The sequence below is a fragment of the Equus caballus genome, chromosome 3 (genome assembly GCF_041296265.1).
Source record: "Equus caballus isolate H_3958 breed thoroughbred chromosome 3, TB-T2T, whole genome shotgun sequence".
NCBI classification, from domain to species: domain Eukaryota; kingdom Metazoa; phylum Chordata; class Mammalia; order Perissodactyla; family Equidae; genus Equus; species Equus caballus.
This window is the reverse complement of record NC_091686.1, coordinates 105,730,335-106,013,453: the sequence shown is the minus strand read 5'-3', so window position 1 is coordinate 106,013,453 and position 283,119 is coordinate 105,730,335. Positions and strand designations below refer to the sequence as shown.

At 44.8% G+C, this 283,119-nt stretch overlaps 3 protein-coding genes and 3 long non-coding RNA genes across 13 annotated transcripts; 3 read left to right on the top strand and 3 right to left on the bottom strand.

The window, feature by feature from the left end:
* Positions 1-61,203: 61,203 nt before the first annotated feature.
* Positions 61,204-64,117, bottom strand: LOC138923500 (uncharacterized). Its single transcript, XR_011437169.1, has 3 exons — positions 64,010-64,117; positions 63,423-63,447; positions 61,204-62,871 (listed from the first exon to the last, which is right to left on the bottom strand). It is a non-coding gene; the product is annotated as an uncharacterized lncRNA (long non-coding RNA).
* SOD3 (superoxide dismutase 3) lies at positions 62,452-67,947 on the top strand. The gene is made up of 2 exons (XM_005615084.4): positions 62,452-62,762; positions 66,369-67,947. Exons 1-2 carry the CDS (start codon positions 62,608-62,610, stop codon positions 67,102-67,104), a joined length of 891 nt encoding a protein of 296 aa, XP_005615141.3. The 5' UTR covers positions 62,452-62,607; the 3' UTR covers positions 67,105-67,947.
* A 2,944-nt stretch (positions 67,948-70,891) lies between these two features.
* CCDC149 (coiled-coil domain containing 149) lies at positions 70,892-171,229 on the bottom strand. Of its 6 annotated transcripts, none has more exons than XM_023638282.2 (13): positions 170,839-171,224; positions 137,580-137,741; positions 135,978-136,016; positions 121,243-121,350; positions 105,341-105,457; positions 104,370-104,542; positions 103,577-103,649; positions 102,091-102,175; positions 99,953-100,097; positions 92,490-92,566; positions 90,372-90,404; positions 85,413-85,529; positions 70,892-75,870 (listed from the first exon to the last, which is right to left on the bottom strand). In XM_023638282.2, exons 1-13 carry the CDS (start codon positions 170,884-170,886, stop codon positions 75,440-75,442), a joined length of 1,608 nt encoding a protein of 535 aa, XP_023494050.1. In that variant the 5' UTR covers positions 170,887-171,224; the 3' UTR covers positions 70,892-75,439. The 6 variants fall into 6 exon arrangements, with proteins under 6 accessions (XP_023494050.1, XP_070118636.1, XP_023494054.1 ...); XM_070262535.1 differs by lacking the exon at positions 170,839-171,224 and adding an exon at positions 154,851-154,907; XM_023638286.2 differs by lacking the exon at positions 170,839-171,224 and adding an exon at positions 153,936-153,959.
* On the top strand, positions 170,588-195,559 carry LOC111772942 (uncharacterized). Its single transcript, XR_011437168.1, has 5 exons — positions 170,588-170,710; positions 185,784-185,884; positions 186,036-186,174; positions 187,971-188,107; positions 193,157-195,559. It is a non-coding gene; the product is annotated as an uncharacterized lncRNA (long non-coding RNA).
* A 32,239-nt stretch (positions 195,560-227,798) lies between these two features.
* On the bottom strand, positions 227,799-259,117 carry LGI2 (leucine rich repeat LGI family member 2). 3 transcript variants are annotated; one of them, XR_002807112.2, is made up of 9 exons: positions 258,692-259,026; positions 256,690-256,761; positions 255,068-255,139; positions 253,013-253,084; positions 247,924-247,995; positions 247,076-247,245; positions 240,583-240,747; positions 232,090-233,181; positions 227,799-231,342 (listed from the first exon to the last, which is right to left on the bottom strand). XR_002807112.2 is itself a non-coding variant. In XM_023638281.2 (8 exons), the coding sequence occupies exons 1-8, from the start codon at positions 258,892-258,894 to the stop codon at positions 232,364-232,366; spliced, it is 1,644 nt and encodes a 547-aa protein (XP_023494049.1). In that variant the 5' UTR covers positions 258,895-259,117; the 3' UTR covers positions 227,799-232,363. The 3 variants fall into 3 exon arrangements, 2 of the variants coding, with proteins under 2 accessions (XP_023494049.1, XP_070118633.1); XM_023638281.2 differs by having other exon boundaries at positions 227,799-233,181; positions 258,692-259,117; XM_070262532.1 differs by lacking the exon at positions 258,692-259,026 and adding an exon at positions 256,845-257,122 and having other exon boundaries at positions 227,799-233,181.
* On the top strand, positions 253,306-256,279 carry LOC138923499 (uncharacterized). Its single transcript, XR_011437167.1, has 3 exons — positions 253,306-253,682; positions 254,880-255,309; positions 256,056-256,279. It is a non-coding gene; the product is annotated as an uncharacterized lncRNA (long non-coding RNA).
* Positions 259,118-283,119: the final 24,002 nt, after the last annotated feature.

Below are 283,119 nucleotides of genomic sequence, written 5' to 3'. Positions count from 1 at the left end.
TGGTATCAGTTAAGGATGGATGGCCCCAGCTTCTCTCTTGGTTACCCTGGTAAATAGACTTCTCTGCTCATGCTATCGATATTATAATGAGCAAAACCACATGCAAATAAAGTAGATGGAAAGGGTGGGAGAAGACAAGAGGGTGAATGACTTGCCCAAGACATAGAGTAGTAAGCTTGGAGTTCATATAACTATTGCTTCTTCCTCTGGCCTGATCAAAACCAAGGTAAAGAAACCAAGCGTTGGTGTCTCCCACATTGCCTGCCCCTCTTCTTTGTTACCACAGCTAGGTTGACGTGTCTATAGACCAAAGGGTGGCAGAACATCTTCTCCTGGTGGGTTTGAGGGGTAGGTGGGAATGCCTGCAAATGTGAGCCTTGATTGCCTTCCCTCACCCTGGACAAGACTACCCAGGATGGCAAAGTGGACCCAACTTACAACTCATATGGATTTCTGTGGATAGGAAAAAAATACTGTGAACAAGCATAGAGGATAGAATTTTACAACTGGCAGTCATTCTCCCAGCTTCCCATTGACTATGCTCCCTGGGGAAGGGGAGAATCCTTCCTCTGCCTGCGTGTGCAAACTCAGGTTGGTCCTATTAGCTCGCTAGTCACTCACAGATAATAAAACATTCTTTGGTCAATTTTAGTCATAAACACGGCATCAATTTTAGTAATTTAAAAATGTTCAGTCTCACTGAGGGGAATGATTACTCTCATTTTTTTCAGGTAAGAAAATTAAAGTTTAGAGAGAATAATTGATTTAATAAAGTTCCCAGAGGTAGAAAGTGGGGAAGCCAGGATTCAAGCCCACGGCCCACGTCAGTGTCGCTCTGCAGCTCACACTTTCTCCTCTCCTTCCAATCTGTTTATCTACCCTTGAGTGACTGATGAGTGAAGGACTGAAAATGGTTGCATCCCAGTTTCTTAGCAGGTCCTACGTAGGTGATGTTCTTAGAGGCAGAACTCTGAGATCACATGAAAAGTACCACTTACCATTCTGTCCCTCTAGGAAGAGAGGGGAATTATTTACAGCAGGGTTTCTTAACCTGCAGTCCATGAATGATCTGGTGGAAAGATAAATATTTTTCTTTAGATCATTTTTTGTGTCACTTTGTAAATTATCTTTGTGAAAATAATATGTTTTTTCTAAATGTAAAAATATTTTTGATGAGTGGTTTCACTGCAAACATGTGTAGGATGGAAAGGATGTTACTGTACATGGTGGGTAATAGACACTCTAGTGATTACTCCGACTTCCTGTTGGCAAGAGGACTGTCCCACTGAGAGAAATGGATGACAATCCCCCTACCTTTGTGAATTTGCCCTCCTGTCTTTCTTACCTCGGGCCTAGCTTAAGTGGGAAGATATCAATAAAAAGAAATGATGTCTAAATTTACACGTATCCTTTGTTTTGATTTTTATCAATGATCCTGATCAGGACCAACCCCCGTGACCCACTCCCCCACAAAAGCTGCAGTGCTTATTGTATGGCAAAATTGTGTCTGTCTATCCCGAAAATACATTAGACAAGGCAGACATTTTTCCTGAGAAGGCTTGATTTTAAAAGGCTGGAACTGTATTTAAACTTCTGTTGTCTCAGCACAAACTCCGTTTGTTGAAACATCTTACACAATTGCTTATTTACCCTTTCAGTAAAAGAAGCCCTATATAGTTGGAGATATTTGGGCAAGTCCTCGTTCCGTGGATTTGACCTGGCTTATTTGAGACTTGGAATAGATAAAGAAAATTGAAGCAATACCTCTGTTGAATGGCAACACTCCTCTGGAATTGTTGACATTTCTTTTAATACTATGTCTATGAGGATCTGTTGCAGCCATCGTGTGACCATGAAGGGGAGGCCAAGAGAATTGCAGAGAAGCTGACCCAGAATTCTGACAATGTTAAGCTGCCAGACTAACACTGGAACTCCCTATCTTGAGATTACTTGGGAAAATATACATTCTTAGGATTTAAATCACTTTAGTTAGATATTTTATTACTTGCCCTCCAAAAATAGGATTTATGATTCAAACCCTATCCTGGAGAATCGTAATGCTCCTCGGCACAAATCTTCCCTCATCTGGCAAAACCTTCAGGGCACTGATTCTTTTGTGAGTCAGCATTTAATATTTTCCAAAGGAAGTCAAACTGACCAGATATCAAAGACAACATGCACAGACCATGTCAAACTGCATATTACAATTTCAACTTCAATTTTAAGTTGGTCTTAAAAACGCCATTATGTCTTTAAGATAGAAATTTACTTTTGAGAAGATTTTAAGATTGACTTTCTTTTATTGCACTTTTTTCTTCCTGGGATTAGCCATTAATTTTTGAATAATCAAATAAAAGTGAGAGAGAAGATTTTTTTAAAAAAAACGTTGGACATAGATGAAGGAAATACATTTCTAATGTAACAAGATCATTGCTTGTAATTTTTCCCACTTACATTTTTATGAGTATTTTTTGAGGAAGAGAGTCCATACACTTGTCAGATCCTCAAAAGAGTCTGAGAGAGAAAAAAAAAGTTCTCTTGTGGAAAGTCTACTTGTTGGGTTGTTGTGGGAGAAAAAGATAGCAGCGTGCAGGCTTATTGGAAAAGAATTTGGGTTTATGGAGGCAATGTGGCACAGTGGGTGAAAGTGTGGTCTTTTAGAGTCTGACATCATCTCTCAGAACCTCTGTTTTGTAATGTAAAAAATGGGATCATAAAGACCCGCCTCATAAGTTTGACTTGGTACATACATAATCTAATAAACATAAAATGATGTTACAGCATATAATGTATGTAAAGTCATTAGCATGGTTCCTGGAATATAATATGAGCTCAATAAATATTAACTGATGACCTTATGCATTTTGAGAACCACCTGCAGGGCTGAATCGTTGAGGCCAATGGATGCCCCTAAGACCAAGAGAGGAAGAAAGCGTAGGCTGGGTCCAAGAGTTGGAAGTCAGCACAGATGAATAGAAGGTGCATGGAGATCTCTAATGCTGTCTTTGGCACTTACCCTGTGAGTTAGAACAAATTACCTCCCATTCTGAGCCTCAGTTTCCTTATCTGCAAACTGGGAATAAACCTGTCTACCTCCTGAGGATATTAGGAAGGTTAAATAGAGAAGGTGTGTCTGCAGAGCACCTGGCCCAGTTGAGATATTCAGTAAATGAAAGCTACCCCACCCTCAGCCGATCCTCCTCTATGCTAGTTCTGTCTTTGTTCCTGACTAGTGACCTAGATATCCATACACAGGTATAGGTGAACAAATGGAATGTTCCAGATCGGTGCAGATGCACAGGAAGGCTGAGGCCTTGCCAGTGTTTACAGCATAAGGTCAGGCACTGGTGGAGGCTGTTCTTGCCCTGCCTTAGTCTAATGTGTCCCCCTCTGGGTCCTCTGGAGCAGCAGGAGTCTGGAGCACTTCCCAGTGTCTGAGGTGCACACTGGGAGGAGGGGCGCTAGACCAGGGGTAGTGGTGCTGGTGGGAGAAATAACGTTAGCTCTCATGTTTGTGAAAATTGTTGTTATTGTCATTATTCTGAGGCTGTCACATTACCTTCCAGAAGGCTCTAAGGGGGTGAGGGGAGGAGATAAAATAAAATGTGTGTGTGGGGGGGAATACCATCAGCTCACTCAGTGTCCTCGAGCACACATTCTGAGTCTCTTCCTTCATTCTAGTTATCCTCTACCCCCTTACATTGCTTCCTTTTTCTTTATAGCAAGTGTCATGCCTTGAAACGACAGTATATATTTCCTACTTGTTTGTCTGCCTTCCTTCTAGAAGATAAGCTGTGTAAGGGCAGGGACCAGATCATGTTCACTGAGTCCAGAACAGTGTCTGGCACATTGAAGATGCATAACCAAATTATTGACTAAACAAAGGATTGAATGTTTAAAGGAGGTTATTGGTTAAAGAAAATGATTTGAGTGGGTGTGACAGGATGGATTATATTTGAAACCTCAACTTTTGCTAGATTTCCACCTACTTTTTTTAGACAAGGACATTGGCTTCATCCTAGTTCATGTACATTTGTCCCTTCCTACACCTCCAATCCTTGCTGTTCTGGTGGCATGATACGTCCCACCCTGGCGATCTCAGGTGTGGACACATGATTTGCTTTGGCCAGTGATGTGAGTGGAATTAATGTGCATCACATCCAGGCAGAAACTTGAAGAGTCAGCGTATGATTCATCAGGTTCCTGTTTTTTCCCTCTGTGATCTTGGAATCACGTGACAAGATGGACCTTCCATCGGTCAGGTTTCTGGAAGTGACTACAGGAGGAGAGCTCCCTTGTCAATCCATGATGGACTTGGGGTGTGACTGAGAGATGGACGTGGTTGTTTTTAGCTGCTCAGGCCTTCAGGTTGTTATTGCAGTGTCTGTGTTTCAATACTTCCTGCTTTAGTCCCCAGGGTTGTGTTATTCCCAAACTGCCCAGTGAGATGGGCAGGGACTCCCAGCTTTAGCAGAGGGTTGAGGAAACTGAGGCTCAGAGAAGGTCAAGCACCCAGGGCAGGGTCCTTCAGTTTCCACTTCAAAGCTCTCACCCTTTCCACTGCGGCAATTGTCTCTCCCTGAAACGCTGGCTAAGGTCATTCCGGAAGAGATGCTTTTAGATCTTAAAAAAAAATAATAACCTTTACTAATGACCTGGTAATTGTTTTTACGGCTTCCCAATGAAGTGTGAAGTGTTCTAAGAGACAACACAGGACAATTTCCTTTGATGGCAAAGTTTTCCAAAGAATTGCCTCGCTCTTCTGAGCTCCTGGTGCCCTGACTTTGTCATGATGCTGAACTGATGCTGAGCTTCAGGCCTGAGAACTTTGAAAAGCTGCAGAAGTGGGCAGGAATGTTTGCTCAGCCTCATCTTTATTTTAAAGTGTTAATCCCGTCTTTCTTTTTCAAAAATGGCTGCATTATAACATACAAACAAATACTAGATAGTTGACATTTATCAAGCACTTACCCTATGACACGACTGGGCTCACCATCCTCTCTGACCAGGGCCCAGGGCAGCGCCCCGCACAGGTGTGGGCTCTGGAAATATCTGTAATAAATGAATTAACCCCAACAAACATTTGTTGGACCTGCTGCTTTGAGTCCTGCTCAAATGCAATGAAAATTTATTGAGAGAGGGGGAAAAAGGTTAGTGTTCAGACAACTTGGTCATCAAATTCACATACCAAAAGCTGATAAAATTAACTTCAATTGAAACCACTCATGATTATGTCAGCTAACGTATCAGAGTCAGGTCAAACTTATGAACTAATAGAGTTGCCTTTTATTTGTTTTAGTACAAATAATTGGACTCGATCTGTCCAGAGCATTACGTTCCTTGTAGGATAATGCCTTATACTGGGACCATTAACAGTTTACTTACAAGCTCTTCCCAACCGTTGTCTCATTTTGTTCCCACGGTTCCCCTGTTTGGTAAGCAGGGCAGATGTGTTTACTATGAGACACAGCTGGGGAAGTTCAGCCACTCAGTGACCTGCCTAAAAACCACACACTCACCGGGGGGCAGAGGGGGCTAGGACCAGCCCCGCCAGCTCTGAGCTGACTGCCTTCCATCACACCAGGCACCTTCCTCCTTCAAGACTTCTCACGGGTCCTGAGGAGGGTAAGCCTGTGATAGGTTGTGGCACCTTTTGTGTTGTTGTTGTTGTTGTGTCTTTTGAAACAGTGTGTTGTTAAGGTATATTCCATGCTCACGGCTGGGTCAGATATGATTTTCCCTGACGTCAGAGATGACATACCTGTGATGGGTAATTTTACGTGTCAGCTTGGCTTGGCGATGGTGCCCAGTTGTCTGGTCAAACACCAGTCGGCACGTTGCTATGAATGCATTTTTTTGGATGTTATTAACATTTAAATCAGTAGACTTGCAGTAAAGCAGATTACCTTCCATAACAGGCATGAATCTCATCCAATCAGTTCAAAGCCTTAAGAAAAAGGGCTGAGATCCCCCAAAGATGAAGGAATTTTGCCTCCAGACTGCCTTCGGACTCAAGACTGCAACATTAGCTCCTGCTGGAATTTCCAGCCTGACAGCCAGCCCTGCAAATTTCGGACTTGCCAGCCCCCACAATTGTCTGAGCCAATTCCTTAAAATCCACTCCCCCTTGTTTCTCTCCCTATATATATGAATCTGTATATACACATATCTACATCCTACTGGTTCCGTTTCTCCGGGGAACCGTAGTTAATAAAATACCTTATGCCTTTCTGGCAGATGATGGTAATGAGGATAGCTCTGACTTTTGAGCACCTACTATGTGCCAGATGCTTTTCTTGAGCCACCTCATGTAATCTTCACAATAACTCTGTGTGGTGTGCATTACTCCCCTCTTTTACAAATGAAGAAATCAAAGTGAGTTGAAACAACACACTCAAGGTCAGAAAACTAGAAAGTGACAGAGAATGGAGCCAGGTTCCCAGTCTTAAGCGTTGAAAGGATATTTCTGGATTCATCTGGCAATCCATTTTCTCAGGCAGTCTAAGAATGCATCATGGCAAAACTTAGACAACTGGCTATATTTTTCTGATGTGCTATTTTATCTGTCGAGAAACGACAGTCCATTTGTCAAACATTATTTGGGTAGACATAGTGTAATATCTTGAACTAAAAGAAAGAGGAAGCCTTTCTGACTATTTACTGCTTTTCCAAACTCATTACAGAGAGGACTCCGAAATCTGTCACCCAGCAACTCAAAAACCAAGTTCCGTTTGTGTGACAGAAGACAAAAGCCTACCCCTTTTGGTTTGGCTCTGGGTTCGGAGCTGTTTGGGACTCAAGGTGGTGCATGAGGGACTAGTGATAAATGATCCTGAATCTCTGCTTTCTCTTTGCACGCAACACGGTCCTCAGGAACATCAGCTAATGTTCCAGAGAGAGGAAAAAGAGATAGGGTTTGAGAGCGGCTGCCACCTGTCCCCGGGTAGCATGCGCACTCTCAGTGCTATTTATTTCACCTGTCACACATACACAACTATGTAAAACCTCAGGAAAATCAGCTCTCCATCTTTCTCTGGGAAAGTCGATGTGAGCTTTGGAAGTTAAAAAAAAAAAAGGCAGGGATCCTCCTTCAGATGAGTTTATTTTTGGCTCCTCTTTCCTTTGCAGAATGGCTAACGCCAACTCAAACTATTTCTGCAAAGAGTTGCTGGGGACAGAGTGGAGCTGTGGGTAGGCCTCCTTGAGCTGGGCTCTCAGAAGCAGGTGAGATTCAAGATAAAGCAATCGCTTTGCAGCCACCTTTGACGTAAGTGCTGGAGATTTCTTCAATTAGCTTAATCCTTTCCTCCTGACACACACTTTATAGGAAAGCGAATGCCATAATTATCCTCCCCCATCCTCTCTAATCCCTGTCTGCGTGGCATGCCGACAGATGCTTCTCTGCCTGCCCGCGCCGCCTGCCTCTCCAAGCCCAGTGTCACGATGAGGCGGGCTGTGTGTGACAGATTGCTAAATCTGGCCTCCTCGAGGCAGGGGACTCAGCGTTCAAGTGGCACCGGCTGCTCGAGCCTCCCCTTGGGGCTGAAGCAGGCCCAGAAAGTTCTGGAGGTCTGCTTTGTGACTCAGGAAATCCCTTGCAGGGAAGGCCAGCCCTCCACCGCTGGCAGAGCCCACCATAGGTGGCTTGCCTTGTTGAGGATTTAAATATGGGACCCTGCCCAGGAAAAGCTTCTCTCCTCCAGGGAAGAGCAGCCAGCCTCAGATGCCACGGCAAACACAGGGTCATCATTTGATAGTCAGGGGAATGGTACCTGGTCTTGCCCTCCTGTCTAAACTCAACAGGGACCCATCTGTCGGCAGCCATTTATTCATCTATTTATCTCTTATTTACACCTCTTATACATTTATGTTTCTTTTTTTGAGACCACTGTTTGGGATCCGGAAACTGCTATTAAGTTAGAATTCAGCCCTGCCTCCGGCTACCTGGTTAAATTCAGCGCCTTGGTTTCCTCATCAGTAAATTGATAAGTAACAACTTCTTTTTTTGCAAGATCTTTGTGAGGATTGAGTAACGTAAGGAATGCAATGCACCTAGTATACAGTGGGTACTTAATAACTGTGATTTATTAATAGGACTAACTATGGCATATTAGCATTACTGTTACTACTACTAATGTACACTTCTCTGGTGCTTTAGTTCATTATAATTTTCAAGATAATTTCATCTAACACCTCTCCGTCTGCTGTAACACAGACGTTACATCCAAAACTTTTTTTTCAGATAAGGTTTGATATGTTTAAGATCACTGAGATCAGGGGGTTTGCAAACTGGCCAGGGGACCAAATCTGGCCTACTGTCTGTTTTTGTCAATAAAGTTTTATTGGAGCATAACCATGCCTATGCAGTTATGTACTGTCTGTGGCTGCTTTTGTGGCACAAAGGTAGAGGTGAGAAGTTTAGGCTTGTAAAGCCTAGAATACTTCCTACTGGTCCCTTTATAGAAAATGTTTGCTGACCTCTGTCACAGATCATAAGTGGGGGACCCAGGACTAAAGTAATGTACATGTCGACTGAAGCCTACATCCAGGGCTGTGCTGGGAACATGCCTTCTCTAAATGGAAAACAAAAATGGTGGTAGCAAATGGAAAAATAACTGAAAACGTATTTTGCACATTTTGCAGTGTCCTACACCTAGAACTTAAGGAAGTTCTGAGCTTGGGTCCCAGGGCAACCCCTTGAATTATGGTTCATCCAACAAGCTCATGGCAGAGACGGTGTGGGGCCTGGGGCTTCTGATTCTGGAGGAACTTCTAACAAGGGCTTGTTCTCACTATTATCTCCGTGTGGACATTTCTTGTTACTTATTTTATGCTCTTTACTCTACTCATTTCTATTTTCCCCATCCCCAACCCCAGCCTACACTAGCGTAGCACTTTCAGGAGCTTCTCAGAGTGTTGGAGTGTGGACTATGCTGCTCAGAGGTCCAGTAACATCGATCCCATAGGCAGAAATTCTGGCTCCCCTGGCCCCTCCCTGCTTCCCTCCCTCCCTGACATATTTCCCAAGAGCCTGCTGTGTGTCAAGCCCAGTCCTGGATGCTGGGGAGACGCCAGTGGGTGACCAGTCCTGGAGCCAGCCCTCAAGGAGCAGTGGGGAGGAAAGGGATCAGAAAGTAAAGAAACAATGATGAGGTAGGGCAAATTATCTGTGAAGGGTATGCAACTCTGGAACGAGGATTGGAGAGGGAAGCTTGGAGAAATGGTTGAAGCTGGAGATGTACAGAAAAGAGACTCTTCTGGGCCTTATATCGAATCCTAAGGAGATTCGATGCCTTCTTGAGGGCAGTAAGGAGTCCTTGAGGGTCCAAGCAGAGAGTGCCCTCAGGCCTGCCCCTCATACCCGCAGGGCCTCCAGCCTGTTGCCTGGTCCTCATCTCTTCTCACCCCAGTTTCTGCCCCACTTGGCAGACCTCTGCTTTCCCCAGTCTATGTCCAGACTCCATCCAAACCCTACTTCCAGGCAAACAGCTGCCCTTTGACCACATTTCAGGCCTGGGGTTGTGTACACTGGTCACAGCTCTGCCTTCAGGAGAATGGACTTGGGAGGGGTCTTGTGCAGGCCCAGATTGGGCTCAGGGCTGGAGTATCAGGAATACAGGGTCCTGGGTGCCGGGATCACAGTGTAAAATTGTGGCTGTTTCGGGGGGATGCGGGGGAACACAGACTTTGGTGGGAACGTCCCCTTGGCCTGTAGACTCTTAGTCCATGAGGAGGGGCATGGCTGAAAGACAGCCACAGCTGAACCCAGTAGTACAGAGCCCAGGAAAGAAGCCCAAGGGTAAGGATGGCACCTGATCAGATTGGGCAGGGGCAAGACATGAGGCAAGACCAGTTAAAAGGCTGCTATTGTAGTTCATGGGATGTTAACGTTGGTCTGGAGCAAGGTGGAGGAAACAGAGGTGAGGGGAGAAAACAGTTCAGGACGGGAAAATGACAGCTCTGACCCTCCCAGCTGTGTCTTGCCCCTGCCCAGTATGATCAGATCACACACTGTAGCTGAAGAGGCTGCTGTCTACAACCCCCAGGGCATCCTCTGAACACGGAGGATTACAGAACAGGAGACACAGGGTTCTAATTAAAGTATGTGCCTCTCTAAGGAAGTGAGATCTGAAGGGTGGCTGGGGGTTGGCCAGTTAAAGAGGGTGAGGGTGGGAGGTGAAGGAGAGAAGAGAAGGGACGGGGTACAGTGTTCCAAACAGGAGGACTGTCAGGAGGTGGAGAAATTGCGATGTCTGCCCATTTTCTCTCTGGCAGGAGTCAGAGAGGGAGGTGGCAAAAGTAGGCTGGATCCAGGTTCTCAGTGGCATTAGTACACAACTGTTTTCGTGCACATATATGTGTGAGTGTGTATGTGTACATGCGTGTACGTGCATGCCTGCATTGTGTGCACACACCCCTTAGACAGAGGGGAAGGGCACATAGCATATACCTTTCCAAGCAATGCATATAAGAAGGTCGCACATTTCCCCAGAAAGTCAAGGGAGAGTCAATCTGGGGGCTCCCCTCCTTTTTCCCTCATGGGGATGTAAAAGTACAGAAAGAATTCAGTCTCAAAGAACTGAAGAGAAAAAATAGCAACAACAAACAACAACACACGCACGCACAAAGCAAAATGAAATGAACTGCAAATACATCTTCATCCCACATAATGAAAATAACTTGATGTCTGACCCAACCAAGCATCTGAAATGCAGGCAAGAGTGACACGACTTAGATGCCAGTCGCGTTGTTTTTAACGAGTTCTTCAGACGAGTTTACGTTCAAGGCTGCAATAGCCCCAGAGGACTCCTGGGTCGCTTATCTATAGTTGAAACATTGTGTATACTCTCTTTGCACAAAAGAGGGCCCACATCCAAGGAGATATTATGTTTTCCCCATCAATAAAGCTTGATTTTTATGGGTGTTTAAAATCACACTATCAAGACCCACTGGTATTATGGGTAGGTGTTGAGCGGGCTCCAGGACGTGAGTCTGCCAATGTCCATCATCTTCATGAGTTCAAATGCCCTAAAATATTGCCCTTGACGTTCTTCCCAGAAAGACCACGCTTGCCAATGTTTCAGTACTCTTGAAATAAGAAAGAATTTTTTGAAGATGGCAAAGCATTTTGGAAAGAATTGTGCCCTTCCCTCACAGGCTGCTGGCTGACCCTCTTGAATTTTAGGCTGTCTTATTCAATGGCAACTTCTACTTCATCTCCTTGCTACGCATCCTCTGGTTTTTCTCTTTTACCATTAATACAGTTTTTAATATGGGTGTGGTGCAAAGCTTAAAATTAAGATCCAAAATCATGTGCTGCCTTGACATGTGGTGAAACTGGGAGGGCCTCAAAGGGCCTAACCCCAAGTTCTCCTTCCTGTTCTACTCCTGCAGATCAGGTCCCCTAGCCAAACAACCTCCTCATTAAACAGACCAGGTGTATTTCTTGCTTATCCCCGAGTAGTGGGTTTCAGTTCCCTGCTAGCCTACAGAATTATTCAAGGAAGACAATCATATACTCCTGCTGGAACCAGGGGGCACCTCACCCTTTTGATGCTACAAAGCCTCCCTCCCACAGACCCTGGCAGTTCACTCTATTCCTTGGTGCACCCCCTCTGCCATGGCCCTGCAGGGCACAGTGTCCTCCTCCCTTAGGGCTACGAGTATAAGTGACTAATAAACTGGTACTAGTTTCCTCTGTCCAGTGTCAGGTGTCATGTGTTTGGCATCTCCATGGCCCTGGGGAGAGAATCCTTCCTTCACTCACAGGCTGGATAGGGGGTAATTACAACAATAGCAGGCAGATGAAGTCCTCACGCTATGCTACCCCAGTTTTTAGCCGTGTTATCTGGGCATATTGTTTTAACTTCTCTGAGCCTGAGTTCCCTCAACTGCAGTGCAGGACCTGCCTTATGGGATTTTGGGGAGATTAAGTGGGATAATTTATTCAAGGAATCTTTACTGAGGACCTCCTAGGTGCCAGGAACAGGGAACATAGCAAAGAACAAGCCAAATAGGATTTCTGTCCACAGAGAACTACTATTCTAGTGGGAGACATAAACAACAAGCATTTTAAAATGAATGAGATGGTTATAGACAGTGTGAAGTGCTATAAAGAAAAAAAGTAATCATACCTCAGGAGTGAGATGGCACGTGCTGGGCCAAGGGGTTGCGGGGTGTGTTAGATGTGGATATCATGGAGGGTCCTCTGGCGTTGGAACACTGGAGCTGAGATCTGAATGATGAGGAGTCAGCCATTGGAAGGTTTGGGGGACAGCTATCACAGTCTGAGGGAACAGCAATGCACATACCCTGAGGTGGGAGAAAGCTGGGCATGTCGGAGGAGCACCAAAGAAATCAGTGTCTGGAAGTGTGAGTGGGAGCCTGGTGCTTAAGGGCCATAGGGTACCGATCTCAGGAAGCCTTCTGAAGTCCAAGCCCTCCCATTGCAACCACTGCAGTGCATTGCAGGAAAAGACAAGCTCTATCATTCTGAATTCCCAGGGTTGACAGGGGGACAGCCGGGAGGAAGGGGAGAGGCTTTCCTGCCTGCACCGTGAAAGTTCTGACAGAGCGTTTTTAAAGAAATGAAGCCTTTCCAGAGATGAGAATATAAAGAGAATGAGAGCAAGTTTCAGCAAATAGAGATCCTGTTGGGAACTGCTTCAGTGAATAATTAATAACCACTTGAAACTAATACCTCACCTGATGGAAACACCAAGCTTCCAATAGGTATTTTTAAAGTACCAGGAAACAGTTGATTTCTCCCGTGCTTGGTTACTCCTTAAATCTCCTTGGATTTGCACCCAACCTCCATTTCTTTCTAGATACACAAAGCTTGGATGAAGTACTTAAACGACAGAAGCCTCAGTTTCCTCATGTATAAAATGGGAGTAAAGATGATGATGACAATGATAATGATAGCAACACTTATCTTCAAGGGCTATTGGAAAGATTAATTGAGAAAATCCCTGGAAAACTCTTAGCACACCATATATGGCCCTGACAAGAGTCCCCAAGGTTAATAAATTCAATGTTTTCTGAAATATTTGCCTATTATTAATTGCTTGCTTTTTTCAACACAAAGGTTAAAGCTGCAACTGGCTTTGTTTTAAATTGTTATACATTCTGAATTATTGGGATCTTGCTAGAAAAGCTTTTTCCTTGTCCATCCGCTCAGTGATCCTTGACATTAAGGGAGATTATCCAGACAGTTTTGTGGATGCCATCCACTAAGATTTCTTAGAAAATGTTGAGAATAATACAACTACACTGTAGAAATTACGGAAAATACAGCCAAGTATTCAGAAGAAAATAAAAATCATCCATAATTTCATGCAATCAGAGCTGTCACTAACATCTTTCCTTGTAGGGCTTTTCTCTATGCATTTTAAAACATAGTTTATATCTTATGCGTATTATTTTTATCCTCATCTTTTGTTAGCATTATACCATAAATATTTGCATATGTTATTAAAGACTTCCATAAACATTTTCAAATGGTTACATAATATTCTATTATTTGGATTTACCATAATTTCCTGATGATTTTCTCGCTACTGGCTATATTGCGTTATCTTCTATCATATAGCGTCTGTTATATCACCTATTATAAATAATGCTGGGATAGAAAATGAACACATCTGATGCCCAGCTCCGCAGAGCAGAGTCCTTTATCAAAGATAATAATTTCTTTGATGAGTTTCACAGTAAAGACCATTGATACCTTATACAGGGAACAAAATACTACAAGTGTTATAGAATAGGGATTGGTAAACTATGGCCGGTAGGCGAAATCCAGCCAGCCTATTTTTACAAATAAAGTTTTATTGGAACACAGCCATGTTCGTTTGCTTCCATTTTGTCTCTGGCTGTTTTCATTCTATAAGGCAGAGTTGAGCAGTTTAGGCTTGCAAAACTTAAAATATTTGCTATCTGACTCTTTACAGAAAAAGTTGGCCAATTCCTGGTATTAGAATGCGAAGGAAATCAGGATTTCTCATTCAAAACCAAAGAATCCTAAACCATGCATTTTTTACTAAAATTTAAAAAATGTCTTTCTTTAACTCATTAAAAACAAACAGGGGAAATTAACATATAATAATAAAACAGCCAAAAATCAAATAAACCTCCAAATGCAGACTTCGTGGATGTACCCAAACCTACTTCCTACACCCGCCTGCTCTATATTTTAGAATTTCAGCCTGGACCCGGCAAAGATGGATAGAACAGAACAGAGATTCAGGGCCAGACTTACTTATGTATGGAAAGTTTATTATAATAAGGATGGCACCAAAAATTAGTGGGGAACAGAGGATTGCTCTGCATATGGTGTTGGCATATGGTGTGAGGTAGGAATCTGATTCAAACTATATACAAAGACGAACTTCAGATTAAGACCTCAACGTGACAGATAAAGCTCTGAATAGCGTTCTTAACATAGATCCTTTCGGTAATCTGAGGAAACCTGTGGACTCCTCCAAATAATGTTTTCAAATGCATAACATGAAATAGATAGGATTACCAAGGAAACCAATTATGTAGAAATGCAGATATTTTAAAAATTGTGAAGCAAAATATATGCCTCCTTATTAAAACATCGACTAAGATCTAGCAGTAAATCTAATATCTATAGCAATTTTGAAATAGTATGAGCATAAACAACATTTTGAGATACCTGTAATAACTGTAATGTAAGGTAAAAAAAATATGCTTTATTTATTTGGGTGACAAAATCAAAAGCCTGGTAATACTACTGTGGTTTGTTGCCCACATTCATAATCGAAAGAAATGAAAAATATCTATTAGAGGTTAGTGAAAATAAAAATGTAATTTTTTCCCCATCCAAGTTCACCGACCCCTTGAATTCTAGGTTAATGCCCTCTGGGTTAAAAAACACTTCCTATAAAGCTAATAGAAGTGGAGGAGGTTATTTTTGTGTTCTTAATGTTAAGGAAGAACTTCTAAAATAGTGGCTCCTGAATACACAAAGAATTGATGAATTTGTCTCCATTAAAATTCATTTTGTTCAACAAAGCTCATTAGACTGTAAGAAGGGTGACAGATGGAGAGAAAAGTTCTGCAACCTCCAAAACCAACAAACAATTAATGTCTAGAATATACAAAGAACTTCTGTACGTCAACAAGGAAAAGATAGACAAACCAGGAGAAGATGGAGAAAGCATCTGAACAGACAGTTCACAGAAGGGAAACTCTTGACTCTGTAATAAGTGCACAGTGAGATGCTCAACCTCACTTGTAATAATAGAAAATAAAAACATCAATGAAATACACACTGCTTTGCACCCTCCCATCCTCCATAAATAGAAAGCCTATTACTACCAAGTGTCGGCAAGGATGTGGGAAAATGGGAACCCTCATGCACTGTTGATAAAACATATATTTTTATAGCCATTCTGAGAAAATCCAGTGATATTGTAACTAACGAGCATGTATCTTATGACTCAGCTCTCCTATCCTGAGTATATGAACAGGGGCCTCTGCCATCCTGTTCCTTAACCGAGTATGCATGAGGATCTTGATCTCATCATTGTTAGTAGTGGTTGATATTGGAGGCAACTTGATGTAAACATGGAAGGTGCATACAGTTGTCCCTCGGTGTCCACAGGGTAGTGGTTCCAGGCTAAGCCCCCATACCAAAATTCGTGGATGCTCAAGTTCCTTATATAAAATGGCATAGTATTTGCATGTAACCTATGCACATACCCCCATGTACTTCAAATCATCTCTAGATTACTTATAATACCTAACACAATGTAAGTGATATGTAAATAGTTGTTATACTGTATTGTTTAGGGAATAATGACAAGAAAAAAGAGTCTGTACATGTTCAGTACAGACACACCATCATAGGCCTTTCGATCTGAGGTTGGTTGAATCCATCGATATGGAACCTGTGGATGCGGAACCCACAGGTATGGAGGACTGACTGTACTAATGAATGAACACTATGGAGCATATGCATCCGTAATGTGCAATGTACTATATATATATATTCAACAACCCAGATGCACCACTGACTCGTAGTTTTGAGTGAAAAAAAGTAAGAACACCAAGACGTTTTTACTATTATCTATTAATTTAATTTACCATTAATTTACTATTTAATACTATTTAGTAAATTTACAACACATACACACAGAAAACAATGCTATGTATTTTGTAAGGTACCTGTATCTTGAGAGAGAATATACAAATGGACGATGGCCAGACCATATATAAAAATAGAACTCTGACCCGTAACCTGCAGGACCTGCCCGGGAAACCAACTCCTTATCTACAATAACCAGCTCAGGAAGCCAGCCTGCTTTATGTAAGTCATTCTTGTAGGAAGTCGGACAGCTAAACAATTCAGGAAACTAAACAATAATTTCTTTAACCATCAGCCCAAAATGGCCAGAACTTGATTAATAACTGACAGCTTCCCTAATCTTTTGTCCCCATTCCCAACTTAAGATCAACCAGAGACAGCCCAATATGCACCCCTAACCAACAGAGAGGATGCCCAGCTTCTAGTTGGCCCTCCTCCAGCTTCCTGGGCCAACAGCCTCCCATCAGGACACATCTGAAGCCTTCCCTTTGATTCATAATAAAACTTCCCACTCCTCTGCCTGCCTTTGAGTCTCTGTCAAAACACAAGTGACAGTGGCTGACTCCCTTGCTGTAGCAAGCTTGGAATAAACAGCCTTTGCTTATTCTCATTTGGTTGGTCTTCGTTTATTTCCATGATCTCCAAAGATCTGCTGGGCACATTGGAGTAATGACCCTTTGTGGGGTGAGGATGAATTGGAATGGAGCTGAGGGCCTTGCATGGATCCGCATAGACTATGTGCCGAGAACTGAGGAAGTGATCAACTGAATTCTTGGATCCTCATGAAAAGTAAACAAAAGCATTTTTTAAATTAATTCGTTTTCATTTCTTTCTGCATTGTGCCTTTCTCTTCTAAAATCTCTTCTCCTGCCCTTTTCAAGGCTTTCCTCTGCTTGGGCTTGAGGCTAAGTATCCAGATCTTTCTTCAGTCGTATGGAGGCACTCAAGTTGTGGAAGGAAGCTGCACTCTCTACCTGGCTTCTCTGGACCAGTAGGTAGTGGAGGTGAGATGACCTGTCATGGTCCCTGACAAACCTGAGCTTCTCTAAGAAACTGCAATGGCAAAGGCAGAAGGACTCTTGAATCTAGACGTTCCGCCTACAGCCTGGGTTTCTCTCTGTTAGGGCAAGTTTAAAGCTGGTGTCCTCCTCCTCACTACTCGATGCTGAGGATTAAAGGAAAAACTAACCCCAATGATTTTATCTTACTGTTTTTTGGCGAAAATTGCTTTTCAGAACTATTAAATCTTCCGTGAAGGTTATAACAGAGGACTTAGGTTCAGTTTAGCCCATTTATTAAGATATAGGCTCCCAAGCCCCAATAGAGAAAATAAACAAACAACTAGCAGTTTACTTGGATTTATGCACAGTTTGTCTAATCAATCAATCCGTAAACATTATGCAAATGTGTGTAAACCCAAACCTAGCCCAGACTTTACGTATGCATTGTTATGTAAACAATCAATCTTGTTAATGCAAATATTAATATAAACCTGACATTAAACACAAGTTTACAGAGCCTTGCGGGTTGAAGCCGGCTTGATTTACATTGAAATGTAAATAGCAGTAGTAGGCTTTTTGGGGCCTTGGAAAACAGACTGACTAGAGCTCACTGGTGGTCGTCACCACCAGATTCCCTAGACCCACTCCCAACACCTTCATTCAATGCATCTCATGAGGAATTCCCAGAGAATTTGGACAGCATTTCATGGGTGCCTGCTGGTGTCCTTGTTTTTGATATCTCAGCTCCTCAGGACTTCCTCTAGGGTCAACTTTAGGACCAGAGGGCCCCAGTCTCTAAACCAATGATGCAGGGAGAGTCATTCACCGGCTTCCACTCCCACATTGGTTGAGAGCTCGCAGTGAGTTGTTGTGCCAACAAGTCTTGCTATTAGGTGGCCTGCTGGGCAGCTCTGTGAGGGGCAGGTCTCCCTCCTTCTCTTGGCTGGCTGCTTATCCTTCATGTCTGTTTTAAATGTCACCTCTTTGGACAGGCCTTCCTTGACCGGCTAGTCTCAATAGTGTCCCTCCTTGACTGTTCTCTAGCATAGCACTCTGTACGTCACATCCATAAGGCTTGTCTCAATTTTCGATGACACATTTATTTACTTCTGTGTTTACTGTGTCCTTCCTCCCCACCTATGAGCTTCAAGAGATCAGAGCTACGTCTGTTTTGTTCACCAGTTTATACTCAGTGCCAGGCGCGTGAGATGTGCTCAGACATATTTTGTTGGATGGATGGGTAGATGGATGGACACACACACTCTGGAACCTTATTGCTTAGCACAAAGTTCTGCCTTTGCATAGGCAGCTTCAGGAAATTCCCCTGTTCTGTCTTTTCTTTAGGACTCGGATCCTGTCCTGAATATACTGATAATCTGCCTGGCTTCCCCCAGTGCCTTCTGCCAGAGCTGGAGCCTGTTCTCTGAGTCCCTACCATGGTGTGATAACAGCCATAATAGAAGGAGAAGTAGCTGTTATATATTCAACACTTAGTGGGTTCCAGGTGTTGTACTAGGTGCCTTATAACCATCATCTCCTCTGAACTTGAATCTGCAAAGCATATTTTCAAAAGATCAGACCTTAACAAAGAGTCCAAAGTAAAAGGGCTCAGTGGGGACAGCACAGTGCACAGTTCAGAGTCCAGCTTTGAAGTCAGCTACATGCGAGTTCAAATCCTGACTTTACTAGCCACGGATCTTGCAAAAGATATTTACTCTGAGCCTCCATTTCCCAAGCTGCAGAACAGAAAAGTGAACCTTTCTTTCCCAGGATTATTGTGATGATTAAATGAGATTGAGAGGATAGCACAAGAACTTAGTAAATATTAGTGATTATTTACAGCTCTTACACCAAAGTCCAGACATCTGGAGACCAAGGACTGGGTTTATTCTCTTCAATCTCTTTGTCTTCTTTGTCCTCTTCAAACCCTTGGCTGTTTTTAGCTCTCTCATGTCGCCCAGTGTTCCTCCTAGCAGAGAATTTATATGGGATGTACCCTTTGGTGCATCCACTGAGATTAATCACCCCAAGCTGAGATTGAGGAGGTAATGACCCAGGGCCCTGCAGGTGGAAGAAAGAGGTGCTAAAAGTGACCTGGAACTCTTATACACACAAATCAGTCCGAATCCCAAAGGCCCTGAAACAAAGGGAGTGGAACTGGAGTCCACAAGTCACAGCTAGCTGGTCACAGCTTCCAACCAGAGCCCATCTATTACTGGCCGTATCTGTTTATGTCTGACTCCCCTCGAGACCAGGGCCTGTGTCTCACTCGTCTTTGTAACTCAGCAGCCAACACAGGGCCGGCCCTTGGTGGCGCACGATCAGATTGCTCAGTGAATAGTCCCTTTCCAACTCCTCCACCCAGACTCATTGGACTACTACTCATGTTTTTAAGGTTGCCTTTGATCTTTGTTTGGGTGGGAATTGGGAGTGCATCGGGCGGAAGACCACGCCAACGTAATTTCTCCTAGGCTCTCTATATCTCTTGGGGTTGGCTGCCTGAAAATTGCCTGTTTATGTGGAGGCTCCATCCTTGACCAGATGGAGCTCAACTCCAGTGAGTCAACCGCAATCATTAATAGCAGCTGCAGGCCCCAAGAGCTCCCTGCAAGGGCAGAAATATCAGCAGAAGGAGAAACTTTCCATTGCGAAAGCAGCAAAAACAAAAATGATGTGAGAAGGTGGGGCTGAACGATTGCCCTTCCATATTATTAATAATAACACCGTTTATCTGATCAGGGCTTTGGAATTGATAAGCGGCTCTTTTCTGTCTGATTCATTTCTCACCACCCCCTTTGCGGTATTATTATAACCAATTTGCAGGAGAAGAAACTGCTCGGAGACAGGCCACAACGGCAGCTGGAACCTCCTGCGATCAGCTGCCAGCGTCCTTTGATGAGAACTCCTGTATTCCTTGATGTCTCTCTGGGAATGTCTCAAGGTAAGTCAGGGCCTCGCGGCGGCAGTCAGCTGAATGACCGCTAGCCGAGCAACTGTAACTGTTCTGTTAGAGGCACACAAACCCTTTTTTAGGGAAAGGAGACGTTAGCCAAGATGAGATTTTCCCGAAAGAATTCTTTCGAAAGAGTGCCAGCACCTCTACCTTCCACCTTGACAGTCCCCGGAGACAAACTGAAAGGACCTCGCTTAATGTCTCATCCGAAGGGTATTTGCAGTGCTGGCTTCATCATTCAAAGCAGGAAAGGCCTTTGTCATGGTCAAATGGCTTTAATGTGTTTTGAATGCTACATAAATTCAAACTTGATGGCTCATTTATTTGTTGGATTGAAGTTTTATACAATAAACTAAGCCTTGGTATTTACTAATAACTTGTGCACTGCCCTTTGTTTGTTTAGAACAGCCAGAAGGCAAAGAAGTTGACCGAGTCCCCCATGGCCAATATGGTGCTCAGATCCTGGCATTTTCCGGGACAGTTTATGGATTGGTGGGAGGGATGATAAGAGGGTTGCTTGTGGAGGGGGCAGCGGACACAGTGGGGAAAAGAGGAGAAGGGGAAACACTGCGGGTTGGTGTTTTATTCCAGATTCATTTGACATGGCCCCATCACAGCTGCTTCAACCGCTGAATTCAGTGAGCTGGGAATTCAGAGCTTTGAGTGACAGGCCAGGCTTGGCTAGTGACTTGTGGCGTGACCTTGGAAGATTCATTGTCCCCTGCTCTGTCTCACTGTCTCACTTTGAAAAAAAAAGAAAAAAGAAAGCTTATAATAATTCTGTTCATCGTTCAAGGTGAGCTTCCTGAAACTCCTCTCCTTACAGGGGATCTTTGCTCCCCACCTCTCCCCCTCCCACAGAAATCTCTCTCTTTCTCAGACTCCAATAGGTATGATTTCTCCCCCATATTATGGGGAAGAATGCAGGCTCTGGGGTCAGAGTTGAGTGTGAGTCCCAACTCTGCTGCTCCTCTAAATTTGAATAAGTTAGGAAATGGTTTTGAGCTTCCATTTCCTCGTCTGTAAAATGGGAATAACAATATATTTCTCATTACATTATTGTGAGAAGTAAACAATAGAACACATATTAGGTCCTCAGCTCAGGGCCTGGCATTTAGGAGGTCCTCCTCATAAACAGGAGGAATATGGATTATAGTCTTAGGTTTTTTGGGTCCAGAATAGATTGTAAGCTCCATGAGGGAAGGAACCAGGTGGTTTTGGATCCTTCAGAGCATCCAGCACTTGGAGATGGACTTATTTTCTGTGATGTTCACAGCCTACCTCTCAAGGACAGACAATGGGACTGCCCCTCAGAGGACTCGCCGAGAGCCCTGGCATCTTTGAGTTCATCTGAAAGTTGGGAACAAGTTGGGGAATGGCACAATGGGCAAAGTCTAGAAATCACTATTTCCACGGCTGAGGAAATATATTCCTGTTAAGGCTGGATGACATCATCTGCCTTCAGCACCTCCCCATTTCCAGACGGCTACATTCGCCTTCCAGATCTCACTTACAGATTCCAGGGGCTCATTTGCTGGGATGGGTTCTGGCCCCAACAGAATACCCTAGGAAATGCCCTGCTGGACTCGAGCCTCGACTCAGCTTTCCTGGTGTCTCACGGACTCCTGGATGCCAGTGCCTGTCTACCTGTCTGCCTGGGTCCTGACCTGAGGCTCGCCTGCCCCTAAAATGGTCTGTGCTCCAGCTGACACTGGCACGGCTTTCCCCTTCGTCCATACTGGAGAAATCTTAATACCGTTCCAGTCTCCGCATCTTCCCCCAAGTGACGTGGATAAATTCAGATTGGCCTAAGCCAACAGTGATAGTCCCATTCCCCAAATTTGGCTGATGAGAGTAGAGCTTCTGAGTAAGGTTTCTTAACTCTAAAAAAGGGGATACAAGAGATATCAAGAAGAGCTGGTCCCCTGTATTATTAAGATTCTCCAGAGAACCAATAGGATGTATATATATATATATATAGGATATATAGACAAATATATAAGAGATATATACACACACATATATATGTAAAGAGATTTATTATAAGGAATTGGCTCACGTGATTATGGAGGCTGGCAACTTCCAAGATCTCCATGATGAGTCAGTGAGCTGGAGAGCCAGGAAAGCCCATGGTTTAGTTTCAGTCTGAGTCTGAAGTCCTGAGACCCGGGAGAGCCGACAGTGTGGTCTGAAGGCAGCAGACGGGACATCCAGGAAGAGCTATGTTTCAGTTTAAGTCTGAAGGCAGGAAAAAAGCCGATGTCCCACTTTGAAGGCAGTAGGATAGAAGAATTCTCTTAGCTGGGGGAGGGTCAGCCTTTTTGTTCTATTCAGGCCTTCAGCTGATTGGATGAGGCCCACCCACATTAGGGCGGGCAATGGGCTCTACTTAGTCTACTCATTTAAATGTAATCTCACCCAAAAACACCTTCACAGAAATACCCAGAATAATGCTTGACCAAATATCTGGAAATATCTGGGCAACCTGTGCCCAGTCAAACTGACACATAAAATCAACCCTCACATTCCCTTTCTGCCTTGATGTATGTTACAGGTTGACTATGTCCCCAAAGAGACATGTTGAGGTCCTGACCCCTGGTACTTCAGAATGTGACCTCATTTGGGAGCATGATCATTGCAGATGTCATTAGTGGAGATGAGGTCATCCTGAAGTAGTGTGGCCCTACTCCAATATGACCAGTGTCCTTACAAAAAGAGGGAAATTGGACACAGATACAGAGAGAAGGCCACGTGACAATGGAGGCCGAGACTGGAGCTAGTCGGCTGCAAGCCAAGGGACACCAGAGATGTCGCAACCTCAAAAGCTAAAAGAAACACAGGGGACAGATTCTCCATCAGAGCTCTCCGAAGGAACTAACGCTGCCGACACCTTGCTTTCAGACTTCTGGTCTCCAGAACTGTGAGACCATAAATTGCTGTTGTCTTAAACATCCAGCTGTGGCACTTTGTTACGACAGCCCTAGGAAACTAACACAGTGTGTGACGGTGTAGTGCCTGGGGCCGCTGTGCCATCTTCCACCATGAGGGGTGCTCACAGATGCACTGAGGATGACAGCGCAGAGTCGGAAAAACCTGGGTGTTTGATGAGTTTGTTGAGCTTCTGAACTAACCAGCTCAGAAACGGCCCTGTTTCGAACTTCTTGTGATATGAAATAGTATATACCCTTATTGTTTCAGCCATTTGGGACTGAGTTTTCTGATGTTCACAGACAAGTGCATCTGACTGATGGATTGATCTCATATCCTCCCTGCTCAGACAGATCCTTCCTTCTGTGTTCCTTGTCTCCGTGAATGGCATCACCATCCATCCAGACGCCCAAGGGAGAAACTTGGTTGTCATCCTTGGTGTCTTCTTTTTTCTCATCCCCCTAACTTAATCATTCATCAGGCCCTGGCGCTTACCTCCTTATTGGCTTTCATTCTGTCCAGCCATCACTAGCTTGATACTATTCTCCCTCTTATGTGTCATCACAACAGCTTAACTGGACTTGTGAGTAAATCCTGATCAACTTAAACCATTCTCCTTACCAGAGCCAGAGTGATATTCCATAATATATAATTTCCCCAGGTCACTCTCATTGCCTTTAGACAAAATTCAAGTCTGAACTCCTTAGCATGGTGTTCATTGTTATTCATGATTTGGCCTCTGGTTTCTAGTTTAGCCTCATGTCTGATCACTTGGCCTCTGGCCAGACTTGAAACTGCTGATGTTATCACTCTCTTTCTTGCCTCAGGACCTTTGCATATGCAGCTCCCTCAAGACGAAATGCTACCCACCTCTCTTGGCCTGCCTAGTGCCAACTCATTCTTCTAGCCTCAATGCAGCTACTCCCTCCTCCAGGAGGCCTTTCCTGACATCCTGCTAATCTGATATTTTCAGATTCCAAAATACCACGGGTGCTAAGGGGAACATGGCTTTGAAGACTCCGTGATGTGGTGGCAAAAACAGTGGGCAGAGAGTGGGACACCTAGATCCTGCCTTGATGTCTGACACTAAGGAATTGGTGGGACCTTGGGGAAGTCCCTTCCCCTCTTGCGAGATCAACTGCTCTGCCTATTGAATGAGCTAGGAGAGCTCTCTCAGTAGTTTTCAAATTATGTCTGTCAGAGCCCGGGGGTTCCAGAGATAAGGGGCAAAAGGAGGGCAAAGACAGCTCCTGGATCCCATCTTCTAATTCCATTCAGGTCTTACTAATATCTCCATCAGATGGTGTGCTTTCATAAGAATTTTTTTTAAAGAGGAATTAAGAGCTTAAAAATGTTAGGAAACCACTGGTCTTTCTAATTAAAGTCTTGTCCAGCTCAAAGATTCTGTTATAACAGACTCCCTGGCAAATGAAGACAGGGAGATGGCTGAGGAAACAAAAGATGGTGATGGCAAAGGGTCTATGAGAGGAAAAGAGGAGAACCTGGCAACCCAGCCGATTGCTTTGGCCCAGTCAAACCTGGTCCAGGTTGTACAGAAGCGAAAGCGGTGTGATGAGACTGGAGATTAGAGGCTTGGAGACAAGAGGCCTGGGTCTTCTGGACTCCAAACCAGTGGTTCACTCTCTGGATGCTCAGTAGAGTCACCTGGGAGCTTTTAAGAAACACCGATGTCAAGTTCCCCTCCTCAAACGACTGAACCAATCTCCAGGACTACGGTTGAGGCATCTAGGTGATTCTGAAGCATCTAAACCCTGGGAGAGATGGGACTGTGATTGTCTTGCTCACCATCATATTCCTGGTGCCCAGCATACATGATCAGCTGGCAATAGGCGACATTTGTTGAATAGGCCTATTTGTTGAATCGGAGAGTAAATGAGTTTTGTATTAGTAATTCATAGGCATATCACCTTATTTGGGTTACTGCAACTTGCTGAAGTTCAGTTTTCTCATACGTAAAGTGAGAAAAGTAATCTGTACTTGGAAGTAATGCTTTGAGAATTAGAAATATGTCAAATACTTTGCAAAGCATAAGGCACATAGTAATTGATTAATAAAATGGTACTACAATCATTAGTGGCAATTGATATTGCTCAGATTTGGACCAGAAAATACTAGGTTCCAATTTGGCTGCCTCGTATCAGTGAGGATAGGCTAAATTATGCTTTGGTAACAAACAACCCCTAAACCTCAAGGGTATCTGGCAGCAAAGGGTTATTTTTACCTATATTATTTGTCCATCATAGGTTGGCTGGGGTTGTCAGAGCTTCAGTCATGAAACATTGGCAGTCACCATGAGAGTAAAGAGGAATACTCTGGAGCTCCTTCCACAGGCAAGCACTCAGCCCAGACGTGACCCACGTCACTTCCACTCACAACTGATTGGCCAGAGCTAGTCATATGGTTCTATCAACCACAGGGTCCGGGAAAGTACAATCACATGGGCGCCCAGAAGGCAGAGAACTGAAAGTTACATTGATGAGCAATGAAAATGATTAGCACAGCTGCTCTCAATAGTCCTGCATGACTCCATATTTACTGAGCTCCCAACAATGACAGCAGGAATAAATGACAGTTGCAGGAGCAAGAAGCTCTGGGCATTTGCTGTTTCAAAACCCAACATTAATTCCTCTTTCTTTTGGAGTCAGCACCAAAATGGAATTTCTAAACAGCCTATTGAGATCTAATGTTCAGACTACACATTTCACCTGTTTTAAAGTACAACTCAATGATTTTTAGCAAATTTACCAAGTTGTGCAACCATCACCCCAAACCAGCATTTCGATCACCTTGTGCGTATGTGAAGTCAATCCCCACTCACACACCCAGCCTCAAGCAAATATCAGCGTTTTCTGCCTCTGCCTCACCTTTTCTGAACATTTCATACAAATGAAGTAATTCAGTATGTAGTCTTTTGTGTCTGGCTTCTTTTCCTTAGCACACCGTTTTTGAGGTTCATCTGTGTTGTAGCGTTGTAAGGGGTTCAAAGGATTTGGGGGCTAATAATGGAAAAAGATATGACCAGGAGAGGCAGTAATGCACCCAACAAGCTGTATGGGGTGGCGCTTAGGATTGCTTGAGAGGGTAAGTCCCTTTCAGGATGAGACTGTCCAGAGGCTTATGGCTCTGGGACCACCATCCAGAAGGGGAGGAGAGTGAGGGAACTCCTGGCAGAGAGCTGGATCCGAGAGGGGGCCTTTGTGTCTAGGTGATGTCACTCAGCAGTTCAGAGACAGTCTCTGGGTCAGAGAGAAGGGCCACAGCAGCTAGGGGTCTTCATAGCCCAGGGTGTGTCTTCTCTGTTACTAGCCAGTGTGGGGTGAGGTTTCTTGGGGAATGCAATGCAGACAGGCTAAATGGCCAAGACTCTGCTTGTTTGGACTATTTTAAAAATAATTGCATGTGTAAAGTTTGATTTTATTAGGCTAAAGGGTCTGCAGAAATAAGTAACTCAGAGGCCAATACACAGAAGCCATCTTTGGCTCATTTATATAATAAGCATGTATCAGTAATTCATTTCTTTTTGGGTTTTTTTTGGCTGAATAATATTCCATTCTTTAGATATGCCACACTTTGTTTATCCATTCATCAGTTGATGGACATCTAGATGTTTCCAACGTTCATCTGTTATAAATAATGCTCCTATGACCATTCCTGAACAAGACATGTTTTCACGTCTCTCGGGTAGATTCCTGGGAGTGACATAGCTAGGTCATATGATGAGTTTATCTTCACTTTTTTAAGAAACTAGCAAACTGTTTTCCAAAGTTGCTGTAAACATTTTACATTCCCACCAGCAATATACGAAGAGTCTGATTTCTCCAAATCCTTGCCAACCTTTATTACTGTCTTTTTGATTATAGCCATTCTAGTGGTGTCTCATTATGGCTTCAATTTGCGTTTCCCTGATGTCTAATGATGTTGAGCATTTTTTCATGTGCTTATCAGTGAATCATATATTTTCTTTGGTAATACGTCTATTCAAATCTTTTGCTCATTTTTAAATTGAATTGTCTACTTATTCTGTGATTTATTCTGGATATAACTCTTTGATCGGATATACAAATTTTTTGTATTTGCGATATTTTCTCCTGGTTTATGACTTGTTTCTTCATTTTCTTAATGGTATCTTTTGAAGCACAAAGTTGTTAATTTCAATGAAATCCAATTAATTGATTTTTTCTTGGAACATGCTTTTGGTGTTGTATCTAAGAACTCTTTGTCTAATCCAAGGTCACAGGGATCTATTCCTATTTTTTCTTTCCAGAGGTTTCTTAGTTTTAGCTCTTAAATTTATGTCTGTTATCCCTTTTGAATTAATTTTTTATGTATAGTATGAAGTAAGGGTCTAAATTAATCTTTTTACGTGTGGATGTTCAGTTTCCCAGCACCGTTTGTTGAAAAGACTATTCTTTCCCCTTTGAATTGCTTTGGCACCTTTTTAAAAAATCTATTCGCCATAAGTAAATTTTTGTTTCTAGACTCAATTCTGTTTGATTTAAATACATATATATCCTTATGCTAGTGTCACACTGTCTTGATTACTATAGCTTTCTAGTAAGTTTTGAAGTGAAAGTTCTTTCACATTTTTCTTCTTTTCCAAAATTGGTTTGGCTATTCTGGGACTTCAGCCTTTGCGTATATATTTTAGGATCAGCTTGTCAGTTTCTAGAAAAAAGTTTCTGGAGTTTTAAAGAGGTTATATTGAATCTATAGATTAATATGGGGATAATTGACTTCTTAACAATTTTGTCTTCCAATCCATGAACATGGAATGTCTCTTCATATATTCAGATGTTTTGTAATTTCTCTCAACAGTGGTTTGTAATTTTCAGTGTACAAGTCTTACACTTTATTGATGAATCTATTCCTAAATATTTTATCCTTTTTTTTCTTTTGAGGAAGATTATCTCTGAGCTAACATCTGCTACCAATCTTCCTCTGATTGCTGAGGAAGACTGGCCCTGAGCTAACATCCATGCCCATCTTCCTCTACTTTTATATGTGGGACGCCTACCACAGCATGGCTTGCCAAGCAGTGCCATGTCCCCACCAGGGATCTGAACTGGCGAACCCCCAGCTACCGAAGTAGAACGTGCAAACTTAACCACCGTGCTGCAGGGTCGGCCCCTAATTTTATGCTTTTTGATGCTATTGTGAATGAAATTGTTTTCTTAATTTTATTTTATGGATTTTCAGTTACTACTGTGTAGAAATACAATTGGTATTGAATTTATACCGTGACCTTGCTGTACTCATATATTAATTAGGGTAGTTTAAAAAGAAAATTGTATGGATTCCTTAGGATTTTCTCAATACAGGATCATGTAATCTGCAAATAAAAACCATTTTACTTCTCCTTTTTAATCTGAATGGTTTTAATGAAAAATTTTTGCCTTAATTCACTAGCTAAAACCTCTAGCACATTGTTAAATAGAAAGTGGCAAGAGAGAACGTCATTGCTTTGTTCCTGATCTTGAGGGGAGAGCATTACGTCTTTCACCATTAAGTATGATATTTAGCTGCAAGTTTTTCATAGATGCCTTTTATCAGGTTGAGGAAGTTCCCTTCTACGCCTAGTTTGTTGAAAAATTTTTACTTGAGTGGGTGTTGGATATTGTTAAATGCTTTTTCTGCATCTATTGAGATAATCATGTGGCTTTTGTGCTTTCTTTTCTTAATATGGTGTTTTACATTAATTAATGTTTATATATTAAACCAATCTTGCATTTCTCAGATAAATCCTACATGGTCATGGTGTATAATTCTTTCTATACGTTTCTAGATTCATTTTGCTAATATTTTGTTGAAGATTTTTGCATCTATATTCATGAGGTTGTTAGTCTGTAGTTGTTTTTTCTTGTGATATCTTTGCCTTTGGCATCAGGGTAATACTGGCTTCATAGAATGATTTGGGAAGTGCTTCTCCTCCCTGTATTTTCTGGAAGGGTTTCTGAAGAATTGGTATTATTTAGTATTTAAATATTCGATAGAATTCACTAACAAAGCCATCTGGGTTTGGAGGGTTTTTTTTTGTGGGAAGATTTTAAATTAGTAATTCAATTTCTGTTTTTGTCATAGGTCTATTCATATTTTTTAATTTCTTCTTAAGTCCATTTTGATAATTTGTGTCCATCTAGGAATTTGTCAATTTTATTTAAGTTGTCTAATTTCTTGCCATAACATTGTTCATACTAATCCATTATAATTTCTGTAGAGTAGGTAATGATATCCTCTCTTTCAACCCTAATGTTTATCATTTGTGTCTTCTGTCTTTTTTTTCTTGGTGAATCTAGCTAAAAATCTGTCAATTTTGTAGATCTTTTCAAAGAACCAGCTTTTGGTTTCATCAATTTTTCAGCATTATTTTTGTTTTCTATTTTGTTGATGTCCACTATAATTTTTATTATTTCCTGTCTCTACTTGCTTTGGGCTTAGTCTGCTCGTTTTTTTTTTCTAGTTTCTTAAGGGGGAAGTATAAGTTATTAATTTGAGATCTTTTTTCATTTTTACTATAGACATTTAAAGCTGTATATTTCCCTGTTAGCACTGCTTTAGCTGTATCCCATACATTTTTGATATGTTGTGTTTTCATTTTCATTCATTTAAAAATATTTTTCAACTTACCTTGTGATTTTTTTCTTTGACTCATTGGTTATTTGAAGCATAGTATTTAATTTCCAAATATTTGTGGATTTCTTGATTTTATTTCTGTTGCTGATTTCTAATTTAATTCCTTGTGATTGGACTGTGTTTTCCCCCAGCACCTTCAATATGTCCTCCCACTGCCTTCTGGCCTCCATTATTTCTAATATGGAGTCAGCTGTTAATTGTATTTATGTCTGCATGTCATTTTTCTCTTGCTGCTTTCAAGCTTGTCTTTAGCTTTCAACAGTTTGAATATGATGTATTTAGATATAGATGTATTTATATTTATACTACTTAGAGCTCATAGAACTTCTTGAATCTGTAGATTGTTTCTCATTAAATTTGGGGATTTTTGGCCATTATTTCTTCAAATATTTTTATGCTCCTTCTCTCACGTCTTTCCTTCTGAGATTCCCATTACATGTATGTTGGTATGCTTGACAGAGTCTTACAGCTCTTTGAGGCTCTGTTCAATTTTCTTCTTCTTTCTTTTCTTCTTCTTTTCTTCTTCAGATTGGATAATTTCTATTTATTTATATTCAAGGTCACTGATTCTTTATTGTGCCTCTCAAATATGATGTCGAGCCCCTCTAGTGAAAATCCTGTTTCACTTTTCAACTCTAGATTTTCCTTTTGATTCTTTTAAAAACATAATTTCTACCTGTATAAATATATAGATTCTCCTTTTGATGAGTAATTGTCATGATGCTTTCTCTTAATTTTTAAAGGGTAATTTATTTTTGTTTTTGAACATATTTTTACTATCCACTTTGAAGTTTTTTTCTGCTAAGTCCACCACCTTAGAGGACTTTTCAGAGACAGTTTCTATTGACTGTTTTTTCCCTGAGCTTTTTCCTCTTTCCTGTTTCTTTGGATAACTTGTAATCTTTTATTGGAAACTAGATATTTTAGATAATATATTGTAGCACCGTGGATTCTCACTTCCTCTCTGGGAGTTGTTGTTATTGCTGGGTTTTTGTTTGTTTATTGACTTCCCTGGACTTATTCTGTAGGGACTCTCTTTACTTCAGTGTGTGACAACTGATGTATTTACTAAGTTTTCTTTTTTGTTTTTGTTTTTATTTCTAAACGTGGCTTCCTACAATTCACCTATAGTTCAGCATAGCTTACTAATTGATCAGAGGTTATACTCAAATACCTTGAGCCGGTAAGTCTTCCACCCTTTGCTGATGGATCTCTATATGGATTGGGGAACACATTTAAATTTCAGGCAGTTTACAGATCTGTCCCTGCTATTGCTTTCTACTGAGGCTGTGTGTGTCTTCTCTGCATGTACACAAGGTCCCACGTTTGTCCAGGGATGTGGAGACAGCTAGAGTCTTCTCCAGTCCATCTTGAGCATGTGCCCAGCCTTTCAGATCTCTAGGGATGCGTCAGGGCTTTTCTAGGCTCATTCTTTCTATCTAGTTCCTTAGATGTCCCTGTCAAATTTCTGGCTATGCTTCCAATCTATTGCTTCTCCCAACCAAAATCACAGCCTCGGAATAACTGTGACATTGGCCTCCCCCATTTGTTTGCTAATGCAATCACTGCTGTTTTCCACGATTTCTGGGAAACAGAAAATAAAAGGTTGTGCTTCGTTCATTGTAGCCACACCTTGACGAGATTCTCAATTATTTCCTGCTACCTACATTTCCAGGGCTCCCCTAGTTCCCATCATGTACAAAGCCTGGTTCTCTGGCCTTTTATCAGTTCTGCAAGGACCCCCATGTTCATCCAAAAAATACTTGTCTTGCTCACATTAGCCAGAGCCTGTTTCTGTTGCGTGCAAACAAAGAACCTAACTGATACAGCTTTTCAAAGGATGTACGGTAGGGAATCTTCTAAAGACTCCAGGTAAGAGGCCAATTATTCACTTGACAGTTTTTGGGATTACTACAACACACACGTGCCTCTGGGAAGCTCCTGAGCCGGCGATATGCTGTGTGTCTGATGAGATCCCACTGGTGGGGCCAAGTCTGCACCTGTCACCAGCCACAAAAAGGATCCAATTTTTATCCATTTCATCTGCAGAACCATCTGGGCTGGGAATAGCCATAATAATAACAAATCATTGTCACCAGATTTCCTCATAGATAGCACTTCTTTTTTGTTGTTCTAGTTAAAAATCAAGTTTTCAAGTCTGCTGGTGAACAACTAGCCAGCAATAGTTATAAAGACTGTCCTGAGCTGTCATAAGACTGGATTGGGACTGGGCCTAGGAACATAGCACAGAGAAACTTGGCTGCTGGTAGTCTTTTCTGGAGGGGCAGGTGGTGGAGAGGAAAACCCCAGACGGCTATGGTAGAAAGAAGTCCTGCTAAACACCATGCAAGAGAGTGTTAGGTAGCAATGGCTTACTTATCAACAGCGCATGTGATAACTTGAGGTTTTGTTTGATGTGGGCCAGCAGTGGGGTGTAGGTGCTAAGTAAGCAATCTGTGATATTAAGCAGCATTAATAGAGTTTATTATCTTGAACAAGGGAAGGATAGTATTCTATTTCATGCTTCTCAGAGCACTCAAAGTTATGTCTTCATTTTGGCCTCATACATTTTGCAGGCTATAGACTAATAAGAACACATTCAGAGGAGAACAATCAAAATGGCAAATTGACTTAAATTACCGTGTGATGAACAATGGAAGGAACAGAGGGCATTTAGTTTATAGAGGAGAAAATAAGGGGGTGGGAATAGAGAAGGAGAGGTATGATAGCTATTTTTAAAAACCTGTAGGTCTGACAGGTGGAAGAAGAATAAAATTTGTTCTCTCTGCTTCCAGTGACGGATCTGGGATCAATGGGCAGAAGCTACAAATAGACACATTTTAATTCCATATCCCTCTATGTGAAATGCTTAAATATATTTCCCCAAAGGTCATGTGGAAATGAGTTTTCAGCTTATAATTCCAGTCAAAGGATATATCATTGTGAAGACCAAAGTTGATAATTTATAAATATGAACGCTGATAAGTGGCAGGTAGGGATGGCTATATGAACTGTGTATATATATATCTGAGGTTTTGTTTACTTATTCTTTTGAAAATTAAGCTTAGCAATTATATTACAGGTTGTAACCTTAAAGAGCAAATATGTGTCCTATTTTAAAATTAATACAGTGTACATACCCTATTTATAAAAGAACTATGTGTATTTCGAGCATTTATTTGCTCAAGGGTATTTAAGAGTTTTTAAAGAATTTGCAGAACCATGTGGAAGAAGAAGTGGTAGAAGATACACTAATAAAACTTTAAGGAAGAGCCCAAACAGCTGACAAGTCAGAAGCTAACAGCGAATCTGAAGGAAAGAGTGGGAATTAGAAGGAGAGCAAACAGCCTTACAGCTGTCAGTTAGAAGGAGCAGAGGAGATTAATCCATCAGCTGTAAGCAAGATGATGGGCACAGCATAGAAATGTTGTTAGAACTGTGTGCACTGCGTGGATCTTGGACAGTAGTAGCTTATTGTATATAAACATTTTAATGATCATCCACAATCACAGGAGTAAGACTCAGGACCATAGATAACTCATCCAACACCTTTGGGTGAATTAGAAAAACGCATCCTCCTGGGCAGATGCAGCCACTGAAACAGTCAGACTTTAGCTTTCTCACATGCCGTGTGCTGAGCATCTCCGTGAAGGGAAGAACTGTACCCACGGAATTAGATATTCTTGACCTGATGCATTCCTATGTTCTGAAACATATATTTAGAATTATGTCTGGACTCTTTAAGGATTGGGTCAGAAGAATGAGGTCATTCATTGTGTTTGGAATGAAATGGACTATGTCACACTATATACCACTGGTAAGGAAGAAGCTGGACCCTACCCGCAGAGTTTCTGCTTCAGCAGGTGTTCTAACAGGTTCCCAGGTCATGCTGATGATGCTGGTCCAGGGAGCACACTTTGAGACTGGCCTAGACAGTCATTTGCAAATTTTAATGTGGGTAGGAATCACTTGGAGGTCTTGTTAAAATGTAGATTCTGATTCAGTGGGTCTGGTGTGGGGCCTGAGATTCTGCATGTATTGAACAAGCTTCCTGGTGCTGGCCCAGGGACTGGGCTTTGAGTATCAAGGGTTGCGGACTGGTTCCATGGCAGACGCTGAGCCTGAAGTCATGTGACACATTACCTCAGCTGTAGCGTCTAGAGGACGGTTGGGCAAGGAGCCAAGTAGCTCATTCATTCATTCCACAGATATAAGTGCCTACTGAGTGCCAGGTGCTGTTAAAGGTGCTGGGGACACAGTAGTGAACAGCCACAGCCCTTGATTTCCTGAGGTTCACGTTCCAGAGAAGCAAAGTCATGTTTACATCTCACTCCCCCGACTCTCGGGAGATCCTTCTCTTGGCTTCAGTATTTCATATCACAACTTATCCTGAGGAAGGAGGAGAAATATAAAGGGCTGTGGAAAAGTAGAATAACTTAAAATACTTTTTTCCTTCCCATTTTATTTAAGAAGTATAAAATTTCTTAGACTCATGAATACATTTTTCAGAAAAGATGTTCATGTATTTATCTCGGCATACTCACTTTTACTCTCTCCAAATAGTTTCTAACAAAATGTACATCAAGATGCATCTTAATGCCATTGTCATGTGGAGATATAGACATAGTTAAAACCTGGACATTGACTTTTAAATTGGGATGGTTCAAAAATATGGATCAGGACAGCGTTTGGAGGAAGTAGATGATATTTGAAGGGAGTGAATGAGAATTTTCCACTGCTTTCTACCTTCCTCCCAGGATGTCTAAGTGGGAGGAAAACACCCAATAGACTGGCAGTCACTCAGGTGAGGCTGTGAAGTGTAATGACCAAAAGCATGAGTTTAAGTCTTGTCCCCATCAATTACAAATTACGTAATCTGGGAAAGTTACTTCATGTCTTTGATCCCTAGTCCTTATCTGAAAAGGATAAAGTCTACCTTACAAGGTGGGTGAGAGAAAGAGCAAAATAGCATACGTGTGGCTCATAGTAAACTCTCAATCGGTGGTAATAGTACCAGGCGAGAGTTAGATCAGAAAGTCAGCATAGTTCACGGCTACTTTTGAGAGACATGTAAGCAATGCAGAGGGATAGATATAGCCCAGGCTTCTAACATTCTCCTGGGCCAACTTTCCAGGAGGAGGCTGGAAACACAATAGAATTTTGCTGGGATGAAAAGAAAAACAGCAACCAGATAATAAAGGACTGAGTTAGACTGGCTGGGAAGGAGCTCTATAGCTACGACTCGTATGGATGCCTTTCTAGGATTAGGGTCACGGAATTTTACAGGAGATACACAAGAACAGCTTTTGGATTTGTGATGATTTTAAATATACCTAAAACTACAATACCCAAAGCTAGTGAAGTTGCAATAAAACTGCTATACCCGTGAGTTTTTGGTGGCAAATTGGCACTATCTTTTAGAAAAGTACTTTGGCAGTGTGAATTAGAAGTTACAAAAATATTCATACTCTTTCACTTGGTTATTTTTCTTTTGGAAATTTATCCTAAGGAAATATTCCAGGAGAAGGAAAATGAAGAAGGTGATTATTTTTGTTTCTATATTTGAGAAGGAAAAAAAGACCAGGAAGCAATTATAGTAGTTTTAATTTTTTTACTGAGATGTGATTGACACATAACATCATGTAAGTTTAAAGCGTACAACGTGTTAATGCGATACACTTACATGTTGCAATATGATCGCCACAGTTGCGTTAGCTAACACCATCATCAGGTCACATAATTAGTGTTTCTTTTCTGTGGTGAGATCATCTAAGATCTAGTCTCCTAACAACTTTCAATTATATAACACAGTATTGTTAACCGTAATGTCACTGCCATGCATTAGATCTCTAGAACTTATTCATCTTCTAACTGCAAGTTTGTACACTTTGACCAACATCTTCCCAACTTCCCCAAGCCCCACTCCACCAGACCCTGGTAATCACTATGCTATTCTCTGTTTCTGTGAGTTTGGCTTTTTTGGATTCCCCATATAAGAGAGTTCATACAGTATTTGTTTTTCTCTGTCTGACTTATCTCACTTAGTATAATGTCCTCAAGGTCCATCTATGTTGTCACAAATGACAGGATTTCCTTCTTTCTCATGGCTGAATAATATTCCACTGTATATATATACCACATTATATGTCCATTTGTCTTCCATTCATCCATTGGTGAACACTTGGGTTGTTTCCATATCTTCTTAGTTTTGGGCTCAAATCCTCCCAAAGTATGTTCATACATTCCATTATGATCAAATTCTGTTTCCCATGAAACAGTTAATAGGAGAAATAGATCAAATGATGAAACTGAAAGATGGTACAAACGTTTCCAAACACAATGTGCTTACATTCAGTCACCCAAGCAATGCAGAGTCAAAAGTCTTCCATGGGTTACACACCACACCACACCACATCTTGCCTCCACATTCTGATGTCTAGAGAGCTTTCTTGACCTGCTTTTGCTGCCACAGCAGGGCCGGGATCACAGTACAAGTGGAAGAACCATTATGGACTGAATTGTGCACTCCCCAAAATTTGTAATTTAAAGCCTTAACCCACAAACAGAGCTAGGAGCTGAGGAGAAGACAGAGATGCTTAAGACGTGGTCCCTGTCCTAAAGGAATTTACAATCTAGCGATAGATTCCTATCTACATGGGCAACCAAAGAGATTACCTAAAATATGTAAGGACATTTTTCTGGTTCTGGCAAGTTAATCGGAGGACTCATTTAGTGACCCAACTGATGGATAGATTTAGAATATAGAAGGCAGAAAGACACGGCAGCGAGGAATCTGATTTGAAAAGATCAGCAGAGAAAATACTAATGTGACAGTATTCAGATAGGGCCTACAAGAAGGTAATTAAGGTTAAGTGAGGTAATCAGGGTGGGGCCCTAATCCAACAGGACTAGTGTCCTTATAAAAGAGAAGGAGACACCAGAGAGCTCTCTCTCTCAAAGCACATATAGAGGAAATGACATGTGAGGACACAGAGAGAAGGAGGCCAGCTGCAAGCCAAGGAGAGAGGCCTCAGGAGTAACCCAACCTGCTGACATCTTGATCTAGGATTTACAGCCTCCAGAACTATGGGAAAATAAATTTCTGTTGTCTAAGCCAGCCATTCTGTGGTACTTTGTCATGACAGCCAGAGCAGACTAGTGCAAGGCCCTTCAAGCTAGTTTCAGGTGACCTTTTGACATACCTCCATCATTTGTTGAGCACTTCTTTACTTTCTAGCACAATACGATATTTTAGGTCATCTAATGCTTTCTCTGCCTGTGGAGGCAGAACAATTGTCCCCCGAAAGATATCCACATCTTAATCCTCCAGACCTGTGAGTATGTTACCTTGAAGATAATCAGCTGAGTACGTATGCCACCATATGAAATTGCCTTCTATGAGAACCAAGAAAAGAATTTTGAAAAACACGCGTTTGTGATTTTACCTAATGAGAGAAATACTGAAAATAAACTCAATTGAAATTTAAGAAAATGAGGAGCTGTTTTGAGGATGAGAATAGTTCATTTCTTACTATCTCTGGACAGCAGAGATAGGTGGAAATGGTTCAGAGCTGCCATGGGATGGACTTGAAGTGGGTGTTAAGGAGAAATGAAGGGCTTATACCATTGGAATGGGCCAGATAAAAACTAAAAACTGTCCTCTGAGGGAAGAATTATGTTGGGGCACTAGCCAGGATGCCCCTTTAAACCGTGTGTCCTTGAGGCTCCTTGTCTGGGCTATATGCCAGCATTCGTGATGTTAACAGTCCTGGGCTTGGCCAACCCAGATGCTTTCTCATGGGATAGTTAGCACAAAGACCCTCATGGTCTGAGGGAGCACGGAGGCCCTCCAGTGGGGCGGTGCTCTGGTCCTTGGAACGCAGGTCACACAGGGACGTTCCCCCTTGGCAAGCACACAGCCTTTGTTCCTCTGCCTACTTAAGCAAGCTTCTCTTAGGGGGCGGTAGCAGTGTGGAGATGTATGTCCAGCCTGCCACCGCTGGACCTTCCCAGCAAGTAACTCCCCAATAAACTCATATGTCTCATCTGCTGTCTCCAGGTCTTTTCTTTGGTCTCGGCAACCTATCCCACACTGCTCACCCAGCTGGGCATGTGGTGGAACAACTTAGAACATATAAATCATTCCCAACAATTCCAATGTGTCTACAGTAATGAACAGAGCTAGGAGCTGAGGAGAAGACAGAGATGCTTAAGACGTGGTCCCTGTCCTAAAGGAATTTACAATCTAGCGATAGATTCCTATCTACATGGGCAACCAAAGAGATTACCTAAAATATGTAAGGACATTTTTCTGGTTCTGGCAAGTTAATCGGAGGACTCATTTAGTGACCCAACTGATGGATAGATTTAGAATATAGAAGGCAGAAAGACACGGCAGCGAGGAATCTGATTTGAAAAGATCAGCAGAGAAAATCATACTTATCCCAAATAGAGCTTTATCACAACTGAAAGAAGCCTGATACAAAAGAAACTACAGAATGTGGCAGATCGAGTTTTTGTGAAAACACTGAGCTGTTTACAATCATTGCACCTGTGTTTGCTGATCTTAAATAGATGCATGCGAATAACGTTAGCAGGAACATGGCAACTGAAGAACTCAAAAAAATGTGCTGTGGCTGAAGCTGCCTCTCCGAGATTACCAATAAGATGGTGAAGAAATCAACTGGAAAATTTCAAAAGCATTCCACTGATGTGTCCTCTTCTAAGCCTCTCATTGTTGGCTTCTGTTCCGTATGAAGCCCACCAGGAGTCTTCAAGGTTAACTTCATGCTTCACTCATGAGCACCATATGCCTTTTGTACCTTTGCAACATGTTGATAATCGAACTTTTTTTAAATGATGGTAACATTGTTTCATAAAATTATATAAATTTCAGGTGTACATCATTGTATTTCAATTTCTGTGTAGAATACATCACATTCACCACCCAAAGACTAATTACCATCCATCACCATATATGTGCCCTATCACCCATTTTGCCCTTATCCCAACCCCTTCCCCTCTGGTAACCAACAATCCAATCTCTGTATCTATGTGTTTGTTTTTCATTGTTGTTGTTTTTATCTTCTACTTATGAGTGAGATTGTACTGTATTTGACTTTCTCCATCTCATTTATTCCACTTAGCATAATACCCTCAAGGTCTAGCCATGTTGTCACAAATGGAAAGATTTCATCTTTTTTGTTTTATAGCTGAGTAGTATTCCATTGTGTATATATACCACATCTTCTCGATCCATTTATCCATTGATGGGCACTTAGGTTGTTTCCAGGTCTTGGCTGTTGTGAATAATGCTGCAATGAACATAGAGGTGCATACCTCTTTCCATTTCTGGGTGTTTATCCAAAGAACACAAAAACACAAATGTGTAAAAATAATTGAACATTTTTAAGAACTCACCAGATCCGCACAAGAAAAGTGCTTTGTGTAATGGTTAAAAGCTCAAGTTTTTTGGTTTTGTTTTGTTTTGTTTTTTAATTTTAATTTTTTTCGGATGTACATCACATTTCAAATTCTGGATACATTACATCATGTTCACCACCCGAACACTAATTATAGTGCATCCCCTCACATGTGACCCTAATCAACCCTTTTGCCCTCCTCCCTCCCTCCTTCCCCAATGGTAACCACCAGTCCAATCTCCAATGCTATGTGTTTTTGTTTTTTGTCGTTTTTATCTTCTACTTATGAGTGAGATCATATGGTATTTGACTTTCTCCCTCTGACTTATTTCACTCAGCGTAATACCCTCAAGGTCCATCCATGTTGTCACAAATGGCTGGATTTCGTCATTTCTTATGGCGGGGTAGTCCATCGTGTATAAATAACACATCTTCTTTATCCATTCGTCCCTTGACGGGCACCTAGGTTGCTTCCAAGTCTTGGCTATTGTGTATAATGCCACAATGAACATAGGGGTGCAAGTATCTTTATGCCTTTGTGTTTTCAAGTTCTTTGGATAACTACCCAGCAGTGGAATAGCTGGATCATATGGTAGATCTATCCTTAATTTTCTGAGGCTACTCCATACTGCTTTCCATAGTGGCTGCACCAGTTTGCACTGCCACCAGCAGTGAACAAGGGTTCCCTTCTCTCCACACTCTCTCCAACATTTGTTGTTTCCTGTCTTGTTAATTATAGCCATTCTGACCGGAGTGAGGTGATACCTCATTGTAGTTTTGATTTGCATTTCCCTGATAGCTAATGATGTTGAGCATCTTTTCATATGCCTGTTGGCCATCTGTATATCTTCTTTGGAGAAATCTCTGTTCAGAGCTTTTGTCCATTTTCTAATTGGATTGTTGGTTTTTTTGTTGTTGAGCTGTATGAGTTCTTTGTATATTTTGGATGTTAACCCCTTATCTGATATGTGGTTTGCAAATATCTTCTCCCAATTGTTAGGTTGTCTTTTTGTTTTGTTGATGGTTTCCTTTGCTGTGCAGAAACTTTTTAGTTTGATGTAGTCCCATTTGTTCATTTTTTCTTTTGTTTCCCTTGCCCGGTCAGACATGGGACTTGAAAATATGCTGCTAAAAGCTCAAGTTTTGAAGTGATTGTCTGGGTATAAGGCTTTAGAAGCTTTACAGGCTGTGTGAGCTTAGTTGAGTTACTAAACCTCTCTGGGCCTCAGTTTCTCTTCTATAAAAAGGGAATGACAATATAACAAACACCCTCATGGTAAGTGTAGCCTGTACCTGGTTGACTCTAGGTCAGACTCCTTTGCAGGATGCTTGGACTGCCTGAGCTGGGTGCTTTTTCACCTTGACCAAGCTGTCAGTGTCTCACAGCAGGCCCTAGAGCTGGGTAAGAAAATCCTTTTGTCCTTGTTGTGGAGCTTGGCTGAGTCAGCTTGGCCTAAATTCTAAGATGCGGGGACATCTGGGACCTTTCTGATGGTGACTGAGAGAAGCTCATTGTAGCCCCAAAGCAGCCAGAAGTGTGCATGTCAGGGAAATTGACCTGCTAAGGATGCTAGGATAGGCCTGGGCCTATCAGAGCTCTGAGCTTTCATTTGTATTTTACTTCCCTGTCGTTACCCCCACACCTATGCTAGGTCTTATTAAAAGTGACATCCTGGTCTTTGATCCCCTGTGGGAACCAAGTGGAAGGGCCTGCCCACATTTGGGATTCAGTGGACACAAGGAGGGGAGCTCTCATTTCCTTGAGGTCAGACTGGCAGTAGCAGTGGAGTTACCAGCAAAGGGTCACTGGGGCAGAGGCATTGTATGGTGGCACGATGAAAAGGCTCAAGTGGTAGACCTGAAGAATCTGCCTGAGCACATGCGAGAAGGCACCCAGAGGACTGAAATAGCTGGAAAATGCCATAATGAAATGGGGGAGTATTTTCTGCTAAGTAGGCAGGGCTGTGAATATAGTCCCTCGGGTACCAGCCCAACACCTTCCTTTGATGGAACACACATACGTCCACTACCAGTGGCGATGGTCAGTCTATTTAACCACTACTGTATTGCTAAGGCCCAATTCAAAACCATGTAGCTGGCCCTGGTGCTGAACTCCACTTACTTATGGAAGAAAGTAAATCATATTGCTGGTGACTAGGAAAGGATTCAAAACCCTTTTACAAAAGAGATAATTGGGAAACCCATGATTTTCCCAATAAACTATAGATTCCTTCTTGTCCAGACTGATAGAACTCTCACCATCGAACTTTCTGAATTCTGGATTTCGATACTAGAGTTCTTTGAAGAGAACAGAAGGAATCAGATTTTTGGATGCCCGACTGTACCAGGAATTAACCTTTCACTGTTGAGCATTGGGGAAGTCTATGAGGTCCCGGAGGAGGGGCAGGGTAGCTGATAGTGGGGAGGCAAACAGAAAACTTGGGTCTGTGTCTATTTACTGAGAAGTATCAAAATACTCCAATGTTTTAACAACCGGGGCAGCTGAGTACTGACCCACACTTGTCCTGTCTACACACATCATACCTATACACAACCGAGGTGTACTCACCATTTCCTGATGGGGTTCAGATAGAAAACTGAGGCTCTGGGTCCCCCGAACTATAGCTGGGAATAGGACATGAGAGCAACACTGCCTCACTTCAGGCCACCTCCCATGCTCGGGCAGGTCTTCTCACATACCCCCTGCACAGGTGGGGATGCTATGCGGGAGAGACCCTGTGCTATTGCCCCCTCCCCCTGCGTCTCCAAAGCGAGGCAGGTCCACACGCCCCAATTCCTGTTTTGTGGCTGTGCTCTGCCTTGCCTAAAAATAAAAGGTTGACTTATTTTTAACTTGAGCTCTTCTGCTTCTGGGCCTCATGAATGCTAGTTGATTTGTAGCTAGCAAAATGAAACTATTCCCATGACCAAGAAAACCCATTCAAGGTCCCCACAAACTCAACCCACATCCTCCTACTCCAAATCAATGAGGCTGACTCAGTTTCCTGCTGACTCACAGCAGTCCTGGCTCTACCAGTCAGCTGGTTCCACAGGTTAGAAGTGGCACCGGGCAGAATCCAAGATTCCTGGGAATCAGAGCATTGCATATGGCCGCTGAGAGAAGCTCAGTGTGAGTCTTCAGCCCCCTGCCTTGTCCTCATGGCCTGGATCTTCTCACTGGGCTGAATATTTCCAGTTTGCACTCTGAAGCGGGGTCTTGAACAAGAGTGGGAGGTGAGAGGCCAGCTGGAAGCACAGGGCTGGGATAGCGGCTGAGCCGAAGGCCTCCAGCTCCTCATCTGTTCCTTAAAATCAAACACCTTGGGATGTTCAGGCAATGTGATGGTCAGCTTCTTAGAAAAACTGGATTCCAAATGAGACTCCCAATCGGTTATGGAAGAGAGTAAACCCTATTGCTGGTGGCATGGAAAGACTCTAAAGCCCTTTCATTAAGGAGAGAAGGGATAATTAGGTTGTTCATGATTTTCCCAATAAAGCACGATTCCTCCCTGCTGAGACCAATGGAACTCTCAACATTAATCTTTTTTAATTCTGAGTTTTGATACTGGAGTTCTTTCAAGGAGCAGAAGGAATCAGATTTTCTTAAAGGAATAGATTCATGGCTTAAAAGAAACCTTTTCATGCCCACTCTATTGAATCTCCCAGCACGATTAACAACACTCACCCCTGCTGACAAAAAAAGTCAATAATCTTCTAATAAAAACATCCAATTCTGAGATGATGGAACAAAAGACTTTAGCTCCTCATAATTCTTAATTTTAATAAAATCTGTGGGCTCTGGGAGTAGGGCTTACAAGTGACAAGTAAATAGTTCCTTTTGGGGGAGCAGCTGAGGAATGTCATAAAGAATCTGCTTGTGACCAAATAAAAGAAAAACAACTTCAAGTAACCACTGAATTTCTGTCTTTACTCCCTGAAAAGATCCCTGAAAAGATCTCCAAAACCTATTGTCAAGTGCATAAAGCAAGGCAGCACGATGTGCAGAGCATGCAAGCAGCAACTGTGTAAAAAGAGAGTAAATTACGTACACAAAAAAACCTCTGGGGGCCGGCCCCGAGGCACAGTGTCTAAGTTTGCATGCTCCGCTTCGGTGGCCCAGGGTTGCCAGTTCAGATCCCGGCTGCAGACCTATGCATTACTTATCAAGCCATGCTGTGGCTGTGTCTCACATAGAAGAACTAGAATGAGCTACAACTAGGATATACGACTATGTACTGGGGCTTTGGGGAGGAAAAAAAAAAAGAGGAAGATTGGCAACAGATGTTAGCTCAGGGCCAATCTTCCTCACCAAAAAGCATACCTTTGAAAAATAAAAATAGCTATAGATGAGTTTCACCTCAATTTAAAAAAACAAAAAACAAAAACCTCTGGGAGGCTATACATAGAAACTGGTAAACTAATTGTCTCTGGGCAGGAGAACTGGGTACTTGGGAGACAGAGAGTAAAGCAGACTTTTCGTTGTATGCCTTTCTGTACTTTGAAACTTTGAACCACGTGGACAGCAGGGAATATGAAGGTTTAACAGACACGTGCATCCCCTCTGCAAAGCCCAAAATGAATAGGTAAGGAGTGAGTTAGTGGCAAATCACAATTAATTTAAAATCTTCAAACTAAGGCTGTAGCTTAATTCTCCAAACAGGAGCTTCCAGAAGCTCCGTTGGTTGGGCTACATTCCCCATATCCCATCAGGCAGGAGTCTCTTTCCCAGAAGGCAATTGGGCATCTGGATTTATCCTGCCCTGCGAATGGAGGATGCAGCAGGATGCTCGGGAGATTGGTGGTAGCGTGGGTGAGGCAGATCTGGGGAATGGCCATATGGCCCTGGGTTAGGCACACGACCTCTTTGAGCCTCAGTTTCCTCCTCTGTAAAGTAGGGGTGATCAGACCTACCTCTTGGAGCTGGTAGGACAATGATAGAGAGAATGAAGATAACGTAAGGAAGTGCCCACTACTCCACGACACTTAGCAATGCTAATGTCCTTTCCCAGGAATGGGACAATGTTGCAGGTTCTGCCTGCTCAGGAGATGTTACCTGTGACAGCATAAAGATTTGCTCAGCCTTCTTTGTTCAACAAGTCCAGCTACTAGCACGACGTTTCTGCAGTATCTTTATGAGCTTGCCATTTCTTCCGTTTTTACAAATTAAGACTGTATCGTTGAAGTGGAGAGTGAATAAAAAAGTAAAAGTATTAGACACATAAGGGTCACCACAGCTGTGTGATTGAGTGCTTACCTTGGGCCTTGTAGTTTAGATGTATTATTTCTAACTCTTACAACAGCCCTAGAAGCAATATGTTTCAATCCTCATTTTACAAGGCAAGGAGAGTTTAAGTAACCCGCTCTCAGTCATATAATGCTAGTAAGAATCAGAGCAGGGATTGGAACCCAGGACTGCCTGACTTTCCACTGTACCACATTCTGTCATGGAACCCAACTTGTAAATTCCCAAAGTCAAGACAACTGCTCAGTGTGAGCTTAGAACCATCATAAAATCTAAATGAGGGGCCAGCTGGGTGGTGTACTGGTTAAGTTTACATGTTCCACTTCCGTGGCCTGGGGTTCACTGTTTCGGATCCTGGGTGTAGACCTATGCACCACTTGTAAAGCCATGCTGTGGCAGGCATCCCACATATAAAGTAGAGGAAGATGGGCACAGATGTTAGTTCAGGGCCAGTCTTCCTCAGCAAAAAGAGGAGGATTGGCGGCAGATGTTAGCTCAGGGCTAATCTTCCTCAAAAAAAAAAAAAAAAAAAAAACTAGATGAAAGTTGGAAGAGGGCCAAAAGAGTATCAAGTCTAACCCCCACCTGACAAGGAACCCTCCTTTCAACATCCCTGCTTCTTTGATGGGGAGCTCACCACCTCATGTGACAGCCCATTACATTTTTAGACAATTTTAATTACTAGGAAGATGCACAATGTGCTATTTGCCAGTCAGATTTACCTATTTTCATTACAGCTTCATCTACCCTGAGGAGGCCATCATTAAGACACCCTCAGCTGAAATCCTGAACTCCATTACCTCCTGGACTTGCATTATAAGGCCCCAACACCATTGCCAAATAAAGTTTCTCCAGAAGATCAGCAATGCAGACAGTCATGAAAGGGATGTTGATTGCTGCTTCAAATGAGTCTGGGATAGGTGATTGTCTCTTCCTGAGAAAAACTTAGTCTGGATGGAATGTATTGTCGCTCGGGGCAGAGGTATAGCATATATTGCAGAAGTTTAAAATAATCAGAGGCGTGTGTATGCAAGACAATTCCTTGGTTAATTAAAATGCTGCAAAAAGCAATGAAAGCTGATTTTTGTGCTTCCCCTTCTTCCTGGCTTTCAGCTTCTCTGGCAGTTTTCTGTTGAGTTGAAGGACAGTCAGTCCTAGATGATCAAAAATGAGCTCATGTTGTTTGCTTCCTGCACTGTGAGCTTCCTGGAAGTTCCAACAACTAATCATGGAGCTTAAAAATGGCTGAGAATTAGAAAGGGGGTCTCAGAGGTCTTCTGCATGCGTACGCCCTGCTCATCTGATTCTCCACGGGGGAAACAAAATATGTTTATGTGATTGTGCAAACTGCAGGAAAGTAGGAGAAGCCAGGGTCAGAAGAGCAACGTGGCTCCTCTGGGATTTCAGGTGGCAAATAGGCTTGAGAATCTTAACTTTAATGAAGACAACAAAAATCACATAATTAACACACACAGGTAACACCTCATTAGTCTCCCAGGGCTTAAGTTATGCTAAAAATAATCAACACATTTTGTTTAAATAAGGTGCTCTTACAGGTGGGGATGGAGGCAGCCTGGGCCATAGCAGAATGAGGCCATTTCTCTGCATCTCCTTCCATGCGCTAAAGCAGACAGGCCTACTCTTCATTCAGGGGGAAGGCTTATTAAAAACACATGTGGAACTGCAGAGAGGAAATGAGTGGATTATTGAGAGTCTCTCTGACTCTGAGCCTGACTCCAAAATCTTACACAACCCTATCTCACAACCCAGGTCTTCCAAGGCAGGATCGTCTCCTAGATAATCTGCTGGGGGGACGGGAGGCTGGCGACAAGTCAAGCTGTGAGAGAGGCCAGCTTTGGTCCATGCCTTCTCTTTTCTTCCTTGTGACAATTTAAGCTCGTATGTTTGTACATCCCCTTCCACCTAATCTGGGTTGATGACTGCTTTCACCAACGGAATTTGGAGGAAATGATTTTTTGGGCTTTCTGAGCCCAGGCATTAAGAAGCCTCATACCTTTTGCCATCCCTTGACCCACCAAGAAAGACGTCCGGGTGCCCCTGCTGTGGAGTGAGGCACATGGGGAGATCTCAGAGGATGAGCGGCCAGGTGGAGAGCAGCCACACAGAGGAGCAACTGAAGCTCCGATATTCAGCCCAGTGGTGCCCACTACTGCAACTGGAAGGAGGAACCCGAGTGAGACCAACAGAGGAACTGCCAGCCAATCTCCAGCCAACCCACTATCATATCGACCCATGAGATACAATAAATGGTTGTCATTTTCAGCCACCAAGTCTGGGGTGGATGTTGCAAGGCAGTAAATAACCAAAACACTCCCTCTCTGCCCTTCCCCTGTTACGGTGCCCTGTTCACACCCTCTTGACTACGTCTTTGTGCATTTCCAAGATCTCTCCTAACACCTTTGGGGAAATCATGTACATGTGTTCACAGAAGAAGGTCTCCCTCTCATTTCTTAGCAAAATAATCATATTCACTGGGGTTTTTGGAGACGAGACTGCAGACTTCCTTGTCTAAGTGATGAGAGAAATACTAAGTTGTCCCTTAACTTTTCTTTCTTTCTTTCTTTCTTTGGCGAGGAAGATTGTCCCTGAACTAACACCAGTTGCCAATCTTCCTCTTTTTGCTTGAGGAAGATTGTCCCTGAGGTAACACCTGTGCCAGTCTTCCTCTATTCTGACACAGACTGGCTTGATGAGTGATGTGTGGGTCTGCGCCTGGGATCCGAACTTGCAAACCCTGGACCCCTGAAGCGGAGCACAAGAACTTAACCACTATGCCACTGGCTCAGGCCCTTCCTTAACTTTTCTTGCTCTTGTGTAAAAACAGGAACTCCACCTACCCCCATGGGGTTGAACAGAAAAATCTCAGGCTTAGAGGCTGGGGGTGCTGGTTGAGGAAAGGGCTGAGGGTCATTGCTTAATTGTGCTGCACTGGACATCTCCCTAAGCAGTGGAGAGTCAGCAATAGCGCTCTAAGAGGATTTTTCTCAAGTAGTAGTCAACTTGAAAGCTTTTCTGTTTCTGTCAAAAGTCAAGGCAGCCAATAAAACTGCCTCCACTGCTACGGTGAAGATTGGAGCTGCTCAGAACAGAGAGCGTCAGAAAACTGCCAAGCAGCTCTGATGAAGAGAAAACAAACAAGGCATTTTGAGAGCGAATTGAAGGAACATTTACACAGACCTGTGCCTTAGCACTAGCAAAGTCAAAGTTTTAGAAGTATTGTTGACAAGACTCTGTGCTTTGATCAAATTTAGGAAACTTAGATTCAATGAATAAACGGATGGATGATGGATGATGGATGGATGGATGGATCACTGGACGTCTATGATGGGCAGAGTACAATTTTCCTGCCAGCTCTGCTAGAGGGAAACAACCATATATCATTGTGGGACCCAAGAAGGTCTGTGAATGGTGCAGAACCAGGATGATGAGGGATGAAGAACATCCGGGAGAATCATTTCCCTTAGCTGCCCCCGGTTAAGGTTTCCATCAGTCCCTTCAGATAAGGAATATATAAGATGTCATTGTTGTTTTCAGTTTGGAGTTTCTTTATTCCTGCTTAGGTTAACTGTATCCAGATAATTCCATAGAATAAGCTTGGTCCTTCTCATCTAATCTTTTTGCTGTCTTTATAAAATCCCAAATTAAACAATTTTCTTAGTTCCTTAAAGAACTAAAGATAAATATCTGAACTAGTGTGGCAGACATTGCTAGTTGCCAACCTGATAAACATGGGCTTTTCTTTCTTAATAAGGAAAATTCAATTTTGTTAGAGAAGCAATATGTTCAGCAAAGAACACTTGCTCTGCCAGATTCCCATGAACCGAGGAATGCCCTGTGACATATTTCTGGCCGTGAGACATAAATTGAAGTTGTCTGGGAAATAGGGTGCTGCAACTTCCCCCCTTTCTTCTTTCTGCCTGAAATGAGATACCACATCTGGAGGTGGGACAGTCAACTTGAAACCATGAGGCGATGAACGCGAGGTCAGAAGTCTGCACACTGACCATGAAGGAAAGGAAAGACGATAAAGCCCTGAGCCCTGCTGGTATAATGAGCCACGACCAGCCGTGAACTTTTTGTTCCATGTGACAAACGTCTAAGTATTTAAGCAACTTTTTTATCATATTTGCAGCCAAAAGCATTCCTGGCAGTGACTCTTGGCTTGATCCAATTGAAATTGCCATCTGGATTCTAGCGCCCAGAGTTGGTAAGGAAAAAGCATTCTTTACTGAACATTGACTGAATAAAGGCCAGCTCCTCACAGGGTACGGCATGTTGTATTCGTTTGGGCTACAAATAAAAGAAACCCCTGGCTTGCACTCATTTACATGACAAATCACAGAGCGGGAAGTCCGGAGGTAAAAACAGATGCAGATGCAGAACCATCACAGCCTCAGGGGCGCAGATTATTCCATCTCTCTGCTTGGCCATCCTTGGGGAACCAGGAGCTTTCCCTGACGTCCCCCTGAATCTTGATGGGTAGAGTTGGATACCTGAACAACTCTGTACTTATTAGAAAGAAAAGCAGGGATCGATAATCATAGAAAACCAAGTGTCCATGGCACACATGTTGTACAAGCACTTTGTAAAATGTGGAAAGCCCCAAAGTACAAAATGATGACGATCCTACCAGCCTCGTGCCAACATGGGTTTGAACACTCTCTGGCTGCCACTTGAAAAACGAAGTCTTGTTTTCTTCTCCATTCAGCTAACATTTGTGGCTTCCAGCTGAATGGTCCAATTCATTCATCCTATTTGACTAATCTCATAACAGGAAGCAATGAAAGTGTCCCAAGGGACCAAAAAGCCCACTTGAAAAAATGGAATATTTGAAAAAACAAACAATTCCTCCCAACTAAGCTACTTTCACTGTACAAAAGGGTAGTGCTGAAGTCAACCCAGACTCTGTTCAAATGGAAAGAGAGAGATTCCAAAGTCTGTTTAATAGCAAGACAAAGTCATGGGTGCTTGTTAGAAATACAGTAGTCCCCACTTATCCTTGGGGGTACATCCCGAGACGCCCAGTGGATGCCTGAAACCACGGATAGTACCAAACCCTATATAGACCATGTCTTTTCCTACACATACATATCTATGATAAAGTTTAATGTATAAATTAGGCACAGTAAGAGATTAACAACAATAATTAATAATAAAATAGAACAATTATTGCAATACACTGCAATAAAAGTAGCCATAGATCTTAGCAACCTCAGCATACAATGTTTTTTCCTTTCCTAATTAAGTCAAGAACTTTCACCTTTTCACTTAAAGGAAGCACTTTACAGCTTCTCTTTGGCAGGTCCAAACTGCCAGCATCCCTGCTCTTGTGCTTTGGGGCCATTACTGAGTAAAATAAGGGTGACTTGAACGTTAGCACTGTGATACCACGACCGTCAATCTGGTACCGAGAGGGCTTCTAAGTGACTCACGGCGGGTAGTGCACACAGCGTGGATACGCTGAACAGAGGGAAGATTCACGTCCCCAGTAGGATGGAGCCAGACAGCTCAAGATTCCGTCTCACTACTCCAAACGGCAGTACAATTTAAAACTTATGAATTGTTTATTTCTAGAATTTCCCTTTAATTTTTTCAGACCATGGTTGACCGCAGGTAACCTCTAGGGGAGGGAAACCGTGGAAGGGGGGACTACTAGAGTCTTTTTTCCAGCACGGAGCTAACGTTCTTAGAAAGCTTAAGAATAGGTGCCTCACTGGGGATAGATGTGCAAACTCAGTGACAGGAGCGTGTGATGTGTAGGCAGTTTAACAGGAGTGAATTTCTCCCCGGAACGCTAATCTGCTTGTGCAGAATCCACCATGGTATGGAGTGTGGCATACACAGGGGAGAAAAATTTGTAGTGCCAGGAACCATCACCAGACATTCAGAACTCGGACAAAACAGAGTGTCACCTGTGTTTCCCTTTGGGGAACTCTATCTTTCCTTCTCTCCCCAAGTGTTTTTTGGTGGTGCTGACCCCACTGCTGGCTATAGGGGTGGGCCGATGTCACAGTATTGTATTCCATCCTCATCAATGCAGTAGTGGGTTCAGATATGGGAACATGACCCAAATAGGTCCCTTGAGACCCAACCTGTGACTTTTCTTGGAATGATTAGGGGTTGTAGAGCTTCTGGAAATAGAAGATCCCAGATGTTTCAGTTGTATGAACTGATAAAATCTCCTTTTTGCTGAAATTGGCACGAGTTGCATTTCTGTCACTTGCAACATATGAAGATCTAGCTAACACAGAAACAAAAGGTACCAGTATCTTGCGTCTTAAAGAGGAGAAACAGTCACCCGTGACAATATAAAGAAATTCATTTTATATTCATAACAGTGTCCCCATCCCCACTCAATGTCTTTATGTGTTCCCTAGCTCAATTTCTAAAGTGAATTATCCTCAAAAACAAGCAATAAAATTACAAAATGTGGTTGTTACTGTATGCTTAGCACTTTGCTGGTTACTTTTACATGCGTATTTCATTTAATCTTTACACAATTACTCTCCCTGTTTTTACATGTGAGGACCCTGAGGCTTAGAGCGGATAAATGCCGGAGGGGAGCTCAGTTTGGTTAGCCTGCGGTCAGGAGCTGCACCCTCAGCACATTTGCGGTGTCCATCGGTCGTCACCTGTCCCACAGTGTCTGAGGAATGGTTTAGGACCTCAACAAGACAAGCAGGCAAGCAGTGAAGGAGAAAGCCTTCTCTGTTTACACTGGAATGCTTGCTCATTTGAGGTCCGATCTCAAATTCCGCAAGACTGAATTTTAAAGACCAACAACATATGATACAAAATTCCATTTAGAGGACCTTGCCTGGAAAGAATTTTAACTTGAGGTTATCCTCGCATAAATGAGGTCAGCCCAACAGCTACCAACTTTGTTATTCTGCTAATGTTTACAAATGTCTCTGCTTTTCAAACTTATCAAAGTACAATTTACAAGCAATAAAATGCAGGATCTTTGACAAATATAAACCCTCAGGTAAGCATCCATAGTCAATATATAGAACATTTTGATCACTTCAGAAAGGTTTCCCATGTCCATTTCCAGCTAATTTTAACATGCATTCACACCCAAAACCCCCTAACCCCATCCTAGGAAGCCATTGTTCCGATTTCTATGAATAGATTAGTTCACCTCTTCTAGAACTTCATGTGAATAGAATCATACAGTATGTACTATTTTGTGTCTGGCTTCTTTCACCCGGGGTTATATTGTTGAGGTCCATCCATGTTGTCATATGTACCAGTAGTTTTTTCCTTCTTATTTCTGAATGGCATTCAATTGTGGGAATATAACACAAATGATCTATTCACCTGCTGATGGACAATTGTGATGTTTCCAGTGGAACTATTATGAATAAAGCTCTTATGCATATTTTTGTATAAGTCTTTGTGTGGAGATACATTTTCATTTCTCCTGAGTAAATACCTAGGAATAAAGTTATTGGATCACTTGGTGAGTATATATTTAACCCTGCAAGAAACTTCTGAACGGTTTTCCAAAGTGGCTGTACCATTTGACACTCTCACTAGTAATGGATAACAGTTCTGGTTACTCTGCATCCTCCCCAACATCCACACTGTCAGTCATTTTATTTTTAGCCAAGCATATTGATGTAGAATGATATTCAATTATGGTTTTATTTAGCATTTTCCTGATGACCAATGAAGATGCTTATCGGTCATTTGCATATCTTCTTTTGTGAAGCATTGGTGAGATTATTTGATCTATTTTTAAAATTAGGTTATCTTTCTTCTTAATATTGCATGTAACAGTTCTTTCTATGTTCTGGATATAAATCCTCTGACAGCTATGAGGATTAGGAATATTTTCTCTCAGTTTTTGGTTTGTCTTTCCAGTTTCATGAAGGTGTCATTTGAAGAGCAGACATTTTTGCTGGTGGTGAAGTCCAGTTTGTCCATTTTTTCTTTTATGATTTATGCTTTCTGCATTCAATTGAGAAATTTTTACCTGCTTGAAGGTCAGAAAGATTTATATCCTATACTTGATTACCAAAATTTTATAATAGGTCCTGAAGTCAAGTAGTATGTCATCTAATTTTTTTTTTCAAAATTATTTTAGCAATTCTAGGCCTGGCCCGGTGGTGCAGCGGGTAAGTTCACACGTTCCGCTTCTCGGTGGCCTGGGGTTTGCTGGTTCGAATCCCAGGTGTGGACATGGCACTGCTTGGCAAGCCATGTGGTGGTAGGCATCCCACATATAAAGTAGAGGAAGATGGGCACGGATGTTAGCTCAGGGCTAATCTTCCTCAGCTATAAGAGGAGGACTGGCAGTAGTTAGCTCAGGGCTAATCTTCCTCCAAAAAAAAAAAAGAAACAAATTATTTTAGCAATTCTAGATCCTTTGCTTTTCCACGTACTTTGTAGAATCACCTCTTCAATTTCTACAAAAAGAATCTACTAGGATTATCACTAGAATTGCATTGAATTTGAGATAACTGGCATCTTAACAATACTGGATCTTACAATCAATGAATATGGAATACCTCTCCATTTGTGTAGATCTACTTTAATATCTCTCAGAAATATTTTGCATTTTTTTACATTTTGCACATTTTAAGTGTAGAGGTCTTAAAGTCTTTTCCTAAATTTATTCCTAAATATGTTATTCTCTTTGGAGCTATTATAAATGGTATTTATTTCATTTTACATTGTTGCTAGTATATAAAAATCTAGTTGATTTTTATTTACTGATTTTGTATTATGTTACTTTGCTAAATTCTCTTATTATTTATAATAGTGTTTTTTAATATCCTTAGAATTTTTTATTTAGACAATTATGATATTTGTATGATGTTACTTTCTTCCACCTCAATATCCATGATTTTTATTATTATTTTTCTTATCTTATTGCAATGGCTAGGACTATTGAATGGAGATGGGGAGAAAAGATATCCTTGGCTTGTGCCCAATCTTAACTTGAAAGCAGCCAATGTTTCTCCATTGTGTATACTATTACCTGTAGGTTTTTCATAGCTGCCTTTAATGAAATTGAGGAAGTTCTTCTCTATTCCTAGTTTGCTAAGAGTTTTTATCATGAATGGGGGTTGGAGTTTGTCAAATACTTTTTCTTCCTCTATGGAGACAATCACGTGATTTGTCTCCTTTACCTGTTAATGTGGTGAATTGCATAAATAAATTTTCAAGTGTTAAACCACCCTTGCATTTCTGAGATACACTCTACTTGGTCATGATATATTTTCCATATTATGTATTTTCTGGATTTATTTTGCTAATGTTTTGTTGAGGAATTTTTCTCTATGTCCATGAGGAACATTGGTCTGTCAAGATTTTGGTTTCAGAGTTATGTTAGCCTCATAAAATGATTGGAGAAATTTTTTCTCCTCTATTTTCTGAAAGAGTTTGTATAAATTTGGTATTATTTCTTTCTTAAATTATTGATAACTGTTTAGTAGAATTCACCTGTGAACCCATCTGGGCCTACACATTTCTTTGTGGGAAGAATTTTTCAAATTACAAAATTGATTTTTCATATATATATATATATATATGAAACTATATATGAAACTATAACTATATATGTGAAACTATATATGAAAAAATATATATGAAATATGTATTAAACTAACTATTGTTCTTGTGTCAACTTTGATAAGTTATATTTTTCAAGAATTTTTCCATTTCATCCCAGTTATTGAATTTATAAATATAAATTTGTTCAAAACATTTACTTATCCTTTTGATAGCTATAGCTTATGAAGTGATATGCCCTCTTTCATTTCTCATATTGGTTATTTGGATTTCTCTCTCTCTCTTTTTTTATTAGACTTGCTAGAGCTTTATTAATCTTTCCAAAGAATTCACTTTGGCTTTTTAAACTTTCTGTAATGTTTATCTATTCTCAATTTCATTGATTTATGTTTTTCATTATTTCTTTTCTTCTTATGTGGGGTTTAATTTGCTGTTATTTTTCTGGCTTTTAACATTTAAACCTTTATATTTTTTTAATGTAGGCATTTAAAGTTATATATTTTCCTCTAATAACTGCTTTGGCTGCATCCCATACATTTTGATATGTTGTTTTCATTATGATTCACTTAGAAATATTTTCTAATTTCCCTTATAGTTTCTTCTTTGACTCATGGATTATTTAATGTGTATTATTTAACTTCCATATATTTGGGGATTTTCTAGATATCTCATTGTTATTAATTTTTATTTTTATTTCATTGCAATCAGATAATATAGTCTGTAAGTTTTTAACATTTTAAAGTTTAATGAAACCAAGATAGACTAGGATATGGACTTTCTTGGTGAACATTTCACATAAACTTGAAAGGAACATTTATCCTGCAATTATTTGGAAAATACCTTTTCTGTCATGTTGGTTGATAGTGTTGTTCAGATAATCTATCTACTAACATTGTTTGTCCATTTCTTCTATCAATTAATGAGAGGGTATGTTAAAAATGTCCAACTATGACTATGAATTTGTTTGTTTCTCTCTTTAGTTTTATAAGCTTTTGTTTAATACATTCTAAAGCTTTATTGTTGCGTATATATACATTTAGGATTATTGTCTTCCTCATAAATGTGACTTTTATCATTGTAAAATTTCCAGTTCCTGGGACAATCTATAGCAATCATCTTTGTATTGACATCTACTTTGTCTGACATTAACATAATCATGCTCATCTTATTCTTACTATTGGTATGGTAAGTCTTTTTTCATCCTTTTACTGCCAATCTATCTTTTTTTATATTTGATACATATCTCTTATAGGCAGCAAATAATACTATTGAGCTATCATTTAAAAATGAGAGCTATCACATAGAAATCTGAATCTCTGACCTCTCTTGAGAAATAGGAGATCTGGCAAAAATAGGCTGCATTCCCATATGGCTACATATGGTTGAGCAGCTGCTGCCTCCTATAGAGTTAGAATATTCTCTCCAGTTTGCCACAGTCCTCACTATTCTCTATTGTTTCCCAGGCACTGAGGCTGAATTGCCATTTTTCAATGGGCTGTTGTTCTTCTCATAGAAGGGAAATATTTCTTCAGGTAAACATCTCCACTAAAATATTAAGACTAAAATGTAAATAAGAAGGCTGTGTGTTTAAAGACAAAAAGGAGAGGACATATACCCAGCCCACTTTTTCATTATGTGACCTGTCCGGCTTCCATAGGGATTTGAATTTTCAATTCCTGGTTGTAGTAAATATTCAGGTTCTGTTTGAAATCGTCTGACTTTGAGGGTTAGAATTCAAAAAGAGAGAGGATGGTTCTAGCCTACACATAGACATTTTCTTTTACAAATGGCTAGTCTCTCCTTGTAAATGCTTTTCAAAAACAATTTCAAGTCTATACTAGTGTTTATATAATGAATGTATGCTCACAAATGAAAAGATAACTTTTTCTATTGAGCTAACATTCGTTTATAACATTATATAAGTTTCACGTGTACAACATCATAATTCCACTTCTGCATATACTACAGCATGCTCACCACCAGAATCTAGTTTCCATCTATCACCATACAATTGACACCTTTTACTCGTTGCCCTCTCCCCAACCCCCTTTTTCTATGGTAACTACTAAACTGTTCTCTGTGTGTTTGGTTTTGTTTTGTTTTGTTTGTTTATTTTTTATTCCACACGTGAGTGATATCGTGTGGTATATGTCTTTCTCTGTTTGACTTATTTCACTTAGTATAATACCCTCAAGGTCCATCCATGCTGTTGTAAATGGCAAGATTTCATCTTTTCTTATGGCTGAGTAGTATGCCATTATATATATATAATGTATAGATGTGGTATATATACATACATACATATTATACATAATATGTAATATATAATATATAATATTATATATATGAATATTATATATAAGTATATATTATATATATATAATAATTATATATAATATGTATGCATGTATGTATGTATATATACCACATCTTCTTTATCCATTCATCTGTTGATGGGTTCTTAGGTTGTTTCCATATCTTGGCTGTTGTAAATATCGCTGCAAAGAATATAGAGGTGCATATATCTTTTTGAGTTAGTATTTTCATGTTATTCAAATAAATACCCAGAAGTAGAATAGCTGGATCATATGGTAGTTCTATTCTTCTTTTTTTTGAGGAATCTCCATGCTGTTTTCCATAGCGGCTGCACCAATTTACATTCCCACCAGCAATGTATGATGGTTCCCTTTTCTCCACACCCTCTCCAACACTTATTTCTTGTCTTTTTGACAATAGCCATTCTAACCAGCATGAGGTAATATCTCATTGTGGTTTTGATTTGCATTTCCCTAATAATTAGTGATGTTGGACATCTTTGCATGTGTCTGTTGGCCATATGTATGTCTTCTTTGGGAAAATGTCTATTTCGATCCTCTGCCCATTTTTTAATCTGGTTGTTTGTTTTTTTATTGTTGAGTTGTATGAGTTCTTTATATATTTTGGATATTAACCTCTAATATAACTTTATTCTGGTCAATAATACCCAACCAGAACAATGCTCTCATTATTAAAACATGTCTCCATAAGTAAAATAAAGTACTTGAACTGATAGTTAGATCCCTATCTCTTCTGCCTTGGCTTTTGATGGAAATAGGTCAATAAGAGATTAACTCCTGCTTCTGATGTAAGTTTTGCAGAGAAAGACCAGTGTGAAAGGTTTATTATGCTAAGATGGACAGAAGTTGGAGAAACACTCAAAAAATTCCATGCCTCAGTCCCTGGCTAGGGCTGCCTGCAGCTCCTTTTACATCCCCACCATGAGAAAGATGTCCTAAAACCCAACACTATTCCCTCTCTTCTCTCCAGGAAGAGCAAGATGGTGTCTTGCATAGCTGGGCCAGGGCCCAGAAGCACTATGAGAAGGCTGATTTATTTATCAGATCGCTCAAAATTCTGTGAAATAAAATTCAACATATACTACTAGTGTCATAACACAGAAGCTTCCAACCTTCTAGGTGCTGGTTCCCCTATGGCTTCACTCTCTAGATGGTCTTTGTGGGTGATGGTGGTTTGGAGGCTGTGGTGGGAGTTGTAACCCACTCCATTTGAGACCATCATTTAAGAAGGTCCAGAACCATACTAGATTCATTTTATGAGTAAGACACATGGCTGCTTTTCTATTGCCTTCCCTGGTCCTTGATGCTTTTTGAATCCTGGGAGCACTTAGACTAATTACTTTTCTAAAATAGAGGCTAAGTACTTCTCTTTCCTCTATAGTTCCTTCCAGCAATTTCCATAATCCTAGGAGTAGAGAATGTTCTATCATATCTGTCCTCAGATTCTATTACCTACATTTTGTGATGTTTGTGCATTTTGCACAAGGTCCCTGGGGTTTTTCTGCCTGTCTTTTCTGGTAGTTTGGTCATTCTGGGGATGTGCAGGAAAGAGACTGGGATAAGCTGGCTACCTGAGTGGGGAGAGTATTTCTTCCTCGTGGTGAGGTTGCAGGGTGTGTATGTGAGGGGGTCAGGAGGAGAAAGGTGGAGAGACAGCCAACGGAGCCCCAGAACTGGGGAAGTAGAAAGACACCAGCCTGAAGGCTTGGTGATTTGGGCTCAAGTCCTTCCTTTGCTCTTAGCAGTTGTGATGCTGGACAAGTCAATTAACCACAGTGGGGCTCAGTTTCCACACTTGTAAAGAACTGGAGTGATGTTGGGGAGGAGTCTATGGTCCCTCATATACATGTCTCCCCAAATAGACCATGAGCTGCTTGAAGTTAGGCTATGATTTCCACATCTTCATGGTCTTGTGCCCAGTGCAGCATCTGGGACATGCTTGTATCCCTTAGGCATGAATTTGGCTGCAAGTAACAGAAACCCACTAAGAGCAGAATGCATCAAGATTTATTTTCTGCTGTTACAAGAAGACTAGAGCTGTGCTGGTTTTGGTTAAGGTGCTCAATGAGGCTTCGTTTCCTTTATTTTATTTTATTTTATTTTGTTTTATTTCTTTCTTTCAGTGAGTTTTTTGAGGACCTGGGTTCTTTCCATCTTCCCTCCTTCATCCTGTGCATGTTGGCTTTTGTTCTTGTTCTTGCCAACTCATAGTCCCAAGGTAGCTGCCACATTGCTAGGCATCAAACCCACGTCCAAGGCAAAAGAAAGGAGAATGAGACAGCACTGGCCATTCTGGCCCTTTTATAAAGAAAGTAAAAGAATTCCCCAAGCCACATCAGGTTACATCTCATTGGCTATAACTATGTCACATGACCACTGCTAGCTGAAAGGGATGCTGGGAATGCAAGTGTCTGGCTTTCTAGATTCTAAAGTAGGAGACAGCAAGAAGAGGGGTAGACATGGCCATTGGGTTCAATAAACATTTTTAAATAAATACAACTAGACAGTAAGCTGAAAAATGCTTCTCGTTTCCCATTTGGTGTGTACAATGCAATTGTTTTGAGGAAATAAATACTACATTTGATATGTTTTTAAGTTATTGAAATTGCTGTCTTTTTTTTTTTAATTTTTTTTGGTGAGGAAGATTGGCCAGGAGCTAACATCTGTGCCAATCTTCCTCTACTTTGTATGTGGGATGCCACCACAGCATGGCTGATGAGGGTGTAGGTCTGCACCCAAGATCCGAATCTGCAAACCCTGAGCTACCAAAGCGGAGTGTGTGAACTTAATCACTACACCACTGGGCCAGCCCCACTGCTGTCTTGTTTTCATAAGGCAAAACAGGAATGACCTGCGTTTTCTCTCACAGGTGTGGGCAGGACGTGGAGGAGGCCCAGTCAGAGTCCATGGAGAACTGAGTGTGGAGGGAGCTTATGTTGACGTTTTCCTGAAAGGATACTTTACTTTCATGTCCTACTGCTGGTCACTCTCCTCACATGGTCAGTCAACTATAACTAGTGGAGAAGTTCCTGGTTCTGACGGGTTTGATAACCTTCTGATTCATAGGCATTATCCCGACATTTGAGCAAAAGAGTGACACATTCACACCGAAAAGAAAACTTACCAGAACGTGGCATGGACACAGAATGCAATCTCTCTTCTTCACCAATGAAAAAGTGCATATAAATCACTTAACAAGTGCTTGGCACACAAGAGGCACTTCACAAATGTTAGATGTTATTATTTTATTACTGTTAATAAGCATGATGCTTTTTTCTCCCCGCCTACCTTGTCAACAAGGGTCTCCATTACCCAGATGCATCTGGACAAAATGACGGGACCCATGATTGAACTAGGCAGTTCCCCAGTTCCACTTCCACTCCCCAGGAGGTTTCTGGAAGAACCTCAGGTGGGCAAGCCACACTTGAAGTCTTCTCGGGCATGTCTGAAGTACTCTGGTTGGGTAAACTGTCATCACACAGAAGCTGGCCTTTTAGGAAGATAATCTGAAATCCTAATTGTTGCTTTTAAAAATTTTCTCCTCATCATAACCATTTTTGTTTCCTGTTAGAATTTAATTTTATCAGTTTTCTGAACACAAATAAAAGGAAGCTATTTACAACTTGTATTCCTGCATTAAAAAAAGTACCAAGTTCTCTGGCAGAGCTCTCTTCTCCAAGAGAGGAGGGCTTTGAATGCATCTCCCACACTGCTGCCTTCTAGTGCTCACTTGCTTTTCTGTTATTAGACATTAGCAGTATAATACAGAGTCCAAGGCAGTCCCTGATGTTACAGAGACAGCTGCGAGCTGTAGATTCACCTGTCACTCGTTTATAACTTTTCTTTCATCTCACCTCTAGGCTGGGAGGCAGTAAAATGTAATGATAAGGGGCCAGGATTAGCAATCCAGAGACATGAGCTTAAATCTTGACTTCGCCATTTTCTAGCTCTGCAAATTTCGTTCCATTACTTATTCTTTCTGAATTTCATTTCCTTATCTACAAAGTGGGCAAATGAATACCCAACCCACAAAATTACTGCAAGCATTAAATAAAATACTATATGAGACAGTGTTTTATAAAGTGTTCAACTGCAAGTTCGGAAGACTCAACTCAAACAACTGAAGCAAAATGAGAATGTATTCACTCATTTTGAAATAATGAAAACAGTTAGAGCTTCAGGTTTGGCTAGATCCAGGGGCTCAAACACTGCCAACAGCTCCAGATCTCACTCTACTTTTATTCCACTTCCCTCCACATTGGCCCTATCCTCAGACAGGTTCTCCCTTAGTAGGGCAAGGCAGCTGCAATAACTCCAGTCTTTCTCCTCCAGTTTCAAGTCCAGCGGGAGAGAGGATAGCTCTCTTTCAACAGTCCAGCAAAAGGGTCATTACATGTCATTGGCTGGGAATGGATTATCCTGGAACCAATGCAACATTATGATTGGTCACACCTAAACCATGAACCCACCTTTGAAGCAAGGGGTGGAGGCAATACTACCTGCATGGACTGAAAGTACAGTGGTTTCCAAGAAAGAAATTGGGGTGCTATTGCCAAAGGATGGGGAAAATGGATGTAGCCAGAGTCAGGGTTGGGGGCAGGGAGGCAAATTTCTCCTGGAATATCATAAAAATGAAAGTGAATGTGTACTTTAACACCAATCCTAGAATACCATAATGGAGGACATCTTTCTTGGACCTTAAAAGAAGTAAAATTAGGCTAAGTGAAGAAAGTGTCACATGATACAACAGTTAATGAACTCATATAAGTTATTATTTCAAGAACTGAATGGGGGCTGGCCCCGTGGCCGAGTGGTTAAGTTCGCGCGCTCTGCTGCAGGCGGCCCAGTGTTTCATTGGTTCAAATCCTGGGCGCGGACATGGCACTGCTCATCAAACCACGCTGAGGCAGCGTCCCACTTGCCACAACTAGAAGGACCCACAACGAAGAATATACAACTACGTACTGGGGGGCTTTGGGGAGAAAATGGAAAAAAAAATCAAAAAAGAAAAAAAAGAACTGAATGAAAACATGGATTATTTTTAATTGGATGAGAGATTCACAACGAGAAACCAGAATTGCTGGATGGGGCCAGGGTGGTGAGTGGCATCTGGAACTCTGGAAAGTCATCCGTCAAGGACAACCATGCCCAACACCAGCATACAGAGTGGCCAGGATTGAGTCAATGATGCTTGAGTTCTCAGTGAGCCAGAAGGATGGATGGCTGGGCAGAGGGGCTGGAGCCTCTGAGTTCCCAGAAGTCTCCATCTTACCTTCCAGAATGGCTGCCCCTGGACAAAGATCTTTCGTTTGAGTTCTTCCCACCAAGCAGTGGTTCCCAAACCTGGCTGCCCCCTAGAATGACCAGCTTTTTATAAAGACGATTCTAGGAAGCCCTGCTGGCAATTGAGTCGCTTGGCCTGGAACGGGGCCCAGAAGTCTAGATTTTGAACAAGCTTTCTTGCCGCCAGGACAGGAAAGTGTTTGGGATCTCAAGGGACCCTGTCCATCCCTCCCCAGCTGCTCTCTCCACTCTGCACTGGGTGAATCTGTTAACACTGCTGCTCCCTCCCCAGAATGTGGTCCCCCCAAAGGGCAGGGACTCAGGCGGCTTTGGGTACCAGGGACACAGCACAGTGCCTGGCGTGGAATGAGAAGGCACTAAACATTTGTGGAAGGAAGGCTGGACAGACAGGCAGGCAAGCTGCCTTTTCCCATGTGGGCTTTTCTGGGAAAGAAAAGCTTCTATTTCTGGAAGGAGCTGCTGTGACTGAGACAAGATCATTGCAGCAAAGGAAGAAAGGCCAGTGGGGGAGGGAAAGGCTCATGATCCCCCAGACCACATTTTCTTTTAAAAGACTCCTCCATAACTTTAATAACAAAGTCACAACAACGGGACTGAAGTGTGACTATTTGCCCGGGTTAGCATCATATCCCCATTTTACAGATGATGAAAGGGAGGTCCAGGGAGCTGGTCTGCGAACACAGCATTATGAAATGACCCAGCTGAGACTCTGCAGCCAGAGTGTGTAACCGCCACCCGACCTGCCCCTCACCTCTCACAGGTGTGGCAGCCCAGTTCTGGAGAAAACATCCTGCCTATTTGAGAAGTACCCATTTCTATCTTAGAAGCATCCAGCAAAAATAAGTCAATAGCTGAGGAAATCAGGGGAGAGCAAAAGGCCCCTCAAGAAAGAGAGCATTGTACACCTCTCCAAACAGGCTATTTCCTGTCTAATTTTTATTCCCCTGCTGTGTGCTGAAGGTCACTGGTTACGTCTGCACAAACCAGCGAAGTCACGATAAAGGAACACTTGGCCAGGAAAATGGACCAGAGTGGAGAGGAGGAGGGGACAGAGGAGGAGGAGGTGAGCCAATTCAACAAGGGACGGTCCGGCCTGCTTTCCCTCCCTAAACCGGCCCAATGACCTTCCTCGCTCACAGTGACCACTCCTCTGGGCTGGCTTCCTGCAGGCCCACAAACAGCCCAGTCTCAGGAGCCAGCCTGCGTTCCTGCCTCCAGCTTGGGCGCTGCTCGCACTTCCCAGGAAGGAAAGCTCTCTTGAAAGGGCTGGAAAGGTGGGTGCCACGTTGAGGATCCTTTCATTCTTCTCAGAGTGTGCTTATTAAGAGTTTGCAGCCGGGGTGGGGCATCAGGCCTCTTTCTGAAAAAGTACTTGATCATCATCTGGAGAGAGAAACATACTTAATGACAGAGCCTGGCTGCTCCCAAGGGGATGACTGGTGCGGTGGGGAGAGGGATGAGGGAGGCGACAGGATGGGGAGAAAGTAATTATTCTCCTTCGGATCTGCAAAGGCCAGTCCAAGAGGGCTTTAGAAAAGACAATCTGGAGTGAGGCAGGCTGCCTTTCTGGATGTTGCATGGCTTGGGTGTCAGGAGTGACTAAAGAAAAGCCACCTGCTTAAGGGGGGGCCTGGTGGCTCAGGCTCACAGCCAGCACTCCTCCCACAAATTAGGACACACCAAAGGTGTCAGGAGGGCTGTGGTCTTCCCAGATCCAGACCCAGGAAGGAGGCACGGGCTCAGAGGCTTCCTCTGTCCCCTTTCTCTGCTCATCTTTTTTCCCCACACAGACAAGCACAAAGTAGGCCCTCAAAACACCACTTGGTCATTCACAGCTCAAACTGAGGGGGAGACTGCAAGAAGGATGAGTTGCACGCAGGCTGTCCTCCGCGGCCAGAAGTCAAAGGTTTAAAGAACAAGGAGTCAGGGCTTACCTGGTGTTGACAAAGAATTTTCTTTCTGTTAAGAGAAAAACATCTCCTTAAAATGTTACTTATTACCCAAGCATTCTTGAAAAAGAAAGCTTTCTCGACACGCCCCAAAAAATCTGTTTTTGCTCTGTGTTTAAGGAAAATCTTTCCCATCACGCAGAGCCCTCCTGAGGGGCAGGACTGCTTCCGAGGGGGCAGGTCCCTGGTGATGGAGAGCTTGAGACCAAGGCCTGGCAAGGATGGCCCCCGACTCCTGCACCCACTCCCTGGGGGGTTAGCATAGTTAACCCCACACCAGGCCATGTCAGAGGTGGTCTCCTTGGCATCACTTTCTGGGCTTCTCTTCCTACCTTTCTGCCACGCCTACTTGGAGGTTTTCCTGGGCACCCCCTCCTCCCACGGCTTCAACAGCATCTCTCAGCTGATGGGCCTATTTTTGCAGCTTCTCTCTCATTGCTAAGAGCTGCTGTTTACTTTCTCCATATCTGGCTCTGTGCTAAGCGCCTTGGATGAGAGCTGTTCAGTGTGGTGTCTAAACCTCGGGCTTGGAGCAGACCACACACTTTCAAATCTTTCCCTCAGCTACTCACCGAATGCATAACCTTGGACAAGATGCTTGCGTCTCTGTGCCTCAGTTTCCCACACTTCAGAATGGAGGAAACAATAACACGGACTCCACGGGGTTCTCGTGAGGCTCACACAAATTAAGACATCCCACGTGCTTTTAACAGTGCCTGGCACGTGTGTCAAGGTGTTAGCAATTCTAATTGCGTCTTTTAAGCCTCACAGCACCTCCAAGGTAAATATTATTATCCCTGTTTGCAGAGAGGAAAACTGAGGCTGAGAGAGGAGGTGGAGCCTGACGAGAGTTTGCAGTCCAGCATTTTCTCTGCTACCCTGCAATAAAGATAATAGTAACAGCTAACCGTTAGAGAGTAACTGTCAGAGTCAGGCTTCAGATCCAGGTGGCAAATTTCAGAATCCACTCTTTTAATCACCATACTAGACTGCCTTTCTGTAATGGTTATGGAAAGAATAAATATTCAACCCCAGAGTTTACTGCTAAAATGGCACCTAGGTTGGGGTTGGAGAATGTCTTTGAAAGTGCAGTTGACTCAAACCAGTTCTTTGGAGGCAGCACTGATCCCCACGGGCAGACTTAAAAATGCGCAAATAGCCTGGCACATAATACTCATTTAATCCTCACCGTGATCTCGGTGGTATTACCGGCCTTATTTTACAGGTAGCTGCGAGAGAGTCAGCAACTCCCCCATGATGTTGCAGTTAGTATATGTTGGAATTAAAATTTGAATCTGTGTCTGACTCGAAAATCCCTGGCTGGGTCCCAGAATCTTGATGGAGCTTAAAAAAAAAAACAAAGCAAAACAAAAACAATTCATGCTCACTGACTCAGAATCTCTTGGGGTGGGGCCTGGGCATCTGATTTTTAAGAACCAGAATCTGACGTGTAGCCAACCCTGAGCACCCTTCGCAGCTACAATGCCTCTTCCAAGTGCCGGGCCAGCATTTCCAGCCGCCGGCCGAACATCCCACCTGGGCGCTCAGCAGCATCTCACCCTCTCTCCCTTCTTCTCGGGGTCTGGAACCGCCATCCATCCACCCGCCTCCCCTGCTGGGAACTGGGTCATCCTCAACTGCTCCCTCTCCTTCCCCGTGGCTAGTGCTACCCAAGACATCGCCAGAGCCCATGCCCTCTTCTGTCTTTGCCGCCTCCACTTTGGTAAAATCTTCTCATTTCTGGTCTGGGTTACGGCAGCCGCCTCCTAACTCATCTCCCTGTCTCGAGTTCTCCTCCACGTCTCCATCTCTCTCCAGGTTATTCCCATTCCTTGTCCCTTGTCCTCTCCAACCCTGAAGTCCAGCCCACATCCTTTCTCATGCCAGACTTAACGAACTAAAAACTATCTCACCACCTACTTTTCTGCTTAAAAACTTCCACCAGCACGAGCCCCCCCGGGGGGGCTAATATCCACATTTCTTAGCATAGCAAACCCAGCCCCCAGTCCCTGGCTCAAAGTTCCCATGTTCCAGCCACATGGAATTTCCCCACATCCCCCAAACGAACTGTTCTTTCACAGCCTGTGAACATGTCACGTTGTGCTTCCCGACTGAAGTGGGCTTCTGACCTGGCTTGGCTGAAAAACTCCTACTTGTCCAGTGGGACCCAGCTCAAAAGTCACCTCCCCTGGGAAGCCTTCCTGGAGTCTCCCAGGGAGATGGCACTGCTTCCTCTGTCCTTCCCCAGCACAAGGCTGCATTTTCAATCACAGGGTGGCATTGGAATTTGATGACAAGCCTGTCCCTGAGTGAACTCCTCATTCAGCAATCACATATTAAATGTCTCCTCCTGCCAGGTGTGGGCCCAGGTGCTGGGGATACTGACGAATAAAACTGAGTTTCCGTCTTCAAGTCTACTGAGCGTGGCAGAGAAGAGGGGACAGGGCATTTCAGAGAGAGGGCAGAGCACGTGCAAAGAACAAGAAGGCAGGGGCAGCAAGTCATACATATGTAGGTGAGGGAAGATGCTTAAAGAGAGTGGCAGGAGACGAGGCAGGGAGATGAGTGAGGAAAGCTTGGGAGGGCTATGAGATCCCCCTCTCGTGCGCCGTGAGACATCCCCCCACTTGCCCCGAGATTCCCTCCACGCGATGGAGATAGGACTTGAGAGGACCATGATGAGATTTGTGGCTCAGAAAGATCCTGTGAGTTTCTGGAGGTTGTGTCTCAACCACCTTTACAACCACAGCATGTAACAGTTCCTGGAACACAGTAGGCCCTGGGGAAACGTGGCTCAAAAGAACAAACGCACGCTGGCCAAGGAATGCCCCTTGTGGGGAGGGGTTGGATCTGACGCGCTGGGGTCCCTGAGATTCGATGTTTCCAGTGACTAAGCCTCGCTCCGCCCCCAACCCCCGGGGGTGCCCGCAGGTGCCTGACTCCCGCCATGTTGGCGCTGCTGTGTGCCTTCCTGCTCCTGGCGGCCGGCGCCTCGGACCCTCGGGCGGAGCCCAGCTCTAATACGACGGAGCAGATCCGCGACATGCACGCCAAAGTGACGGAGATCTGGCAGGAGCTGCTGCAGCGGCGGCAGGGGGGCAGCGGCCGGGATGCTGCGCTCCACGCTGCCTGCCACGTGCAGCCGTCGGCCACGCTGGACGCCGCGCAGCCCCGAGTGACCGGCCTCGTGGTCTTCCGGCAGCTCGTGCCCGGCGCCAAGCTGGAGGCCTTCTTTGACCTGGAGGGCTTCCCGGCCGAGGCCAACGGCTCCAGCCGCGCCATCCACGTGCACCAGTTCGGGGACCTGAGCCAGGGCTGCGACTCCACCGGGGCGCACTACAACCCGCTGGCCGTGCCGCACCCGCTGCACCCGGGCGACTTCGGCAACTTCGCCGTGCGCGACGGCCACCTCTGGAAGTACCGCGGCAACCTCGCCGCCTCGCTCAGCGGCCCGCACTCGATCGTGGGCCGCGCCGTGGTGGTCCACGCGGGCGAGGACGACCTGGGCCGCGGCGGCAACCAGGCCAGCGTGGAGAACGGCAACGCGGGCCGCCGGCTCGCTTGCTGCGTGGTGGGCGTGTGCGGGCCCGCGCCCTGGGCGCGCCAGGCGCAGCAGCACGCCGAGCGCAAGAAGCGGAGGCGCGAGAGCGACTGCAAGGCCGCTTGAGCGCGTCCCCCGCCCCCCGGCGGGCGCCCGAGACCCCCTCCACTCTCTGACACCCCCCCCCATGAGCCTTGAGACCCCTCTGTGCGTCCCGAGACCCTCTCCACGCCCCGACACCGATCCATGCGCCTCAGACCCCCTCCACGCCCTGACACCCATCCATGCACCTCAAACCCTCTCCACCCCCTGACAGCCCTCCGTGCGCTTCAGCCCTCCTTGCACCACAGACTCCCTCCATACCCTCACACCCCTCCATGTGTCCTGAGGCCCCATCCATGCTCCCCGAGACTCTCCCCACTTGAGTGTCTCCCTCTGCTCCTAGGCACACCTTCCAACCTGAGGTCCCCCCTCTGCCATGGCTGAGGGCTCCCTGAAAATCCCTCCATCATGAGATCTCCAACCATGTATGCTCCACCCCTCTCTATCCTGAGGGCAGCCTCTGCCTTCTTAGCCCTCCACCCCGAGTTCTGAGGACCCCCAGAGATACTGAAATGCCCCCATCTACCCTGAGGGCTTCCCAGACTCCCCGAGATCCTTTTCCATCCTGACAGCCCCACTCCCACCCCATGAGCCCTGAGATCCCTCTATGCCCTAAGGACCCAACTCCCCCGACCCCTTAGGCTCCTCCTAGGTTCTGAGACCCCTCCTGAGGTTGCCTTGCATCCCCCCTCAGTCCCCAACCATCACCTCCACACTCCACCATCATGTGCAGCCTGCAGTTGGGCGCCCCTGCCTGGCATCTTCAGCGGTTTCCCGGCCACTGTCGCCCTGCAGAGAGCTGTTCCTTTGGGGGCTGTATGACAATCTTCATGTTGCTCATTAAAAACTCAGCAATTCAGTACTGCATCAGAGCCTTGGTTAGTTTTTTGTTTGTCTGAGCTTCTCTCCCTGCCTCAGCTATTTTTTGGAAATGGCAAAGATATTTCCCAAATCCCGGCAGGACTTCTCTCCCGACTCTGCTGGCCACAATGTTCAGTCACTGGCTGTGGTGCCCTTGGGTGTGGCTCCTCAAATGGAGGGCACCAGGGTCACTCAAGGAAGTGAGAAAAACAAAAACACAGCCTCCTGGGCTGCATCCCAGAGCTGGGATGTGGGGGGAGTCTGTTTGCAACAAGTTTCCCTGGTGACTCCGGTGCTGGAACCACGGGCCTGGCCTGAGGTGAGCACCCACTCACTCGGCCCTGTGGCTGCTCACATCTGCCCCTGTGTGCAGCCTGAGGTCCATTTCCCAGAGGGCACAGACAGGGCCAGAGAAGCAATGTCACTGGGCGCATTGCAGGGAGGTCAGTGTTGGTATCTGAAGTTGTCAGCCTTCTCCACAAGCAGGATGATGCTGTTCTTGACCTCTTGACACAAAGGCAGCTGGAAGCAGTGGTGTCCCAAGGCAGGCTGATTTTGATTAAGGCTTGTGGAGGGCTCAGCCTCTCCGTCTGAAAATGGTATCTAGACACAGACTAGATCAGTCTTGCGTATTCACCTTCAGTGACTGAATGACAGTACTCATGACAACTTTCTACCCTCCTAGGGTAGACCCGCTTCCCAGCTGCGGCTTTTCCACTCTGGTTACTCAGAGGTGCCCTCCATTTCTCCCAGACTCTGATGGCAGTGAGTCTAATGGAAGCTTAATCAGAAGCCCATCCCCGGTGGTTATTTTACCTCTTAGTAGGACTAACTCATTATTTAAAATCTTTCCTTGAACCCAAGTGACAGCTGGAGAGGAAGGCCTTTGCCTGGTGACTTTGCTCCACCAACTGGTTCTCTGGTTTGAAATATTAACTTGAACTGTACAGGTCAGCACTGAAAGGGAATTAGCAAACTGAGTTGTCAAATATCCTGATCTCAAATACATGTGTCTGCCTGGCCCCACAATTAAAACTTGTGAAAACGAGGCAGCAGTTACATAGGAACACACGACAGAGAGGAATAAAATGCCAAACACCCCATCTCCAACTCTGCTGCCTGAATTATCGGTTAATTCTGGATCATCAAGGCAGGTTTGGACTTATTTTTCAGAAGGAGGCTGGTGCTTCTCATCACCGACCTTCCCTCTTAGTCCCTCCAGGCTGCTATCATCGAAGATCGCAGACTGGGGAGCTGAGAAACAACAGAGATTTATTTCCCACAGTTCTGGAGCCTGGAAGTACAAGATCATGGCACCAGCGTGGTCGGGTGAGAACCCTCTTTGGGGTTCATAGCTGGTGCCTTTTTGCTGCATCCTCACATGATTTCCATCATGTGGGGCTGGGCATCTCTCTGGAACCTCTTTTCTAAGGCACTAATCTCATCCGTGAGGGCTCCCCTCTCATGACTTTGGGACCTTCCAAAGTCTAACCTCCTCATACCATCATCTTTGGGGGTTAGGATTTCAACATATGAATTTTGGGGGGACACAAACATTCAGACCACAGCACCTTCTTTTCTTAGTTCCTCTCTTCGCTACCCTCCATCCCCCAGACTGAAGAGCTACCCACGCCCACCCTCTCCATTTCTCTTCTGTCCATTAGTGGGAATGGGATCGATAAACTATCCTATGGGGCTCCAGAGCCAAGAAACAAAGAGGAAACAATAGAAAGACAAATTATGGCTCACTGTCAGGGCAAAAGAATGCATATAGCACGGCGGGTGACAGCTCAGGCTCAGGTGGAAAGACCTGTTTGGAACCACAGCTCTACCACACTTACAAGCTGTGTGACCAGAGCAAGTCACTTCACCTCTCTGGGCCTGGGTTTTCTCATCTATAAAATAAGACTTTCAGATTGGATTGTTGTGAGGATTAAATCAAGTGTTATTCATGAGTGGTATACAGCATAGCATGAGGATCTAAGGATCTAATAAATGTCTAACTAATCACAATGGCTAAAGTGGGAAAAATAGCTACCTACTAACGGACTGGCCTACCTTGTAAGGTAGAGTCATGCAACTAGAAGGATTTGAGTTACAAAGAGGTTGCTACCTCTCAGGTTTGTAAGGATTTCTGTGCCCATTAAGCGGCTGGCTGAGATGATCTCTGTGATCCCAGATGCCGGGGGGAGGAGCCCTAAGAGCAAGGAAAGATGGTGGGCCTCAAAGGCAGGCATCTGGTCCTTGGCTCAGAACCTGATGTGTGGACCAAACCCGCCCACCGGACCTCACTTGGCCTCCGAGGCTATTTTCACTCCTCTCATCTTACAGATCTATTTTGCTAATCTCCTTATATTTGCTGTTTTGACTTCCCAGCCAGCTTGCTAATCAGTTTGCCTATTTGACTCACACGGTTTGCATTTGTCACCGAGACTTAAACACACACTTGTTTTGATTTCTTTTTGTAAAATTAGAAGCGTTTGATGTAATGACTCTACCTAGACACAGCTGGTAAAGTGAGAAGAATGCTCAAGTTTGCACAGTTTAAACACAATGTAGACAATAATTAGAAATGCTATCTTTAGATGTTTAGGATAAGCTTTTTCTCAGAATGGCAGGGAATTTTTTTCTGAGTGGGGCTTTTCAGTGCATGTATATACAGAAATACTAAAAACGTAAGAAAATAGAGCAAATCAGTGAGTGCTTTGGTCAACTTGAAAGACTGCAGGAAATAAACCGACTGATTTTAGATCTGGTGTTTTTGACTGAATGCATAAAAGCTTTACAGTCTCCATAATTTTCATGACTACCACATGATCTAATAGTTTTAGGTGACAGATTGCAACTGATAAGTTGCTTCAATATGCTAGAAGCAATGCTCAGCCTGTGCTCGGCCTGCGGCGAGGGTGGACAGGGAGAATGATGCAAATAATAAAGATAATTAATCATCTACAGCCAGAAAATTACCACATTTTTATTTCAGGTAACAAAAAGATATAGTTATGATATGCAGTGATCATAGAATCCGATAAAGCAAGATCTACAAATGAACAGAAGTTACTTCTTTCTTTAAACTACAAAATCGCAGCTGGTTTGCTGGGTTTTTTTAAGCCAATTGTTTTCAATTTAATAGGCTATCACTGGCCTCAGCTAAGATCCCAAAATATATTCCAGGGCTCACATAGATTCCAGAAAGTCAAACTTGTCAGTATGATGCAAACTTTCCTTAAGCATCCAAAAATGGTTCTCATTTAGTAAAGAGGTGGTATGAAATGTAAGGCAACACATCTTATCTATCATTTTAAATTGCCTTCATGCTGTATCAACTTGTTTTGTTTTGTTTTCGTGAGCAATCATAATATCAAGAGACAGGTCCTTCTTGTTTTTTCTGCTTCTCATTTCTAATTAGATTCACCGCTAAGCTCTCTAATCTTCAAATTTTTCTCTGTTCAGAAAGACATCTGGAAAAAGGGAATATGTTAAAGTAGTAAGTTGAGGGGACTCCTCTGGCTTTTTGATATCCCTAACTGAGTCACGTGAAGGTACCCTCAGTATTACTAAGGAGAAAGATTGTTCCAAGTGGAGGCTTCCAGAATGAAAGCAGACGGCAGAGGGAGAAGGTGCTGAAATGAAGAACTTTTTCAAAGAGAAGTAGGGGACCAAGCCATCCACAGGCTGCAGGAAAATGACAGAGCCAGGAGACAGCCCCACTTTTTGGAGAAGCAGAAAACCAAGAGGGCCAAAGCCATGCTGCAATGTCAAAGAGACAGGAAGGTGACCCCACTGAGCAAGGAGCTGGTCTTCGAAATTTCTTAAAGAAGAGATTGAACCTTTCACGTCCCATGGTGAATTGGGATGCAAATGCTCCAGTAGGAATAACACACCCCAAAATTCACTCCAACTGTGAATGACTCACGCCAGAACGCTTTTTCGGAACTTCACATCTTGATAGGTGTGTCTGAGAGTGAGGGCACGGAAGAGGAACAGAGATGGAAAACAAATTTTGCTTCCTTAAGATTGCCCACTGGAAGGAGTTCCAGCGGGAATTGAGCTGACTGCCAGCAGAGCCTCCTAGCTCCAGAGGCTTCCGGGCCGGGCGAAGAAAGGAGGAGGGGAGAGGAAGGCGGGCAGAGGAGGCATGGAAAGAGGAGGAGTTAAGGATGAGAAATACCTGGTTTACAAAAACCAATCCATTTCCCCCGGCCTTAATTAAAAGAACGACAAACACTCAGATGTAAAAATCCACACCTAAAGGCTCTCAGGTACAGAGCAATCACAAGAAATGCAGTGAGTGCAAACAAGCTTTCATTAGGAGACCTGTCAGCTCTGTTTCATTTATCCAGACTGTTCTCCATTCTGCTGGCAGCCGAGCTGGAAAAATAATGGAAGGACAGACACAGTTGAAGAGGTAAACAAAGGTGGGAACATTCCAGTGACAAAATAGAACAGGTGATAAAGAAGCCAGGGAAGGGGAGACATGAGATGGCATTTTTCTTAACAAACAACCACCTCCGCCCCTCCCCCCAACTCTAAACTCACCAGTAATGTACTATTGGCTTTTTAAGGGAAAAATAAACAAAACCAAAAAGACAATGCTGTTGGTGGCCTACTCAAATCTCTTCCCAACTCTCCTACACTTCTCAAGACCTGACTTTGTTTTGGTGTTCATCCTTTTAGAGTCTGCATGTCCAGGGATGGGGCTCCTCCCCAATTCAGAGGGTGATCTTGATGACCCTAAATCCATCACAGTAATTCCATCTCCCCTGCTAGGGATGTTTAGACATAGGCGTGTGACATGTCACATAGACATGTGATAATTCTGGCCAATGAAATATGACGAGAACTGGGTTTCTTGCTCTTAAAACACACACACACACGTACATGCACATACATACACATGGAGAAACTTCCTTCTGCCTTTGGACAGATGTGAGAACACGTGATGCCTGGAGCTGTTGCAGCTATCTTGTTAGCATGAGGGAGGAGCTGATACCAAGGTAGGCAGAGCAGAAAGACAGAAACTCAGATCCTTAATAACTTTCTTGAATGAACCAGTCCTGGAATGCCCTACTTCTCAAGTTAATGTTATGCAATAGAATTCATTTCCCTATTGTTTAAGTTTCTGAAAGTGTGAATTGGAGCTGAGTATGCTGACTGATGCAGGGTCATCTGGTGGAGGAGGGGAGAGAATGCTGCACTTGACAATGACTCTTAAAAAGACAACCCCAAGTAATTGATGAAACTCTCTTTAATATCTGTGGAACAGAAGAACCACGTTGGGCCGGGACAGCAGAGGTGGGACAGTGGCACACGTGTGTATGGGGCATTGTCAAGATTACACATGTGACAGGATCAACTCACTGCCTCCAATCCCATCGAATAACACAGAACCCTCCCAGGCTGACTGCACACGGAGTTTAGGTATCGCTCCCTATGACCTCCCCGCCCCGAACCCCAGACTCTGGGACTCATGGCAGCTTTCTTGCCCACGATGGGATGTGTCGGAGTTTATTATAAGCCCTGCTTTCCAGAAGGTGATGAATGAGCCCTAAAGATGTGCACCTGGCCGACTGCGTGTCAAAACCAGAGCTTCTGCGGGGAGAGATTTTTCTTTTTCTTATGATTGTATTAAATCTGGCTGTATTTTCCTATGCAGGAGTGCTGAACATTTGCAGACAGTTAAGGCCTAGTGTGGCAGGCAAATTATTTCTGTGGCTGCTGGCCTGTGCAAGCTTTGCAGCTGCAGAAGCAACCTCCCTAAAGGGGAAGTCGAGGGGGCGGGTGTGGGGAGAAGGGAGAGGCTGGAGCGCAGAGGGGTGAATGGGGCACTGGAGCCTGGAGGGCAGCGGTGGATGATGTGTTCAGCTCACCAGGGGCGACGGTGCCCTGACTCGGGCTTGCCTCCATCCTACTGCAGGGGTGACCTCAGGCGAGTGGGAGGAAAGCAGCCGGAGGTCCACCCAGTGTGCATCTGGCAAAGGACTGGACCTTCTTGTCTGCACTTTGCCCTCCTTCAGGGTGAGACCGCACAAAAATCTGACAGAGCTTCCACTCCGCTAGCAGAGTGATGCCAGGAGACGAAATGTGGCAGCAAAGCATCAGAGTGGGCTGGCCACCCATGTGCAGGTTTCACGCCGGGGATCACAAGCCTGGGTATAAACATTCGATTTTTAGGATGAATTTTCAACCTCTCCCACCTCAGGAGCTTCTGTTTCTCCTGCAGGAGAGTCTCTCAAAGAAGGGATTCTGGTTCTCAGGGTGCTTTGAGCTTTGGGATCTGGTATCAGGCCCTCCTGGGGAAATGAACTGAGCTCAGCTCAAAGAAAGGTCTAGCATTGGGTGAGCCTTCAGTTTCCTGCAGCACGAGATGCTGCCTAGGAAAGCAATTGTTATCGCCAAGGAAAGAACCAGGTAAGGTTGCCCACTCCCCCTTTTCCCACCCTTGGCGCTTGTACTTGGTTCCATAGTCCCCTTTCCAGGCTGCAATGAAGTTATTTTGTTTCCCTCTCTCGTTCCACTGTAGGGCCATGAGCTCTGTGTCGTGTCTTTAAAATCCCAGTACCTGGAGGCACAGAGGAGGCAGCCTCAACATTCTGTTGGAGGTGTGAAAGGTGGTACAGGAAGCTGGATTGGCCCTAAGAAGCTCTATCTTGCCCAAACCCCACATGGTCATAAAGTCCTACATGCACCACAGGTGGAAGAGGGAGCACCAGCATACCCAGGTTCTAGCACTCATCTCATCTCAGAAACGAAAATTCCAAACAGGATTGGAGTCCCCTTCCTTCTATCACTTCAGGTCAATTATCTTCCAGAATTACAGGCTAGAAAACTTGGCTCTAGCAGTCAGCAAACAGGTCTCAACAGGGGCTGTGGATTTCAAACTGGAAGTCCAATCTTCTGAGACTGCTCAACCTCCTTTCCACCTGCCAGGTGGTGCCATGACAGACAGTGCCGCTGGCAAGATGCCAACACCACCCACCCTGGGAGGTCCTACGGCCCCCAACATGATGAAGTGGAGCCAAGGGTCCTCTGGACCCATTATGCTCAATTATACCTTTCTCTCCGGCCACCTAACCATTACAAAGATGGAGACTTGATTAAAACCCCCATCCATTTCAAGCTTTTCCCATAATTTTGATCGACAACATTAAACGCTAATAGAAAAACATCTTATCTCTAATAAAATAAATGCTGACAGAAAGACGGATGCCAAAACCCAGCCATATGGCGGGCACGATCCTGTGCCTGGCCACGTTCACAGCAGTGCATCTTCGGCAGAAGGAGATGACACTGAGAAGCTTGAGGACCCGCATTTAATAAATCGAACTGTGCTGGCGTCATCAGAATATTCACAGTTTGCAACAAGATCTGTGTCTTTTCTCACTTGCAGACTTGGAGGTGTTTTAGGAGAAAGCCGCTCCAGCGAGCTGCTCTGATGCTTAATTCTTTACCGTCCCTGGTGCCTTCGACGTGGTGTCATGCCCGATCCCTCTCCCCATCATGTTTTCACCACACTCCCTGTGCCTCCACCCTCTGGGGTTTCCTTGCCGTCTTCCAGTGTGGATGCTTTGGCCGCTGGCTGGCTGGACTCAAAGGAGTCCTGGCAGGACTTGAGGCACTCTCCCTTGGAGGCCAGACCCAGTGGGGATGGCCTCATCTCCTCCCTCTGACCCTCCATGGGACTCCCCCTTTTGACCCCTTCTGGTTCTGCAGCTGCCTGCTCCTCTGTCAGTTTCATTATCTCCCTTCCAAGCCTGTTTACTTCCTCCTCAGAAGGTAACTGGGATAATGAAGGATGAAAGTGCTTGCGTTGGTTCCCGTGGCTCGGATTTGCTGGGGAGTTGACAGCGGGCCTCCCAGCATCCTCCAGCGCTGTCAACGCCTCAGCAGTGGCACAACTTTCATCTCGTTCTTGCTTCTGAATCTCCCCTGAAACAGACCAGGACAGCATCAAACCTCTGGCAGGAAGTCAGCCCTCACTTCCCCTCTCCTCCCAACCTCTGGCCCACCATCACAGGGCCTCTGAGATAGAAAAGGCTGCTGAAGGGAACACAGGACTCAAATTACAAAAGAAAGCAGCCACTCTGATGATCGCTGTGCCATTAACGGAAGGACAGGGAGCACTTGCGCCCTGTTTATAATCCATCCTTTCCTGGCGCCTGGTTATCTCCTGCTTCTCTCTCTAATGGTGCCTCCTTGTGCCCATTAAATATTTAGATTGAGGACAAAGGTTTTGTAGGTCCTGTAGCTCAGGGAACACCTGGGGCCCTTTACTAATGAAAAGAGGTACCGGCTGCCTTCAGGGTGGGAAACAGAAGGAGCAGTGAGGGAGGGATTTGGGGACCCCCACCCCCATCCTCCATCAGCACCTCCTTCTTTCATGCAGGCTGCTGATGCGTCCTCAATTTCAAATAAAACATTATATGCAAAACAGTAACTGAATGCTGTCCCTAAACCCCTTCTCTCTAGAACAGAAATTCTTGAGCCACAACTGACGGGGAATGGGAGAGAACACGGGGCCCTGAGAGCCGGCATCTAGCCCCTACTTTCCTACTCACTTGCTCTGTGATCAGGAGCACCTGTCTGCCCTCCTTTTCTCAGATACGAAATGAGGGGCAGGACTCTCTGATGTTCCTTCCAGACCTAACAAGTGATGGTGGTTCTGCACGACTGGGAAGCATGTGGGGAGCGAGCTCTTAGCACTCAGATAGTGCATTCAGTACCAGAATTGGAGGTTCCCAGAAGGCAAGATTTTCTTAGCTCTCAGGCCAGACAGTGATGAAATGTTTGGAAGAGCCTCACTGGGCTGATCTCAGCCTGGGCGGGGGTCTCCAGGAGTGAGGGGCCCAGGGGACACTTCCTGGTACCCGCAGTGGAACCAGAGCAGAACCCCATTGCAATGGGCTCACATCAGATTCGCACAGGTGTGCTTTAGGCTGAAAGCTGGAACTTGGGAGAGCTTTAGGAGGGCTAGGAAGGAAGCTGACCTGTTCTGATCATGCATTTTCCTGCCTAAAACCTTTTGCTGGAGCCTTATTGCTTTTGGGATAAATTTCAATTCCTTTCACTTGGGTCCTTCACAAGGTCCTACCTGATCTGCTCCTGCTTCATCCTGCAGCCTCATTCCCCACGTTTCCCTCACATACACATGTCCTTCTGTCCATTCGATGCTATCTTTCAGTCTCTGCATGCTCAGTGGGGTTTCTCCCCTCTCTAAGGTGAATCATACCAACCAACGCTTAATAGGTGCTTTTCTGTGCTAGGCTTGGTGCTCAGCACCTTACGTGTTTATCTTATTCTAAAATGTAAGCAGAGTCCTCACCTGACTTGTTCACAGTGCTTGCACATTCTAAGTTTTCAAGAATGTTAAAAAAAAATAGTTCCTCACTTTTCTTTCTTTTTGATGGAAGTATAACATACACAGAAGTGAGCAAATCGTTAAGTCTACAGCTCAATGAATTTTCACAAAGTGAACACACCCAAGTGACCAGAAGCCAGGACAAGAAACCTGTAAAACGCTTCCCAGTCTAGTCTCCCAGCCCTCTTCCTAGTGACTAACAAACAGCAAGCAATAGGATATATTGGAGGATATGTGGAAGCCATTTGGTGTAAACCTAATTCGGCCTGGCGTTGTTTTTCCAAAAGGGCCTGACATGGCCGTTGAGCATGCATTATATATCTGCTTTAAGCATTTGCTGTGTCCCAAAGACAAGAACAAATGGCCTAAAGATAAAGGTGCAACTTCCCCCACATTGGCATTTCCTTAACGATAACCATCTCTCCCTAGGCTAGGAACTGATTGCTGCACTCACCTGTGAGCACCCATGGTCACAAGGTCAGAACAGGTCAGCTTCCTTTCTATCCCTCCTACAGCTCTAGACAACAGACCTGCCACCCTGCTGTGTCCCCCAAGACGGCAGACCTACTACCTCCTGTGTCCATCATCGCTGTGCCAACAGAGCAGTCTCGTGACTATTGTAAAAGGGACGTTTCAATCATGTGAAACATGCTCTTTGAGGGTATATCACCACTCTGTACACCCCACTTCTTCAGTGTCCTTCCTTCCTTGGGGAAGGAAGCTGCCAAGCTAAGCTAGTCCTCAGATCTGGCTCATAACAAACTCACCCCAATTTTCATTTACAGACAGGTTATGGATTATTTTTGTCAACACCAGTCACTTCTTCTGCCAAGGGTGACCAATATCCTACTTCAGAGGCCAAAGATAAGTTTTGCCTAGTCTTTAACCTTCATATACTGGAATCGTACTGTACATGCTGGTTTGCATCTGTACTGGTTTGTGTTTATTCGATTGATCCAGGTTATTGTGTGTAGAACAGGTTCAACTGAATGCACCACCCTTTTCAACAAATATATAAGTATTGAATGAAAACAACCAATTCCCTGACAAGAAATACAAATGGGTGGCAAATATATGAAATGATTCATAACATCACTCATAATTAAAGAAATCTAAATCGCAATGAAATGCATTTTTTCATCTAATGGATTGGCCAAAATTAAAAGGCTTTATAGAGCTCAGTGTCACCGAGGATGTGGCGAAATAGGTACGATTATATATTAGGAAAGAGAATAAAAATTAGCAAGACTCTGATAGGGCATTTGGGTAATATCTATCGCAATCCTAAATGCATTCACCCTTTGACTTAGAAATTCCATTATTAGGAATCTACCTATGGCTATTAGCCCAAATATTTCAAGATGCATTATCTAGATTCTCATTACAACATTGCTTGTAATAGCAGAAACCTGCAAAGAATCGGAGTGCCCAGCCGCAGGGGGTTCTCTATACCCTTGCCGAGTGTAAAATTATTTCCGGTGGTACACGTGAAAAATTGTAGGTGGCCTCTGGGGAGCAGACTGAGGGTCAGGGCAGGAAGCCAGGTGGAGGAAGCCTTTAAATTTAATTTTATGCCTTTCCGTGCCGTTTAAATTTTTAAACATGTGCTTGTATTACTAGTTTAAAAAAATAAGATATGCAACCTTCAAGATTTTGCCACCAATTATCATCTTGTCTTTCCTTTTCTGCACTAATTTGTAGACCTAGGAGCCTACATGCTCTGCTGCCATTTCCCCGTGCTGATTCACACCTCAGATCCTCCAGTTTGCCTTGCATCCTCCCCACCAGTGAGCGCCATCACCAGATCCAATGTTCTTTTCTCAGTCCCCTCCTCCGCAACTCTGTACCGTGTGTTTCCATTGGCCACATCCTCCTCTCAAGCTCTCTCTCCCTTTGGTTTCCAGAACAACACTGTATTCTTCTGTTTCTCCTCCCATCTAGTTCTGTGAGCATGCTATATTAGTTTCTTATGGCTGCTGTAACAAGTTACTGCACATTTAGGGCTTAAAAGAACATACATTTATTCTCCTATAGTTCTGGAGGTCAGAAGTCCACAATGGGTTTCACTGGGCCATCCATGAATACATGTATTCAATAATTCAACACATTTGTATCCATGCTCTTTAGAAAACCAAAGCCATTCTCCCGTGAAGGCTCCAGGGGAGAATCTGTCCCTTGCCTCCTCCAGCTTCTGGTGGCTGCTGGCATTCCTCGGCTTGTGGCCACATCCCTCCAATCTCTGCCTCTAAGGTCCCATTGCCTTCTCTTCTATGTGTGTCAAATCTTTTGCCTCCCTCTTATAAGGATACATGTGACTGCACTTAGGACTCACCTGGATAATCCTGGATAATCTAAAAAGTTGGAATTAAAATGCAGCTTAGAATTTCTGTGACATGTAACAATATTATTATATGTGTGATCCATTTTAATTTCCATACAATGCATAAAGGTATTTATTAATAAGAATAGTACATGTTTTGAGTATCCATTTATTTAATTAAATAACTGTATGCATTTTTGAGCATTTATTTACCTGATCTAGTGTTTAAAAGTTTTAAGAAACTTAAAAATGGCTGAACCCTGGTTCTAGAAGAAATGAAATACTGGTGAGATCAGATGGACCATAAGACTGAAACTACTAAGAGGAAGAAGGGTGGAGCACAATGAAGGAAGAGAAGATGATGGACAGAAGCGATGGAGGTGATCACTGATAGACTGGAATCCCTGGGGGAGAGGACTGTGGGTCTCACCTCGGCCAGGCAGCCTTGACCGTTGTCCCCACACCCCACACCTCTAGTTCTTCTGACACAAATGTGCTTCACACATTCAAAAGAAGCCATTTTCTTTCTCGTTAGCCTTTTTGATGTCCATAGACAAAACCGCAGGGAGAGAAGTCCGATCCAATCTACTCTATACTTTCTAAAGCCTGCATTTAGTCATGGACAACAACGTATTTCTCTCCTAAGAACTCACTGACCTCGGTAAGTATTGCACCCGAGAATGAGACCATGACTTGTACTTAAAATGAAATTCATGAATGCTTAAGTGAGTGAATAAAGCAAGCCTTCATTTTAAAAATATAACTACATATTCAGGGACCAGCCCAGTGGCTCAGTGGTTAAGTGCATATGTTCCACTTCGGCAGCCCGGGGTTCACCGGTTCGGATCCCAGGTGTGGACATGGCACTGCTAGGCAAGCCATGCTATGGTAGGCGTCCCACATATAAAGTAGAGGAAGATGGGCATGGATGTTAGCTCAGGGCCAGTCTTCCTCAGCAAAAAGAGGAGGACTGGCAGCAATTAGCTCAGGGCTAATCTTCCTCAAAAACAAACAAATGAAAAAACCCACGTATTCAGATCTGTTCAGCCAGGATAAAGTAAAGATTAGTGCCCAATAGGTTTCTTTGCTTCTAGTCTCCTCCTGCTTGAATCCAACCTGTCGGGAGAGGAGCCTTCCCTAAGGCTTTGCTGCTCAAAGTGGGGCCCCTGGACCACCAGCAGCAGCATCACCTGGGAGCTTGTTAGACAAGCAGGATCTCGAGCCCTACCCCAGACCTCCTGGTTCAGAATCTGTGGTCGAACAAGATCCCAGGTGATCTGGGGTGCACACTACAATTTGAGAGGCACTGTGAGCTTGAAGCACAAACCTGACCATGCCTTTCTCCAGCTACAAAACCTTCAAAGGCTGTCACTTTCTCAGAAACAAAGCCCAAGCTCTCAGCCTGACATTGAAGGCCTTCAGTGACCCAACATCCATCGACCTTTCTACCTGACATCCCAACTCTTCTCCTTTATCCCTACACTCCAGCCACACTGAACCCTTCATGGCATCCCGGCACTGCCCCATGGGCCTCTGCTTAGGTGGTTGATTCCTCCAAACCATCATTCCTTTATATATCCAAGGACCAGCTCTATCCCCACCTCCTCCAGGAAGCCTACTGGATTAAATCCGGCCAGAACTAACCTCCTCAGGGTCCCTGTCCCCACAGGCTGTGTCTGGACCTCCAAGACAACTGAGTGCTTTTCTTTTTTTTTATGCTTAAATTGTTACTTGTATTTAGTTAGCTTATAAAAGCCACCTGAAGTATAAAATCCTACCTGATCAATTTTTTAACTGCCAATATTCAATAGTGGGGATCAATACGTAGTTTATTAAATGTTTGAATCTACGGACACATACATGAATGCAGGAATATATTTGTACATATATTTAAATACCATGCATTCATAAATAAAAGAAATCCATGAATTTATGGTATTTGTTCCACGTTGTATTCAGGTTGTTACCCTAAAAATTCTTAAAATGGCACTTTCAGGAAAAAAGAGATTTCTAACTCACACAAACATTTCGCTACATCTGAAGTAGCTCACGGAAGCGATCACGTATTTTTCACACTAACAAATGAAAATTTTTATAGTGGTTGTACGGGGGACGTGGAAAACACTGAGTCAAAATGAGCACGTTTCCAGCACAGACGAAGAACCTTTATTCAGAAGGAGTAAATTATGGCCCTTTCGACAGCAAAATTTTTCACTAACGTGAGATGAATAAACTCCTTCTGGAAATTACTCTTATGAAATTACATCTTCCAGGACACTTAATAGTATATTCTGGTGCCCCTGAAAAATTAATTAACCTTACTCGTAACAACCTAACCCCTAAACCATCTGCAGTGTTTTTACCACGGGTCAGGTTAGTCTTCTCTACCTTAATTTACATCTAAGTGAGGGTGGTCGAAATTACAGTGGGGCCTTGGGTCGCTGGTACTTTGCCTCGTGCCATTTCTTTAGATGACATTCCCCTCCTGTCCAAATGTATGAATCTTTCTTAAATGGCAAATCACTGAGATCAGCAGGGCGAACTTTTCACCTTTTTAGGGGGCAGGGGGAAGGGAGAAACACTGCCATCATCATTACAGGTCAAAACACAGCTGCCCTAAGGGGATGAAGAAGGCTGTAATTCTATTGTTCGGTCCTATCAGGGATTTTTTCTGAGAAAGGATAGATTTTCAGAGCCTCAGGACCAGAAAGATACAGGGCCCCCGGCTCCCGGATTGGTTTATGGGCCAACAGCAGGATCTACCAATCCACTCCTCCCTTTTGTTTATCCGAAAGATATCTAAAAAGCATACTCTATCATTATCAGGAGACAAAGAGAAGTTAGTGAAAATGTCACAACTGCTGAGCTATAAGTAGGACCTTTGGTTACTCGCCCGTGAGACCAAAATCTTCCTTTAACTCTGTGATTCCGGAACATTAACTCTTAAGCTGTGGGAGTTGTATTTTCCTTTTGAGAACAGACACAAAGCATTGCCATTTCCATAAAAGAAAGATTTCTGAACTAGCTCAGAATAGGAAAATATTATTACAAATAAATAGTAATTATTCTGTGCTGTTTTAGCAAACAGAATTAGAATCATTAATACTTATTAATAACAATACACATATCAATAATGATGAGGCAATTAACTGATACAAACATATTATCACACAAATAGTGCGGAAAGAGAAAACGTTTTCTCCAGAAGATGAAGAAACAGTAGTTCTTTGTAGGGAAGATTGCTAGTCCCCTAAAAATGTGTTTCCCCTCATTGGCCCAAAGAGGACATTTGTCTTCTTTTGTTCACTGCTCTCTGATGGGCTTTGTCCCGCCGAGTATGAGCTGCTTTCAGTTGGAATTAATCAGAGATGCAGCGGTGATGAGGCCAGCCCAGACGCTGACAGATGCTACAGAAATGCTTCCTTGTTGCCACCCGCGCTGGCAAAGGACAGGGTTGGAACAATGAGAGCTGATGATGGAACTCTGGAAACTATCATTTGAATCAGGCCATTACTTATGCCATCCTTGTGAAAATCAAGCAAGGCTCTTGCTCTATTTCAGTTTAACAGGCCCAGACCCACCCGTGGGCTCAGTGGGCCCAGAGCAGACAGAAGACTTTGGATTTCCACCTGGATACTGGATGCCAGCATGGGATGACCACCAGCCACGACACGTTCCAGAGTACACAGTGAGACATGGAGTGTTACAGCCAGCCTTGCAGATGGCCACATGCTGCTAGTTGGAATGACCCTGCCTTGCCTCCTGGCCAGTGTGGAACCTACCCACGTCAGGAGCTCTCTCAAGGCATTCCCCCTACATGTGCTTGGGGAACCTCTCTGTTGAAATCCCAGATCTGTCCTGGCTTCTGTTCTTACCATTCCACGTACTATTATGAGTGACTTGGACAGGCTTCAAAACACAGCTGTGCAGATGCGTGAGTGAGCCCTGCCAGGCCAAGCTTAATTAGCAGAACCACCCATCTGACCCAAAGACTCAGGATAAATAATACATAGTTGTTGCTTAAAGCTCTAAGTTTGGGGTGGCTTGTTACACAATAATAGCTAATTGACCCAACTGGTTAGTACGGTTTGATAAAAGCACAGTTTTTATGTCAGATAATCATAAGGTTAGACAGAGAGGCCAGGTCGTGCTGCAGAGTTGTGACTTTAAGTGGAAGACAGTTGGAAGCCACTCGAGATTTTTGAGCAGGATACAAACACGATGGAAAGCAGTGCTGTAGAGGCTTCATCCTACAACAGCAGGATAAAGATGGGAATGAAAGAGGGAGGGTCTGGGAGGCAGGAAAACTAGGGCAGAAGCTCTGCTGATGAGGTGAAGAGGGCCCGAACCAAGCCAGAGGTGGGAGGAATGGAGGGGCGAGAAACTCTGAAGGAAGAGTTTGGCTACAGCACAGGCATACATGAGGAAGGAAAGTTGACAGTAGTCAGTGATGACTCCAAGGTTTTAAGTCTGGATACCTGAGAGGGTAACCAAAAAGGAGGAAGACTTGGTGATGTCATACTGGAGAAGTCCATAGAATATCTAAGAGGGAAAGTTTGGGCTTTGGGAAATGTGGGACTGTAACTCTGCAGAAGGACCCAGTGCCTGGGGGCATATTCTGAGAATATTTTCACAGAGGTCATGGTTGAAGGCATAACTCTGAGCCAGAAAAGATGAAGAAGAAATGTAGATGTTTAGGGAAAGAAACTTGACACTCGCATGCTCAGTGTATTACTTATCTACTGCTGTGTAACAAGTTACCTCAAAACTTAGCAGCTTAAGACTCAGGAGCCTGGGAGCAGTTTATCTGGGTGGTTCTGGCTAACGGTCTCTCATGAAGTTGTAGTCAAAATGTTGACCAGGGCTGTTGTCTTGATTAGGGCTGGAGAATCTGCTTCCAAGATGGCGCCCTCACATGGCTGAGGACTGCAGGCCTCAGTTCCACGCCATGAATAGCTTGTAGGGCTGCTTGAATATCCTCATGGCCTGTCAGCCAGCTTCCTCCAGAGGGAATGATCCAAGACAGAGACAGACGGGCAGACACCAAGTGTCTTTTATGACCTAGCCTTAGAAGTCACACACCATCACTTCTACTGTAGTCTACAAGCCACACAGACCAACCCTGATACAATGTGGGGTTGGATTACACAAGGGCATGAGTACCAGGAGGTGGGGATCACTTGGGGCCATTTTGAAAGCTGGCCACTGTACTGGGGATGGAGGAAGAAGACAAACAAAGCTTAGAAGGATGTGAAGGATAGTTTAGCTGGGGAAACAAGACTGCCGCGTGGGGAGAGGTCTGGCTCTCACACCCGTTGGCTCATCTGCCGCCCTAAATGAGCCTCCAATCCCTTTCACAACACCCTGCCTGCAGAAAGTGTGCCTGGCAGAGGAGAAGCTTTTTTTCTCCATTCAACTGACTTTCAGACCACTTGCCACGTGTCAGGCAATGTGCCAAGATTTCCCTGAGGTCGGCACCATCATCTCACCATTGTACAGGTAAGGAAACTAGGCTGAGGTTACTAGTCTGTGTTCTCACAGCCAATACAACATGAGGCTGGAATAGGAACCCAAGCTCCGGAGCCCCCTTAGCCTCTGTGACAGGAGTGCAGGGGCCGCGTTCTTCTGCCGGATGCTCCGAACAAGACAAACCCATGCAAGCAACAAGAAAAAACGCAAGGAATGACCCAACAGTGCCACAGAAGGTGCGGGAAGGGGAGGGGCTGATGTCTACGGAGCCCTCCTCCGTTGCCAGGCCAGGCCGGGCTGGCAGAGAAAACGAGGTGTGCTTACCATCCTTGGGATTTGCTTTGTTCTCAGCGGGCTGCTCAACAAACTTCAGCAGTGGGGATCTTGACCTCTGCACGGTGGGAAGAGTGGGGTCGCTGAAGAGGATGGTGTCCTTGCCCCCTGCCATGGAAAAGGGGACAATGGATGTATCACGTCACCAGCGGAGTCGTGGTTGCAGTGACCCCCACACAATGGACTGGCTGTTTGGGTGAACAAGGCATCTTCTTCAATCCTAGGTAACCTGCGGAAGGGAAATGCCCAGCAGGTCCTTTTTGTAGTGTGAAGACAGCACACTGAGGTCCAGGGCCAGCTGTCTACGAGTCCTGATGAGTCTGCTCAGGACACGGCTGCCCACAAACGCCACCATTAAGGGACAGCCTGTTATGCCAGCCAAAAACTGAGTGGCTTTGATCTGGGTGAGACAAGAACAATAAAAACCACAGCAGAGTGTTTAGGAGTGCAGGCTTTGGAGCCACACTATGGTGTTTGTGTTCTGGACTCCACTACTTGCTAGCGGGGTGGCCTCAGACAAGTCACTTAACCTCTCTGAGCCTCAGAACCCTCATCTCTAAAATGAGGACAAACAACCGCACCCACCTCACTGGGTGGTTTTCATGAACTGATGCACATAAGGGCTTAGCTGTTTAGTCAGCACTCTGTTGTCTATAGAAATGATTACAGTGTAGATAGCTCTGCTGTACACAGTATATCTGATTTAATGCAATTTGGTCATCTAGATTGAATAATTCTGTCATAAGGCAGATAGTGTCAGGTATCCCAAATTATCACAGTTATATTTCACTTAGAATATACAGTCCCATACCAGCCAAACCCTTTTATCTATTCCTACGGACTCCCTAGGTGGATAGAGAAAGTCTGAGGCAAAGAGGAGGAGGAAAGGAAAACCATTACAACTCTATTTTTGAGGCCGTGGCGAGTTCCGGAGGTGAGGAGCAGGAAAGTGTGGCTTTGCAATACGAGCATGAGGAACACAGACACACAGACGCACGACACGTAGATGAAAGTGAAGCTGCCCCAGTGAGCAGGAGAGCCCCACAGGCAGGACTGGATCCCAAACTTCTGTCCATGGGGCCTTGGGGTTCTCTCGGTGAGAACCACCATGTCAACAACAAAATTCCCAGGGGCCGTGGGCCCAGCCTACACTCCAGCCTTAGGTTCTAAAGTCAAGTCACTAAGTCTGTGCAGCTCAGGTCACAGGCTCTAAAGTTCTGCGGTTTCACTCAGTTTCAGGTTGGGCAGAGCACAGAATGCGTATTTGTCCAGATGTCCACTCCTTTGGAGAACCAGGTGACCCTTGGACTGTACCTCTGAGCCCTCTGTTTATAATACTGTCTTCCCACTGGGGCATGTCTTTTTTTTTTTTTTTTTTAAAGATTTTATTGTTTTCCTTTTTCTCCCCAAAGCCCCCCGGTACATAGTTGTATATTCTTCATTGTGGGTCCTTCTAGTTGTGGCATGTGGGACGCTGCCTCAGCGTGGTTTGATGAGCAGTGCCATGTCCACGCCCAGGATTCGAACCGACGAAACACTGGGCCGCCTGCGGCGGAGTGCACGAACTTAACCACTCGGCCACGGGGCCAGCCCCCAGGGCATGTCTTTTTAACTTGATTTCCAAGAGTGTATCAAGAGTTCAGCATGTGGTAGATGCTTCATAAACATCTGATGAACATCTGACTAAATGGCCGGCACTACTGGGAATCCCGGCGCCGTGGTGGGCACGGCGCTGGCTGCTGCCTCAGGCAGAGGGTGTGTGTTGTGAGCAGCCACAGCACTCTGGCTTCTCTGCTATCTGAGGGTCATCCCAGAAGGAGAGAAATCTGCTCGGAGCTGAGGCAGGAGTTCTCCACCAGCACAGCTATTGTCTCGTGGGGACAAATCCAGAAATCTTCAGGGCTATAGTCTGGAGACGTTTCCCAATGAGAACTGTTGACCTACAGGTTGGGGTATTGTTAAGAGGCTCTCCGAATGCAGTCAGTGCCATCCCGTCTCCCTTTGTACTGCAAAGATATAATCTGGAAACATCTCGGGGGCTTAACGGTTACCAGGAGCAGAGAGCTGATGCCTCAGAGTGGGCTTCTCCTGCTTCTCTGCACCAAGGCAACAGCTCCCGTTCTCAAGGCAGGGACAGGACTGCATTTCATGACCCATCTTTCTCTGGCAGGTAGCAGCTCTCCAGCCTTCAGAGGACTCAGTAAGGACACTCTGCCCCTCAGTGTCACACCCAGCCTTCCAAGTCCCCTCCGCCCCGTGCATGGCCAAAGAATCAGAATTACGGGCAGAGCTGGGAGCTGGCTGCAGCCCAGTGACTAAGGCAGCCTGAGGGAGTTCCTCAGCCCTTCTCGTCACGAGGAGTTCTTTAAGGCCAAACGTCTCCGTGACCCTCTCCCACCACATGGCATCATCCACTCCACAACGCCTCGTCACTAACGCTGGTCCCAGCAACATTACACATCTCCAAGAACCTGAGCAACAAGCACGAAGAGTAGGGAAATAGAAGCCACCACTCATCCACGACCAATCAAGGTGGGAGTTGGGGAGAAGATAAATGCCTCCTGAAACTTCTGCCTGGAGAGATCATTTCCTAATCTTAAGATAAAATGCCAAGATTTGGTCATTCTTGCAAAATAGTTGAAGGATCAAAGACCTTCTTTGAAGGCTCTTCGTTCTATTGTTTCTGACTCAGTTCAGATTCCATCTCTGCTGACTCACTTCAGCTCTAATCCGAGGTCTGCTGTTTCACAGTTTCATTTCGGTTCTGAGGACTGGCAGATGAGCAGGGGCCAGAGAGCGCTCCACAAACCAGAGTCAAACCACAACTAACGAGAAGGTCACACAGGCCCTTCCGTTCATCTGGTGTCTGAGTTTCTGGAAGCCCTCCTGACTCCTCGTAACACAACATCCCTCATCCTCTTCTCCAAAATGGACCAAGTACTTTCAAAATGCACATTTTCCTCCCAGGAGGATGCTTGAGTAGAGAAGAGAGAATTAAAATGAAAAGCTCAAAGAGCAAGGCTCTGCTCTTGCCAGGTTTTTTTTCTGGCTTTCAGTGTTTCTTTTTAGTTCATGAGCACATCCAGGAAATGTCCCCTCAGAGCCCCTCAAGCAGCATTCCCCCCACAGAGGCCGGCAAAGGGCTGGGAGAATGAGGCCGCCAGGTAGGGCGCTGGGCAGGGAGGAGGGGCAGTCCTTCCTGAGGGGCGTGGTCAGCCAGGCCACCCTCTGGCTTCCTCCCAAGAGCCCCATACTTTTCCCACCTCTCGGGGCCTGATGAAACAGTTTGGAATATGCTTTGCTATCCAAATGATTTCTTCATGCAGGCTGTGACATTGCCAAACTTGTCTACTTCCCAGCGAGATCACAAATTTGCCCCAACTCTATCAAACAACAGCAAGAGCTGTATATTGTTGGCTGAGAGTGAGGAGGGAGGCAGAAGAAAGTCGAAGAAAAGTCATAGCACGTTCAAAGTCCAACAGCAATTCTGCCTTGTGCTAATGAGGAGTAGGCTCCTTAACCATTGTCCTCTAGAGTCTCAGAAGAGATTGTTCTGGCTTCTGAATTCCTCTCCAATCCGGCTCGCTTTGAGAACCAGTCCTCAGCAGATCTGGTTTAGCATAGCCCTCTCTTCTCTGAGCTATAGCTCCCCAGTGCAGGTGGATCACTGAAACGAACATCTGAACACCTGCATTCTCACATCAGCCTCTGTGGCCTTAGGTATCAGCTAAGTTCCTGGCCTCTGGGTTCTTATCTAAAATGAGGAGATCCGACTAGATGAGGAAAGGGGGAAAATATTTTCTCTCACATGTCAACTCTGACCAGGAGGTGCCTTCCTGGAAAGCCAACGTGGAAGACTGTTCTGACGGCCACATCTGAGATCAGCAAGGATGAGCGATGTGATTGATTAGCAATGTCTGCCACTGGCATGGGAATGGGTGTTGTGCAATATACAGCAAGTATTTGGTGGCCTTGAACGTTTTGCTCTCAACTGTGCTTCTAGGTCTAGCATTCGATGACTCTTCACATTATTCCCTCACAGACTAACATCTTTATCACTCAGCACTTAATTATATATCATTTTGTGCTTTCCTGTTGTCTGCTTGATGTCTTTTCATCTTGCTTCCCTAATGCGGCTGCGGATTCTTAGAGGGGGTGAGTCCTGGGACAGAAGTGAATTCATAAAGTTGGTGCTCAAAAAGGTGTCAACACACTGATGGACTGACTTATTGGAAGAGACACTGATCCTTTCAAGATGCTGATAAATAAGAGAGAGCTGGCAGTTCTCCGAAACCACTGGGACGCAGCTCCCTTCAGTTGGCTAAAATACTATGATTTGGCTTCTACTTGGAGAGAGAAAGAGGGAGAGGAGGAAAAAGGAGAAGAGGAAGAGGAAGGGAGGGAGGAAGGCAGGGAAGAAAGGAGAGAGGAAGGAAGGAGAAAAGAACATACCTGCTCTTGCTCCCCTATTCGGTAGGTTAAATGGAGACCATAAAACAAGGAGCAGACAGAAGGAACTGGTCTGATTCGCACCGGAAGGGGCCCCTCCCCCACACTCTCGCCATGGTTTGGAAATGACCATAAGGCGATACCTCACTGTAACATCCTTCAATACTGCACCAGGGGGGTGCGACTGCCCACACAGAAACTGCATCAGATCTGGGGAATTGCCACTCTTTCTCCTGTCCTCCCACTTTGTATCTATGTGGACGCCAGAGATTAAAACAAACACAGCCTTGGCATAAAATCCAGTCAGCTGGGTCCCTCAAAGCTAATTTTACCATTTAATATTTGCTTTGTACTAATTGAATTCTCTATTTCAATTGACTGTTCTAATCAGAAATGTGCAAGGATACATAGAGAATGCATTTCTATTTATTTACATGCAGGGATGATATTAATGCACCGCTAATATTAGTCACAAACACAGATATTTCAAACAGAACATACTCCCGAATCCTACTGAAACATTGTAGCTCAGGCCTTCAGGCAGCAAAAAGAAGGAAAGAAACAATTGTTATTGCATAATAGCCATTCTAACTTAGAGCAAACAACATCAGAGAAAGAAAATTCTCAACATTCCTCCACTTACTCAACTTCCATCTTTTTACATAAGTTGTAGAAATAAAACATTGTGAAATTTCACCAAGTCATTCGGAGATAAAAAAAAAAAAAATCAAAACTCCAGTACATGCACAGAAATAGCAATCTGACTGCACAAATAAATGATAAATTTGCCTGACGGTGTTGAAATTCAATGCAATAAAAGAAAGGCTTTCAAAGAAGATAAGGTTTTAACCGCATCAAAAGGTTCTTGTGCAAAATGGATCATTCAAATCCCCAGGATGGCACTTGCCACTAATTAGTTCTGTTAGGTCTTTTGACATCAAGTTCAAGGGATCTCTGCTAAAAATTCCAATTTATAAAACACTCTTCCAGGCACCCGAAGGCGGCTATTCAGATTTACATTAAGAAAATGTGTTGTTGTTGTCTACATCCCTGTGGCAATTTTCATTTCTCGTACATTACAGGGAAGCAACCGATATGATTCAAGGGTAGAGGAGACTCGTTCTGCAGAAAGGTTAAGTAACTAAAAATATATGTACAACTTGCTTCCAGGGAAAGAGGAGGTGGTGAAAATGATAAATACAAGTTTCTGGAGAGTGGAGAGAAAAAGGGGAAGAGCTGATGGGGGTCTCAGGAAGGGGGTATTTTACCAAGACAAATGGGATACAAAGAGCTAATTAAAGTGAAACATCAGAGTTTCCTCACACCATGTACAACTGGGAAAAAAAATCTCCACAGGAAATTCTGATTTTCAAGCTACATAAAAAATGGGACGAGGGCCGGGGGCTGGCCTGGTGGCACAGCAGTTAAGTGTGCACATTCTGCTCTGAGGGCCCAGGATTCGCCGGTTTGGATCCTGGGTGCAGACATGGCACCGCTCGGCAAGCCACGCTGTGGCAGGCGTCCCATATATAAAAACAGTACAGGAAGATGGGCACGGATGTTAGCTCAGGACCAGTCTTCCTCAGCAAAAAAGAGGAGGATTGGCAGCAGATGTTAGCTCAGGGCTAATCGTTCTCAAAAAACAAAAACAAAAACAAAAACAAAAAATGGGATGGGGCTGGCCCCAGGGCTGAGTGGTCAAGTTTGCACGCTCTGCTTCAGCGGTCCAGGGCTTCGCCGGTTCGGATCCTGGGCGCAGACCTAGCACCGCTCATCAACCCATGCTGAGCTGGAGTCCCACATAGCAGAACCAGAAGGACCTATGACTAGATTCTACAACTATGTACCAGGGGGCTTTGGGGAAAAGAAAAAATAAATAGGATGGGGCAAGAGAGAACAAGGAGGTTTTAAAGTGCATTTGGGTTAGAACAATTGCTTTTTTCTTATATTCATTTTTAGAACTGATGATTAAATAGAACAAATCTTTGTAGGTTCATACATTCATTTTCGTGATTGGTGATTAAACTGAACAAATCTTTGTACAACCATGTGCTGCATAACAACATTTCGGTCACCAACAGACCGCACAGACAACCGTGGTCCCATAAGATTAGCACCCTATAGCCCAGGAGTGTAGTAGACTAGACCACACACATTTGTGTAAGTGCACTCTGTGATGTTCACACAACAACAAAACCGCCTAACAATGCATCTCTCAGAATGTGTCCCCATTGTTAAGCAACACATGACTGTACATTCTTACATTCATTTTTAGGGGTGATGATTAAATTGAACAAACCGTTATAAGACACCTATGAGTAAAAAAAAGAAATGATTTACTATATTCACAAAAGTTAAAAAAAATACATATACAGACACAAACAATGACAATTTCAGAATTTAGGTTAGCAAAACTTCACAGTTCCACTGATGAAAACCTGCCTATTTATTGTATTTTTCTGATTTCCTTCCAAAATGATGGTTTCTAAGTTTAAAACACTTATAGATTTCTCAACAATGATCTTCAGATAAAAAGACATTAAAAAGGCAGAATCTTTGGAAATTATGTGAGAGCTTCCTTTTTTAAAACAGAAAATGATTTTCATGAAGTCTGCTTACCCGGAAGACTCCACAAACCAGAAACTTCCAGAGTCCTTAATTTTTTCTCTAGTTCAGCCACTCGATTCCCTAGGATTCTGGAAAAGGGGAGAAAATGACAGCAGACAGATTAACGAGCACTTGTCAGCATCAGGGCTGCGAGCAGGCTACTAGGAAAACCCACTTGTGACCTAACAGAGAGAAAATGTTTTGAGATTTAAGATATATGCTAAAAATGGAGTGTGTGTGTGAATAATAATATAATTACATATATATACACACACACATATACTCTATTGAAAATACATACGAAAATATAAAGTGAATAATTAAAAAAAAATACTAAAATGTTACCATTCAAGTGAACCCTCTCCCACAAAGGTAGTCCCCCTGGGGAGCGAAACAATTCATCCACCATGGCCCAAACGTCTTACAGAATATCTATTTGGGAATTGCTCATTGCTAAAGATGACAATTAATTTTGAATACCCTTAGTAGTACCACATCTTGATTCTTTGAGCGTAGATCTGAGTTTTGGACACAACCAAGTCTAAAAAATAAGATGGGTGACCGTGCTGGGCAATGTTGCGTTGAGTTAATAACATAGCAAGATCTGCCTTCTCAGACCTAACCCATGTGTCACTGACTGATGTCCACATCCTTGATATCTAGCATAATGCCTGGTAGATGGTAGGTGTTTCAATAAGTATATTTGATTAAATAAATTCTTTCCTTTTTCCATGGCTTACAATTATCTACGAAGAGAATTAAAAAAACAGGCATTTCAAAAGAACTTTCACTAATTGCAGGATCACTCCAGTAACTATACCGCTTTCCAAGGTGACCATTCTGACTCTCTGTGACACAGAAGTTCTGGAATGAGCATTTGAAAAGATTATACTGTTTACTTGGAAGCCAAACGTTATCTATATGCCTGGAAAGACATAAATATGGGCATATATTTCCCCTCCTTCACTCTACAAAAAATTAAATCTAGTTGAGAAATGATTTGATAGTCATCGAAAACTTCAATCACTTTCTGTTGGCCTGGAAATTGAAAAATCAGTCTTTATATTATTTGGGGGATTTTCTTGGCACTGCTGTGCTAAAATGATGTGGAAATCACCTTAATAGCAAAGTTTCCATTCCTTTCAGCAGAAGTCAGAACGCCAGAATTGTTCTCTTACCTCGCTTTATATTCCAGAGATAGCTGCACACGCCCACAGACATACAGACATGAATATGTATATATCTGCACATATATATATGGCTTCGGATTCCTCCTTTTTTACCTGAATTGACTCGCAGTATCTTAATTAATATTCCCTTTGAGTTCACAGAAAACTCTTTGACGTTACTATATGTGGTTTTCTTCATCTAGGTACTTAGAGCTTTTCTTTTCTTCCTTTCCTTAAGTCTTAAATTCTGCATAGTCTTTATCAATTACTTTCAATTTTCACTCCATTTGTTGGGTCTATTCTGCTTTCACATCTCTGACCCTCCAATAAACACCATTCTTCGTAATCTCACTTTCAATATTTTGCTCAGACCTCCTGATCCAAGCTCCCTTTTCACCAGCTGATGGGTTTGAGATGCAATCACAACAGTGTTCAAGTTGATGCCTGTTTCTTAATGAGATCAGATCATCTGTGTGTGGCTGCCTCTTCGAAACAAAAGATAAGGCTTAACTCTTCTGTGGATGCTGAAGGATGCCGTCAGGGCGACGTCCAAAGGCGTGGTGAAGAGACGTTTGGTCGTACTTTTTCTGATGCTCCCGGATAATACAGCCCTGTCTCCCAGAAATGGACCGAGGTGAATTTGCTGGTGTCCCATCACTCTACTTTGAGGGACCCCTGCCTAAGTTTGTCAGTGGTGACTGCTTTCTTCTTTGGCCGGACAGGCATTGGATGCAGGACTGAAGGTAGTAAAATGGACGCAGCAGAAGTTGTGGTGGTAGTAACAGTAGCAATAACAACAGCACGATACTACTGTTAAAACAAACAGCAACTGAGCTTTCCTGAGTGCTGGGTATTAGTCAGAGCCCATGCTGAACACCCACCACACCTGCATCATCTCACATGACCTGACAAAAACCCTGCAGTGTACACTGGATTATTATCCTCCTTTTTCACATGTGGACCCTAAGGAACAGAGAGGTTAAGTAACTTGTCCAAGGACACACAGTCATCTCAAAGTTGTGTCTTTTCTCAACCACCAGTTCTCTCACCCACGACCTACTCTTTCCATCAGGAAACAGAGGCATGGAGGTTAGTTAACTTGACCAAAACTGCAAGCAGGATTCAGCTGGTGATGACTGTGAATTTGAACCTATACTTCAGTTTGCCTCTGAAGTGCACGCTCTTAACCAACACCCCATAATAACACTTTAAAACAAGCATTCTCATATCTGGAGCAAGTACCCTTTAAAAATTGTTCATAATTGAAATATGGATGCAGCCACAGCTGATTTGCAAAATACAACCCAAGATGCTTCAAATGACAAAGAGGGACCTCCTGATAAGCTTCACACTGAACAATATGGTGGGTGGCCCACTGAACGTGGAGTCATGTGGCCCAGGGAGAGAAGAGGGCTATTTGAGTCTTAATAGCTGGCAGTATTCATAGAGCGAGACGGGAGTAGTAGGAACAGAGTCCGTTCAATTCAGCTTGACCACTTCAACAAACGATTATTGAGGCTACAGGGGATAATGAAGGGAAGCAGACCCTGTCCCTGTATGTGAGGGACTAAAAGTCTGGTGGGAGACAGACAGACAGATGGGTACGCGCGCACACACACGTTCAGTACCTGTGGAACGCTTTAGTAATGGTTGATCTTTATTAATCGCTTGTTCCAGACCAGGTCTTACTCTAAGCACTGCACAGATATTATTTCCCTCAGTCCCTCACAACAATCAATGAGGCAGCTCTTATTATCCTTGTTTCATGGATGAGGGAACTGAGACTCAGAGAGGTCAAGCTGACTTGCCAGGGTGACACAGCTGGCAAGCAGAGGGGCCAGAATCAAAACCAGGGCCTGGAAACACACAAGTCCTTCAGTAGAAGACAGTAGAATAGAAGTGAAGAGAAAATGGAGGATGAACCCAGAGGGGTTTCCACGGACCCTGATTATGAATGATCTTGTTGTCATGTTGGGAATGTTCAGACTTTATACGTTGGCAGTGGGGAACTACTGAAGGGTTTTCAGCAAAGGAGCAGCAGAATGAAGTGTAGAAAAAGTATTCTTGATGCAGAGTTGAGGGTGGACGAGAACGAGTGTGAGAGGAAGCAGAAAAGACCAGTTAGAAGGTTATTGTCCAGGGCAGGGATGTGGTGGCCAGACTCAGCCAGTGGGGTGCACGGAAGTGAAGGGACGGGCAATAATGAGGCGGTAGGGAGGTGTGGGAGGTGCCTACAGGGTATCCACATAGACAGCTGGACCTATGGGAGGAAGGAAAGATGTGGGAGTGCAGAGACCGGAGTGTGGTGTGGGCTGGGAGCTGGGCCCCCTCCCCAGCAGAGTGAGCAGTCAGAGGAGCAAGGACTAGAGTTCCTCCTCTGTAAGGCAAGAAAGGGCTGGAGGAGCACAGCTGGAGACAGAGGAGGAGAGCGAGGCAATGTGGGGCCTGGAAGTCGAGGAGAGACAGAGTTCTGGGTGGGACCACATGGGCAGTATTGTATTATTCTAGAAAGTGGTCACACAGGATGAAAAAGGCCACTTAGAAGACATGCCTGACCCTTGGGAGAGATGTTTCAGGATGGTGGAAGGGATGAAATCCAGAATCCCAGTGACAGGGTGGAGAAAAGCAGACTGTGAGGAAGCTGAGGCAGTGAGTACAGATGACCTGAGCTACCTGAAGAAAGCAGTTCCACGGGGAATTGAAGGAGACAGCGAGGGCAGTAGCTTGAGGCATAAACAGCCATGAGAGATGATTTTCTTTCTTTTCCTTTTTTTTGTAGGATGGGGGAGATTTTGAAATAAAGTTTTTATTTAGCTCCGGTGTGTTTTTGGAAAGGGGAGGTTTCAGCATATGTCTACCTAGTTGTCTAGAAAAATCCTCAAGATGCCAGGCTTCTACATAGATTTTCAGTAGTAGTTTCTGATAATAATGACGTCATAGGGGATCTGCAAAGACTGAACTAACTCAGGAACTGGGCACCCCAGGAAGGGTAGCGAAAGGCAAATACGTCCTCGTGTGTTGGCCACCACCACCACTGCCCGGCCACTGGCGAAGTGATGGCTTGTTGGGCAGAACTGGAGACAGAAACGTGGTGCTCAGTGAAACAGCACTTTAACACCTGCCTCTTCCATCCAAGCTTTGCCACCTGTTTATAGGACAAACGAACCTCCTCCCTTCTTTAGCAATACCACACAACTGCCGACTCTTCGGCTACAAGTACCTCAAGCAAAATGCCTACACACTGAACCCCCTCTGAAAATGTAAAGTCCTAGGTTGATTCTCAGTCCTTCAAGATGGCTCCCATTGGGCCTTCTCAACCGGCAGTACCCGCCAGGCAGTGGAAGACCAGTAGGGGGAGCACACGCTTACAGAACAGAACGCCTTCATTTCTACTCGCAACGCTCCACCCAAACAAAGCTCTTTTATTATTTTAGTTATAAAAGCTAAATTACAAGGGATAACAGCAAGTAGACCAAAGTTAAATTCTAGTCTTAGCCCCCACTCCACGTGTTGTGCAGTTAGTTTCTTTACATGCCACTAAATAAAACATTTATTGAAAGGATGAAACTTAAGACCTTCTAAGTATTAAAAATGGTACATTAGGTACTTTATGCACTGATAGGAAGCACTCTTCAAGATCTATTGTTACGGGGGAAGAACACAAGGTGTAGAACAATTTAAAAATCTATGTTTTTGGTGAATACTAGCTACTATTTGTGAGAAAAAAAGAGTATCAACATCTATATCTATATAAATATATGTATTTATGTGTCTGCATAAATGCATTGTGCATTTGCTTCCATATCCATCCTTGGGAAGGACACATAAGAAATGAATGGTGGTTTATTCTACAAAGGGGAACTGGGTGGCTGGGAGATAGTAGTAGTTTGGAGATATATTGTTGTTTAATCTTTTAAAATTTGAACCATGAGATGGTTCAAAATAATAGTTAAAAATGAAAAGGTGCATTAAAACAAAAATAAACCAGGCAAAATGAAAATGTCTTTCTCAACAGAGGGTAAGAGCGCATGGAACCTGGGATGTGTGTGGATGCAGGGGGTAAGGTAGGAATGCACTAGAAAATCACTCTGTCACAGTGCGAGCGTCAGGCCAACAGCTTGGGGATGCTGAGTTCAGCAGGCAGTGGGACGCAGCCCGGCTTTTCGGTGCAGGCCCGGGACGTGATCAGAACTGTAGCTGGCAGGTGGGCGTGAGAGTGCCCGGGTAGGTGGTGGAGAAGGTGGGGCTGGGGTCAGAGGACGGAGGATTGATGGAAGGGTCTTGCCATGGAAGAAGTGATGGTCTGGTGGGAAGAAGGCAGAAAGGGCAGGTAGGAGACGTAACTGAGGGCCCACAGCAAGCGCTCAGGAAACCTCTACTGAATAAATGAGTGCATGAAAACCACAAGGCTTAATGACCATTGGGACGTGAGTATTAGGGAACAGGAACAAAGGGTTAGAAGATGATTCAGTCACTCATTCATCAAATAATCACGAGCGTCCACTGTGGGCCCAAACCACACTCCTAAACCTGCATTCTCAACAAGCACCCCCTCCACATGACTCTGATATCGATGCTCCCAGAACACACTTTGAGAGGGAGTCTGCTCAAGAAGTAGAGGTGGCCGCCTGTCTACAAAGCTCTGAGGTGAGTGGAATTCACAGGAAGATGCAGAGTCGAGCAAGGGCTTGGGGGTTCAGGAAGATCTGTGAGGTTTCTGGGGGGTGAGGCAGAGGCCAGAGAAAGGGAAGAGGCTGAAGAGGTTGAAAGAGGAGGTCACGGGGCAGCCAGGCCCCAGAAGAGGGAAGATGGTGTGGACCAACAGGACGCTGGGTGGGTGTGTTTCCCGGAGATGGGAGGGAGAGAGGGAGAGACACCGGTTTCAGGGGAGCAGCAAGTCTTGGGGCTCATGATGAGGAGCCTCTGTTTTCTCAGTGAAGGAGGAGCTGAGGTGACCTGCTGAGAACAGACTGGTTTAGAAGACCTGAGAAGGTTTGAAACAGCCCTGATGAGTGCTTTATAGCGAGTCGGTGAGGACAAAGCAGGCTCCTGGGGAACACTGCTGGCTGCGGGGATTCTGCCTGAATCACAAAGACGTGGTACCTATTCTGGGGAGAGCCCATTTCTTCTCCTTCCCCTGAGAAGTATCTGCATCCAGCATCTGGCTGTTTCCTTGGTTAAGATTTCTTTTAAAAGAATGTTTAGAACTTCTTCTGTCAATAAATTACCCCTGTCATCCCTCTGAGATTGGCCAGCCTCCCTCCACTGCTCTCTGCTTTCTTTTATATATATCTTAATCTCCTGCGCGATCTTCCCTTCACTCCAGGTTGCTCTTTTTTCTATTTTGTTTTTACAATACTCTCAATCATTTTCCAGTCACCTCTCTCCCTGTGCCCCGGATCCTTCCCCTTCTTACTGGAAGCCCAGCATTTTGGCACCTGCTCACTTTTTCCATACTTTCATTTTGGTTTTGGGTGTAGGTTTTATAAGCAAGACCAGCAACATAATTTACAAGGCCCAGTGCAAAATGAAAATGCGGGGCCACCTTGTTAAAAAATGATTAAGGATTTCAAGATGGTGACAACGGAGCCTTAGACTCAGTGCAGGGTTCTTCTGAGCACTGGGCGCTCTGACTGCAAGGGTTGCTCTCCTGGAAGCCAGCCCTGATTGCACTGTTTGTCGCTTTAATTTATGGTTTATTCACCATTTTCTGAACACTTTCAATTTTGCTTCTGTCGTCTCTGCTACTTTAACTTGCTCAGTTTTGCACAACATAGCATGTTTATGAAAATCAAATAAGAATTCTGTTTTCATTGTTGTTCCTTTCTACCATCTTTTTTTGTTGACCTAGAAGAGTGACATGACACTCCCCCCAGGCCCAGCTGCCTGTGGAAGTTGACGCTTGGGTACTCCTGCCATAGAGAGCCTCTCGAAGTCACGGTGCAGATTAAAATGGCACTGAGGGAGTGCTGCCCCAAAGGAGACTGGGTGGAGAGAGAGGTTAAGTTACCCAGGCAACCACACTATCAAAATCGCCCAGGCACTATGCATTACTCAGTGAACCGCTCAGATAAGCATTCAATAGCAATGACCAGTATTATGTCCTCACTTGGCTCTAGCTGATAGCCAAGATGCTGACATAATGCAGAAGCACAGTTCTGGTTCAATAAGTTTTCTTCCAAATGTGAGGACTCTTACCTCCTTTCCTTAAGGCCTCTAGTCCCACCCGGTTGCCACCCACTGCTAGTAGCCTCAGCCCGCTTTTCTCCTGCCCCTTCCCTCCCCACCAAGGGTCCAGCTACCTACTTGTTGGTCTGCCTCTGGTGCTGGATAACCATGTTTTTTTCATGGATCGTCTCCAACAGGGCTGTCGCCAGAGATTTCAGATCAGAAATGGACTGTGGAGTAGCTGGGAGACTGCATCCGTGATCCTCAGATAACAGATCCTGAACTAGGTAGGATATAAAATTTACAACTCAGTCTTAAATCTTTTCCGAATGTTGGAATGCAAACCAATGGCAGTTCTTCCTGGACTATGATAGGTTCCCAGCTTCTAAATGCTACTATTTTGTGTTGAAGAGTCTACTTCATGTGTCAAAAGTATAACAAAATAAAATTCAGTGTGAGGGTTAAACAAAGAAGGAAGTCTTGACGGACTTTGATCAACAATTTTTTAAAAGGATAATAATCTTTTGCGTCTGTCCAGTATTTTACACTTTCACATTGACTAACTCATTTGAGACTTAAAAAAAAAAAATCCACCTGGGAAGTACTATTTATTCCCATTCCATGGGCAGGAAAGCAAGGTGCAGATGGATTAAAAATATTGGCTACAGGTCACACAGCCACGCATATGACGACTCTAGCCGTGAGCTTCTTGCTTCATAGCAGAGATTCCCACGGTGTGGTACCCTCGGTGGGAGGCAAGAAAAACTACAAAATATATCTGTATATGCACATTTTTAGAAAGGGTACATAAACTAAGAGGTAACATAGAAAGACAACAACCACCTGTACTCCTACCAGACAGAAGAAAAGAAACAGTATACATCTCTCACTATACATCTTTGAACATCATTTCCTACATGCCTATATGTAAACATATAAATTCATATGTTATTCTTCAAAACTTGGAAAAAGCCATGCTTTTTTTCACTTAACCTTATGCCTCATGATGAATATCTCCTAAAACATACAAGGTAATTGTTGCTTCGTAGTCCAGGTGTAGATAGATAAATTATTTAATCACTGTTGGATGTTTATGTTGTTTCCAATGTTTGTTATTATAACTAATGTAGGAAGAACTTTCTTGAAGCAAAATATCTGCAAAGGTCTGTAATTATTTCTTGCTGGTTCAAAGGGGAGCAGTTTAAGACTTTCCATAATAGGTTGCCAAACAGTTACCTAGAAAGGCTATGCCAGGTTACCGCTCTGCCGTGGTGGTTGAGTGTGGCTGGCACTCCCCAGGTCAGTGATAACACTGGGTCTCAACATTTAAAGATATTTGGCTACCAAGGGTATCCAGAGCTAAATTTAGATGGGCGACTTCACATTTTTATAGAGTATTGTAGCTTTCTTTTTAAAAACAATTCTAGGGTGTCCTTTTCTAGTTGGGTGGAAAAAAACGTTGCTTGGAAAAGTGCCTTGGTTATTAGGTAGGCTGGAGATTCAGCACTTTTTTTTTTAAGCCACTCTAGCTCTGATTAAGACTGCCACCTGATTGTTACTGGTCTGCACTGCCAACAACCCAAAAGTGGGCCAGCCAAACATGTTCAACTGGAGGCTTACATTTGGAACTGAATTCCCAAATATTAAGTGTCAGAAGAAAGCTCTCTGATATTTATTCCCCTGGCCTGTTCCTGGAAGATCATTATTTTTCATCGCAATCGACAAGAAGGAGGAACAAAATTGCAATCAATAAAAGCTTCTTTGAAAAAGGCACATGTTCCATGATAAAATGATTTCAGCAGCTACAAGACTTTTCTACTCTGATCATAGAGGCCAGGAAAAGGAGAAACTTGATGAGATTGAAACATACTCAGAGATGCCAAACTGGGGATTAGAGAAGGGAAAACATTCTTGAACGGAGCGCATGGTGTAGGGGAATACACACAAATGCGGTCCAGTCATTAGAAAAATCTCGAATGCAGCAGTTCTCAAAGGAGGGTCACCAAACCAGCATCAGCATCACCTGGGACCTTTTAGGAAATGTGTGTTCTCTGCACCCACCCCAGACAAACTGAATCAGAATCTTTGGGTGGGGCCCAGAGATCTGTATTTTAACAAGCCCTCGAGGCAATTCAGATGCAGGCAGAAGTCTGGGAACCATGTTCTAAAGGATCATCTTGGTTCCCAATCCGCAAAACGAGCAGGTTGGATGGATGTGGGCTCACAAATCTACAGGCTATGCTCATAAGTGGTCCTTCCTGGAGAACCCACCTTACCTTGCTTTGCAGACAAGACTCCAGTCAGAGCACTGCTGCTGGATTTGCCCTGGCCTTTTGAGTTTTTCCGTCTCTCCAGAGCATTCTAAAGCAGCATTGGGAGAAAATAAAAACCTCTGTCAGAAAAGCCAATAATGGAAAAATACCTACTTAACAGTAGAGGCACCCTCCTATTCAGCACACAAGAACCCCTGGCCACTTCCAAATGCTGACCCAACTTTTAGAATTCCGAGTCCCTGCCAAAAATTATGATTTTTATGGACCTGGTAAAGAGTTTTTTAAAAAGTTGGTGCCCAGGAGAATGACAGCAATCCCAGTCTCCCATATATAAAAGGCACTCAATCCATATTCGTTAAATTAAATCAAACCCGAAGCAAGAATCCAGTCTAATGCGTGAAGTCACTAGTTATGGAAACCTCTTCAGAACAGATATGAGATGGAGAAGAGGTTTACTCTCATGTACCAATGCCAAAGATGGTTAGTGGTATTTGGAAGAATTCTATGGCTGAACTGGAAAAAGAGCCATGATCCATTAGTGATATCTGCCATGGATGCAAGTTTAAGGAAGTGCAAATGTGCCACCTAAGCATCATTCCTGGAACCGAGCTTTATATTAACATTGATATGACTATATAGCCGGTGCTTGGCACATACAAGAACTGAATAAATGCTGTTAAATGAATGCATACACAGATTTTTAAATTTATGTATTAATTATACAACTTTAAAAGCTGTATTCTTCTTTGGCTGCATGTGTATATATAGATTGGTGTAAACTAACGTGTGGCCCCCACAGAATGGGAAGAATAGCATGGAGACTTCCGAGAAAAAAAGCCAACAGTCAAAATCCAGGAGAATGAGCAGGCTCCCCAAGCATCTAGACCACTGTAAAAGTTCACCCCAGGAAGAGAAATCAATCTATTTTCAAAGCAGAGAAACCCAGGAGATTTTTCTAATTATAACACTTACAACTAACATCTGCAGAAATAGATATTATCAAACTAATGGTGCTGGAATTAGACTAAATAACGGGGGAGAATTTAAACATTCCGTCCTTTCCGTGTGACGTGAACATTCCCGTTCAGATTGTGATTTCCCAATCTTTGTTCACCGCTAGGAAACCATTTTCTTATGGATGATTATGGGTCAAATAGCATCGGATGGCAGAACATTTCATAGAAAAGCCAGATAAGAAACCTGATTTCACAGGGACCAAGGCTGTAAAGTGACCACATCCAGATTTTCGTGGCCTCAGTGTGCCCTGTCCAGATAGCAGCAACAGCAGGAGCTCTTGCAAAAGCTGTCTTAGTTTTGTTTGTTGTTTTGGGTTGAATTCTTACTGGTTACGTCAGTTAAAGCTCTTACTGGACTCTATCTGGGAGGACAGGCAAGCACTAGAATCTCTTTGGCACAGAGGAGAATTAAAATAGAACGACATTCAGATGCACAGCAGCGAATCATCACCATCGTCCCCACGATTTGCTACCTTGTATTTGGCAATATTAGATTTCAAGAGGTTGACCTCTTCGTGAAGTTGCTTTAATCTCTCTTGAAGATACCTGCAAAAGAATACATGCAAATAGAAAGCACATGGGGGCAAAATAAAAAACATACACTTCAGTAGAAGAGGAAAAGGAAACAAAACCACATCGCTGAAGAGCCGTCTCTTGCCTAGAATGCCTTCTCACCACCAAGCGGAGGAGGAGAGAAGTACATCTCTGTGACCTCTTCTTAAATGAACGCGATGAAGGTCAAGTATGCCCAAATCACAGAAACCCCACTTTAGAACAGCCCTCTGCAGAGATCCCCTCAGGGATATCAACACAGTTTTCACATAATTCTCATTAAGATGATTCCACTGGGAAGGAAGGCAGGAAGAAGCGACACCAGACAGAACATTAAGTTAGACACATACACGCACTGAAATTTGCCTCAGGGAAAAGAAACAGCCAAGGGAATTTCTCAATTTATTTTCTTATTCTTTTCCCTCTCCTTGAGAGCAATAACAAGCAGCTTTCGCTGGTTCCATACCCTTCTCACCCAACTAGGGAGGGCAGGGAGAAAGAGAGAATGGGGTACCAATGTAGGCGTGTAGGCATGCGGTGCTTCTTTTCTGACTCTTATAACTAATATGTGATGCTAATATCATCGTCTGGGGGTTGCGACTTTTATTTTATTGTATGCCAATGTTCTCAAATGTAGATAGGGCTGCAAAGAACTCCCAGCCTGCACACCTGTGGAGAGCCAGCATTCCACCCTACCTGAGTCTGGCCACTTGCCTGTTCTCCATACACAGGGCGTCCACGTCAATGATGCGGTTCTCATGCCCGCCCAGGATGTGGTTTAGCTCCTGGTTGAGCCTCTCCACCTTGTCCTGGTAGGAAGACCGCTCTTCTTTGACATCCTGAAGCTCATCCACAGAGGCCTGCAGGTCGTGCTCTAGAGACTCAATCTGAAACCAAAGGAAGCGTCCTTACGCAAGATGTTCTTCAGATGGTGGCTTTAGGACCAGAGATGGAGACTTCCGCTTGGATGGTGGACTCTTAGAGAGCTTCTTCATACCACCGCATGCTATAAAACCATAAGTGCCCACACTGCAACATGATAAAAGCTAAAAGCGATGGACGACTTCCTTCCAGAAACTCACTCTATCTAAGATGGGAAACAGAAGCGATCCCTTACCTATTGCAGGATGCCCTAAAGCCAGAGGCTGGACAGGGTGAATCCAGACATCAGGAACAGCAGCCAGTGTCTTACAAATGCATACTGTTCAGACTTCTCTAGACCCAGAAATCTTGTTCTGCTCTTCAAAACCAATTAGCAAGAGAAAGAAAAGCATGTCTAGGCTCTCTTAGCTGTACCCTAACTAGGGCTCTGTACCTGTTGAGATTTTGCCTAAAAAGCATCGCTCAGCATTTCAGTAGAAACTTGCAAATTAGGGCCAGTTTGTCATGTTTTGTTCTCTCCCTGTCTATCCTGGGTAGCGGGGAGGTTTCCTGTCGCGTTCAGAACAACGGTACCCAGAGTAAGAGAGGAGATCTGCTGGAAGCCAGAGACACAAGAGGCAGCTTGGGAACCTGACGGAGTACCGAGGAATTAAGAGCACTCAACTGGCATCCTCCTCCCTCCTCTGACTCGCATCCCCAGGACCCCACACTCTCTGAAAAACAGGGGGCGCAGCCTACTCTTCTCTGTGCTGTGTCCAGCTGTGCAAACATATCTCCCGCTCTTAACAGATGTTAGCAATGACCTGCTCCTTAGCTCTCTCCAGCTGCTGAACCAAGTCTTCACGCTCATGGGCTGCAAAGTGCCGCACGCCGATTTCTTCGTCTCCGAGCCTCTGTTTGGCAATTGTCATCCTCAAGAGCTGTGTTTTCCATTCACAGAAAAAGAGAGAGAGTGTGTATTAAAAGGAATAGATCCAAACAAAAACCCAAGCACACTAGGCAGAAAGTTTTAGAAGATTTTTCAAGAAATACCGAAAAAGCACAAGACATTTCTTGCCAATATCATGAATTAAAAAAAGAGAATTAAAGTATATACAGTATTCTGTACACACATGCACATGTACACACGTGCACGCATACACAGTATACAGGGCTAATGGGGACACAGGCCTGTGCACTAGAAGGTGGATGCCCTCTCCAGCACAGCCAGAGTGAGGAAACAAACTCTTGGGTTCTCTTAAACTCAGCAAAGATTAAAAGATGATAACACAACGCTGAGAGGGGCATGCTTCCATCCTCTTAACAATTAAGCTAGATTACCAAGAGCCTTAAAAATATCCCTACCCAACGATCCAGTAACTCTACTTTTGACAATCTGGGCTAAGAATAATTCCAGACATGGACAAGCTTTAGGAAAAAAGAAAAAGTAGATTGCACTGTTATTTATAAAAAGAGTGAAAAAAACTGGAAACGACGTCTAACAATAGTGGAGTGGTTAGCAAACTGTAATGCAGTCAATCAGCAGGCTACTTTATGCTGTCTGAAATGAGGGTGATACGAACTCTGTAATACCGCAGACAGGTTTAACATGCCATGGGAAAAGGGAAAAAAGCAGAATACTAACTTTAATATGCAGGATGATTAAAATTATACTAAGAATTTATGCACAAAACACAAAAAATTACCGAATACATCAAAATATTAAAATGTGTATGTTTAGAGATGGTGAGACTGTGTACGCTATCTGTTCTTTGTTTTCCAACTTTTAAAATAAGTCTGCATGATTTTCATAACATACTTCTATTTATGTTTTAAAATCCCCAGGGATAAATTTTCAGTCTTCAGAAATGTAATTTTCCAAAGGAGCCCTCCAGAATCCATAGCTTCCCCAGACCCGGGAGCCAAGCTCCCTGTGCAGCTCCAAACCTTCTAGGTAGGGCCACATTGGGAACTATGTGCGAGTCCCCAGGAAGATCCAGTGGTCCCAGAGCATCCCCAATGTGCTCATCAGTGCAACGCAGGTTGCCATTAGAGTGACTTTTTAAATTATGGCACTACTTCCAGACGCTTCTTCAAAAGAGGTTGTAAGCCTGATTCCCACATCTCCCAGGAGGGTGTGTGTAGATGGGCTTCATATATGGATGAGTCCTGGGGACAGTTTTTTGCTGTCATATGGTTCCAACCTTGCCAGGAGTGCCTGCTTGGGGCATGCTCTTCCTTGTTCCTGCATGAATCTTGAGGGATTTGTTGTCAGTAGAGAAAATGGCGTTATTTTCAAGTCTCTGAAGGATTTAGGTGCAGGTGAGAGAAAAGTAAAAGTCAAGGTATTAACTAGATTGAAAAAATAAATAACAGCAATGAACTTTTTTTTTTTGAGGAAGATTAGCCCTGAGCTAACTACTGCCAATCTTCCTCTTTTCGCTGAGGAAGACTGGCCCTAAGCTAACATCCATGCTCATCTTCCTCTATTTTATACATGTGACGCCTACCACAGCATGGCTTTTGCCAAGCAGTGCCATGTCTGCACCCGGGATCCGAACCAGCGAACTCCGGACCGCCGAGAAGCAGAACGTGTGAACTTAACTGCTGTGCCACCAGGCTGACCCCAGCAATGAACTTTGAAAGAAATGACGACTAAAGAAAAGTAAAGAGCATTTTCAAATGACATCTATTTTGGGTCCTTATTTGAAAACCACTCAGTTGGATTGGACTAATATTTACTGTGCACCTACTACAAGCTAAAGTATCGCTGGGATTGGGCAGACAATGCTCCAGGCAGTGGAACAGCTCGTAAAGACCTGGCAGAGCACATATGATATTTATGTATACAAACAGCTGTGCTTAATGGAATCTAATTACTGTCAATCTGCATTACTCAAAGATTCTGTATTTACGAATCTGCCTATTCATAAATTTATCTGTAACCTCAAAATCAACATTCATGGCACTTTCAAATCACATGTGGATATGGGTGGACAAGCACAGAGTTGTGAAAAACGTGAATTGTCTGAAAGCCAGGTTCCCAGCTGAGGTTCAACAGGACAACACTCTGCTTTTGTTTCAGCTCCCTACCGTGGACAAGTGTCCTTTGTTGTGGTCTATTTAGCGCCACTTTTTTTTTTTCTCATTTTGTGCTTTTGACTGGTGTTTTGCTGTTCAAAATGGCCCCATGCGTAGGGCTGAAGCGCTGTCTAGTGTTCCTATGCACAGGAAGGCTGTGATGTCTCTTACAGAGAAAACATCTGTGCTAGCTAAGCTTCATTCAGGTATGAGTTACAGTGCTACTGGCCATGAGAATCAACAACACACATTTAAAGGGGTGACTTTAAACAGAAACACACATGGGACAAGGTTGTGTATTGTTGAGATGACGAAAATGTCATGACCGGAGGCTCATAGGAACCCAATCCTGCATTTCCTCTAGGAGCAGTGGTTCTGTTTTCACTAACCCAGTGTTCAAAGTGACTTTGGAGAATATCACAACAGCAAATAATGAGAATGAGCTGTACTAGGGGCAATGGTGCTTCTCGCAGAACTGGTTAATCCAACCGACAGCTGACGTGTGAAAATATCTTTCACGTCACACAATTTCTTGGCTCAGGACTTCAGAACCACAGGTGGATATACAGAAAGACAAACAGCTAACCAGATAAGAACCATTTCTCAGATCAAAGTGTCTGGGAACAAGAAGGCATGTGCCTTTTTCAGCATGAGGCAACTGGAGGCCAGTGATACTTTCCTTGATATGTGAAAAGCCAGACTGACAGCCCGAACTTTAAGTAATAAAACAACACTGTGGTTTCCCATTCACAATATGCTTCACCGAACACTTAATTTAGAATCACACAATTATGTTTGCTTAATGCCGATTAATTATTAAACATGTTTATTGAGGTCTGACAGCCATCAAAGAGAGTCATCTTGTATATACTGGATGCCTGTTAAGCTTCAATAAATATGCTAACAATCATTTGGTGTTTAACATGCATACAATATTGGCTATTAAATCTCAGGGCTGGACTGGTTGAAACACTTATTTTGAAAAGTGAGCCCAAGTTAGTAATCGCTGGATCATTGGTTGGGTCTGACACTAAAGTGCAATTAGTAGAAGGGGCCCAAGAAGGTGGCACCCAGCAGAGTTCTCCGGCCTTCCCAGCTGACAGCTCATAGGGTCCAGAGTCCGCTTGCCTATGGGTTCATGTCCTGGCTCCACAGTCTGTGAGCTGTGCAACCTTGGCACGTGCCTGAACTTCTCTGAGTGTTAGTATCCTTTGCTGTAAAAATACGACAGTAATAGAATAACTTTTTACTGTCAAGGGTTTGTAAGTAAGCATGAAGCAAGAGAGAGTGGAGTTGCATTAAATGAGCATTTAACTTGAGGGAATTCAAATATACGTGTTTGGCAAAAAGATGAGAGGGAGAAAAAAGAGGAGGAAGGGAGAGATGGAGAAAACAGATGAGAGAAACAAAAATTTTAGAAATTGAGTGACTCTACTCACCCCTGCTTTCAAAGTCCCAGCCTGAGAGTGAGGTGGCACAGTGACTGACAACATTTAGGCACAATCCTACAGTTCATATTTATACACAATGTTCCTGTTCAGGAGCATACATGCCCACGTGCCCTGAACTTCACGGACAATTTCAGGGGCCATCAAGGGGAATTTTGGCCAGACGCAAGCTTTTGCCTCTTACATGCTGCCTTCAGAACCTATTCCTAAGTAAGAGAAGACAGGACTTCTCTGAGACTTAGCACAGCCCCTGGACATAAAAAGCGCTTGATGAATGTTAGCTGCTACTACGACTACTGTTATGATGATCACCACCATCACCCTCCACAGTAGTCTCCCCACACAGACGCCTAATGGGGAAGTCCCATCTTTCTTCTAAGAGGGAGGAAGCAGAGCTCCCCCCGCCCCCCAAGCTTATCTGTAGCCTGCAGGCGATGATGTTGACTTCCCACCTTGGAAACGGTTAGGAAGCAACTGCTCAGGACTCTTAATTCCCTCAAACGAGGCCGTCAGAGCTCCACAGCCAGCCTCCCTTGTGCCAACACTCGAAGCGGATCAGTGCCCTGAGAGGCACACGCACTGCCACCAGTAGATGCATTCATTTCCTGATTTAGATGGAAATAAACGTTTATGAATGAATTATGGGTGTGAGTCGTCAGTTTATGGATGAGCCACAGCTGCAGCTGGGATGTGGCTGAGGGACATGGCTGCAAACGACGTGGCAAAATGGCTCTTGGATGCCCTTCCCCCATCCCACCAACGGGGTCCGACTCCTCTGCCAAGGGCCTGCTCAGACTCTGGTCCCCGAGCCCTCCAGTCAGAACGACGTGCTCCTTCCTCCATCTCTTCTCATCCCTCACAGCCCTCAAGGTTCTCTCTCTCGTCTTGCTGTCATTGGCCTGGATCCATTTTCCCCAGCATACAGTGAGAGGCCAGGAACAGCTATTATTCTCCAGGCGTTATCTGTGTTCAGATCCTGCTTCTGCTAATCCTAGTCACATGTCCTTCACAAGTCATCTAACCTTGCTGGGACCCAGGTGACATCAGTTTTTTTGAAAATGGAGATTGTCTTAGTCCATTCGGGCCACTATAACAGACGACCACAGGCTGAGTGGTTTATAATCAACATTTATTTCTCACAGTTCTAGAGGCTGGGAGGTCCAAGATCAAGGTGCTGGCAGATTCAGTGACTGGTGAGAGCCTGCTTCCCGGTTCATAGATCGCCGTCTTTTTGCTGTGTCCTCACATGGGGATGAGAGAGCTCTCTGAGGTTTTTTTTTTAAGGGCATTGATCCCATTCACAAGGACTCCACCCTCACGACCTAATCACCTCCCACAGACCCCACATCCTAAAACCATCACATTGGGGATTAGGTTTCAACATACAAATTTGGGGTGGACACATTCAGTCTATAGTATTTCACCCTGGCCCCCCCAAAATTCCTGCTCTTCTCACATGCAAAATACAGTCATTCCATCCCAACAACTGCAAAAGTCTTAACTCATTCCAGCATCGGCTCTAAAGTCTACAGTCCAAAGCCTCATCTAAATCAAGTACGGGTGAGATTTGAGGTGTGATGCACCCTGAGGAAACTCTTCCCCAGCTCAAACCTGCGAAACCTGTGCTTCCAAAATACAACGGTGGGACAGGCACACGATAGACACTTCTACTGCAAAAGGGAGAAACAGGAAAGAAGAAAGGGGTAACAGGTCTCAAGAGAATCCAAAATCTAACAGAGCAAACAACATTAAGTCTTAAGGCTCAAGAATAATTTTCTTTGGCTTGATGCTCTGCCTTCCAGGCCCACTGGGATGGCGACATCACCCCCACGGCTTGGCAGGACAGCCCTGGAGCAGCTCTCTGCCAGGGCCCTGCAGCTACGCTGGGCTGGTGTCTCAGCCCTGCAGCTCTGGGCATGCCCCTCCTTTGTAACCTGGGTGGAGGTGGTCAGCCCCCCAGACCCACGCCCTCTTGGCCTTTGGCGGGAGTGGCAGTGTCCACGATCTCTGGCTCACCTTCCCATCATCTTTCCACTGTCTTGAAGAAGCTGCCTGGCTTCTGCTGAGACGGCTGGTCCATACTAATCTTATCAAATGGTTGCTTGGCCACACCCTTCGTGTTCTCATTTTCTGCAATATGGATAGGCTGAGAATTTTCCAAATCTTGAAGTTCTGGTTCCTTTTTGCTTAACAATTCTGTCTTCACATCATTTCTCTCTTCTCCCATTTTATAAGCTTTCAGGAGAAACCAAGCCACTCCTTCAACACTTTGTCTAGAAATTTCTTCAGCTAAATAACCAATTTCATTGCTCACAAATTTCATCTTCCGTAAAGCAACAGAACTCGAACACAATTCAGCCAAGTTCTTTGCCACTTCATTACAAAGATCGCCTATTCTCCAGGGTCCAATACCATGTTCCTCACTTCCATCCGAGACCTCATCAGAATGGGCTTTCCTGTCCATATTTCTACCATCCTTCTGTTCAGGATTACTTAAGTATTCTCCAAGAAGATGAAAGCTGTCTCTACGGCTCTCCTCTTTTCTTGCTGAGCCCTCACCAGAACTGACCTTAGCGATCTCTTCCCAGCAATGTGGGCTTTTTCTAGCATGCACCTCAAAACTCTTCCAGCCTCTACCATTACCCAGTTCCAAAGCCACTTCCGCATTTTTAGGTATTTGATAGAACAGCACCCTACTTCTCAGTACCAATTCCTGTCTCAGTCTCTTTGGGCTGCTGTAACAGAATACTGTAAACTGAATAGCTCACAACAAGAAACATCTATTTCCCACAGTTCTAGAGGCTGGGAAGTCGGAGATCAAGGAACTGGCAGATTCGTTGTTGGGTGAGGGCCCACTTCCTGATTCATGGTCGGCTGTCTTCTTGCTGTGTCCTCACATGCTGGAGGGGGCAAAAGAGCTCACTGGGGTCTATTTTATGCAGGCACTAATCCCATTCATGAGAGCTCTGCCTTGAGGATCTAATCACCTCCCAAGGTCCCCACCTCCTAATACCATCACATTAGGTCTCAACAGATGAATTTTGGGGAGACACATTCAGTCTATAGTAAGGATAAAAGCTATCTTGTAGACAGGACAGCTATGTACGGCTGCCCAGCCTACACACTGCACAACTTCAACTCTGGGGGTCTCCATCCTCACAATGTGAAGATATAATGCAATGATCACTGTTGATGTATTTCTCTGCAGAGCTTTAAAAGTGCGATCCCCAGCTACAGTTGGTATGGTTACAATTCGTACACAGTGACTCTATTTGCAGGGTTACTGGGAGGATCCAACCAAAGCCCTGTTAACAGGAAGTGGACGCTAGCCCTTCCTCACCCCCAGTCCTCGTGTACTGCTGCAAACAGCACACCCAGGGAGAGGCCAGCACCAAACGGCATTTATTAAACACTCATCTGGCACAGTGTCATGCTGGGCAGCTTAATAAACAAGGTCCTGCCTCTCTTTTCTTTACTTTTCCTGTTGGTTTTCTCCACATCCTCTCCAACTGTCCCCTGACCTTTTGAAATAGCCTCAATAAAATTGGAAGGGAGAGCTTAAAAAGGCTCCAAGCAGGAACTCTATTGTGTATAGCAGAGTCCACATTCCTATATGATACTCCAGTTCTAGCTTTAAACAAAACAATTTGTCACTTTAAAAAAAAACACACAGGGGCCGGTCCGGTGGCACAGCGATGAAGTTCGCACACTCTGCTTCGGGAGCCTGGGATTCCCCTGTTTGGCTCCTGGGCACAGACCTGTGCACTGCTCATCAGGCCATGCTGTGGCAGGCATCCCACATATAAAATAGAGGAAGATGGGCATGGATGTTAGCTCAGGGCCAATCTTCCTCAGCAAAAAGAGGAAGATTAGCAGCAGATTTTAGCTCAGGGCTAATCTTCCTAAAAAATAAAAAAGAAAACACACACACACACACACACCAGCAGTTTTCCTTCTCTTCCTCCCAGAGCCCTGGAGATCGTCATGCGAACACCCATTAGTGTGTATTAATGTTCCTGGGTTAATGAGCACCCAGTTTGGGCCAAACAACATGCTAGAAGCTTTGCTTACACGTGATACCTCCACTGGCTTTTTGCTGCATTGGCATCAACATCAAAGCCTTTACAAGCGATGATGAGGCACAAGAGGAGCTGCTCCCACCCGCCTCCCATCCCCATCTCCCATCATTTCCCCTGTTCTCTAGCCACATTGGCTTCCCTTCAGTGCCTCAAACACACCATGCTCCTGCCTGCCACCGGGCCTTTGCACTTCCTCTGCCCTTTGAATCGCTGCCCACAGGTCTGTCCAGAACCTGCTTCTTTTGTCTCGTTCTTCTGCTCATCATCGTCATCCCCCTTGTCAGCTCCACCACGACAGGAACTCAGCTCATCAGATGCACTGAAATACCCCACACCCAGAGCAGTGTCTGGCTAACCGTAGGAAGTCCTCAGATGTGTCTTAAATATAGGCAGCCTCTCATCTGATGCTTCCCACAACTCCAGAAGGCCGACACCGCCCTGTCCTCTTTCCAGGTGAGAACCCCGGGGAGGCTGACACAAGCTCTGAAGCCAGGTCTCCTTGCCTGGGGCCAGGCTCACTCAGCAGGCCACAGTGTCCCTCACCGGAGGTCTCAGTCTCCTGACACGCAGAGCCAACATGCATGAGACCCTTCTCTAGGCCAAGCCCTGCCCAGGTGCTTACATGTACCAACCCCATCAAGTCCAAAAGCACCTCCAAGGTACTGTCACCAGCCCCATTTTCAGATGAGAAATCGACACACGGAGAGGTGAAGTAACTCGCCCACGTCACAAACATTACAAACCGCAGGGCTGGGGGTTGACCCCTGGCAATCGAGGGTTCTGGAGTTTATGCCCTCGCCTCTCTCTACAACTACAGCACTCACTGCACAGCCCTGCCCCCATGGGGCGTGTTCTGTGTTAAGTGCCTCATATAACTTTTTGTATTTAATTTTCCCAAAGTGCAGTGGACCCCTGCCATGCCTCTGTCGCCCCAAACTTGCTCCGCCTCAGGGGCTCTGCACCTCTTCCCTCGGTTACCTGACCCCCTCCCACCACACTTCCTTCTGGTCTCCGAGCAAAGGGCGTGTGAACAGATCTGCCTTCGCAGCCCACCCAATGTAAACAGCATCCTCCACTCTGCCCAGGCTGCACTCTACAGCCCCCTGGCCTGCTTTAATATTTTACTCAGCACTTAGCACCCTCTGACATATACCATACCCCATTAAATACAAGACTCCATCAACTTTAAGACCCACCATATGCACCTCTAAAAAGAATAAAAAGTACCAATCATAACTACATGATACCACTGACTATATCAAAGATGTTCAAATGTGAAGAACTGTGCATCTCAGAATCTGTGAAATATATTTGTCTATTTGCCTATTATCCATCTGTCCCACTAGAATTGAAGGGCCATGAAAGCAAGACTCATTGGTTTTGTTTACTGCCCTATCCCCCGACCAGAGGGTCAGGTCCTCGATAAAGATGTGTTGAAATGAATTGAACCGAACTACCCTCCATGAGGCAAGTACCACTGTTATCACCATGGTACAGATGAGAACAGCTGAGACACAGAGAAGTCAAGCAATGGGCCCAAGGTCACACAGCTAAGAAGCCCCTGAATCACCTTCACACAGTTCAGTACACATCACTCCCAGAGCCACAGTCTTTATGGCGCCCCACCAGGCAGTTTAGTGTAATTTGGATATGGTGTGCCATACAGTAAGCCTTGGGCAGGGAGATCTTTCAGAACCAGTTCTCTATGAAGAAGTGTAATTATAACACATGGTCTGCGAGATGAATGTCCAATACCATGCTGTTCTGGTCGTGTGGGCCACCCAGGCGCCATGAGCTCATACAAGCCAGGACAGGCACAAACATGGGCTCTGAGACCAAATGAGTCTGATGCATTTGCCAATAAAACATTAAAGAATGCAGAACTAGTCTGGCTGCTTGCTGAACTAGCTGAGTGCTACCTACAGTTCACAACCAAGAGCCCAGTTAGAATAAGATATGACAGGGCTGGAGCGGGTGAGGGCCCTTATCACTCATCTCAGTTCTTAGTAATTAATTCTTATAATGCCCCAAGGTGAGAGCTTTTCTTCAGAGCGCTCTCTTCATCTGGGATTCCTACGTCTCTGCATTCCTACATCTCTGTGCTTCTTTGAAGCATGAAGAGGAACGTTCACAGAGACTTCTCTGATCCCTCATCCTGGACCATTACAAACACCCACAGCTGAGCATTCTTTTTTGTAAACAAAGTATACTGTAATTAGTCACCTGCATGCTCAGTGGTCTGTCTTTATTGGCTCGTGGCTTTGATTTAATTGGCTTGCTTGCTGAATCCATCCAGAAGTCCCATGTCAATAGAGGTATGTTCACAGAAGGGCTCTATCGTTTTATGGTGCCAACACCAGATAAAACAGAGGTACTTAAGACCGTCAGCTGGTGTAACATAAAGCTCATTATTAAGGCCCAAACCCTGTGTTTATGCAATATCACAAACAGCTACATTTAAATTAGCCAGTGGGGCCCAGGAAATGCGGATGCATGACGCTGGCAGGAGCAGCTGTCCACCTGAACTTCCTTGCTTTTGAATACCTCACATTGTACTACTGTTCTTCTGCACTAAAGTTCCATAATGTGCATAATGAAGAAAAATAAAAGCAAATGGACAAGAAAACCAACAGCTGGCTGTCTCACCGGGAACAGGAGCTGCTTCTCCCTGGCACATCCGATTAGGTGCTATTCCACAAGGGGCACACGAGATGCAAGGAAGCTTCTGGGAGCTCTGCACCAAAGCAATAATGCTCGGTGCTGCCAAAGTCTGGGGTGACGATAAGGAGGGCTGAGTTTTGGGGATCCATATGCCAGATGCCAGGCTTCTCACCCCAATCTTTGTCTCTATCGGGAGGCACATATCCAGTTCAGTGGAAACAGTCAACCAACAGAAAGGAACAACTTGAGATTCCAGATGGAATTCTTGTACAAGAGGATTCTAAGCCAATCTGGGACCAGGGTGTGCTAAAGATACAGCAACGCTTACCGTTTATGGAGCAGATACTGGGTGCCAGGTCGGATGCTACATCCTTTACAAACACTTAACACTGCCTGCACACACACCACCATCATTAAATCTCATTGTGTTGCGTTCTTCCCAGAACCAACCACTGTCTGATCATCTTACTCATGCATTTTATTTTCTTCCTGTCTGTCTCCCTAACTAGAATATGAGCCCTGTGAGAGTGAGTACCTTGTCTTTCATATTCCTGGATGTATCCTCAGCTCTTAGAACACTGACCAGCCCAGGGTAAGTCCCCAATTATGTGTTGATGAAAAAACGATGAAATCTGACAATAATTCTACATGAGGTATTATTATCCCCATTTTACAGATGAGGAAACAAGCCTGAAGAGAAAATTGACTTGCCCAAGGCCACACAGACAGTAACTAGCAGGGCTAGAATATAAACCTGGGCCTAGCCATTTCCAAAGACAAACTATACTACACTGCACCTCTTGGCAGTGGCAGGCTGTAGCTGCAGGCTGGTCCTTTCTGGAGTGCCAGTCTCTCCAACCCCAAGTTCAGTGACTTCACTTTGGTAGCCTGGCACGTGTCATGGTATCAGTATTCACACCATGGAGATCGGCAAAATGCTACCAACCAGGCTTCCTCTTCCAGAGAGCTGGTTCACCAGCTCACCTCTCGATATTTGTGATTCCAATGCACTCTGCTAGATTTGTTGATTGACTCTTACTAACCCTTAAATTCTCCGAGATCTCCCTCTTCTTCCTAGTCCCCTTTCCCTGAATTCACTCTTTTCTTTAAAAAATTATTTTACTGGGGTCATACTGGCTTATAACATTGTGTAAGTTTCAGGTGTAGATCATTATATTTCAGTTTCTGTATAGACTGCATCATATTCACCAGCATCAGTCCAGTTTTCGTCCAGCCCCATCGCCTCTTCTTCCTTTCTTTTTTGAGGAAGATTAGCCCTGAGCTAACTGCTGCCAATCCTCCTCTTTATGCTGAGGAAGGCTGGCCCTGAGCTGACATCCGTGCCCATCTCCCTCTATTTTATACGTGGGACGCCTACCACAGCATAGCTTTTGCCAAGTGGTGCCATGTCCACATCTGGGATCCGAACCGGCGAACCCCGGGCTGCCAAAGCAGAACGTGCGCACTTAACCACTGCTCCACCGGGCCGGCCCCCCGCCCTCTTTTCTTAACGCCCAGAAGAGAAGGCAGGCACACCTCTGGGGCTGCAAGGCAAGCTGCAGTTCTCCCAGTGGGCGGCACTTCAGACTTGCAGCCCCAGCACTGTCTGGGTCTTTCCACATAACTGGTCCTTATTCCTCTCAGACTGACACACTGAGAGCCCCCGGCAACCCACCGTGCACAACAAGCTTCTCCCAGGGTGATTTGTGGACATGTTAGTTGTCCCTTTCCACATGCCTCCTCTTCCCTCGTTAACCTTTCAGAACTATAATTATCAAGGAAAGGGAGGGGCGAGCAGGTCTCCCTTTCAAATGCCTCCTCTGGTTTGAATTGGGGCTTTGTGTCCATCTGGGAGCACCGAGAAATTCTTAGGCGCTGTTCAGAGAGACAGCAGGTGGTGTCTGATCAGGGGACCACCACTTGTCACAGGAACCCCCGAACCCCACGTGGGTGCTAAGCTGCGTGTAAGCCAGGGGGCAACAAATCTTTCAAGAGGCTGTTTGAAAATGCTTTATGGCAAATAGGGTGACAAGGCTCTAGCTGAACAAATGGAAAAATTAGTCTACCTTAAAATACCCAAGGCAAGTAATTTCCTATCACCTTGTTTCTTAAATGTGCTTAATATCTAGAATCTGGGCTTCCCAAATTATGGATAAGGGTCATGAGTTAAAATGGCAACTCAGAGACAAAAATCCTCCCCTTGAACAGTCGCTCATAAAATGATGTCGTCAGCCTTTCTGTCTGCAATGGGGGAGATGGAGTCCGACAAGAACAATCACTAAGTGTTCTTGAACTTAACAGGCTGGAACAGCCTATGAGCAGGACCCCACCCGTGTCCATGAGGCTCAGCATCAGACCCCCTGCTCTCTCCACAGGGGCTCCCCAAGGTCTCCCACCATGGGTTTGGTTTGGTTTCTTCTTGGCTGGAATGGTTTGCTTTTCTAGCTTCTTTCCTCAAATTTCTAAACTACTGCTCCCAGCATGAAGAAGGTCACTGATAACAGCCAGAATTGCTGTCAGTCTGCTTATTTTCTTATATTCTTTTTCTTTTTTCTTTTTCTCTTTTCTTTTTCTCTTCCTCTTTCTTGAACGCTTTGCTCTTCGTCTCATTCCCTTTATTCATCCACTCATTCATTTATTCCATTCCACTCCTTCCATAAAGATTTACTAAATAATGTCTATGGATCAGGAACTGAGAATGCTAACTTCTAGGGATACAGTAGTACACCAGTCAGGAGTTTGGCCTGCAAAGAGTTTACCCTTGGGAGTAGGGGTGCCACTGTGCCAGCACAGGGGAAAGAGCGGGGCACTGTGGGCATGCACAGGACCTGCCCCTAAGAGTTAGAGAAGATTACATTTGACCTATGACCTGAAAGATGAGCAGGAGTTTACAGGAGAAGCAAAGGGGAAGAGTGTTCCAGATAAGAGCAAACAGCAGGTGCAAAGGCCCTGAGGGACAGGGCAATTTAGCTCCACAAAGAGGCTGAACTTAGCGCTGCAGGGCTGAAGTGTGAGGTAACTAGTGGCAAGAGATGCGGCTGGAGAAATCAACAAGGGCCAGATAATGGGGGGCCTGGAGTACCATGGCAAGGAGGTCAGACAGCGATGGAAAGGTTAGAGTAGGAAGTGACACGATGAATAAAAAAACAAAGGGTTAACTCATTCTCCTTCACAGTCACAGCCACCCTTGAACAGAGGCCTCCGAGTTTTTCAGAATGCTGGTGCCATTATCGAATGAGTAATCTGGCCTTAATGTTGATGACTGGGGGTGGGGGTAGGGGGAGGATGACCGTGACTCACAGGGGGCTGGAAATAAACCAGCCCTATAACTTTAGACGCAAATGCGAGTAAATGGAATCTCTGGGGCTGGCGGCAGTTGGTCTTTCTGAGGGGGAGAGGCTGGATACCGAGACGCGGGGTCTGCTGAACATTATAACATCTTCCCTGCACCTTTTGGCAGGTGAATACTTCCCAGGCCGTGAATATGAGTCACTAAATTCTAAACCTTAGATAAGAAAACAGTGTGATAAGTGTTTCCAGCTACTGGAATAAAGACCCAGAGCACAAGCGAATCAGGAAGCTCAGGCTGTGCCAATTCCAAAGAAGCTCCAGACTTGTGCTGAGTGTTACCCACACGCACATGCGCGCACGCACAATCGGGCATACACACATACTCACATTCACATTCATATACACACACGTGCACACACACATGGGCATACACACACATACATTCATACATACACATACACATGGGCATACACACACACATTCACATCCATATACACACACGTGCACACACACATGGCATGCATACATACATTCACACACACACACTCTCACATTCATATACACACGCACACACAACACACACACACACACGCCCTCCCTTTCTTTCTTTGAAATATCAGTTGCCAATGTCAATTCCTAAAATACCTCATACCTAAAAGGTGACACAATTAAAAGTGACCAAAGATGGGGTAGAGCTCTATTTAGGAAGGGTGGAGGTGGGGGGTAGCTCAGGAAGAAAAAAGAAAATAGGAAAAGAAGAAATCAGTCAGACAAGAAGAACCATGAATCCAAAAGTCGCAGTTGAAAACGTTTCAGTATTTTGTGGGTTTATAACGTCTCCAAAATTCCTGTAGTATTTTTACGGGTTTAAAGGAAACTACTGCACACACTTCCTTTTGTTCTCTAGAAAACCCCGCTGTTATCATTTGAGGAAGTGACTAAGAAGGTCTGGCCTTTAATTATTGACCAAACACCCAGGTTACAGAGCTTAAATCCTTTTAGTGATGCATAAAACCACATCAGGGGCCTGATTAGCTTGTCCAGTGTTAATTAGAACCTTTCTTAGGAATACTCTCCCAGTCCCTATTTCACAACCCAGAATAGTACAGCCTAATTTTTCAAATATATATTAAATCCAAGAGGTTAAAAAAAAATTTTTTAAGGCAGATTAAGTGGAGACGAGGCTACATAAAGAAGACTTCCGAGTATGCCCTTGGATCAAGCCAGCAGTACACACAAATCCTCTCTGATCTCTCGTTACGGAAGAGTTCTCTGGACAACCCAAATATTTCTGTGCAGTCTTTTAAGAGTTGGCATCTTTCAAAATGGCGCCTTCCAATAACCAACAACTCCCCAAAACAATGAACGTCAACACCATTTGCCAAGGAATTTGGTAACGTTTGAAAGACATTTCCCAAGATGGCACCTTCCCTGTCATGGAGTTTTCTTGAGTTAAACTCCAACCACCATCTCTGTCACGAAGGCAGAGAGTTGAAAATGAATCTGTCTTGGCAAAACGGGAAATCATTTGGGGGATAGAATTAAACTTCAGTAGTTTTTCTTCTTTTTCTCGATTGTACTTTTGTCCACAGCTTCAGCTGGGGGACAGCGTGCACACACTTAGTTTGGAGTTTATGAGTTCATATTTTATAATTAACGTTGCCAACAGGGGACTTTGATTAATACCAAGCAGTGGATTTTGAGCAATGTTCCATACAAATTGCCAAATTTAGCAATAAAATAAATTGGTTATGTGAACATAATTAGTAGGATGACTACTTAAAATTCAAAACCAAATGTGAATAATTCCAAATCATCTGAGCCACAAATCCATTATTTGTATAGAAGTGGGGAAGTATAGCATTTGGGTTTTATTTTGCCCTCAACCACAATGTTATTCACCACCAAGCTGAACATAATGAGACTTTGACAATGGATTGTGACAATATTTTAGAGCAACTAGAAACACACACATACGCGTGCGCGTGCACCCACAAAGGGAATGTAATAAAGATAAGAAATGCTAAACTGTGAATTTTCATTGCAAATGTAAAAATCTAACAAATTTTTCAGCAAATGCTGCATTACATTTTTCTGATGTGCTATACATAAACCTCTAGCGCACAATTACGCAGCGCAGTTTTTCCCTTTAAATATTCATGGTACCTTATTGTCGCCCTGGACTTCTCCGAGCCTTTGCTGAAGTTCTTTAATTTCTTCTCCCAGATGTTTATTTCGGTCCTGACAATCTCTCAATAGTTGTGCAAGATTAGCCTGGAAATATCAACACATTATGAAATACAATCAGAAACGGAGGAGTGGATAAATGTGGGGCTTTATTAGGCTTTTTGAGGCTGGCATCCAAGCCCAGCTGAACCACACAAAGCCCATTAGAGTAGACACATAGATGAATGCAGCCAGCGAGTGTGCAAATCACGCCACTGCAACTGCACGGAGGGAAATGAAGTTGGCCTTGAACCTCAATTTGGGGATGTTCTTTGTTTCCAGAATGGCTCGCAGACAAGTGATGGAGGAGCAAGTCAGACTTGGCTTTAAAAAACAAATTTTTAAGAGCTCCTCACTAAAAATCTTGAAAATGGACATAGAGTTCCATTCTAAAATTTCAGCCAACAACATAGGAAACGTTTCATTTCCTTGTTTATATAGTTTTCTCCTTTGAGTAGGTCTTGTTTAACAAACTTTTCTTTGCTACCTCAATGCCCAGAATTTCGATCATACAACGAGGCAGCCAGAGAAGAGACAAGTGACGTGCGACAATTTCAGAAGTCAGGATCCAGGGGTAACTCAACAGTCTCCTGGGCTGCTTTTCTCACCTCTTTTTCCTCTCTTCTAGTTCTCACGGTACCAAAGAGCCAGGATGATCACTTTCCAGTTGCATCTTCATAATGTCATCCCTTCCTTACGATTTGCCTCCTGCTCAGACCCAGATCCCTCTGGCCCACGTGGGTGGTTCTCCACTAGCCAGCCTCCCCCTCTCGGTCCAGCTTCATCTCACACCATCAGTGCCCCTTTCCCCAGGGCACCTGTGGAGCACCTTTTAACCACGCGCTGCCCTTTTACAAATTCCCTAAACTGCAAGTGCTAACCCTCCCTGACTACATACATGCTTTCATCCACCGAAGCCTTTAACTCACCATGCCACCTTGCCTCACGTGGTTTCGTGTTCTACAGTACGATTTGTATTTTGCTGGCTGTAACTTGCTCTAATTCTCCCCTTAAGTATTGTACTCTTACCTAACCTTAGCACAAAGACTGTGAGCTATCGAAAGGCAGAGGTCTCTTTCCTACTTCCTCAGCATCCACATACATTGCTCCAGGAAGTGCTTGTGTTCCAGCAAATGTTTTAAAGACTCATGATGAATAAATGGATGAAGGAAGGAGGGAAGCAAGCAAGCAAGCAATCGGAATATGACTCCTGGGAAGGAATCATTAAGAAATAATCATACAAGGGATTTTAAAGATTATCTTGTAGATTACCTTCATGGCATAGCTGAAGAAACCCAAATCCAGTGACATTAGGAGACTAGAGTTAACTGTAGTGGCTAAATCTCCAAAGACTTCAACCTAATACTTTTGGGAATACTCAATTATGTTAGGTACGAAAGAGGGAATAAAGGTGAAAGAACGGAAAGATTAAACCTTGGCTCATCCTGGACTCCTCACTTTATCTCATCTCCCATATCCCATCCATGGGGATATCAGTTGTCTCTACCCTCGAGGTATCCTGCACCCCATTCAGCTTCCGCCAAGCTCACATCCTTGCTGTCCCCCATTCGTACCAGGCATGATCCCATCTCAATGCTGCTGTACTGTTCTCTCTGACTGGAATGCTCTCCTTCAAGAATACCTGTTGGCTCACTCCTCACCTTTTTCAGGCCTTTGTTCAAAGCTCACCACTTTAATGGGGCCCCCCTGGACCACTCAGTCTAATACTGCAACCTGCCCACCTCCCCTGTGAATGCCCAAGCCCATTCCCCCTACACTACTTTTTCTTTTATTTCCATAGCACTTGCCATCTTCTAACATACCTATGAAGTAAACATAATTTACTGTGTGGCTTACTGCTTACTTTTGTGTCCTCTCCTACTAAAATAGAAGCTCCATGAAGGGCAAGGAATTTTGTTCTCTCTACTGATCTAACCCAAGCATCTGGTAGATGCTCCAGGAATATTTTTTAAATGAGAGACAATATGCTGAGTCTGGAGGTTGTGGTCTCAGCCTAGGGAGGGATCTGGAATAATAACAATATGTCCCAACACTGAAACCAGCGCCAGGCATGGAGTCTTGCATGGAAACCCCGCTCATCCCCACTGACTGGATTTAATCAAGCCCTGATTTGTACTCACTTCTTGGAACATCACTCAATAATAATGTGATCTAATTTTGAACCCAATTATTTGCAAGTCTCATATCGTTTAATAGCTGCATTCCAATTTTCCCAGATTTTTGTTCTCATTAGAGAAAAATATGGTAAAGGATGAGAAAAATTAATTCTCATTTTACAGGTAGGAAAGGAAAGAAACAAGAGACACTGTGCCAACCAACTATTTCTGGAAATTTCTCTTGATGGAATCCAATAGACTAAGTTGGATCCCAGTTCTGCCACTTACAGGGTTGAGTGACCTTTGGTGAGTTTCTTAACCTCTTGAGTCTCCCCATCTGTAAAATGGAGCTAATCACTCATCCTTCACGTGGTGATTTGATACTTAAATTGAATAAGGAACATAGGACACCCACCACGGTGCTTGGCATACAGTAAGTACACAGTAGGTGCTGGTTAAAGGCTGGTTACCTCCCCTTGACTGTGCCCTTCCAATGGCTGCAAATCCATCACTCAGTGGACCGTTGTGCGGATGTGGCTGAATGCCACCTTGAACACGATCGGCTCCTTTGTGACCCTGCCCTTCATCATTCCTCATACAGCCATTGATGTATACAACACATTTGTTGGGCACCTGCCACATGTTTTAGACTCTGAGACACAGCAGTACACACAAAACCCCCTTCCCTTGTAAACTTACATTTTAACAGATGCTATTACATAGATTACATTATATTACAATAAAATAAATAATGCCCCAGTGCTTGGAGAAAAATAAAGCCAGCAAAGGGCACTGAGTATGAGGGGGGAAAGGCTCACAGAGGGCTCAATGAGAAGGCCACATTTAAACCAAGACTTGAAAGAGGAGAGAGCGTGAGTGGGAGCCTTGTAGATATCCCAGGGAAAGTTCCAGGTTGGAGAAAAGGCAACCAGCTTCCCTGCCTCCCTCTCCCCCATCCCAACCAAGACTTCCATTCGGGAAAGCAGTTCAAGGCCACAAGAGCAGGGAGACCCCAGAGACTGCAGTGAAGTGGAGATGACTCAATTCTTGATGTTCTTTTCCTGGTTCCTCTGATCGGTCCCACGGCTCTCCTTCCTTAGGGATCACAGGTAGGCAGCCTCTGCTTTTCCTCCTCAGAACTCTAGAACATGTCCCAGACATTAGCTCAGCAAGCAGAATCCCTCTCCAGCAGATGCAGGGACAGGCCCTCAGGCCAGAGTGACTGGCCTAGCGGAGGGGCCGGAGGAGCAGCCCAGCGAAGGCCTGAAGGTGGCCTCAAGGGAGCCAGCCTCCCTGCACATGGTCAGGCCTCCAGCACCCCATCTGCAGGAGACACAGCAAAATTCACCTTCACAGGAGCCTGCCTTCTCCCAAGTGGCAGAAGAGAGGCTGGGAAAGAAATGCTTGTAAGGTGAAAACTTAACGAAAGACCAAAAAAAAAATCTGCAACATCCCTAACTTTCCCTTTTTGAATCAATATGGCTTGAGTCCCTCAGATGGGTGGGATGACCCTGACATTCGCTCACCAAGGTAACCACAGTAGCGGGACCAGTACAACTCCACCTACCAGTGGTGAAAGGCCCGTTGTCTACCTCCATCCATCATAGGCCCGCACTTTTTGCAAAATACAATAAAAATAAAGTACTAGGAGAATAAATTTAAGAAGACATCAAGATAAAACCCCAAGTGTTGTTAGATTCAACAGATATAAAATCATGCTGTCAGATTGCTATAAAAGTTCCTGAACACCTACTCTCAATTTGTGCACTTATCTTGTCATGGACCAGAAACAGCAGCCTGCACCCTGCAGCTCGGCACTGGGCACTGGTCCTTGGGCCTCCCTTTGAATAACACTGAGCTCAATGATGCTTCCACGTATTTGGACATTAGAACAGGGCAGGCACCCAGTATATACATCAAAGGTGCCCGTGATACAGGGAGCAGAGGACCGCGAGCTTTAGGAAACAGCAATTTAGAGACCCAGTGATGTGAGTGCCAAACATCATTCCCTCTGCAGCCTGGCTGGAAAGAAATCTACCCAAATAGTCAGGCATTTCTACAGTAGCTGCAAAACCACAGTTAATTAGAATCATATTACCTCCAAGCGAATTCACAGTAAATCTACTCCAGCTTTAAAATTGACCCCTGGAGTAGGGTGAGGTGGGGGAGGCCCCCTTTAAAGCAGGTGACTGTAATTTTCTTTTACATTGCACAGGCTGGATTACCTGTCAACACACAATTCTTCTCTCTTCAGTCCTTCCACCTCCTCAACTCCAAAACAATAACTTGGAAAACTAGAAAATGACAATTCTGATATGGTGCCTAATTCTTTGACATACACCTTAAAGAACCAAAAAAAAGAGAGAGAGAGAAAGAAAGAAAGAAAAGTAGTACATTTCAAAGCACTCAAAATAGAGGAGAAAAGTTCACACAATTCTTTTGACCAAAAATAACACCCATGACTCACACACATTCACTCTAACAATCCATCAAGCTAACACACGGCGCCTGCTTATAATTTATCAGCTATGCAGAGCGTTTTGTCTCTGTGTTATTGAGAAGGACTCTGTGACCATCAGTTTAGAGAAGCGGCACCATGTAAAGAAAATGTCAGGGAAAAAGTGGGAGACAGTCTTAACACTGGGAAGGATTTCACAGGGAACAAAACCGAGAGATTATTTCCTCTAAGTCTCTGGGGCAGTGGGTAGCATAAATAGCAAAACATGAAAAGGTTTAAAAAGAAGCCTTTTTAAATATTCAGATCTAGCCAGGGCCGACGTGAAAGGCTGACATTTTAGCTCTGATAATAGGGGAATGCTGAAGACAGTGGAATATATTGTAGAATCCGCATATTTAAGTCACGCTAGCTAGGAGAAGTTTGTCTGTTAAAATTGTGATGGGGAAGGGAGAGAAGAGAGATTTGATGAAACTATAGCCAGGAGAACTGAGGCCAAAAGGACATTACAGCTCTCCACGGCGACACACCTTCCTTTGTCAAGGAAAAACTCAACCCCCAATCACACTGATGCAGAAGCGCCCCGCCAAGGCCGTCCTGGTGTGGGAGCTGTGACGCTCCTGCACGTTCTCTCTGCACAGAGATGAAGACCACAAATCCTGACAGTCGTCGTGAAGGCAGAGATCTGGGAATCGAGAGAGCAGTGTGGATCTCACCCCATCCTCCCCGCCTTTTTGCAGAAATCCTCACTGAGGCAGGTCAGCCACGTGAGCCGGGGAGCTGTTCTTCTACAAGCCCGGCTGCATCCTAGACTCTAGCTCTCGCCTCTACCGCTGGGTATCAATTCCCACAGAATACGTCAGAACAGTTTACACAAGAGGTGTGATACAGTTTTAAAACTTATAAGAAGTGATGGGAAGTTTTAAAAAAACGATCTATCACATTTGGCAATGACAAGGATTGGTAAGGACTCCTGTTTTCAATGACCAAGTAATCAACACTGGTTCACGAGGAAGGGATTTTAGGAAACCAGTCATCACAAACAGCCCTAAATCTTTCAGATGGAGAGAAAAGGACCCACTACACACCATTTCTCTCTGACATAAGAAGTGACAAGATGGATACGAGGGGATCAGAATATGCCACTCCAAAATATGCTACTTTGCATGAGGATTATTTTGAGCTGAAGGCAACTGAGAATCAATACATACAGAGTTCTTTTCTCTCCTCTTTTAGGGCTAAAAGCAGGGCATAAATTTCCCTTTGTGAGGGCGTCCCATTCTCTCCCATCTCAGGAAGAGGAGAGCAACTCTCATCACTGGAGACGGAGAGCTGGCACTGCAATGAGTCTGCATAAACAGACCTTACTAAAATAACCCTTCTCTTCCGTTAGTTTCCCCATCTATTTCCTAGTCACCTTCCCATAATTTATCATCCCTTGAAGCCAAAATCCACTTTCTTTTGTTAAATGCTATATAAGACCCTAAGTCTAACCACTTAGACTTTCACCTCTTTTCTGTGAACTCCCACACACGTAAAATAGTCATAAAATTGTATGCTTTTCTCCTGTTAATCTATCTTTCATCAGTTAAATTCGTAGGCCCCCATTCCAACAACATAAGGGGCAGAGGAAAAGTTTTCCTCACCGACAGATAAAAGCATAATGAAAGAAATTGATGAAAAGTTTAGGATTACCCTTCCAACCTTGCACTAGCCCAGACCCTGGGAAGAGCAGTAAAAGGATCAGGCCACATGTATTTCACCTGGGTCCTTAAATAATGCAGACCAGTGATCAGGAGGGGAAGGGAGTGTAGGGGAGTGGTCTTGGCCACGCCAAGATATGTCTCTTTGGCTTGAGGATTATTTGAGGCTGGTTACTTTGCAGACAGGAAAGCAACTGAAAAGTAGAATTTACTTACCCTCTGTTAAGAGACATTTACATTGTAAAGGAACTCTCCATCTGTAAAGATATCTCCCTCTGTACCAGGAAGAATTGAGGCAGATGACCTTATCTCTAGAAACTCTTAATCAATGCCAAAGGCAAGGACTTAAATCTGCATTTTGTTTACTGTACTTGTGTGGTAATCTCCCATGATGACTCCCCCTCCACCCCCAACATCCTCCTTTGTCTTTAGATATTTAAGTGGTAGTTTTGGCCATTTTGGCAAGTTGCTCAGCTTGCCTGACCTCTCCCATGTATACCTGTTATAAAGCTTTGTTTAATTTTCTCCTGCTATTCTGTCTCATGTGAATTTAATTCATTCTCCGGCCAGACGAACCCACTTTGGATAGAGGAAATGTCTTCCTCTCCTACAGGAATAACGTTCCAGGAACAATCGCTCGAGTCATCCTGAATCTTTGTAATTTGTTAGATATACATAATTTCAGTAACTTAGCCGTGGAAAAGTTACTCTACATCACAATGTAAAAATGACGTATACCAAAAAATTCTGTAACATACTTCTCAATTTGCTGATATGTCAAAACTGGAATTCAAAAATGGGAGGGGAAAAAACAAATAAGAGAGAGACAAGAGACAGGTAAAACCTTGATCTCGGCATTTCCTCAGAAGAGTAAGGAACGAAAAAGAATGTGAGAGAAAAAGAGACACAGACAAGATTTAGAAAATGCTGCTCAACCACATGGTGTTGAAAAGTCTGATACTGTGGACCCCTTAAACCCACACCTTCAATAGGGGAAAGCACTAGATTATGCAAGAATATCTTTAAAAAAAGACACAAAAAATGTTTGATGAAACATCAAGTGTACTTGAGCTTGTGATCAATAGCAAATTTAATTGTAATTTCTACTCTGCTGCTTTGGTCCATGGCGACTCCTGTGTTAACAGTAATAGAGTGAAACTTGCTTTGCTGAGCAAGGGCCCCCCCCCACCCCCCCATTCATAGCAACTGCCAAAGTGATGACCTCTGCTACAGTGACAGCTTTCTTATTTACAAAAAACAACCATACGCATTTTTCTTTTCGGCTGTGCAAGGAGCCCTCAGCAGTCTACTCCCACCTCATAATCTCAAAACACACACTTGCAAATGAATGCATTTCCAGGCCCACAGGCAAACACTATTCAATAGGTTTGGGAGGTTGCTATTTAAATAAATGTTTGCTTAATCTTGGCCATTATGATTCTGCTTCTGCCACTTAGTGGTTCCCTTAACAGCTCCCAAGTTCTTCAGATTCATTGAGCCTAAATTTTCTCTTCTATAACTTGGTGGGGGGGGGGGGGGGGTGCCCTCACCTTTACAAAATCATTGCCAGGATTCGAAGGGCTTATAGCAAGACGCATTAGTGCTCAGAATGAAGTTACTGTTACCATTTGGGAGGGCTCCCACAGGCTGGACCCTGGATTTCTTCCCAGTCTCCCTGGTGTAACAGTAACGTTGTACTGTTCAAAGTGTTATAAAAAGAAACATCTCAAAGCACTCCAGGTCTTTGAAGGGAAGTTTTAGGTTCTGAGCATCAAACCAGGACAAAGTGTATACAAAGTTGCTCTGATTTGCAGTCACGGGGGACTAAAATAAGATTGACCAAGAAGACTTTCCTACTGAGGCTAAAGGCTCCCCTGCCATCCCATAAAGGGCTGCTCTACGCTCTGATTTCTCCAGGGTTGTCATCCTGGCGCATGTCACCATCTAAATAAGCCATCACTTTTTAAGAGAAGAAAGCAAAGGCTCCCTCCTAAAACAGGAGGAATACCTCCCGTGGTATCTCCGCCAGTAATCCAAACAGGAAAAGACAAAGATGTGTTTGTTTATCCAAGGAGGAGTTTGCATGGGAAAATGTGCAGCCGTGACCCAAAGAATCCCCTCTTAGAAGAAGATTAACCCAAGGCAATTTAAATTCTCCTTTCGAGGGACTGCTTGTTTAGCAAAAGAAAAATATTTAAAGGGTACCCGTTTGTGATCTTTTGGTGATCTCTCATGGCAGCGGAAAGAGGTGTTGTGTGTACAGTTCTGCCTGGAGTATCAAGAAGAAATTTTCATTTCAGTATCCCACGAGAAGCTATTAGTGCCATCACTGTTGTCGTGATTTCTTCACAGCTTCTTTAACAGATGATTTGCCATTGGAAATTGAGTTGTTTTTAAAAGGATTCTAAGTTCTAAAAGAAAGCCTCGACAACTATATTTCTAGAACTACAAACATGAAAGTTCTGGTCTGTCCCCCGAGGAGGAGACCAAAAAAAAAAAAAAAACATGAAAATATTATGGCCAGATATTGGTTGCCACAGGAGAGAACACTGGCTTAAAAGGTAAAAATTCCTAGCTCAGGTCTGGTTCTCCACCACTCCTAAGCAGAGGGCTTCAAATAAAGCACTTAATCTGTGGACTTCTATAATGGGTTGCATGAAATGTTGACTATGCTTCCTCCCTGCTCAGTTGGTCTAAGAGTTGAACATAGAACAAAAATCCCAAACTAGAAGGTCAAACTACAAGTTGGCACACCTGGATTTTAGTCCTGTTCTATGAACCTGCTGTGTGACCTTGGACAAGTCACAGGAGAAATAAAAAACAGCCAAGATCCACTGAGTACTCACCAAGTACAAGGCAACCAGCATTAGAAGCATCATCACACCAATTCCTCATAAGAACTTTACGAATATGTCTCATTATTATGTTCATTCTGGAGAGAAGGTACTTAAGTCTCAGAAAGGTGACATAGCTTGCCAAAGATCACCTAGCCAGCAAGTGGAAAGGCTGAATTTGAATCCACACAATTTGATGCCAGAACCCAAGCTCTTATCATTGACTGCTACCCACGACGCTGCCTTGTGAATTTATGGAAGACCTAACTTGCCAGTGTGACCTCAGATGATAGCTGGGAGATTATATACATACACATGCATATACACGTGTGCATACATGGTCTCCGAAAACCACAACAAAGACTGAGGATGTACTACCATTTCTACCTGTATTTGAGAAGAACCCTCAATAGATTTATAGTCAGCTCGAGCTGCTGTAACAAAATACCATAGACTGGGTGACTTATCAAGGACAGAAATTTATTTCTCACAGGTCTAGAGGCTGAAAATCCAAGAGCAGGGTGCCAGCAAGGTCAGGTGCTGGTGAGGGCCCTGTTCCAGAACTACAGGTTGCAGACTTCTTGTTGTATCCTCAAATGGCAGAGCAGAGAAAAAGAGCAGAGCAGAGAAGGCAAGCTCTCTCAGTACTCTTATAAGGGCACTAATCCCCTTCATGAGAACTCCACCTTCATGACCTCATCTAACCCTAACTACCTCCCAGAGGCCTCATCTCCTAATGCCATCATATTGGGCAGGAGAGTTTCAATAGGAATTTTGGGGGGACACAAACATTCAGTCCATAACAGAGTGATCATAGCAATCTCTCCTGAGTCAAAAAATGAACAGGGGAAGAGTCCAGTAAGGAGAGACCATAGAAATTCTTCCTTCTAAGTAAAGAAATGGAAGCCACACCTTCAAGGCTCATGGGCAACAAGATGCTCCATGTGGCATCTCCTTTTCCAATATGTGGATCTCTTGACCTCCTTGTCCCATCTGTTAACCAGGCAGCTGGGTCTTGTTCCAGTGCCTTCTGTTTACGCAGGTTCATTTGCTTTGCAGCTGGAGGGGTAAACACTTCACCCACTGTTTGCCTTTGGGATCAACATGCAATATAATATAGGCAGCACTAGGTCAGGGTACACACTTCTACCCCCTTCCTGCTGATGAAAAAGTTTAGAAAGTAATTGTGCCTCTCTTCCCATACTGCCACACATATGCCAAAGCTGTCTGCTTCTGGCTAAATGGAAAGTTTCATTATAACCAGGGCCTAAAAATTTAATGGTACATTTTCCTCCCCACACTGAGCTAATGAAGAGGGCATCTTCACACTCTCTACCCAGAAACCAACCATGTGCTTAAATAAACTAACTAACCAAGTAAAGGTAAATAAAATTTAAAAGTATATACTTTAAATGGGTAAGATTCTTCATTTTTCCAAGTACTGGAACTATTTTTTCCCACTATTTATCAAGACATTTCTTCCATTACTAAGCCAGAATTCTCTCCCTTGCTTTGGGCTATTGCTTTCTCCCCATAGCACTGATCACCATTTAACATCCTATAGATTTTTATTTATTTATTTTTTAAAGATTGGCACCTGAGCTAATAACTGTTGCCAATCTTTTTTTCCTGCTTTTTCTCCCCAAATCCCCCCAGTACCTAGTTGTATATTTTAGTTGTGGGTCCTTCTAGTTGTGGCATGTGGGACGCTGCTTCAGCGTGGCCTGACCAGCGGTGCCATGTCCGCGCCCAGGATCCAAACTGGCAAAACCCTGGGCCTCCGAAGTGGAGCGCCCGAACTTAACCATTCGGCCATGGGGCCTACCCCCTATAGATTTTAATTATTTTGTTCATCATCTGCTCATAGCATCTCTACAAAAATTAAACTGACTATATTGTTTATCATCCAAACCAAGACACCTTGGAGAGTGAGAGGGAGCACTAACACAAATTACGCCAGGAGACGAATGTCACTGGAGACCGTTCTGGGAAACCGAAGGTATGGTCACCCTAACTACAACGCAGGTTCCATAAGCTCCGGAACTTGGGTCTGACTTTTTCCACCCCTGCGTCCCTACTGTCTAAATTGGCACAGGACGCCCATAAGGTGCTCAATAAATACCTACTGAGTCACAGTGGTTCCGAGCATGAGCTCTGAGTGCACCTTAGGGGTTCAAACTCTGGCTCCATCACTGATTAGTCAGGTTACTTCTCATGGGTGATCTCCTTGACTACCACAGGCCTCAATTTCCTCATTTGTCCAATGGCAATAATACTAAGAGCACCTACCTCACATGTTGTGTGAGAACTAAATGAGATCATCCACTGTGCAACCCTGGGCACAGGGTTCAGCGCACTGCAGGAGTGAGCATTCAAAAACATTGGCTACGATCATTAGTATCTGTCCTCCTAAGACTGTCTTGAGAAGGCGTGTAGAGTCGATGGTTATGACCCTGTCTACTCAGCACCCCTTCAACATGACAATAATAGAAGCTGCCTTGGATCTATAGGATGCCTGGCCGTGCCTGTCTGCCCCTGAAATGGGCCCCTGGCCTGAGCCTGGCTTAGGGGCACTCTCCCCTGGGACTTGGGGAGCAGCTTTTTCTAGTGATCAAAGATGCAGGGTCTATAGCCCTCATGTGATCAGCAGCCACGTTTCCTATTCTACAGAGAAAAGAAGTCCACAAAAAGAGATTATGACTGACACAGAGAGACCTGAGGGCAGAGGAGGGACCTGGGGGGCACCTGAAGCCCGGTGGTAGCTGTTCCTGAGGCCCTGCTGTATTTCTGCCTCCCATGGTGGCTGCTCAACCAACCCTTCTGAGGTCCTATGAGCCAGGAACCTCCTCTTTGGCCCAAGCTGCCAAGTGTAACCAAAAGAGTCCTGACAAGGGCAGTGGTGGACAGAATCAACACACTAATGTATAATTGATTTTTTAAAGGGGGATGATGATGAGGAAGAGAGGATGATAAATATTCAGTGATGCTCACCCTGTGTCAGGCTCTGGGCTGAGGACTTAACATGCATTATCTCATTTGTTCCTTACAGCCATATCACACAGTGGGCACCATATTTATTCCCATTTTATGGATGAGAAAGCTGAAACTCAGACCCCAAAGGAACCTACCCAAGGCTATACGATTACTTTACTGGCTCCCTAACAGCCCACTATTGCAGGTGATTAATCTAAGCCAGGACTCTCCTAGTGAATGTTAGTAGACCAGGAATGGGAGCATGTCCTACGCTGGCCCAACCACATTGGAGGGAAGGACTTACATTCCATGGCTGGATTTTCTGCCTCTCCTGCTTAGGGGAACCAGTCTTAGAAGGAAGCTGATGCTAAGAGGAAGCTGATGTTAAAACTGGCACAAGGGTAGAGTGGTCAGATAAAACACAGGATGCCCTGTTCAATTTGAATTTCATATAAACAATGAGTAATGTTTTAGTATAAGCATGTCCCAAATATTGCATGGGATACACTTTTATACTAAAAAAAAGCATTCATTGTCTATCTGAAATTCAGATTACCTGAGTGCCCCATATTTTTATTTGCTAAGTGTGGCACAGTGGAAAGAACAAATATATGACAGAACAGCACCTGAAGCCCGCACTACCTCTAAACCTCTGGTTATGTAAGGTCATTGATGCCTTTATTGTTTAAGCAGTTTAGAATTTCTGTCCCTTGCACCCCAATGCACCCTATCTTATGCAGCAAGTCAGTGGTTCCAACCCAGGCAAGAAGGCCACAGAGTCCAAGTTCACACCACCATATCAAATCCTAAAGAGACAGAAACTGAACGCCATATTAAAAGCTACAAAGCCGGAGCTTAGAACACTGAACTTGTTTTTTTAGAGCTGTAAGAAAGCAGCTTGTCAGACTTACTGGAATTCATCAGATTCTCCTCAGTCGATGTAAATCTTTTATTATAAAGTCATGGAATGTGAATTCACTTAAACTGTAAAACTCCTTCATGAATACTAACAAACTCTAAAATTGCAGCAAAGATGACTGCTCATAGCCACCAAAACACAAAAACAAAAACACTGAGCAATTCCAGATTAAGGATCCCAATTTTTAAACATTTATGATAAAATTCCATGTAATTTTGTTTAGGAAAAAACATCAATTAGCTCCATAGAAAATTTTGATTTTCTATCAAACCTGGAGCATTATAAAATAATCAAATAACATAGGAAGGGAGTACGGAGTGAGCAGAATTGAATGACTGAATAGATAACCACAGGACTGAATTGCTATTTAAGAGTAAATATCTTCTGTGTGTGTGTGTGTGCGTGTGTGTGTGTGCATGTGTGTGTATGTGTGTCTTGGGTATACTGTTTACTCAGCATCATAAATCACAAGGTAATGAACCCAAGAAATTTACATGCAGTGCCAGGTATATGATCAATAAACAAAAACAGGGTGCTGAGTTAACCTTTACAGCTCTGAAGAGGCCAAACAATATCTGTGTACCTATGTGCTCATTGCATCTCCCAGTTTTGAAGCCCTGCTCTGGTGCAGAGGCTTTCCCATAACCTGGAACACACAGCATTAACATCACCATCATCTGGGCTCCCTTCAAGCCCATGAAGGGCTATAATCAGGGCATGTCAGTACACAGAACAATTGTGAAGTCAAGGAAAGTTCTAACAAAGATATCTTTGGAAAAAGCAATATATATGTGTATGTATGTATGCAACTGGATTAAAAGAAATTTGATGTGCAATATTCCTGGACATAACGTTATGAAAATGTTCTGTCCCCAAATTAATCTATAAATTTAACAAAACTCCAATCAAAATACCACTAGGTATGGGGTTTTTATTTTTGGTGGGGTCAGAGGAGTACTTGATAAAATGTAAGTTTTATCTTAAAAAAGTAACAAATAAGAAACATCTGAAAAGGAAGAGCAAAGGGAAGGAGAGTGGCCCAAATAGATATCAAAAGTATTATACCACAAAAACAGAACAACATGGTACAGCCACAGGACTGTGCAGGAAGCTCAATGCAACAGAACAGGAAGTTCAGAAACAGACCCAACGTATATATATAAGGATTTGTTCATTGATAAAAGTGGGCATCTAAAATCTCTGCAGAAAAAAATGGGTCAGTGATAAACAACGTTGGCTACCATTTAGGAGATAAGAAAATAAATGGATTGTGAGTTTTACTGGTAGGATGGCTTTGAAAAGTCTAACGTGGCAGAAGGTAAATGGCAGAACAGTATCCACCTCAGAAGAGTAAAATATAAAGTAACAGTAACAGTAAAGTGTAACAGCTGTGAGACCTCAACTCATGGGTTCCAACAAGATTCCCAACAAGAAAGGGAATGCAGTCAACTGGGTCCTCTCCCTCCCTGTAAGACTTCACCGGGTTTCCTTCACCACAACCCTAACACCTCTCCGTAGTCAGTATTTCTCTACCACCCACTACGCCCCGGAATACACAAGGATTCTGGGAAATTCAAAGATTTTTCTGCACATTTGGGATTCCCTGCTCCCCTCAACTGTATGGCATCAATACGTACAGTCTGAGAGTTATCAAAGATCAGGAATAAGTCTTACCTGTTTCCTCTTTTCAGGGGGAATTGATGGATCTCCATCCTACAAAGAAACAAATAGTACATTTTATTAAAAAAAAAAAAAGATGTGCTTAGATTCAAGGAATTGAACCAAACTATGAACTAAATTCAGACCCTCCCCACTCCCAGCCCTGCAACTAGTACTGTGATGAACCAAGCTCAAAGGTACCTAAAATATTAACTATAAACTGAACCAGAGTTATTTTGGGAAAACCTCTAGGGAATTAGTTGCAATTAGGACCAAATCTATATATTTTCTAAAACTATGTGAACCTAAATAAATAAACTGGATTTACTAAAATTATTTTTGAGCAGAATCTAAACTGAAATACTATTTCATTTGGTTTGAGCTGAGTTCCTCTTTTATACATAGTTAGATCCAAAGAAATAGTAATGGACACACACACAGACACAGCTTGAGTCTTTTCTATGGGAAAAATAATTTTGGGGGGTAGGGATAGGATCTGCTCAAAATAAAAGAAAATTAACTGAGAATTTCCAGTCCCATCAGACCTTTTGGTTTAAAAGTTCAATTCCTCTCCCTTGGGTGCCATCTGGGAATACAAGTTGCTAAGGTGAATGAGTAAATGCTCAAACACTCCTCTAGCTGAGTGTCCACATATAGGTCAACGTTATTTTAACCTGAGGAATCTTTCTACTCTATTTCTGTTCCAGGACAGTTCAATGATCCCGGCACAGATGGTTAAATGTTAGCAATAGTGTCAGCACTTAAAAAAGAGATTGCCTCAGTGAGAAAAAAGAAGCAAGGATGCAAAATAGCAGTACGCAGTTGGTATCCTCCATTTCAGTATAATTTGCATCCTTAAAAATCTTACCATATGAAAACCTAGAGAAAATCTAAATGCCCAGGATAAGGAAAAGTTAAAAAAAATATGGAAATATTATTATGCAACTATTTTTAAAAACGAATTAAATTTGTACGTATGGCCTAGAGAGATGTCCAAAATAAAGTGCTGAGAGAAAAGAGTAACTTTCAGAACAACATTTATACAATGCTATGCAACAGAACTCTGCAGTGATGGAAATGTCCCATAGCTAACCGTTCACACAGCAGCCACCACGGAAAGGTTCTCTCTCAAGGAAATCCAATACAGTAGCCGCCAGCCACCTAGGGCGATGGAGCCCATGAAATGTGCTAAGTGAGGATGAAGGACTGAGTTTTCAATTCCATTTAATTCTAATTAATTTAAAATGAAATCTAAATAAACACATGTAGTTAGTGGCTTCTGTATCAGACAGGGCAGATTTATAACACGAATCTTCTTTAAAAAACTCCATCTAAAAAGGTTAGCAAGTAAAGAGGCACACAGGAACAGGGACGTACATGTGTCTGTTTCACAGATGCCGGAGCAAGCAGCCTGGGAGCACATACCTATCAACTAGCGAGTGGGACTGGCTTATGGAGGAAACAGGAGTGACAACTTTCACTTCTTAATTTTTCCACTTTGGAACTGTTTGAATTCAACCGTTTTTTTTTTTTTTTTTTTTGCAGAAACAGCATGTAAAAATCCCCTGTTGCTATCTTAATGAGGGAATGAGAATGTCACCGTGACAGAACACGTACGATCAGCTCTCGGTGTTTCTTCTTTAGGGACTGGTGGCGCTCTCGGAGCTGGTTGGCCATGAGCTTGTACTGGTCCCTCTCCTGCTGGCATGTGTCCAGCTCCTTGGACAGGATCAGTAGTGCTTCCTTCTTGCTCTCCAGCTTCCTTTTACACACCAGGTACTGCAAAGCCAACAGACCCAAGCGACTGGTCAGAAACGTCGACAGCCGTCCATCTGACATGCACTGCATTCACTGGTTTTGTTTTGCTCCCTTTTTTGTCTTTAGAGATCACACACCAGAGACATTCGTCAGTAAATGACATGTGCACGTAAAGGCTGCTCCGTTTCCTAACATACTCCCCTCGCGACAGAACCACAACCTTGGACCTTCACGAACTTTGGCAAACTGGGACAGATAAAATAATTTAATTGACCAATAAGCAAAAAATTTTTAACTTTTAAAAAATTACATAGATAAATAAATAGCTGGACCCTAATTTTGTTTTAAAAGGATTTCTATATCTAGATAACATTAGGTAAAATTTCATTAAAATTTTACAAAATGATATACACAGAAAGATACTTAACAAAAATTTTGTATACTACTAGCAATTATCTCTTGGCAGCAAAATTATTTGCATGTGTTCTTTGATTTTATTCTTTTTGCTTTTCTGTGTTTTCTAAATTTTCTAGAATAAACTCATATGGCTCCCATAATTTAAAAAATACAAAAAATGTTATTAAAAATAATTTAATTGAACCATAAATCACTGCAATAGATGGCACCTGCCCACACAACCCAGCAGACATTTTCTCACTTGAGTATTTTTGTTCACGAACTCGGCCAAGACACGCACATCTTGATTCCAATGCAGCCACTCACCACCCAGAGACCGATTTTGGTGAGCTATGTATCTTAGCCGCACTTTGAAATATCCCCAGACAGTTGGGTGTACCTAGCTGGAACGCTTCCTCAGAGTGACGGGATATCTTTGTCCCTCCTTCTCCTGACTCTCCTACCGTGAACCACCCTCACCTGATAATCACCCACCACATGGGCCAGCGTGAGCCCACCTGGGACCCTGCTTTCATTGGATATACTGCCCCGTCTGGTGTTATTCACATATGTGAAATGTGGCACTAAATAGCTTTTGAATTTGCCCCGTAAAAGACCAAATTCAGAGCATTCATGAAAGCAATTTATAGTTTCATTATACACTCTGACATGAGCACTTTGTCATTATGGACGCTCACACAAAGCAGAGAGAATCAGCACTCCCCTACCATTCGAGTCAATGCTCTTTTATGGACAAAAAGCATTACTCATATATAGTGCTGGCTTGGAACTGACTTTGTTAAGTTCAATTTCAAATAAATGAGAGGGGAAAAAGAGAGTTTTGTGCATTAGCACAATTTTTTTTTCCTTAGGAAAAAAAAGAAAGTAATTGCTTAGCTTCAAAAACAAAGGGGAAAGAAAAGCCATTCTGAGACGGATTTGAGTTCTAAGAGAGGACACTTCCACCTTGGACGAATCTTATTCCTGGCAGTAATGAGGTTGGAATCCTGCCTTAAAACCTCCTGGATTTTCAGACTTTGACATCGTCTTCGTGGAGGCAAAACCGTCCTGTTGCCACAGTGATTTCTCCAGAGTAAAATCCCCAACGAGTAAATATCAGAGCAAAGTGGCTCCAAACCCTCAACGGCAAGGTCCTAAGGGAGGTATTGAGATTTCACAGGAAAAAATACCATTTACACACAATTTAACACATCTGCCCCTGTGTCTTCAGCAACCTCGGGTGTTGGCGCTGTTAGTCTTGGTGGCAGAAGGATGGTCACCTTTGTCCCTTCAATTTATCAGATCCAAATCTGAGGCCCCAAAGATACTCAGTGTCTTCCGACATTGGGGAAGAAAATCCCGATCACGTGGAGACCGTGTAATGTGCAGGAGGCAAGATGAGAGGCAACATCCAGTCTCCTGAAGGAACAGGTGAGGGCCGACACGTATTGGCAAAGTGGAAACTCAAGCTCCTGACCTTGAAGTGCAAACCGTTAGAGTCTAAGAGAGAAGCCATTTCTCTCCCAAGGTGTGGTCCACCTGGGGCCCCGGAAGCTGTGAAGGGCAGTAAACGCCTCCCTTCCCTAGGGTCTGAGGCACCTGGCAGAAAGCAGGCACAGAGGCCTCTGCTGAGACCCCGTGACCTGGGATTTGAGGAGCAGAATCGCTGAAGTTCGGTTCCTCTTAGGTATGAAAACAGGACAATTATAATCACTCCACCAAAGGGTCAGAAAGCAAACACGTTCTGTACAGAAGAGGAAGCCATGCCAAGAAAAGGTGGTCTTTAGAAAGCCGCTGCTGGACTGTTCTTTCTTCTGCTTACTACGGTCTAGAATGGCGAATTTCAAAAATTTTGTTCTAAAAGTTTTTACTCAAATATTTTATGTCATTTATTCTTATCAGTAGGATAAACCTTAGGCTGAAGCCTCATTTCTAAAATGGCTCAAGGTGGCGCTGCCCTGGACGAAGGCAGGATGCCTCCCTCACAGTCTCCCCAGCCTGGTGAGGTGGCATCAACAAGGAACCTTAGAAAACACTGTTCTCCATCACCCTGACATGCTTGAGAAAATGCCGATTCCTGGGCCCCAGCCCAGATTCTCTGAATTGGAATCTCTGGTCATTGGCTCAGGAATCTGCATTGTTGGGACATGGAACAGGTGATTCTTACCCAATCTACACTTCGAAAACCCAGGCTCTGGAGGCCTCAAGCTTCACGGTGTCTAAAAAGTTAGAACCAGGGCCTGGCCCCATGCCCGAGTGTTAAGTTCATGTGCTCTGCTTTGGTGGCCCAGGGTTTCGCTGGTTTGGATCCTAGGCACAGACATGGCGCTGCTCATCAGGCCATGCTGAGGAGGCATCACACATGCCACAACTAGAAGGACCCACAGCTAAAAATATACAACTATGTACTGGGGGACTTTAGGGAGAAAAAAGAATAGTCTGGAGGAACTGACAGGCCAGAGGCAGCCCACAAGTTCAGAGGCAAGGCGTGGTCTCAGAGCCATTCTGAGGGTGTCTGTGCTCCCTTTTGTAGCACAGAGGGGTTCTAAGCAAGTACAAGCATGAACTATATTTTACTGCATCTGGCCAAAGATCCTATATGTGCAGAGTCTCATTAAAATATCAATAGGAACTCTGGAAGGTATGGGCGGGTTGGGGGTGGTATTGGGGAATGGCATGGAATTTTTCACTCTTATTCTAAAATGGTGATAGTTTAGTCCCTGTGATGGCAGTTGTTAAAATGTCCCATTTCCTAGCCCTCCAATTGGAAACAAACAACAAAAAAACTGGAAGGAAAGAAAAACGTCCTGAAGGTCCTCCTTTGTTGGCAGCTCTAAACAACCAGTGAATGCACGGATCCAGCCTCAGCTTCCAAAGGGACCGAAAATAGAACAGAAAGCCAGACAAGCCAAGTTACTGTGGTTGGGATGTTTTGGCTCCTAAAGGAGGATGAATAAGTACAGATGATGGAGGAGGTGGACCAGGAGGCCTCCGTCCAGACATAGGTCTGGCGATGGGCCGTGATCAGCTGGGACTCTGGGAGAGCTACAGAACACAAGGAACAAAAACAGACTGCCTGGGCCTCTGTTTCCTCACTTGGAAAATGAGGGGGGTTCCCAGGGTGCCCTCCAACTTGAGGAACCCACAATTTTAACACCGCCATCCAATATCACTGGGGGTAAAGGGTGCTGGGAAAACCCTGGGGGTGAGGGGCTCCGGTCCAGCAGGTATGACTCACTTTAAGCACCCAGAAATTACTTCCTCTGCCTTGTCCAAGTCAGAGCTGGCTCAGTGGTTCCCGGAGATCATCTGTGACAGTGGCAGTTCCAGAATATATAGCAGGAGCTTCAGGATTGCCACCTGGTTGGGAAGGGTGCTGGGGCTGAAGCTGTGCTTGCAAAAGCAATTTACAACAGAGTGAGAAAAGGCTAAAGGTCTGTGTGGTCGACAGTAGTGCCTGTCTCCAATATTTCCAATTCTCCTTTCCTTCCAGGCACTTGGCAGGACTGCCTTTTCCCATTGTTTTGGAGTCAGGCATAGCCATGTAACTTGTTTCATCCAATAAAATGGGACTGGAAGGGACATGAGTCACTTCCATGGTAGAAGCTCCTAAGAGTCAAGATAAGAATCGCCAAGCTTTCTCTTCTCCTGGCGGCAACAATTGTGGAAGCATGTGTTGCTATGGAGGTACCATAAGAGCAAAACAGGCCGGAGCGTGGAGCCAACACAGGCAGACAACTGCCCTGGAGAGTCATTTGGGTCCACAGAGAAATCTGCATGATCCAGAAATAAACTTTTGTGGTGTTAAGGTACAGAAATTGGAGGGAGGTGTTTATTACTGGAGCATTCCTTATCCCATCGTGACTAACACAGTGCATACAAAAGACCGCAAGGGTAGGGAGACTGGTGGAGCTCACATGTGCCCCTGGTACGGCCATCACAGTGACAAAGAGGATTAATATTATCAATATTATTATTACTATTAACAACAACAAAAAATAAAGTTTTGTGACAAATGCTTTCTAGGTACGACCTCCTTTAATCCTCAAAACAGCACAATGAGCTTACCGTGTCATTATCACTCACATTTTCTAAATGAGAAAGTGAAACAGAGTTTACCTAAGGCGCCAAGGGATTGGCAGAGCCAGAATTTGAACTCAGATCTTTGTAGAGCTAAGCCTGTGAAATCCCAATTGCTGACAAACTAAGCACTCTGTACAAAAAAAAAAAAAAGCCAGAATATTCATGGAGTCAGTTACTGCATTGAGTTGGCATTCTCAGCACAAGGAAGCTAAGAAGGGGCAATTTTGAATTTGGCTATTTTTCAGACCTAGAACAAATAGGTAAAATCATTATATCTTCACTCCCCCCTCCCCAAAACTAGTGGGCCTGCAGCTTCTTTCCTCAGAAACAAGGCCTGAGGGAAGAAGGAAAAAACTAAAGGGATCCACAAGAATCTCTGCCCTCTGCTGCTTGTGAGGGAGCCAAGTGGAAGCAATAAGGTTTCCATCCATTATAAGGAGATAAAACTAAAGGGCTATTTTCTCCACAGCAGCCCAGTGGTAACAGTTTTCTAGAAGCTGTAGTTGGTCTCGATCATTCATTCAACAAATATTTCTGGGTGCCTTATATGTGTTAGTCACTGAGCCAAGCATTGATCTCCTAAAGGGAGAAATGGTCCTGCTGATTTTGAAAAGGAAAAACATGATACCTGGATAACAAAATTTTATTTCCACAATCCCTTATGGGATTTTCTGACACCCCAAACATCTGAAAACTGAAAACGTGTTCACTGCCCTTCCTCACTTCAGCTGATGTGAGGGTTTTTATGGTCATTATACCACTGGGTGTGAATATTCATACACTGCTGAGGACAGATCAATGTGTTTGATTACCGGCTGCTGCCCACAACTCTACTGGGGATGATACATAAAATAGAGTACGCTTATCATATTTCCTTTCAGATGCAAAAAAAATCTGAAACACATCTGGGGCTCAAGGATCTTGGAGAGGGAACCTGACTTTTATTTGAAAGTCACCCTTGCAAATATCTACATAGTCTTGATGATGTATGTGCGACTAAAATCAAACCTTTTTTAAATAATCACTGCCAAAACCTAAGCATTTATTAGATTTCAACTTCCTCGTATAGGCCAAGAAAAACTGAAAGTACGTTACACACGGTAAACATTTAAACATTCAAGCTGCCGTATTGCTAGGTGCCTATTCCCATAGCCTCCAGATCTCTCTATTCTTTAGAATTAACATTGCATGCTGAGCTGGGGTAAACCTCACAGATAAGCCAAGCGGCTTGCCCATCTGCAAAGAACAAGGTTCCCAGCTGGCAGCATATTCCGTAACGGTGTTTTCCAAACTGTGGGCCACAATACACTAGTCTTACCGGCAAAATCAATTCAGTTGCAACCCTCAATGTCTTAAAAAAAAAAAGATACAGAATAGAACAGAAAATATCAGTATGCATCCCACACAGTAAAGGTAAGTACTGTTTCATGAAACTTTGCTTTTTGACTATGTGTGCAGGAATAGACACACATAGATGCATACTTTCACACTTTTATTGTGGACTGCCATTTTAAAAGCTTGAAAACCACTATTCTATGATAAGCCACTCTACACATTTATTCATTCATTCAAACAATATTTAGTGAAAATCACCAATAGAGGCAAGAGTAGGGCCGGGGGGTGGGTGTTGGGCCGGGAGGAAAAGCTACGCAGGGGAGATGATGCTTGAAATGAGTTTGGAAAGATGACTAGGTACAAAAGGCACCTGAATAAAGGTCATTATGTAAAGGAAATAATTAGCCAGTTCTTTGGGATTGAGGCACAACTCTGATTAATTAATACTCGGCTCTGCCCACCTCACTGAGCTGACTGTGAGCTTGAGGTGAGAGGTGCTGTGCTAAAAGGCTCTGTGAACTTTCTAAAAAATATTATTACTAGTTTTGGGTGAGGAAGATAGACCCTGAGCTAACGTCTGTTGCCAATCATCCTCTTTTTACTTGACGAAGATAGTCCCTGAGCTCACATCTGTGACAGTCTTCCTCTATTTTGTATGTGGGACGCCACCACAGCATGGCTTGATGAGTGGTGTGTAGGTCCGTGCCTGGGATCCAAACCCCTGAACCCTAGGCCATTGAGGCAGAGCATGCAAACCCAACCACTATGCCACTGGGCTGGCCCCAAAGGTATAATTTTTATAGCTTTTAAAGCTAACAAAACACTTTCACAGGCAATCTCTCATTTGATAGTCAACACTATGTGAGAAGTATGACAAAAACAGTCCCATTTTACGGACAAAACAGCTGACATTAAGTGTCTTTCCCAAGGTCACATAACTAACAATTGTCAGCTAAGACTAGGGCTCTTCACTACAAATTCCAGGTTCTTTTTAGTCTTCTACGTTGGTACCAAATAAATTATGAGCAGTTCCACATATTACCTCTCTCTGGTCAAACCACATTTTTAACAGACACGATCAGAGATAACTGTGTAGCTGAAAGCAGTGCATTTGAATTACTAGTATTCCGAGGCCCTATTTGGAAGACAGGCAGCCCTCCTGGGACCTTTTCAACCATATTGCATGGCGAGTGGCGGAGGGGCAAGAGGCCACCCATAGATCTGCTCCGGGATCAGCCACCTTCACATCATCAAGAGCCCCGCCTAAGCAGGGTGTGGGACAACAGGCGGTACACCACCCTGGGGTCCTCGCCAGCTGAATTGCAGGCATGAGATACTTTATTTTTCAAAGAGCACTTGCACACATAGTTGTGTAAATTGTGACCAGGCCCTAGCCCTCTTCTGTTCCTCAACTCTAATCCTACCCCGACCTCCCCTCCTGCCCCCATCAGGGCGACCACATTCAGGCCAAGGGCTTTCACGTCATCTCCGCTGATTTCACCCAAATCGACATTGCCAGTGGAGACCTCTCAGCTGCACTTCTTACTCTGCCATCCACCTGTGCACCTCCATCGGAACACCTGAGAAGTGTCTTAAACTGAACCCTGGATAACCCTCGAACCCGCGCTTTCTCAAATCTTCCTGGTTCATAAATAGCACACGCCATGTTTGGTTTTCTCTGGAAGCCTTGGAGTCATCCCTGCCTCTTTTTCTCTCCCAGCCCTCATTGAATCCATCAGCAAATCCTATGGGTGCGACCCTCACAAGACATACTGAATCTGAAAACTTCTCACCCAGTTCCACACTATCACACTCATTCAAACCACCATCACCTCTTGCTTGGACTGTGGCTTTAACCTCCTGCTTCTACTCAGCTATAGTTTATTTTCCACGTAGTAATGAGAAAGATGCTTTTTAGATGAAAGCTGATGGAGACAAGTAGTGGCTCAAAATCCCCCATGGCCTCCCATCACATTTAAACCAAAATCCAAAGTCCTTCCACTCACCCTTGCTCACTGCTCTTTGCCCTCACTGGCCTCCTTGCTAGTCTTTGACCACTCCAACCTCAGGGCCTTTGCACTGCTATTCCTCCTGCTTGAATTATGTGGCTTGTTCCCTGGCTTCATTCGAATCTCTGTTGTAATGTCTCCCCCTCAGGAAGCTTGTCCCCATCTGCCACTACCCAGCCTCTCAATCCCCTTATACTGCATTACTTTCCTTCATAGCACTTATCACCTGACCCTGAGTTATATAACTAATTATTGGTCTATTTTCAACATCTCTCTCTCTCCATGGCAGCAAGGACTTTGCTTTTTCATTCCAGATCCCCAGCACTAAGAACAATGCATGGTACGTAGCTGGTGCTCAACATGTATATATAATGAATGAGAAAACTTCATCCATTATCTTACTACAGATTCAACATACCTGTGACACATGTGGTATTATACCCATTTTACAGGGTCTCAAGCTCACAGCTGGTGAAGACCTCAGGAATCATCTAAGCCAGGCCCCTCGTTCTACAGATGAGGAAGCCAGGACTCAGAAAGGTACCCTGACTTATCCAAGGCTGGCTAGCAGGACCCAGAGCTAAAACCTGAACTGAGGCTTCTTCTCATTTCAAGTTCAGCACTCTCTCTGCACCGCCAAATGAAGGCACACACTCCCGGCTGGGGAGACATAGTCCCTATAAACTTAGAAAGGTGCCTGGTACTTCTTTTATAGCAATAATAATAATTATTATAATAAAATAGATGATAAGTATCCTGATCATCACTCACTAATAATTACTAACTAAAATATGCTTAAATGCTATAAAGGGATACAAACAAAGCTCCCAAAACACAGAGAAAAACAGTTCAGAGTAATGGTTGAGAGCATGGCAGAAGGAGCCGGGACGCATGAGTTCAAATCTCAGCTTTGCCACTCACTAGCTAGGTGATCAACTACTTAGCCTCTCATGCCTCAGTTTCCCCATTTGTTACATGGGTAGAATTGTAGTAGCTTCATAGGGCTGCTGTGAGAAATAAAAGAATTAGTATATGTAAAACATTTAAAATAGCAAGCACCGTGTGCGTGGTTATTATTATTACTCCTATTTTTATCTCCAGGAGAATGATCACTCAGAGAAGGTATTCAAAGAGGTGGAGGAAGATGTGAACATTTGAAATGGATCCCGAAGAACAGGTAGCGGGATTCGTTTTGTCTGGGGATAGATGATGTTGTGACAGGTCGTGGTGATGGAAAAACAACACACCCGGCAGGGAAACAGCCACAGCAAAGCACAAAAGACATACTGTTAGAATAGTGAGCAGGCTGCGCTGGGCTGGCTTCGGGGGCAGGGTGGGAATAAAAGCTGCGTGAGATGAAGCTGGAAAGAGAGATGGATGGTGTCCAGGTCAGAAAAGGCCTAGAAGTGGCGCTGAGGAGTTCAGATTTTATTCTGCCAGCAAGCAGGAGCCCCGAGGGTCTCTGAATAGGGGAGTGACATTAAGAGTCCTTTTAGGAAGACAATTTCATCCTGACATCACGTGGCGTAAATTATCTTGGACTATTCAGCTTGAGTAGAATTTGTTGCCAAGCTCACAGGGAGGGGAAGGCAGTTGGGGTTCAGGGCCCACTTTGCAGACACACCTCTGGATCCTGCTGTTTAATCTGATCTGTCAGGCTTACAAAGACTACACTGGCTTTGCTCTTTCTTAATGTGGGGTCTGTTATCACCTTGTCTAACACAATACTGTTAGGCAGGATGCTACCAGGCAACCAGACGCACGCATGGGTTTAGCCTCAGCCACGGCAGCCGGTATCAGGATCACATCCATGGGGGGGGGGGTCACGTGGCTGCCCAACCGCACCATCAAGGGCTGAGCTGAGCAGGGCAAACCACAGCAAAATGTCCCACGTTCTGGTTACTTGGGTGGGGCCAAGGGATGCACACTTGGTTCTCCTTATGCCTCCATTTTCTGCTTTTGATTCTGGTGTAATTCTGGTTGTCAAGTTCATATGCTGTATAGGGGCTGGGGATATTTGCTTTCCTCCCTACCCTAGAAAAGAAGGGTTTTGGTTTGTTTTCAGGAGAGAGGAAGGAGAAAACAAATTAGTATTTTTTGAATGTCTACTATGTGCCAGGCACTGTTGGGAATAATAATAAGAAGAAGACTTCTATTTGATTGTAATAGTAAGTGTAGCAGCCACTATTTAGTGAACATTACCATTCTCCAAATTGTGCTAAATGCTCTACTTGAAACATCACATTTAATCCATATGGGCACCTATGAAGTAAGTTATTTGATTAGCCCCATTGTAGAAATGAGGATGCTGAAGCTCAAAGAGGCCAATTTATCCTTCATCACCAAGATAAAAAGTGGCAGGGCCAGACTGTTCTCTGCATACATCGATTAGGACCCTTTGGTTGTAAGCAACAGTTACCACACTCTAACATAGGAATGTATCGGAAGGATACTGGCACTCGGCATCGGCAGGAAGACAGAGAAGTGGACTTAAAAAGAGTAGGCAGTGAGGCGACTCTGGAGTCTGGGGGAAGGACCAGGAACCACCAGGTTTCAGTGCAAAAAAGGTCAGTTAGAGACCACCAAACAGAGTAGAAGTGAAAGCGCTTATGTTTCAGTTTTCGTCTCTCTGTCAAGAGTGTCTCCCACTGACCTAGAGCAGTTCCTGTGCCATCCTTCGCCCAGGGGAGGACGGGACACCTGTCTGCTATCCCTCCAGACTGGATGCAGTGATAACGCCCTCCAAACTAGGGTGCTGTTGACAAAGAGAAATAAATGCTGGGGAGTAAGAAAAAAACAAATGTTCACCTGACTAACCGAGGTAGAATCCATTCTACTGAGCTTATTTCTCAACCGGGCTCAGGATCCCCTTCTAGTGGTTTGTGAACAGAGGTTGAAAAAGAAATGGCTGCCATTTAATAACAATTCCTTCTATTGTCATTAACTTCTGAGCCTGTGCACAAAAATACACACACGGGGGTGAGGTGTACATGGATACAGCGGGGTACATACCTACCAACTGGAGAAAGGAAAAAAACACACACCAAGCATCCTGGGTAATCAGTGAAATGTGAATGGAATAAACTTGGTAAAATATGCCCAGTTTTTGGCATGTATACTAGATATCATGAAATATTTTTATTATCCTCTCAAAAACAGATTTCTTTTGAATTGCATTTCATTTATACTTTTAAAGCAGAGGTCATAACACATTTGTTGATGTTCATTCATGCCCACACACAAACACCACAAAGGTAGCCTTATGCTTATCATCTTAAGAACCCAAACACACAGTTTCCACCGCTGAGTGGCTTTTATCTACCCATTTACTGTTATCTGCAATAAAGCAAGTCATAATTGCTACATGGAAGATCATAATAATTAAATGACTATCTGACATACTACATTACTATTTGGATGGCTTTATAGCCAGATAACTGCTGGGAGAGATGAAGGTAGCTGGGGTGTCAGGGAGGGGCCCTCTCCGCCAGGTGACCCTCTCCATCAACAATGACTCACGGTCCTTGGTGACTTTTACAGATGGGATCAAGCTAGTTCTCATTAGCCGCTGCAAGAACATGGCCTGCTAATTCTGAAAGGCTTCTCAGTGTGATGATAAACACAGGTGGCTGAAGGGTTCATGTTTAGGAATAATTTAGAAACTTCTCAACTGCTGACTCACTCTCCCTGCAGAGGTATTTCCTCCTCTGGTCTCCCCTCTACCTTCTACTGTCACTGCCCTCTTCCTACTCCATCCAGGAATACTTCCGTTCCCATCCAATAAGCAGCTTTAGGGAAACAGCGTTCAACCATCAACATAACTTCTCTATCCTCAAATAAGCCACTCCCTTCACTCCCAGAAGCCCTACTTTGCCCTGCCCAGTGACCTCTGGCCATGACAGCCTTCTCTTCTCCCTCTACCTGTCTAGTCCAGGCATCAGTCCCTTTGAAAACCATAAATCACGTCCTGCCACTCTTCTTTCAAAAATATCTTTTTTAAGGAGACCGGCAAACAAGAGCCCAACAAAATCTGGCCACAATGCACCTCTCTGACTTTTCCTACCCACCACGCTTCCATCAGCCCCTCCTACTGCACCCCCATGCTCACCGTCCCTCACCCCTCTCTTTTTTTGTCTGTCCTGGACCCAGCTCACAAGTCCCTGTCTGGGAAGCCCCTGGCCACTCCCTGGGCAGAGTAAGAGCTGGCTCCCCGTGGTTGCACAGCATTCTGGGTACCCCTTGATGAGAGCATCGCACTGCACCACAGCACCTGCCCACCTGTCCACCTCCCCACACCGAGGCCTCTTTGCTGCCGGGGTCTGACTCATTCACCTCTGCATCTCCTGAGCCGAGCACAGCTCCTGACCTGGAGTGAGTGCCCAAAGAGTATTTGAGAAATAAATGAATTTCAGTTCCCACTAAGCTGAAAAAATATATATGCATATATTATATATAATATGTATACTATACATTTATTTGTATATGTATTATAAATGTATACATGTAATATATATATTTTAGTAACATAGCCATCAATTTATTATTAAGCCTAAATCTCTAAATCCCATTTCAGTATCATGTTTAGAAAAAAAGTCCAGTTACGTAAACCACAGGGTAGCTCCTACAGAACTATCAAAGTGGCACTGGTATTGAACTTCATTTTCAGCACTTCTCTACATCACATGGGCATATACTCCCTTCACAGCCTTCATCCTTTGAAGTCCTGCAGATTCACCACTTGAGACAGGCATATGGGACTGTCACCTGGAGATACACGTATACTTAACCTCGCTAGACCGAGCTGGGCATCTACAGAGTAAAACGCCACGTGGGGCTAAGCACGCGCAGATGTGCATCGTGCTGAAGTCCTCCAGCCTGCGGCCGTCCCAGCCACGCACGGCTGACTCGCTGGCGCCCTTCCTGTCCGTGTCTGCACCCCAATCTCCAATGGTACAGTTCCCTCAGCATTTCCACAGCCGCCTTCTAACTCTGTGTTCACCTCTGTAATTTTTAGATAACATTTCAGCAATTTCAGGTTGGTAACTTAATGATCCTAATGCCATTCTCTAAGATGACTTTTTTTTTTTTTTATGATCTATCTTTCTCGGAGTCTCCAGGAGTCTCCAGGATTACTCACGACAGGCAAACTTTGATTATTTGGATGCCCCAGGGGATGTGCTGAAATTTAAGTTAAGTGAGATTTCAGGTAATTGGACGAGTTTATAATGTGAACTACAGTAGCTGGGGGGTATGTGAAATTCACTGACAGTCTTGGTTAACTGAAGTTTTGAATAACGAAGGTTTGCCTGAATATCTATTTCAATCCTTGCATGCCTGTTATTTCTCCTTTCCTCCCTCTCCCCACCGTCAGTCTGCACTCTCCAATGAGTGTGACCCTATTCTTTTCAGGCCTATAAAGATGAGGGGGAAATGCAAGGCTTTCCTTGTAGATTGGCTTTCCTTATAGTTGGCCATAAATGGGCTAGAAAATCCCTTCTCATTTGCTGAAGAGAGCACATATTTTTAAAAGTCATTGCTGCCAAGAGTGAATTTGCTCTCTCCCAGAGCTAGGCTGATCCGACCTTGCCTCGGGCTGAGATACTGATGGCGGGGCGTGCGATTCTGGTTTGTTTCAGGAATCAGGTGTTCAGGATGGGGCATTAAAATTACCCATGCATCTGAGGGTCTCCCTTTTCCATCCAGGTTGCCAGGAGCCTGAGATATGCTGCATACAGGTGACAGCCCATGTCACCAACACTCACGTATGCAATGACATATTATAAGACATAACAGTCACATGTGGAATATGATGGTAGATTCGCTGCTTACTTGATTATGTGATAATAATTCAATTCAGTTGCAGAGGGCTTTTCTGGTAGGCCGGGTAGTAGGAAAAAGCCAGCAAAGCATGGACAATGTTTTGGTCAAACTGTCTTTAAAAGCTGTAAAACTGCTGTGGCTCATCTTCCCTTGTCTCAAAAGAAACCATTAAAAGACCCTAAACCCCCACTATTGATGAGCTACAGCTCCCCTTGCACATCCATCAGCTCTCAGCTTCTCAGATCTGCCCCTGAACACCATGAGGCAGAGAGGACCACAGCACTGCTGCCACTTTATCACGAGGTTCTGAGAGGCTTAAGGGGTGGCATCTGCCAAACTAGAACTGATACCCTGGATTGTCCTTTAACAAAAGGGAACTTGGGAGATACAGAGACAAAGGCATCGCTAACAGAAGAACACGGCACCTGGGATTCACAGTGGAAGGTGGGTTTTCCTGCCATCACCTACTCTGGCCCCGCCCCCTCTCCATTTCAGTTTCCTCTTCTATAATGATGATGGGAATACCAGCCGTATTTTGGAGGCTACTGGGTGCCAGACACAATTCGGTATTTCCTGTATATAAATCACTAATCCTCGTCACAACCCAAAAGTTAGATGTTACGACCCCCTTTTACAGATGAAGAAATTGAGGCTCTAAGAGGCAGAAGAGAAAAAAAAAATCCTGCTGCTTGTAAGTGACAAAGGTGGGATTTGAACCCAGGCCTGCCCCAGGCCCTTTCTGCCACAGTGCCCTGCCTCTTTCACAGAAGAGTCATAAGGATTCTATAAGACAATGCATGTAAAAAGAAAAAGCACTCCATAAATTCTAAAGGCACCAATGTTATTAATTATCACAGTAATCCAAAGAACCCTGTCCTAATCAAAGAAAGGAAGCAATCTCCGTTTCTAAGTTTGTCAGCCGACCTTGCCTTTCTGAAAAATATTCTCCCCCTGCTGGGATGAATAGTTCCATAAGAGGGCCAAAGTGCTCAAGACAAGACTCAACTGAAGGTGGAGCATTTGTGGGACTGTTCCCCGTCTCCCATCGCTCTGACCCTTGAGTCAGATGCAGATGCTCTACAGCAAGGAGGTGTTCCAGCCCAGTCTGCCCCAAAAGGCAGTCATCTGCAGACTAGAGATCCTGAAATCAGCCAGGCAAATCCATCACCATTTTAATTATCCAAGGAAACAGAGCTCTTAGCACCATCTGCCAAGATTTCAACTAATCGTGATCATTACATCTCCCCCAGTGGTTCTCTCCGGATGAGAACCACGGAGTCATTGCTAAAGGGCCACTTGGGCTCAAATTTCCACCTACAGGATGAAGGTCTCCCCACCTGAAGCTTTGGCTGGGAGCTGTTTTTTCCCTCTCTTTACGCCTTGCTCATATTTTCCTGAGCACCGTTAATTCGCTCCCGTACTTCATCTTTGTTGTTCTCACTTTCTTTCCACCAACTCCAGACAGTACTGATCACTGAGAAATTTTCCTCAATAAGAACTGTCAGTTCAGAACTCAGTCCCACAGGGAAAAGTTAGGTGGAGATTCATTCTGGAACAGGAGTGGGTGTGCAATCCTGGTGATTCAAATCACTGGAGATTTCAGAGACCAGACTAAGTTGGAAATGCTTCTTAAGGCGAGGACTTTGTCCAGGTCTGTTTCTCTGGTTGGTAACTGTGCACATAGGTTGATTATGTTAGCAAAAGGCTCCTATGGCTGCTCTGAGTGAATTACGGCTTTCAGGGAAGATGGCAAAATCCTCACTGGCTACACATCACCAACAGACACAGGGCAACAGTGGCATAAATTTAATTGCTTTCCTTGACAGTCAGTTTGTCCACCACCACCACTATGTCTGTCATCATCATTCATCAGGAGAGCATTTAAATGACAATAAAATGGGTTATTCCAGGGGCCATCCTGGTGGCATAGTGGTTGGGTTCACAAGCTCCGCTTCTGAGGCCCAGGGCTCATGGTTTTGGATCCTGGGCGCAGACCTACACACCACTCATTGAGCCACGCTGTGGCAGGATCTCACGTACAAAGTGGAGGAAGATTGGCACAGATGTGAGCTCAGGGACAGTCTTCCTCAAGCGAAAAAGAGGAAGATTGGCAACAGATGTTAGCTCAGAGCCATCTTCCTCAACAAAACAACAACAACAAAAGGGTTATTCCAGTTTTCTCTTCTGCAAGTACAGAATTAAGACATGACACTTAAAAAATTCCTTGGAAAAAGGCACATAGACATCACTGATGGAGGTAATGTCAAAGTTTGGGCTCTTTCAGTAAAGCAAATTCAGTGATAATCAGGATCTAAAGAGAGAAGTGTCGAGACAAATTGCTAAATATGTGACCAGTCCCTCCAAAAGGAGACGAAATTTCACAGGCAGAGACCTAAAAGGATATGGAGGGCAGTGGATATCCCACTTAAGACCCTGAGCTTGGAGGTTAGACTATCCTGGATTCTAACCCCTGCGCGGCCACATCTAGCCAAATGACTTTGAGCAAAATCATCCATCTCTTGCTGAGCCTAAGACGCCTTATCTGTAAAATGGAGACCACGATTGTACCTACCTCATAGGGTTTGTGAAAGATTAAAGGAGAGAATGAAACAAGGTATTTAGCCCAGTAACTCGCACGTAACTGGCATTTACTGAGAGGTTATCTTTATCATCATCATCATCCATGATCATCATCTTCATGGATATCATCAGGACTGGCTGCTGTCCACACTGTATGGGAGGGTACAAAGACCAAAGTACTTAAAACAAGTCCTTGGGAAAGATCTACCAAGCCTGATGGGCCCAGATCCCAGATATGACCACAGAAGCATCAGTCAAAACACAGACGGCAGAGCCTCCTCTACCACTTACTGTGTGCCAGGCACTGTTCTGGGAACTTTACACACATTAGCCATTTGGTCCTCACAAGGAGGCCCTATGAGGTAGGGATTACTATGATCCCTCATATATAGTGAAAGTGCTGGCCAGCAAGATGGAAGAAGTGTCCTGTGGGACTTCTGGGAAGTTTCCTTAAAGGGAGGAGCACACCTTTTTTACATCATCCTACTTCTAGCAATATATTGGTCTACAAAATGGAAACTCACTTGGAATGGAGTAAACAGAAGGTGCCTGGATCCCAGACAAACTGTGAGCTGCCATATCAGCCCTGAACTGACTTCCTCCAAATTTATTGTACTTGAAAGAGAAATACAGAAAATTCTATCTTCTTGAAATCTCTGTTGCTTCTAGTATTACATTATGATTAATCCTAAATAATATACTGATACACCCAAACAACTGAAATTGAGGAAATATGGCACCTAGAATGTAAGAACGTAATCAAATTCATAATAGACCCCTATGTCACCATTGACAAGTGACATTGGCTATCCACAACACCAAAGTATATAAGTACTATATCAAGGTATTAAATAGAGTTTAAACGAAAGAATATTTTCCTTCTGGTTCCATAATTCAAAATATGTACCTCCTAAAAATGAATACATCACCGTACCAGGCTGGTTGTCCACTCATTCATTGATTCATTCATTCATTTGGTAATGCTGTGGAAGAGTGGGAAAAACACACACTTTGGAATCAGAAAAACCTAGGGTTCAAATCCCAGCTCTTGCATTACTCGCATATTCTCTTACATTTACTTATCTCTTAGTTGTACTGACTACAGCTATCCCACGATGGTAACTCTAGCTGCCTCCCAGGCTGTTGTGAGGAATTAATGAAATCACATTTATAAAGCATCTAGCACAAGACTCAGCACACTAAAAAGAGCTCGATATAATGTATCCTTTTTCCTTCAAACATGTGCCTGCACTGAACCTTGTGTGAAAAATGCTTCGTGTCGTGCCTGGCATACAACAAGCGCTTAATACATGGAAACAACATAACTTGACTATTAGTAATAATGATGAAACTAAGAGAAGAAGTAGCAATCAGAGTAGTGGCCGTAGTCACAGTGGTAATAAAACAATCAAAAGCTAAACCAGGGTGAGACGGGATGAAACCGGGGAGGGTTCCCAGACGTGCGCGGTTCACGCCTTCATGATCAAGACCTAACTGTTCTGCGCCAGGGAGGAGCCTGTTTCTGGGAGACACGTGGAAGTTTTCTCCTTGTCAGTGTCTTCAGGAATGATCCCAGCAATCAAAACAGCTTTTTTCCTTGCTCACCAATGTCATCTTAAAAGAACCTCTCTCTAAACCCAGATGTTTAAATTTTCCAATGAATTTCTCTCCTCCTTTAAAAATGAATTTTTTGAAAGAAATTGAGGAGTGGGATGAACTAGCATCTAGAATTTGCTCTCCTGTAAAAACCTTTACACTGCGTGCTGGGATGCGAGGTGCCTTTTCCAACACACACAGGGGTGGCTCTTGGGATGTTCTGCATAATACACATGTATTCGAAGAAACTAAGGGAGCGGAGAAGGCACAAGCAGGCCTTGCAAAAAACCACAGGGAAATCTTGGAGTCACTGACCCTGCAGCCTGTTCTAGAGCTGAATAGAACCCCTGATGTCAGACATCTGGGTTTTCTGATGGTGGGAAACAAGACAATCAGTATTTCTAAGACATTGGCTCAAAGTCCAGCAAATGTGTGTTTTGTCAGTACCGCGGGATCCTATGCTGCCACCATGACTGATGGTGATGATGATGATGATAATGATGCTGGTGATGCTGATGATGACGATGACATTGATTTAGTGACATGGAAACTATTCACTACTTACTGCTGAGTAGGAAAAAGAACAAGTTATATAAACAGCATTGAGTGAGAGGAGTCGGAATAATGGTTACCTCAGGATAGGGATGTGTGATGACTGGTCAAGGGTATAGGGAACCTTCTGGGGAGCTCGGAATGTTCCACATCTCGATCTGGGTGGTGGTTACACAGGTGCGTGCACATGTAAAAATGCATCGAGCATTCACTGTGTGCATTCACCGTTCATGTGTTAGCCTCAATACAAATGAAAAAAGAAAAAAGCATACAATATAAACTCAGCTTTGGAAAGAAAGGCATGGGAAAATTTCAGAAAGATTATACACTAAAATATTAACAGCAGTCAGCTCTAGATACTGGAATTATAGTTTTTCCTTTTAAATGTATCTATGTTTTCTGAATTTGGGGGCATGTAGTGAATTTATATCACTCAGATATTTAAAATTAAATCCACCGTGACCCAAAGTTTCATGATCTCTAGGTAATACCCTCAGCCACTCACTTTTCTCCCTAAACCTTTCCTCTTTCATAGATTCAGGCCGTCAAGGGCAGGGCCCCTGCAGCTGCCTAAGGAGGGTCTCTGCACTGGGGTGAAGCAGGAGGGCGTGGGAAGGTGAATCCTCGAACTTCTTAGATTCTCTCTCTTCCTCAGAGCCTCTGCTCAGATAGGGCGGGTCAGCTGGTGCACCTGTCTCCAGCCACCACAGGACATGGTCATATCTGCAGGTCAACTGACACCACTTCTGCTCAACGTCCAGCCTCTATTGAAGTCTGAGCAGGAATCTGAAACCAGACCCCCAAAGTCTCTTTTTTTAGCTCAAGTTCTTGGGTTTAGCACTAGGTCAGCTGATATGAGTGTGCAGAGGGTCTGAACCCAGGGCTCCCAGTGGGAAAACATCTGACTTGAAGCCACCAGGACTAGCTCCACACACTGGCTTCTTGCCGAGTGACCATCAAAAAGGGCTCTGCATTTCTGAACATTTCATAAACACTCGGAATGACTGTTTGCCTATAAAATGAAGACACTACCCTCTGCTCGTTCTAATGGGCAGGGTGGTTATGAGGATTAGATAAGAGGATGTAGAGGAAGGTGACAACATCCTGTTGGGTTTTGCACCCCAACTTTTAGCAAAGTGTCTGGGACATGGTAAATCCTCTTAAATATCAGTGGAAGAGAGACGAACGTAAGGAGTTATTTTTGTCTATTATTTCTCATGATGAAAAGATGACCATAGGCACCAAAGAAATTGCACAATTTCTTTGCATGAGAGTCAACCGTGGGTGGCAAATAACATAGGAGCAAGCTTAAATTCTAGTCCAGAGCAGAGTTAGAGGCTGGCGTATGTTCAGACACACTGTGATACAGGTCAGAGCCCATTATAGAAAGTAGCTCTTTATAACCAAATGATTTCCCACCCGCAGCTTCTGCCTGACTCTTTTCAAGCAATATATCTCACACAATAAAATTTGAGTTTGGAAGAAAGGAAGGAAAAGAAGGGAGGGGGGAATTGGCTTCTAGTAAATTCATAAATCCCTTAGAGCTTATTAAAAGGAGATTTGACTTACTAGCTTTAAAAGATCACAATCTATATCTTCAAAGTCAGAAGGTCTGTGAGATGAAATGGATATAAGGGGACTTTGGGGAAAGAAATGAATGAAAATGTTGTTCTGACCAAAAAAGAAATGGATGTCCTTGTTTTAATTCAGTACTTTTTCAATTCAAGTATTAACGGAGAACCCAATAGGTTTGTCATCTCTTTTAGATTTGTTCACTACACTCAGGACTTTGCGCTGAGCACAGTGGGAGATTCAAACATGAATCGACCTGTTCCTGCTCCAAGTATCTCCAGGCTGGAGGCGAGGCATGTACATAAATAATTCCAAAGTCAGGCGGCCAGGGAGACACTGGTCACAGGGATATGCCTAGACGCTGTGGGATTGCAGAAGGCAAGAGAGCTTTCGGCTGGGGGGCGAGGTGGTCCTGACCAAGCCTTGAAAGAGCAGTGAGGACAAGACAACAAGAGTTCCAGGCAGAGGGCACAGCCGGAGTAAAGGCCAGGTGTGTGGAAACCTGCAGTGGTTCTGTTTGCCAGGAGCACAGGACACGTGAAAAGGAGAAACACAGAATAAGGCTGGAATGCTTGGTTTGGATGAAACTAAGAAAGGCTTTAAATGACAACAGAGTTTGAGCCACAGAGAGAGCCAACAGGGGCGAGGTTGAGTAGAGAAGGGTCAGGATAGGAGTTCTGCTTCCAGGCACTTGGTCAGGCAGGAAGAGCTGCAGGAGGAGGCAGGCTGAGGAGGAGGCACCTGTAAGAATCCAGGCGGGAGGTTACTGTTAGGTCTCTGTGAGCAAGTGCTGTGTCTTTCCCCAGCACTGCTGTCAGCTTAATAAGAGGCAAGTAAGGGGCCAGCAGATGACTGAAGACCAAAGAGGGGTACAACTGTGGAGGCTGAGCAACTCGGGTAGGAGACTGGATGGTGGACGTTAAGAGCGGTATAAAGTCAGAAGGTGAATAAGGGGAGAGCAGAAGAGGCCACAGAAAAGGAAGGTGCCCAGGAATTGATTGAGTAGCCTGCAAAGCTGGAGACTGTTGGGAAAGAAGGAAAGGTTACAGATTGACCCTGACAGCACTCACCAGGCTGGAGCAAATTAAAAAGCAAATTGGAACTGGCTAGAAAAAGGGAGTCCCATCCCTGCCACCTCCAATATTGCTGGGTCGTGGGGTCTGCAGATGGCAGAGCAAGCAGCTACGTCAATCTGTGCCCCATCAATATGAATTTTCAATGGCATCATGTTGACAGCCAGCAGCTGACACATCACCTCCCTCTGCAGAAGCATCTCGGAAGCGCTGGGCTGGGTTTTCCTCCAGCCCAGGCAAGGACAGGACCACCACCTCAGCTGCAGAGGGTCGGGGACTTTAAACACACCTTCACATACATCATCTCGCTTTATCCTCATCTTGGGTGAGAGATACAAAGCAGGTATTATTATCCTCATTGTATGAAGTCCAGAGAAATTGCAGTCTTGGGGAAATCAGGAGATTTTCCCAGGACGATGTAGCTACCTATTGGTGGAGCTTGGTGACATATAATCCACTGTAGCCTGAGCCACGTAGCTGGCCAGGACACCAGGAAACTGGCCAGGACACTGGACATGTGCTGAGGCCAGGTGGACACTCACTCCCAGCTCCCTCAGGGCCATGACCAGTCTGGAGGAGAGGCTGGAAGTGAGCAGGGCTGGCTTCAAAGATAATGTCGGAAATGGCAAGGTGAACTGTCTTTCCTTCCTTCTTTCTTTTTCTTTTCCTCCCTCCTTCCCTCCTTCCTTCCTACCTTCCCTCCCTCCCTCCCTTCCCTCCTTCCTTCCACACGTACCTGCTAAGTACCATGTGCCTAGGATTGTGCCTAACATTGCTGACCACCCACCTCTCTGAGGGTCCTCCATCCTCAGGAACCCCACTACCGTGCCTTCTTATCCTGCCAACAGTCCCCTATGCCATTTTCCCAACTAAAATACCATTCTCTTCCCAACCTCTTGAGGCCCAAGGGAGGTAGGAAACTCAAGTGCAGGATAAGACAATTGAGCTGGGCTTTAAAGTATGAGTAGGAGGCCACCTTTGGACATAAGCCAAGGCTTAGAGGCGCCTCAGGGAATGGAATGATCTGATAACAGTCAGGACTGCTATGGAGAGTGGGGAAGGTGGCGCACATAAGGGCACATTAGGGGAGCCACTGGAAATAAGGAGGGAGGAGGGCCCTGGAGTTTCACTAAGGGACTGGCTTTCACTCTGCACGCTTTGGAAAGCAATCAGAGAGCTTTAAGCAAAAGAATGACAAATCATTTCAGTGCTTAGAATGACAACTCCAGTAACGGCATGGAGGAAAGACGATCTTAGAGGATGTTGCAAATATTCTGGGGAGAGTGAATGACAGCCTGGGCCACAGCAGGATGGTGGGCACGGCGACACGAAGCTCTTATTTAAGGACTTGTTCAAAAGCTGAAAACATGAACCTTCATGAAGAATTAGATGGCGGGGAGTAAGGTGGGAGGAAGGCTCCATGATGATGTCACTAATTGAGATGGGATAGAAGAAGGGAAGAGGGAAGACAAAGGCGGAAGGCAGAGGGAGGATGAATTTGTTTAGGGCAGGCAGAGCGTGAGGTGCCTGGGGGACACATCCAGAGGTCATGTGGAGGGAAGCAGAAGAGATGCGTGTAGGGAAAGAAGAGACGAGTGTCAGAGGCCGCACAGGCCTAGCAGGTTGAGGCCTGAAGAAAGCCCACTGGGTGTGGCAAATAGGAGGCTGGTCTTGGGTGGCCTTGGCAAGAACATTTTCAGGAGCGAACAAGGAGTGGAAGGCAGACTAAGGTAGGTTGAGAGTGGATGAAAGCAGAGGGACAGAGTTACAGGTTCAGATGGGCCTCTGTATCCTGCTCAACCCTCATCCTCATCCAGCCCCTCTCATACACTTTTAGCAGATCAGTTACCTTCCCAACACATCCCGGTAACTTCTCCCCTGCTCAGAGGGTACAATCATGTCGCCTCCAGGATGAAGGCCACACTCAGGACCCTAGCACTCTCTGTACCCTAACAGAGAATTCAAGGCCTGCCTAACAAACAACACCTCGTATCTCACCATGTGTCTCCAACCAGGGACCAGACAATCTGGGATGTCCCAAGCAAGCCCTGCATTTTACCACATCTGCACCTTTGCTATGCCCATTCTTTCTGCCTAGAACACCCTTCCTTCACATCTCCACTTACTGAAATCCTGCCCAAGCTTCCCGGCCCAAGTGCCACCCTCATCAGAACCTTCCTCAATCCCCCAATCTAAATTAACTTCCCCTTGACCTGCAGAGTGCTTATCACAATGTGTGTCACAGTGTATGGACCTTATCCCCATCTTCTATCACCAGTAGACTGTAAACCCTTTGAGAATAACTGTCTCATGAATAAGGCTTTGCACGTAGTAGTGTTCAATACGTGTCTGGTACCCTGAACGCTGACTTTCTCCCCTGCCACCCACCTGTCCCACTGAAATATCCCTGAGCTGTGCTTCATGCTTTTTTCATGTCAACCAACCAATCTAACACAGTGACAGATGCATCCTGATGTCACTGACCACCCCCCTCACCTGTGTGTCTGCCATTAACAAAGCTATAGATTGGCAAGCACATCTACGGACTCTTTTCAGGAATGAGAATGTGAAATCGAAGCAGAGGCCCCGCAAAGTGGCCAGAACTAAGTTGGTTCTGGGACACTTAATATCAGTATCATCTCTTAGGTCCTATACTTCTTGAGCCATAGCATGAAGCTCATCATTCTAGAATTCCTATCTCCTACCTCAACACATGTGGTTATAGTCCCTTCTCTTAGGAGCTCACTAACTTGCATAGGAGTTACACTCCACACACAGAGAAGGTCTCTTAGGGAGCATGTAAGTACTATAGGAGTGGTTTGGAATGTAAGCTACGTAAGGCAACAAGACAAAGAGCTCACTTCAAGCTTGGGTGGTCATGGATGATTTTAGGAGGGATGTGGGCTTCTATTCCACCTTGAAGGACTGATAAATGTTGTGGTCAGGGAAGAAGTGGCAGGCCCATCCAGATGCGGTCAGAGTGTGAGAAGAGATAGAAGCCAGAATGCACGACAGATCAGTTTAGCTGGAGCCCCCAATTTATGAGGGGAGCAATGCAACAAAAGGCTAGAAAGATAGGTCAAGGCCAACTTGAGGAGGACCTTGAACACCAGTAATGGGGAGCCACTGAACATTTCTGAGTAAGAAGACCTGATGAAAAGTGTTTTTTTTTTCTTTAAGTGGCTTAATAGGATAGTTGTGTAGAGGGTAGAGTGGCTTGAAGATCTGATACCTTGAACATAATTAAGATATTTGTTACAACAGAACAGCATAAAATAATGGAAACAGAGTAGACTAGCAGAGGTGAAATGAAAACAGGAAGACTTCAAAATAAAAAATCAACCAAAGGTTTATGTTCCTTGGGAACGAGGTATCCCCTACCACTGGCACCATTTTACCTGAAGGGACAGAGAAAGATGCAGACTCGCCACGAAGCAAAGTCCTCTGCCACGAGGTTCCCAAAGCCCCGGTATGGCTTTATTGGTAGAAAACCAGGCAGTGAGGGAAAATGTCACTCACTCTGGTCATTTTCATTCAGGGACTAACCAAAGTCCTCTTCTAATCTTCAGCCAATGTATTTTATTCAATGTGAAAGTCACTAAATTAATTTTTTAACATAATAAGAGTAGAAATTGTCAATTTTAGAAGCACATATGCGAACTTCCCTGCACAGGAGAGAACATGAATCCCATTAGTTAAAAATAGCAGTTGTGCTCACTTTCCCCCACATGCTAATTTTAATAAACTTACTCTGAAATTAGCCTGCCACTATGAAGATAGCTGCTCATCAAAAACCTTCCCAGTAAGCACTCGGCTTGCCTCACAAGAGTTCAAGTACTCCCAGGAAACTTTGAACAATGCAGAATTCGAAACGGAACTCATTCTCTTCTCACCAGTCTCAGTCACCCCTCAACCCTCTGTCATACCCAGCACCGCCACTCTCTGGCCATCCATCAAGTGTACTCTTGGACTCATTCTAGTTAATATTCCCAATCCAGTTGGCTATGAAATCCTGTAGGTGTCTTCCTTTAAAGTCCTTCTCATAGCCACCCCTTTTTCTCTATTCCCACTGATGCTATATTCCCTTAGCAACTCATTTATTCAAGCATCCAACAATTCATATATTCTACATTTATTGAGTACTTACAAAGGGTAAGATACACTACTAAGTGCTAAGGTCACAAATTAATAACATGTGGTCCCAACTTTCAAAGAGTTCGAGGTCTTTTGGGTCCAGTGGAGAGAGAAAGCCAACAGTTAGAAAACCATGTGGTAAGCGGTTATGACTTAGGTGCAATAGTGGTAATTGGGAATGTTGACGGTGACAGAAAGACTAGATTCCTGATTGCTCAGCTTAACTTGCCTTTCCCTGATTCCTGGCAGAATTACCAAATTTGTCTTTATGTCCCCAGTGCCTGGCACAGCACCTCATAGATGATAAAGGTTCAGTGATTATTGAGGTCAGTGGAAACAAATCCCAAGCATTTTCATCAACTTATACTCCAGCTAAAAAAGCATTCAGTTCCTCTCTATTACCAGCTACCTTAGCGCACACCCCTCTGTCTTGCTCTGGAAGTCATTCACCATCTGGTCTACCCTGGCTAACCAACCTCAATTTCTCCTATACCTCAACCCGCTGGTTTCAGCCTTTATCTGGAGCATTTCCTCAAAGGCCAACCACCAGTCCAGTGCTCATGCCTGCTTCCTGTCATGATCACCTGTGCCCTCTTCAGCCAAAGGGGAGAGACCCAGTTCAAGTTCCACTTCTTTTAAGCAGCTTTTCCCCACTGCAAGCCTCACCAGCTGCCTATATACATGTCTAAAATAATATTGTTCACTATTGTGCACTTTTTTCATTTAATAATATTATTAACATGAATAATATTTGAAATATTAACTGATCCCCTAGCTATCCACCTTGGCTCCATTTCTTGTAGCCCCTACTCTCTTTCTCCCCACATACCGCTCTCCCTTATTAGAAGCCAGACATTCTGTCCTCATGTGCCAAGGAACTGAGGGCCCAGGAGAACACAGGTGACAAAGTGATTGGCTTCTCAGTTTTGAAAGCCTGGTCCTTAATACATCAGGGCACAGATGAGTCTCCCCAGTAGCTCCATCCCCCAGGAACCCTCCAAAAAGACTAGAAAAGATCTCCAAAGTTGGGAAAGTGCAGAACCAGAGTGCAAAGGAGAGCCTGGGTATCAGTGAGTCTCTAGGAATGAAAAGTGAGCTTTGCCTAACCAGCCTGGGGTGGGGAGAGCAGAGTAGGACCAGGAACTGAGTTAGGGGGGGCATGGCTAGTTGTGACGGAAACTTGATGAGTTGGGGAACTGGAGAGGTAAAGAATAAAGCTCTCTATGGCAATGGTTGTCCTGAATATCCATTTCCCCCCCTTTTAAAAAATTAGGTTTATTGAGGCATAATTTACATAGAGAAAAATTCATCGATTTCAGGTGTCCAGTTCTAGGAATTGTAACAATACAGTCATGTAGCCATCAGCACAATCAAGGCACAGAATATGTCATCACTCCAAAGAGTTCCCTTGGGTCCCTCTGAGTCAATCCACTCACCCCACTCCTAGGCTCTGGACACCATCGATCTGTTTTCTGTCCTTTTAGTTGTGCCTTTTCAAGAACTTCACATAAACGGAATCTTACAGTAGGTACCTTTGATCTCCGGCTTCTTTAACAAATGTTTTTAAGGCTCATCCAATACTTTTGCATGGATCAGTAGTTCTGTTCCATCTTAACAATGAGCAGGAATCCTTTACATGGAATCCTGTGGACATGTGTCTTCATTATTGGGTAAATACCTAGGGGTAGGACTGATGGGTTTGGTTAAGTGCATGTTTGACTTTATGAGAAACTGGACAACTGTTGTCAAAAGTAGCTGTGCCGTTTTACATTCCTCCAGCAACAGATGAGACGTTCAGCTGCTCTGCATCCTTGTCAGCACTCAGTTTATCCGTTTGTTTATTGGTTTGTTTTTCTATTCTAATAGGTGCGTTATGGCATTTTGTTGTGATTTTAATTTATATTTCCCTAAGGACTGATGATATTGAGTATCTGTTCCTATATTTATTTGCCATCTGAATCTCTTCTTCGGCGCAGTGTCTATTTAACTCTTTTGCTCATTTTTTAAATTAGGTTGTTTGTTTTCTTACTATTGAGTTGTGAGAGTTGTTTATAAATCTGCATATAAGATATGTGTGCTGCACAAATTTTCTCCCAGTCTGTGGCTTGTCCTTTCGTTTTCTTAAAAGAGTCTGTCAAAGAGTAGAAGTTTTTAATTTTGGTAAAGTCCAACTTACCCTTTTTTTTGTCTTTCATGGGTTGTCTTTTTCATATACTATATACCCTTCTTACTTTTTAATGGAATCTCCCCAAATTTAAGTTGGGTACTCCCAGCTAAACACTGCATTTCCTAGCCTCCCTTGCAGCAAGGCGTGGCCATGCTCAGACCAATGGGATGTGAGCAGAAGTGATATGCTCAGCTTTCTAGTCACCCCTAACTAAAGAAAAGCCCCTTGCCCTGGACTTCCTCTCTCTCTCTTTCCCCTTCCCATGGGCTGGGACAAAAACATGGCACCAACCCAGCTTTAACCACACAGTTGAGGACCACCACATAAGACACAGTGGAGCAACAAGATGAAAGAAACCTGAGTTCTTAAAGGACTCATGAGCAGGAGCACCACACTGTGACATGAAAGAGACTTAAATGTCTACCTCATTTAAAACATATTTTGAGAGTAGGGATCTTTGTTATAGTGGCTTAGACTTTACCCTAACAAAAACACCCTTCTTTCCTAGGAAGGAAAAAATAATCCCAAGTTCCCTGGACCCAGCCTGGTGTTGTGTGGTGCATCTATGCAGACAATTGCACAACAGTTTTCCAAAGTTTCTCTAAGGTCAAGAGTGATGCAGGGGCAGCAGAATATGACCTTGCCCCCACCTTGGGCAACAGAGTAAGGTCCCCTATGCCCAGAGTAATGAAGGAGCAACACATCATCTTGTTCTTCATTCACCCAAAGTAGCATGTGTGTGGTACAGGTGGCCAAAGGGCCAGAAGAGGCCTGAGAATGGAACAAGGGGGAGGACAACAGTGACCAATGACCAGACACTAGACTGAAATGTGGAAAGTATGGCTAAACAAAGGTAGCCCCGACCAAACGCATGTCCCTCCCACCCCCACCATCATTCCTGCCAATGGCTGAGTATTAATTAAGCCCCCTAGAATTTAAATACAAATTCAGGGGAAAAGAGAGGTATAACTCCAGTCCATATTACATTTCCACCACCCTTACAATGAGAATTTGTCCTCTAAATTAAGATGTTACAGCAAAATACAGAAGTTTTCATTTCATGAACACCTGAGCTTGCGTTCTGTGGTTCATCCTCACTGTCCTAATGTTTCCTGAACACTCACAACTTGCCAAGCAGAGAGCAAAGCACTAACAAGCACTACTTCATTTGATCCTCACAATTACACCTATGAGGTAGGTACTTAAAAAGATGTGAAAACAAGGCTCGGACAAGTGCACGGTGCCGTGACTCCCTCCGAATCCATTCCCCTTCTTCTGCCCCAACCCACATTCGCACTCCAAGTGGTCCGGCCAGAGCTCTGTGCACAACTCCAGGCCTAAGACAATCAGATCACTACCCTCCTGAGCGATTTCTTCCAGGACAGGCGAGGGATCTAAGTGGGTTCAAATAGAGTGACTCTTAGGGTTTTATGGGATCTACCACGTAAGAGTCTCTGTCTTCCCCTCTGGACTTGAACTTGAGAGGATGGGAGGGTAAGACTGAAGCCAGGCAGCTAGCAGACCCAAAGACTGAAAGAGAGCATCTGTTTGAGCGCTGAGTCCAACTGTGCCCAAAGCCACCCCTATCTTGGAATTATTAGTCACACCTGCTGTATCAGTTTGCTAGGGCTGCAGTAACAAATTGCCATAAACTGGGTGGCTTGAAACCACAGAAATTAATTCTCTGATAGTCCTGGAGATTAGAAGTCCAAAATCAAGGTGCCAGTAGGGCCATGCTCCCTAATAAGGCTCTCGGGGAGGACCGTTCCTCTCCTATTCCTAGCTTCTGGCAGTTGCCAGTCATCTTTGGCATTCCTTGGCTTGCAGCTGCATAACTCCAATCTCTGCCTCTGTCATCACATGGCCTTCTCTCCTCTGTGTCTTCACATTGTCTTCCCTCTGTACATCTCTATGTCCAAATTCCCCTCTTCTCTAAGGACACTGGTCATTGGATTAGGAGCCTACTCAAATGACCCCATCTTAACTTGATTATATCTACAAAGACCCTATTTCCAAATAAGCTCACATTCATAGGTACAGGGGCTTAGGACTTGAACATACCTTTTTGGGGACACAATTCAACCCACAACATCAGCCAATAAATTCCCTCTGCGCTGAACCACTTGGGTTGGGCTTTTGATCATGAGCATCAAGGAAGAAGTAGAGCCAAGACTCACACTCAGATCTCAGTCAAAAACCAAGACCCAAGGCTGTGCCCTTAACCACAGGGCAGGACTATATGCCTATTTGACCCCTCTCTTCCAAAACAGTGGCTGTACTTTGGGCAGAGGCCCAGGGTTAACTATTTTCTATCTGCCTCACAGCCAGTGCATACAATACACTCAAGGAATATGAGGTTGATTGCAATCTAATTAATTAACCAAAATTCAAATAGTGAAATTGAATCAGGCACGGTTTATCATAGGGCAGTAGGCTGAGAGATGACCAGGATTTTTATCTTGGAAATAAAGTTATTGATTATCTGCACAGCTGCATTTCAAGATTTCCCCCAGATTTCAAGAGATCACCCCAGGTGGTGAGAGGAAGAACATCTCCCCCTCCCCCAGACGTTTAATTTCCAAAATAGAACACCAGTCGTGCTTCTTTCACACGCATGGCCGTGTTTACTTCAAGGTCTGAGAGAAGGCTGCAATCCCAGATTACACAAAAAATATGAAAATAAAACTGATCTCTGTGGCACAATGTTAAATGAAAACTGCTTCCTAGAGGCAAGCAAAGGAAGCCGACTGATGTAAGGAGAGCATGGGACTCTGGCAGGAAGAGCGATGGGGGCAGATCCAGGGTGGGAGGTAGAAACCGGGATCTGCAGAAAGAGATGCGAGCCCTTCGAAAGCCCATTTGGCCCAGGTCAGACGTCTGGTGACATCTTCCCCAGTTCCTTCAGCTGGGCTCCAAAAGCACTTTGAAACACCACTGGCCACTGACCATACTCTTCCTTGAATCCTTCTTGGCTGAATACCAGACAATTTCTCCATGCCAGACGCAGTCCACCACCAGCCAGCTAAACTTGAGTGAGTCAGGGAATCACCTGGGTAGCTCAGTTTGTGAGAAAGGCAGATTTAGGGGCTACACCCCAAGGCACTTTCGTGCTGTAGGTAAATCAGTTTCCTGTGGCTGCCATAACAAATACCGCAAACCAGTGGGCTTAAAACACAGAAACGTGTTCTCTCACGGTTGTGGAGGCCAGAAGTCCAAAATCAAGGTGTCAGCGGGATTGGTTCCTTCTGGAGATTCCAAAGCAGAATCTCTTCCATGGCTCTTCCAGCTTCTGGTGGCTGCTGGCAACTCTGGCATTCCTTGACTTGTTGTGGGATAATTCCAATTCCTGCCTCCATCTTCATATGGTCTTCCTCTGGGTGTCTTCCCAGAACCTTCTCCCTTGAATGTCTGTGTCTCAAATCTCTCTTTACTTTCTCTTACAAGGACACTAGTCATTAGATTTAAGGCCCACCCTAAATCCAGGAGGATCTCATCTTGAGATCCTTACTTGATTATACTTATAAAGACCCTATTTCCAAATAAGGTCATATTCATGAGGGTTGGGGGACCAAAGTGAGGACTTAGATGTATCTGTGGGGGAGGTACTCAATCCACTCTGATGCAGGTGATCTATAGATCATACTTTGAGAAACGCTTAATCCAGCTGCTGAGGATTCAGAGATGAACAAGACATGGTCCCCTCCTTGCGGAATCTGCTGTCTAGTGGAAGATACGGAGAGATGAATTCATGATTAAAATACAAAGGGTGGCCTGGTGATCCCAGGCTGGGGAGTCAGACAGACCAGGGTTTAAATTTGGCCCCCTCCAGCTGTGAGGCTCTGAGCAAGTTCCTTAGCCTGACTGAGCCACAGCCTCCTTACCTGTAAAACTAGAAGTAATTCCTACCTTACACCATTATGAGAATGAGACCACGAAGAATGCTTAGCATCAAGGATGGATTCAAGTAATAGCCATTAGCTATGATGAAGGCGAGAAGCATGTTGTATTCATTTTCACATCCCCCCTCCCCCTCCCTGTGGGCCTTCCACATCCCACGCCTTTAATGAACGTCTGTGGAAGGCAACAAGGCATCACTCTGGAGAAACAGCTGGGACGAGTAAGACAACTCCTGAAAGACCCATTTCAGGATCTTAACTGATTCAACAAGCATTTCTTGAGCAGCTGCTGTGTATGGGGCTCAGTATGTAGGCTCTTGGAACAAAGAGCCAAATAAAACACACAGCCTAGTGGGGAGACCACTAGGCTAGATACAGTGTGGTCAGTGCCAGGGAGAAGTGAGTCTAACACTGAGGAGCACACTCAAGGGACATCCGTGCAATTAAGCACTTCCTTCTTTTGGTTTTCCATCCTTCAGGTTCCATTCTTTAGTACTCTCTTAGTGTTATTGTGTGACTCTCCTCCCAAACTATACATATGCTCCAGGAGTTCTTTGAGGGCAGAGGAGTTTCTGTCTTCTTCACCACAGAATCCCAAGCACCGGGAAATGTACCTGACCCCGAATGGGCAACTGATAAGTACCTGACGGAGTAGTGAATATTCCGCTCCTATTTCAGGGCCTGACACTGGACTTCCATGAAGAACCACCTCCAGCCTCCTTGACTACTGGGTCTGATTCTTGATGGGCTAAGAGAAAAGATCCCCCGAGGATCTGTCCCTTGACATAAAGCCTGATAGTTAGAGGAGATGGGGCCAGGCTGCAATACAGTATATCAGAATATTGTACGGTTAGGCGCTTTCAACTACTAGACCAGGAGTAACCAAACTAAACTAGGGAGAAGCTACGACATCTCATTCTTCTTCAGAGATACAAGATTTTGCACATACTGGACAATAAGGACCGTTTTCAGACTGACCTGAAGGCCCAGAAAATGACTAAAGGAGAAAGACGCACAGGGTTTCCCTTCCAACACCCCACAAGGGAAGGAAGCGAATAAACCATACACCCTGCAGTGTGTGCACAGGAGTAAAGAAAAAGAAGCCCCAAGTTTGCCTTGGGGATGGGGGATGGTTCTCAGGAGGGAGAGAACGGAGGATTTCTGGGGGATGGTCAGCATGGCTAGGTACCATGAGTAGCTGTCATCGCAAACGCAAACGGCGGTAAGTCAGAACAAGCAAGGGAGACACCAGCACTCCCTCTCACGGCGGGGGGGGGGTGGGGGGGGGTGGGGGGGGTGGGGAGGGGGGGAATGCAAAAGTGGACCTCAGGTGGGTTTATGACAAAATAGTTTGGGGGTCTTGGTGTTCTCTGCACCCACAATTCGAATGACTTCTGCGCCTGTTTCAGTCCTTTGAGAAATGGCCCACCACCTTACACACAGTAGGCCCGCAGTAAACATGTGTCGATTGAACTGAATAAGTGAATGAATGACGGCTACGGAGGACCTCTGACTCCCCCACCCAAACCTCTGCTGCAGGTTATTCCGTCTGGCCCGGGTGTCACCCCAGGACCCGGATTTCCCCCCTGGCACCACCTTTCCGCTTCAGCCCTGGGCGTCCAATCGCTCGGCTGCAAAACAGTGGTGACCAGGACGGCAGGTGGGGCTTGGCTCCTTGTCCTCCGGATCCCCGCGCCGGAGGGAAGGCCCCTCCCCAAAGGCTGGCACCAGATGGCGCGGGAGAACGTGGCGCCCGGGCAGCCCGGGAAGTCGGGAGGTACGGCGCACCTGGCGGGGGGCGCGGGGGGCGCGGGGGGCAGCGCGCCGCGGCCGCCGGCTGTGTCCCCGCCCCGGCTCGGCCTCCGGGGGCGCGGCGCATCCCGCCGGCCGGCGCCTCGGCCTCACCTCGCTCACCAGCCCCTGCCAGTCGCTCTCGGTGCGGTCGCTGGTCATGGCCTCCTCCGGCAGGCGCGGGCCGCCCTCGGGGACGCCGCCCTCCTCCGCCGCCTCCGCCTCCGCCTCCGCCTCCGCCTGCGCCTCCCGCCGCGCCGCCGTCGCCGCCACCGGCCCCGCGCGGCCCCGAGAGGGCCCGCGCCTGCGAGCCGCCGCGCCGCGCCCGCGCTCCTGGCTCCACGTCAGCCTCCGCCGAGGAAGCGGAGGAGGAGCCCGGCCGCCCGGCCGTAGCCCCAGCCCGGCCCGAGCCGCCCGCCCCGCCGGCCCACGCCGGCCTCGTGGGGAAGGGACCTCGGGGCCCCGCCCGCAGGTCCCTCCTGACCCGGGATGACCGCGCCCCAGGGCGGGAGGCGGGCACCTGCGCGTCCCCTGCCGGGAGCACATCCCCCAATCCAGCCGTCCCTTGCGCGCCTCGCGACTCCCACCCCCGGACTGGCCTCCCGCGGGGCAGAGGATTTGCTTTGTTCTCCGACGCACGGTAGGTACGGGGCCTGGCACCCAGTGGGTACTCTACAAATAGGCGTTTGTTGAACGCAGGAAAGGGTGAACCACGTGTTATGTATTTAACATTGTTTTCAAAGCTACTCATGTTTGCTTATATTTATTTCTTAAGTTATCAGCTGTCATAAGTAGAAAGCAAATGTAAAAACTGAAAATAAAATATTGAATTCTAAATAGGACCAAAAGCTCTGAGTGTGATGCTTCGCGTGCGTCGAGAGGTGTTCCGCATGAAACGGCGACTTCCTCTCAGAGGAAGGACTGAGAATTACAGAGGGCAGGCGGATCTCTCACCTGAGTCCGTATTATTCTAGGTGGTCTTCTCATGCCACCTAAAACCCTCTGATGGACCACCACCCATAGTGGGCTTTCCCTACAAGAGAAGCACCGCTGGTGGAGATGAGCAGGTAGGTTGAGAAGTTGTGAACCCGTTTTACAGTTGTGGATCACAGCGAACGTTTATTTTTTAGTTTTAGTCCTTGTTGATCCTGGATCAACCCTGTGACAGGGATGTTAGCCCCATTTATCAGATGAGGAAATGCAGGCCTGAAAAGTGGAGAAATAAAGACTCAACTAGGACTTCTGGCTCCAAGGGACCCTCTTCAGCATCTTGGAGACCTGAAAATGAAGTATCACCCCTGGGAGTTGAAAATATTGCATTCTGTTGTTGGCCTTGTTTTGTTGGCATGGTAGATTGCTTGCAAAATGGCGTCCGTCAATAATTCCTTGCCCCGTCTGGCCATTGTGTGTAACTTTGCCTCTGGGCTCAGGCATGTGACTTGCTTTGGCTAAAGCAATGTTTGCAAATGTACTACACAAAGAGGTTTGTAAAGCACTTGTGCAATGAGGTTTGTCCCTGCTTACACTCTTGGGAACCTGTGATCACCACCATAGAAACAAGCCCAGAATAGCTTGCTGGATGATGAAAGATGGGTGGCCAACAACCAACCAACTGCCACAAATGTGAGTGAGGCCATTGACCCCCAGCTGACCATAGATGCACTCATGGGCCCAGCTGAGACCAGCAGAAGAACTGCCCAGCTGAGCTTTGCCCAATTTGCTGAGTCACAGATCATGTAGTAAATAAACTGTTTTAAGCCACTAAGGTTTGGAGTGGTAACTGTATAGATAGTGACACTACTGATAAAGAGCCTGATGACCTGAGCTCTCCCTGGAAGCCCTTAAAAAGCAACAGCCCCTGGCTGCAGGGCCTGTTGGGTCCTTATCTAAAGAAGATTCTACAACAGATTCCGGAAGACCAGGCCCTAGGAGAAGGAGCCAGTGTATAGCACATTTGTTCAGTGCCTGTTATGTACAAATACTCTACTCATCCTGGAGACTTTCAGTAACCTTGCAGAGCAGGGACCCTGTCCTGGAGGAGTTTGCAAACCTTGCCATTTGTTTTTGTAAGCAAAGTTTTGCAAACCAATGCTGTAGGTAACAAGAAGAGAAAAAGAAGAGGCTAGAATGCATCTAAGGCTTCTGGTCTTCTGACCACGCTAGGCCACCTAATCCATTCTTTTTTTAATCCAAGGAGATGGAAAGAAGGTCATCCCTGAGCTGAATGTCTAGGGTTAACTCAGCACCAAGCACTTGTTCCTAACTGCCTGATGTCTCTCGCTACGAAGCAAGGTACTATCTGACGATACGTTGCCCTCTGGCAAGCCACCTGGTTTCATTCTGACCTGTCGATGAAATAGACTGTAGGAAGAGTGAGCATAACTTAGTCCATCTGGCTTCCGCTGCCTCCTGGTCTGCACCTTGCTCTCTACTGGCATTCAGGTGGGAAAGCAGCCTGCCCCTTCCAGTTTCCATGTTTAGCTGCGGCTTTCTGTACGGCTGCTGCTTTGCAGACTTCACTGGTATTTCAGGCAATAGGTCAGACAATCACAAAGCTGTTGGGAGCCAAGAAATCTTCACTTTAGAGACCATGTATCTCTAAGACAACTCTGTAACTCCGTTTCCCCTATTTGCTTCCCTTCCCTGAAATAAGTCAGCCAGCTATTCAGGTATTTAAAAATAAAATTGGGGGGAGGGGGCCTGGTGGTATAGTGGTTACGTTCATGCACTGTGCTTCAGTGGCCCAGGGTTCGCGGTTGTGACCCCAGGCATGGACCTACACACCACTCTTCAAACCATGCTGTGGTGGTGTCCCACATACAAAATAGAGGGAGATTGGCACAGATTTTAGCTCAGGGCCAATCTTCCTCACCAAAAATTAAATAAATAAAAATAAAATTGAGGAGGGAAATCAGAGAGGAAAGCCTCTGCCCTCCCCCAATGTGTGGAGAAACTTCCAACTCAATTGAAACAGCATCTCCAGTCGCCTGGATTTTTCTTCGAGATTTCACATCCCAAGTGCCTGCTCGAATATGAGATGTGATGAAATCACAAACCAAGGCAATATAGCTGCAAGCAATGCTTTTTTATCTCTTCATTTATGTAGCCTGACATTGAGTAATAATAATAATTAAATGCAGTTTAAGCTTTTAGGCACCTATACCAGAAGGCCTCTAGACACCTCATCAACAGCAGCCCAGGCTGACAAAAATAAAGCTAATTATATTGCAGCTAACTTTTTCTCAAAGAAAAAAATAAAACCACTCCCCAACTTTCCTTGCCTCTGATGGAAGCAGTGCATTAAATGCTATATCCAACAGTCCATTTGCACGGGACCAATTTAAAACCAGGTGCCCTTGTTTTAGGTTTGTCATCCTGGTACTAAGTATTGAAACGCTGGCTTTAGCCTGTTTTCACATCCCCTCAGCTCTCTGAAAAATCTCCAGGGACCCAATTTTTCCACATATATTCATAGCCCCAGGGCCATTTTTATTTATTTATTTTTATGCACATATAGTGTTAGAAGAAAGTGCGTAGACACTTTTCACTTTGGAAAGTTTGAGAGGGTTTTAGATGTGGAAACTCCAAAATAGCTTAATCTAAGAAATTGAGCCAGTGGATACTGATAAAAACAAAGCAAAACGTAAAGTCTCTGGAGAGATTGGGAAAGAAAGAATGACTTGAACTTTTTCTTAGAAACCCAAGCCTCTCGTCACAGGTTCTCTGCTGACTTGCAAGAGGACTTTGGCCGAGTCCCAACAGCCCCAGACACTCGGGAAAGCCCTCTAAAGCTTTTGATACAACTTCTCCAGACAGTATTTTCTGTTCCCGTTCTGGCTGCCCAAGCAAAACTGTCAGAGTTCTCATGTAAGGAAAGTAAGCCAATCTCCAGGAGAGATTTTTAGCCCCGTTTTTCTCTGAACTATACGGTTGGGGCAATGTTCATGGCCATTCCTCTCCCGGTCGCTTTTCTCCTGCCTGAATTAAGAAATCCAGTCTGATGAGCCTTGGAAGAAAATGATTCATAGCGACTGTGATTTATAGTGAGATCTATCTATCTATCTGTATCTTTTATTTTTTTTTTTAATTAGCTCTATATGAGCCAAGGTTCCCAATTCTTGCTCTTGTCACGGGAGGGCCATTTTGACAGGTCCTGTCAGGAGCCCCATGGGCTGGTGGCTACATGCCTTCCTCTGTTCTTGATCTCATCCAGGGGCAGGTGGCTGCAGGTCCCAGTGGGCACTGAGGTCTGGTCTCCTGCAGAGCCCTGAGACCTGAGGTCCCCTGAGCCACTACCTCAGTTCTGTAAAATATAAGCCTCCTCTCTTCCCCCTACCCGGTGATCTCTGCAACGGGTCTTGTCCGTCATTTCCCTACCAGGATCAGCAGCCAGACACCAGGGGATTCTGGCCGGGTTCCTGACTCAGAACATCCTGTCTCTTAGCCACCTCAGCTCCTGGGCCCTCTCTCTGCCGCCACTGAGCCCTCCCTGCCCAGCAGCAAACAATCAATTGCTGGCTGCTCCCCCCAAACCCCACTGGCTGCCAATCAGCTGGGCAGCAGGGGGTAGAAGGGAGTTCCACTCCCCGCTGAACCTCTGTGGAGGTGCTCAACATGACTGAGTAGGGCTGATGACGGCCTGACAGTTCAGGGACGCAATTGCCATCCTGAGGATGTGCGGGCATCGGCGTGATTGGCTGGGACGTTGTGGGGCAGGGACTGGGGGCGAGGAGGCAGAGGGGCAGCTCCTTCAACTGATGGAAGGGTTGCAAGAAGGGGGCCGAGATGTCAGCAGGAAAGGTCGATGAGCTGGACGAGGCGAGGAAGGAAAGGAGACACAGAGGAGATACAGGGCCTGGGGCTCCTGATGGGAGGTCAGAAAATCAAGAACCGTGAGACAAGAGGGGAAACCCTTGGGCACGGGTAGTTCGGGGAAAATCCAATCTGGTCTGGCTGGGGAGCAGAGAGAGACTGTGGCCCAAGGAAGGAGTTAAATGGAAAAGAGTCGGGGGAAGTCACTCCGCTCTCAGATTATTCAAATTTGTTGTACTTATTGATAATGTATTTCATTTCTTCTGCATGGGGGGGATATGATTCAGCACAAATTTGATGTAAATTTATGGAAATGTAAATGCAGAGAGGCTGCAGGCCCTTGCGGCTGGCGGGTTGGCTGCGTGGCCCTCAGTGAGACAGAGGTTACAGCTCTCTGGACTTGGGGAGCTGAAAATAGAAACATTTGACTTGGGGGCCACTGGCCTCTCCTGCAGGCCAAGAGAGGGACTGACCCTGTCGCTCTGGAAGGCTTATTAAAAAAAAAAAGTCTGATGAAAGTTTAAAACAGGATCACCTACATTGTCCTCCTGTCTGATTTTTGTCTTAGGGTTGGGGGGACAGTTTTTATCCAGTAGAGAAAGGCAGGGTTATTTCAATGAAAGTGGAGAAAAAAGAGAATTAACCTTGTCGAGGACCTACTGTGTGCACAGAATTCGCTATTGAAGTGACAGAAATGTTGTTTTTCCTTCTGCACAATGAAAGACTAATAGGACTTGGTGGGGGGAAGAAAACAATTACTAGAGAAGGTGAAAAGGTGGCATTCCATATAAATGGCGGGAGCTGGTAAAATATTTATTGTCCATTAGCCTGTCCTTCAGGACACTGGATGTCGATTTTTATCTTCGCTCCTCATACCAGGTCATGGCATTCATCTAATAATGTGCCGCCTCCCCAGCCTGGCCGTGGCCGTGACAACAAAGAGAACCTTTCACAATTTGGGAATAGCCTCTCTGGGCCAGGGCTTACTCTGCCACCTGCAGTTGGAGTGAGACAGGAGATTCAAGACTCTAAGAGACAAAGCCAGAACAATGGGTTATACTCTCGCTTCATTCCCGTTAGAGACAAATATTCTTGCTTTCTACCAAAGCTGCGATTCCTTGCAATGTCCAAACTGTTGTGTGCCCCTAGCTGCTGTGGCTCACCTGGTCTGGGGGCAGACAAAGAGATGTTTGACTGCAGCCCGCAGCGTGGTTTGTGGGCGTCCTCGAGCAAATGTTTCAAAGGATGACAGTCGTCTGCTCACTTTTGTTACATCCGTGGGGCAGAAATTTTCAGCCCTTGGTGACTCCGATTATAACGCTTTGACCTCATTCAGTCACCAAAGGGCAAATTTCTCTTTGTCCTCTAACAGAAACACAACATGGCAAGTAAGCATAATTTCTAAAGAGAGACTGTCAACAAGTGTATTTATGAGGTTAGCATGTCCCTGCTTATTGCATCGAGTAGCTTACCTTTGGGGAAAGAGGCATATGTATGCCCCTTATGTGCCCACATATGACATAGTGGTTGCCATTTATTAACCCTATTTGTTCCCATGAGACAAGAAAAATAATCTTAAGGTGATATAAAAGAGTCTTAGGAAGGTTTCTTCTAACATGCAGGATCATTTATGACTCAACAAACATTTCTTGAGCTTTTCCTACATGCTGAGCTAGGCTGTGGGGATGACAACCAGGCTAAGACCCAGACCTCTGTCCTTGAGGCTCTTAGTCTAGTTGCAGAGTTCCCCATGCAGCTGGACACTGCAGAAACATGGAGAGATCATTCTAGAATTGTCCTCTTCAACTATGATGTGTCGTACAGTCAACCTTTTCAGGAACCAGGAATGAACTATGCATCTTCAAAAACTAATATGCCTGGAGTCACTCTCTTGTGGCTACCTGTGGAATTGGCAACCTCTGCAATGTACCTTATGGGCAGTTAAATATTTTGAATATCACTCCTGATTATCTGCATTTGAGAGAAAAGGAAGCTGCGAATTTTAGAGTTTTTAAATGACTTGACCAAAGTCACACAGCTAGTAAGGGGTGGATCCAGGACTAAGCTGACTCAGAGCTCCATGCATTCTGCTATTGTGCTTGGTACTGTATCAGTTGTCAGGGCTGCTGTGACAAAGGACCACAGACTGGTTGGTTTTAACAACAGAAATTTCTTGTCTCATGGTTCCGGAGGCTGGAAGTGTGAAATCAGAATCGGCTGTGTTGGTTCCTTCTGAGGGCTAAGAGGGAAGGATGTGTTCCAGGCCTCTCTCCTTGGCTGGCAGATGGACGTCTTCTCCCTGTGCCTCCTCACCTTGTCTTCCTTCTATGCGTGTCTGTCTCTGTGTCCAAATTTCTCCTTTTCCTAAGGAGACCAGTCCTATTGGACGAGGGGCCCACCCTACTCCAGTATGACCTCACCTTAGCTAATTACATCTTCAGTGACCTTATTTCCAAATAAGGTTACATTCTGAGGTACTGGGGGTTAGGATTTCAACATATGAACTTGGAGAGGGGGACACAATCTAACCCATGACAGCTATTTTCTTTTCGATGAGACTTCCCCCATTAATGACAAAGTTAATTTAGGCATCTGTGTGAATTATCTGGAGAAAGTTACCAGTGTAGAGCCCTCCTAGGCCCCCAGCAAATGGTTAGCCATTCCCAAGGCTTTCTCTCTTTCTTCCATCACAAGTGGTTTGGATTGGTGCTGACTCAGCACCACTTGCCCTTCCTCCATGCAATCCATATCTTTCTATTGTGCCAATCCATTTTGGTACCTAGTTGAGGGCTCTGAGATGAGGTGTTTTTTACTCATTTTTATTCTTTTTCACGCTACTTCAATGTCCTAAATCTCACTGCACTCACTGCCTGGCACATGAGGTCAGCTCTTGTCCCTTTAGCAGTTCAGTGAACTCTGCAGCTCGAGAGTTGCTGGGACTGCTGTTCATGTGTGACGAATCCTTGCTTAGTCTCGAGAAGATACTGCGAAGGCCTTTCCCAGGCAGTGCTATAGGAAGCTTTGCCTTTGGAACTTTTCTCTCACTGGGAGTTTCCGCTCTGTTCTGTGTGTGTGAGATGGTCGTCTGGTTTTCTTGCACACTCCTTTGAATCAGACAGTAACCTTGGTCTCCGATGCAGTGTCCTCGGCCTTGGAAACTCATTGGACCAAAAATGTCTACAACTTATTTTTCCCCTTAGATTTTCTTTTTTTTATTGATTTTCCAGTTTTAGCACAAGATTGATCACCAGCAAAATACCAATTTACATACAGATTCTGCTAAACTCAGCATCCTATATACTTGGGACTTTTTCATCCATAAACCAATTTTTTAAAGAGAGAGATTCTATTATCAGAAGTGTCCCTGATGACACTCAAGATGGCCTATAAGGAACAAACTCAGGAGGCCCACAGCCTGGTGGAGTGAGCCCAGCTGATTTGTGAGCATAGTAACTATGAAGCCAAGGTTGTAGGTTGACACCCATATGGGCAGGTTCATCTTTTGCTTACTTGTATGGCCACAAGCCCCAACTGCAAACCTGGGGTAGCTATTTGACAAGCTCATTCAACAACATTCAACAAAAACTCTTTGAATACCTACTATGTGCCAGGCACCATTTAGATTCTAGGTAGAGAAGGAAACAAGAAGGACACAATCCTTGTCCCCATGATATCTACAGTGTTCCCATGAAGCAGATATCACACAGTTATGCAAATGATTATTTAATTAGCAAGGTGATAAGTGCTATGAAAGAAAGATACAGGGATGCTGAGAGCATATAATAGCAAATCCAAATTGTGTCATTTAAAGCAAGACCTGAAAGATGTGTAAAAGTTAGCTAGGCAAGAGGATGGGCTGAGAACAAGTGCCCCCAGGCAGAGAGAACTGTGTGAGATGAATGAACTTCTTGAAGACCAGCTTAACCCGAGCCCGGAGAGTAGGGAAGAAAGTGACAGGAGATCCGGCTGGAGGGAGGACCAGAGCCTTAGCCACGTTAAGGAAGTTGGAATTTATCACACAAGCACTGGGAGCCTTTGAAGAGTGTGTTAGGATTAAAGCAAAGTTTCAGTAACAGAGACCCAAATATGCAGTGGTTTGAATAGGAAAGAATTTAATTGCTCCTTCACATGACAGGCTGGCAGGACAGCCCTGCTCCCTAAGGTCATTCAGAGCCCTCGGTTCCTCACATGCTATGGTTCTTGAAGCTGGGTTGCTGGGTCAAGCGTGTTTCTTCTGTGAGAAGGGAAAAAAAGTCCAGGGTTAGCAATTTCCCTCTAAGCAAGTGAGAGAGAAGTGGCATCTGTCCCTTCCACTCATATTCCCTTAGTGAGAACTTAGTCATATGGCCACATACCACTGCAAAGGAGGCTGGGAAATGTACTCTCTAGCTGGGTGGCCATGTGCCCAGAAGGAAGAAAACAGATTTGGGGGTAAGGGGAACAGCCAGCCATCTAACCCAAAGGCTTTTAAGACAGGAAGTGATGAGATCAGATTTTCAAGTGTTTGTAACCCAAAAAGCATGTTGGAAGTCATGTAGACCAAATTCTTCATCCTACAAATGTGAAAACAAAATGAGGTCCAGGGACCTAGTTACCATTGCTACATGACAAGCCATCCCACACTTACTGTTGTAAATCATGCCCTTATGTTTATGGATTCTATGTTCAGGAATTCATAAGGGGCACAGGAGGGCCAGCTTGTTCTCCATGATGCATGGGGGTCTCAGCTGGAGAGACTAAAAGGCAGAATGACTCGATGGCAGGGGCTGGAATCATCCAAAGGCTCATTCTTTTGCATGTCTGATTCCTGGTCTGGGAGGACTCCAAGACTAAGACTGTTGACCAGAAGGACTACATGTGGTCTCTCCACGTGGCTGTTCTTCCTCATGACTGGCAGCCTCAGAGTGCTGAATTTCTCCCACGGTGCCGTGGAGTTGCAAGAATGACTAGTCCAATGGTGAAACTACTTTGCCTTTTATGATCTATCCTTGGAAGTCATTCAACATCATTTTCTCTACTTTTTTTTTGGTCGTGAGTGAGTCAAAAACTTGTCCAGTTTCCACCTCTTGATAAGAGGAGTATCAAGGTTACATTTCAGAGGAGCTTCTGGGCTGGGAGAAATTGTTGCTGTCACCTTTGGAAAATACAATCCGCCACAGTGGGCACACGTACTGGCCACAATACCCATTGTACATTCAAAATGAATCACCTTTCTCCCAAGACACACACAGTCTCATCCCATAACGGCATCAGTTGTAAGTCCAGAATCCCATCATTTAAATCAGGTCCAAGTGTGGATGAAACTCCTCAGATATAGTTTTTTGGGTCAATCTCCTTAATTACCATTCCTCTTGATCTGTACATCAATGAACTAAAGACATGATAAAAAGATATCTGTCCCCGTACGAACATCCTACAGCAGTAGGACAAGCGTAGAATAGCTGTTGTCCACATTCCCCTTCCAAATTAGGGAAAACAGAAGGAATCAGTGGTCACAGGTCCATAGCACCTCTGAAACTGGGGCACAGTGGGACTCAGTCCTACTCTGTGGGAGTTTTCCTTTGTGGTTCTTGGTTCTACCCTCTGAGTTATCCTTCCTTTTCCATAAGAAATGACTCGTGCATGCAGTTGAATAGGCTTTTCAGACAGCTTCTTGTCCTTAAAAGATTGGGGGTCAAAAAACCACTTTTCATTTTATACTATCTCTGCTCCTTTCAGTCAAAGCTGACATCGTTCTTTTAAAAAAAAAAAAAAAACCTTTGTTTTTTACTGTGTATCAATATATAATCCACTCTATTAGACAAAACCACACTTAGAAATCACTTTGGGTCAGGCCCTTCTCTTTCTCTGGCCCTTGTGTGGCTCTTGTGGGACAATGCACTTAAGATTCTTAGAAGTCTTACTGTTTAATGAAAAGGATCTACAAGGCACATGCTGAAGATCCTTAGAACGCCTTTTATCTTCCTGGAAGAATCTCTGAGGTGGCACCTTAGACCTATCTGAGATTTGACAAAGGATCTTACAGCCACATCTTTTTTTTTTTTAATAAAAGTGACTTTTGTGTGTGTGTGTGAGGAAGATTGGCCCTGAGCTACATCTGTTGCCAATCTTCCTCTTTTTTTTCTTCTCCCCAAAGCCCCAGTACATAGTTGTATATCCTAGTTGTAAGTCCTTCTAGTTCTTCTATGTGGGAGGCCGCCACAGTGCGGCTTGATGAGTGGTGTGTAGGTGCACGCCCAGGATCCAAACGAGCGAACCCTGTGCCACCAAAGTGGAGTGCACGAACTTAACACTATGCCACCAGGCTGGCTCCTACAGCCACATCTTGGATTTACATTTTTCCGGAAGCCACTTCTCAATTTGAGACCTTTTCCTAGCTGGGAAGACTGTTCTGGGACCTTTCTACAGTCTCCAAATTACACTTGAAAAGGTAAGAATTCCTCCTTTAGTCTGTCTCACTCCTCTCTCATTTTGTTACCGGCAACTAGAAGAAGTCAGGAGGCACCCTCAACACTCTGCCTGGAAGTCAAGTTCACTAGATGTATTTTTGATCTTATACGTTATTATGGGGAACAGATTTGCTGAAATTCTTCCACTATATAGCAAGAATCTCCTTTCCTTCAGATTCTGATAATATGCTCCTAAATTTCCTTTAAACTCTCATCACACTCTCCTTGAGGCCCTTCCAGCTTACCCTAACTGCCCTCACAAGGGGCTTCCAGAACCCACCTGCCACTGGGTCCCAAAACTAATGCCATGTATTTTAGTGTTTTGTTACAGTAGCCCCCTACTTCCAGATTCCAAATTCTCTGTTTCCATTGCTGCCAATTCTATTCCTCTTGCTTCCAAACTTAGCGGCATAAAATACTAACTAACAGATTATGAGGGTCAGGAATTCAGAAAGCACGTAGTGGGAATAGCTTGCCTCTGGACTGTCTGGAGCCTCAGCTGGAAATACTTGAAGACTGAGAGTGACTGCATGACTGGGCGTGTGGATCATTTGAAGGCTTCTTCAATCAGGCTAACACCTGGGCTAGGAGAACTTGAAGGACTTCGGACTAGAGCACCTGAACATGACTATCCCATGCTGCCTAGCTTCCTCACAATATGGCGGCCTCAGGATGGTTGGACTTCTTACATGGTGGCCTGGCTCCTAGTACCAATGTTCTGGCGAACAAGGCAGAAGCTGCATTGCCTTCTATGGCTCAGCCTCAAAAGTCATGGTCACTTCTGCCACATTCCACTGGTTATAAGGAAGTCCAAGCCCATTTGGATTGGAGGCGGGGACATAGATTGGCCTTCCTCATGGGAAATTGTCAAGGTCACATTGTAAAGGGGTGAGTGGGATATGAGATTTTTGAGGCCGTCTTTGGAAAATATAATCTGCCACATCCAGGAAGGTCACTACTGACAAAGCAGATCTGAAACTCAGTTGTTTTTGTGCCCAGACCCCTGTTCTTCTGCTATACCATGCTGATGAGTCAATAGCATCATTTGCATGAATGAAGGACCTTATGTTATTAAAAAGAAAAGTTGAAACATAAGGCAAGAAGCCAAATTCAGTCTCAATTGAACATTCTCTATATTACAAATGCGGCATAAATATATGTTTTCCATAGCTCTCACAGAGCAAACAGCTGCATTTATTTGCGTCCAAAAACATGGAAAAATTCCAAACTACAAGCCAAGGGAAGGAACTCGAGAAAACTGCTCAAACTACTATAAGTGTAAATCTTCATAAAAATAGTTGTAAGGTTGATTAAAGCAGGTGCTGAATACTTCTCCTCCCTGAAGTGTTCCACTTACAAACAACCCCCCTCCCATATAACGATGTCGTTCTCTAGGGACTAATTCTATATTTGGCTAAGCAGTCAAATGCCTATTAAACTTCCGTGTATTAACTTGATCCACCACCCCTCATACACAGACTCAGCCCATGTCTCTCTCATTCTCTCTCCCTCTCTACACACACACACTCACTCAAACACACATGCTTACACCACCTTTCCTGTATCGCCCTAGAGCTCCTTAGATCCTTTACAGAACAGGTGTATTTTCTATTGCTAGGACTTGGCTCAGACAACAGTCAGGGCACACACGTCTGTGCACATGAGTGAAATCTATTTTACTCTACGCGAATTCCTTCCTTTTGCCCCATGAATAAAGATACAGTTTGGAAGAAGGATGAGACCAGAGAAACTTTGTAAAACTGCTCACCCCTTTTCCCTCCTTCTATCACGTTCTATCTCTGGTCTGGGAATCTGAAATGTCAGGAAATACATTGTTCACTACGATTTAGCATTAGCAAGAGAGCTCTTCGAAAGATTCTATTACATCTTTATGTCTTTGCACATAAACTAGGTCTTCTCTGAAAACTCAGTTCAAATTTGATTTGCAGTGAAAATCTCTAAAGTTGTGGTAAGGATTTTAAGAGATAAAGGAGGAAAACACCACTCAGTTCTTACTGCGTCCAAAGCAACATGCCAGGTGCTTTTCTAGAGATACGTACGTGGATGGTTTGGCATAAGAGAGGTCAAGATTAGCACTGTTTGTAGATGGAGCAGGTACCCAGGAAGGAGGACATGGTGGAAGAGGAGGAGGAGGAGCGGAATCAGGGGAAGTGGGTGCAAGATGGATTGAAGGATGTGTAGGAATCCCAACAGAGTGGATGGTGTGTGTAAAAGACGAAGACACAGCATTGACCCCCTGTATTTCTCTCACTTTCTTAATGACCTCGCTGATTTCTAACCACTACCAATGTGTGACCTTGACCATTACAAGGTGATCCAGGACTCATGTCAGCTCCCACTGCTCTTTTTCTTTCTCTACTCTCATCACGCTGGCCAGGTATCCTCTCACCTCAGAGCCTTTGCAATTATTGTTCCTTCTACTTTCAATTCTCTTCCAAAACTGTGAGAGCATAAATTGCTTGTTTCAGCCACCAGGTTTGCAGTACTTTGTTGTGGCAGCCCACAACATCCATGATACGGATGTGGCATGGTCTTCACAGAGTTGAGGTGTTTTCTGGTCACTCCCTAATGTGTCGAGGAGCTGAAATGAATCCAGAAGGGAAGGAAGGAAGGCAAAGAACAAGAGGAGCAGGTTGCACTCCACATGACGGGCTGGGCAGCACACAGCTTTTTGTAGGTGATATCTGTAGTCAACTGAAATGATCTTGATTTATTGCTAAACATTATCTACCAGGTTGCTACAGTGTCATGCACTTAGCTGGCCTGTCTGCCTAATTTAAATGAAGAATAAGCACCCTTATTAACATAGTGCCCTAGCTCTTATCCACTGGTACTTTTTTGAAAGGCTGAGGATGGAGAAAACCAGTCTCGACACCAGTGGCTTTCAGTCCCACAGCCTGGTGAAGATGTTTGGTCCCATTTAGTGCTGGCCTAAATGTGCTGCTTTGTGACTCCCGTGTTTGCCAAACTGATTGTCAAGCGGCCCTGCTCTGCTCATTCTCAGAAGCAGTCACTACTCCACTGTGCTTTTTCTCCTGTGGCCTCCCAGGGAGCGGAAATTTGTTCACGGCGTCATGAATGATGATCTCAAGGATTCTTCTCAGAGTGAGACAGAAAGATTTCTGGGTAGATTAGGAAATTGTACAAAATCTCTTCTCTCTCCTAATCATTAGCAACACCACCACTATCATTTCCATAATCATCTTTATAATTATCTGAAGTGGAAAGAGAACCAGGTACCAGCTTCATGAAAAATAAGTGGGGAAAAAATAGAAACCGTGGGGACAGGTGACTGAATATCCTCTCTCAGAAACACACATCATCATATTTGATTAGTGAGGGTTTAGGGGCACTGGACACCAACACACTTTTCCAGCTTAAACTTGATCTCTCCTCTTCTTACACGCCTCCCTCCAGTCGAATTGAACCTCTGACTTCCTGCCGTAAAGACTCCTTGGTTACCTACCTCTGTGCCTCTGCTTATGTTTTGCCTACAACACCCCGCTCCCATCACAGAATCCTCCATCTACCGCTTCTTCTGAACTTCCCCAAAGCCTCATCTGAACCTCTCTTGGAGCTTTTGTCATTTTCTGGCTAATATAGAGTTTTATCCTTCTACTAGATTATGAACTCCTCGAAAGAGACTTTCTGCTGCGTTCTTCTCTGCATCCCTCATGCCCCAGCCACTAAGCAAGTGCTTTGAATAGAGTAGGTGCTCAATAAGTATTTGTTGAAAGAATAAGAAACTACAAGTTTACTAACTCATTCTTTTCATAGACGTATATCGAAAGGAAAGGTGCTTTAGGAGAACAACTCCAGGTGTGGCAGAGCTGGCTATTGTTCCCCGAACATCTTTCCTCTCCTTCCTGGACACACAGGTAAATAACATTTGCCTATTCTGGAGTTAGAGGAGACTCTGTAACTGAGTTCTGGCCAATGGAAAGTGAGCAGAAGTGATGCGTACCACTTTAAGACCTGGCCCATCACCCCTCCAGGCATGACCCTCCCTTCTCTTTCCCCTTCTGTCAGTTGATCAAGATTAGCATGCTGACCTTGGAAATCACATCTAGAAGATGACAAAGCCACAAGACAGAAGGAGCCTGGGTCCTTGAATTATCACATGGAGAGAAGCCAGCTACCAATCAGAAACACTATTTTAGGATTTTGTGTAAGAAATAAATGTCTACCATGTTTGAGTCATTACATAGTTTTGGGTTTATTTGTTATAATAGTTAGGATTATCTTGACAAATATAATCAGATTTAGCATTTCTGGAAAAAAAGTGCAGAAGTCTTGATTCTTGGTTTTCTTATGCAATTGATTCTTTTCCACTTTGGGCACAAGTGTGTTCCTTTTTAAGTTTTAATTTCGGTTGTAGAAGTATTTAAAGGCCATTCCATTTCCAGGAGCGCTCTCCCTCAGCTCAGTGAAGGGAAGCATGGAAGTTTTGGTGGCTCTTCCTGGAAGCTGTCATCCTGAGACTTTGTTCTAGCTTCAACAACAAACGCAGAGAGGGTGCCTGCTGCTCTGGACAGAGAGAGTCTACGGAGATGGGTTAGGGATTATGGGGAGAAATTTCTGTCTTAGAGATCATAAAACCCAATTCTTCTTGGTATTGACTTACAGAGCAAAATTCTAGTGTTCTGAGCTGTTTGAGGAAGGGAGGGACCCTCTGGCTCAAGCAGGGACCACCGAAACTACTGGACTTCATAAAAGCCTCTTGCTCTTCAGAGAGCTTCCACTGGTGCTACCTGCTTGGTGTAATTATCCCGGGAAGCATACCTAATGGTTCCCTGTTGCCCTATGGATTGAAGTCTAAACTCTTTAGAATTTAAGGCCCTCCATGATCCGACTCTAGTTTTTCTTTTTCCAGTCAAACAAATATTTGTCCAATATACTATATGTTGCCCTACTTCCATTCTTTTTCTTGGGCTGTTTTACCACCAGCATCATATATATACACATTTATATATTATATAATGTATATATAATATTATATTTATAACCTTAGTCAAGATAGATTAGGTTACCCTACAGTGACAAATGAAGCTTTAAGTCCCAATGGCCTCGCATATGAAGGGTTTATGTTTTGCTCATGATACATATCTATTGTGGGGTTGTATGTGTGTGTTTGGGTTAGAGGAGGTGTCTCTACTCCACACCAACACTCAGGTACCAGGCTGATGGCCTTTCTACCATTTGTAGCTGCAACATCTGGGATGGGAGGCTGTCTCATTCACTGCAGCAGGAGTTGGGAGACCAAATAAGCCCAGCACTTTCACACATATCCCATTGGCCAGAACTTGTCGTGTGACCCTGACAACAGAGTTGAGAAGTAGGCGAAGCAAATATAACAGTTGGTGAGCATGATTGTCTTTGCCACTCTTCCAGGAAGCCTCCCAGGTTCCCTCCAGCTACAAACAATGTCCCCTGCCTTTGAATTCTGATAGCACTGTATGCGCCCCTCCCTTGTAATAGATATTTTCTACATTGTATGAATATATATATATAAATATATACACATATATATTAATACCCATAACTATATAAAATAGAAAATAGAAATCACTTGCTGCATGTCAGTCTCTCTCCTGTTTATGTTTATTAACTCACTTAAATCCCCATAATAACCCTATGAGGTAGCTACTTTTATTGTCTCCAACTTATAGATGAGGAAGCTGAGGCACAGAAAGGTTAAATGTTAGCAGGATTCTAGCACAGCCAGTTTACTTCCATAGTGCATGCTCTGAGCTGCTCTATTATATCATGACTTGTCTTTTTAACTTACTTAGTAGCAGAGAGTAAGATATAAAATTGATTCATTTCTTTATTTCCCATAATGCCAAGTACAGGCTTAGGCACATAACAGGTTTCCTAAAAGATGCTGCGCACAATTGGTATCTTTTTTAATCAAGATCTTCAACAGACCTGCTCTTGGAGTAATGCCACCTTCTGCATTGCCAGATTGCTCCCGAGGTCTCAGGAAGCATTTCAGAAGATGCCATTGTTTCTCCTTAAAAAGCTACAGGTCTTCAAGAAGATGGAAGGGGGTCTTTGGGGACATCTAGGGGACAGAAAGACAGAAGGCGGCAGAAGTTAAGGTAAGACACTCAGGAAAGACTTGAACCACTTTATTTATATTGTGTTTGATTTTGTGCTTAAGAGGCTGTTAAATTGCAGCAGGGAAGCGTGGCTGCTAAGTCTATTTCGTCTTCATTTGAGTCCCCAAACTCTGTAAATAAATCCAGATCCCCAGGGACGACTTCCTTTTGCTTAAATGTGGATTCCTGGTAAGCTATCATCCCCTTCCCCTGGCCGTGAGCCTCCTTCTACAGGCTAAATTTAGAAAAATTACATTACAACCTAGCAGTGTGGCTCCCAAAATGAAATGTATGGGGCAGCATACCTGAAAACACCAGGGAAAACGTTAGTCAGAGGGCAGTGTCAGGGACCCGGTGGTCAATCTCATGTGTCTACAATAAGAAAGGCAAAGATCCTGATCATTTAGGAAGAAAGGGGATGGTGTGAACCAATTTAGAACCATCAGAGCACTGATCTGAGAGAGGAGCCTCGCTCTAATTAGGACTCTGTGTTCCAACCAGGCGTGAAAGAAGTCACAGCGAACCTATTTCAGAGGAAGGCATTCCCCAATGTGGCGGTGTCCTATGTCTGATGCACGGTGAGGACCAGTGAGTCAGGGAGGAAAAATACTAGAAAATGATCTTCTTCGATGACTAACAAAGAGGGGGCTGTTCTTGTGTTGCCCTGATGGGAAAATTGGTGGATCTCAGGAATTAAAAAGGAGCCATCAGCCCTTGCTTGGACGTTCTATCCTAAAAGTGGGGACTTGTATGTATTTAAATGGGAGGGTCTGGGTGGCACAAGAAGTCTATCCTGAGATGACAAGGGACTAAGTGGTACTTTGTCGTTAACTTGCCCACAGGATTGCCTGCACTATCCAGTGAATGGTGATAATGCCCAAGTCATCTGAGAATGCACTGCAGATCTTGACCCAAAGTATTTTCTGGGTTAAAAATAAATGCCTAAGGTTTTCCTAGTAACCTGATAGGGATCTCTGATTTAAAAGGCAAATGTAAACGGATGTTGGGATATAAAGGAAAATGTTTCCATGAAGATGGATGGGACTTTTGTAGAAAAGTAAGGTTCATATATCAGTTAGAGTTCTTGGTATTTTAATTTATTCAACAAATATTATTGAGTCCTAAATTAGGCTAGGGATGGTTCTAAGCACTGGGAATGCTGTGGTGAACAAGACAAAGTCCTTTTCTTCATAGAGTTTATATTCTAGAGGGAGAGATGGATGATAAACAGTCCACAGATAAACTAATAATTGTATAATTTCTTACTGAGATAATTGCTATGAAGAAAAATAAACAGTCTCTTAGTCTGTTCAGGCTACTATAACAAAATACCATAAAAATATGCTATAACAAAATACTGTAGATGGGCAGTTTATAAACAACAGAAATTTATTTCTCACAGTTCTGGAGGTTGGGAAGTCCAAGATCAAGGGGCTGGCAGATTCAGTGTCTGGTGAGGGCCCACTTCCAGTTCATAGACAGCTGTCTTCTTGCTGTGTCCTCACATGGCAGAAGGGGAACAAGAGAGCTCTCTGGGATCTCTTTTATAAGGGCACTAATCTCATTCATGAAGGCTCTGCCCTCATGACCTAACCACTTCCCAAAGGCCCTACCTCCTAATATCACCACACTGCGGAATAGGTTTCAACGTATGAATTTTGGGAGGACACACTCAATCTGTAGCACAAAATGAGGAATTAGCAAGTATTTCAGTCATCTATTGCATGGTAACAAACCATCCCCAAATTTAGTGACTTTAAACAATGACATTATTTTTCACAATTCTGTGGGTCAGAAATTTGGGCAGTGCTCAGCTGGCTGGTTTCTCTGTTCCATGTAGTGTCATGTAGTGTCAGCTGGGGTCAATCAGTCAATCACTTGGCCACATTTAGTTGGCACTGGACTAAGCAGAAAGGTCCAAGAATTCATTCATAGGTTTGGTATCTCAGTGCTCTTCCATGTGTCTTTTCTCTCTCTCTCCATGGTGTCTCGTCATTCAAGAGTCTAGCTTGATCTTCTTTACAGCATGGCAGCTGCCCCTCCCACCCCGCCCCGAACCCTGAGAAAACAAAAATGGAAGCTTCCTGGCCTCTTAGAGGCTAATCTTGGAACCAGCACACTGCCACCTCTTCTGCATTATTGGTCAAAGCAAGTCACAACAGCAGCCCAGATTGGGGTAAGCCCTAAATCCAATATGACTGGTGTCCTTATAAGAAAAGGAAAATAGACACAGAGACACACAGGGAGAAGCCCATGTGATGATGGAGGCAGAGACTGGAGTGATGCATCTACCAGCCAGGGAACACCAAGGACTGCCAGCAACCACCAGAAACTGGGAAGAGACAAGGAAGGACTCTTCCTTAGAGCCTTCAGAAGGGGCATGTTCTTGCTACAACCTTGATTTCAGACTTCTAGCCTCCAGAACAGTGAGAGAATAAATTTCTGGTTTTTAAGCCACCTCAGTTGATGGTAATTTGTTATGGCAGCCCTGGGAAACTAATACACCAAATGGTGCTGATGCTGTTGGTCTGGGGACCACAACTCGAGAATTACTGTTCTAGGGAAAAACGCTAAGTACTTTCCCATGGAAGATACAGAAGAATTTAGGTGATAAAATATTTTTGAGAAAAGGGAAGTTCTAACCTGGTTCCTTTTTTCTTTTGAGTTCTGTAGTGGATGTGTGCTGTTTTGAGTTTGCCTCAAAGCATCTCATAATGCTTTGGGGGAATTGCCACTGAAATGGTCGTTTCAGGAGACCTTACTCTGAAGCTGGGCCCTTTTTCATCCCTGACCTAATAGAGTCAGAGGTGGACACGTGACCCATGCTTGGCCAATCATACTTCCTTCTTGCACTGTGAATTGTAAGCAGGAGATGCAGACACAAAGCCACAGTATTTACTCTTCCCAGGGCTGTGATCAGATATTGCTATGACGTGGGTCTCATGGCTTGGTTGCCTACCCCTCCAGACAAATCCTGCCCTTTTTATTTAAGTCAGTTCTCAAGCCTCTTGGAGATTCTGTGAGCCCCCACTATCCTTCAGTAAACCCTTTTCGTTAAATTATCAAGTCAGTTTCTGTTGCTTGCAACCAAAGAACCTAAAGGAATACAGACTATCTGTTGTCTTCATATGAGTCCTTGAAGTGGTCTACACTTAGCAGGGTTGTAGAGGAATGAGGACTTAATTTTTTACCTCAAGTTTTCTGTCATTCAAATATAACATTTTTTCCATTAAAATATCTTGTGGGATTTTTCTCCCCTAATTACAGAAGTACTGCAAATGTTGCAACAAAGGGAGAGGGCTTTCTAAAGGTTTTTAAAAAATCTTTTTGCTTGACTTTCCATTGTTTAAAATGCCATCGTATATTCCATTGTACAAATAGTGAGAGGATAAAATGTTGATTAACTAAAGGACTTTCCCCTGAGGACGGAACATATCTATTCAATGGTAGTCTCTAAAGACCACAGGACTAGTGAGTATGGCCACTTTGTCATAACAAGGGGTGGGAGTTCCTCTCTGCCAGCCTATTGGGCAAATCAATATTAACTCCAGCTTCAACATTAGCCTAAAGATTTGCCTTAAAAATCTCATTTATGTTAACTCCAGATGCACCCCTAGAGTTTAAGACAGGTTTTTAATACACAGTTATTTGTGGTGTCTAAGTATTTGTAGGTACTCATAGCTTTTCCTTCCTGAACTGTGAATTGTTTTCTCTTCGTGACGCTGTCTGCTTCTTCCACCTAAGCCACTTTGTAATGCTCTTCTAAAGTCTGCTTCCATAGCTTCCTACCTGACCTGGAAATCAGGTTCCTGTGCAGAACAATAATATATATTTTTGCGACCATTGGATACATTATGCCATTTTTCCCGCTTCACCAACGTACTAATGCACTGAAATAATCCCAGCCGGATTTTCACACCTGCTCTTTGCTTGACAAACTCCATCCTTCTGACCTGCACTAAATCACAGATATCTAAGTCAAACTGGACTCCCTGAGCCTTCCCTATGCCCATCTTTTCCTTCCAGAAACCCCAAGCCAAGCTTTCCTGAATCTCCGCAACAACCTTTCTACAGCATAGGAAATCTTCAAAATTTGCCACCGCCCATCTTGCGTATTTCCTAGAAAAACAGAAAATGCTACCTTTTAAAAATTAAAAAGCCAGGAAAGTGCCTTCTAAGGTTCAATCCAAGTTTAGAAAACTCATTACAATGAAAAGAGAAGAAGGAGATTTTTTTTTTTTTATTGCTGATAGTTAGTGGCATTGATAGATCATGGCAGAACCATCCGCAATATGGCCAAATAATTTCACTGGAGAGGGTTTTATATAGCTACAGCTAAAATTCAATGAACTGATTCAGAAGACTCAGTATAAAATATAACAGTGACTTCGAGTGCCAAATCAATTTGGGGGCTTGAAGGGATGGGCAGAGCCATTCGTTCCCTCCCCGTTCATGAACGTGACTTTAACTGGAACTGTAAATTCAGAGGCAATGGAGAGGCCAGGCAGTGGGTTACAGCGGGTGATTTAAGAGACCCATCAGGAGAAATCAGCAAGTGGTTGCGAACACCAATGCTTAGAGAAGCATGTGACTCAAGTATGTCCACCAGAAAAAGCTAGAAGGATATCCTTGAGGACAAATTAAGGATTTGCAATCAGGTAGCTAGGCTTCTAGGTTTGCAATCTGGATTAATTCAAAACCCTATTTTACACCTCCACTTTCTCACTTGGGAAATAAGGGCGATGGGTCAGAGTAACGGTTTTCAAAGTTCTGTTTTGTGTTGTCTTTTTCACAGTAGGAGGCTTTTTATCAATGAATTTATCTTACTAGGAAGAATGTTTGATTTGCTCCTCCAGATCCACACTCCAGCTGCTAGAGACCAAATGTTCGTGATCCCCCAAGATTCATATAGTGAGACCTAATCCCCAATATGATAGTGTTTGGAGGTGGGGCCTTTGTGAGGTGTTCAGGTCATGAGAGTGGAGCCCTCACAAATGGGATTAGTGTCCTTATAAAAGAGACCCCAGAGAACTCTCTTGTTTCCCTTAGGCCACGTGAAGACACAGTGAGAAGACAGCCCTCTGTGAACCAGGAACTGGGCCCTCACCAGATACTGAATCTGCAGGCAACTTGATCCTAGACTCCCAGCCTCCAGAACTGTGAAAAATAGATGTTTGCTGTGTAACCCACTCCATCTAGGGGTATTTTTGTTATAGCAGCTTGTGTGGACTAAGACACCCCTCTTCTTCACCCTGCCCTGAGCCCTGGGATGCTGAGGAATACATCGTCAGACCACCTTGCTTCCACTCAGGTTCAGCCAGCAGGAGGAGCCAGCGGGAGATTGAGGGATGGAAAAAGAGGAGGGTCAATGTATTTGTTCCCCCAGCTCCCTCCTCGCCAGGTGGCCGTGTTCCTGCTGGTGTCCCTCTCCTTCAGCTCCACCTCCCTTTCTCTCCCTCTGGGTTCCAGAACCATCTCCCAACCTTATCCTTTCAGACATTGGGAGCAATTGCTGTTGTTCATCTCAAGAGCTTCATAATCCCTTGTGTGTTTCCTTTAACCCTACCCGTACCTCTGTAAATAACCTCTTCTTTAAATTCTCCTCAATTACCCCATGGAAATGTGATGTCTCTTTCATGCTGAGACTAACGCATGCAGAAACTTCCAGGTAATACAGCCGAGAGAGGAGGTGCTCTGATTGTAGCTGGGGCAGGCATCATAGCCCTGCATGCATGTGCTCCGCCCCCGTGGGCCTAAGGGAGCCTTGTCTTGTGCAGGAAGAAACTGCCTAGCTGTTTCTTTCCAAGTCATCACTGGAGAGAGGTAGGGGGCCCTCCCTCATTCAATGTAATTGAAATATACTGAGCTCCTAAAGTCGTTTATTCACTCATTCAACAATCATCAATAGGACACCTCAGTGAGTCAGATTCTGTGCTAGGTTCTGAGGTGAAGAGACAACCAGGATGTGATTCCTGGTCTCAAGGGGCCCTCACACATTCTGTAAACACACAAACCGAATACTAAAGATCCAGAGCCTGGGGGCAAGGGCCCTGTAGACAGTTCTCCTTTTTGGCTGCACTGAAACCATGACAGGGGGCTCTGGCTCTGTCAACCCCTGAGCTGGAAGAGAGGCGCCACCTCTAAGAAGGAACAGGAAATCGTGCAGATAGGACCCAACTCCCTCTGAGGGAAGAGGGCGGTAGGTAGAAGGGTGAGACAGATGGGGTCTTTCCTCCAAGATGCTCTCAGGGATTTGGGCACAGACTTCTCAGGGCTCTTGGCTTGGGTGGATGGTTGCTTTAGAAACCTGCAGGTCCATAGAGGGGCCAGCAGAGGTGGTTGTGAACAGAAGGATGGGCGACAGAGTCAATGGTTGTGCCAAGGATCAGAGAGCCAGGCTCATGCCAGAGGTGCACAGCTGAAGGCACTGTCTGCATGTCAGGACCATTCCTGTCCCGGGGTTCTCCCCACCTGGGAAGGTGACAATGGAGATTGTACATCCTGAGGGGAAGAGGCTGGGATGGCCCTGACGTCCTCAGTCCCATGAGGGGGCAGAGGGAACACGTAAGAGCCCCTACCTCAATCACAGATGACAGCGAAACGCTTGCAAGCACGAACTCCGGAGCCAAACTGCCCAGCTCTGAATCCAGTCTTCACTGCTCGCTGACAAGTCATCTATTTGTCTTCAGTTTCCTCCTCTGTAAAGGCGGATTCTAACCCTACTTCATAGAAGGGTGGTGAAAATCTAATTAATTAGTATACACAGAGCACTTAGAACAGTGCCTGGAGAAGTGTAAGTGCTACATAAATGGTAGTTATTATGACTCCATGCCACTTTACTAATTTTCGTTTACTGGTGGCCAAATTGTAAAAGTAATTCAAAATGGTCCCTGAGGAGCTGGCCTCATGGCCGAGTGGTTGGGTTCACACGCTCCGCTTTGGTGGCCCAGAGTTTCGTCGGTTCGGATCCTGGACACAGACCTACTACCGCTCATCCGGCCATGCTGAAGTGGCATCCTCCACAGCAGAACCAGGACCTACAGCTAGAATATACAACTATGTAGCAGGGGGCTTTGGGGAGAAGAAAACAAAAGAGGATTGGCAACAGATGTTAGCTCAGGTGCCAATCTTTAAAAAGAAAATATGGTCCCTGAATCCAGGGGACTTGGAGGTGAGAATTTGGCCAATGGGCATGAGCCCAAGGTTGGAGGGGAAGTGGAGAATCCCAGACTTTGGAATAAGACAAAGATTTAAATCTTAGCTCTGTCAAGAGCCAGCTTTGTGATCTCGGCAAAAGCTTACCCTCTTCAATCCTTAGTTTTCTCATGTATAAAATGGGGATAATGATAGTGTTTACCTCTTAGAGTTGTGATGAGGCTTAATGTGAATCGTTCCTTTATTTTTCATTTACACATTCACTCATTTATTCAATAAACAGATTTTTTCCACCAAGTAAGATGTGTGTATTAAGGTAACAAACTTGTTTCCCAGTTTGGGGGTGGGTCTGAGGCACGTGTAATGGTTCTTCAGGGCCTCTGATGAGCAGCACCAGGCCAAAGCTGCCACGGGGAGTTGACATATTTCTCACTTCTGAGTTGATGCTCCCCGTGTTTCTCCAACCCAGCCTTCAAGGACTCGGATGCCCTCAACACCCCAGCTCAGCATCTGTATATCCTTGGGGACCCCTTCTGGAGAAAAAGCAGCTGTTCCCCTGCTGGGGAGGCGGGGAAGGGGCCAGGAGCAGGCGTGTGCAGGAAATTGCTGCCCACAGTGGGCCATTATCACACGTGTGGCGACCGCTGGTGCCTGGGTGGTTACCAGGACTGCAGGCAGCGAGTGACAGATCAGACGCACGCCTCCTCATTGAGATGCACTGCGTGCTCCAGATCTGCCTGTTCCCAAGGAAGGTTCAGGGCAAGCTGCCCCGAACGTTTCCATTCAGGGTGATGCCTCTTCACTCATTTTTGGAAGCTTTTAAACTTGAGGGTGGGCAACGTGGCCCTTGGGAATTTGCTTTCATGCATTAGGAGCTGATTTTAAACAGTAAATATGCTGCAGTCAGTCATAGAGGGAAATAATAATACAACTTCAAAAGAGCAGAGCCCAAGAGAAAGGGTATTATTAATGGGAAAAAATTTTAAAGTCATATTAAAGAGCCTCAAGTCTAGTGGAAAAAGCCAGGAAATGGGAACAAAATTAGCATTATTATAGCTTTTCATGGTAACTTACTCTGGGTTTTTATGGTGGCTTAAAAAGGAAGAGAAGAAGGGAAAGCCTAGCTGATAACAATTTATCCAACCAAATACATTTCGCAGCCCAAATGCACCTGCCATAGTGACTGTATTTAATATGTTTTCTTTTTATTTCGGTTTTGTGGCCATTTATATATCACAGTGTTATTGGAGAAAGCAGGATTTTGTGTGGAACAGTAAATAGTCAAGCTCTTTGAGGTCTTTTAGGAAAAAGTGCCATTTAAGGGTCAGGAATTATGATTATTAATTTGCATCTTAATAATCCAAGTCTTCACCAAAGCCCACGCGGCAGAGGCATCCTCCGAGACTCTGCAGAGGGTCAGGGCTGCATGTGAATGTGGCTCCTCGGATCCTAGATGGTGAGGAGCTTCGTGAAGTGCAAGCCCTTTCCTTTCTCTCTACCATCCTCTTCTCAGTGGGATCCCATTTTCCTCTGCTCCAATCGCCTCAGCTCAGCTAGACCACCCTTCTCCCAGAGCTGCCTCTTTCTCATTGCTTGGGACACGGGAGTGCTGATTTCCAGGGTCCCAAACAATTTCTCTCCATTTGGCTTAGGTCACTCACAACTCCATGATCCTGAAAGTACTACGGGACACGTGTGCACACCCACACGCAGTGTGTGCTAAGGCGCACGCCTTGGACAGCCAGCTTTATTTATTTATTTTTTAAGATTTTGTTTTTTTCCTTTTTCTCCTCAAAGACCCCCCCAGTACATAGTTGTATATTCTTCGTTGTGGATCCTTCTAGTTATGGCATGTGGGACGCTGCCTCAGCGTGGTTTAATGAGCAGTGTCATGTCCGCGCCCAGGATTCGAACCAAAGAAACACTGGGCCGCCTGCAGCAGAGCGCATTAACTTAACCACTCGGCCATGGGGCCAGCCCCGCCAGCTTTATTTATACGGATGCGTTGTCCATTATTAACTGTTCGGAGCCACCTGGGTTTGGAAGTAGGTGAAGTTTAAATGACTTTTTAAATTATTTTTTACTGCAGTAAAAACACATATAAAATTTACCATCTTAACCATTTTTAAATGTATAGTAGTGTTAAGTAAGATTCCCTTTGTTGTGAAACAGATCTCCAGAACGTTTGGGGGGGATTTCTTTTTTTTAAATCGACTACTTTTTTTTAAATGAAGATTAGCCCTGAGCTAACTTCTGCCGCCAAGCCTCCTCTTTTTTGCTGAGGAAGACTGGCCCTGAGCTAACATCTGTGCCCATCTTCCTCCATGTTATATGTGGGACGCCTACCACAGCATGGCTTGCCAAGCACTGCCATGTCAGCACCGGGGATCCGAACCTGAGAACCCCAGGCCACCGAAGCGGAACTTGCACACTTAACTGCTGCACCACCGGGCCGGCCCCTAATTAAGACTATTTTTTAAGAGCAGTTTTAGGTTCATGGGAAAATTCAGGGGAAAGTACAGAGGTTTCCCATATACCCCCTGCGCCCACCCATGCGTAGCCTCCCCCATTACCAGCATCCCTCCCTGGAGTGGGACATATGTTACAAGTGATGAACCTACACTGATGCATAATCACCCAAAGTCCATAGTTTACATCACAGTCCGCTCTTGGTGTTGTACAGTCTACGGGTTTGGACAAATGTATAATGACGGGTATTAATTATTATAGTATCGCGCAGAGTATTTTCACTAAAAATCCTCTGTGCCCCACCTATTCATCCCCTCCTCCCACACCTTTCTAGAACTTTTTCATCTTGTAAAACTGAAACTCTATACCCATTAAACAATAGCTGCCATCTCCCCTCCCCCCAGCCCCTGGTAATCAACATTCTACTCTCTGCTTCTACGAATTTGATTCTCTAGGTATCTTGTATGGGTGGAATCCTAGGTATTTGTCTTTTTGTAATTTTGTCTTTTTGTAATTGACTTTTTTATAACAAGGTTGGATTTGAGAATTTCTGTTCGGAGATGATTGTGACATCCCTGGAGATGTAACAATACTTCCCTGGTGCTGCATGAGATCCACCCGACCCTCCAGTAAAGTGCTCATCCCCAAGGGACATAACTCGCTCCCCTTCCCATTGTCATCCACTATCTATGCGGTCTGGAGGGGACTGGCGCGTGGTTGACAGCTGGGAGAGGAATGAAGTCCGCTTCTGTAGCAGCTGGCAGGGGCTCCAGGGGAGCTGAGGCTAACGGGCCTGCCTCGCTCCAACCTCCCCTCCTACTGCCTGGATTACTAACGAGCTGTCCCAGGTTACTGGCAATGCTAGAAGGCCCCGTGGCTCCACAATGGCCCAGATAACTCCTTCTAGGCACGAGAGACAGTAAGGCCAAATTCCCCGGGTGGAAATAAAAGGAAGAGTGTCGTACCTAGGTTACACTTAAAGGAAGCTTTTTGAAGAAACAAAGATAAAATTCCTCTAGGGAATTCAGTTAAATGACTCCCTCTCCCCAAAAATAGAGGAAAAGAATCTTGGCTTTAATCTTCACCCAAGAAGATGGCAAGAAGCTCAATGTATGTATATAGACTCTAGAGGCGGTTCTGAAAAAATTGGGGCACAATTGTTGGAATACTGAGAGGCAAAAATATAAACCTCAAGGTTTTCATGTATCTTCTACTAAATTAATTGGATCAATGCTGAGTCATTTCCCCCTTTGCCGAGGTAGAAACCAAAGTGGTTCTTGTGAGATGACGGAAAACCTAGTTAATCCACCCGACCCCATAACAAGGATTTCTCTGAACTTGCCCCAGGCCGGATGGTCCCAACTCACCTTCTTGGTGACCCTCTATTAACATATGTAAAGACTTTCAAAGTGACTTCTAAAGCTGTCCTGTTTTGTTTAAAGGCTGCTGACAGCTTTCTGACTCCATTCCCAAGCCTGAACTTATGAATTTATTGCATTGCTATCCTGTGAAGACTAAACCAGATCTAGGTAATTTCAGGCTATTAATGGAAATTATTTCAGTCTCCGTTACCTCAGTTCTCCCCAGCACGCATCCCACACTCACACTCTCTGGCCCCAGCTACTCTATGCCTTCACCACCACGCTATGGCTCATGGAACATGGTGTTTCTCAGGGCAAAACAGCTGGGTAACCAACAGGGGTACTGTTTAAGATGTATAATCAAGAGCCCAAGGATGGCTGAGGAGAAGACAGGTCAACCCTCTCAGGAGAAAGTCAGGATGCTCTGCCCAGTTTCCAGACCTAAGCTGCTTCTCAGACCCAGAATCCGTTGACTGAAGGAGAAGCTAAGTCCTCATGAGGGTGGATCCTGCAACCACAGAGCAAGAGTCAGTCCTTCCTCAAGGACCTACGCCCGCTAATTCAGGTAACCTGGGGAAGGGAGATACCCAAAGATTTCAAGGGCTTTGGGTACAAGGTCTAAATAGATGCTGACACCTGGAGGCATATTAGAGTGGACATATGGGATCAGGTGATCAATGGAGCCCTGGGGTAAGTGTTTCACAGTGGGTCCACTGGGTCCACAAGGACCCACTGGGCATTTCTCGGGTAAAATGTATAATGTGAATGGACATACTTAGCAATAGATAGAGCCCTCACATTGGCTTCTTAATCTATAGAGTAAACACTAAGTGGAAGCTCCTAAAATTTCAGCATCCATCTGCTCTTGCCAAGACATGATAGTAAAAATATATATATACATATTTTATATAGACTTTTATAAATATAAATGTCTGTATCTATGTCTATCTATCTACTTATCTATCTATCTAGATAGATGTATCTAGTCCTGAGGAAGGGATATGGCAGAGGGTAGTGCCATCTTCAGAGGCTTAACAAATGCCTGGGTGCGGGTCCCCAGCATTAGTCTGGCCCCTGCAGAAATCAGATGGACCATGGCAGATGAAAAGGGGTAACCACAAACTGAATCAAGTAATAGCCTCAACTTCAGCTAATGTGCCATACACAGTATCTTCACTAGAGCAAATTAACACAACCTTGGGAACATGGTATGTGGCTATTAATACTGTGAGTGTGGTTTTTCCCACACTCATCAAGAAGGAGGGTCAGAAGCAGTTTGCATGGCATGAGATGGACAATAGTATATGGTCACAGTTTTGCTCTGGAGCTACCCACAAGGTTTACTCCAGAGCTATCCTGACCTCTGTTATAATATAGCCTGAAGTGACACATGCTATGTAGACATCCAGAAGAACAATGCATCAGTCTATTAAATCAGTGATGTCCTATGAATTGGACCCAATGAGCAAGAATGGATGCCACAGCAGGACATTCTAGGGGATGGGAGAAACACCCTACAAAGAATCAAGGGCCTGCCATATTGGTGGACTTTATAGATGTTCAGTGGTCTGAGGCAAGCCAGGATATTCCATCCAGAATAAAATTCTTGGACCTTGGACCTCTTATCACTAAGAAGGAAGCAAAACTTAGTAGGCCTCTGGGTTCTGGAGGCAGCATATTTTGCACTTGGGAAAACCGATGCAACCCAATTCGTCAGGTGACCCGAAAGGCTTCTAGCTCTGAGGGGGCCCAGAGCATGCAAGGGCTCTGTAGTAGGACTAGGCTATGGCATCAGCATCCCTGTTGTGGGCACTATGTAACCAAGAAAGCCATGGTACCATAGGTATCTGTGCAAGAGAAAGACACTGCGTGGAACCTCTGCTTCCAATAGTAAAGACACATCAGAAACCCCGAGAGTTCTGGAATAAGGCCATGAAATCTACAGAAGAGAACTGTAAGCCATTCAAAATACAGCTCAAGGCATGTAACTGGGCTTGGTAGAAACTGAGCATCTTACCGTGGGACATCAAGTGACTATGTGGCCAGAACTGCCTGTCATAAGCTGGAAGCTGCCAAACCAAGCAAACAATAAAACAAGCAGAGCCAGTGACAACCCATTGTCACACAGAAATGGTACCTCTGAGGTCAGACACAAGCAGGGCCAGAGGGCGCAAGGAGGCTTCATAAACAAGAAGCCCAGATCCTCATGTCACCTACCGAGTTTCACTGTTCTTCTCTCAGGGCTCACACCTCATGTGGGGCTCCCTACAACTCTCTGAAGGGGGAGGAATTAGTCCAAGCTCAGTCCACCGAGTCATTGACTTGATATGTAGGTGTAGGCATAAAATGGACCACCACCACAGTGCAGCCCTACTCAGCGGAGGCCCTGAAAGACACCAGTGAGAGAAGATCTTCCCTTGGGGCGATGCATCCGGTCACCATTTTGTGGGGATCACTAAGAAGTGAGTCAAGGGAATACTTGTTCTCATGGGCAATGAGTGACTTAGATCACGGGCCAGCCAACTCCGGCCTGTGGGCCAAATCCAGCCTCATGCCTGTTTTTGTAAATGAAGTTTTATGGGAACACAGTCACATCCATCCATTTTCACATTGTCTGTGGTTTCATTCGCACTACAATGGCAGAGTTGAGTAGTTGTAACAGAGGTCATATGTATGGCCTGCAAAGGCTAAAATATTTACTATCTGACCCTTTGCAGAAAAAGTTTCCTGACTCCTGACATAGGGGGTTGAGAAGAGGACTGGAAGGAGTGAGACTGGAAGACTGGGAAAGGAAAGTCCGGGGAAGAGGCAGGTGGTTGGTCCCGTGTTAGTGGACATAAATGTACTATCTTTGTATATCACATTAAAGTCCACCAGACAGCATCCACTGCAGATGACACAGTAAATAGCCACGTGGACCAAGGACTCAGCCAATACACATCAGCAAAAGTCTGTCCTTGGTGACACATCTAGGTATACAGTCATATGCCACATAGTGACGTTTCAGTCAACGATGGACCACATAGACAACAGTGGCCCCTTAGGATTAGTACCACACAGCCTAGGTGTGCAGTAGGCTATATCATCTAGGTTCGTGTAAGTACACTCTACGATGTTTTCACAACGATGACATTGCCTAATGACGCATTTCTCGGAACGTATCCCCGTTGTCAAGTGACACTTGACAGTATTATAATACCTAGAACATAACCACTAAAGAAACTATTAAAAGATTCAAGTCATATCAAGTATGTTCTCTGGCCACAGTGGAAATAAATTTGAAATCAATACCAGAAATATCTCAGAAAAATTCCCAAATGTTTGAAATGAAATTACACCCTTCTAAATAATATGCATCAAAGAAGAAATTAACAATTAAATTAGAAAGTATTTTGAACTCAATGAAACTGAAAACACAACATATCAGAATTTGTGAGACACTCCTAGGAGTCCTTAGGGAGAAATTTGTAGCAATAAGCACCTGTACTAGACAAGAAGAAAGGTCTCGAATCAATGATCTCAGCTTCTCCCTTAAGAAACTAGAAAAACGGGGCCGGCCTGGTGGTGCAGCAATTAAGTTTGCATGCTCTGCTTTGGCGGCCCGGGGTTCGCCAGTTAGGATGTTGGGTGCAGACCTATACACTGCTTGGTAAGCCATGCTGTGGCAGGCATCCCACGTATAAAGTAGAGGAAGATGGGCATGGATGTTAGCTCAGGGCCAGTCTTCCTCAGCAAAAAGAGGAGGATTGATGGCAGATGTTAGCTCAGGGGTAATCTTCCTCAAAAACCTAAAAAAATAAAATAAAATAAAAAGAAACTACGAAAACAAGAGCCAATTAAACTCAGAATAATCCAGGACCACTCCCCACCCCACCCCCCGCCCCAAGAGGTGCATACTGCCTGATTCCATTTATATAAAACTCTAGAATATGCAAACTAATCTAAAGGGATAGAAAGCAGATCAGGGGATGGGGGAAAAGCAGGAGTGAGAATGGGGATTACCAAGGAGCACAAGGAAACTTTGGGGTCATGGGTTTATTCACTATCTTGACGGTGGTGATGGTTTCATGGCTGTATACATATGTCAAAACGTACCAAATTGTACACTCTAATTGTGTGCAGTTCACTGTCTATCAATTATACTTCAATAAAACTGTTAAAAAATTATCCAGGAAAAGAAGCCGTCTTTGGTTGAACTTGGAGCTGGGAGTGTGTACTCCTGAGGCTACCGGCAGCCATCTTGACATTGTGAGGAGAAAACCTGCTTGAGAGTGGAACCAACTCAGAGGAAAATAAAACTGAAAGACCAAAAAAGGACCAGATTCTGATGATCCATTGTGCCTGGATCCAATTGTGCCTGAAACTCTCCCTGGAATTTTTGCTCATTGAGGCAACACATCTCTTTTTATGTGTGTGATTAACTCAGTCTGAGTTGAATTTTTTTGTTGCAGCTGAAGGGTTCCATGTAATACTGTCCACAGTTGGACAGACCCTTTCTTAATCGCCATACGTCTTAAGGAGGAATTCATCTGGAGTTATGGGAATGATGGATGCTGCCTGTCCTAACGCAGGAATGCTGTGCCCTGCTCCCCTGTTGTCCCTGAGCCCGGAGGCCCGAGGGGGAGGCTTCAGTGCTGGGGCACTGGGCTGTTTCATGGAGAGTCACGGTCAGTTGTGCATCTGCTTTGGAAGAGTATTTTTAGCGGCAATAGAGTGGTTTGCAAATAAACAAATGCCCGGAACAAATGCTGAGAAGGAGAGCGCCTGTGTGCGGCCCGCTGTCAAACTAGGTCAGCCTCAGGCACAGCGACTCTTGACAGTTTGCTCCCGAAGGTGGCCCGCAGGTGCCGGCTCCCTTCCCCGCCAATCAGCCATCTGTGGTTTGAGACTCACAGGCCTGGGAGAGACTGGAGATGCCCTCAGCTCTGTGGCCCGCCCTGCCACATGGGTGTACACCCGCCCCAACCCAGAACCCAGTGGGGTGGAAAACCCTTGAATTCCCCAAAGTGAACCCCCAGTGCTTTGCTCTGTCAGCAATTCCAGGCGATGTGGTCCTTGCAAGTGGCAAATGTGCGAGTCTAGAGGGCAGAGTAACCACTTTGGAACCAGGCACACCTGACATCAACTCCCCGCTCTGCTGTGGCACCTGGAAAGAACTGGAATCTCTGCATCTTCCTGGCTGACTAAGGATGCCATCCTACGGATTTAGTGATCTCATTCCCCAGCACGTAGGAAGTTTTCCACCAGGGTGACTCTCCTTTTCCCCCTTGCTCAATTCTGAGCTTCCTGAGGGGCAGGTGGAGGCCATCCTATTGATCTCTGCACGCCCCCACCAAGGCCTGCACACAGTAAGTGCTCAATAAATGCTGAGCGCTCGTATGACTGAATCACATCTTCCCACACTCGGCTGTATGGCCTCAGCTGGGGCCACGCTGGGGGCCTCAGGTCTCCCTGACTCTGAGGCTCTCTATTTCAGCTGTCCCACTCAAAGCCGGCATGAGACTTCTCTGAGTTGATGGGGACCCCCGTTTGTTTGTTCCACTGAGACCTACGTGGGGTGAGGGCTGATGCCTCAAAGCAGAGATCTCAAGAACCTCAGTAGGTACAGCCTACAGATGTGACTGATCACACCACTCCCCCGCTTGGAACCTTCTAGTAGCTTTCCCTGGCTTTGAGGGAAAAAGTCTAAACTCATCACCATAATAGCCAAACCCCTAGTGATCTGGCCTCATTGTGTGAACAGTGTTGCCCTCACACTCCAGTCAGCACGGCCCTCCTCGCTGTTCCTCAGACACACGGAGCTTGTCTGCCTCTGCCATTTCCTCAGTCTGGAACGTTCCGCCCTTGGCCTTGTGTGAGGCTAGCTCCTTCTCTCACTCAGGGCTCACCTCGGTTGCTTCCTCCTCTGAGGCACCTCCCCTGTCCTCCCTGCCCAAGGGGGACCCTCCGTGCATCTCTGTCCTGTCCACCTCACCGAACATAACATCCTCCAAAATTATCTTGTGCCCTTTTGTGTGTTTCTTGTCTGCCTCTCTCCCCAACTCAAATGCTTGTCCGTTTTGTTCTCATCTTATGCCTAGTGGTGAGAATAGCGCTGGCGTATGATGAAAGCTCAACACACAGTTGCTGAAAGAATGAGTGAGTGAATGAATAAAAACAGAGGGTGGAGGAGCAGGCCCTTCAGGACTGGGGCATCCCATGCTTCATGGAAAATGCAGTTGTCTGGCATGGGCAGCCAGCTGGAAGGCCCTGGCTTCCAGGACTGGTGGAGGAGGACAGACCAGGCGAGGGCAGGGCCAGACTCTGGGCCCAGCAGCAGGGGCAGGTCCGGTAGGGTTCCTAACAGGTGATTGGTCACCACTTGGGAGTGGGGCCTCCCCAGGCTGGGAGAGGAGTCTGTGAGCTGGGCATAGGACATGGCTGTTTTGTCTGCCCAGCCTCCATTCTCCCCTCTTCTGGCAAATGGTCCCTGGTTTTCCTTGAGGGGCCAGCTCTCCTTCACTCCCAATCTATGTGATCTGGAGAACCTTCTTCCTCCCCTCCCACCCTCCATCCAGGGCGAGCATCTGACCCGGGGCCGGCTGTTCAGCTCATCCCACCTCTTGGCCACAGTGACTGGTACAAGGTTGGCCCAAGCAAAGCCCATCCTGGGGCTTTTGTTGGAGCAACTGGATAAGAAGTGAGCAGAGGAGAGCAGAACCAGGAGAGGGGAGGGGAAGACTGGGGAGAGGGGAGGGAGGGGAGCAGAGGGGAGGAAAGAGGAGGAGGGGGAGGAGAAAGGAGAGAAGAGATCCGGTGACAATCACTTGAGTCCTCTCTGTTCAGCTGTGCCTACCTTGGTTTTTTCAATTATATGAGCCAATAAATTACCTTTTCTCTGAAGTCATTTTAATTCTTTTTAAGAGTACCTTGTACTCAAAGGGATGCTGCTAATACATCTGGGTGCCTCAGAGTCATCCCGGGGTGCACTTGGCAGGGAAAGCCTTGTGGGGAGGAACGCGGTACCCCAGATGAGACAGTCTACAGTTGCTTGTCTTGCTTGCCTATGGTTGGCCCTGGACCTGGGTCTGCGTGGAGCGACTGGAGGGTAGAAGCGTGAACCGAATAAGGGGCAGGGAAGGTGGAAATGAGAGAAGCAGTATCACCAGGACACATTTCTATAACTGTGCCATCATCTAGCTGCTGTTGCCCCTGAGTCTTGTCCAAAGGGCATCACCAGAAGCGTTGTCAAGTGTGCTGTGCAACTCACACTGTCTTGGAGCCAAGGGGGGCTTTGGAAGGGATGCTTAGTCACGGGGAACATCTGGCCCCTGGAGGACTATCCGTGGATTGTCCCAGAGCAGAGCTCCTGCACTTCCCAGTTACTCCTCTCCAGGCTTGAGTTAACTGAGGACACTGACCAGAAGAGACTCATTCCTAACTATGCAAATGCTAAGACAGACATGTGAGATCTGTGGGGGAGACATCTGTGGTTTCTGCTCCCCTATCATCCATTAGTCCCTTTTTCTTTAGGGGAACACCCCTGCCCCAGTCTTGCTCTCGTGGCTCCAGGGCGGACATGTGACTTAGTCCTGGTATACAGTCATTGGGCAGGGATGAACATGGGCCCAGACAAATGAGACAACTCTACAGGACTTTTGCTGGAACTACTGGGAAAGGGGTATTCTTTTTCCACTGAAAATGTCAACCTGGCAGGATAGTGATCCTCTTTGCCATCTTGTGGGGATATCCTGCCTAAGAATGATACTAAGCACAGACAAAAGCAGAACAATGAGTCAGAAAACATCAGTTCTTACCCCTTGATCCAACCATTCCTGAAACCACATGTATTCATTTCGTAAACCAGTATTCTCTCTCTCTCTCTCTTTTGATTTAAGCCAGTCTGAATTCAGTTTCTATTTGTAGCCAAATAAATCCTAACTAATATCATCTGTTAATCAACAAACTTGTCTAGCCACTACTAGATATTGAAGAGGATAAAAATAGATGATATGAACCTAGATAAAATACACGTAGTGTGATGAAAGGTACTCATGACTGGGTTCTAGCTCAAGTCCCAGCCCTGCCTCCCCCAAGGGGCATAAAATAGCTTAACCTCCCCTAATTATACCTCCCTCTAAAGAATTTTCAATATGAGGATGATAATATCGCAGGGGTCCGCCTCTTGGGAAGGTTGACCCAATGATAAGAAGCCTACGAAAGCATTTTGAAACTCTAAAGCCCAATGCAAACACAGCAGCGAGTCCTCTTCTAAATCTGCTGTCCCAGGCAGTGGCCGTTAGCCACATGCAGCTCCTGAGCTCTTAAACTGTGGCCAGTCTAAACTGAAATGTGCCACAGTGTAAAATGCACACCAGCTTTTGAAGACTTAGCATTTTTTTTAAAAAAATAATAATGTAAATACCACCTTAGTAATTTTCATATTGATTACCCGTGGAAAGGATGATATGTGTGATATATTGGGTTAAATGAAACATTATTAAAATGAATTTCACCTGCTTCTTTTCCCTCCTTTGATGTGAACAATAGGACATTTAAAATCACATATGTGGCTTGCATTTGGGACTCATGTTCTTTTTCTGTTGGATGCCACTAGTCTAAAGCTTGAGGGATCGCATGTTGGTGTGGAAGTGAATGTGGTCTGGAGCGGTCGGGAAAATCAGATTGACCTCAGATCAGCCATGCGGGTCGGGGCAGGACAGCATTTGGAACCAGTCTCCTTCGGTTGTTGTCTTTAATTTCCCCTGTGAGTGAAACGGGCTGTCTTCCCTCTTTCCATCTTGCCTCCCGCCATTCCTCACCCACTGCCCTCCACAGAATGAAACGGGTTCAGCGTTGCGTGTGCTGGTCGCCGTGGAAACGCTGGGAGTCTTGCTGCAGATTCCGGTCTACTTGTTCTCACGGGCTTCCTTCCCTGCCACGCCCCACGTCCAGAAGGGAAGTCCTCTGGCTTCTCTGACTTGGGCAAGTCTTCAGGATTTCTCAATAGGGTGACATCTGTGGTCTGCTCTCCAACACTCATACTCCCCTTTCTGGAAGCAGTGTGCTTTGTTCTAAGCCTGGATTACCCCCATCCCCACGAGAGATCCTGAGACAAGGATTTGGGTGTAAGTGATCTGTAGGGGAGGGAATCCCAAAAAGCACTGTGAAGGAGCAAGGACGTGAGACAGGGAAAGCACGGAAGCCAGTAAAGGGTGGACTCATAAGACCATTGTGGGCAGCAAGGACTCAGTTCCTTGGGGAACACTTTGAGAAAGGGTGTGGAGCACATCTCATAATCCTCCCACTGGGGTGAGTAGGCTGGGATATTTATTCATTAACATTTTTTCCCAGATGTTGAGGGTCAATCTTGGGGTATTAAGTCTTCGGTATTTCCAGCTTATTGAATACATAACCAGGGACAGAGAATGCCCTCAGGCAGAAAGATGCAGGAACTCTGTGGAGTATATAGGAGATGTCTGCAAGTAGCCTTCAGGAAGGGCTGAGGGGAAATGGGCCCAGCACAATGTCTGCTACACCTGAGAAGATAGAGAGGAGAGATGGAGAGAAATGGGATCCTTGATGAGGTTTCTGATCTGCTGGGTCAAGCCTTACCTGAAGTGAACATCTAGACTTCTCATTTACCTGTGCCTATAAATTCTGTTTAAGCGAGTTTGAGTTGAGTTTTCACTTATTTGCAACATATTGCTTCCTAACTTATATCTTTCCCTTCTTCCCACAACAAAGAAGACTACTTGTGGTTTCAAAACCAGGAAACAGAGCTGACGGTAAGTCACACTATCTTTTCCTTCCTGAAACTAGAGTGCAATGATACGAGAATGAGGAGCTGCGTGAGATGGTGGCCAAATTCTGCTTGCAACCCTGCAGCCATTCCAGTGAAGGAGATCTGACTGGGGAACTCACTTAACTCTCTCCAAATACAGTCAGCCCCATGTTCCAAACTGGATTCCATGTCCAATGCATTGATGTTTATTCCAGAAATCTGAATTCACACCAAGAATCTTGCTTTTAAGTACAAAGGCTTAAAAGTTTTCTTTGATGCTCCAGGAATTCTCACAGAGCAATAAATGGAAAATAACGAAGGATCTATTTTATATACAACATAAAATAATTTCCACAAATAATTTATGAAAATAACTAAGAAAGAAGTTAAATAGGAAAAGAAAGGGAGAAATTTCTTTTGAAGTTCACGTCATTTTACAAAGCTTCACAGATTCAGGAGGACATCTGGGCTCCAGAAAGACTTGGCACAACCTCTGAGATTCTCCCAAAGCCTGCCTCCCTGGTATTCCTCTCTGGCAAGTCCCAATCCTGGACCCACGGGCTTGGGTCAGTTGGTCTTCTTGCTTTTGCTTTTGGGGAGAAGTGGGGGTGGTGGAAAAGGAGATACATTTCCATTCCTGATGTGGCCACAAGAGGGAGCGCCCAATGACCGGCTGTGCCTGAAAGGAAATTATAATCCAGGCCATGGAAACTGACACACAACGCTTGATTTAAAAGGTGTCTTCTGAGAAAGCTCAGCGTCTTCCTGCTATCATGCCAAGAACAATCACTGAACACTTTTAGTCCGTTCAGTGCATCCTCTCGGGATCCGGGAAGCATTGTCCTATTAAATCTAGGTCATTTGATTTTGGGCATCGGTTTCTCTTGGGAGCTGCTCTTACATTTTGCAAGGTGAATTTTGGAGCAATCAGATTAAGGATTCAGAAAGTGGATAAAGTCAGCACTGAGTCCTTGGCCTGGTAAATTGACAATAGAGCCAGAATAACTATTTACCATTCTGAAGCTCTGATCCTCATTTCACAACTGTTTATGAAGAATGCCACTATCACCTCCCTTCTTCTCACTCGTCTTGGTCTTTTCAACTCGTGTTTGAATTGATTCTCTCTGTCTTTCACTTTCTCTCTTTTTTATTATTATTATCATTTCGCTAGGGACTTTGGATCATTACAAGATTGCGGGTAATGACAGACTATAATTAAGCTTCAAACAGATTTTTCTTTTACGAGAGAGAAGACTCTGCTCTAGCTGAGACTCCAGATTGCCCGGGCTGTAATTTGCGGCGCTGGCACAAAGGGGTCCTTTTGCCGCGAGCTGCTGCGCGATGATGAGCAGGAGCCGAAGCGGAGGGGTTTGTGCTTCTCCCTGCTCCCTCTCTGGAGCCAGCAGAATGGACGCCTAAATAGCTGAGGATAGCTGGAGACTGATTACAGGCCAGATCCTGCTATCGTGCCTCATCAGTTGTCATTGTTGGGGCTGCAGTTGCGCTGGGATGTTTCCTTTGTCGCCCGCTCCAAGCTCATTTCTAGGACAGGAGTGAAGCTGTGTGGTGAGCCTGAGGCCCGGCCTGGGGAGAATTGTTCTTCCGCTGCGACGCCCGAGGAAGGGCTTCTCAGAGCTTTGGAAATGGAAGATGGACTGGCTTCAGCCGCGATGCCGGTAGCCTCGGTGTTGGTACAGCTCCCAGACTCATGCGTAATCTCTGACAAAGAGGGTTGAAGGCACACTCACTGGCTGTGTGAATTTAAGCAATCAGCTCAATTTCTCTGGTCTTCGTTTTCTCATCTGTACAATGGGACTAACAATGCTTACTCTCCTATTCCCAAGGCAGATTTGAGGACCAGTGAAATGAAATATGAAGAGCCTGGAAATAGGTAGATTATAGACACAGATACAGATACAGATCTACGTATACACACATACAGATATTTATACACACACAGATGCAATACAAAGTAGATAAAACAACTACCCAAATACTTATTATGGGTATGGTGTATGTGTATAGTTTCTTAGTAATAGGGATCAGATTATAGAAGGTTTTATACGCTGGGAGATGAAGTCTGGACTTGACCACCGAATAAGAATGACAATGGTAAACTTGCATTGAGGGCTACCCATGAGCCAGGTGCTGTTCTGAGCGCTTCACGTGTATTGAAAGAGTGCTTCTCAATAGGAGCACTGTCGGCATTTGGCAGGACAGCTCCTCCTACTCTTTGGGACTGTCGTGGGTGTGGTATGATTATTGATGGTCTTGCAGGAGCCTCAGCATCTCTGCCTACTGGGCAAGGCTAGTGTGTCCTCGCTTATAACTCCCCTGCACCTTTAAAAATATCCAACTGAGAACAGTTTCCTGAAGTACAAGCATGTGCTGTGCAGTCCAGAAGCTGCTGGCCACATATGGAGCACTTGAAAGAAGGTAGTCCAAATCGAGATGTCCTCTAAGTCTGAAATAATGCATACTGGATTTTGAAGACTTGGCATGAGAAACCCTAAAGGATCTCATGAACATTTTAAAATATTAATTACATAATGATATGTCATTACAGATATATCATGTTAAATAAGATATTTAAATTAATGTCACCTATTTCTTTTTGCTTTTTTAAATGTGCCTACTAGGAAATGGTAAACTCCACTAGTAGCTTGCATTCGTTGGTGTCATATTTCTATTGGGCAGCGTGGGATGAACAGGGAGACGTTGTGGAGGGTTTTTGAGACATAATGGTGTCAGAGCTGCTCTGGCAAGCACTGCTGGGTCAGCCCAGCCAATATTTGTATTCTGTTTCTTCTGCGCTAACAAACTCTTGATTGTGTTTCAGAATAGAAATTGTGTTTGCAGCCTTGTGTTAAACTGTTCTTTTCCTTAGCTTCTCATGTAACCCAGTTCTTGCCAAAAAAGTACAAGTGGAAGTCTACTGGATGGGGCATGTGGGAAAACTATTGTTAACTTGAGAAAAAAAGGACTTGGCTGGCATGTGCTTTTTGCCCATTACTCTTCCCCATTTTGTCCTACCTGGAATTCAGACACAATGTCTAGAGGTGGAGCAGCCTCCTTGGAACCATGAGGTTGACAATCACACTCTAGGAATGGTGGAAGGAGCAGGGAGATTGGTTCCTTGAGCAGCGTCACCAGCCCAGCACTGCCCACCCTTGGACTCCTTGTCATGTGAGCCAAACAAATGCTTCTTTCAGTTAGGCTTCTGCAGTTAGATTTCTGTTACATGAGTTGAACATGAGCCTAACTGATCATCATTGTTGCGTTTTGTAGTCAATGCAGTGGATATTTACTGCATTTTCAGCCTGTCGGTCACACATTGGAGCACTGGAGCATCCTTGCTGTGTTTGGAGAAATTCCAACATTAAGAGTTGGGCCTCCCCATAGGAGATCTCAGAAAACCCCAATGCTCCTTCTCTGCTCAGTCAGCCCGAGTCATCCTCTGTCACCTGCAGCCGAGAGGCCTGAGGCACCAGCTGTGAGCTGGTGAAGCTCCTGCACCCCCAGAGTCTCCCAGGAAACTCCAGTTCCCGAGAAAAGACGCAGAGCCCTGGACTCAGCAGGAACGGCCGATCTGAGATCAGGCACTTCCTAACTCTGTGACACGGGCAAAGTATAAGACAACTCTTACTGTCTCCACCCATCTCATTTCCAGAGGCCACCACCGTGCTGGGCTTTTTGAGTTGAAGTTACTGATGAGGAAACAAAGGCAAAGACCTGACCTGAGTTGGGAAACATAACAAGTGAGGAATGGCTCAAACCTCAGCCTTCTGACTCCGGATCAAGTTTACTTTCCCACTCAGCCTTCTGCCTTCAGCCTAAGAAAGTGTGTATAGAGTTAGACAACCTGGTTTCAAACGATTGCACCAACACTTACCAGCTGTGTGACCTTAAGCATGTCACTTAACCTCTCTGAGCTTAAGTTTCCTCCTGTACAGGGCTAGTTTTGTAAGTGTGCAACCTGTGTGGTCACACAGGGTCCCCTCTGCTTAGAAGGGCCCCCCACTTCATTTTGTGCTTTGCTGTGGCCCTCTCGAAATTCTTACTTTTTGAACAAGGGTCCCTGCATTTTCATTTTGCACAGGGCCCTGCAAATTATTTAGCCAGTCCTGCTTCTTAATAAAAAATATTTAAATAATAAATATTTAAATAATAAACCTCAAAGGTTTTCAGTGATAATTAAATGAGAAGACGACTCTTACATGCTTAGCCTTGTGCCTGGAAATAGTGTATTCTCAGCAAATGGTAACTGTTCTGTGTCGGTGCAGGTTAATTTTCCTGAGCACCTTCCCTGGCAGCCTAAGCCCCCACTCCCTTACTAACATCCCTATATTCAGGGCCCACGTGTGGACAAATTTGACGTCCACTGCAGCATCAAGGAAGTGAGAAACCTCAGGCAACCAGAGTTCCCAGAGGTGGGATTTTGTTTCCATTCTTTCCAAATATAAAGAAAGGCACATCGTGTTTCTCTTATGACTTTCATGCTGCCGGTGAAGTTTCCTAGCGAACACTGTGATGAGAAATCCAGGCCATTGACTAGCCAGAAATGCCACAGGCTCGTAGCAGGAACTCTGAGCTGCCTCTCTCCTCTGAACCACTGACACCTGTCTGCACTGGAAAGAACTGGGCATTAGGGTTCAGACAGAGCCCTCCTGAACGCTCCTTGAAATCCTCCAGGCCTCACCTCTTATTCCAGCCGCTTCTGCAGTGGCCAGTTCCAGGCCGACTCCGACCAGCTTTGTGTAGAGGCTGCCAGACACGGTGTGTGGGATCGGCTACCCACCTCTGTCCTCCTGCCTTGGGAGGACACGCATCCTGATGCCGTTGTATGGGGCACCCCCAGAGGCTGCCCAACCCAGAAGTGGGCCACACTGAATGCCCGTGAGGCCTCCTTGGCCAATGGAGGATGAGAACCCATGGATAATGAGTCCCCTTCCATCCCCTCAGCAGGCAGTTCACAAGGCCACTTTGAAGGTCCTAGTGGATCGGGTAGCAGCCCCCATAGCACCAGACAATTCGTTTCCCCCTCCTGTTCCTCATTCCTGCTCCCAGAGATGACCCCCAATAGTAACGGCCTGCAATAAAGCCTTCGTTTCAGGTCCTGCCTTCTGGGGGACCCAGACCAAGACAATCCTCATGACTCCTGAAGTGAGATTCATTCATAATAACCCACCTCCACACATAGCTTTTTTTTAAATCAATGTAGTGCTCTAACTGTATTTTAATGGGGAAACAGAAGAAAGCAATCTCTAAAAAAATAAAATGTCTTTCGATTTGTACATGTTCAGGCAAAACTCTACCAGAAGACCAAGGGAGCAGTGTGGGTACTGGGACCTTTGTGTGGATTCGCCCTGAATGTTACTCAGCGGTAAGAACCCTAGAAGGAAGGTCGGGGTCCTGGTTCTAGGAGTCAGCTCTGCCATTAACCTCCTGTGTCATTCAAGTCCTTTTCTCTGGGCATCCATTCCCTCAAGGATGAAATGTGGCATTGAATTGCATACTCACTAAGGACTAGTTCTGCTCTATTTCTATGTGGTTTGCTGACCTTCTGACCTTTTCTGAATACTTGTTTTTTTGTTCTGGCCTCCCTCCAGCTGTCAGATCAGCCGTCGACACTGAAATAATAAAGTTTGTATTGAGGATCCATTCCTGCCAGGCAGGAGAAGAGACAAAGTCTTGCCGTGATGGAATTTACATTTTGGGAGGAGGTGGGGGGTGGGGAATAGCTGGCAGGTAAACAACTAAGCATTGAGTGTTCCAGATAGTGAGAGCAGTGGAGGACAGTAAAACAGATAAGGAGGTCACAGGCAAGGGAGGGATGCTACGTGAATAAATTCCTTGTGAAACTCATCCCAGAGAGTTATCTACGGGAGGCAGTGTTCTTTGAACTGCTCCCATTTGGAATGCTTGCTGTTCCCGTCACTATTGCTGCATAAAGAATGGCCCCCAAATGTAGCAGCTTAGAGCAATAACTGTCATCATCTCACATCGTATCTGTTGGCCAGGAATTCAGGAAGTGCTCAGCCAGGTGATTTTGGCCTGGAGTTCCTCCTGCAGTGCAGTCAGACGGGGCTGGAGATGCAAGCAAGGGAGGCTGGAGCCCCTGGGGCTGCTGCTGGGCATCTCTCTCTTCAGGGAGGCTCAGGGCTTCTCCACGGGGTCTCTCTAGTGAGACAGTAGGAGCTTCTTCACAGCATGGAGGTCTCACCACAGTCAGTCCACTTATATGATGGCACAGAGCTCCAGGCGAGTGTCCCAGCAAACCAGACAGACGTTGTAACACCTTTTGTGGGGAACACTCCCTAGGGGGGACCCAGGATTCTTGTCTCCTAATGTCTACCCACTGTGTAATCCCCTCCTCTTGGGGTTGGCAGGAACTGTGACCTGATTCTAACCAAGAGAATATGGCCAAGGGAATGGGCTGTCACTCCCATGATTATGCTATGTTACATGGCAAAGGGGATGGGATATCACTCCCACAATTAGATTAGATTATAGTAGATTAGATTAGATTAAATTAGATGGCAAAAGTGTAAGAATTTTTTAGATGCAACTAAAGTCCCTAAGCAGTTGACTCTGAGTTAATCAAAAGGGAGATGATCCCGCCTGACCAAATCATGCAAATCCTCTAAAAGAAGGCCTAGATCTTTCTTGAAGTGAGACACTCCAAGAAGCAGAGACTCTCTGTCCATTGCTTGCTGTTATGGGCTGAACTGGGTCCCCACCCAATTCAGATGTTGAAGCTATGACCCCCACTACCTTGGAATGTGACTATTTGAAGATAGAGCATTTAAAGAGGTGATTAAGTTAAAATGATGCCATTAGGATGGGCCCTTATCCAATCCAACTGGTGCCCTTATAAGAAGAGGAAATTAAGACACACAGAGAGACACCAGGGATGCATGCACAGAGAAAGGACCATGTGAGGACACAGCAGGAAGGCAGCCATCCACAAGCCAAAGAGAGGGGCGAAACCTGAGAAGACACTAAACCTGTCAACACCTTGATCTCAGACTTCCAGCCTCCAGAACTGTGAGAAAATAAATTTCTGCTGTTTCAGCCACCTGATCTGTGGTATTTTGTCTTGGCTGCCATAGCAAACTAATACACTTGCCTTGAAAAAGTCAGCTGCCATGGATCCCACAGTCATAAGGAAATGACTTTCTGCCAAAAACCCAAGGGAGCTTGGAAGTGGATCACTCCCCAGTTGAGCCTCCAGATAAGAACACAGCCCACACACCTTGACTTTATCCTTGAGAGACCCTGAGCAGAGAATCCAGCCAAGCCATACCCGAACTTCTGACCCCCAGAAAGTGTGTGAGATAATAGTAAATGTTGTGGTAAGCCACTAAATTTGTAATAATTTGTTATGCAACATAGAAATCTAATCTCTCTTTTATGATCCAGGCTTGGAAGTCACAGCACCACCTAGGCTGTGTTTATTGGGTACAAGTAAACCACAAGCCCACCCAGATTCAAATATTGGCTTGGGAGGTATTGCTGTGGCCAAAGTTGGAAAGTACAGCCTGTGGCACCTGCATCATTGAATTTTAATTTGTGGCTCCTATTTGAAACTGTGGCTTGCTTTCTGCATCCACATCATCTCAATTTACACTGCATGTTTTCTCCAATTGGTCTTCCCGTGGGCTTCTACTGAGGCCAGTTTGAGCCCCTCTGGAGGATGTCTGTCTGTCCCTTTGAGGAGCCCCTAACATACGCAATATCAGCATAATTTATAAAATAGGCTTTTCTAAATACGTTTTCCATTTCTGATGACTCTTCCGTGAGGAATTTTCACATGATGCCTTAATAGACAGAAACGTTTATTTATTTTTATAGATGAAAGCATGAGCACGGTTGGTGATTGGAAGGGTGTGTTTTGGCACACTGTGAAGTGGCCCCTGAAATAGGAACGCTCAGCCAGTTCTCAGGGTTGGACCTGCTCTGAGAAGCCCCCAGGCTGGACTTGTACTGTTCCTAAGGGCAAAACAGGAAACCCAGGGTCCAGGACCCTGGCCCTCGGCTGAAAGGCCAGAGGTCCTCTCAGCTCTCCACTAGGCAGGCCACGATCTCGGTGCCTCCAGCTAGGAAAGACCCTGGCGGACATTTAGGCCCATCAGACCTCTGGGACTCAGTTCTCTTCTACAACATCTCCACCTAGTGGACCTGCCAGAGTGCTTCTCCACTGGGGACGATAACAGCTCCCAGTTGCCCCGGGGAAGGAAATGGCAGGTTCTATAGAGAAGAAAGAGGCCATTCATCAGCTTGAGGCTCGAAACTGCCTTCTTTGACCTCTTTAGCAAGACAATAGTCTTGACTGCCAGCCGAGGTCAAAAGAAAAGGATTTTCTAAATTCCTCTGGTCGCATTCTGATATTCGAGCTTGGCTGACTAGATCACAGTTTTACCCTGAGACAGAGGAGAAAGAAGCCATGGTATGAGGCAGAGGAAATGGAAGTCCATTCCTCCTACTTTGGGAGATCCTGGGAGGCAGAGGAGAGAGGCAGAGTAAGCAGAAGGACAGGACCACCTGGAGGTGGGGGGACATGCTGCAGAGGTCAAGGGGAGAGCCGAGAATTCTGCAGAGCCAGTGACACCCTTCCCTTTGTAACCCAGGTGGAGGCTGGCAGGATCTAGGAGAAGCCCACCAAGTGGCATCTTCCGACATGGCACAAGGTGAGTGACAGCAACTCTGACAGAGCAGCACTTCTGGTCCCGGGGGACCTCAACGTTTATGCATGCGCTGATGAGGTGACCCGCAGGTGCTGATAGGGCTGGCAGAGTGGCCTGCAAAGGAGACAAAGAGGCCACTACAGCTAAGTGCCTAGGACTGGGGCCAATAGCCAAGATCCAGGATGGGCCTGGCCAACAAAAACAACATCTATGCTTTTGAACACTTCCTCAATGCTAGGCGTTGCTCCTAGTGCTTTCCATTTATTTACCTCATTTAACCTTTGAATTCGCTTTGTGAGGTAGGTACTATTATGATGCCAATTTTGCAGAGGTGGAAACACCTGAAGTCACTCAACCAGATTAGATAGGATCAGCCAGACCTTAGTGGTCCCAAGGCCAGGGACCAAACCAGGGCAGGGCAGAGGCCAGAGAGTATCCAGAAAATTCTACATGCATCTGAGGACCCTTCCCTACCCCACTCCCTCTCCCACAAGGACCTTGAAAGTTCTCCTCAAGGAGAAGCCAAGAGGGTAGAAATCTGAAAAACGGTGTATTTGACTCACCATGAGCTGAATGATCTAAGTAGACTATTTAAATTGTCGGATTACACTGAGTTTGCTGGATTGGCCTACATTTAGTTAATTATTACCCAGTGGGGTGGGTCCATAAAAAAATATTAGGTCAACTAGAGGAAAAATACAGAAGCTTAATTTTTTGCCTGTTTGAGTGGAGTATGAGTCAATTTATGACTTCATTTCTTGATTTCTCAGCCTGGCCTCTCAAAGGTGCTATTTGGTCTGAATTTGAGAGTCAGACAGTTCTGGGTTTGAATTCCAGCTGAGCAACCACTCACTTGCTGTCTGACTTTGAACAACTTAACCATTGAGGGCTTCATTTTCTTCACGTGTAAAATGATGGTCACAAGAGGAAGTTGTTTAGACCAGAGGCCAGCAAACATTTTTCATAAAAGGCCAGAGAAGAAATATTTTAGGCTCTGCAGGTCATAGAATCTCTGTTGCAACTATTCAACTCTGCCTTCGAAGCACAAAAACGGCCACAGGTGATACATAAATGCAGGAACATGGCTGTGTTCTAATAAAACACTCTTTACCAAAAAAGAGAGAGAGCCAGATCTGGCCCAGGAGACTTAGCTTGCTGACCCCTGGGTGAGAGCAGAGGCCACGTAATAACAAAGAGAACAGACTTGGGGGAGTCAGGGGCACCAGCGAGGTGGCCATTGCAATCGTCAAGAGAAGAGACAATGGCGACATTGACCAGGCTGGACGTGGTCAGATTCTTGACATACTTCTGAATGGAAATATGCCTTGGAAGATAACAAACACATGGATAAAGAAGACAGATTCGTGGTTACCAGAGGCGAAGGGGGTGAGGGGTGGTTGAAAGGGGTTAAGGGGTCCATATGTACAGTGATGGGCAAAAATCAGACTACTGGTGGTGAGCACAATGAAATCTATTCAGAAATTGATAAACAATAATGCACACCCAAAATTACACAACGTTATAAACCATTATGATCTCAATAAAATTACTGGAAAATAAAAAGAAATATGCTTTTATTTTTACTGCTGAGAAGATTCACAACTTTATTCAGCTTATAAAAAGTTGATCCTCCAAAAAATTATGAATCACTGTGTAGGCTAATCACATTTGGGATATGACCACAGGCCTCTGGGAACCACTTAATTTCTGCGCATCACAGCAAATAGCTCCACACAAGCAGGCACTGTGGCTATTTTGTTAGACTCTGAATCCCCAGTGCTTAGCACAGTGCCCCACACATAGCAAGCCTCAACAAATACTGAATGAATGAATGAATGAATGAATTTCCCCAACAAAATGCAAAAATGCAAGAGAGTACCCCGTGTAGCAATTAACACAGAGTCTGCAAGTAAACTAAGCCTTCGTGTTAGCTTCCACGGAGAAGCACAGCTTTGGCCTCAGAGCTCCTCCTATGTGGACTGACAGCAAGAGTCCCAAGGTGAGGTGGAGGTATTGGCACAGCTGGCCAGTCCCTAGCCGGAGGGGCCACAGCCTCACTTGCCTCCTGGTTCTGCTTCAGGAAATCACAAGGCCATAGGCTTGTACAATTGTCATTACTTCTAGCCCAGATGGTTAGAGCTGCAAATTGCCAGGCAGAGTCACGTTCCTAGTCTTCTACTTTAAAGACAAAGCATGAGCGGGAAATTGCCGGGTCTACAATCCTTGGGCAAGACAGGCTGTTGTGGTTAATTTTATGTCAACTTGACTGGGCCACGGGGTGCCCAGAGAGACAGTTAAACATTATTTTTGAGTGTGTCTGTGAGAGTGTTTCTGAATGAGATTAGTATCTGAATCCATCAACTGAGGAAAGCAGATTGCCCTCCCCAGTGTGGAGGGTGCTCCTCCAGTTCATTGAAGGCCTGAATAGAATAAAAGACTGGCAAGAGAGCATTCACTCTCTCTTGCTGACGGTCTTTGAGCTGGGACGTCGGTCTTCTCCAGCCTTCGGGCTTGGACTGGAACTTGACTATTGGCTCTCCTGGTTCTCAGATCTTGGGACTGAAGACATTGGGATTCTCAGCCTCGAAAATTACATGAGCCAATTTCTTATAATCTGTCTGTCTATCTATCTATCTATCCATCCATCTATCTATCATCTATCTATCTGTCTATGTATCTATCTAAATATCATCTATCTATCCATCTATCTATCTATCTATCATCTATCTATCTATCTATCTACAATTCGTTCTGTTTCTCTGGAAAACTCTAACACACATGTCATCTCTGGCCTCTGCTTCCCACCTAATACACAATGGTGTTGTAACAAGAGGCCTCCAAAGGATTTCAGGCCCACATGAACCAGGTCTCTGGACTCAGGCCTGGTACCTTGCATCCTGGACACCAGAGGGAGTGTCTGGCTGGTGGCACAGGAGAGGGGCCCACATCAGTGACTACTGCTGGGTAAGCGAGATGTAAGAGAACATGGTGGACAGCAGAAAATGCTTGTCCCAGGGAGTCCTCACTGAGGTGAGGACTAGCTCAAGGATGAACTCTCCAGCTTCTCATATTAGTCACACAGCAAATCAGACACCCTCACTGCTCTTGTGTTCCCCCACCCCACTACTACATATATATATATATGTGTATATATATACACCTTACTTTGAATTGTGTTACAGAAAAAACACAGGCTTTGGAGTTAAACACCTCTGGATCAGCACCGTCACCTACAAAGCTATAGCTTTTTTGTGTTTGTGAATTAAAGAGGGAGTGTAGCACAGTGGATGAGAGTACATACATTGTCTGGTGCCAGATTTTTCTAGGTTCAAAAACCAGGTTCCTGTGCCTCTGTTGCTTCATCTGTGAAATGGGAATAATGATTGCAACTGCCTTGCAGGATTTGTGAGGACTAAATGAGATAATAGGTATATAACTGCTAGAACAGTACTCAGTACTGAGCAAGTGCCACGTAAGAGTTGGCTGTGATTAATATTATCCATGTGACCCTGGGCAAGTGACATCAGCTACCTGGGTCTCAACTTCTTCATCTATAAAAGGAGATAATAATGTTGACCCTGCCTACTGGTTATGAGGATCAGATGCAAAAATTTACATATCATGTGAATTATGCAGACATAGAAACTGAAATGAGAATGGGGATCACTCTCCCCAGCTGCACTTTGAACATCTTGAAGACAGCGCAGTAAAGTGGTTAAAAGTGTGGGTTCTGGATTAGGGTTGCCAGATTTAGCAAATGAAAATACAGGATGCTCAGTTAAATCTGAATTTCAGGAAAACAAGGAATAATTTTTTAGCATAAGTATATCCCCTGCAATGTTTAGGACATCTTTATGCTAGAAAAATATTCATTGTTAATCTGAAATTCAAACTTAACTGGGCATCCTGCATTTTTAACCCTATTCTGGAAGTGAACTAGTTGTGTTCATACACAGGTCTTATTCTTTGTACAAACCTGAGCAAGTTACCTAACTGCTCTGGGCCACAGTTCCCTGGCTTTGCCACTCTTTAGCTGTGTCACCCAGGGAAGCCCTAAACCTTTGTGTGCCTTCGTTTTTTCATCTGTGAAATGGGAATGCGAGAGTACCTGCTTCATAGAATAGTCGTGAGAATAAATGAGTTATGTCATGGAACACTCTCTGCCTAGGGCCCAGCACTCAACAAATGCTGACCATTCATTCAATCAGCATCCTTTCAGTGAATATGAATTGGGGAACCCCTTTTGGCTAGGCGACATTCTGGGTGCTGCAGGAGCAGCGGTGACCCACACAGACACAGCCTCTGGAATGAGAGCTTCCCTGAGCCACAACTTTAACGGTTACAGAAATTTCATGTCAATGTCACATCTTTAATTTCGTAAGAGCTCAGCGAGCGTCTGTTTGAATTCACTTATTTTTCCTTTGCAAAGGTCCACTCATCCCTTCCTCTGAGCCATCGTGACTATAAATCATCTTCTATAGCTCCATGCTTAGAAAGAGCCAGGGTAGAACCTACTCATTGGAGGGTTTTACTGGCTTATTTATTGTGACAGAAAATGCAAATGCTTTGGCAGTAAACATAAGAGAAAAAAAGCTACCTCAGCAGTGCTCGCAGAACGTAAATGCAGATGGAAACCGTGGTGAGAGTGTCATTTTTAGAAAGTAGAGCAGATATTCCACTTTGCTGAAAATATGAAATACCAGAAAATTCTCCTGACTTTCTATGTTACTGGAAGACATTTAAAGTTGGCCTGCTTCTTCTTTCAGGACCCCGAAATGACATTATATTTCACTATATTTGGTGCTATTCAACGTAAAAAGCTGATAAAATAGCAAATAAAAAACTAGAAAGGGGAATAAGGGGGGAGAACAGAGCTTACAGAACTATATCAACTCCCATCACCTGCTGGAAAGATCCTCTCTCAGTGCTGGCAGATTTTCCTTTTCTTCTGGTCTATTTCATACCAAAAAGATCTTTTCCAAGTGGTTAAAAATATATTCCCCTCGTTTCTGCGAATGATTTGCAAATAGAGTTAGGAAACAGGGAGCCTGAGCTCCTCACGTCCGCTCAAGGATAAAGAAACACCGCCTCGTCCTGAGATGTGGATGTTTGTGGAGAAAAGATTTCTTTCCTACTCCTGATGTCTCCTTCCACTTGGAGGGAGCCCCGGAGCATAACATTGCCAGCACCAAACTGCCTGCTCCACTCTCTCCACCTGAGATGAGGCGGGACGTCCCAATGTGAACGGTGAGTTAGGACGGAGAAACTGGACGTGCTAACAGCTGCTCTCTCCCTCTCCCTCCTGGTCCGCCTGCAGAGGCAAACACGTCCCCTGCTTCTCCAGGCGGTGAGTCTGTGACCATGTATATCAATCTGTCTGTTTTGGGGTTCAGTGTTAGGAAACCCATTTGCCTGCAGATGATAAGTCACAGTCTCCCATGTAACCCTTACCAGTAACAAAGGTGCTATTCCGGCATTTCCCTATTTCTCAATGGGTACTGTGTTCAGACAGAGAAGAGGGGCCTGTGTCTTAGTCTGTTCGGGCTGCTATAATAGAATACCGTAGACTGAGTAGCTTAAACAACATTTATTTCTCACAGTTCTGGAGGCTAGAAGTCCAAGACCAAGGTGCTGGCAGACTCAGTGTCTCCTGAGAGCCCTCTTCCTGGCTTGCAGATGGCTGCCTTCTGTGGAGAGCGGGGACCCCATGGTGCCTTCTTCTTTTTATAAGGGCACTAATCCACTCATGAAGGCTCCACCCTCACGACCTCATCTCCTCCCAAAGGCCTCACCTCCCAATACCATCACACTGGGGGTTAGGCTTCAACACACGACCTTTAGGGGAACGCCAGCATTCAGTCCATAGCAGCTGGTGACAGGATGACCTCAAAGCCCAGGAGTCGACCAAGATGTCTCTGAGGAATCTGGGATGGTCTTCAGAACATCCTCATCTTTCTCTGAGTGAGTCACAATCCTCAAAAGACAGGTTAGAATCCTTGTTGTCACTAAGAAGTCTTCTTGGGAGTGCTTAGGAAGTTAAGGAAATTACAGTCCTTTTCCACATTCAATTCCCAGTCAAGACTCTGCTCAAATAACTTCAAGAAACCTCTCTTGACGTTTTAGCTAAATTGAACGTTTTCTCCTTTTGATTTCAATACAGCTGTTTGCTCAGGAGGCACATACCAACTTGGGCATGAATCATTGTGGAAATGACACCTCTCCCTTAAACAATGTGTATGTGTGTGGGGCAGTATGGGCTGGTGTGTGTGTGTGTGGTATGTGTTTATGTTATGTGTGTGTGTGGTATGATTTGCGTGTGTGTGTGGTGTGTATGTGTGTGTGGTCTGTGGGAGAGGTAGGATAGTATGTGTGTGATGTGTACATGTGTGTGTGGTATATGCTACAGAATGGGGTGTGTGTGTGTGTGTGTGTGTGTGTGTGTGTTGGTTCCTAAACTTTCTCAAATTAATGGATTCATTTGTCAGCAATCTCATTCCTATAAGCCAATAAAAAAGGTATATGAGTTATCCATGACTCTAAAACTCAGCAGCCTAAAACAATAAACACTTATTATCTTGATTTCTATGGATCAGGAATCCACGAGTGGCTTAGTGGCACAGGGTTTCTCATGAGGCTGTAGTCAAGATCTTGGCCAGATCTGCAATCATCTGAAGGCTTGACTGGGGTTGACAGATCCACCTTCAAGGTAGTTCACTTCCTGGTGCTGGTTGTTGGCAGAAGGCCTCAGTTCCTTCCATGTGGGCCTCTCAACAGGCTGTTTGAGCATCCTCACAACATGGCGGCTGGCTCCTAGAGTGAGCAATTCAGGAGGGAGCAAGAAGGAAGCCACAGTGCCTTTTAAGACCTATTCTTGAAAGTCATGCTCTGACACTTCTGCCACATTCTATTGCTTAGAAGCAAGTCACTAAGAATAGCTCACACTCACGGGGAGGGAAATCAGCCTCCACATCCTGAGAGGAGGGGCATTAAAGAATTTGTGAACATATTTTAAAACCACCCGAGGTAGCATGGTGCAGACAGAGAGAAGCAAAGGCAGAAGAATCTTAAAATTTACTGAATTTACTCTAGCAGGAATAAAATATATCAATATTTAAGCATTTAGGGCTTCCTTCTCTCTACTGTCTTCCCAGGAAAACTGATGTGGAGAAATGGGAAAGAGGGCCAAGCAGTAGTCAGAGAGGTGATGTAAGGGAGGTTTTATTGAATGAAGACTCGGGGCCGCTGCTGGATGTGAGGTGTTGGAGAGCAAGAGGCTTGGGAGAGACTGAGTTTAAGAAGCAGTGTGTGAACAGTTATAAGCAGACTTTCCTCTTCTTTCAGGACACAGGTAGAGATCGGAATTACTTGAATTGCTCTTTGGTTTTTGGGTTGTTTCCTTGAGTGCTACACTGTGGTGAGACTGGATCAGCTGGATCTTATTGTTTACTTAGGTTATGTTCATGTGCCCCGAGAATTCCCACCACAAATGTAAAATGGCAAGGAAGCACTATTTTTAAAGCTTCCTCAATGCTTTTCTTATGTTTCTGAAGACTTTTGTATCCTCAGTACCTAGCACAGTGCTGTTCACATAGTGGATACTCAACATTAGCTAAAAAGAATCAAGTGAAAAAGTTAATTTGGATTTTCCCAAGATTTATGAGCCAAGATGCCATAATCCAAAGAAACAAAGGAACTATGTAAACTTGAAATAAAAATATTTTGGAGCTGCGATGTGTCTGGAATTCTTAGATGGGGTAGAAGAAACACATGTAGGAGTTAGGAGTGAATCACACCACAGTTGAGCCCAGGGTCAGGACAAGTGTCAAGACCACTCTTTTCTCTTGAGGCCCCAAACCTACTTGCATGTGCTCTTCAGCCCATACAACACTTTAAAGCAAACAGGGAGACAACAGAACGGATTGGGCTGGTGACAGAATGGATTGGGCTGGCGACACAACCTGGAATCTGTCAGCCCTACCGTTGGAGAGGCTGATCAGGGCTCTGGGTCATTTCTGGCGAGGATGGACGGGGTGAGGTGGGGCATGGAAATCTGGGCAGGCTTCTCTCTGTCCTAACAATTGTTTCTTGTAAGACGAAGGAACCCAGCCACACTTTTTCTTTTGGTTTTTAGCAGATTTCCTAGACTAGACACCTGGAGGTGAATGCAGGAGAATGTTCTTCAGGGCTGACATACAGATTTCATAAAGTGCTGGGCACTTGGGGTAGCACTTTCGTTACTGTACGCCTCTTTTCCTGTATTGCCTTGTTTTGTTGTCTGGCTGAAGGCAGGAGAAGTTCAGGTTTAGCAAGAAGCTGCCTGGAACAGAGGCAAAGAGATAGGGTTCATCCTAGGCCTTCAGTCTTAGCTCTGCTACCAATTTGTTGGAAAAAGTCATATGTACCAATTAGGCCTTGGTTAGCAAAGGGTTGTCCTGTCTGAAGGGCAGGTATAGAAGCCAACTGCTGGAACAGGTGATCAATGAAAGTGACACATTACTTATGCCTCCAATTCTTCTTAGATAGTTAGCCCCCAATTAGCTCTCTGAGAAACAGAGAAAATAAGTGTACTTGCCTTGCTAATGGGCACATGATTTGGTCTGGGCAGTTTACACAGAGCATTTTAGTTCCAAGACAAAACGCACCGAGATATCAGGATTAATGAGCCTCTGACTTTCAGGTTTGGAAAAATACAGTTCTTTTCTGCAGTTCTCCACAAACACAAAACAATGACTTAATGGCAGAAAGCAACAATGAAAAGGAACCAGGCCCTTCTCCCTTCTATACTGGTCAAAAGGGTACTTGCCCTGGCCTGAAGTGACCTTTTCTCCTATGAATTTGTCATCTGTATTCACAGGTCGTGCTCCACTGGAATGTACTGGGCCCAGGTCAGTGGTTGTTTATGGTTAGTATCTATTCTGATCAGCTGGGCACCCATTCTGTTTGGTTGGTGCCTGTGGTGGACACACCCTAAGGTGACCCCCTCCCCCCATGAGTTGTGTTCTTTCTAATTGCCTCCCTATGAGTGAGGGCAGGACATGTGACCTGCTTCAAACTAACAGAATAGGGCAAAGGCCATGGGATGTCACACCTATGACTCCTGATGACCTTGAAGAAGCCAACAGTTATGTTGTGAGAGGACCGATGGAGAAGGCCCTGGCGTGGAGCTGTGGGCAGCCTCAAGGAGCTGAAAGAGGCTCCTTGACCAATAGCCAGCAAGAAAGCCGGGCCTCAGTCTTATAATCACAAGGACATGAATTCCACCAGCCACCTGAAGGAGCTGGACAGCAGATCTTTCCCCAGTCGAGCCTCCAGATAAGAAGGTAGTCTGGTTGATGCCTCGAGTGCAGCCTTGTGAGACCCTGGGCAGAGGACCCTGTTAAGCCACGCCAGGACTCCTGACCACGGGGACTGGGAGCCAACGAACGTGTTTTGTTTTAAGCCACAACATTTGTGGCCATTTGTTACACAGCAGTAGAAAACTAATTCAGTGCACCTGCCATACAAGTTGTTAAATATTTGGTTATCACCCCTACCTGTTTCATTCATTTCACAATTAGTGACACACTGCTTTGTGATGTAGAATGTTACCCAGACCTTGTGTCATAACTATAGCTTCATGCAATTATGACTTTTCCTCTTAAATACGGTGTAAGTCCCACAAGGCAAAAACTCCGTACCTGTACTTTTTGAAAAGCCCCACAGCATATCAAAGTATTTGACACACAGTAGGTACACAGTCATAAGTGAATTGAGTTGGTGACCCTTCATTGTCTAACAAAACCAAATGGATCTTAGAGCAAACCACAGAGACACATGGCAAACCTTTATTGCATGCCTACTGTGTACCAGGTTAGACCCCAGACGTGAGAGAACAAGTCAAAAGTCCTGCCCTCAAGCTGTTCATGGTTCAACCCAACCAATGAGATCCTGCCATCTCATCTCCTTCTTACCACGCAGAATCAGAAGATACCCAAAGATCCTCAGAGTTCTTTGTCAATCGGTCAAGATTATGATTCTGCAGTTCAGGGAGAGGAGTAACTATAAAGGTCTTCAGTGACTTTTTGTGACTTTTTAGTTTGCAAGTAGAAGAAGCAAAAGGCCTCTGTGGTGCCCATCTTCCATGTAAACAGGGAGAAAGCCACAAAGATAAATGGGCAGACTCCACCCTGTCTCCGTAGCCCATCAGGGATGTCCCTTCAACTCTATGAGTCAAGTGGCCATATCCATAGTCAAGCAGACCAGAGAGCAAAGCCATATTAGGCAGGAGCTACTTTTTATTCATAGGCTTACAGAATGTATTGAATTAAGAGGCAAGTCGTTTGTCAACTCTATTTACCAAAAAGAGTTAAATAGATATTCAGCCTAAAAATTCATCCATTGTAGCTTGCATACTGTGAAATTTGCTTTCACATACATATAAGCTATTCTTATTTTATCTAAGTTATGCATTTAAAACACATAAAAATGCTACCAAATGGCACGTGGGCCTATTTTATCACAATTTTATACATTCCTGATAGTCAAAGGGATTGATAGGGAATGCACAGTTTCCTACTAGAAGAAAGGTAGATTCTGATACAAGCCGTGGAATAATGTAAGGATAAGAGTGCCTTGGTTTAGATCTCAGTAGCTTTATAATATAATTCTTATTTTAATTAGCATTACAATTGGTTCTCTTCATTAATAATTGGGAGGCTGTTAATTTGCCTGGTCGTTCCACTCTCTACTTGCCTGGGTGAGGCAAAGGAAATCATTATTACCTTTTCTATCCTTCCAATTTATTTCTACTTTCCCAAAAGAGGTTCCTCCACAGCCATCTGCCCTGCTTCTCCGCCCATTCCCTTGTCCCCCCAAGACTGGACCACCCTACTCACTGCATCAACAACTAGATTATTGCATTCCACTCCAGGGCGCTGTCTAAAAGCATCTTTGGCCACTGCCTAATTAAAGAACTCGCTTCCAAAACTGCCAGGGAGGAGCTGCTACCGCTGCCGCCGAGGAATCAGGAAGCGGGCTAAAGGGATTTCCTTTAGGTGGCATGCAGATACACTCCCCTCCTGCAGGCCCTCATCTCTCTTTCATTACACCCCCAGTCGGAGAAATTTCCATCATGAGTGTTCCTAGCAGCCAAACCTCCAGCATCCCACGCTGATTTCTTTCCTAAAAATACACAGCCTCTCACTCCATGGGGAAGAAAAATGCAACACTGCCATTTTCAGCACGCTCCCCAAGGGCTGATTACGGCTGGGAGCAATTCATCATCGCTCGTGCATTCGAGTTCCTAGTTTTTCCTTCATAGAACTCTTCTTGTTTATCTTGTGGACCTTGTGACAAGAACCAGATGTGTCTCAACCTTAACATCCCTCCCACAGCTCTGTGGGGGGAGAAACAACCGCGCCAGCTAGAAACTCTCTTTAGACCAGAAAACGATCTGAAACTTCTGGAAGACTTTCAAGAGTGGGGCCTTGCACGGAATAGCTGTTCCCAGGATTTAATCGTTAAATGCACCAGCTGATTGAATGGTGTCTATTCAGCACTATTTTCCTTCTGGCTCTGCATATTTTGTTGCATTTTTTATTTTATCTCAAGGTGCTGCTATATTCAAAATCATGATAAAAAGTCTTTACTTGAGGGATGGCAGAGCGTCATGGAAAGAAAACACAAAGCCGGCTGTTCAGAGGGAAAGTTCTGGCTTTGCCACTCACTACTGGATAATCTTAAGCAGGCAACTGACTTGGATTTTCTATTTCTTTCTCTCTGAAATTAGAATACCTGTCCTCCAATAAACTGAAGAACTATTTAAGAACGAATGAGATGAACACAAATGTACGTCGAAGAGTAAAGCTTTGCCAAAATGCAAGGTGGTCTTATTATCTATTGCCCAAGAACACAGAGCCATTTGCACTGAAGGCTCGTTTTTAGAGTCTCCTTAAGAGATCTATTCCTGAGCTCATGGAGTTTGGGGACAAGTCCTTAGTTTAAGGCTGCGTGGCTTGGCCACATGGCTACATGGAGAGATGGAGTCTGGGAGCCTCGCCACAGAGATTATAAAGAAGAAACGAGCTGAGAAGATGATTAACTAATGGCTGATGGGAAGGAAGGAAGAAGCAAGAGCAGCCCCTCCTCAGGTCATCCTCACAGGGGATGGTCCCACATGTCTCTCTGCTTTGGGTTTTTGCTGTGGTTTGGTTTTTTTGTCGTACATTGTTACTGGAAAAAAACGTCTTGCAGAAATTGTTTAAAACTCGAGGATTCTTGGATGGAGCAGTAAGATTGACGAAGCAAAGCTTCCACCACCTCACGCCAAGAACATCCACGCTCCCTTAGTACATTGCTCTCCAGAGCAAATGTCTCCACCCTCACCTTGTGGACTCTAGATCGCAGACTCCCAACTGGTAAAAAATTTTAAAAAGAAAATCTGGCTGCAGCTGAGTGGACTACCCACCCTCTCACTCCCAAGGGCTTTAGATCTTTCTTTCACACTCCACTGTCTCATGTGGACTCAGCAAGTCCCCCATCCCCAGCCCAGCACCTGTGCTTCCTGGTTTTCCAGATTCTGGGCGATGGCCACCAGCGTAGTGAGCGCAAATGGCTGGCTCCCAACTTCACCCACAGAGGTGACGCTGGGGTGGGTGCGCTGCTCCGTAGAGGCAGCACCGTGAAAAGTTGCTCCAGTCCACCTTCTCTATAAGTGGCGGGAATGGGGAACATCACTTCCACCTGCACAAGTGCTGGGACTGTCTAAATGTCTCTGGCACTGTTTGCCACGTGCCTGTTTCTCCACCCAGGCTTCTCTGAGGGGCTCCACGCGCCAGAAAGAATAGTGTGCCCATCTCGACAGCCGGAGGGATAGCAGAGCTGTCCCACTTTCAGCCTCCGACGTGGGGATCTGGGCATTCGTAGTCAATTCAAATAAACCAGGAAGGCAAAAGAACGCAGAAGAAAGAGTGACTTGTGCTTAAAAAATGAAGACAAGCCCCTTTTCTTCTGTTTACTTAGTGCTTAGTAGGAAAATTTCAAGCAGTAATGCTACTTTGGGTGGGTGAGCTAGTTCATTAAAGTCCCTGGTGTCCCAGGCTGGAAGCCCTCAGCCTGCTGTCCCCAGAATGTGCCCAAGTGCTGTTGTGACATTGATGCATTGTTCTCTAAGTGCTATTTATTGCCTCGATCTGCATTGCTTAAAGTCTGGAAACAACAAACGCATTCATATTTGTGGCAAAACATCTACCTAGTCATGACTTGGCAAACAATCATTAAAAAATAACAATACAGTACAATGATTGTGCTATTTTCTTGGCTAGAAGAGAAGTTGTTGGGTTACGCCTTGAGAGCCACCCCTTAAAAGCATTCACTGAATATTCTCTGAAGAGAATCAGCTAATCAGCTAATCAGGCAGAACATCCACCTGGAACCTTCCACAAAACCAGACCCCACAAGCTTCCCAGGTGACCACACCAGAGAGGCCCATTTTGAAAGAGGCACCTGGTCCCGAGTGCAGACCCGGCCTGCGGGATTCAGCATGTCTGGCTCCAAAGCTGGTCCCAACTGATCAGCCTGAGACCCCCCCCCCACCACCCCAGGCTGGACAGGATGAGCAGCACGTGGCCCCATGTGAGTGTGGGGGCCCCGGGGGTGCCTTAGCTGAGTGGCGGGAGAGCGAGGAGCGTTGCTGTCAGGAGTATCCCAGGTCCTGCCATTGGGGGCTGCAGCACCATCGGATGGGCTGCGTGGCCAGCGGCAACATCAGCAAATCAACAAAGCAGGACTGTCACAGGAGAAGGGAGGTGGGCATTCAAGTATCTGAAATATTAAGTTGCCCAGAGGGCAAAGATATGCATCAATCAAGCAGCCATCCCAAGGTTTCAAAGTACACGGACTCTTGTGTAAAGTCCTCTTTGATGCCACAACATCCTACTTCAAAAATTCTACCAGATGCTCATCAGATGGAAATACCTGTTCTATTGCTTTAAAGGACAGAATAAAAAGCACCATTCAGTCTTTGGCCTATCTGCTGGTTACCCACAAACTCAAAGGATGGGTCAGAGAAGCAGCTGAGGCACGGAGAGCATCAAAGAACCGTTACTGCTCCGGGCACCACGGGGTCAGCTCTGAACCACAAGGAAGAGGGGAAAATCTCTTTGTGTCACTCCGGGGACTACAGGCCGTCATGGGCCTAGACATGTGTCAGCAGAATATTTTCTTTATAGCAAAGGGAGGGAGCAATGTCAAACATTATTTTGTTAACACACCCATGACGAGCATCCATATGAGCCAATGAAATAGCCAACATTCTGCTATTAAGGGGGATTCAGGAAACTGGGATGGCTCAAAATAGCATTGCTGAGTGTTATCAGATTTTTAAACTAATCATCAGCAAATCTTTTCAGCTGACTTTGGCTTTAAGCGTTCTTCCCAAAAGGATTGCTAAAATGGAATGAGCAGGGCCCATGGTTTGTTCGGTCTTTTTTTTTTTTTTATTTCATTATAAGAGCTGTCCCAGCTTATCCGATTTTCTCCTTCCTCATTAAAAACAAAAAAGCACATTACCTTCCTGGATGGCAAGAGTTGATGCTGTACTCTTTTCTCAGTAATTACAGGCTTTAAGATGTCTTTTTAAATGGGAGAATGGACGTGTCATGCAGTTAGCCAAGAAACGCAATCCCTGATTAAAATGTGAGTTCTAAAAGTTTGGAAACTTCTAACTATTTCTTCAGTGCATTTTTAATTTCAGAGCTCTGAACTTGGCTTAAAAAAATTTTTTTTTCTTGGTCCTCTCTTGCGAGAGCTAGTGCTACATGTCTTAAATTCACCAATCACACCTTCACAAACTTAAGTCGACAACTATATGTTCAAAAATCTTTGTTTTCCCTTTGAAACTGGACGCGAAAAAGAAATCTCTCCTGTCAGTGGAGACAGCTGTGAAGGAACGAGGCGCCTGCACGTAAATTTCCTTAAACTTTTTGAAGAGTTGCTTCTCTTTATCCCACTGGTATATCTGGGAGAATGTATAGTCGCTCCCGAGGGCCAGGTAGTGATTCTCTTTAAAAGAAAAGGGCTGCAGGGTCATGGCCCCTCGGGATGGGAGAGCCTGGACCTCCACAAACTGCTTACTATTCCACCTCATGACCCTGGAGTCCCCGATGAAGCGGGTGAGCGAGAGGTAGAGCGTGTTCTGCATTCTAAAGCTCTTCACGGCCAGCACGTCCTCCATGTTGGGGATGTCACTGTGGGGGACAAACTTCTTAGAGCTTTTATTCCACTGGAGGATGATGGGCACCTGGGAGCGGCTGGACAGGATCAGATGTGCTTTCCCGTCTATATCGACAAACTCTGCGTCCGTGTCCCTGAACCACTCGTGCAGAGACTGGTACGAGTAGAATCCTTTGCTGTTCCATTTATAGACAGTCGACAGACCAGCTTTAGAGCTGTCTGCGATGACAAAGAACATCTCGTCCTCGATCTGGAACAGCTCGATGTCGTTGGGCTTGGAAATGCGAGAGACTTCTATGTCTTGGAATTTGACAAACTTGGTCCAGCTCTCATCATATTTGTAAATGTGAGAGCCGCCAAAGAGCTGAGCCACCACCACAAAGACCTGGTCATCGATGAGGATGGCCTTACAGCCCACGATGGACTGGCCTGTGCTCCAAAAGAAAGGGAAGAGAGGATTAGGGCAGCCACAGCTAAAAATGCTCCTTCACAGTGAAATCGGGACCCTTGCGAACGAACTGCTAGTGAGAAATGTAAAATAGGGCAGCTGCTGTATAAAACAGTAGGGCAGTTCCTTGAAAAAGTAAACATAGAATTACGATATGGTCCAGCAACTTCACATATGCATCCTTACCCCAAAGAGTGGAAAGCAGGGTCTCGAACAGACATTTGCACACCCATGTTCATAGCAGCACTATTCACAACAGCCAAAAGGTGGAAGCAACGCAAGTGTCCATGGATGGATGAATGGATGAACAAACGTGGTATATGGTATATACATACAGCGGAATATGGCTTAGCCTTAAAAAAGAAGGAAATTCTGACACACGCCATGACATGGATGAACGTTGAGGACACAATGTTAAGTGAAATAAGCCAGTCATAAACAACCCAAATATATATGATTTCATTTATATGAGGTACCCAGAGGAGTCAGACTCATAGAGACAGAAGGTAGAGAGTGGCTGGGCCTCGGATGAGGGGAGAATGGTGAGTTGTTGTTTAACGGGTACAGAGTTTCAGTTTTCAAGATGAAAAAGTTCTGGAGTTTGGTTGCACAATAATGTGCATGTACTTATCACTCCTGAGCAGTACACTTAAAAATGGTTAAGATGGTAAATTTTGTTAGATATATTTTCCCACAATTAAAAATTAAAAAATAGATTTTTTAAAAAATGTGCCTCCATAGAGGTATGGTAAGTGCCTGTCACCCGGGCCCTGCTGTCTTTAGAGGCAGGCATATAACTCAGGAAATTCACTGACACGCCAAACTAATTGTCTTCATGTTACTCAAAAAAGTATCTCCTGACACCACAGGGCAGAATGAGGCAATGAAACAGGCTTCTTCTCTTGGGGGGTTAGTGAGGGTAAAACGGTCAGTTGGGTCTCAGAAGCAGGAGAAACAAATGAGGGCTTGTGAAGACATCTGACCTCTTCTGATTTCCAGAGCCAAAGGAAGGCAGGAGAGTGCTAAACCCTGTGACTCTAGACCTCGTGGCCCAGGTCCCAAATGCAACCCTGCACGTTATAAGCCTCCTGAGCCTGTGCCAGTTACCTCTCTGGGCTCAGGCCCCTCATCTACAAAATGGGACTGAGGATGCTACCAGAGCTGACCTTACAGGTCTAGTAAAGACTAAACGAGAAATTTCCTGGTCAGTGGTTTTAGTACAGAGCACCCCACACAGGGAGTGGTCAATACTTAGTAGCTATTGTTACTGGATACTTGAAGCAGTTGTCTTGACAATCAAAAGGCCTAGACACTTTAGCCATTGGCCATAGCAGGCAGTGTATAAACGTCTGTAGAAGGAGCAACGGTCTGAAGGATCCCGCTCAGGCAGCACAAAATCAGAACTTTGCAGGAACAGGGGAACATTTTCAGTGGTGTCTGGGCCACCTCCTCCCATTGTCTCCTACTCTACACCAAGACCCCCAGGCCTTCCCTAATGCCCCCATTCCAGCCAGCAAGCAGCAGGACCACCCATGTCTCAATGAGTATTGACCCTCCATCTAGGTCATTCGATTAAAAGCTATTTCTTTCCCCTGATTTTCTAGGCAATTGGGATCAAAGTGACTTTGGTCTGTAAATTACAAGGGTAATTACCCCATTTCTGACCTTAGTATTAACCTTGGGGGTGGGCGGGTTTTAGAGTGGTATTTACTTGTCTCTTTCACTGCTCCGGTCTTCTGGCAAGAACCTGGTCTCTTTCCTTTGTTTAAAACTAATTACTGTATTATATTGTTATTTTTTCTGAGTATAAAGGTTTTCAATGTTCACCAAAGAACATTTTGACAATAATAATAGTACCACACAGTGTGTGCCATGACCAGGCACTGTCCTAAGCACTTTACATATATTTATTCATTTAATCCTTACAATCTTATGAGGCCAGTACTATTAATATTATCATCATGATCCTCATTTTATAGAGTATAACTGAGGCACAGAGAAGTTAAGTAACTTATACAAGGCCACACAGCTAGTAGGTAGTGGAGCCTGGGATCCAAATCCAGGTAGTCTGGCTCCAGTCCACCCTCCAGCAATGCACCAAAAAGCACAAAGAAAAGAAGAAAATCAAAATCACCTATACTGCAAATGCTGAAGTAACACTTAATATCTTGATATGTTTCTTTAATTGTCAACCTAGGCACATACTCAAACGTGCTTTTTAATAAGCCCAAGTCTATTTACAGCACATACACGGGCTTTTGGTATGCATGGGTTTTTTATAGTCTCCTTTTTTCACTTGACCACTATGTTGTGAGCATTTTCCCTTGTTATTGCATTTTCTATAACTTGATTTTTTTAATGCTATGCAGTATTCCATTGCGTGGGTACACTATATTTTATTTAACTAATCCCATATTATTGGACATTGCAGCCATTTCTAGTTCTTCACTATTATAAGCAACATACTTCTTTGTAGAGAAATCTCTTTTGAAAACCATCTGGCAGTGTTCTTAAATGCAGGAATTGCTGAGGCAAACTTTCTGCACCTTTCAAGTTTTCTGGGTTTAAACGACTAGACTATTCTTTGAAAGCTGCACTGACTCCCACCTGCCAACACCAGGTGAGAGTGCCTGCTCCTCGTCCCCTTCCTGAGCCACCTGGCTAGGGGGTCCCTCCTGCCCAGGAGTGCTCTACGCTCTGCCAGTCTCAGCCAAGTGGCCGCGAGAGACAGAAAGAATGCCTTTTTTGGAGATGCTCCAAAGCACCTCTGTCCAGGTAGACACTTGTGGCCCAAAGAGCTGTCAGTAGCAGCAGAGATCATCGTGTGTGTGTGCGTGTGTGTGTATGTTAATGGGGGAAGAGAGATGAGAGGTTGGAACACCCTCAGCATGCAGAAATCAAAAGGCAAACAAACCAAAAGCAGGAGAGCTGAGATGAGAGAGAAAGGAGATGGGAGAGAATGCCCATGGGTTCCGTCGTCCCCTAAAGACGGATGGACAGCTGGAGCTGGCCCTTGTGCCTCATGCTCACCAGGACCACAAAGGAGGATGCAGGTGCCCCTCCCATTCCTTGGAGCCCCAGGCTTGCCGGGCCTGGATTGTGATGGGACAAGATGACAAATGAGGCAGGCACCGCCCCGTGAGGGGAGACCGGGTGCATGTTTTCCTTGGTCTCGTTCAAACCAAGCAGCCCGGGCTGCACCCTTGCTGACCCATTGGTCCTCTGCCCAGCACACGTGTGCTGCAGGGCTTCCCGCCACGCCGAACTCCAGCTCGTCACGCTCCTGCCTCTACCCAGCGGCCTACCTGCTTCTATGACCACCCTCTCCCCTGCCTCCCTCAGCCCGTGCTCTGCCGTCCTGCATTCCTGTGCTTATCAAAGTCCTGGAGAGGGTTTAATTGAAGGCAGAGAGCTAGGGTCTGAGGGGAAGGAGGACAGCTCCTACTTTTTTCCCTATAAAATGGAGACAATAAATATACATGCTATGAAGTTGTTTAATGATATGAGGTTTATGTGAGAAAAGGCTTATAAATCACTGAGTACATAAATGGTAGTTGCCCTCCTTTAAATGAAAACTTACGTGACAGTGCACACCATTTGTGTTTAAAGGGAATTCACATAAGGGACAGAGAAGACAGATACTTCACTCCAAACAGGTCATCAAGGAATGCTTCCTGTAGAAGGCTGCATTTGAGCCTGGAGACGCAGGTGAAGGGAGAAATATAAGAAAGTGAGGAGGTTGAACTGTAAGATGTGATCGGAAATCAGTCAGCGACAGGAAACGGGCAATATGTACTTGGCAGGGCATGTTGGGACCCTGATGTATGGATTGCATGTGTTTTCACGAATTAAGAGAAAAAGATCTGAAGCCAGTGGCTTTCCTAGTGGTGGTAGCAAGGAAGGGTGATCAAATATTTTTTTTTCTTTTTTTTTGAGGAAGATCAGTCCTGAGCTAACATCTGCTGCCAATCCTCCTCTTTTTGCTGAGGAAGACTGGCCCTGAGCTAATATCTGTGCCCATCTTCCTCTACTTTATATGTGGGACGCCTGCCACAGCATGGCTTGACAAGCGGTGCATAGGTTCGTACCTGGAATCCGACCCGGCAAACCTGAACCCCGGGCCGCCGAAGCAGAACGTGTGAACTTAACCGCTGTGCCGCCAGGCCAGCCCATCAAATATCTATTTTTATCCCCACTGATACCACAACGTTTGTGGAGGATTCACCATCTGCCGGGCACTGTGCTCAGGATTATGCGTATTACCCCCACGGGTCCAATACCGTGATGATCTCACCTTACAGGTAAAATGGAAATTCATGAAATTCCCATTTTACGGATGAAAGGGGCTCAAGGAAATTAAGTAGCTTGGCCAAGATCACCAGTTAGAAAGAGCTGGAGCCAGTTTTACCAAAAACCAGTCGAAGTTGGAGCTCACAAGCTTAACTACCCCACCAGGTAACTCATGTGTTGGGCTTGGCTGTGAAGAGGACCCAGGTGGGCTTCACGTCAGGGCTGCTCATCTCTCAAAAGATTCAGACTTCAAGACTGAGGGGCTGAGGAGCCCTGGAAACTAGCCAGGTCCACCTGGCTCTGGCGCGGGCCCACACACTTGGATCTCCCTGACCACTTCCTACCCAGCAGCTCTGGTCCAGGCCATCAGTACCTGCCTGGATTGTCCCAACAGCCTCTCAACTCATCACTCTGCTTCCACTTTTGTCCCCTCCACCCCCCACGAACTACTCTCAACCCAGCAGCTGGCCACCACCTGGCACTCCGTACCAGGTGCCTGTGTGTTCTGCTCAGCCCTGACCTCCGCGTGAAACCCTCCACGACTTTGCAGAGCTCTCGGACTAGAAGCCCAAGTCCTTCACAGGACCTGCAAGGCCCCAGGGTCAGCCCTTCTTTCCTCTCTGACTGTCTCCTGCACCTGCCCCTGATCATTTCGTTCAAGCCACACTGGCCACCTGGGTGCTCCTCCAACGCAAAAGACACCCTCCTGCCTCTGGACATTTGCACTTGCTGTTCCCTCTTTCTGGAATGCTCTTTGCTCTGCTCTCCATGTGGATCAACTCCTCACATCCCACAGGTCTTATTTAAATAATACCTTTATAATGAGGCCTTTACCGAACATTCTATCTAAAATTTCAATCCCCCCACGCCCAGCTTTTCAACTCTTCCTTCTCCACCTTCTTTTCCCTTTTTAGCATGCCTGCTATCTAACGTGTTCTATGTGTTACAGTTATTTGTCTTGTTTATTGTCTCTCTCTCATTATAATGTAAACTCCCTGAGGATGGAAGTCTTTATCTGCCTTGTTCACTGCTATGGCCCTAGCACCTAGACCGTGCCTGGCTCAGAGGAAAGTGCTCAGGAAATCTTTGTGATGAACCTGAGGAGGCCACCAGCTGCAGTATGTCAGAAGGGCAGGTCGGGGGCAGTGCTGTCCCTTCCTAGCAAGGTCAACCTGGAGGAGGGCAGGGGTGGGACACAACAGTGACAGACCCTGGGTCTGCCTCAGAAGTGACAGTGGAGTGATGGGACACGCCTGGGCCTCCATCGTTTCATTTGTAAAGGTGTAAGAAGGCAGCTGGCCTGAAGACCCGCTCGCTCTGTGCCTGGCACTTACTGGATCCTCTCAACATCTACGTGAGGAATACCTACTGCTCTTCTTACAGATGAGGAAACTGAGCCTCAGAGCCACAGCTACTTCCCACCCAGCACACGGCAGAGTCAGGATAATAATCCACATTTATCAGTTTTCAAAGCCCGAGTTCTTCATAGTCTATATGCCACCTTTCTCTTGAAGAGAGGGCCTTTGTCCTCTGCGGACCAGCAGGCAACTCACAATAATACCTTAATTGTGAGTTTCCAATGAGACAAACCAGCACATGGCATCTTCCAGGCCAGCAACCAGCGCTGGCAACAAGCACTGGTGTTGAAACCTCCCATATAAGAGCAAAGCTTCACTCTGCTCCCACCACCTCCTGTGGGGAGGGGACGGGGGAGGCCCAGGGGCCAGCTCATCATCCCTCACCTATCTTCCGAGTCAGGAAGAAGAGGGAAGCAAAAACCACGCGGGTAGCGAGTCCCCTCCCATCTCTCTTTTTCCTTTAACTGGGTTTAGGTTAACTTAACTTTAACTGGGACTGGGTTTAGGGTCCGAAGGCCTGGGCTTCCCTCTGTCGGTTCACCTGCAGGGCTCTGTGCTGAATCTGCGCTCTGAGCTCAGGAATGTGAGCTCAGCACTAGGAGGCCAGATGGCCCGACAGCAACGTGGCTCATCTGCAACGGCATCTTTGGAGCATCCGGATGTGCATCACACAGACCTCTCAGTGCTTGAGATGAGGCTCATTAGCAGCTCTGCTCCCTAGGGGGAAGCAATGCCCTCCCTACCTCCTCGCACCTGCTGCGAAGCCACTGTGTGCCTGAGAGAGTCCTCGGAGCCTCCCAGTCTGGAAATTCCACCTAGACGTGCTCCTGGCTGCAATAGCAAAGCTCTGCTCAACCCTGAATCAGGAACCGCTAAAGGAAATCCTCTCACGGGGTGACAATTAGGCTGTTGTGATGCTGTTTATAAAGTTAGTATTATTATCAGATTGCACTTTGATAAATGAGAAGTCTTGGAAAGATTATTTTGACTTTATTCACTTATTTAAAAAGCAAGTAGACAGCCCATTTTTGGTAGCGCTAAGACACTGGGATCCCCTGACGGCATTGAAAGAAGCATTAACTGTCTTATCCTAAAGTCCTGAATTTAGGGACCCATCTCGTCTTCTTTTGTATGTATTTATTAAAGAAAAGCAGGGATCGCCAGGACCTGGCAAGGGGGCAGTAGGAACAAGCCACAGAATGTGTGCACGTGTGTGTACACCTATGTGTGTGCATGTATGCATGTGTCTGTGCACGTGGGTGCGCATGGGTGTGTGTGCATTTGTGTCCATGCATATGCATGTGTGTGTGTGTGTACATGCACACGTGTGTTAGCATATTAGTTAATAATCAGCTTAACAAAAGTCGAAGGACTCATTTAGCTGCTAAAAAGCGGGTGCAGTCTCAGGCTGCTGTAACTGCTCAGGATCAAGGGGTTCCCCAAGTGACTTCTCACCACTATGGGAAAATGCCTCCCACCACATGCAACCCATCCCCCCTCTCTTTTCAAAAGGATCATCCACAATAAATGGAATCACCACCTGAGGTTTCTCACCAATAACTGACCATGTGGAGAAAAAAATTGGAGATGAAGGTGGGCTGGAATGTGTTCCCCGAACCCAGCCAACTCAGAGAGCCAAGCCTTCCCTCGGTAGGACAGAGAACGTTTCTTCTCTCACAGGCTTTAGGCCGTACTGAAATTAGGTCAATACATCCTATCAAAGCCACAACACACCTGTAATATTGTCATAGCTCCGGAAATTCATTTCGATGTGGTCCCACTCCAACACCATGCAGTTCTCCATGCTGGGCTGAGCGATGGCCACGAACACATCATTCTTGGAGTTGAACGTATCCACCGAAACCGACTGGTAGGGCAAAGTCTGATGGACAACAAAATCTGGGAATGGGTGTTTAAAAACAAAAGACTCCGTGAGATCTCTTACGGGAACTACCGACCCCCATTACCCTTCGTTCGTTCTATCATTTATTCCACAGAGGACCGGGGAAGAGGAAGGACAGTAGAAAAGCAACACAATCACAGTGTGCTTTACTCTGGAAGATTCTAGAAGGATTCTGGCTTGCACAGAACTTTCAGACTGAATGCACAGCTTCTAATAGAGGTTTTTTTTTTTTTTTTAAGATAAATAGCTCACAAGTTTGGCTAAAGGATCTCAAGTTTTTAAACAAATTTGGTAAGACCTGGCTTTCTAAAACACAAGACAGAAAAGATGCCACAGAGCAACATTCCTTGACACTATCATGAAAATCAGTCTGTGAGGAAAGGCTGCAGGAGTCCCAGCAGGTTGGGAAATCCTGGATTTTGTATTTCTAGCCCTCTCAGAACAGCGCCCAGAGTCACGAAACCTGTTCCATTCTGTTTGCTGTGGGGCTGCTCCAGGTTACCTGACAACGGGATCCTTTATCGCCTGTCATACCCCCCAGCTTGCATTATCCCGGTGGAGACACACTGCCACCGCAGGTTCAAAACTAAAAGTGAATTCCCCAAACAGCACACTGCACATTTGGAAACCAGACCAAACCCCGTGATATGGTGTCAGAGGTTTATAAAGCCACAGGGCGGGGAAGCTAACCTAAGTGCGTTTCCTGGTACTGGCCCCCGTGCAGCGGTCAGTGACAGCTGTGCCTGGGATCCGGACATGCTCTGCAGCTCCACAAGCCGTTACAGGAGATCGATTGGACTTTCAAGCAACACAGAACCCGTCCTATCTGAGCACGTGTTCTCCTCTTACATTTAGTGGAAAGTCAATACTCCTCGTCCATATCACTCCCCTGAGCTACTGCTGGCTCACTGCAATAAATCTTGGCAGGGAATGTATGGTTTTACCAAGGAAAGGTGAGCATGCCATCAGAAGCCAGGATCGTTGGTGTGTGGGGTAGCCAGAAAACCAATGAGGAAAGAATTTAAAAAATAAAACACTAGCAAAGTTGAAGGTAAGCTATTTCTTTGGCCAGAGGTGCTTCAACGTGCTCTGCTTCTCAGCAGGCTGCCTGCGCCCAGGGAAAATGATGGCAGACAGCTGGCTGAGGAAAGTCATTCTTATAAGAAAATTCTGGCTTTGCCCATCTCTTCCCCACGCGATCTTTATCCATGCCCCCTCAAGTCGCATCTCTACAAAGTCAGTCCAATCCGCAGGACTCTTCCTAACTCGCTGGACTCATAATTAGGCGCTCTTGTTTACATCTTATTATTCATAATGATTGAGTCTCCACCATGGCAACATCACAGATAGATCTGGAGAGATCTTAGAGGCTTGAGTTATTTTACAGAGCCAGAAACTGAAGCCCAGAGAGGGTGCACGCCTGGCTGTGGCCACACAGCCAGCACGGGGTGTCTCCTGAACCAACGGCCTCCTGAGGTTGGACCTGGGTCCTACACTCCTCCGAGTTTCCCATGGCACAAGCCCTTGGCAGCCACTCAAGAAATAACTCTGACTCGGAAGGCTCATAAAAGATGTCAAATGCGAAAGGCAATAAAGAGGGGGGCCACTTAGTAGTGAATGAAGAGGGACACCGCAAAAGGGACACAGGCAGGAAAGGTGGTGAGAGCAGCTGAGTGAGCGTTGAGATGGGAAGAGTGGAACAGTGATGGGAAGAGCAGGTGACGCTTAGCGGGCAGAAGGGGGGCGGGGCTAAGGGAGAGAGGGCAGTATGAGGCACAGGAAAGAGCACTGTGCCTGGAGTCAGATCACCTGAAACCACTGCCTGTCCTTGAGACCCTGGACTGCCCACTTCCCCTTATAAGGCCTCAGTTTACTGTTCCACAATATGGGGGCAGTGACACCTACCTCCCAAGCTTGACAGCAAGGACACACTGGTTGATGTTGGTGGAAAAGCTCATCTCGGGGCTCAGCATATATAAGTCCTTGATAAATACAGAATTGAGGTCCAAGAAAGGACAGTCCATCTCCTCTGTCCTAGCCACCACTGGGCCATCTCTTGGGGGAGTGTCCATTTTAATGGCATCTAAGATAAGATGCCAGAGCTGTGACTCCACCATCTTGCTGAGTGACCTTGGTGAAGGTACTTAACCTCTCTCTGCCTGAGTTTCCCCATCGTATACTATGACTCATACTCATTTAGAACGGTCTCTAGTGCCAAGTGAGTGCTCAATGCATGTCACCTTTTGGAGGTGTTCCTCTCCTCATTGAGTGTACAAGAGGTGCTTAATAAATGCTTGCTGGCTTGATGAGTGTGGAAGGCTGTCTCTGTCCCATGGCCCACTCTGAACACTGTGAGGCGAGAGGACAGGGGCTGAGTGAATGATGCACACAAGGTGCAGGGAGAAGAGCGAGAAGTGAAGAGGAGGCTGCCTTTGCACCCCGAGAGCAAGGGGAGGCTGGGGGAGGGGCGGCCACAGTGGACAAGGCAGCCCCCCAGCAGGGAGTGGAGCACTGGGAAGAGGTGGCACTTTAGGTAAGACCTAAAGACCACTGGGCATCAGGTTCCCGCCTGCATTTGCAGCTCCGTGACCTTGGCCTTGAGCCTCAGGCCCTTGTCAGTGGAATGAGGGTATCGTCTACTTCATAAGGTCATTGGAGAGACTAAACAAGACTAAACAGATAAGTGTTAGCACAGAGCCTCATCATGGGAACCCTCAGGATTTTTGTTTGGGTAGCTAGACAGTTATCTAGTTATAGTTACAATGATAGCATCAGTTTGCCTGCATGAAGACTTAGAGAAGAGTCACAATGGCTCCTAGCCCCAGCCCTCAACCAACCCCCCAAATACCAGCGTTGCTCCATCAGAGACCAAAACAGGAAAAACTCAACCTCGGTTCATTCCTGTTGGTACTGGCAGAACCAGCGTTCAAGCCAGAAAGTGGCTGCTGACCACCCAAGTCTTTGAGGTTTCTGTGCTCTCACGGAGATAAACGGAACAAGACGGAAATGGCAGCTGTCATCGTCTGCTTCCTGTTCTGGACACAGAAAAGGACTCAGAGAACACAGCTGTGTTCTTTTTATTACAAGCCAGACGGCTCTAAGCTCCTCCAACATCTCCAGTTGCATTCGTCTAAGATAAGTCTGCAGAAGGTTCCAGACATGCCTGCGATGCCTGTAACTCATCGGCTCCTTGTTCTCATCTGTCTCCTGACTGCGCTCTGAATTCTCAGAAACATGAGCATTTGCTTAAAAACGCAGGTCGTTCAAAGTGCAGCCCAAAAAGTTTCCGTTTTTTATTAAAGCATCCCGGGATGAAAAAGAGCTATCAGAATAGAGAGGATTTTCCAAATTCAGGCTTTACTGGTCCTATTATCATTTATTTTCCCAAAACATTGGTTTCATACTATTTTCTAAATACTGACCATCTGGCACAACGCAGACTGTTAAATCATTCAAATTATAAATCTAATTCTTAATAGGAAACCTCTTCTCCTCTCCTCAAAAAAAAAGAGGAGGAAGAGAAGAAAAAGGGGAAGAAAAGGGTGAAAGAATATGATTGCTGCGTTTGTGTGTACGGGGGGGGCGGACTCGAGGAATCCCAATACCTTCTCCCATCCCCATCTTCATTTATCATTCACAAACGGCAAAAGCACATTCGTTGTGGAAAGAGCTCAAAGAATACACATATTGATATGACATCAATTTACTAGTGTTTAAGTATTAATGGCATTCTCTGCAAAAAGCACTGCCACTTCCATTCACATTGGATTAAGTTCATGATGTCAGTGGGACTCTTACAATTAAGCCTTGCTCCCACCGGAATCAACAGATTTTTATATAGCTATTTATAGCACATGCAGAAAATAAATTATACATGATGCTGATCCTATTGGGAGAGCCACTGCACATTAATGCATTATTTCTCTTTGCATTTTCATCAGCCCTGAAATAGGGAAGCTAACAGGACAATTAGGATGCAAAATTCACTCCCTCTAAGGAATTTAGTGAATTATCCACCTAACATAGGGAATCATGAGTAGGTAAGAGGAATTTTTAGGTGGTTAAAAATAGATTTGAAGCGGAGGGTTATGGAAGGACTGTGATTAATCTAGAGAGCTGAAGCTGTCCAGTGGTGGCTTTGTGGTGTTAATTACACCCCTGTGCCAGGAACAGAAGGGTAACTTATCTTCCTCTCCCCCGGAAGAACAGTATCTTCCTCTCCTTCCTCGACCTGAAGAATTTACTCTTTTCCTGAAAATCTGAGCTAAGAGGAAAAGGATGCACTCAGAAAACACGCTTCTTCCCAATTCTCTAGTGAGGATGCGGTAACAGTACCATGACTGTTGGATTTGGCTTTCCATCTCCCATCCATCCTCATGTTTCCTCCCCAGCCTTTAACAGAGCACCAGAGGATGAGGCTTGATCTGAGCAGAAGATAGAAAGCCAAAAAACTCACAATTTATCGACCTAGTTCTTACAAGGCAGGGACATACGGGGACGGGTCACAACTTGGTTATGCCATTTTTTCATGATGGAACAAAGTGAGCAAGAGCTAATTTGCTCATGAATCTTAAATGAAACAACAGCAAAGACAGTCATCATCTCTCTGTACCAGGGAGGACTGCTGACTTTCTAAATTTTAGTAGGAAGCTTGTTAGCAAAGACAAATATATCTAAGACAGAGAATTCCCTACAATGTGTCAGCGGGCTCACGCCGCCACATGGATTCTGGGTTTAGAACAGATTTGGGGAACTGGCTACCTGGGTTCCAAGCCCTCTTCATTCCTATAACAATTCTCAGAACCTGGATCATTTTCATAACCATCCCCAGAGCTCTAAGGTCAGAAATCATGTTTTCTCATATAAATTATTCCCAGTTCCCCAAGCCTCTCTCTAGCCCATGTCATTCCTCTCAGACATTGGCCAAGTTTGCACACATCATGGCCAGGTGTGAACAGAACAGTGGAAAAGCTGGTAACTTCACCTAGGAGCTAGAGAATTCTCCAGAAAAACTGGAAAAGAGGCAGAGAGGAAACCCAGCAAGCGTTGGTTTAGCATTTAATATCAAATGGCCTTGAATGCCACCTTTTGGTGCAAATGCCACTGACTACGACCTCTGATTTACTGCAGTGTTCTACCATACAATAAATAAGCTCCTAGTGGCCTCGGCCAGCTGGAGGGCACCTGCCAATTACACAGCTGAACAAGCCTCTGTTCGATGATGAAAGACAAGGGCATTTCCCTAAGATTTCAGGTTTTCTATCAGAAAGGAACAGAACTCGTAAGGTCCCTTTATTTACAAAAATATCTAGAAGTAATTTTTACTCTGTGAGTTTTTGTTTGTTTATTTGTTTGGAGGGAGGCAGGAGGACTGGCCTAACTATGAAATTTTGTTCTTGGGGTTTTTTTTGTCTTTTGAGTTTCTGTAACTATTTTCTCAGTTCTCATTTCTGTGGCTCCTATTGACTTGCCTTGAGGCTTTGTAGATATCAACTCACAACTTAAATGTTTATATTTATAAGTCTGGTAAGCAGGCTGCATACTGCGGACTGATCTGCTCTCCTTTCAAATCTGCCTTTAGAAGCTGTAGCAATTCCGTCTAAGCCTTTCCCACGGAGACACTCCCCTGCCCTCCACAAGATGTGACAGTTGAGCTGTCAGTATTTTACTTTTATCTTATAACCTGAAAAATGTATAAACTGAAACCTTGAGGCAGGCCCTGGAAAACAAAATCAAACTTTCCTTACATTTTTTTCTTCAATGTGAGTTTTTCCTTTGATAACTAGTTGTTAAGTTATATTTCTACTTTGCCATTGGTTATAATTTACCGAGTTACCTCTTCTTACATGGAACTACAAAAGCAATTTATAGATTTTAAACTCTGGTATTTATTAGTTAAATTTTCAATAAACTTCATATTACTCAACCAAGAGAACAGTGACGATAGAATGCAAAGAGAACAGTAATTTAGGCCTCTTAGCACTGGCTTTCCGTGAAACCTGGACTGATTTGAAAATCTTTTTATGCTGAACTCACTGGTTTATACTTTGACCTTTAAAAAACATCTTTAGAGATTTTTGAATTTTGTAAAGAATCAAAAAGAATAAAAATAAAGCCAGTGCAGTTAACAAAAATCCTTCCAAACCGTTGAGATATTCTCTTTACCACGTCAATTCATTTCTTTTAGGATGCTTAAATTTTCTCAAAAATAATTTTGATAGAAAACTTTTACACCCACTTCTCCCCACTCCCTGTTGATGATCTAAAGGAAAAACAAAGGGATTAGTCTAAATATCAGGCTTCAATGATAGAGGTTCTGAATACCTGTAGTTGTGCATTCATAGTCAAAGCTGGTCACATCATTTAGCTTCTTTTCCTGATATTCTGGTGGACCAATACAGAGCACATCAGAAACGGTGGAATTTGTCATCTTCAACCACAGATACAACCACTTGGCTTTGCAGTCACATTCAAATTTATTGCCCCTTAAATCTCTAAAAAACAAAACAAAACACAAACACACACACAGAGAAATAGACATATCTGAAACGTTTGGGCAGGAACATGAAACTCCAGAATTATTAACATCCTGATATATTTAATCCCCCCCCAATGGAATTTTAAAAAATTTTTGTATTTAATGCATCCTATTTCTTGCACTTATCACTGACTTTATTTAAAGCTCCTCAGTGCCCATAATTTTAACCACACGGCCTACAGAAAGCTCTCAGAGCCAACATATCACATTTCCCCAAACCCTCTTGAAACTGTCACCATGCCATGCTGGAAACGGGCGAGGGATGACAGAAAAATACCACCGACACAGGTTCTCACAAACAAAACAGGACATTACAGGAAGACGGTTTTCACAGACACAATTGAAGCTTTAAGATATTGTTAAACTTTGTCCAGTGAGAAGTGACAAACGCTGGGAGATAAAGCAGATAGATACACTATGTCGGGGAAAGAGCTAGCCAGTGCTACTAAGTATCTTGTTAAACGGCAAAATCCAACACAATACAAACTGCACCCTGTTTCCCAGCAGGCAGTACTTTGTCATAGATTTTCAGCTACAACATAAAAGGAATGCAGTAAAGGGAGAGAGGGATTTAAAGACATAATTAACTGGGACACAATGACAAACACACACAAACTTAATTTTCATTACTTACAGTTCAATCAGGGAGTCCAAATCACTGAAGACGTCCCGGGGGAGGGCTTTGATGTGGTTATTGGCCAAAGAACTAGAACAAGAAAGTCACATTTTTAATGTGGTTATTATCTTCATGCCCTGTCACACTGAAGTCCCTTAAATAAAGCCGATGGTTTAAAACAGAGCTCTAAACCGCTTCGGCACAACATGGTTCAAGGTCTGGCTTTGGTCTTCGACGCTGAGATAAAGAAATGAGTTTACTTACACAAAGATAACATTATAGATGCTGGAGTACAATGTAAGTTTGTTTTGCTTTGTTTTCAAAACAAGCATCTATTAAGCTCTTTATATACATTTGTTAAACCTCAGATGACATCGCATGTTTCTCCGAATAAAAGCTAAAGTCCCTGGGATGTCACGCAAGACCCTCCATAGTCTAGGGTTACCTCCATTCCCGCTTACCTGCGGGACCACGTCTCAACTACTCAGATCACCCAGACTGGCCTCTTCACTATTCCTCAAACAAGCTAAGCATGTTCCCACCTCAAGGCCTCTGAATGTGTCCTTAATCTGCCCAGAATGCTCTTCTCCCAAGATGCCCACACAGCTCACTCCATCACCTCCTGCAGGTCTGTCCCCAACTATCACCACCTTCGCTGACCTCTACACATCTCCCTTCCCTGCTCTGCTGATCGCATTGCATGACCATCACTTGGCATACTATATATTTCAATTACCTATTTGTTTATTCACTGTGTATTCTCCCTATATATAAACAACATGAGGACAGAAATTGTGGTCTATCCACATCTGTATCCCCGGCTCCTAGCACAGTCCCTGGCATATAGTAGGGACTCAGTAAATCTTTGTTGAATGAATGAATTATGCACTAAAATGACAATGATAAAAAAAAAAGATGCATAGTCTTATCCCAAGAAGTTCTCTAATGGTCCATCCAAGTGAATTCTATTACTTTTGACTCTAAGAAAGGACTCCATAAATACTCTTTTACATGAAGCCCCTCGGCTCTAACCCTAATCATACTATAAAATCTCAATGAACCACAATGTTTAGAGAAGACTGACTGTGATCAATTTTATTTTCTCATTAATGAAGGTTGACCACAAACCATTTTGCATTTTTGCTTTTAGTGTTGAAGCTCTTTCTAAAATATCCTAGTCCATTCCCCATCTCCAGGAAGTAGACTCCTGGATGAACACCATAGCCTCTTTCTCCAACGATTCAGGATTATGCAGTACCCTATCATCATCCTGCTGAAGATGAATGTCCATGGTGCTGGACTGTTGATGTGGAAGATGCTGGGAGCTGAAATGAAGTACATCAAGCCTGTGACTTCCCCCAGGCATCATGCTCTAATGTGAGTCAGCCAAGAAACTGATGCCTACTTTCGTTTTCTTTTATACTCACATGAGAACAAATAGCAAAACATATAAATGATAAACATGTAGGCAATTCAGCACCAACATCTTTAAAAATACATATGAAATTAGTCTTTTGTAGTATCACAATGACCCATCCCAGAAAGAAGAATTTAAAAAATGGGTATTCCTCCTTAGACACAGCTAGAGTAGAGCGCTTTGAGCCTGTGCTTAATCCAAACATTCTTGCTTCAAGATACCAAGAGAATATGGGGAGACCTATAGTTTCTGAATTACACCCCTTCCCATCTAGGCAACCACAAATGGATTACAATACAATTTCATGTACTACTTTAGTTTTCTTTACTAAATGATTTATTGGTACATTTTAAAAGATGTTGGAAAATAGGCTGAATATGTATTCAGACTGAACATACTCTAGAAGTAGCTTTTTGAAATTATAAAAGGAGATGTTTGTTTTGACTTTTTTCCGGTTGATGGTCATTTTTTCTAGAAAGTACAAAATTTCTTAGCTAATCAAAGGTTAATTATTTAGCTAAAAATTTTTAGCTAGTTGAAATGTATTGTTATTGAAGTGATAAGAATATAGGGATTGGTTAAGGCAGCCCGCAGAATGCTCAGGAGCCATTCCAAGCATTCAACTGAGATCTCAGGGAGCCAGATCGTTTAGTTGAACTCTCCACTCGACTCACACTCAGTGCATAACGTCTCACTTTCCACTTCATTTTGTCTACAAATTCATGGCACTTCCTTCATTTCTAAAACTACTTAACAGCAACCTGTCCCTTGGGCTTTACGAGACCGCTGGAAAACAAATGTTCCTAGATTTTAGTTACAGATTGGCACTGCTCCTTCAATGCTATGAAACCTGATCTCTGTTTCTAGACTTACGAATGTGAGTCTGTAGGTGTTGGAAAAGTTCATAAAAGATAAAAATCAGATACTTAAACAAATGCCAGATAGCAACTTCCTTGAATACAGGAGTGAACTTTAGAAAACTGATGTGCTCTCTTGGCTTAGAAGTTTACAAAAAAGTGAGGGGAAGTCGGAGGACTGGTTCATTCTTTAAACAATGTATTAAATGCTTTAATGACTACATACATCTCCAGCCTAGAAGAGTCAACTTTTAAAAGTCACCTGACTTGTCCAGAAGTAGAGGACATACGGAAAATCCAGCTCAGTAAGGAACCCATCAGTCAATCAGCAGATCAGAACGTCCTGACTTAGCCCTGTGCTAGATGCTGGGGGCAGAGCAGGGCTAAGGAAGATCCACATGGGCCCTGCTCACAGGGAGCTTTCAACCAAGCTGAGGAGATAAAACTAACATCCATAAAATAGCACCACCAGTACCGCCAGTGTCTACAGTCAAGTGTTGGGTATGTGGAGCCAACAGGGAAGGCTACAGGAAGGGTGGAGGGGAGGTCAAGAATGGCTCCATGGGGGAGAAAGAACTTAACCTGGACTTTGAAGGAAAAGTAGACTCTAGGAGATCGTGGGCAGAAGGAACAGCATCCTGGGTAAGGGAAAGGACATGAGGAAAAGCCTGGTTATGGGACGAGTTGGGTTTGCGTGGGGGCTCACTGAGAGAGCAGTGTTCTGAGGACATTCAGGGAAATGCGGCTGGAGAGCTGGAGAGAGGGGGCCCTGTAGGCTTGAGTGTAGGATGCTAATACACGCTGGGACAGGCCTAGCTCTTCTCTAACGCATCGGATGCTCTCTGGACCCAAACAGAGGACTCCTTTGTTCCCTCTGTTCGTGCTCTCTGCCTGTCACACAGAAAAGGAGGTGCCTCTTACACATATGCACACACAATATAAACATATGGTTGTGCATGCAAATGCACAAACACGTACACACAAACAGTTACGTATCCACATGTATAGAAGTCCATACACCCATGGGCACACATATACAAAGGTATGCAAATATACATGTACAACAACTGCACATTCACACCTGTTTTCAGACCAGGGACCCACAGCCAACTGGTCAAATGAAAGTTAATATCTGTGCTAATTCAACCAGTTACCAGCTTTGCTTTAAGTTCATAATCTGCCCGGAAACAAAGCCCCTCATTCCTGACTTCTGGGAACCAGATTTATCTGGCCACAGCTGTTCCTCTCCAGACACCCACAGCTGTCTCCTCAGCAGACCCTGTCTGGCCACCCAAACTGCCAAGGCTACTCAGCAGTCCATGGAGACATTTGAGAGTTCTTAACGAGTGGAGGGAGGGAATGATGCTGTTGTTGATGAGATGATGATGTTAACAAGGCCAACCATATCCTGAGCATTTACCACGGGTAATGGATCAGATGCCTGGCAAGCAGGCATTAACCCACTACGTGCAGCAATCCTGTGAGGTCAGTACAATCACCCCCATTTTAAGGATGAGGAAACCAAGACTCGAAAAGGCTTAGCAATATTAATAAATGAAGGCCTTGAGATCTGAACCCAAGTCTATGTGACCCCAAGCCCATTGTTTCAGCCTCTACGGGAATGTGGGGATTTGGCATCTAAGCTGAATTTGAAAAAAAATCAAGACTTTTAGAGGAAAAAAAGAAAACCTGGAGCAATAATGCCAATGAGAGTCTCATGCTCTCCAGGACTGACTGTGCTGATCTAGATGTCTGGACCTCCCACTCTGTTCCCTCATCTCTTCGCTCTATAAGCATTAACTCAGGCAGAGCTTCTGCCTGGTAGGATTCCAGAATCAAGCGCTTGCTGAGCCTGTTGACAGACACCTTTGCCTATATCAGGGAATAATGTGAATGATTACCTCTTTAGATGCTGTATTAGTCAGGGTCACACACGCTAAAGGTACTACCCCTCTGCCCAACATCCCCACTCAAAGCCCTCCAATTTTCCCAATTTTCTTTTTACCACAGACAAGCTGACTATGGACACGAGACATGTTATCATACTTAAACACAAAATATCTATCATGCAAGTGGGATCTGGTTCCTGGCTAATAAATTGCTCCTACCAAGACAATGACTGTTTTTACATTTTCATAAACACAGCCACTATTTTTTCCAGTTTTCTAAATTTGCTAAGTGTGTGTACTTGCTTCATTCTGATATGCCAATTCAAATCAATTTGTTTAATTTTTTTCTCCAGAAAGCTATTAAAGAACACAGAGAGCTTAGCTTAAGCTGCAGATTAATCCAACATAAAAGAAAAAGCTATTTGCATTCAAATTAGAGGAACCACAAAAATGTCTCTATTCCACCTCGTCCTAATTTTGATCCTGCATTTACCATTCTTCAATGAGTCACTGATGCCTCAGTTCCCAAATCGGTACAATGGGGACTCACAGATTATTATTAAAGATAAAGAAGAGAAGGGTCAGTAAGCACCCAGCACTGTGCCTGGCACACAGTAGTTGTATGATATCTGTTAGCTTCCTTCCCACCTCCTCCATCACTGGACACAGGCCCCTCATGGCTCAGGGTGCTCCTTAATTCACATGCAGTCATGGGGTCCATAACGGCAATTCAGGAGGATGGAAAGATAATAAAGCCAAGCGTGTGAGTAATTACAACAGGCAAGTGTCTGATCGACAATATGGAAACCTCCTGGGGAACCTGGAAATCAGCTTCCTTCAGAGAATGTTACAATATGGAGGAAACAGACAGAAAGAGACAGGCATCAGGAAGTGAATCTTACTCTGCCCATTAAAGAACTTACAACACTTTTCTTAGGACTTACAGGTGAGTCAGGTCACGGAGGCCACGAAAGGCATTTCTTGAAATGGTTTCTATTTTGTTCCCTTCAATGAACCTAAGGAGAACAGCAGTATGATTAAACTGAATTTTCTCTGCTTAATCTCTCTAAAAAGTGACATTGGTATGCTTTCAGAATAAAATCTAAAAGCACTCATGAAGTTTAAAAATTCATCTCTGAAGACTAGGTCAGCCACACCAGATTCCAAGTGGGAGCAGGGTATGTGTGCAAGAACGTATGCACACAAGGGTGTGTTCTGTATTCCTTCCAGAAGCAGCACAGAAGTCTTCAAATTCAGAGTCGGCAACACGGGCAAAAACAGCTTGGGGAAAAAACAAAGAAGAAGAAAGCCCTACACAAAGGCAAGAAGTTCTGCGAGACTGGAATGCTTCCAGACATTCTCCCGACTCAACCCTTCTTACATTTCACAGCGCCTGGCTATTAATACTTTTGTTAATACGGTTGTCCCTTGAGGGGAGCCCATTGTTTTATGTCTCCATATTAAAGCTTTTGCTGAGGGAGAGTTCCATTAAGCTTGGCTTCTGGCAAACTTGAGTTCATCGTGTCCTGCAGTCTAATCTCTGAGCAAATGGGTGACAGAGCAAGGAGATTCTCAAGATCCCTAGGCCACTAGGGAATTGGAGGTACAAGGAAGGTATGTATGGCCCAAACTTCTTTCTCTGTGCTAAGACGTCTTAGGGCTTGCACACAGGACCTTGCAATAATACCTGTGGCCGTGCTTTAAAGTCTTCGTGGAAAAGTATGAAGTGAATGCACTGTGACTACTCCTGAGGGCCAGAGAGAACTAAACTTTAGTTTACGGCATCACATTACATGAAATGTAAGAGGGTCTTTGATGAGACGGTCCAAGGGTGAGGCTTTGCAACATGATGCCATTAGTGAGCAAAATAGTTCTTCACTCTTGTACTGATTACTTTCTGATGTCTGTTTTTTTAAAAAAATCAGGGGTCTTTTCCATAATAGACTTCAGGATAAACTGAAGCGAACTTCCTCCTCCATAACCTTGACAGTAAGATGAAGGGCTCATAAGAGAAAACTGATAGCTTTGCATTTGCTGCCTCCCTCGGCCGCTCATGTGCTTTGGCAGAACCTAGTTAGACCCAGTACTTCAGTAGGACTGCACTTTCCATACTAGGCATGCCGTCAGAGTACTGTGAGAGCAACATATTATGTGTCCTCTGGAGGAAGGTGTTCCCCAGAGACGTCTTTCCTGAGGACATAAAATCAGCAGTTTTCCTAGACCCAGGATGTGTTCAGAATTCAAACATCTACCTGTGAACCTCAGATAAGAAAGCAGAGACGAGGCTTTAAAAACCCCTCCGAATGCTAAGTAGGGAAAGCCCATCTGATAGCAGGATTAGTATTATTACAAAGTTAGAAGACAAGGATGAAAGAATTTAAGGGGAAAAAAGACATGAAAGGGGGAAAAGGCAAATCAGGAAAAGAAATCAGAACAAGGGCAAGCTCATTGCTAGGTAAAAAAACTGCACATCTAAAAAGGGAAAAATAACCTTTTTTTTTTTTAAAGGAGAAAAAATAAAATCAGACGCTCATCAAGCGCTCACAGGAGATACTGCGAACAGGATATAGAACAGCTGAATTAAAAACATGAAGTTGTATCCCCAAATAGGGAGACTTTATTTAAAAATAAGTAACCCTCAGAATCCTTCAGCTTTATTTCTGGCTGATCAGCAAATCCATGCCTAGTTATGAGAGGTAAAAATATCCAATGCAATTTCCAATTGTGCTTACTACATGACAAATTAAATGTCAGCAGAGAATGAATGAATATCTTTCCTTCTTTGTCTCCTTTCCCTGTCTTTGTCTCCAGCTTCCTCCTGTCCCAGCATGTTTATACACAAGTGAACTATAAAAGGTCAGCACTGAAAAGAGAATGGGGTTTTCTCCATTTTCTCCACCCCTAAGCTCTCGAAGAGATGGTGTTCCAGCTTGGAAAGCAATACAGGAATTCTACTGAGATGCCAAATGCTAGGCAGATGGACAAAGCAGAGAACTTACAGGTATTCAAGATGAAAAAGTCCAGCAAACGCATCATCCCGGATGACTGTAAATGAGTTAGAATTCAGCAACCTGAAAATAAAGGATAGATTTCAAGGCAGAGACGTAAAACCTGAGTCAGATAATGAAGCCCTTTCTGTTTCTTTTGGAATGTTCTGGTCCACGGGCAAACACAGGCTCTTCTCAGCCTAAGACTGGTCCATTAGAGGCACAACCCAACTCACAGATGCTCACGGATGATGGTAAGCGGATTCCTTTGGCTAGATTTTCTGGTCACCTCCATTACTCCACATTTCTTGGCTGCGGGTCTCAGTAAATATGACCTGATAACTGCTATTTCAAAACATTCTAAAGCTCAGCACAACTAAACAGCCAGGGAATGCTTTATGATACACAGCTATCACTAAAAGAGAGATCTAGAAGAATCTAATCCGACTCTACTTTTAGAAAAATTTGAGCCCAGAGAAGTTAAGTGACTTGACCAAAGTCATACAGCTGAGACCCCCCCAAAAAAAAAAAAAATCCTTTCTACTATATTATACATTTCTATAAGAAATAATAAAAAAAGCTTAGGAAATCTTCAGAAGACTCTTGATCAGCACATTGTTTTCTATGAGTCACCACTTAAGTTTGTTTGGTAAAAGTTTACATAGTCTGTATAGTTACCACTTAAGTCTATTTGGTGAAACATCTAAAATTGTATTTCCACCATACAGAAAGAATATTTTAATAGAGCTACAATTTCTAATAAATGATAGTTTTTTAAATGTTAAGTATAATGGTATAAGGAGGTACATAACATTTCAAGAACGAAAATATCAACATGAAGTTTATTTAGGATTCCATTCTCCATATTCTTCTGCAGTCTGTTGTTTTAATTTTGATCTCATCTCAAATTCAAGAAACCAAAGAGAATGAGCTACGTACTCATGTCTGTGCCTGTCACTGACTTGCTTTTAAAAACTGCTTTTTGGACATTTCTTCTCAGCAGCAAACAGGAACTGACCTGGGCCACCAGCACGATGCGAGCAGTCGCCAGGAGTGGCAGGATGCAGAGCAGTTACGAGTGTGGGTGAGAATTCTGGCTGTGCTTTGGGGCAAGTTACTTAACTTCCCTGAGCCTCAGGCTTCTCATCTGTTAAATGGGGAAATAAAAATACCCTCCTCGTAGGGGTGATAGGATGACTAAATAAAATTTTGCATATAAATGTATATGCTGCCCCATGGTTTACGTGCTCAGTCAACTAGAAATACTTCTATTTTCAGAGTAACATGAAGAGTTTAAAATGTAGGTTTTCTTTTAAAGGGAGGTGTTGGGGAAACAGTTCATTTAGGAGAAATTCAGGTCGTAATTCAATGTAATCATGTCCCCAGTTGCCGGATAAGGGCGTTGGGATCTACAATAAAGTCCTTGAGGAAAATGTGCCAAAAGAAGGACAGGACACCAAGTGAACAGCCTTGGGACTCGGCTCCGTGGGGACACCACAGGGCAAGTTCACTCTAAGAGCAGCCAGGGTTACCTCGGGCATTTTAGGAAGGACTGACACCAAAGAGGCAGGGACTGCTCCCCCCGGGACCGCACCTCCGGATCCCCATTTTCAGAGAGCACGTCCCATACTTACAGCAGCTGCAAAGAAGGCAGATGGGAAAACATTCGGTCCTTGATTTCCGAAAACGTGCCATTTACCAGGCTCCTGTAGACAAAAGAGGAACACAATGGGGCCTAGGTTGCTTCTAGAAGTGCCAGGCAGGGTGGGCAACCGGTCTCATCCTCCACCTGTATTTCAGCTCCTCCTCACGAACGAGGCTTAAAACAGTTGGCCAGGAGCTTCTCAGGGGTAGCAAGGAGAAGGGTCAAGCCGTTATCCAATGAACTGGATCAATACGAAAACTAGTCTGGCTAACAGAAACCTTTGCCATCAGTCCAGCTCCTTCCACAGACGTTCTCTCAGCCAGTTTGAATCAATCCCCTCGCCTCCTTTACTTAACTACAGGAGGCCGTGGCTGAAAAGGGGTAATTGCTTCACCTCTGCCCATGATTCCGTTTGTGGAGACACAGCCCTAATGTGGGCCCACGGAACGCCAGGATAGGATTAACCACTCCCCTTGGGAGCACATCTCTGAAAGACACTCACAGCACTTCCGATTAAATGCACCGTGAAAGCCTTGGGGAAAAACTCAGAGACACCTGAACTTGAATGTGTGGTGGGAGGCAATGCCATCTGCCAGATAGAACGGTCAATGAGAGGGCAAGAAGCTTGACTGTTTTTCCCACCAGGTTCCCTGTCCTTTCTGGTCACAGCAGGATCTCAATATATTATTTCAGAATTATTTCAGCTAACATGCAGATCAATCCAGTAGCTGCTGGTCTAAAAGCTTTAACAAGGGGAATTCTAATTTCTGGAATCCTTCATGTCACCCGACTTCGAGATATTAGGAATCCAAAGGCCCCCTTTCCTGCCAGCCAGACCCTCCTGACTTTCTATAAGCGCCAATGGGAAGCCCTCTACTCCTGGGGCCAGGCCTGTGTGCGGCGTCTGGGGTGCGAGGCAGGGCAGTGTGGCACAAGAGGAAGTGCCCTGGGCACAAGCGACTTCACTGCTGGGGTTCTCTGCCTCTGTAACCGAGCGGGCATCACCCCAGCACCTTGGCCTGGAACAAGGGAGTCATTTCAGCAGGAAGCGTTTCCCAGCCGTAAAGCTGTAGCCCAAGAGCCCCTTCCACAGCCGTGTGACAGAGCTGGTCATGTGGCTTGAGTGGCTGTGTGAGGGCAGGATGAAAGCACCTCTTAGCAGGTGGATAAACACCGTGGAGCTCTTTCCTGTCCCTATGTCCAGCGGGCAGAAAAAGCAGCCAACACAAAGTGTGGTGGGGAGGGGGACAAGAAGCCCTTGTGAACCCAGGGCAAGAAGTCAGGCTGATGGCCAGCGCTTGGCCACTGGGCGGAGAGTCCCACATGCCCCGGGCTCTGCCGAGTCCTCTGTGCGCCCCTCTTCCAGGCTACATGGGGCGGACCCCCACTTCCAGAGGCTGCATGCCTTTACCCAGGTTCTTCACAAGCTGCAGCGTGGAGAGGTCGGCGGAGGCCCGGGCGTAAACCACCTCCCCAGACCTGAGGTGGGACAGTAAGGCCTCACCCCTTCGCAGCCGCACTCACTCCAGTCACGCTCCCCGCTTCTACACGCCCCTACACTATCAGCTCTACCCCTCAAAGCACACATTCTCTCAAACTTTAATGCATCCTAGAATCACCTGGGGACGCCAAATACAGACTCTAAGTCTCCACTCCAGAACCTTGCTTCATTCGGCGCGGGCCCCAGAATCTGCATTGGCACTAGCTCTCCAGGTCACTCTGATGCAGGTGGCCCGCGGGCCATACTTTGAGAAACACTGCCACAGCGACTTGTCAGGGTTCCCAGACTCTGGGTCTCGGGTTCCCTCCATCCTCCCCAGGGCCCGAGCCTCCACCCACGTCCCATAGCAAGCCCCCACCCAAACGCAAAGAATGGGGCTGGGGAGCCGGGTCCGGGTCGCGCTGTCCCAGCGCCAGAGGCAACTCCCCGGGCGGCGGCGGCGGCGGCGGGCGCAGGGTGGGGCGGGGACCGGGGGATCCCACTCACTCACAGGGAGCTGATGTCGCCCGGCACGATCCTGGGCACCCAGGAGGAGCCCACGCAGATGATGGACTCCTTGGTACAGCTGCAAGTGGCGGGGCAGCGCGCCAGCCGCCTCACCTGCGCGCTCGGCGGGATGAGGCACGCGGCGCTCAGCAGCAGCAGCAGCAGTCCCAGCGCCCCGCCGCCGCCGCCGCCCCTCCGCAGCGCCATGCCGGGTCCCCGGGTCCCCGGGCCCCGCGCACTGGGACCCTGCGCCGCTGTGGCCGCGGGCGCCGCTCGCTGCTCCGCCGCCGCCGCCGCTGCTGGCGAGGACGAGGGCGCCGCGGGTGTGGGAGGCCGAGCCGCAGCCGAGCAGCATGCTGGCCGCCACCCCCACTCGGCGCCCCCCCACCCGCGCCCGGGCTGCTGGGCGGCCGCCGCCGCTGCGCCCGCCGCACTCGCGCCCGCCTGACATCAGCACCCGCGCCCGCAGCCCGCTCTGGCCAATGGAGACGGCGGGGCAGCCGCCCGCCCCCGGGGAGGGGGCCGCGCCCCTGCCGGCCTGCGGGGCCTCGGGGCCCGCCCGGCCGCCGCCCCCTCCCCGACCCTGCCGGAGCCTCCCCGGGAGCAGCGGCGAGAGGCAAAAGTTGGGGGACCTTGGGGGAGGGGCCGGCCAGGACGGAGAGCCCCTGGGGGCCTGGCTGAGCGGTGGGGCAGCAGATCCCCGAAGTCCCTCCAAGGACTTCAATAATTTGGGGGAGGCCTGGGCTCCTTGTAGCCGGGCCCAAACGTGAGGCCCAAAAAGTAGGGCCGGGGGTACTGGCTTGATTAGTGGGAGGGGAGACTCGGTGCTGAATTTTGAGCAGTCTTCATTAATTTTCGAGAAGAAATGAAATGAATGCTGCCAGTGGTTCGACGGGGATGGCTTTGCTTGTGTTTTGCGGTGGGGCAGTGGGGTCTGGCTTCGCGTCCCCCTGCACCCTGGGCTTCCTGAAGCCAGCCTCCTTTCCCCACAGAAAAGCTGCCAACCCCTGCCTGCGCCTCGGGGCTGCCTACTGCCTGCTACAGAGCTACAAAGCCTGTGAAGATTTCCCTGGCTCAGCATGCTCACTGGCGCCCCAGCCACCCCGATTAAAGGACAGGGGGTAATTGTTAATAGAGATTGAGCGAGGGCGTGATACATTCTAGGCACTGTCCCTTTAATCTTCTAACCCTTTGAGGCAGGTCCTAGTAATAGCCCTAATTTACTGATGAAGAAACTGAGGCGCAGAAAGCATCAGTAACTGGCTGGTGGTTGAGGAGTAACCACCGTCTCTGGGCAGAGATGGGGATGGGAGCCTCGGATGGGATTGGGACAGGGCCCCACTGAGCCCTTCCTGTCCTCTGCACGTTGGATCCACTGAGCTTGAGTCTTACCACAAGGTAGTGTGAAATGGGGAAATCAAAGAAAATGGCCAAAGCAGAAGGAAAATAATGGCTGAGAGCCAGAACTACTCGGAGTGGGGAATCAAGGGCACCATCATCAGGATGCTAACCAAGGAAAACCATTTCATATGTGAAGATATACCCAGAAAAGGCGGTACCCGGTGCAAAAGGTTATTACTACAGGAGTCATCAATGCTATTGCTCCTTCAGCAATCATTTTCAGCACATACCCAGCTGGCCACTGTGGGAGGGGACAAAGGGACAGGCTCTATCCTCAGGGAGCCTGAGGTCTAGCTAGGCAATTAGCTCTAAAGAAGTAACTCCACGTGGCTACATGGGGGTCACAGACTGACCAAAAGGGGTTCAGGAATCGAAAGTGAGTTCGTCACAGGTAACTCCATGGAGAGAGTTGGACATTCATGGCAGGTCACCATTTTCCCAGCACCTAGCATCGATGTGAACCAGTCTATGGTTATCATCATTTAATTCTCAAGTCTACCCCAAGAAGTGGGTCTTCCTGTTTTATAGATGGGACAATCAAGCTCAGAGATGTTTTTCTGTGGCCCAAGGTCACGCAAGACACAGCCAGGAGGATCCTACTCTGGAACTGGCTGCTGTGTCTAGCCCGCACTCCTACGGCGGCAGGCACTCCACAAAGGCTTTCTCAGCAAGGCCCAGTGCTGGGGCTGAGGCTGCAGACTAGTCTGGAGAGGGCGACAGGCACATGGACCCACCAGCATGGAGGTGTGTCCTGCATGCCTGATAGACGTCTGCCCTAAGAGGGATGGGCTTCTGCTTTATAGAGAGGAGGAGTGAGACTTCTCAAATGCGGTACCATCTTGCAGACCTAAGAAAAGAAAACCTGGTTCTCAGCTGTGTTGGAGCGAAGCGAGGAGGAAGGGTGGGCAAGTAAGCTCTCTGTCCCCAGAACTAGACAGGTTTGGGTTTGCATCCCAGCCTGCCACTCACTAGCTGTGGGCAAGTTATGACCACTCAAAGACTCGATCGTTGAATCCACCTTTGGGGTTAAATGTGATCAAGAATGTATAGCACCCAGTGTCATACAGGGGGTCCTAGGTGCTTGTTCTGGTCCATGTGATATTGTGGGCAGGGCAATTCTCAGCTAAACCATAGGATTGGAGGGAGCAGGCCGGGGTGTGGGTGTGAGGGGCTGTAAAAGAAGAAGAATTTTCTTAACATTTGTGCCTCCGTTTTGATCAAAGATAAGGGCACAGTCTAGCACAGTGGTTCTCAATCAGGGTGACACTTGGCAATGTCTAGAGACAGTTTGGGTTGTCACAGTGATGTGGGTGCTACTGGCATCTAATGGGGAGAGGCCAGGGATGCTGTCAAACATCCTGCAATGCACAACGAAGAATGATCCAGCCCAAAATGTCGCTCGTGCTGAGGTAGGGAGAGCCTGGTCTGGTGTCCTGGAAAGACCCCTGGCATGAGGAATTCCAGAGGTACAGACTCTAGGCCTGGCTCTACCACTCATAAGCAAACCTTCTTGGTCATGTCACTCCCATCTCCAGCCTCTATTTTCTCATCTATAAAATGGGAATAATGAGACCTTCCCTCCTCTTCCCTAAAGAAATGTGACATATCATCATTATTACTATCCTTACCCTCCCCATACTCTAGCGCATCCCCTGCAACCCGAGAAACTAGAAAGTTCCTGATAGAAAGAGTGCAGAGAGAAGACTTGAGTAGCATAGCTGGCAGGGTTGGTATTTGTTTCGGCTCTGTTAGAGACACTAAGTAAGCGAGTGCTTGTAAATTATAAGGTGCAGTTTATAAATCAAGATGTAAAAATGGAAATGCAGATTACTTTGGTTTGGTTCCAAGATCTTCAGCAGTTAAAAAAAAAACTTCATAGACAATCAGAGAGACACAATCTGTTTCCAGGAAATAGCAAGTTTTTCAAAATGTAAAAATCCTTGTTCAGATGTACACTTACTTAAGCTGCATCTCCATGACATGAGCACGCATTCCTGCAGGGGACAAAGTAGTGCAGGCTGGAGTGGCATGTGTGGGCAGCTCAAAGCATTGTTCATTCGTTCACCCTCTCATTCAACCACCCGTCATTTCGTTTGGTCAATATTGACTGGATGCCTGATCGCATTTAGGTGTGAAGTCGAAGGGAATGTTAAGAATGTCTCCCAGGTTTTGGCTTGAGCCAGTGAGTGGATAGAAGCACCATTTCTTGAGATGAGAAGGCCTAGAAGAGGAGAGGGTTTGGCTGGGAGATGTAGCAAGAGTTTAGTATTGGAGATGTTGCCTCTGAAATGTCCATGAGGCATCCACGTGCAGATGCTGAGTTGGCAGCTAAATGACCAGTGGGGATGGTGAGGAGGAGATGGGGGTGGTGCCTGGGAAATCTTCATACCCTAGGTGAAACCTTGATTCTCCCTCCGGAAGCCCTCAATGTAATTTTAGTTGATTGAATAAATGAATGAGTGAGGGAATGAATGAATGAATGACATTTTGGACATACAGACATTAAAGAGAAAATATCTCTCAGGTGCCGTCAGTCAGCAAGGGGAAACAGAATTCTTACAGAAGAGGGTAAGTCTAAGAATACTGCATTTGGGGGATCTATTTTTAAACCAAACATAATCTTCAAATTCTAAAGCAAACTGTAAATCTTGTAGGAATCTCAGAGACCTCATCATGCTTCTAATCCCCCTCCCCCATTTTCCAACTGAACTCCCCGCCCCTCCTCCCCCCTCCGCCCAAGCTGGTCTTCCCTCCAGAACTGTAAGCTTTGGAAAGCCTTCACTAACATCGAACACTCTGGCTCTGATCCTTGCTGTAACAACGGAAGAAAAACTATTCATCCAAACCTCAAAGGCTCTTGGTTTGAACGGCTACAAATTGGATTCCCTGGGGTGAAAAAAAAAACCCAACCAAAACAGTTTTGTCCTTTTTATTTTTATCCAGAGAGTTTGCCAATCCCTCTTTGACCACATCACCCCGATATGCCACTCTTGTGGTTGGCTGCTGGTCAAATGTAGATGCAGTTTCTGGCTTCCCATCATTTCCTTTCTTTACAAACTCAGTGGGTGTCACAGTCTGGAATTCATGTTAAATCTGCCCCAGATTGGCCTTTTAAATTCAACCATGTTCTTCAAGGGCTCCCTGTGGATATCTCATGCAGTTTCCTAAATCAGCTGAAAGGCCCTCAAGACCCTGGCTATGGTTTCTGGTGACCTTTGCCACCTCCTCCCCACCACCATGTAATGGACACCTGTGGGATATTTGTTCTTCAGCATCAGCTGCCCCTTCTTGTGACAACAGGACACAATTTTGCCTTGGAGGCAATGATTCCTTCTCAATATTCAATCCGTGTGGCTCACTTGTATATTTCCATCTCCCATTGTACACGTCATCTAGACTAGAGCATTCTAGAATATTCCATTCTCCCAGCCACAGTGACTGGTTTAGTGATGAACACTAAACAGAAATTAGGGCTAACAAAACCCCTTGGTAGGGCTTATGCTTGAAATATCAGGAAGCAGTCTCACTTTTCCACTGGCCAAGGAGTTGTAGTGATGTGGGCCTGAGAACCTGTGCAGCTTCCTGAGAAAGGCACCCATGGAGGAGCGGGATCCTGATGGTGTTGTTTGGACCTCACATCAAGTCACCCCACTCAACTCTTCAGTTATGTGAAATTCAGTTATGTGTAAATTCTTCTTTTTTCTTAGCTAGTCAGAGTACGGGTTTTGGTCCATTGCAACCAAATGAACCCTAACTAGTCCGTTCAGACACCACTAATCCACTCAGACATCAGAGGCAATGTGTAGCAACTTTGAGACACAACTGACAGGCAGGTAGAACTCAGTAAGTGTCCCCAGATCTGCCTTTCAATGAACTTTTCCCTCTTTCTCCAATTTTGTGATGTCCTTTCCCTCTGCTTTGTCAAGGAAATTTTGAAATTCTGCACCTTTTTTTTTTTTTTTGTCTTTTTTCTTCTTCTCTTGATCAGTACTACCAGGGTTTTGTCTATTTATTAGTTTTCTTAAGGAACCAAGTGATGCCTTTGTTGATTTTCTCTGTTCAGTTTTTGTTTTCTATTTCATTAATATATGCTCTTACCTTTATCATCTATTTTCTTCTACTTATTCTGAAATTTTGCACTTTTTTAAAAAAGTTAATCACTTAGAGTATTGGCGAGGGCATTTCAGAAAGAGATTAGCATGTAATTCCGTGGACTGGTTAAAGAAGATCCCCCTTATCAAGATGGGTGGGCATCGTCCAATCCATTGTGGGCCCAGATATAACAAAAAGGTGGCAGATGGTGGAATTTGCTCTGTCTGCTTGAGCTGGGACATCCATCTCCTGCCCTCAGACATTGGTGCTCCTGTTTCTCAGGCTTTTGGATTCAAACCAGAACTTACCCCATTGCGCCTGCACCCCATTCTCAGGCCTTTGGACTAAGCTGAATTACACTCCCCATTTTCCTGGGTCCCAGCTTACAGACAGCAGATCATGGGACTTCTAAGCCTCCATAACTGAGTCAGTCAATTCCTATAATAAATCCTCTCTTATATATCTTATTGGTTCTGTTTCTCTGGAGAACCCTGACAAATACGTAGCTTAATTTATATTTACCAGAATGCCTTTAGCTATGTTCCTAATTCTAAGAGAATGTACCCATTCTTTTAGTTGGGTTGAGTTGATTAGAAGTACATCTGTGAGTCACAGACAATGGGTCTGTGAGTAAAGCCAATCCCCTAAGACAAGGACAGTTTTTCCATATAATAAACTTTCATTATCTCAAATTTATAAGTCAGTATAATAATTTTATGGGAAATCTCTTTACTCTTCTTAGCAAACAGACTTAGAAATTCTACTTTAGGGGAACAAGTTACAAAATGAGTGCAGATTTAACTTAAATTTATAATAATGGGTCTGTAAATATCCTCTAAGCTCTTCTCTTATCTATAAACAATGGTTGATTCAATTCTTTGCATTCTCCAAGGACATATATATCCCCTCAAGGTTCCTGCTATTGAAGACTGTGGCCTCTGGTCTCAATTTAGTTTTAATCAAGATGAAATTAAAGATATTTGGGGCTTATAATTTTCCTATTCTATATCATCTGAGTTATTCTATGATCTTATGCCCTCTGCTCAACCCATCCCAGCTCACATCGTTCTGAGGGAAGTATCTGAAATGCATCAACATTTAATCCCAATGGCTGTTGATTCATTGGACTGCCCTTCTCAGGGACGTTTGCGTTTGAACATAGCTCTCAGGTATAAACTAAACACCTAGGCGAGAATTTCAGACAGTCCCTGATATCAGAAAGTAGACTAGGCTTCCTCTGCTACCTACAGGCCTGGCTCTGGGTCTCTCCTCTTCACTCCACCTAAGTCTTGTAGGAAGAGTTGTTTTGAAGAAAAGTATCCAGAACTTACCTTCAGAGTCCTCCCCCAAGCCTCTCTCTGAGCTCATCAGAATCTAGTACTAAGAAACTCTGATGTAGTGCAGGGACCATGGAATGCATTGTTGGAGGTCCTGATTTGAATTCCAGGTTCACCATTTATCAGCAATTTATCACCAGCAAGACCTTGGCAGGTCTCATCTTCTGGGGGCCTGAATTTCTTCTTCTCCAAATGGGAGAAGACAATGCATGTCGGTTTGGGTTGCTTGAAGGATGAAATCAGTTGAAGAATGGGAAAACTCTTTATAAGCAGTACAAATTAGTTAATTAAGTTGGTCTCTACCTGTTCATTGAGAGTCACAAATCCCTGTAGATATAGATATAGATGTAGATAGGGATATGAATATGGATATGGGTATGAGTACAGATATGGAAATAGATATGGATAGATAAAGATATTAATCAGGATATAGATATAGACGTGAGTATGGGCTTGGATATAGATATAGATAGGATAGATATAGATTAAGATATAAATATAGACATGAGTATGGGTATGGATACAGATATAAATATGGATATGTACAGATATAAATATAGAGATAAACAGATATAGATATGGATAGATATAAATATAGACATAGATATAGATATGGATATGGATACAGATAGATATAGGTTTGGAAATAGATATATTCGCCTCAAGATGCTTAAAATGTACCCAAGGAAATAAAACTTTTCTATGTCAAAAAACTGTGCTAGTACCTCAGAAATATCTTAGTTTTTCCCCAACACTTTCCTTCCACAGTCCAAGAGACAGAATCTGTGCATTTATCTGAAAGCTGAAATGATTAGTTTAATGTTCAACAAATATTATTGAGTGGCTTCAGGGCCAGGCACTGTGCTAGACTCTGGGAATACAGTGGTGGACCAGGTAGATATGGTCCAGCTGTGGATTCCTGCTGCCCTTGGCCTGCGCTGCACATGCAGCATATCCAGGTGGACATCCTGCGTGCTTGGGTTAGCAGCTCTCAGGCAACTGGACAGAATCTCAGGAGCCAGCTCACAGGGCAAGATGGTGTTGATTCCAGCACACTCCTCACCACTCCCCTTACACCAGGGCAAGACCAGATCCTCCACTGCACTGAGATAATTTCCACCCCTTAAACAAACCTCACAACTCCTTGTTCTGGATCATGAGGATGACACTGGAGCTTAGAATTTATGTGGCTCCTGAAGACTGCTAATTCAGTAGGAGAGCGAGTGATCCATCATTTAAAGCAGGGCAAGGGGGTGTGTCCACCGGCCTGGACACTGACCCAGAGCGGTTGTTTCAGGAAGAGGCAACTGTAAATCCGGACTTTGTCCTCAGCAGGCTGTCTTAGCTCATGTCAGATAAAGGCTTGCTCTCTGTTAAGAAAAGTTCTGGGGCCGGCCCCATGGCTGAGTGGTTAAGTTTGTGCACTCTGCTTCGGCCGCCCAGGGTTTCACTGGTTCGGATCCTGGGTGCGGACATGGCACTGCTTGTCAGGCCACGCATCCCACATGGCACAACTAGAAGGAACCACAACTAAAATATACAACTATGTACTGGGGGGATTTGGGGAGAAAAAGCAAAAAAAAGTTCTGGGAGTGTTTCTATCTCAAGCATCCGCATGTTGGGGTATTTACCCTGCCTGGCAGGAGAAATAAAGCAGCTCTTCATAGTGCACTGATGAGATCCGATGTTTATACAGCAGTTTCAAGGTTTACAAGGCCTTTTCACTCTCATTATCTCAGTGGCAGCCTCCTGATAACCCTGGAACAGAAGGCGTTTTCAGATGAAGAAACTGAGGCAAGGGCAAGTTAAGTGGCCTGCCAAAGATCAGGCAGCCAATGTCACAGTGTCAGGGACTGCAGTGGACAGGATTGTCCAACGCCATCACAATCCTGCTGGGAGGTATTGGGGTGAGGGTTAGGGATGAGTTGGAAAAAACCGTTTCAGTGCCTTCCATGTGATTCTAGAAAGCAGAAACCCTGCCATTCCTTCCTCCATCTTGTTCCAAGTTTTTGAAGACATATCTTTTCCCACTTGTATACTGTTGGTGGGAATGTAAATTGGTGCAGCCATTATGGAAAACGTATGGAGGTTTCTCAAAAACTTAAGATAGAACTACCATGTGATCCGGCAGTCCCATTAGTGGGTATATGTCCAAAGGAAATGAAACCAGGATCTTGAAGAGACATCTACACCCCCATGTTCATTCAGTTTTATTCACAATAGCCAAGATATGGAGGGAAACCACGTAAGTGTCTGTCAATGACGGCCTATCTCTGATGTTGGACTATGGTCCAAAAGCAGTGTTAGATAGGACCACTCCTAAGCCCTCAGGGGGATGGTCTTGATGATTTGCAGGCAAACGCAACCTACGAGATGAACCTGTCCAAATTCCAGGAGGCGGCAGATGAATGCCGACGAGCAAGTGGCAGAATGAAGGCCCAGAATGAAGGCCCCAACAAATATCCCCATGATGCAAATGAAGCCTGGCTTGAGGCAAGAATCCCCAGAAGCCAAGAGAGAATTGCTGAAGGGTGACAAGGGCAGGGAGAAGAAAAGACATTGTCCCCCTGGTAGCTCACAGACAGTCCTGAACCTCCAGACCGAAAAAGGGCCAGCTGGAAAAACCACCCGCAGCCACACTCCACCCCTCCCCATTAGGGTGTGAGCTGTGGCTGTTCCCTGGGGTTACAATCCAAGACAGTACTATTTATTTTTATCTTTTATCCTCTGAGAAGAATAATAGGAATCATCAATAATGTCTTGTTTCTGGACTCATTTGGGAAATCAGAAAATCTGCCACGAGAATAGCATTCTCTCTGGTCGGTTTTACTATAATATTTTGGACAATGTAATTCAGCAGGATTTCCCCATAAAAACCGAAGAACCCTTAATGCCCTTTCTGGTATATGGGCAGGCCACCAGAAAAGGCTTCTGATGGCCAGAATATGACCAAAATTGGTGCTGTCAGATCAGCTCAGTATTCCATATTTCCTCACCTGCCATAAATGTGCACGGCTCCTGGAAAATGAGGTCAGTCTTCCTTCTGGCTCTTTCTAGGCTCTCTTGGGACACTGGTCTGCAGTGGTGTGCTGTTTGGGATCTTTGGGAAGCAGAGACTGAGCCAGAGTTGAAAGCGCAAAAGGCTTACGAGGGAGCTTTCAAAAGGCTTACGAGGGAATAACGCTTGTAAAAGAAAAAGGAGAGAACCCGGCCAGGGCAGGGGAGCCGTCAGACTGCCATGCAGACCCCACAAAGCTCAGTCAGCCTGCGGGGGCTCCGAAGCAGACTGCCTATTAGTGGTCCTGCATCAGGCGGGAATGGCCGGCCCTGTACCACTGCCTTGCTCAGTCATAGTCCAGGGGTTCCCTTAGAGAAGAGTGATGGCCAAAGGCGCTAACAGCTCGAGAATATCAGCTAAGCACACTCCTGGCCATTGGGCAGCCAGGCCTTTCACGTCACCTGAACTGCAATTCTCCAGGTCTGCTAAAACTGGTGAAAAAGACACTTGGGCTTTGCCAGTTGACAAGAACTGGGGAGAACTTGGTAAGAGCTGTTACAGAAGATCTCCAGCCTTTTCTGGACCCAAGAGAATATTAGCAGTGATTTTTTTCTGCAGAAGTTCACCGCTTAACAGGAGCCAATAAGTGCTTCTTATTGAATTCCGCACTTTCATAGTTCATTGGTTGATTCAACAAACATCTTTTGAGCACTTTCAATACATATCCATGAGCTCCTTGAATATGGCAAACCCTAAGCAAAAGACTGAGGTGACAAGGATTCCTGAGGCTTAAACTCTGCCCTCAAAGAGCTGGCACTTAAGGAACAGATAACAAAAGAAATGAAAGAAATCATACAACAATTGCTATTGAAAAAAAGACATTTGGGTTTGATCAGTTGACAAAAACTAAGAGGAACTCGATAAAAGTTGTTACAGGAAATCTTCAGGTCTTTTGGATCCAAGAGACAGTTAGCAATGATTTCTTCTTATAAATCCACTGCTTAACAGATGGCCACAAATGCACAGAAGAGGGAATGAGTTCTCCCAACTTGCAGGACCAGGTTCCAGGACCACTATCATTGGAATAGGCCATGATGGACAGGTAGGATCTGAACACACAGATACGAGAGAGGCACATTCTGCATGGAGGAAATGGAATGAGCAAAGCCATTGATTAATAACGACGGCAAGAGTAATTGCTAACACTTTTCTGATGCCTGCTTGTGCCAGGATCTTTGTATAAGTTTATCTTACTTAAGACTGGAAATGTCTCTGCCAAGGAGGTATAAGTATCCTAAACATACAGGAGAAGAGTCTGAGGCTCAGAGAAATTCAGTAATTGGCCTAAGTTTGCATAGGCAGTGGCAGATTCAAGAATCAGAGTCAGATCATCTGACTTGAAAGTCCATTCTCAGCCCTACGCTGTCCCCTAACGTGGGTGAATTTGAGACCAATGACTCTGCTGGCCAGGGAGGGCACACAACAGGACAAGGAGGAGGAGGAGGGATTCTAGAGGAGAAGGAAATTGGGCCCAGCACTGGGTTGTCTGTGGAAGGATTATCTGGATAGACGTGCCCAGGAGCCAGGTAGAAATTTGCAGCTGAAATGCAGTCAGGAGGCTGGGTGAGGAGGGCTTTGGGAGAGACAGGGGGAGAGATCATTGCTGTCTTAGGGGTGGAGATTGGGTTTTTCTTTTGCCAATGTCAATGAAAATAATCCATAATCAATCTATAAATGAAAACTTGGGGTGAGTTTATTCTGAGCTAAATGTGAGGACCATATAACCCAGGGCCTTCCTTCCCCAAGGAAGGAAGGACACCGAAGAAGTGGGGTGTACAGAGTGGTTATATACCCTCAAAAAGCATGTTTCACATATGATTGAAATGTCCTTTTACAATAGTCACAAGACTTCTCTGTTGGCACAGCGATTGATGGACACAGCAAGTAGTAGGTCTGCCATCTTGGTGGGCACAGCAGGGTGGCAGGTCTGTTGTCTCGAGCTAGGTGGTCACAGGTGAGCGCAGCAATCGGTTCCTAGCCTAGGGAGAGTTGCTTATCCTTAAGGAAATGCCAATGAGGGGAGGTTGCACCTTTATCTTAAGGCCATTTGTTCTTGCCTTTGGGACACAGAAAATGCTTAGAGCAGATATACAATGCATGCTCAACAGCCATGCTAGGCCCTTTTGGAAAAACAAAGTCAGGCCAAATTAGGTTTACACCAAATGACTCCCTCATATCTTCCAATATCTTATTGCTTGCCATTTTAATTTGTCACCAAGGAGAGCAATGGGTCTGCTTAGAAAAATACTATAAGCGTGACACTCCAAAGGTTGCAAATGCCGTGTAGGAGAAGAAGAGGAGAATGTTTTGCTGGAGGTGAGAGTGGGCTGGAGGAATAGGGAAAGAGAAGGAAGGACAGAGAGTGAGAGATGACACAGACTCTGCTAGCTCTGAGCCCTTCCCCATGCCTCCCCAATCTTTGGGAAAACTACCAAAAGCACACATGCTCAGGATGAGTGATTTTCTTTGGTGAAAGCCAACAAAGGAGCCTTTTCAGGTCATGCCCACACTGAGTGAAACAGAGACTGTGTGCTCGGAGCAGAGGCCCACAGCAGAGGGACCCCAACAACCCAGCCCTGAATTCGCAGAAATCATGGGCACGGTTCTGGCCTTTCATAGGCTGGAGAGTCAAGTCAAACCTACCAAGTTCTCCATGGAGCAGAGAGGCCCTGGCTGAGCGAGAGCAGGCTGAGGGTGGTACTTTAGTCACCACTTAAGAGCTGCAATGGAGACCAAATCCAGTGAAGGAGAAAGCAAAGGGCTGAACGGAGAGGATGAGGCGACATTGAGCAGAGGGAAGACCCTGGGGCCTGGCTCTGCCCTGGACCAATTGCTGGGCATTGGCTGAATCAGCCAAATGCCTCTGGGTCTCATGTCCTCATACAGGAATGCCAGACCACATGACACTAGAGCTTTTCAAGGTATGATGCTTGTGAGCTTTGGGGAAGAATGAGCAGGAAGGGAGGAGCACGAAGAGCTACATGTCCTGGATGCAAAGAGGGGAGTTACAAGGAGGCAGCTTCCAGTGCTGCTGAGTGCTGAGACTGAGAATGTCGTGACTTGAAGCTGCCCACCTTTGGTGAGGGACAGTGCCCATCAGGAGAGTGAATAGCAGGGCCAGATAGTAGTTCCCCCGTCTAGGAGAGTTGTGTCCACTATTCCTTTTTTAATAAGGTGCCAAACACAGGTGTGTTCAGCTGGGAAAGTGTCTCTGTACCAAAACTGAGTGGCCATCCCTGACGTGTGTGCTTGGCAAGGCTGCCCACTTGGCGAGAGCGGCACATTCTGTCCTGGCTGCTGACCCATTTCCCAGCGCCAGGTGACAGGAACGCCACTGCTCAAATTCATGGCTCCAGGGATAATTAGATTTTGATCAAGCAGTTCTGGAAAATGATGCTCCCCCTCTCCTAAACGGATGAAGGACTCCCAGAAGGCAGGAGAGATACATTCTCAAATGGCAAGTCTCTTTTCGGTCACTCTGACTTTGACTATTCCAGCTGGCTCTCCACAGTCCCCTGGCTGCACTGTCTCCAGCCAAAAAGGATGTTGGGCAACTTCAGACACAACTTCATCAGCCCAGGATGGCACACTAAGGGTTGCTGGGAAGACTCCAGCCTTGTTGATAGACCCCTCCCCGACTCAGGCACCACAGGGACCAAGACATTGTCAGTTCTGCCCTTGGGAGGAATAATGACCCATTACAGTACTCACACTCACTCAGTGGCAGTCCACCCCTCACTTCATTCGGATCTTTTCTTAGGTGTCCTGTCTTCAGCAAGGTCTTTCCTGCCACCATCCCATCTAAAATGGAACCTCCATCACCCGCCATCAATTCCCACAGCTTTTTCTTTGTAAGCAGTTCTGACTACTAGACATAGTGTCTATTCATTGGCTGATTTATTTGTTTACTATTATTTTTCTCATTAGAATGTGACCTCCACGGAGGCAGAGACCTTGCCTGTCTTGTTTTCTGCTGTCTCTCCAAGGCCTGGAAAAGCTCCTGGCACTGAATAGTCACTCAATTAATGCTGGAGAATGAGTGATGAGTGATGGCATTGAGATGGGGAGCCCGAGGACAGAGAGCATGATGCTTGGTTTACCTTCCTAGTCCCTTTGCTAACTCAGTCCCTGGCATATCATAGACTTTCAAATATTTGTTGGATGAACAGATGAAAGAAGGAAGGAAGGATGCCATCCTCGCATCCACATAGTGTGCCTGGCAAAGTGTTCTGGACAGCATTGGGATTTGGAGCAACTGGAATGGGCACTATTGAAGAGGAAAAGCTGTACCAAGAGAAGTCAGGGAGGACCAAAGATGCTATAGACCCCTGAGTCATGTGGATCTCTAGTCAAAGACGAGCAGGTTCCTGTGACACAGTATGATGACTGGCTTCTTAAATTCTGCTTTCATCATAGGGAGTGATGCTTCAGCCAAAAAGGACAAACTCTGTCACCAACTGCCCCATGACCTTAGTAAATTAACCTCTCTGGGATCCATAAGTGGTTATTTGAATGAATGAATGAATGGCAACACTATGCTGTGGAAACTTTCAATGCTTCAAAATTTCAATGGGGCATGGAGGTAGCGGAGAATTAGACTGCAGGCAAAATTAGATGGTCTCGAAGATATTCTTCTAGCGCTAACCATCCACATTTCCATTTTTCAAAGAGTAGAGCAAATTTCTTCACAAGTTAAGATATTAGGTCTATTTAACGGCACCAGGGCTTAGCTCAGAAATACCTATACGAATCCGCGTCTCTCTCCCCTTCCTTTCGTTCTGCCTTCTTCATGCGTAAAGTTCTCAGCTTGGAGTGTTGGGTTCACGTCCTGCGTTTGGATGGAGGAGGGATTCCTCTTCTGGGCACAGAAATTCGAATGTGGTGGGTTTTGCTTGGTTTCTACTCAATAAAATCCTTGTGGGGCTGTTGGGGTTGTTATCTCTGTTAACCCAATAAAAACTGGCCCTATTACCTGTCATGAAAAGGACACATAAAGTCACAGCCCCCACTGACCCGTGGGGGGGCACACTGGAGCTGTTTCATTTGAGTGACGACTAGAGAATGTTCGAGTAACTTGAAATCATTACACTTGGTAACAGGCTCATCTCATCTTCCAAGAGTGCCTGAATTGTTTATATCTGTGTTTCTTAAATTATTTACTCTCAACTTTCAATTATACACAGTGTTCCCCATAAACCGTTGACTCCCTCCTGATTCCTGTTGACCGTGCTGTCCATGGTTCTGTGCTATGGCACCCCTCAGCAGGTGGGGGTGGGACTGCAGGGGGCAATTCACCCCCTAGGAGTTGAACCACTCTGTGTCAGAGGAGTCTTTCATTTGGACAACTTTCGGCATGTGGCTACTGGGGAGGGCTCACGCAAGAGCTGTGCTTTTTTCTGCCTGTTTGCCCAGACCATTCCCTCTGCCTGGAGCTCTCTGCCCTTCCACATCCCACTTTCCCTACTCCCTCACTTAATTAAGCCCTAATGATTCTCTAGATCTCAATCTAAACATCGCTTCTTTGGGGAGGTTTTTCCTGAACTCCCTAAGTAGGTCAGGTCTCCCTGTCTTGCACGTTGTAATCCTTGTGCTTTTCCTTGTGCTGTCCATTTGAGAGATAATGCAAGTTACATACGTAATTTTTAATTTTCTAGTAACCACATTTTTAAAAAGTATAAACAAAAAAGGTGAAATTAACTTTAATAATATCTTTTAGGGGCCGTCCCGGTGGCCGAGTGGTTAAGTTTGCGTGCTCTGCTTCGGCGGCCCCGGGTTTCACCGGTTTGGATCCTGGGCGTGGACCTAGCACTGCTCATCAGGTCATGTTGAGGTGGCGTCCCACATGCCACAACTAGAAGGACCCACAACTAAAAACATATACTGGGGGACTTGGGGAGAAAAAGCAGAAGAAAAAAAAACGATTAGCAAGAGTTGTTAGCTCAGGTACCAATCTTTAAAAATCCAAAAAAACACTTTATTCAGCCCAAGTGTATTAGTTTCCCGTGGCTGCCACAGCAAAGTACCACAAACTGGGTGGCTTCAACCACAGAGATGTATCATGTTATGGTTCTGGAGAGTAAGAGTCTAAAATCAAAGAGTCTGCAGAATTGGTTCCCTCTGAGGGCGTTGAGGGGAGGGTCTCTTCCAGGCCTCGCTGCTGGCTTTGGGCGGTGTGCTGGAAATCTGTGGCATTCCTGGGCTTTCTCCTTGGGTCCTCACGTTGCCTTCCCTCTGTATGTGTTTCTTTCTCTTCACATGGTGTTCTTTTTCTAAGGACACTGGTCCTGTTGGATTAGATCCCACCCCACTTCAGCATGAACTCAACTTAACTAATTACATTTGCGATGACTATTTCCAAATAAAGTCACATTCTGAGGTACTGAGGGTTAGGACTTCAATGTATGAATTTGGGGGGACATAATTCAACCCATTACGTCAAGATATTAGAAATATCACTTCATCATAGAATCAATATCAAAATTATTGAGATTTCTTACTTTTCTTCATACTAAGCCTTTGAAATTTAGTGATGAATTTTATACTTTTTTTTTTTTTTTTTAAAGATTTTATTTTTTCCTTTTTCTCCCCAAAGCCCCCCCCGGTACATAGTTGTGTATTCTTCGTTGTGGGTCCTTCTAGTTGTGGCATGTGGGACACCGCCTCAGCATGGTCTGATGAGCAGTGCCATGTCCGCGCCCAGGATTCGAACCAACGAAACACTGGGCCGCCTGCAGCAGAGCGCGCGAACTTAACCACTCGGCCACGGGGCCAGCCCCTGAATTTTATACTTATAGTATACAGCAGCGTATTTTACACTTATAATAATTTATCCTGATGGCACTAAATTTGCATCAGAAATATTTTATCTATATGTGGAGTTCATGAAATTTCCAGTTGAGAAAGTAGATTTGCATATCCAAATTTTTCAAAACACACTTTAAAGTTTTCCGATAGCTGAAATGTGTACCAACAGAATCATTTTCCTTTGATATTTGCAGATGTAGGCGCACAGTGGGTCTTCGATCCAAAAGGAATGTGTAATAAGTGGTGAAGGCTCACATAACCCGGGTTGGTCACAGCCCCTCCTTTCTGCTCCACTGCGTGTGTGAGGGGTGTCCCCCAGTGACGTTATCAGTCAAGTGTCTGACATTCCATCTCCCTGGATTTTTTTATTTCATGAGCCAATAAATTCTATTTTTTTTGTTTTTGCCAATTTGAGTTGAGTTTTCTGCTGTTTGCTAGTAAGAATGCTAACTATCACAGCAAGCAAGACCTCGTTTAAATCTCATATTAGGAATCACCATTTCTGTTCCACAGATAAGGACCCTGAGGCTTAGAGAATTTAAGTCCTGTTCCCGAGTTCACCTAACCAGGAAGATGCAGCATTAGAATTCACCTCCACTACTTTCTGACCCCGGTGGGGGTGGCGTTTCTCACAGTCCACATTGCCTCCTAAGCACAGGACACGTAAGGACGAGGCAAAGGAGAAAGGCAAGAAAACGGCAGATTAGGCTGAAGAATGATGACACCAAAAGCACTGAGCATAACAGGGAGATTTTTATTTCCTATGTGTCAAAAAGTGGAAATTAATTATATTCAAGTACATGAGGCGAAGAGAACTGAAAATGGAGGCCGAGTAAAGGCTCTTACAAGATTTGCTTTCATGAGTGGGGAAGAATAATTAGAAAGTCCTATGTCAATTGCATGTCAATAGGGGCTCTTAAAGTATTCAGGAGTATTGGAAACAATTTACGGTTTTACGAGATTTTACCATTCTCCCTGGATTTGTTCTTTACCCAAGCTTTAGCAGTTTTGTGGTCGCCGATGGCCCTTTGTGAAGCCCACAGAAGGTAGATCCATTTGAACATTTACACTGGGGCTCAGTGGGGTTCAGCCCCCTCACTGGGTGAATGATTAGGGACACACCAAACCTGGGAATAGAGTGGAAGAACTCTTGGGAAAAGGAAGCCGTTCGTCTCAGAGCAGGACAGGCCACACGTGGAGAGATTAACCCCTTCTCTAGGAGACTGGGAGGCCTCTTCTCACAGACTGTCACACTAGTCCTCACCTCTTCTCCTGGATGAAGAAACCAAGGCTCAGAGAGGTTAAGTGACTTGCCCAGTACATAGGCCCATCCTAAGCCCTGAGATCTGTATTTAGGAAGCCTGATGGTTTGGGGGGGGGTGGTTTTGCATTTCTTTCTTGTTCTGCTTTATATCTCCCCTTTGGGCTTTGTTATGTCGAACTAATTCCTCCAGGCCTCACCACCTTGTGTCCTCTGAGGAAGACACTAATGACACAAATGGGAAGGCTCAGATGTGTTTACAAATAAGTTCCCCCACGATGGGGCCTCTGGGACCCTTGAGACAACAGAAGGCTTCCTGATGGGAAGTTGGAAGGACACCCAGCTCCCAATTTTATTTAGTGCTTTTTTGACAGAGTGTTCCAGCAGCACTGAGTGAACCTAAGCACCTTCTAGGTTTTTTATGAGAAATACTTTTTTCCAGGACAACATGGCACTTTAGAGCTTCCGGTCTGTGCCCCATCTCCCCTTACAGTTGGGCAAACCAGAGTCCACCACTTACTCTATCCGAGAAGCAGTTTCCTCATCTATGAAGTGGCTAAAATAGTCTTCATTTCAGTTGTTAGGTGAATTATAGATAACTCTTCGCCATTTTTTTCCTAATCACCACCCACATGAAATTTGTATGTATTTCTGTGCTTTATACACAAAAACAATAAGACTTTTTTATCACTCAAGAACGAATTTTCACCTTGAGAATGCATGATCTGTATCATCTCATATCATCTTTCTATTTCAGCCGTTGAATCAAGTTCCAGATGCATCTGTTTCCAAGACAAACCATCAGTATTGAGAACCTGCTGCACAGGTCGCTCTTCCCCCAGGTCACTTTCTTCAGTTGAGGGTCCAGGAAACAAGGGGGCCAAATAGAAGACGGCTGAGCCACGTCCTTGTGCGTGCTGAATGTCACATACACACACGTACCTCTTTTCAGTTATGGAGCCTGCCCTTTCTGGCTTGCAATTTAGTTGCCTTGGCACTGGCGTTCTTCCTGGTTCGGTCTAACTGCCTGGACTTTTCACAGGCAATCACAGGCACATTGGGCGCGTGGGGCATAAACAGATGTCTTCTTGCTACCCTGTCCAGTGCAGTCCACATGTCAACGAAAGGGGAGAACAGCAAGGATCTAATACTTTTTGTTGTTGTGAAACAGTCATAACTCAAGTATGCACGATAAAAACATTAGATATTAATAATTTGTTATCGGAGTATAAAAGTGTGTTTCCTCAAATTGGAGAAACCACTCTCATGAGGGATTCCTTCATTCATTCAACAGCTATTGATTGAACACCTGATACGTGCCAGGCTGTGTCCTGGGCGGTGGGGATGCAGCAGTGCATGAGTTCTCAGAGATTCCCTTCCAGTATGGGAAAAGATGATAAACAAGTACACTCAGGATGGTGAGTATCATGGAGGAAATGCAACCGGCAAGGGTTTGGAGAGTAGGAGGGAGGGGCTGCCTTTGAGGAGGTGGCATTGGATAAGGCAGGGTCGTTGAGGGAATGCTAGGAAGGTCATTCTAAGTAAAGGAGACAGAAGGCAAAAGGCCTTGGGGCAGGAAAGGGCTTAGTGTGTTCAGGGAGCAGAAAGGAGGTCCAGGTGGCCAGCACAGAGAGATCAAAGTAGAAACGGGCTGGCTTGATAGCAGAGAAGTCAGCAGGGGCCTCGCAGCCCATGGTAGGAAGCGTGAGTTCATTTTAAGTGCAATAGGAAGCCCCTGGAAGGCAGAGTGACAAGGTCAAGCATGTGAAGAATAGACTATATATAGCAATCAAGAGCGGGAGCAGGGAACAGGCCGTGAAAAGGTCCCTGTAAGAGGTGACAGAGGTTTGGACAAGTCATGGTACCAAGAAGTTTGTGGTCTGGAATCTGTATTTTAAATAGTTATGAAAAATATTCAGTCTCATCACTTTATATTCACACCTTGTTTAACCAATCTTTAAGGCACTTATGATATGGATAATTGGATATAATATGCAAACGTGAAACATTCAATAATGGCAGAAAGGAGAGCACACAGACCCAAAGTGTGGGAAGGACAGTGACATAGGAGTTTAGACATGTAGTGAGTGCTTCCTATGGAGAGATCATGACCTAAGTACTTTGTCATATATGAACTTCACCTCGGCCTCTAGGGTATGGAAGAATATCCCCCCGCAAGATAGTATAGCACATGAGGTCCAGCTAGTAAGTAACCCAGGATGTGAACCCAGGTCGGTCTGACCTTTCACTACAGTCCAGCTCGTCAGCTGAATCCTCTTCCACACGAAGTTGCCCTCTGAGACCCCTTTCAGGTCTAAGCTTTGTGAGTCTATGGTGTTGTCCAAGTTATCAGAGTGGGCTGAGGTTCTTGGCACTGCGGAGAGTCCACTGAACATCCCTAAGAGAAGGAGTTGTGTCTTCTTTACTTGTAACTGCCACCAACCAGCACAGTCCCTGGCTCATGGTAAGTCCTCAGTGACGTCTGTCCAATGGGGGAATGCACGAATGAGTGAATGAGTGAATGAATGAATGAATGAATTCAAGCCATGTACTCTTTTCCAAACCAGAAGCAGTTTTGTCTCATTGCAACACGTTGCTCAGGCATAGAATCAGCAGGTGACTTGCCTGAAGGTGTGCAATGGCTGAGTGGACAATTTTCATTCATTTGTTCATACGTGCGTATGACCGATATTTAACAAACGCACACCATGTATAAATTATGGTTGAGCTGAGGCATTCTCCCCTTTCCAAATGACAGAAAGTCAAACTAGAAAAAAAGCCCTGAATAGAGCACTTACAAATTTTTGACTCAGGAGTTTCAGTTCAGCGCTTACCACCTGGCTGACCTTGATCTCCCGAGACTCAGCTGCTTCAGCTGTGCAATATGGCTAATCATACTTCTTTCATTAGCTTGTGAGAACTAAATGAAAAGGTGTGCAAAACGCTCTTTCACAGACTCTATGCACTTCTATTATTATTGTTACTGTTATTATTATTTTTGTTAAAGGTATACTTTTTGGTGAGGAAGGTTAGCCCTGAGCTGACATCTGTTGCCAATCTTCCTCTTTTTTTTTTCCCTCGCCAAAGCCTCAGTACATAGTTGTAAGTCCTTCTAGTTCTTCTATGTGGGATGCCGCCACAGCATGGCTTGATGAGCAGTGTGTGGGTCTGCCACCAGGATCTGAACTGGTGAACCCCGGGCTGCCAAAACGGAGCACGCGAACTTAACCGCTGCACCACCGGGCTGGCCCCAGCTACTGTTGTTATTAATCCATTATCATTTAGTCTGAAAAGAATCTGGCTCCTTGTTTTTTTCTCTTTCTCTTCCCTCCCCAGGAATAGAGAAAGAAGAAAAGAAAAGAATGTCAGTGCCATGGGCTCTGCCATTAATTTGATTGTAAAAACCCTTGCAAATGTATGAGCTATTATTTTAGAAAATATCCTTTTCCACTTAATTTATCTGAATCAGGCATGCTTAATTTAATGAAGACACTCAAGTAATAGCATAAGACATTTTATAGCTTTAATAAATATCACCAAAGTAATGCTAACCAATCACCAAAGTAAAGTGATTATGCCAAAGTGTCAACAAAAGGGCGTTAGTCAGAATGGAGTGTGATTACCTGTTGACTACAGCTATTGGAGTCACCTGTGTCCTATAGATGTCAACCCAACTTTGACGCAAAATAATTGTAACACCATTTACTACAAATAGCGTGGTTTGTAATCTTTTGAATGGCATGAAATCACTGCGATTATTTTCTTGGCCTTTTGACTTTACCCTGAACTTTCACGGCGAAGAGGTACCTTGAGAAATGAGTGAAAAGGGAAAGCTAGTCAGTTTGCACGTTGTGTCAGTTCGACAGATAGTAACGTCAAATGTTTTACCTTACTATTTGAAGGAGGAGGTAAAAAAATGAAGTTTTTTATTGCCACTGTAAGAAATTATCATAAACTTAGTGGCTTAAAATAAACATAAATTTATTTAGAGGTCAGAAACCTAAAATCAGCCTCACTGGGCTGAAGATGAGGTGTTGGAGGGCTCCATTCCTTTCCAGAGGATCTAGAGAAGAATCCTTTTCCTTGCCTTTTCCAGCTTCTAGAGGGTTCTGCATTCCTTGGCTGGTGGCCTATAGCTCTATCTTCAAAACACATTGCTCCAACCTCTGCTACCATCGTGACATCTCCTTTTTAATCTCTAACCCTCCTGCCTCCCTTTCATAAGGCCCTTTGTGATTACCTTGGGCACACCTGAATAATCCAGAATAATCTCTCATCTCAAAATCCTTAATTTAATCACATGTAGAAAGTGCGTTTTGTCAAATAAGGGAACATATTTACAGTTTCCAGGCATTAGGACGTGGACATCTTTGGGGGACCACTATCACGTCTGCCATACAGAGGGAAATAAAGGAGAGAGGAACGACTCCAAATCTTCTAGGAAATAAGTAGAATGCCATCCCACTCTCTAGAACATTTTTCTTGAAGTGTGTTCCCATACCAAGCTCCAGGTACTGGGCAGCTTTGTCCTCAATCCATTCCTTGCCCTTCCCACACTCTGTCCCCTGGAGGTACTTTCTCAGCCTCCTATGTCAGGGAGCTGCTGGCTGAGTTCAGCCAATGAGAGGGACTGGAAGGGATGGGAGAGTGGAAGAAGCGAGAAGCTGGGGTATTTCTTCCCTCCCTCTCCACCTCCTTCCTGCTGCTGCTAATCTCTGGGTTACCTCTGTTTCCTTTTGGCATCTCAGCTTTTTCATCAGTGGTAGAACAAATTCCTGCGTTAAATTCCCTCTCTTTAAATACCTAAAGTGGTTGCTATTTCCCAAGTTGGACCTGATTGACCCAGGCGGACAGAAATTATTTTAAGTAGATTTTGGAGGAGAATAGACTCTTATTTCAATGATAATGTCACGGCTCAAATTAGTTCTGAAATTCCTTTCAATTTGGGAATTGTCTTAAAACCAAATTTTCAAGCCAAAAAAGAAAACCAGCATATTAACTTTCCGAAGCTGCTGCAACAAATTACCACAAACTCGGTGACTTAAAAGAAAATAAATTTTTTCTCTTAGTTCTGTGGGCCAGAAGTCTGAAATCGAGGTGTCGGTAGGGTGATGCTCTCTCTGAAGGCTCTCAGAGAGAATCCTTTGTTCCTGCTCCAGCCTCTCCTGGCTCCAGGTGTTCCTTGGCTCGTACTGCATCACTCCAATCTCGCCTCAGTCTTCACATGGCCTTCTCCTCTTTGCTGTCTCAAACCTCCCTCTGCCCCTCTCTTGTAAGGCACTTACCATTGGATTCAAGGACCACCCAGATAATCGAAGCTGATCTCATCTTGAGATCTCCTTACCTCTGCAAAGACCCTGTTTCTCAATAAAGTCACCTTCACAGGTTCCACAGATTCAGACGTAGACATATCGTTTGGGGGGGGGGGGGGGCACCATTCAACCCACTACAACCGGTTTTGTTTTATAGTCAATTAGGAAATCTTATACACACACACACACACACAAATTTATCACTCCACTCGATCATCAACTTCATTTACTCAACTTAGTTCTCAATGTTTTTGCTGTTTCCAAAAATTAAATCAGCTCTTAAAAGATGAGGAATGTGTTTCGTGGTAAATAATGGAAAAACTTATTATAGCTGCGTACATAGAGAGGGAAAATGATTTGCCAGAAGCCACAAAATTTGCTCAATGGAAAAGGTAGACTTTGAACTCTGTCTTTCACCGGAGCTGATTCCTCAGATCAGCAGAAAAGGGATTTGGGCCTCTTGAAAAGTATGCCCAGTCCACTTTATACTCCTTCTCTGCCCTTCCAACTTTATACTCCTTCCAACTCAGCAGTTGCTTTTTCTGTTTTTAATCCAAATATATGTTTTCTCGTTTATTCTTAGCACACATTCGTCTGCCAAGTTAAACAGGGTTAAGACAGCTATTTATTGGTCCTGTGATTATTTTTAAGGGTAAAGAGAGGTCCTGCATAAAGGCCTAATTTTTCACAGAATCATCCCAAAGCTTAATTTATATCATTCCTCGTGTCCTGGCTCAAGTCGATGAACGACAAACAGTGATGTAAATGAAGACTTTAGATGGCTTTACTGAGATTATACTCTAGTTTGTGGTTCGGAGCAAATAGAATCCTTAACCAAAATATAGCTGCGCTGACTAATGCTCACCAAGAATAAACTGGGAAGAGCTTTAGATGTAGAAATAGAACAAGTAATTGCCCTGGTTTAAAAAAAGATGTGCTTTGTAGATGAGTCAAATTCCGTATAATTTTTAATGTAAGGGAGAAGCGAGGTCCTGTGGAGGATATCTAGTCTTTAGAAAGTGGAGAGAGGAAGAAATTGAGCTTTAAGAGCGCACCCTAGTGACCGGTTTACTAGCGCCTGTCTCCCGCAGCCGGTGCTTGCAAAGGCCGGCCTCGCAAAGTAGAGATACTAGAAAGAGGGTTTGCACAGCATTAATTAAAATGTAA

Bases quoted from the DNA above. Each gene is read 5' to 3' on its own strand.
- SOD3 (XM_005615084.4), top strand. From the start codon at position 62,608: ATGACCTTCCTCGCTCACAGTGACCACTCCTCTGGGCTGGCTTCCTGC. The intron at 62,763-66,368 runs GTGGGTGCCACG...GGGTGCCCGCAG, and splicing joins CTCTTGAAAGGGCTGGAAAG to GTGCCTGACTCCCGCCATGT.
- CCDC149 (XM_023638282.2), bottom strand. From the start codon at position 170,886: ATGACCAGCGACCGCACCGAGAGCGACTGGCAGGGGCTGGTGAGCGAG. The intron at 100,098-102,090 runs GTAAGGTGGGTT...TATCCTACCTAG, and splicing joins AGTCTTGTCTGCAAAGCAAG to TTCAGGATCTGTTATCTGAG. The intron at 75,871-85,412 runs GTAAGCACACCT...GGTCTGTTTCAG, and splicing joins CAAAGCAAATCCCAAGGATG to GGGAGATTCAGAAGCAAGAA.
- LGI2 (XM_023638281.2), bottom strand. From the start codon at position 258,894: ATGGCGCTGCGGAGGGGCGGCGGCGGCGGCGGGGCGCTGGGACTGCTG. The intron at 256,762-258,691 runs GTGAGTGAGTGG...TTTTGTCTACAG, and splicing joins CCGGGCGACATCAGCTCCCT to GAGCCTGGTAAATGGCACGT. The intron at 240,748-247,075 runs GTATTCAGAACC...ACCCATTCCCAG, and splicing joins CTATGAATGCACAACTACAG to ATTTTGTTGTCCATCAGACT.